Source organism: Trifolium pratense, linkage group LG4, assembly GCF_020283565.1.
Source record: "Trifolium pratense cultivar HEN17-A07 linkage group LG4, ARS_RC_1.1, whole genome shotgun sequence".
Taxonomy (NCBI): Eukaryota; Viridiplantae; Streptophyta; class Magnoliopsida; order Fabales; family Fabaceae; genus Trifolium; species Trifolium pratense.
In genome coordinates this window covers 9297101-9546162 of record NC_060062.1, presented here as the reverse complement: position 1 = coordinate 9546162, position 249062 = coordinate 9297101, and the positions used below count along the sequence as shown (strand labels likewise).

The following is a 249062-nucleotide window of genomic DNA, read 5'->3' as shown; positions in this document are numbered from 1 at the left end:
TCTTCTATCTCACCTTCAATCTCATTTTCTACTCCACATTCTTTTTCAACTTCACCCTCATTCTCATTTTTTTCTTCTTTCTTTTCTTTCACTCCCACTTCACTCGTCTCACTTTTTTTCTTCATCTCGACCTCCGGTGAAGGAACCACTCTACTTCTTAAGTTGATCGCCTTGCAAGTTTCATTCCTTGGGTTGTCTTTTGTAGAACCTTCAAAGCCGTTATTTTGAGTAGCCGAGAATTGTCTTGACAATTGACCCATTTGATTTTCAAGGTTTTTAATCGAAGCTTCATGATTCTTGTTAGCAATATCTTGGTTAGCTTTCATTTGGTCTTGGCTAATCTTCATTGCTTCAAAATTTCCTTGAGTCACCTTGATAAATTGAGAAAGAATATCTTCCAGTTGAGACGGTTTCCTTTGTTGATAACTTTGTGAAGATGATTGTTGTTGAGATTGAGAAGAGCCTTGATTTCCTCCCCAACCAAAGTTTGGATGATCTCTCCAACCCGGATTATAAGTGTTCGAATACGGGTCATGATTTGGATTGCTCCTCTTGAAATTAGCTAAATACTTAGCTTCCTCCGAACCTTCAGGAAAACATTCACCATTGGAGTGACCTTGCCCACAAAAATCACATTTCACATCTTGAGCTGCCATGACTTGCATTTGTGGATTCGAAGAATTAGTAAAGTGTTTCAACATTGCTGCCATTTGAGTATTCATCAAAGTTGATTGAGCTAAAAGAGCGGTTTGAGTATCAAGCTCCAACATGCCTGGCTTCTTCTTTGCACCGCGATCATTTTGAACTCGGTATTCATTTTGAGCCATGGATTCAATCAACTCTCTAGCTTGAGTTTGATTCTTATTTTTCAAAGACCCACCTGCTGATGCATCCAAGAACATTCTAGTTTGAGCTCTCAACCCTTGAGTGAAGTGCTGCATCTGGGTATGATTATCAAGCCCATGCTTAGGACATTTCTTCAGATAAAGTTTGAATCTTTCCCATGCATCATATAGAGTTTCAGAATCTCCTTGTTCAAAGCTTGTTATGTCTTGCCTTCTTTCAAGGTACTTATGAATGGGAAAATACCTATCCATAAACTTCATCTCCAACTCTTGCCAAGTGTTAATAGTATTCGGTGGTATTGTGTCTAACCAGTCTTTTGCTCTTCCAGTTAAAGAGTACTTAAAGAGCCTCAACCTCTTATCCGATGCGGTTACACCTGGTGGATCTGTGTAATCACATGCTTCATAGAAATGCTCAAGATGGAGATTTGGGCACTGTGTTTCAGCCCCTGAGTATTGATTTTCTTTAAGGGCGCTGAGCACTGAATTCTTGATGTCAAAAGACACGGGATTCCTAGGTTGAAAACCCAGATTGGCAAGCTCTCTGTTGTTTCTTTGGCCATAGTCACCTAACGTCCTTTCAGGCACAACTGGTGGAGGCGGTGGTGGATTTCCAGCCATGATGTTAGCTTCGTTGTCCGATGTGTCTGGACTAGAAACCACTTGTTCACTACTTTCTTGTGCAACACCTGCTAACCGGGCAACCTCTCGGGCTAACCGAACTGCTTTTCTGTTTGCTTTGGCTGTTTTCTCTATTTCAGGATCAAAGACAAATTCTCTTGCTGCTTTCCTACCTTGCATAAACAACCAGAAAATACCTTTAGAAGCAACTGCACTACACAAGAATGAAAAAGAAAATAAAAAAAAATTTAGAACTAATTTTTATATGTTTTTCTTCTTAGAGGAATGCTAAATAAAAATAAAACAATAAAACTACCTAGTATGGTCCAATTGCCTTGTTGATTCAATCAACAATCCCCGGCAACGGCGCCATTTGATGAAGTATCAAAGTAAGTATATAATTATCGTATCCACAGGGATTGTTCCGAATCAAATACGAGTAAATTGGATCATATAAAAGTAATTTGCTATAAAATAAATAGGGGGAAGTGTTCAGATTTCAGACTTGAGAAAGTAAATGACAAGAAAATAAGGTTTTCTTTCAAGATGCGAAGGCGATTGGATCTTTTCGGTTCATCTGGTCACTATTGTCTCGGATATCTCATGCGTATTAACAAATTACAAACTTAGTTCCATGATTCGATTAAAATAAATAACTATGTCCAATGTCTTGGTACATAGTCCTCTCAATTGATTATCAATCCCTAATGTCTTAGGATGACCTATAATCAATTGAGGTTTGTTTCTCTTTAATCCTTGAATTCACAATTAACAAACCTATATGTCTAAAGAATAAGTTAATTGTACAATTATCTCTAGGTCAATCAATTCGTTTCTAATGTCTTAGTAAACAAACAATTATAATCATCAAACAATTCGCGACGTTGTATAAAGCATTAAGAACAAGAGATAAAAGAATGAAACTAACTTCGTAATTATATTAAAACATCATATGAAATTCATGGTTCAAGACAATAATAACTAGAATCCCCTAGGATCCAATCATAGAGTTTAGTTACTCATAATCATAGAAATAACAATAATTAGAGTGAAAGAATTCATTACAATGAAGAACAATGAAGAAATTCGTGCTCTGATCTTGATCTCAAAAGTGCCTCTGTCGCCGTCAAAACTGTCCAACCCTAATTCTGAACAGAAAAAGTATATATATAGTGTAATCTGCGTACCGGCGCCCCGCGCCAGCCCGTCTGCGCGCCGCGCAGACTGACAGAATCCTCAGGCAATTCTAGCATCGTTTCTGCGCGGCGCGCCAGCTTGGCAGAATCTACAGACACTTCTAGCAGCTTCTGGGCGCGGCGCGTGATGCTTCCTTGGTCTAGGCGCAGTACACTTCTATTCCTTCACTTTTTGGCCTCAAATCCTTGTGTTCCGAGCATTCTTGTCATGATTCTTTTCCTCTTTATTCTTGCATAAAAACATACTAAATGCTATCTAGAAATGCCCTAAAATGTGGTTAAAACATAGTAATGACGTGAAGTCATCAGTACTCCATGAATTTGATATATAGATATTCCGTAGTCCATATTCTCCTCAATTCCTTCATGTTAAACAAGGCACAAATTTCATATATGACTCGATCAATCTCCGCCTTGTTCTCCATCTCCCTCTTTTGCTCAATTGACATTTCCTTGTCTAACAATCCTTCATTTTCTTCTACAACCCTCATCACTTCATCATCATCAACATTGTATGACAATTCTTGAGGAAGTTCTATTTCTTGTGGTGTATCTATTTCTTCCATTATTTTCACTACAACACCTCTTTCAACTATTCTTTCTTCCTCATTTTTCTCAACATCTTCTTCCACACATTCGTCATTCTTTGTTAGAATATTATCTTTATCGTCAAAGTGATTTGACTGTTGGTTTGAAATGTTCCTCCTTAGTTATTGTTATTGGCTAACTGTTTAGCCAACTGAACAAGCTGATTATCAAAGTTCTTTAATACATCAGTGTTTTTTTGTTGATATACTTGGGTTTCTTGGTTAATTTGTTGCTGTTGTTGGAACTCTTGCATATTTTCATTTGCATTTCCATGAACTTAATCATGGTCTCCTCCAATCTAGCCTTTGAAGTTTTCCCATAATTATCAGGAGGACACAGTTGATACATTTCATACTCATCCGGAGTATAGAAGTTGTTATAACCACCATCAGTCATGGTTCTTTTTATGATGGTGAATCTGAAAAATGATTGAACTAACAAGAAAAATAATTCTTTGTGTAACAAAGAAGGATTAGTGCAAGCAAAAACTATACAATATAAATAAATATGTACAAAGACTTAAAAGAAATATAAATTATTGCGATGCTTCAATATCTAAACGCCGGTCCTCGACAACGGTGCCATTTCCTCTATTGACAATGTTGTCACTACTAATCCTAGTTTTGTGCATAGTTTTTTCATTAATTACTTTTGGTCTTAATGAAACATAAAGAAAATGATGAAAAAAGTTTCTAATCATTACACACATTAAAATAGTACAAAATACAAATCTAAATAAGTTTTAAACATCAAACACAAATAAGTTTTAAACAAAATGTAATTGAAACATAAATTTTAGAATAATAAGTTTTAGAATCATTAGTGTAATTGCAACATAAGTTTTGGTTTTAAATAAGTTTGAAAAACATTAGTTTTTCTTTACTGCAAAAACATTAGTTATTATAAGTAAAAATGAGAGTTGAACAATTAAATTGACATTAAATAAATAATAAATAAAATATAAAGTTCATAAAAAAAATAATAAACAAAATCTAAAGTCCATTAAAAAAATGAAAAAAAATCAAATGTGCTTTTGAAATAAATCAATTGTGGGAATATAAAGAATACATGCAATATATAGAATATAAAGTAAAAATATCAACAAGTGAGTAGCTTAGCACAGTGATATTGTGACTCAACTATTATAGAGAAGTCAGTTGTTCAATCTTTGTTGATGACAATTTTGTTACAATTTTAAACATTTAAAACCTTAAACCAAAAATTCAACCATATGTTACACAAAAAAAAAAAAGTGTTTAAAAAAAAAAAAACTGAGCGAGTTTTTCCATAAAAAAAAAATTAAGTTTGCAAAACATCCCAAAATTTTACTTAAGATTTTCTTAATATTTTCTTGAATTGTGATTTAAGAAGAGTATAGCACCTTCAATTTTATATAAATTGCGAGACTTATTTCTCTTTATTTATTTAGTTTATCAATTTGGTGTGGAAATTATATAATAGTCATTTTGCTTGATTAGTTATTTGATAAATAAAATTCTATAGTAATTATTTTATATTCTATTTTATTATAGTATTTGATGAGACAATGGTTATTTTAATTATTTAACTAATTTGTGAGTTTTTGAAATTAATTTTATATTAGTCTTAGATGGGGAGTGGTAAGTAAAATTTTTACTAAGGCTCTGTTTGGTAACACAAATAAGCTAGCTTATAGCTTATTATATGAGCTTATAAGCTTGTTTCAAAAAATTAGAGGTGTTTGGTAACAAGCTTTTTGTACTAGCTTATAGCTTTTTTTCAGATGCTATTTCAAGTAGCATTTGAGCTTATAGCTTATAGCTTTTTACACTTTATTCCATTTTTACCCTTTAATTTAATAACTACCCACTCTAAAAAATAAACTACCCACTATCAATTATGTAATTTTATATTTAATAACCACTTTAAAAGCTAATTTTACCAAACACTTTAATTTCAATAAGCTAGCTTTTCAGCTATCAGCTATAAGCTAGCTTTTCAGCTATCAGCTAGCTTATCAGCTATCAACTAGCTTATAGCTTATTTTTACCAAACGGACCCTAAGTCTTTTTATTATGGTGAGTTGCAAGTGTGGTATATCACACGTGCATGTCCTCAACAAGCATTGACTACCTTATTGTTTTTTAAGTTATAATCCTAAAACCAATTACCCTACTTAATAGCATTACTTAAGCTAATTTTCCACTTACTCAAAGCCACTCACATAGTCAAAATTATTGACCATTGATATCATGAAAATTTCTCTCACCCACGTTTCCCATGATCTGCATCATTATTATAGCTTAACTCATTGTTTCTCTCATGTAAGTGCCTAACTTATGCCACTTAATCCTAATTATGTTTATATATATGATTTGCCTGCCATTTCTTTCTCTGATCATCAATGAACCTGATGCGAACTAATCCACATAAAACCCAAATGAATGGCTATCCCCTATTTCTTTCCTCTGCTCTATCATCTCGTTTCTTCCTTAAACCTATAAGCAACTTCTTTCGACAATTCTTGGTTCACACTTTCTTTTGCATAAGAATATGCCAAGACCATTAATCAATTCATAGCATCTACTTCTCCTATATTTCATTAGGGTTATGGCACGTGATTCTTCATATTTAGCGGTCGCATAGTCAAAACGGACTCTGTTGTGAGAGATATTGCATGAGTACTACAGCTGCAAATTTTAGGCTTAGGGTTTTGTGCTTGGAAGGAAAGCGGCTAAGGTAAGGGCTTTTTCCCCATACACTCGTGCACTTAAGGTTTATGTTATAGATTGATAATGGAGTATTTAACCGATAGAAAGAGATGGAAATAGAAGGAATGACAAAGACTTATTTTTATAACATTTTATGCTATGTTAATATATGAAGTACTTATGTGTGTGGCTGATTGTATATTTAATTTTATGATTTTATGTGTGGTTGATTGTCAATTTGAGTATTCTGTCAGTTTCGATAAATGGTGAATTTGTCGGGTTTAAAAGAAAGTTTTACACTTTCAATTGATTTAACCAAATGGTGCTGGTTTTAAAAGGTGTCTATAGTATGCATAGCATGGCATATAGTTGTTGTTATAGGTTTGGTGTGGTTCGGAATAATACCCAACGGTGGGGTACCGAACCTTAATGCCCAACGGTGGGGTATTGTGTCCAATGGTGGGACACTATCCAATGGTGGGACACTTTATTTTGCTCTGCGGAGAGGTGATATCCGGATCATGGTTTAGATGCATTTCATGCATTATTAACTGGTATAGAGTGTTATTAAGAATAGTTTCTGGTATTGACTTTATTTTATTTCTTCTTTATGGCCGAGTATTTTATTGTTACTTTATGACATTTACCTTCCGTTCGGCATGATTCAATTTGGATAAGGAAAATTGACCCTTGTATTAAATATGGTTGTAGATACCAAAGAAAAATGAAGTTGATGTGTTGCTTGTACATGCGTGGGGATAAATCGAAGGGTTTTTATTAGAGTATAATTGTAAATTTAAATAAGGCTTCTTAACAATTATATAGCTACTTTATTGTAAATTTAACATATTTTGAAATTGACAACTTGTAGTATTCTGGACTTAATAAGTCTTTTTAAATTTTTACAATAATTAGATAGCTATATATCTTGATATTTTGAGAAAATAATTATGATGACTTGTTTTCAAATAAATTATAAAACTAAAAAGGAAAACAGTGTAGTGTTTTTCAATTAAGTGAAAGAATTGGTCTTAATGTCTCGGAATAAAAATCCGGGATGTTACACAAATAAATCGGTCGGTTCACCGGTTTTGTCCGGTTCAAGTGGTTTCCACCGGTTCGTTAACATGTCTGATCCACCACCGAGACCAGACCGGTTGATCTCTAATTTCCGGTCCAACCGGTTCGACCAACTGATCCTGTCTGATTTTTAAAACACTGAATAAAAATATTCTACGGCACCAAAGACAAATACTCACGCTCTTCTTTGCATTCCATATTCAATAAATTGAAATTACATGTACTTTTATGAAATAGAATACATTCATCTATGATGATGATGATAACAACAACAATAACATGAATATAAATTTGGGGCGACCTTAAATGGTGCACCATTGCAGTAAGTCTTGCATGGTCTACCAATCTCAATAATCCTATAACAAATAGGAATTTCATAAAATTTATCATTGCATCGAAAATTTATATTATATAATTATTTTTACAAATTTTAAAAAAATTGAAAATCATTTGATATGTTATTGAGATCCACTAAGATTAATAGTTAATCTTAAAATTCATAAATTGTTAATCTTAGTGGATGTCAATAACTCATGAAATGATTTTCAATTTTTTTTAAAATTTATATAGATAACCTATAAAATATAAATTTTTAATTCAACGATAAATTTTATAAAATTCATATTCGTTATAGGGTTATTAACAAGTGATGCACCGTGCACCACTTGTCCATCCGCCAAAGTCCAAATTTGGGGACGTTATATCCAACAAAGTACAAATGCATATAAAAATATAAAAATAAAGGTACAATAAATTGCATCTACGAGGAATATTTAGATAGACACGAGTATAAATGATGAATATTTAGACACACTCACATAACTAAAAAAATTTAAAGATAAACTAATTGAGTGATGTGACTAATTTATTTTTCTTTTAAATTCATTTCATCTATGAGTGTGTGCCCAAATATTTTCATTTAGGTTTAATTTGTGCCTATCCAAGTGTTTCTCTGCATTTACATAGGTATCTTGGCAACAAGACAAAGATGATTCTTTTTATATTGAGTGAGTCCAAGGCCCCTTTCATCATCAATATCTTCTTTCACCACACCATGTGGCAATTCCCAATCAAAGGAATAGAGGATATTAGCAAGGATAATTTGCACCAATGCAATTGCCATGGATATGCCCGGACAGATTCTACGGCCAGATCCAAAAGGAATTAGTTCAAAATCTTGTCCGTTAAAATTTATAGAGCTTTCTAAGAATCTTTCAGGATAAAATTCTTCTGGATTTTTCCAAATATCAGGGTCTCTTTGAATAGCCCAAGCATTCACATACAATATCGTCTTTGCTGGAATTTGATAACCACCTATGTTGCACTTTTCTCTTGATTCTCTCGGCACAAGCAGTGGGCCTGGTAGGTACAATCTTAGTGTCTCTTTAATTACTGCCTTCAAATAAGGAAAATTTTGAATATCATCTTCATCTAAAAAGTCTTTTTTAACTCCCATGCTCCTAATTTCTTCTTGTACTTTCTTCATTACTCTTGGATTTTTTATTAGGGCAGTCATAGCCCAAACTGTTGTCGCTGATGTGGTATCTGTTCCCGCTAAAATCATGTTCTATACATATACATAAAGAAATTATTTGTTAAATTTAATTTCAATTTTAAATGGCTTTTGTAAACTATCTTCATTATTTCTGAACTAATTTTCATTTTGTAATTTTTTTAATGGCAAATATATATATATATATATATATATATATATATATATATATATATATATATATATAAAAATAAATAGAGTAAGAAAAAACGGATACACCAAAAGGAATACAAGATTTGTAAATATGTCCTTGAACTAATTTAAACATATGAATTTTGATTTATTATATTTTAACATTTTTTTATTATACATCAAATATTTAATAAAATATAAATTATATATACAATAATTATAAAAATAGAATCTAAATATTTTAAAAATTCAAGTCACAAGTCACAAGTTACAAACAACAAAAGTTTAATTGTCTTAAAAAAAAGTTTCATTTTCAAACATAGAAAACTAATTAAGCCCATATGGTGTTGGGCAACGAGATGGTGTGGGAGTAGGTTTTAGGTGTATGCTTGTTGAATTTTAAATGATAAATGATGTTGTTTATCGTGTTACTCAATCCTTACAATTCAAAATATGTCACTTTAGATGTGTTGAAAACAATCTAAAAGATTATTACGCCAATCAAAGAAAGCTAAATTAACATTGTGCCCAATTCGGCCTATAAACCAAAATCAAGAAAAATAAACAATTTGCTCCACTAAAGATGATATATTGACAGAATATCCTCTAAAAATAATGTTATTATGCGTACATCAAATACTCTACGTCGTTGCCAACCAAATTATATGACAAATTCACTTGTTATGATTGTCTTTTGCTAATTCACCAAACAAAGAGAAATGATTTGTAACGTCCTCAAAAGGGATGACATTAGTGCTCAACCAAACAAATATTTTCTGCCAAATTTGTAAAGCGATGCAACAAGTGAAAAAAATATGGTGATATTGTTGTTATACTATTTTTTTTTTCTTTTTCAGATTATTTTATACATTTTTTCGTCATTTATATGTTTTATACTTATGGTAGAATGTTATAATATATTTACTGATTAAAAAAATGATTAAACCTCTCTTTTATTAATTATAATAAAATTATATCATCAGTAAAATTATTTTATGTAATTTATCTTTTATTACCTGGCAAAAATTATATAATTTTGTTTTCTGTTTATAATAGAGTTAGTGAAAATCGAACCTAAGATTTCATATATACTACTCAAACTTCTTACGTGACCACTACCAAACATAGAAGCTTATAAAAATTATATAATTAATCAAGGAAAGAGTAAGCGATTAATATTTTTTTCTTGTATGTACTATTGTTATACTTTAACCAAAAAATTGTGTTTATTAAAATTAATTTTTTTACTATTATTTTTTTGGCTAGTGCCAAGTTTCAAACCAAGTACTTCTAGGTTGCAAAGTGACTTTTCAATCAAGTGGCTACCTAGGAAACAATCAATGTTTTTTACTATTTTGATCATATTAAACTCAATATTTAGTCTAAGACATTTTCATGACAAAATGAAGTTAATAATTTTTATTTTTTTTAAGAAAACAATATATTGAACAACCAATTAAGCACGTACAAAGTATTCCTAAAAAGAAATGGAACAAAGAATTAAATTTACCAAGAAAAAAATTATTTATGTATTTATTATAAATATATAAATTTTATATTAATTACATATGATTATATTATATATTCTATATGTATATAAAAATTAAATACCAGTTTTTCTTTAATAATCCATTATTAATATAAAAGTATAATAATAAGTAAAAATGACAATAATAAATTATATGCATATAATAAATTAAATTTTATGTATTTTAATTAGTAGAGGGACCTATCTATGAATTGTAAATTAGTTAGTAACCAAAAAACCGTAAATTAATTTGGAGACTAAACCATTAACAAAAATTAGAGACTAAAAACCTGTTTGGATTAGCTTATTTTTGAGCTTATGCAAATAGTTTATGTAATATAAATTAGATTTTATGTTATTTTATAAGTTCCAACCAGTGAAATATAATTTTGTAAAAGAATATTGTTGCATGAAGTGTATTTAAAGGAAGATTTAAAGAAAAACTTAATCAATAAAAAAAAATCAAATTATCCTAAAATTATTAAAAAAAGGTTAGTGAGTTTGTTGTCCATTTGTATTTTATTTAGGTGTAATTATCCTATAATTATCAAAGACAAAGTAATTAAATATGATCAAAGTATATATATATATAAAAAAAATTGGTATTTGGTAAAATAAATCAAGACAATATACCATGAGGACTCCTTTGATGTGATCAAAAGTGAGATCAATTGAAAACAATTGTTGTTTCTTCAGTTGGAGCAAGACATCAACAATAACTTCTTCATTTGATTGTTTTCTATTTGGATCCAAATGTTCATCAATAATATCTTGGTAAAACTCATCCATCTCCTTGAAAATTCGATCGAGACGTGTACGAAGTCCCGACAGTTTATCGATCCATCCCATGAATGGAATATAATCAGAAACAAAGAAAGCCGTCAACATGGCTTCCAAATCATGCATCATTCCCTGGAATTTACTCTTCTCTAGTGCTTCATCTTCGTACCTCCTCCCAAAAGCAATCCTACAAATTATTGTACTTGAGAGAGAAGTTAATAATTCACTCAAATTTGTAACAGCCGAAGAAGAAGCATGATTAGAAATTTTTTTGATCATTTGTTTCATCTCATACTTTCTTATTGATGAATAAGATGACACACGCTTTGTAGTAAATATATTAATAACACAAATTTTTCTTATGTCTCTCCAAAAATCACTATATTGAGCAAATGCAATATCTAACCCATTATAAGATAATTTTTGTTGGCCATATAAGATTGGTCTATTAGAAAACACATGATCATTGTTTTTAAATATTTCTTTGGCAATTTTAGCTGAAGAAACAACAATAGCTGGTCTTAAACCAAGTTTAACTGAAAATAATGGTCCATATATTTTTGAGAGTTTTGAAAATTGAAGATAAAGAATAGGACTGTCTAGTTGATGAAGATTCCCTATTATGGGTAATCCTCTAGGACCAGGTGGATAAGGTGCATTAGTAGTGGTTCTCCTTTTCAGGAAGAACAAAGGTAATGAAAAGATTATGCACAAAATAAGAACTAGTACTAACAACATTTTTTCACCAAAATATGAAGAGGAAAAAATGCTTTAGTTTAACTTCAACTTAGAAAAATAAAACTCGATCAACACGTATATATAACTTGGTTTTTAGGCTTCCGTTTTTTATTATTATTTTTTAAGATTTTAGAGATCCACTCAGTTATTTTAACCATCGGATAAGATAAGTACGGCAATGTTATTACACCAGATAATATAGCATAGTATTATTTGTGCTTACAAATGTGTTTGAAAATTATCTAGAATTATCATCAAAATAAAATATATATATTTACTTACTATCACAAAAAATATAAAGACTTAGTATGTGCAGGTTGTCCCGTTTTCGAGTTCGAGAAGTCCGCTCTGATTGTGACAATTGAGAATGAGTCTTAGAGTCTATGATACTTTATTACTTTATTTTAGATATCAATGTAATTTAGAAAAAGAGTTGTCATATTTTTCCTTTACAATAATTTTAAAAATAATTTTATTATCGAATTCAATTTTATAGTTCTTTTATCCGCTGCGTGATGTCGCGGAAAGAGAATTTTTGAAAAAGAATTTTTAAATAATGAGATTAATATTAGTTTTGAGTTCGGGGTATTACAATTGGCATCAATATATATATATATATATATATATATATATATATATATATATATATATATATATATATGTATGTTTACGGTGAGTAATTAACAATTGCCAAGTTTATTGAGATCCTTTATATATTATTTAGAAGAACGATAATTGGTTTATTAACAGTAAATATATTGATTAAAAAAAAACAGTAAATATATTGTTAAATTAAATATTAACGATGAGAACATCAACTAACATAAGCTTTGGAATACAAAGGAGAGAAGCATAGGGTCATGAATAATTGTGTACAAGTTCTTATTAATTTGTTCGTAAATTGATCATCCAGCTAATATTTTTTTTTTTTTACACATCCAACTAATATTATTATTAAACTAAAGCATAAAAATGGAAGAGATTGAGTGATTGAATCGATGATGCATGTTCAAATTTATTAGACATGCAAAACCTCTCAATTCCAACTATCCTAATCATTTAATTGCTGGCGGGGTTAAAAATAGTGTATAGATTTTCCTTAATAAATATATTTGAAATTTTTATAAAATATACAACTATGATAATAAAAAATTCAAAATACATAAAAGTTTATATAAATCATAATTGTTCTCTACGATGTTTCATATAAAGAACATCCGATGATCCCTTAGGTTGATATTCTCTATTTGATCTATCAGTGGAAGATCAATTATTTGAAAAATGGGCTAAAATTTACTATTTTTAAAATAAAGGGACCGATAATGCGAAATTTTAACTTAAAATAGAATGATAAAATTGAAAGAAAAGTTTGACACTAAAATTTCACATCTCTTAGAAGAATAGAAGTCAGTCAACCATTAAATAAATCTCATTTCCATAAAAAGAATTAGTTTTCACATTATAGTAGACATTTTAATTATAAAAAACAAAAATAAGTCTATTTTTCTTCGAAGGCGGGCCATTCGATTGTTCAGTTTTGAAGCAATTATTATTGTAGATATTTTAATAGTAGTGACAAAGTTGAGTTTTAATTATTAACAACAGCCAAATTAGTGACAAAGTTGCTTTTATGTGTATTTTTGGAGTTTGTGGGTTTTAGCAATGGAGACAGGAGAACAGCCGGTCACTGAGTTCCCACATCCAAACATCCTATAGTGCATTCAAACATCAATGGAATGAAATGGACCACAAGAAATTACGCATGGCAATAAAACTCATATCTGTGGGTATGGTTTGGGGAAAACCTGAACTTTATGGGTTTGGGGAGAGCATCAAGAGCATCAAGAGCATTCATATCAGTTAGCACAATGACAATAATCGACTTTGAAGAAGAAATCATTTCAAAAGTTGAATTATTTATAAGTCAGTAGAACGTTCTCAAAACGGTCTCCCAAGTTTGCGCGTTCAAGGATAATCACTTTTTCTTAATTCAACTTGGTACAAGACAAGAATGAACTTTTATATGAGAGTTATTTCAAGGATTATAACAGTGGAATAAATCATATAAGACAACAAATGAATTATGACTAGAGAACATTCTCTTGTTGTCATATTCAAGGAGTTACATTAACACATTTTTTTTCCAAGGTTTATAATTATCTCATGAACAACTGGTGTTGTTAACTAGACCAATAAGATTGCAACAACAAGTACATACAACTTGCAAAAGCTCACTTGTTGTCCAAGATGCAAAAGATAAGAAAGGGTCTCTATATTCTCACATGTAAGGTGTCCTTAACTTACTATTCATGTGTATTTGCAAGGACTGATGAACAGGAGCTACTCTATGCTTCTCTTGGAATTCTACAGCTGCAAGACAGCTTGCAACAACTCATTAAGCACATGGATATTATCTACACTAGTACAGAGAATGATCTCCAACATTCTGGAGAATGGTCTCCCAGGTTTTTGCACTTATGTGGTAATCTTATCTAAAGGCATCCCAATCTTATTTCCACACATAAGGAATACATTTGCAACAGATATATGCTCATAAACAACTCATTGACAGTTGGCAAAAGAATATTTCTGCCATCTAGTACTAAGTCACAGTGGGAGACCACCGAAAGAATGATCTCCTGAAGCATCTAAAGGACAGATTCATGTGGACTATTTTGTTTCTCTCATAACAGCTATTTCTATACTCTCAACGGTTATAATTGATGTACAAACTACAGAGGGACATCTCCATCTATAAATAGCAAGGTTGTTAAAACCGGACCAGACTGACCGGTCGGACCGGTTGGACCGTGAACCGGACACCAATCCGGTCCGGTCAAGCATGAAAAACGGGGAGCACAAGAACCGGCAAAAAACCAGACTAACCGGCGTCGAACCGGACCTAACCGGTCGGGTCGGGCGGTTGGACGATTCTGCTTTTTTTTTTTTTTTTTTTGTGTTTAATCTTGGAAGAGATTAAAGAAGTTAAAACCTATTAGTTTTCTGGTTCATTTTCAACTATGCAGCAAGAGTATATGTAGATTAAGATGGTGAAATATCCATTTTGTTGAACTTGAAATCTTCATGTTGAAATTATAAGATCTAGATTGAATTAGAAACAAAATTGCAAAAATAAGACTATGATTGGGAAAAAGAAAAAGAAGGGAAATTTTTTTAATGTTTACGTTTTCTTAGAATCCTTATGCAAGAGAATAAAGAAATAAAGAAATAAAATAAAAAAATATGGAGAAGAAGAAGAGTCGTGAAAAACTTAGGGGAGGCAGCTGTTAGCTGCTTGTCATCATTTGCTTACCATTGATAGTTATTTACGGTTTAAAAGATGAATTGGGCTTTATAAAAAGAGAAGCCCATGATAATTTAATTTTTTTTACTCAACCCATGATAATTTTTTCTTTATTCTAGAATATTAGCTCTTATTTTTAATTTTTCTTATAAAAGGTTATTAACTCTTAAAATAAAAATACTTCATGAACATTTTGTTTTTAACATTTATGTGTTGATAACTTATTATAGTGTAATTGTTTCAAAAAAAAAACTTATTATAGTGTAAAAAAATATATTTTACCTTTTAAACATGTGAAACTAGGAAATATGGAGTAATTATTTATATATTTTTATTTATATATTAATTAAAAAATATTTTAAATTCTAAACGGTCTGATCCGGTTGAACCTCGATCCAACCAATTGAATCTTGAACCGGTAAGCTCATCGGTTCGATGACCGGTTCGGTTCTGATTACCTTGATAAATAGCATGATTGGTTGCACAAGAAGAGCAAGAGTTCAAGCTACAAATCACCAAGCACTTGTTTTGTCTACAAATCATAAAACTCTTCTTTAACCATTTACACTCAAAGATCTTCATTCTCATCTATATTTCTAGTACATTGAGTGTTTTTATTTGCTTCTCAAACTAACATTTGAGTTTCTACAAAGCAAATATCTCAAAAGACCACTTTCTACACAACTCACTTTTAAGTGGTTGTATCTTTGTCTCTTCTTTTTCACTCATACTCCAAGCTCTCTAGAAATCTAGGATCTATATTCTGTTGAGTATTTTGAGTGTATTACATTTGTAAGCTTCACAAACCAGTTAAGGTTTAAAGCTTAGATCCAAATATCCATTGATAAATCTTTGTAAAGATCTACTCAAGTCAATTGGTTATAATTGATTGAGGGTACCTTGTTAAGGTAGATCAGCTTGTGATAGCTGGATATTTTGTGGTTTAGATCACAAAAAGTCTTTGATCTGGGCTTAGATCAAAGGGAAGAATTGTAATCTTGGTCTAGATTATAGTGGAAAACTCACAGGCGTGGGGATTGGACTAGTCCATACTATTAAGGGGTGAACCAGTATAAATTTTGTGTATGAATTTCTCTTCCTTTAATCTTTTATTTGTGCAAATACTTTACACACAAATCACTTATTTACATTTGTGTTTTAAGGAGAACGTTCTCCTGACATTCTAACGGTTTGCTATTGGAGTTTGTTATTTATCTAACTTGATTTGCAGATTAAAATTTTAAAAGGTCACAATTCAAACCCCCTTTCTTGTGACAAACCTTGTTACTTCACATTTATGATCTTTTCTGTTAATAATTATATTTAACTATTAATAATTTTGTTTAATATTTTGTGAGAATATGCAAATTAAATTAAATTACAGTCCAAAACAAATTATTAAATTTAAATATTATATTTTTATTATAATAAATATGCCCATTTTTTAATATAATTATCATCACATTTTATTGATTTGTTTACTAATCTTTTAATTATTTACTAAATTTAAATAATTATCTATAATATAATTATTTACTAGTTTTAAAATACAAATAAACCCCTTTTTTTAATTGCACATTCAAAAATAATTTTGATTCAAACTATCCAAATAACATCAAATCTTGAGAAACACTTTTACATTAATGTATCCAAATATAAATCAATTTTGTTCATCTCACTTTTAACTAAAAACAATTCTGTCAAATTTAATTCCGCCAAAATTAATTATTTTCGCCACATAAGCAAACACATATATCAAAGAAATAGTTAGTAATGTTCATGATGTTTCTTATCTTTGTTGCATTATATTGTTAAAAAAAATAAATAGTTATTTGATAGGTCATGTTTATATAATAGATAAGAATTTAATTTATATGTACCGTCGGTGTAAAGTTATTTTGCACATGCGTCCAATAATATACCGACACATCATGTATGGTAATTAAAAACACATGATGTGTCATATTCATTAAATGATGTGGCAACGTGTTATTGGATGCATGTGTAAAAAAAATTTATACCGACGGTGCACAACAATTAAACTCAATAGATAAATGTAATAAATGTTAATTATAATTTACAATTCTTTTCTCTTTCTTTTTTTTTTGGTAGAGAATTCTTTTCTCTTTCTAGCATATATATAATATATATTATCACCTTGACCATATATATATATATATATATATATATATATATATATATATATATATATATATATATATATATATATATATTATCACACGTGTATGAATTAATGAGTCATATAGTATATAAAGAATTAGAGAGAATAAATTCTTTTAGAAATATATTAGTGGTGTTGTTATTGATGTAGTTGGTTAGTAGTATTCTTCGCAATTGATATGCAAGACTTTTTTGTCGCAATATGCACGACTTTAAGAGTCATACTTTTTGTGTGTTAACCCTCCATTTCTTAGGAAAAGAGGGCCCTAATAATCCGGATTTCGAACATGTGGTAAGTACACTCATAAATGGAACTTGAGATCTCCCGAATGATCTATCCACTTGAGTTCCATGACTTGATTAGAGTCATTATTTAATACATAAAAATAAGGAAAAATATATTATATAATCTATTAATATTTAAATTTTATTCATTTTTAAATTTAAATTTCATAATATATTTGTGGTCTCATATGTGTAGAGTTGATTTGTAGTGTTCTATTTTGGTCCCGGAGGATGTCACTTGACTGCTCCCACCTTCGAGTTTGATAGCACATGACAGTCTCATTTGTGCATGGGAAAACCTCATATAGGTGTCACATAAAGTATCTCGTTGATTACCATAATGTTCCTGTTTACACCGATTTTTGGTAATGTAAACAACCGCTATCCATAAAAACTTTGGGACCGGATAGAAGTCCTTTTATAGTATTCGTTCAAGTCTCGGGATTTACGATGTAATTCATGCGTCTTTAAGAACAAAATCATTGTTCCTTTTAGTGTTAGAATCGCATCCAACACTTTTAATAACAAATTGTCTCATGACAACATGATAGAAAAAATACTCAAGTGAGCATTGAAAAGAAAGAAAAATAAAGAAGATGAAAATTGCAAAAGAAAAAGAAAATAAGGCAAGAACAAAGCAATATATTAAATTGCATTAAATGTAAAGGGTGGTTGGAATCCATTCCTATGCACTCTTTGAACCCGTTTGCTCCGTGGCGTGGGCATTGGAGAGTTTTTAGAAAATAGGATTCAACCCTTTGTTCTTGTTACAAACAGATATATATAGACCTTGCAGGAAAAACTACCACTAGATCCTACGGTCTAAGTTAAAACAAGATATAACTCCCTATGCCAAAACCATACACTTGGCAAATTACAATATATAGAAAAATAACTTCCAATGCTTGACGACGTGTTGCTTCAATGCTTGACGTGTTGCTTCACGTTAATGCTCCAATATTGCTTGTCCTGGTGTTGATAATTGCTATTATATATTAGCCTTTTTTAATCCAAGGCCAATCAATATAATTCGACCAACATACATCAAAGTTGAGACCAAATTGCATCTTCGACTAAAATATAGTTGGCATCTTCGACCAGTTTCTTCATTTCCAATTAAATTGGTAGAATCTACTCCAATTAAAATTCACATAAACCATCGAAATGGATAAACCATCGAAATGGTTTTTTTTTCTTTTCAAATTCTAACACTAAGACTTTCTCAATACCATTAATTTTATAATTTTGGTGTCAACAGAGGCCCCCAAAAATGTTGTTTCTCGAATGAAGTGAGAGGAATAACATTTTTAATCATGTCAACAATTTAGACAAAACCCTTAATGACCTCTTTTAAAAGAAACATAGCCAAATTTTAAAGATGATTTCGACTTTTTGTCATCACTTTTTTTTTTACGTCGAAAGAAACATGGTATGACTATACCATTGTTTTGGTCAAAAATAGAGTTACATCTTAATAAAATGTTTGGTCCAGAACATCATTCTTAGAATGAGATAAACAATAGAAAAATTCGACCAATTTTACAGCATCTCTCGAACCATGTTTGACCAATATTTCGATTATCTTTTCATACTTGATAAGATCAACAAAATTTTGATCACTTTACCAATTTTAAAAACAAATTTCATGTTAGTATCATGCATGGCAAAGTGTTTCATCAAAATTTAATTTGAACATTCAAGATATTGGTTTCTCAAAAATCATGGTTTGAAAATAACCATTTTTCTACGGTTTCAAAAACCGTTTCTCATAGCCACAATTTGATTCACAATTTACCCAAAAATATCAATATTTTCAAAAATATTGTTTGGCTTAGAGATTAAATTATCATTTTCAGACGCATAAAGCATTGATCAACCCTAAACTTGAAACTCCACGCTCACCGCACCAATTTGTTTACACCGATTTTTGGTAATGTAAACAACCGCTATCCATAAAAACTTTGGGACCGGATAGAAGTCCTTTTATAGTATTCGTTCAAGTCTCGGGATTTACGATGTAATTCATGCGTCTTTAAGAACAAAATCATTGTTCCTTTTAGTGTTAGAATCGCATCCAACACTTTTAATAACAAATTGTCTCATGACAACATGATAGAAAAAATACTCAAGTGAGCATTGAAAAGAAAGAAAAATAAAGAAGATGAAAATTGCAAAAGAAAAAGAAAATAAGGCAAGAACAAAGCAATATATTAAATTGCATTAAATGTAAAGGGTGGTTGGAATCCATTCCTATGCACTCTTTGAACCCGTTTGCTCCGTGGCGTGGGCATTGGAGAGTTTTTAGAAAATAGGATTCAACCCTTTGTTCTTGTTACAAACAGATATATATAGACCTTGCAGGAAAAACTACCACTAGATCCTACGGTCTAAGTTAAAACAAGATATAACTCCCTATGCCAAAACCATACACTTGGCAAATTACAATATATAGAAAAATAACTTCCAATGCTTGACGACGTGTTGCTTCAATGCTTGACGTGTTGCTTCACGTTAATGCTCCAATATTGCTTGTCCTGGTGTTGATAATTGCTATTATATATTAGCCTTTTTTAATCCAAGGCCAATCAATATAATTCGACCAACATACATCAAAGTTGAGACCAAATTGCATCTTCGACTAAAATATAGTTGGCATCTTCGACCAGTTTCTTCATTTCCAATTAAATTGGTAGAATCTACTCCAATTAAAATTCACATAAACCATCGAAATGGATAAACCATCGAAATGGTTTTTTTTTCTTTTCAAATTCTAACACTAAGACTTTCTCAATACCATTAATTTTATAATTTTGGTGTCAACAGTTCCCAATTATGATTATTAAAGAACATTGATAAAAAACTTATTAGTAACCAATAATAGATTACGCAGCAATTTACGGACAAAACGATGAAAAAATAAGAAAAGAAAAAAAAGAATGTGAGAATGTGAAGAAAAAAAATTAACACTGGGATGTTAATTTTTATAATTCATCAAGGCTTTTGATTAGTGGATATATGCAATATCACAGCCACTCACTCCGCAAATCAAAAATGGGCGCGTGACAATAGTGTTTGACTGTAGGAGGACTTTTTTTTTTACTACCGACAGGTTCGCAGTTTAAAATACGAACTCAATTTGCAAGGTAGTAAGCGAGCTATTTTTTCTCATAATTTGTTGTTTTACACAACCACTTCTTAACCTGCAAGGTGGATAAAATTGAAAACTCAAAAGGCGCTGGACAAGTTCAGGATGCATGAAAAGAAAAACTCATAAAATTTACTTTTTAAACTTCCCTTAATATGTTCATAATTAAGGCAATATTAGCTTCTCTTTAGATCCTTCGTGTTTTTTTATTTATTTTTTTGTCTTTTAATAAAAACTTCGGTTTCTGTTTATCAAAAATTTTTTGTCTTGAAAAAAAACTTTGGTTTCTGTTTCCCGAATTTTTCCTAAATTTGAACTGGAAAAACTTAATTCGAAAACTTCAGTTTCTGCGTTCCAAATTTTTTTAGAACAAAATTGAAAATTTAAAGAGGGAGAAAAGAAATACGGAAGGTTTAAAGAGAAGTTATCTCTATATTATGGAAGAAGTAATTAATATTATATATGTGAAGCCCAGTAAAAACTCCAATCTCCCCGCACTGAGCCTAGTGACTTGTACTAGAGATTGGAGTTTGCATCAAAACTACTATAAGAGGAAGCCAACATATACATCAAAATTACATACCATCCTTTCTATATAAAAACTATTCCTGCTGCTTTAAATTTTGTATATCTTTGATTTTATCAAAAAGGGTTTGTTAAATTCTGGAAGGTTAGCGTAATACATGGAAAATCCTTGAGAATAGTGCGGACAACATGTCTCAAACTATTTCAATGTTTGTTTGTTTTGCAAGAGGTGACACAATTAGACAAAAGGAAACATCAACTACAACATATTATGGATAAAAAGTTCATATTTAAAGAGGAATTTGGTATCCTTTTTAATATATATGAGAAACTTAAAGAGCGATCTTCATATGTGAAGCTAAGTAAAAACCGCAATCTCCCCACACTGAACTATGGGTCATGCCAAAGTATGGATTCAAGTTGATTATGGGAAGCCTAATGCAAGGATGGTTTCTCCTTCCAACCCCAAATTTCGCTTTTCACGCAGATAACTTTAGAAAATGTTTTCCGAATTTTACCAAAAAATTTCAAAAAAAAAAAATTCCGAAATTTTCTATGTATTTTGCACGAAAAGAGAAATTTAGGGGTGGAAAGAGAAATCATCTAATGCATGACCAACGTACAACTCAACCCATTGGGTTCAACCTAATTAACTCATGATCAACTATATGGAAAATACCCAATATGGAATGGGTAGCACAATATTTATACTAAGGTATCTATATTAACTATATATATAGTAGAGAATAACAACTTGTAAATCTATCGTTTGAGAGAATCTGAAGTCGATTTCTGTCGGACACAATTTTTTGTCAGACTTTACTTACCTTCCGACTGAACTCTAAATTATTGAGGTCTCGTCCCATGGGAACCATAGGATTAACACCAAAACAAATTGAAAATCAAGCACAATATAAATTTATTTGATGCAAAAATTAAAGACAAAGTCAATCTAGTAAAAAACAACATAACTGTCAAATTATTTTTTTTATAGCTTTCTATAATCCTAGTAGATCTGAATTAGGACTAAATAAAAATACCCAATAATTTAAAAGACCTCATGAAGTATTAAATAATTTAAAAGAGCAATATTTAAAAAGTACCATTCATTTTGTAAAAAAATAAAAATAGTACCATTAATTCTTTACTTGTTCAGTTGAACCAATAATTAAAATTAAAAAATTTGAAGAGCTTTCTACATTCTAAACTCATTCATTTCATGAGACAAGTTTAAAAGAAAGCATACCATCTTCATTTTCAGAAGAATTTATAATCTAAAACTTTGTCAATATCTCCCCCTTCCAATCCACCACTCATTATAAACTAACAACATTGTAATACAAAAAAGTACTAATACAAGTGCACACCATTAAATATGCAAAAGACAAAGTCTCTTAGTACAAACATATTATACTTAATTAGAGACAAGAGTATGACACTACACAATAAAAACAAACACACTTTTTCCTTCTAGTAGGGAGAGACACCTACATTTGCTTGTGTGAAAAACCCATCTTTCATAAGCACGTCCTCTGAATCCTACACAATGAAAAGAATTTTAGGTATTAGAAATCCTAGAAAAAAGTGTTATATATATATATGCTCTTTTTTATGCTTTTTTTTTTCATTTAATATATGCTGCCAAAAGAAAAGAAAAGATTAGGTAACAGTCTATAGCTAGGGTTTCTCAAAGTACCTGACGAACATTAGCTTTCTTCACGGGTTGATGGTCAGGCATAAGTCCGAAATGAATGTGTGGAAAGTGGGCCCACTGAAACAAAGATAAAAATGTGGACCCAAAATATGAGAAAAGTCTTCGAGAAATTATCGTCGACTCAATAATTTGGTCACATAATTTAGACACACATACGTACTTAAAAAAATGTTGAAAAAACAAATAATCGAAGATATAATAGAACGCATTTTTATTTATGTCTCTTAAATAATTATGTTGACGTGAAAATTATTTAAAGTTTTATTATCTTTATACTATAACACAATGGTGGAACAAAATTGTATACTATAGCTTTTTTTTTTTTACTAGAAATTGTATACTAGTTGATTAAAACAAAATGAAACCATAAAAAATGGAAAATTTTAATAATGAAAATATTGATATAGTTAGTAAAAAATGAAAATAATCTAAAATGGGAAAAAGTTCTTAAGAGAGTAAGATTTAGAATTTCATTGGATCTTACATTCTTTGCAGCTGCACTAAAAGCCTCTCTGTGGCTTATATCAGGATTCCCAGCTTTGATACGTTGGATCTCATCTCTAAAATTTCAATGAATATTTTGTCAATGTCATCATCCAAATAACAACAAAAATAAAAAATAAATAAAAAATAACAAGCACAATTCACCACAAAAATTAAATCAATTATCCATATAAATTTAGACATTTCTAATATTTTGTCGGAGTTTGAGGGAGTTCAGAAGAAACTTTAGATTAAATGTTTTAGGATCATACAAAATGAAGACGTTACATCTCCACTAAAATCTTAAGGTCTTAACCAATCGTTAGTTGGTTCAGTGGTGATTGGTGCTGAACTTGGTAGGGAGGACCGCGGTTCGATCCCCCACAACTGCGATCGGGAGGGGGCTGGAACCACTTGATGTCAGAACTGACCCCCGAACCAGATTCAACTGGTGGTGAAAAGCCGGAAAAAAACAAAAAAAAAATCTTAAGGTCTTAGATTAATGGGCGACCTCTATTATAAATTCTACATTCTTTTTATTTATGGTCGATATCAACTTAACTACTTATACTTAAAATCCAACATATTTTCATTTCCAATTTTTGTGGAAAATTGATATACAAACAAAAAATGATTAGGGTTACCTATTTTGGTTACAACTTACTAGTAGTACTATACTACTATACAAGTTATCTAATTTTGTGAGTTATAGCAAAGTATGAAATACTGCTATAAATAAGTACTTAAAAATGAATTGTTATTAAACTTACTTGATGAAGCGGTTGTAAGCAGATGGAACTCTCTGTCTCTTCTCCGGAGCTGGACAAGCAAACACACGGACATTGCTCAGGCAAACGGACAGAGAACATTAAATAAACATTGCCTAATGAGAACTCTCTTATTTCTCTCTCTTTTTCAATTCTCTCTCTACTATATTTCATATCATTACCTCATCATTATAATTTTTTCTTTAACAATCACTCTCCCAATGGATTCAGCACTATTTTTCCGGGGGGAGAATTCTGTCTCACTCAATGTTTGCATGTAAGGAGACATGCATAGACACATAGGGTAAAAAAAATAATCTAAAAAAATTTGAATTTTTTATTTATTTTTCTTTGGAAAGATTCTTTTAAGAAGAAAAAACTGAACTTCATTTTTCTAGATTTGGAATAGGGTTTCTCCAAAAAATAAAAATAATAATATGATTGACAAAATGTTATTATTCTTGATTTGAATATAAGCAAAAAGAAAACAGTTTTCTAAGTTCTTCGAATAAAACATGTAACTAGGTCATTTTATAATCCAGATATATGTTTTATTCAATAAACCTATAAAGTTGTTTTTTTTCTTATATTTAAATTCAGACGGAGTAGTAATTAGGGTTTCTCCAATTTAAAAATAATTTAATCTTGAGTTATCTTAAGAAATTAAAATTAGTTGATGTAAGAAGAAAAAAGCAATGATGATATAAATGTGCTAAAGATTGTTCTTTCTTTTCCAATTGCAGTACATCAAGAAACATAAAACACTATTTCATCTTTTTACAATTGAGTTTTGATAGGGATGGAACCTCTTTTTTCCTTCTCTTTTTTGCTTTTCTTCATTAATTGGTTGAAAAACACAACTATGAAATTAAAAGATGTGTAAATGTACACAAGGGTTTCAGGTGGGTTGTCCTTTACTTTTCCATAGTGTGTGTGGTAGATATCAAAAGAATCATTTAAATTTTTTTATAAAAAATGTTTAAAAATAAAGAAAAAAAATGGAGAAGTATAATTTAAGTTATTGTAATTACAAAAATTAAAACAGAATTAATCTTTGAAAAAATGATGAGAATTATTCAACAATTGAAGAAGTTAAGAAAGATATATAAGTTCTCACGTCTGTTTGCAGCTGGAGGTTTAGGGATTTCTTCATGATGCACTCCTCTCATGCCACTCATCATCAAATCATTTGGATTTGGAAGCTGATTCATCATCATGTTTGTCGAAGGCGCATTTCGAATCTCCTCCTAATCGAACAATCAATCAATTAAACCTCATTTTTCATTTCATAATCAACAAATGCTTTCAATTCCAATTCAATCTCAAAATATAGTATATCCCTAATTACCAAATTAAAAAACAAAAGCCATAGCAAAAACTACCAAAAAAAAACCTAGATATTTTAATATAAGAATTCACCTCTTTTTTTTCAAAATCAAAAGAATTAGTTCAAGTATATCATAAGATATATGTGTTGAATTTAAGAATCCAAACAAATCATTACAAAAAATATTATATATGTTTATATATATTGATATCTAGATATATCACTCAGTCGGTGAGAAACACGACTGTCTGAGGTTCAAACTCTGACAACTTATATAACTAAACGGTCAGAGGTTCAAAAAACTCTGAAAACTAATATAACTAAACTACTATAATCTACTTAACACGCGCGCACGCATATACACATACCATAAAATTTTGAGGATTGAAGAAGTTATGTCCAAGGTGAAGCTGATTAGGAGCAGGAAGGAGCAAAGCACGCATGTTAACTGAGAGAAGATTAGTGCAATGACCACATCTCACTGTCACGGTCTTGAACAAACTTGAAGAAGGAACACTCACCTAAAAAAAAAAATACATATAGCAACAAACTTATGAATTAAAAGGGTCATAAAAAAACATGTTTATAAAGAGAAAGAGTGAGAGATAAGATAATACCGCGAGAACAGTGTCACAAAAATTGCAATGAACATAACAGAGTTGGTCGGAAGGAGAGAGTTGTTGCTGTTGTTGCTGGTCCGGTGAAAAGGAAGTTGATGATGAAGAGGACATGTTTTTTTTCTTCTTTTTGTTGATTCTTCACTTTCTCCTTTTCTGAATTCTTGATTTTATGATTTGATTGATGGGATTGACTGATCAGTGTTTTTGGTGTGTGGTTTGATAGACAGATAAAACACTTCCTATGGATCTGATCCTCTTGATTGTTGAGTAGTAAGGATGAGTGAGAGAGATCAATGCTACTTGCTACTTAAGTAGTATTAAACAATTCAATAAAACCTAGAAACTTTTTTTCCTCTCTCTCCTTTTTCTTTATTTGTACGTATATCCTCCGCGCACAGTTATAGAGATAAATCACTTGAGTCTTGTAAGACTTAAATAGACGGAAAATTCTCCTTAAGAGTTTTAACATTGTTGCATGGTTATATACTTATCTTTAATCGTCTGATTCAGCGACAAATGATTATGTTAATTTAGAGTTCGATTGAAAGGTAAGTAAAATTTAATTAAAAATTATTTCAGTTATGTATAATTCGAACTCAAATACTATCCAAACAAATCAACCTTACCTAAAAATTATTAATTGTTTGACTGTGATATGAAACTCTCAAATATGATCAAATGTGAATCATAACTATTCTTATAAAGAAAATTAATTCAATAATAAAATGTCATGAACAAATATACCATTTTATTAGAATTTAACAAAAATAGTAAAATTCAAGTATGTGGGAACATGGCCTAGATTCGTTCTGGCCTTTGCCATCGTCTTCGCGTCTTGGAAGGGCACCAAAGTCAAATTTTGTTTTGAAAAAGCAGGCGAGTCTCTATTTACGAGTAAAATTTTGCTCTGAGTAAGCCACAAATATAACTTTTGAAATATTTCAATTGATATGGTTTTTAGAGATAATCGAACCTTTTAAGTATGAAATATCAATAGTAAATTAATGTGTATTAAAGAAAATATTCAGTAATTGAGAAATCAATCCTTAACCGGTTATGTTGGCTCTATTAGGGGTTTTGTGAAGGAGGCTATGTTGGCTCATCTCATGGCGTCCATTTGTTTTGGTTGGTTGTTTCCTTATCTTCCTCGGAGTGTCTCCTTCGAGTTTCTCCTTCTTTGGTGGATGTGAATGCTTGTCTGGTTCTCAGATTTCTCTTGTTGTTTTTGCCTGTTGTTTTATGGTTTACGACTTGTATATATTTTGGGTAGTTTATTTTTCGATTTTATTCATTATCTTTTACTTAATCGATTTTTCTCTGGAGTACTTCGTTTACTTCATGTACTTCAATTTTTCTATGTTTTCTCTCGAGTACTTCATGTTTTTTTTAATGGCTTAACTACTTCGTGAACTATTTAGTCTCTTGTTTTTAATATATTTGTGTCGTTCAAAAAAAATTTAAAATCCCTTAAACGATTGGTATTTCAAAGAATTTTAGTCTATGACTCCTTATAAAGGAAATATATTTAAATATTCCATAAAAAAATTAAAATTACAAAAAGCATTAAAATCTAGTTAATGCAAGGTCTATTTACAATACACTCAAATAGATTCGCACACCACTCTTAATACAAGCAAATGATGTCTTAGAGTGTGCAGTGTGCTAAGAAACATTTCTACATATTGATTGTGGAATTTGGAGTTCAATTCTCTAATGCATCATTCTCCAACATATAATAACGAGAGTGGAATGAGAGAAAATGAGAAATGAATTAAGAGAGTATATATTAAGAAAGAGGTATATTATATATAGCATAAGAGAGAGTATATATTATAGCATAATATGATGAAATTTTGTGAAGATAACACAAATCTTTAATATGATCAATCTCAATGAAACTAATAATTATAGAGTGTTCATCTTCAAATTGATCCTAAATTATTTTAAATTAGTCTAAATTTTAAATTAAATACATCAAAAATAGAATAATTCATTTATCGTTTCATGTATAATTCATACTAGTATATGTTATTTCTTAAAAAGATTTAATTTACTACACATTGACAAAAATAGAATAAATCAATCCAGTCATTTAAATGGATGAGTTTGTCCTTCAAACTAGATATTTCAATTTCAAATAGAATTAACAAACATACCTATTTAATACCTATAGGACATACACCTACATACTATTATAAGTATATCATTAGTCTTTTTAAAAAATTGAAGTGTCATAATCAAAGTAACATCAATCAACCGGGGTCCGAGAAAACATTTGCTTACAACCTAACTAACTCTATAAATATTGATGTGATTGCTTATTTCTAATTCTAACAAAGTGTTATAAGTTTTGACCTCTAAAAGTTCATTTCACTTGACTTATTATATTATCTATCCAACTTAAAAAATTATTGGTGTGAATATTATATATTTTTGTCAAAGCTATAATAAGAATAAGAAAATAGTACTACTACTAAAAAAAATGAAAACCTAGCAAGCTAGTTAGCTAGAAATGAATGGTCGGCATTCCCAATGGATATGTGTGAGAAATGTGAGAGAGAGAGAGAGAGAGAGAGAGAGAGAGAGAGAGAGAGAGAGAGAGAGAGAGAGAGAAGGGCAGAGGCGGCAGAGGTGGGGGAACGTAGAACGAAAGGGACGTGTGCATGGGAGTGATTAGCTTTGCCTCATTCACCTGTTGTTTTCAAAGTTAAGAAGGTTTACAGAGTATCCTCGATTTTCTACAATTCCATTTCATAATCACTAATAGGAATAGTATTGGTAATAATAAATAATGGACAAAAATCACCATTTCAAAGTATATTCCTTCTATTAAAAAGTCTTCGAGAGATAAACTGAATATATGTTTTTAAAGTAGAGACGATGATTTGTCAAAAATAAAAAATAGAGTCAATTATCATCTTATAAATTGGTTTTAAGTTGGTTTTGTAGGAATGAATTAGGTCAAATACTTAATTCCAAGATGGTATCACACCTCTACACGATCCATTGGGCCGTCTGCTATCAAGTTCTGATCGGGTCATCCACCATTCATATTCGCGCCTAGAGCCCATAGCGCTTGGTGCGAGGAGTGTGTTAAGAAGTCTCACATCGGTTGCGAGATAACCTGAATATATGTGTTTATAAAGTAGAGACAATTCTCACCTTATAATAAGCTGGTGCCTTCCAACCAATCATTAGTTGGTTTAGTAGTGATTGACGCTGAAATTGGAAAAGAAGACCACGGTTCGATCTCCCACAACTGCGACCAGGAGACCAAATTAAACAGGCAGTGAAAACAAAAACAAAAAAAGTATATTCCTTCCGATCTTACAATTTAACTTTAATTATAAGTAAATTTCCATTATTTAAATTTATTGACAAATTAATGTGTATTTGGGCTTAATTTTAGACCAAATACATTAATTATTCAATGAATCTAAAAGATAAAGGTTTGTTTATAATTAAAGTCTGAGGAGGTATAACCAAATATATATTCTTTTTTAGATTAATTTTATAATTAATATATTTGGCCTAAAATATTAACTTGATATATGATTATTCAATGTGTCGATGTTTCTGGGATATTCTTTTAAACAGTAACTTGCTTATGAAAATTGCAAGTATATACACAAGTATTACTTTTATTAGTTACTAGCGGGCCAGGCAAGCGCGTTCCGCGCCTACCTGTGTCTAACTTATGTAAAAAAAATGCTTGATGTTATAATGAGTTTTTTAATAAAAGACTTTTGCTACTAAAAAAAAGTGTCTTATGTTATGGTTAGTTTGTTAATAAAAGATTTTTGTTTCTACTAAAAAAAATCAAGGGTATTATTGGTATTATTGTTAAGTGTTATTTCAAATGATAGTGAAGGGCAAAATGGACCAAGGAAAAATCCAGCCCAAACTCCCATATCCCCTTTATATATTGTTATAGATTTAAGACATTGAATATATTTTTAGATAGTTAAATTAGTTTTTTTTTTGGCGAATAGATACTCAAATTAGTTCTCTGATATATTTTTGTTAATCATTTAATTTATAAATTTATTAAGAAAAAAGATACGACAAATATATTTATTTACAATTTTGATATATTTAAATGCTGTGTGTAATTGAAACTGAAGTTTTTAATTTTTAATAACTTTATTTTTGTAATTTTAAGATATTTTATTATCAAATATCATCAGCTTATATGTCACATCATTTAAAATAGATTAAATTATTATATTTAAATAAAAAAATTAATAGAAGAACAAAATGATTCTAACTATAACAGTTAATTTTGTGAGTGAATGAAAAGAAAGGTATAAAAAAATTTAAGGAACAAAATAGTTGTTTGTTTGTATTAATAATATTCATAATTCATATGTCTTCTACCAAATCAAATCTTTGTCCTTGTAAAAACTCTTGTATTAAAAATGAAACTAGGCGGGCCAGTACTACAATCAAGATGTTATGTTTAGAGCCATCTTGTTTTGTAACCCTGTCTGAGTTCAATGCCACTGACCCACCATACTTCTGTCATCAATTTTTCTTTTTTAATTTCCATTTTAATTTTTTAATAATAATTAATGTAATCAATTGAATCGTGCATACAGTAACAGTACTATACCTGATCATCTTTATTTTGAATTGAAACTGTTCATTTTGATTCCTTTATTTAATTTGTATTTTTCAATTGATCCAATCCAAGCATTTTCTTATCTTTGTCTATGGATTTGGATCCAAGTTTGAGTGAAGGAAAAAATTCTAACCTTGAGAACAAATTATTGATTTTGGCCTTTCCAAACATAAGTGTTTTTTGTTTTTTACATTGCCAAAAAAAATAATTTCTTTTTTTTTTTTTTGCAAGAAACTACTATATAATGCTATAAAAATTTTGTTTAGCTTTTCAGTGTCTCAAACAGTGGAAGAAGTAAATATTTTATCTTGTTGTTTTTATGAACGAGCGATGCACCCTATTTTGTGATGGAGTTGTTAGCGTTTGTTGGGTTGTGGAGCAGGATCTCAGTGATCCTGGTTGGTTGGAGCTCGATGTATGACTTGTCTTAGTGGTTGATCATTTATTTCTTCTCTTTGTGGGAAGTTGGATCTTTTCGTGGTTGAAGTGTTGCAGTGTTTCTTGTTTTTGAGTGTTTCTTTTTTCTGCTCGTGTGTTTTTGCTTTGCTTAGGTGTTAGGTTTCTAGTTGTGTGTTCTTAATTAAGATATGGAGTTGTACTTTCGATTTTTTCTTATCTGTTTTTGTATATATAATATTATATTTGTCATTAAAAAAACAAAGTGTGTATTGAGATATGAATTTTCACTTTTTAACTATAAAATTTAAATCTAAAATCATTAGTGCAAGAAATAGATAAGGAAAAAACAAAAACAAAATAAAACCATGCTTATATATAAAAAAGGATAAAAAATCACGAGTTGATTACTATATTTCTAAAAAAAAGTTACTGATCCCAGCTAAATTTGCACAAAAAATTAAACTATCTCACGTTATAAGCCACAAATATATTAATAAAAACAAAAAATACAACCATGGGGTACAAACACCAAATGCCATTAAGAAAACAAAATTACGAACAAAATTGGTTTGTGAATCTAAAAGTAGCTAACTTATCATGGGAAACTCACAGACCACAAGAGTAAGGTTTTATCGCGCGATAAAAATATCGACTCTTTTTCGTCAAAAAAATAAAATAAAATTCTTTATTGTTTAGTGTGAAAAAATTCTCTTTATCGAAAGAATAGGTTCAACAACTTCCCCAAGATTATCAGCTCTTTACAGAAAAAGTAGTAAAACCAGATGTAAAAAAAAAAACTTCTAGACCAAACGTTATAAAAAACAATTCTAATATCGAATAAGTCTCCGACAATGGCGCTAAAAATTTGATAAACCCTAAGTGTGTAGCTTCATCGCGTAATGAAAATATCGATCCTTAGCTAGAAATAATATTGTGATATTTGAATTGAAGTTTTGATATGATTGAAATTTAGTAGCTAGAAATAATATTGTGTGGTCTTTGAAGTTTTGATAAGATTGAAATTTAGAAAAGATATAATATCTAAAACAAACATCCTAGAAATATGGATTCATTACAAGAATATAATTCCAAATTCTATATCTTTCTTTTACTATGGAGAATATATTAAAATACACTTTTAAAGATGAGATGATGAAACTAATATATTCATTTCTCCCTAGTTTGCAAGACTTAGAAAAGCTATGAACGTATTTAAAATCGATATACAGCCTCCTATTCTCATGAACGTATTTTCTTAATAAGGGAAAAATAAAAAGACAAACAAAATAAATTGACGAAGACGGTACCTCAAGATACTCGTTGGATCTGTAAGCAACAACACATGAGTTTTTTGTGGAGGAGGGAAGTCCACAACTTAAGATTAACGTCTAAAGACCATTTTTGTCAATCAATCAGCACATTCATATATTTCTCTAAGAGTATGAGAGAAAGATAAAGACCAATCACGCGTCTGAAATATACGAATCTAACCAAGAACAATTGTGTGAGGTTGAAAATTATTGTCATCTTCAAGAATGAGATCAATAGCTGATTTGGGATTAGATTCAAAGGTAATGGTATGGTAGCCTAAACCCCAATCCAATTGAAGCTCTTTGAGGATAGCATAAGCTCTGCCAAATGGTTAGAAGCACAATCGTATGATCCAAAGAAACCATGCATTCATTCGCCACTATCATTGCGGATAATACCTCCAAAACTAGGACGAGCTGGATTTCCGAAAGAGCTATCATCCACATTCAAATTCAAGCACGAAGCCGTTGGAGGAATCTGTGCCACTTGCTGAGTGACGAGCGCATTATTGGGAGTGTAAAAAACCTGCAAAAGAAAAATTATAAGAGTTAGAAATACAATTTACAATCAACCAAGTAGGCTTCCTGTTTGATTGAAAAATTTCCTCATTTCTAGCTTTTCAAATTTCCCAACAAGTGGTGACAAAAAGGGACCCAACCTATCCAGTAGCATGAAGGCGAAACCAATCACAAACGTCAACGACAAGAAAATTAGCCGAATTGGTAACATGACTAGTTATCCAAACAACCGAAGATAGGGGAAATCCCAAAGAGTACGAAGAGTAGTTTAATTTCATGCAAATGGTTGCACTTAGTAAAAGTAGCTTAATTTCATTCTATTGTTGCTCCATCAGTCTTTTTCTTGACGGAACTGTTTTTTAGATTCTGATGGGCCGAACGCTTTTGATTTGAGATCAGAAGTTAGTGTCTAGTGGCAATTTTTTGTGCTAGGTTGGTGTCTTTTCTGGTGGATTGGATCAGGGGTGCATTTATGATTATGAGATTAGAAGGTGGACCTCGTTTAGGTGGTGTTTATTTTGATATTTATTTTTGGTGTTAACGTTCCGCATATATACGGCATTTCTGTTATGTATTTCTATTTTACCGATTTCTATTTATTTTATACAGAGACTGAGAGACCTGATTAATAATATATTTGTCGATAAAAAATCCAAAGTTAAGTGACAAAATATACAAACTGTCTTAGTGGAAACAGAATTGTGAACAATAAACCATACAAATAGTTTCAAATTCACAGTCACCTAAAACTTCCATATCTAACTCCAAAGAAACAACAGGATCATATGCAGTAAATGGGAACATCTCAAGAGAATTAGTCAACTGTGTATGTGTATGTTATCTAGATAATTAGTCATTACAAATTCATGCACATGGATTTGGAGATCAGATTGCTGATTTGACTCCTCATATATATCACTTCTTCATACACACATGCATGTAAATACCTGTACAGTGATAGCAGAATTCATAAATTTTGTTTGTCCTTTGTAAGAACGTCTCACATTTCTTTTGGGCTATTCGTCACAATTTAGTTAGAGCCCTTACAAATTAATTTGTAACCTCTATACAAAGGATTTTTGCTTCTTTCAAAATATTATTGAAATGTAATCCTCCTAACTGTTGAAAAATATCTATGCAGTGGAACTAGAAAAAATAGTTTAGGAGGACCACAATTTTTTTTTAATATATAAATTAAATAGGAAAATTGTATCGCATATAAAAATATAAGTGGTAAAGTACAAAAATACATTTTACAATTTCAGATTATAAACTTATAGCTTATAAGCTCACATCAGGGAAAAAAACCTATCTGGTAAACTTTTTTCATGAAACTTATTTATACTAACTTATAATTTATTTTGATGCGCTAATTCAATTAGCTAATAACTTATTTTTTTTATTCTAATATCCTCCTATTATCTCACATAAAAAGTTAAATATAATAAACATATTTCTTTATGTCATTTCATATTTATATATGCTAGTTCAATTGTTAATTTATCCAATTTTATCTAACTTTGTTTTTCAATGTTCTTTTGGTTAACAAGAATGATGTAACTATTTAAAATTTTATGTCTTTTAGGTGCATGTTCAAAGTGAATTTTATGTCTTTTCACAATTTTACACCATATAACTATTTTACCTTTAAAACCAATTAAAATTCATAATTAACACTTTGCAAAAAATACTGTCGGCATATTTCCAACAAAATTCTAAATACTCATAAACGCCTAATAGCATAAACCATCTACATTATGATATCTTATCCAAATCAGCTCAATAACCTCCAAAATTGTCGACATTTTATTAGAGAAAATGTGACCATTCATCATAATATTACCCGTCAAATCAAAAGTACTACGTGTCGAAATTTATTTATGTGTATTTATCTTATACTCGCTTCGATCTTAAATATAAGAGAATATCTATTTTTAGATTTATTGAAAATCTAATATATTTGATCTATATTATAGACTAGATACATTGAGTTCTTAATGTATCTAAAAAGTAGATTTTCTTTTTTATTTAGGACCGGAGGAAATATTTATTTTTTAATTAATTTAGTAAAACCACATTTCAAGATTTTATGTGATGTTGTAAATATTGTTTCTACTTTATTACGGGGTTAATGCTACGGTCCACCGTGGATAAATGATTTATTAAATACGAATTTTGTAAAATTTATCGTTAGATTGAAAGTTTATATCATATAGATTTTTCATAATAAAATTTAGAAAAATTAAAAATCATTTGATATGTTATTGAGACCCATCAATATTTACAATCAAATGATTTTTAAATTTTATTATGGATAATCTATATAATATAAATTTTCAATCCTCCGTAAATTTTGTAAAATTTATATTCGTTATAATGTTATTCATGACTGGTCCACCATGAACCACTTGATGAAGTGGTCCATATTATAATTTATCTTATTACGGAGTATCGATCATACAAACAACGGATGCATATTTTGCTGCACAACACCTTCTTGCTTGTTGATCAATAGACTACAACCACTCTCCGATTGATTAAATTAGCTCCTTAGAAATTTGATATAATACTACTTATTTTGATCATTATTATAAGAAAAAAAAACTATTTTTTAGGTTCATTTAAAAATTGATATATTTTTGTACCAAAAAAAAATTGATATATTTGGCCAATAATATAGGTTTGGCATATAACATATATCATATATATATCAAATTTTTAATGAATCTAAAATATGATTTTTTTATTTATAATAGTGATCGAAGTGTTGGGAAAAACCGGCATAGAGAAAATAAAAGAACGCAATCAACAACACAAGAATATAACGTGGAAACTCCAAAACCGGAGAAAAAACCACGGCTGTTGTCAAAACCGACAACCAGAGAATAAACACTATGTGAAAATTGTTACAACACATAGACTTCACTCTCAATCACCCCATGCCCCAATACACCATGCACCAATACACCCACACTCTCCAAAGTAAATATTTGAACTACATCTCAAATACTCTTAAACAAGAGCATAAGAGAAAAGCAAAAAAGACACAAATATAAACTTAAAGTGTTTATAAGTGTTACTGCTTGGTGCAATTATAAACAAAGAACTTAGGTCCATTATATAGCTTTGATTTCCTCCTTGCTTCATAATTCTAAGCGATGTGGGACTTTCAATAGCTATTTTTTAACCTCCTTCTTTTTCTTCATTAGCAATGTGGGACTTACATTGCAATCAATCTCAACACGAAGTTAGTTGTTAAGAGGAGAATAACTACTCATACCTTTGACGGAGCAAAACTAGTCTCATCTTGGGCTAATTAAATTATTGTCCCTAATTGAGTCGTGTACACAAAGCATAAACATAACAATTAACAACCTTTCTTTGTCAAAAAAAAAAAAAAAAAACATAACAACCTTTCTTAATTAATTAATCAAAAACAATAGGCTAGCTTCCGGCAATTGCTAATTAATACGCTACATATTGTCCCGCATCTACAGACTACAGTACATCTTAATTGAACATATATCTTCTGTTCATATGTTAGTTTAATTTTTAGTTCAATGAATCTTTGAATCAATGGACTAATCAATTTTTATGGTAGCAAAGCAACCTTGAAATTTGTGTAAATTGGATACTTCTTTTATGCATAACCTTAGAGAATAATCTCTCGAAATTTGTAAAACTTAATGTGCGAAAAAAATTTCCTATGAATTTTAACGTTGTTGCATATAATCAAGTTAGGAATCAAAATTCAGGACTTTGATTAAGGTAGAAATGATACTTAATCATGGATAATTGAAATCTAAATTGTGTTTAGGTCACAACTCACAATCAAGTGAGATTGATTTTGCCTTTGTACATTGACTCTGCTTAGGTGTTAGTATCTCTTCGACTCTTTCTTTTATGTTTTTCATTTTATCCTTATTTTAAACATTCACTCTTTTTTTTCTATCTTTTGCACTTTTTTTTTTTAATCGATCAACTTTTAAATTAGGAAAAAGAGAGAATGAATAAAAAATAAAGGAGAAAATTCAACTTAGTGATTTACTTAAAAAAAAAAAAAAAAAAAAAAAAAAACTAATAAGTGGAGATTCATTCAATATAGGAATTGAATTGATTTGATTTGATGAAATTTTATTGACAGAAAACCAATTTTATTATTTCATTGAAAAGATAATTAAAGTTCAATTGAAAAAAGGCTAATATCTTGAAAAAGAACCGAATGTTAGTTGAAAAGAACTAATATTGTGAAGATGCAAAGGAATTTACTTTGGAGGAGGTCGTCGGACACGGGTTGCAAAATATCTTGGGTAAGTTGGGCAGGGCGAAATTGATTTCATGGAAATTGTTATCGGCTAAGAAGCAAAACTCTCCGAGCTTATTTTATGCATGAAGTGTGACGTATTTATTTGTAATTTTTAAAGTTCAATGCAACATTAGTTGTTGTTTCGATTAATAATACATCTGGATGTTTATTTGAGAAAGAAAAAATTGTATAGTAAGATACTAATAAATACTTAAGGGTGTTATAGAAAAAAAAAATCAAATAATTCTATCAAAAGAAATAAAATTTATCAATTTCATCGATTTGTGTAAATAACTTTAAAACGACAAGTAATAAAGAATGGATGAAACTACTTTCATTGGTTGAATATCAAATACTTTTATCATATTCTATTGATTTTAATATTTCGAGCCCCAATCAGAATAAGATTTTAACTATCAAGAACACTAGAAAGATTGAAAAATGTGTCAGAATTAACTTATCATGTTATACAAGTTCAACAAATACTGAATTAAAACAACATGCGATATTTCCTCTGGTCACTATATTATATATAAAGTTTTTTTTTATTTTCACATTGAATAACTAATATATCTGATTCATATTATCGACCAAATACGTTAGTTTTTTAATATACCATATGTACCTAAAATATCAAATCAAATTTACATATATTACTATCCTAACGACCGAATGAACCCTTAATATTTGGGCTAAATTAAGTTTAATCAATGATATGGAAAGACATATAATTCTAGTTACACATTTATTTTGTGAACATAATATAGGAGGGCGTCACAATAATAGAGTACTGATTAGATATGTTTCAGAATTTTTAAGGAAACAGGATGAAATTGCACATGTTGGAAGAGATCTATGATCTAATTTTATAAAGGACACATTAATAAGCTAAGAAAGATTGGAATAATAATGAACAAGGACCACAACAGCTTCAAAACATGAAAGGACCACAGAGAAGTAGGGAAGGAAAATGGCAGTACTTTCATGCAAGACAAGCTGGTTTTATGAGCATATAGAAACAAGAATCAAGTAGTAGTATTTGTTTTTTTATATTTTTTCATATGTCCAAATTATTATGTCAACCTTTAATTCACTCGTTTGTGCTCATGTTTTTCACACATCTTTCTTCTCTCCCAAACATTTGAACTTACCTCTCTTTTAGGAAATTAGATCATTTCCCATTTCCTTTAGTTTTCTCAACATCTCTCCTTATTCTATATTTCTCTTAATCTTATTCTCTTTCATGATTATTTTATTAGAGAGAGAGAGAGAGAGAGGGAGGGGGGGGGGGGGGGGGGGGGGGGGGGGGGTAATATATGCAAGCAGTTCATAGCAGAGAGAAAAGGAAGGTTTTGTTGAGCAAAAGAAAAGAGAGGAGGAATTGGGTGGGAGAAGAAATGTGTTAATTTTTTTTTTAAATAGATCTGAACCCGTCAATTATTTTAATAGATCTAATGGTATAGTTTTGTGATACACCGGTGAGAGATTTGATGGCTCCCTCATCTTAGACGCCACCATATTATTAATCAAATAGCTTAAAAAAAAATACAGTTTTGAATGAGGTAGGAGAAGAAGGGAAAACAAACTCGTGCATGGTGTAAGACTAACTTACACAAAATATAAAAAATGGTAGGATAACTGAAGATTATTGATTTATATAAAAATGCAAGAGTCAAATAAATTATTTTACACAACAACTAAATACAAATATGAGGCTCCTAGACAAATGTGGATTACAAAAAACAACATATTTTAATCTCCCTCATATCCCTAAATAAGTAAAAGGCAAAGAAAGGGGAAGAAAATTCAATGAATAATAAGTTCCATAACTCATTATTTTTGTGGTACAAAATTATTTGTTACTTTGAGAGCCAGTAAATTATGAGAAACAACGTACATGCAGCAATGACTGCTGACAGAATTAGGGTATCCCTTGACTTTCGCCTTCTTATCGAACCTGCAAATGTAATGTATTAGGTCAGCAAAGAAGAGCCAAGACATAAATTTGAAAATCAATGGCATATCAGAAAGATAAAAACTACTGTCCAACATACCGAGCAAGCTACGAATAATGGGGAACTTGTCGCCAAGAAGCCTCACTTTTCCTTGAACATCGCCAAACAAGGCCCTCTGAGAACCCAAGACAGCTCTTGTTGCTTGAGCTTGACTAATCACGTCATCTATCTGTAAAATGAAGGGAAAGTGAATCAAGATTCCTCAAAAACCAGGACATAAAGAATAATAGTTTCTATAGGACCCATTATTATTGCTTGATGTAAGCACTAAGTAGGAAATCCTTAAAAGAACATGGCCTTCGACATACAACGCAAATAGATTTTCACCTATTTTCATTAGAGTAAGTTTAACTGGAAGCTATTCTTCAATTTTATTAATGCAGTTGTGCGAATTTTGAAAATTTTATAGACCAACAATATACTTTAAGAATTAGTTCTACTTATATCAGAATAAGCATCAATGCAACCATGCTGGAATCGATAATTGTGTCTGCACAGATGCAGGAGAGTCTGATACAAGTGGCATGTCAACTCTTGATGACAATTCATTAAAAGTTTGGAAGAGTAAAGGGTTGTTGAAAGAAATATACTACTTCCATCACTTCTGGAATACTGAAATTTCAATATTCAGTCGACTAAATTTTGTACATTGGGAAAATCTGACTATGGTTTTCAACCTTACATTTGATTTAAAAGACGCCATTTGATTTAACAAACACCATATGGCTTCACCATATGAAAAACAGTTCATCAGCTATCTATAAGGAATAAGTTTAGTTTGTCCTCTGACTCCTCTCTAATACAGCTTTTGTGGGACAGATGCTTAATTAGCAGTCACCATGGACCAATAGAGATGAAACCAATAAAGAATTTAAGCAGAAAAATACTTACATGAGACGTACTTCCATGGATGGCGGCTCTCTCACGTAATAACTGCATCCTTGGCGACATACTACCAGATGATGTCTGCTAAAAGAAGTTAAATCTAGTACACCTATAAGAAAATATCTATATAATTTAACTCAGATCATTCTCAGGATTCACCTTATAGTCAGTAATATCATCCCTAACAGAACCTAAAAGCTCTGCATGTTCCCTCATTGAGTTTATGTTTCCCTTGGTACGTCTAAATTCCTGAAGCAAACAATAAACAAAGTAAACTTAGCAGAACAAAAAAAATTGAACAAACCAAGTCATTACAGCAATATAAGAATTTATAAAAATAAAATAAAAAATTGCTAATTCCTACATAAAGCTTTCTCAATATAATTAAAAATTGACATAACAGGGATACGGCTTAGCCACAGAGAACCAAGAAGAAATATATCATGTCGGAGAGATAAAAAAAAAAGTCATGGTACAATGGTAGGCTATGAAACACGGATAGTTCAATTTGGCTAAGTGTGTAACGCCGGGAATGGATTTCCTCCAATAGCATTTTCATTGAAATGTTCTTCAGTTTTGATCTCCATCTCCCCTTTATTTTATATTTTAAAGCATCTCTCCTTTATGATGGATGGTGGGGATTTCACTGGATGGAAATGTGACATGAGAGAATACATTTCTGTCCTACCCTTATTTGCGGCCAATATTATATGTATAAGATAAGCCTCAAACAGAGCACTGAAAATACTGTATAAGTGCTGATGACAGATCCTGGGTTCTGAAGCTACAAAGAGAAAATGCAGGAAATAGAAAAAATGAAAGGCCTGTGAAATTCAGTTGTCCGATCCCTCCCAAAAATTCCCAGCCTAACTCCCATAATTCCAACTCCCACACTATATATCCCCTTATGATGAAACACACTCAGTACCCTCCCTACTGGTAACTCGGTAGTAGATCATCTAAAGTGACTAAAGTGAGAAAATCAAAGGTTATTTTAACGAAGTCATGATTTTTTACGATGTACCTTCATCATCTACCTTTAAATTGTTAATTAATGGTTGATATTACTTACTCCCCAAAATAATTGTCACTTTAGGAATAAAATTGTCTCAAAATAATTGTCATTCTCACTTTTCAATGTAATACTTTCCAATTGTACCCCCTAATAATTATTATAAGCATTATTCCCAACCAAACAAACCTATAACTAATAGGGGTAATTTAGTAAAAATATTATTTCTTTTAACAACATCATTACATTTCTTAATATGTGTGAAACAACCTTAAAAGACAATCTTTTTGAGACGGAGGGAGTACTTTATACTCTAAAGTGAATTGCTCACTTTAGACGAGTCGGATCCTAGTTGCATACTAAAAACTTTTCCATTTTGACTATCTTTTTTAGAAATTAGGTCAAACCCAACTCAAACACCACAAAATCGACTTGTAAGGTGGTGATTACCTCTCATTTGTGACTACTAATCAGGTCATATTGTTGTCAGATGTGGGACTCTCAACACATCTAGTGCCTATTCTAGGTCTATGGTGCTATGTTTTGTTCATTTTTACAATACGCTAATGGGTTTCTTCTCCCAATTAGTCTAGCTCAAGAAAGGCAAAGCTCACGGTACACCAGATGCACCCATAGCTGACCTACAGCCTCTTCTCCCTGTCCAAAATATTTTGATCTCTTTGGAGGTCTCATCCATCACAACACCCTTCTCACTAAACCAATAGCTTTTCGGTCGTTTTCCAATCCGATATATTCTTGTGTGGAACTACCAACCACCATTGTTACAGCTTTGTTAGAATAATGCTCACTTCACCCAAAGCTTCGATAAGGTCTAAAGTCCAAGTCTCATCCCAAAATCACACTTAATTCTGGAACTGGATATCCTTGAGTAAGCAGCACCTTTTTGTGTTGTCCTTGATGTTGCCCATGATTTTCTTCCTAAAATAGAGTATTGTATTCACCACCCAATCATGAGTGGGTCACACTTATTCTTTTAACTTCGAAGAGGGGCATCTCGAAATAGGATCAACCTCCATGTAATGGCCTCCATCTAGTGGTTCAAGTGTTACAGAAAGGATGGCTGTGTTACAGAAAGTAGAAGCCTCTGTTTTGGGCATACTTAACAGGGCGTGGGTGTGCCCAGAGGGAGAGTCCATCCCAAAGGCTACTCTGTTAGGTGGGAGAAATAACAAGTGTTAGAAGCCTACATCCACACTGACAACTTACACCTGTACCAGGGTTCTAGCATTGCAAGTAAGAAGATGGAAAAATCTAAATGCACCTATTCTTAGAATCTAACCCAATACAATGTCCATCCATCCACTAAACAAAGAATATATAGGTTAAGGTGTATCATGTTAAAACAAATTATATGTGTACTTATCAAGCAATCTCGACGCCAGAAATTCAAATATTTAAACTGGTTGAGTGTTGTTGAAAATTGAAACTACATATGCAAAATAAAAAAGCGATATAAGCACACCTGGGTAAACTCGTGAAGAATATCTCGGTGCCTAGCCAGCTTTTGCGTTACAGAAGTAGCTGGTCCAGCTGATGCAGCACATCTACTCATGGAATCATTTATGTCCAATAGTTTCTCGAGCAAGGATTGGATTTCCATTTCCATGGATTTCCATGACCTACTGGACCCAACAGGTGGTGTGCCAGCATCAACATAACCTAATAACATGTATATTCTCAGGATTCATAAACATAAAAATCTGCAATGCCTGACCAAATGCATTGATTTATAAAGTCAAAATGTGCTTCTAATAAAACTGAAAACAAGATAGAATTTTTATCATTATTAGTAAACATTTTCTCAAACAGAACAGAATCTTAACTTATAGACCTTTTGAGGTGTGGTGTAATATGAAAAGTAACATCATAGGCATATTATCAGAACACAGTTGTACTAGAGAATATGTTATTCCTACTCTCAAATGATTCTTCAAAAAATTCCAATCACTTGTTCAAATATTAACTCACGAGTGATTAGGTGGTTTGTAGGGAGGAGCATAGAATTTGTAGGGATAACGAGGTCATGAGTTGAACTTTGGACTAACAATAATAACAAACAACTAACATTTGTCATTCAAAAATAAAATTCATCGATAACCAGGAAGACTGCATGTAGCAAGCAATAATCACTACCCAAAACAAAGTTGATCAAAAGCTATTTTTTACTACTCACGAGTCATAATCAAACTAGAGTTTGGAGACAAACAACACTAAATCAATGTCACCTCATAGTAACCAAACACATGTATTTTTGTTAGAATCAAATTTGCCAGAAGGAAAAATCAATTCTGACAAACAAAAAACCAAACACACTAAGCACATGTTTGTTTTACTTTCTGCGGCAACTAGCCATATCACCAACCACTTCTATCAAGGGGAGCTTCCACTTGTACTAATTGGAGCTAAAAATCAATACAATCAAAAGCTCCAAATACTAGCATCAAAGTAGAATCAAACATATTGTTTCAGACAGGGCCAGAGCTCATCCGAACTAGAACTCCCCGTTGAAAGCCCAATCCACTCTGGTATGATCCAGAAACTCTTCACGCCACTGCACAATCAATAAAATGGTAATCCGCCTCATGCAGCGCGTTCCTCGCACGCTGTTACGAGCGCCAACAAACAACATTCCCACAAAAAGACCTCAACTATAAAAAGGAATCACTCTCTAAAAATAACAATAAGCCGTATCATTTTCACCTCTAATTCCAACTCAATGAAACACTAATACTAGAGCCAATAAAAGTTCCCGCAAGTAGACATTGATGCCTCAATGATAAAAAGTAATCACCCTCGAAAAATAAATCCCATGCTTCTAAAATCACTCCTTTTTGTTTGTCAAGTAGCCTACTGGCCAGGAATATGAATAACTGAGAAATCCCGGGTTCGAACCTCGGCCCCTACATACTGCAATGTCTCCCTCAACTGAGCTATGGATGTTATTATCTCTCTCAAAATTAAATCCAATCATAAAATTCAATTTAATCAAAGGTATGATTATCCTACAAATATTTATTTGATCAACACTACAATTATGATTCAATGAAAAAGAAATTGTGAATGCGATAAAGAAAGGAAATGAAAGGAATGGAACCTCCTTGAGTAAATCTAGCACCGAGTTTGGCGTAGGAAGAAAGTTTAACGTCGAGATCGCCTTCGATCTTACGAGCTTCCTTTCGAAGTTCTTCCCAACCCGATTCCTGCAAATCCAGATTCGTATCCCTCATTCGGATCTTTTTACGGGTCGTGATTTCAGATTTCTGATTTTGCACACAAATGGCAGAACAGGGAGAAGAGGAAAGGAAGAAAAGGAGTGGCTATCGTCTGCAGCTAGTACACTAAACAATAAACTGCAACCTCATCGATCTTCAATTTGGGATTTGGCTTCTCAATAATGACAGTAATTATTAAAGTGAAAAAAAAAAAACAAAATTGTCTTTTTTTTTTTATAACCTCTGATTTCTAGGAGAAAGGGGTCCTAATAGTTCAGAATTCGGTCGTGAGGTAAGTAAAACCTGACCAAAAATTTGTTCCTTTAAACATTCCAAATTTTATTTTTAGTCCTCTAGATAATTAGTTCAAATTTTGATCTCTAAATTTTTAGGGAATGGATTCTCTCAGGTGTGATTTACACTTGAGAGAATAAAGTGTAATCTAATACCATCTAAATTCATTTTCTCTAAATTTTTATATGTTTCTCTCTCTTGATCAATGGTAACAAACCACACTTTATTCTCTCAAATGTAAATTACACTTGAGAGAATTCATTCCCAAATTTTTAGTTTTTAATTTTAGTCTCTGTTTTTGAGTAAAAAATTTTAGTCTCTTTTTTTTTTTCTTCAAAAATTCATGTATCATGTTTTAAATGATTTTTTTTTAAAACATATCATTATTTTTTTACGGAAAATATACCATTATTAAAACGTTAAAATATTATTAATTTGATTATTTAGCTATTTAATGTTTAGTTTAACAATTTAATCTTTAATTTGAAGTTATAGATAAATTAACAAAATTAAAGAATAAATGGTTAAATTATTAAAGTGATAATTATATTATAAGGTCTTAATAATGATATGCTTTTAAAAAATAATACATGAACTTTTGAAAGAAAAAAAAGGGACTAAAATTAAAAACTGGAAAATTTAAGGGACTAAGGTTCGAAGGAAATTTTTATAGAGATTAAAAATGAAAGTTTCTATATTTAGAAGGACAAAAAATATATTTAATTCAAAAATAAATTAAATGTAAATTATATTTTTTCTTTGGGGCATGGTTTTGGTTTTTTTTAATAAACGTAGGTGGCAAAAATTATGCCGTTCACTTGTATGTCGAATTGATCAAAATTAGCATTTTGTAAAATAGACTAAAGTTAATGGTCAAATAAGTACATGTGAGGATTTGCCCTTACTGGCTCTCACCTCTTTTGTGTTTTATATGGGCAGTTTCAAATTGAGGATTTGTATCTCTTTTTCTTTTTGAATGGCAAATATATATAGATATAAGGAAAGAAGAAAAAAAAAAAGAGAAGAATGATACATCAAAAAGAGTCTATAAAAGGGACTACAAAAAATACCAATTCTCCTATGAAAAGAGAAAATACAATGAAATTAAAAATAGAAAATTCCTAAGCGCCTCCGGACTACATCGAGAGCATTTCGTCCCAAATCACCAAAACGGCCAGAAAAGAGAGAAAGAGCAGAAATCGAGAAAAGAAGTCAAAAGGCAAACTCATATCTCATCAAGATCATCAGTTCCCAGAAAGACCGCCACACTTAGAGCTGAATATGATTTTTTCGGTGTTCTCGTTGAAATGTCCGGGCGTACTCCTTGCTTATGGGGACATTGATATGAAGCTCGAGACGGTCAGTGTGCCGCTTTTCGTACTTTATAAGCACGTATGTCTTTCTATTATAATAGACATTTTGGCTTATTAAGAAAAACATGTGTTGGTATATTCAAAATATATTTCTACTAAGCATGCATTAATATGAAACTACTTCTTCCTTAAAAAAGAGAAACTAATTCACTGTCATCTGCTTGAAATAGAAAATTTTAATCCCTCAATAATTATTTACAATATTCTGACTGTCTCTATTATTAAGTTTTGAACTTGCATTGCTCTCTTGCTTGGTTAATTACGACCCTAAATATAAAAATAAAAAATAGACACACACACACTACATATTGTTTAGTTAATTATATTAAAAAAATACATATATTATTTAATTTATTTTTTTTACTGTTTCTCACTTATATTATATGTGTACTTAGATCTATTTTTTATGGGTTGTGACTAAGCAAATCTTTTTCTTCTCTCTTTGTCGGATATATATCCTAATTAAAATATTAATTTATTTTTTTTTTGAAGATTTCTTCTTTTCTGGCATATCTGTCTTATTTTGAAATAACAAATGGAAATTAAATAATTAATTAATCAACAAGTTGCTAATTTTTTTCTCAAGAAAATGAAACTTGCACGTCATAATTTAGTAGGAAAATGGCTCTTGTTAGTTATACGGAGCCGTACAACAACTACCACCATAAAAAGATGTTCTATTCTACGTCACTTGCTGAACTCTTCGTTGGAAGTTTCTATTCAAAAGTTGAAATAAAAGAGGTATAAATATTTTTGAGAACTTTGATAGTATACTTTATATAATAAAGATTTTTTTTTGGTACATAAAGAGTTACTATTATTTTGTGAATTGAATGAATCCTAAAAACAAGATATTCATATTTTCTATTTGACTACAAAAATATATAACTTGCATATACTAATAAAAATTTTCTTTTTTGACTTAGTAAAAAATTTATCTTTCTGAAAAAAAATTATTTAATAATATAAGTACTTATATTAAATTATTATACACTAACACTATTATATATATTATTTCACAAAAAATAAGTTATCTAAAGTTGAAACTAATTAAAACCTCCCAAACTATCTATATGTCTTTTGGCAACGATGAAAGGTAGAAGGAATAAGACACATATAGATAGAGCCAAACTTGAAGTGGTATGTTGCTATTGGAATCAGAGTGTGCAAACAGTGCAAGTGTATTTTAATATGCAGGTAAGCATGCATTCATCATACGTGTGTTTGAAAATAAGTACTTATAAAATTAAATAAATAGTACATAATTAGTACGGTTGATCAAAAATTTTCGGATATTTATAAATGACACAAAACTAATTAATATCAATATGAGATATTTATTCACCAAAAAAAAAAAATAATCAATATGAGATATTTTTACAATAATATTATAAATAAACACTTGTTATGTTGATGTTCCGACTGGTTCAAATATGAAATCTCTCATTTTATGTGGGGAGTTTCATGATTTTTTAAGATAGAATTTTATTTAGTATTTATCTTTCCATTTATAAACAATATAATAATAATAATAATAATAATAATAATAATAATAATAATAATAATAATAATAATAATAATAATAATAATAAACACTTGGATTACATGATAAAAGGTTGTGGTCGTGGATGTACATTTGAATCTATATAGGGTGTGAGTTCGATCTCGCAATGCCACTCTTGATCACTTTATATCGGATATATAATTTTTGGCCTTAGAGCCAAAAATGATAGAATAGAATGTCTTCAACATGTATGTAAATGATGGAGTAAAGTGTTGATTTTGACTTTTTGATTATCCGTGTCTAGATGATGGATGACTTGATAGATGTCCAAACAAACACAATTTCCTACTAGTTTATGGTTGATGTCTAGATGGTGAGTTCATACCATCAATGTCCTTTTTGTTGAAATCTTGAAGTGTAGTCTAGATGATGGACGAAACGTTGACATTGGCTTCATTTTCTTCTTGAAGTGTATCTTTGAATTCATGATTCTCATGCCTACACATTTGAACACACGGTTAGATAAATTATTCCTTTTATTATATTAAATGTTTGCTATTTATAATTTTTTTTATGAACGAGAAATTACTTTGAACTTATTTTGTTCTAACAAATATCACCTCTCAAAATCAATTAGGACACTAGTAAAGATGAATTTCACCGTTCACTCATAAATAGTGTAGTAGAAACTCAAATGTTTTTTTCAACAACCATTTTCAAGAAGTGGAGGTGTTTATCTTATTAAATTGGAAACCTTTTTTTAGATAACATTTTAATTTTGAAAACTTGATATTTCCAAGCACAATGTATTGATATTTTATATTGGTCTAACATAAAGGATAATATCATAATAGTATTAGATTAAGGCGAGAATATTTATTCTATACCTTACAAAAAATTGATTTCATTTCATTTTTAACTACTTTATTATTTTTTTTGTTTTATTACTACTTTATTATTCTTGCTTGGACGCAAGTAATCCCCAGATAAGACCTGACATTATATGTCGGCCACATGGATTAATAATCCCGTATGAATCATGACGTAAATCGGTCACATATCTTTAGTTTTTAAATAAATAAATACATTTATTTGTCAAAAAAAAATAATAAATACATTTATTATTAATTATTAATATGAATTTTTTGTCAAAATATTAATGTAATAAAATCACAAAAATTTTGTGCCATGAACTTAGCCCAGTTGGTAGGACATTGTATTATATATGTAGGGGGTCGAGATTCGAACCTGTCATCTCATTTATCTATCTTAAAGGTGAAATTTCTAACCACCAAGTTACTTAATAAAAAAATCACAAAAATCTTGATCACGGACTAATTTGTATTCACAAAAATCAGATTAAATTGATGATGAAAAAAAAAAAAATCTCTGCAATCGAATTAGTAAGAGGCTAAATTTTAAACTAATTAGTTAAAAGATTCAACTATTTCATATAAAAACCAATTATTTGAAAGAACTTAAATTTAAATTTTGAATAAAAAAAATTTAGTCAAATTTTATTTACTCTTCAACCGAATTATGAATTACTTCGGACATTTTTCTTAGAAATATTATGACATATCTTTTTGTGAGATTTAATAAAATGTATGTGTACAAATATTTTATCCTCAATGCATTGGAAATATCTCAATATTTTGTACTCATTTATATCATGTTTTATTTTATTTTTTACAAAAACTATCTGTGGAAAAACTTTTTTCTATTGAAAATTCAAGTCGTACGTTGAGACTTTGTACCTAGCTAGTACAAATCACATGCACCAACATATACAAAAATACAAGTCACTTTTGCTAGCTCTCACTATATATTCAACAAGGCTGTTGAGTCTTATGATGTCTTAGTAGCACTTTCGAGGAAACTACTCACAAAGAAATTTCAATTGAGTGTTCTATTTTGTTTTAAAACTGACCCTTTAATTGCAAAATTTATGCCAACAAAATCCCTTTCTTTATTTCTAGATGATCCTTATTTTACATAGTCTCTTTTTAAAATGGTCCCTTATGTTGCAAAGTTATGCCAACAAATTAAAGTCCCTTTATTGTAGAATAAGACATTTTGTACAACAATGGTGGAAACAAAAAGATCAAAAGATGATAAGACTTTACATATGTAAATGCTTAAATTAATGCAAGTAGAAAGTCCTCAATATATATATCATGGAATTTCAAACTGCTAATAGAACTTGACACATGTACAAATTAAGACTATGAATATGATACATATGAATGGACTTTTTTTTTTTAATATGCCAAAACAAAATACTACTCCGTCCCAAAATATAAGCAAAAAGTGGTCAACCAAAGTGGATGTATTTGGACTAAATTTTTAACCAAATACATCTACTTTAGTTGACCACTTTTTGCTTATATTTTGGGACGGATGGAGTATATTGTAAAAGAAATAAGCACAAGTAGTGCCTACAAATTACAAAAAAAAAATATACAAGAGGAGACAAGCCCTCAATCAGAAATGGCGCATGGGGCGCAGGAATGAAAGATAATAGTGGGTGCCTCGGGCAGTTGCACACGATGCACATGTATTTGGCGCACAATTGCGCAAGAAATTTAAGAAAGAGGGACATGCGGGCCAGTGTGCATGATGCGCAAAAGTTGGCGCATGATGCGCCAGGAGGACGAATCAGGAGATTCCACGTCAGCTGGCGCATGATGCGCAGATCGGTGGCGCGCGATGCGCAGATTAGGAAGGATTAACTATAAAAAGGTTGTTCTCGCATCTGTGAGAAAGTTACACAATTTTGTTCAAGAACTGGCTTTGAAGAGTGAAGAAATTCAAGCTTTGGAGTTTTCCAATTGAAGATTGAAGATCATGAATTCATCATCATCCTATGTTTCCTCTCCAATTGTAACCATGTATCACTAAACTCACTGGAATTGGATCTCTATGATGACCCAACTTCCATAAACATTGTTATGTAGTGAATTTGCAATTTGAATGTTTGTTAATCAATTAATGTTTGTACTTAATGCTTCATATATCTTGATCACATATTTGATGATTTGTTAGTTCAATTTGCTATGAGAATATGAAATTGATTCTTGATTTAGGATTAATTGAGCACTTGATGATTCTTAGAGATTTGAAATTGTTTGAGTGTGATTAAAGGATTTGAGTGCTTAAACCTCAATTTATCATGAATTTTACTAAGAGATTAGGAATGCATAATCAATTGAGAGGATAAAATGTCAAGAAATTGAATTTTATCATTTGTCAAATCTATCTTAATAAATATGCTTAGTCCATGAGAATTGGTTTTCACTACTAAATGCTATGGAAGTTGGTGATTCTTTGAGGTCCATTCCACCTTTTACTTGGAAAATCTAAACCAATTTGTGAACATTTGCATTAATCTCGTGATTGAAAAATTTCCCCAATCATTTACTTTCTTTGTCAATGTTTAGCATTAGACTCGTTCGTCGTTGTTGAATAACTTCAATCCCTTAGGATTGATATTTTACTACTTGACAACTATTTGTGCACTTGCGAATTTACTATAACTGGTCTTTCTGTTTGGTTAACTACCAAACCATGTTATTTTTCAATGACTAAAATGTTGTAAGAATTTCCAATTTATCACCTCAATTTTTATGCATTACAATAGTCTTCAAGGTTAAGTTTACCAAGCGGCAAGTGAACATGATTGCCCACACACTTGCTAGGGCGGCCATTTCTTGGCATCGTCGCTGTTATTTTGAGACATTACCTATTTGTATTGCTCCTTTTTTGAATAATGAAATGATATAAGCCTTTGTTCATCAAAAAAAAAAAATAGTCTTATCAATTGAATTAAATTCATGAAACCATCAAGGGCTATAGTGTGATAAGAGAGACCAATGAGGGAGGATTTAATTTTAGGGTTACTATATATTATTATTATTTATTATTTATTAATTATCCGGTTTAATAATGATTCGACCGATTGAACCATGCATTAGAAGCCTCATCGGTTCGTTCTCGGGTCTAATAAAAAACAACAAGTTATAGATAAATGTTTGGTTTACAATGGAATCACCTCCACTAGTATCATGCTTATAAAATTAGCATGACCCAACTTTTTTTTAGAGCTTATACAAACAGCAGAATTTTTATATATTATTATAAGTTTAATTGTCAAGGTAGTTTATGATAAAATAACTTATAAAATTACAATTTTCATTAGTGTGAACTTATAAATTAATATAAAATCTAATTTATATTAGATAAGTTGTTTGCATAAGCTCTAAAAAAAAGCTATATGAAACTAGCCCTTAGTATTGATGTTTAACTTTTTTTTTTAATGACAAATAAATAAATATATATAACGGATAAAACGATAGAATTGATGTTTGAGTGTTTGACTGTTACAACCTCGTCTTAATGAGTGAGAATCATAAATTTATTGTACTTAAATAAATAAAGCCCCAACCGTTGCGCCACTTCATTTCCGTACCTGGCTGGTACCACAACTACTCCTCCCCTTCTTCTGTTGCTTATTTTTTTGCTTTTTAAGCATTTTGTTGCTTGTGTTTAATTTCAAGCTTCCCGTCATAATTTCATAATATATTATTTTTAAATGTTATATAAGTTTCACATATTTGGTGACTGATGATTATAGGAGTACTTACTTATGTAGTACTCGTTTCAGTTTTAAATATAAGTAACAAAAATAGATTTATTAGATACTTAATGTCGTTCTAAAAATAAAAAAAGAATTTTGTCGATAACATAGATTAAATTAATTAATTATTCAATAATAATAAAAAATAAACAAGTCCTTTTGGGACATTAGTTATTAGACCAGACAGAAGAAAATACTATAAAGAAAGTTTGATCAAATAATATCTGAACCAAATATATTAAAAAAATTGACTAATTTTATTTTTTATTTGAGACCTGAGTAATTCATTCATCACTATCCTTGATAAATTTTTTCATTCCTAAATTTTTGTCCAATAAACTACCAAATTAGTCGTTGTCTTCTTAACTCGATGTTTATTAGAAGAATCATGAACTTATTTAAGAGCGATTTAGAGTTTAGTAGCTTATTCGATGCTTATTCTTTTATTTTTTTGGGGTATTAATCTTATAATTTTCATGGAAAGGGATCTTAGTCACCACATAAGTAAAATCTTACCAATTATCCTCAAATTCTCCCAAATAATTTGTTTTAAGTAAAATTCATTAACGACTTGAACTCAATATCTTAATTTACTCAAAATGTATTCCACTCCCCTATATCAAGTTAGATCTGGATTCTCTCTGGTGTGTTCTCTATAGCTATAAATAGAACGGATTTGGATTCTCTAAAGTCATAGTTTCATAAATTTCGTATATTTAGGCAAAATTCTAGAGAATTTTGATCTTTACAATATACATAAATGCACCTAAATATATAATATTTTTCTATTTCTTAATTCAATTTTACTTGAATTTAGATAAATTTAGGAAAAACAAATTTAAAAAATTCAAATCCTAAATAAAACGATTACACGCAAGAACAGAATCCGTTTCTTATCATGTTTATCCAAAATTCCCATAAATAAGCCATTAAGATTTACCATACATCTTTTACTAAAACAATTAAATTACTCTATTTAATGTTTGACTGTTATACAACCTTATCTTGAAATTCTCACATCATACATTAATTTTCCATAATATAAATAAATGCACCCCAAAATATTGCGCCACTTCATTTCCGTACCAGGTACCACAACTAATCCTCTTAATTCCACATCATAACTCTTTCTCTGTACCTTCCTCAGTTTGATTCTAATTCAAACACTTTTTCATTAATTTCTCCAAACAACTTCTATATAATTAATTCTCCATTTTCTCATCCTTCATCATGCATCCTCATTCTAACTCATAACCCTCTCTTCATCACCAAAAAATTTCACTTTCCACTCCAAAAAAAAAAACCACTTCAAAATTCACAAAAAAAATTCAATCAAAACTGACTTCGAAAGATTAGTCTTTGCAGTTAGGTGCGCACAAACATATGTGTCTTGGTTTATATGGCCCTTCTCATAGTACCAACCATACACTAATTTTTTAATATTCTCAAAAAAAATTGAAATTTCTTTGTTTTGTTAAAACTATGAAATTCAAGCTAGGCAAGAAGGTAACTCGGGTCACTCGATGGATCTTCCGAAGATTCCGGACCCGACCCAAATACCGTCGTCTCGGCGCCTCACCGGAAAAGAGTCACCTGACAACGAAGCTTCTAACATGGGGTCGGAATTTAACTACAAAAGCAAAGTCTCTATGTTCCAAAAAAGGGTTGGGTCGGTCGGCTTATTTACCGGTTGGAAAGGACCCGGTTCAGGAAAACGGTTCACCGGTTCCGAAGGGTCATTTAGCGGTTTACGTGGGTCAAAAAGACGGTGAGTTTCGTCGGGTTTTGGTGCCGGTGGTTTATTTCAACCACCCTTTGTTCAGTGAATTGTTGAAAGAAACTGAAAAAGAATATGGGTTTTGTCATCAAGGTGGAATCACGATTCCTTGTCGGGTTACGGAGTTTGAACAGGTTAAGACCCGGATTGCTTCTGGGTCGGGTTTAAGGAGATTGGGTCGGCGGAGGTATTTATGACCGTTGATTAATGAAGCGGTGGTGATGAAGATTAGAGATAATGGTGACTTGGTGAGTTTGTGATTGAAAATATTTATTTAGAAAATTATTAGGTTTTAGTTTTTTTTATTTTTTTAATTTTAAGTAGCTTGGTTGAAATTCTACAAATGATTTTGGTTAGCTATTTGCATATTTGTGGAATACCATGTGTAAATGGAATGGAATTTAGAATGAAAAGTAGTAGTAACCAAACAATTTTCATATTTACTATATTAAAAATTAAAAATATAAGGCTTTTTAACAACATTTACAATTTTATTTTATTTTTAATTTCCAATTTTGAGAATCTTGATTGCCTAATCTCTTGCAAGGCTTTTCTGGAGGAGGTAAGGTTATGAGAAGAGACAAATAATGATATCGTCTCATTGTCATACGTAGTCAATATGTACAAATAAAATGCAAATTAACAAAAAATGTGTATTATAAATAAGCAAAAATAAGAAATCGACAAATTATTTTGTTTTGTCAAATACTAACATAATGGCAACAATCACACGATGTGAAGAAATTGAAAAATCTCAAATTTGAACATGTATTTCATCAAGCGAAGGAAGTCCTCCCTCAGTTTTATTTTATAAGACATATTACTTTGACTAAATGTATTATTTATATGTCTTGTTTTGACCGTATTTATCTAAAAGTATATAAATGTCAATATTATCAAATAAGATCTTGTTTGATTTGTTTCGATAAATATTTTCAAAATATCAAATTTTTATAATTTTTACTAATAAACAATTAAAGATATTCTTAATTAAAATTATGTATTGACATACGTGCAATGATAAAAGAGTTTTTATATTTTAGGACGGATGTAGTATGTAAGAGTAGGAGTTTGTGGTTCCTCCTGTTTGCACAATATTTTGAGAATTTATATATATGGGTAATACTAATACACACTAAAAATTAATGTGGATGACACCATAAAAATTAATGTGGATGGCAGCTCTTTCAATAATCCGGGAAGATTAGGCTTTGGTGGTACCTTGCGTGATAGCAATGGTAATTGGTTACTTGGATTCTCTGGCTTTATTGGCATCTCTACTTCCTTAAGTGCCGAACTTCATGCAATTTTAAATGGCCTCAAGATTGCTCAAGCTAAAGGACTTAGAAATATTATCATTGAATCAGATTCCACTCTAGCAGTTAATTTTGCTTCTCATGGAACTTCTCACTTTCACCCTTATGCACCGCTTATCCAACAAATTCGTCATCTTCACCAAGGGGATTGAAATGTTTCTTTTCAGCATACTCTTAGAGAGGGTAATGAATGTGCTGATTGGCTTGCGAAGACTGGAGCCTCCTGCAATGATACTTTGAAGATTTGAAATAGTTGTCCTCCTCAACTCAGTCTCGTGTTGATGGCTGATGTTATGGGTGTTGCTCGTCCAAGGACTTAGTTTTTTTTTCTCTTTTTGTTCTTGTGTTGTTTGTTTTTTTTTTCCCATCTCATAAAAAAAAAATACTAATACACACTCACATTAATTTTAGAAGGTGTGTATTAGCATTATTCACCTAGTTACTTTTGACAATAGATATCCTTTCTCTCTCTCTTCAATTGTGTGTAGTACATGGCTCTTAATGTAATTTCCTCACTCACACCTAGTTGCAGGTGTTCACACAAAAGATCGACTATATGTGATTTCCAAGATGATCAATTTTGGCACATATTTTGGTTTGATATTTGTGAGATTGAGCAACAATTGACCTTAGTGATAACCGTCAAAAGCCTCTTACTTGAGCTATAGTATCATTGGTTTAACTTGAAATGAGTTGAAGCTAATATGATAATCTGAACGAAACAAACATCACATCAACACGAGAGATTTATAATACGTCATACAAAACAACGACGTCCCACTTAGGCGACAAAAACAAATCTCAATCCGCCCCCTTTAAAATGTAGATGACTTTACCTTTCGGTAGTAGTAAATTAGGTTTAAACAACATTTTTATAAAAACAAGGCAATTCTTCTACCGTTTCTATATATGAATTATCCCGAAGACAAAAGTAATATTACGTTGATAACTTTAAATATTGTTCGCAAATTGCAATCTATGAGTTTTTATCACCAAATGATAAGAAAAGGACCAAATCTATAATTTTTGTTGTTTAAGGTGAATTCTTTGGTCACATATATTTAAAGATGTACAGATACATTTGTTGAAGTGGACAATTGTGATAGGTTCACAAGTAATATTTATAAATTTTTTTATATTAAATATTATTTGTGGACCTATTAAATTGTCAACTAAGTAGTATACCAATACATGTCCAAATAAGATATATATCAGAGTATTCATTAATAAATTGACTAATTCCAAATGATTTCTCACTAGATCCAATTTCTTTTTTATTTTTTATTTTATTTTCTTCTACTTTTTTCTTTAACAAATCTTTCTCTACTAAGCTTGTCCTTTTAGACTTCTTCTTTTCGCGTCCTTGAGTCTTGCACCCGGCCCTCGGCCTTTTTATTATATCCCCTTGTAACATAGGATGCAAGTGTATAAATAGTAAAATATGGGGAAAAAAACAATTGACATCCTAGAATTCGAACTAGTTCGCATCCTAATATGCGAATTTTATAAAGTATAATATTTTTTTTATCTCTCACCCTTCCTTTGCCCTTGTTTTACAAGGTTCACTATTTAAGCAGCCAACTCAGTTCGCATCCTATAAGATTCGAACTGTTTTTTATTCCTCGGATTTCACGCCCCCAAAATTTTCTACTTAAGTAGCGAGATGGACATTTTTCAAATTTACTGGAAGAGCGCGAGAACAACCAGAGGCACAAAAAGAAGAAGTTGTCTTTTATAGTAGTTTATAGAAACAAAAGGCCCAATAAAAGCCCAAAATTAAGCAAACACGACAAAGCGAAAATTGCTATTTTGGCCCCCCGGTATTGCCTACAGCCCCCCCGTTCTGACTAAATTACCCATCAAAGTGTTTTGGATTTTAGAATACGAAATTGCACAATTTTGGTACTTAACATCCGAAGTGCACTTTTTGTAGAATCCTACACGTTTTGAAAGGAATTCATTATGCTTCTTCACCTAATTTGCAAAACACACAAATAGTATGCTTCTTCTTCCACTTAGTAACAAGGAAAAACGAAGGAACAACAAGAAGAATACACAAAGCGTTGATGGATTGATCTATGTGGTTTATGAGGATATGGGTCTGTCATGAAATTTTGCTCTCCCTGCTTTTTCTGCTGTCATGCCACGAGTTTTGTTGTGTTGGTTGGGCTTGTTTTTTGGATCATGAGTTTTGCTCTGTTATTAGAAGCAAGGGAAGGAGTTGGACTTGGATTATATTTTGAGCTTGTATTGATAATTATGTATTTAGGTTCTTGTTCGAAATTGACGATGAGTCTCTCTTACTAGTGCCTTCTTTGATGCAGTTGGATTGTAAAGGAATTTGTAATGGTAGTTAAGACATTGTTTGGTTGCTACAGATTGTTTGGAGTCTCTCTTGTTTAAATCCAGTGACTGGGAATCATATCATGCTATTTGGATGGTCTTGTTGTAATTTGGTGATTCCTTCACAATAATTATTATTTTTTTTTTTATATTGGTTCCTAGTTTTTTTTTTTTTTTTTTTTTTTATTTATCGAAAAGATGAACTTTTGATCACTTATTTTACATGGAACATGATTTTTAGTTCCTTCATTTTAAAATCCAGATTTTTAGTCCCGTTCTAAATCTAAAAATTGTGAATTCTAGTCACATTTTCAAATAAGAAGGAAAAAGGAATTGGCCCAAAAATACCATTATTAAGGTTAAAACACTGCATTATAAACATAATCCAGATTTTGAAATAAGGGTCTAAAACATTGTTTCATATAAAGTACTAAGTAGGATAAAAAAATGCATCTAGATTTATATTTATATCCGTGAGTTTTTTTTATTTATTTTTTCTTATCAAATAACTATTGATTATTCGACTCACATACTTTAAATATGGTGAAATGAGAAATTCCAAATTCAAATACAAGACCCTTAAAATCAATGTTCTTGACAACTTTTTTTTTATGGAAATAATGTTCATTATAACTACCAATTGAACTTCAGTTACGAGACTTTTATAATCTTCTTTTTATTTAGCGTTTACAACTTTATTGTAAAATTTAATCGATTATTTACAAATATTGATTTGTTATAACAATTATATTGGCATAAACAAACATGATTTTTTTTTCTTTTCACGCCCCCTATTGTTTCTCGCGTGCCTGACGAAATTATCAAAATGCTACGCTAAGATCCTAGGGTTCGAACAAGTTTCACATCCTAGGATTAAAATGTTGATAAAATGAGTCAGTGTTGTACCACTTCCCTTTCCTCACACTTCATAAAACTTTTTCCAAAAAACAACGTTCGAACCCTATATTTTGAACATATAATTGGGGAAAATATTTAACATGAAGCAAATTGAATATGTTTATTACAAGATAAAGCTACTATACCAACAAAAAAAAAAAAAGACACTCCAGAGCTTGCGTTCGATTAGTCACAACATTCTCAATCTTGCTGGTTCTAAAATGCCTCTCGTTGGCACTCTAAGTCATCATCATCATCATCATCATCATCAAAGAACAACGATGAGAACGTTATGACTAATTGACAACAGACAATGTGACTATTTACTAGCAAAATATTGAAAGTAATAATAAACAGAAGAAAATAATTGCGAGAAGAGAGGAGAGAAGGATGCATGATTGAAAATGAAGAAAATATTTCCCTTTATAAACTTCAATGAGGCATACAATTGGCCAAAAATTGCACTACGTCTCTGGTGGCTAATAAGAATTGGCCACTGTCCAAGACAATTTAATCGCGATAACCGTTCAAAATTGTGACTACAAATCACTCTCTAATTTTAGAATGCGAATTGTGTTCAAAATCTAAGACGCGGACATTGTTTTTCTAGAATTTGTGTTTTTTCAACGCTTGAATCTTACAATCGAACTAGACATTTTTGACAATCCTTGGGCGTCTAAGAAACACAATAAGAAGCACTCAATAAATATTTCGATTTTGGGCTTTTATACATTGTATATTGCTATGAGCCTTTCAAGAATGAGTTCTTCTTTTCGCGCCCTCTACGTTTCTCACGCACCCTCTAATTTTAGAAAGCGAACTCTGTTCACATCCTACGTAGCGAGTGGCAAATTTTTTGTGACCTAACCTCAATGTCTGCACCCACCACACCCCTTAGTTGAGAATTTGGAAAAACTACGTTTGCACCCTAGGAGGAGAACACTCCTTTTTTTTTGTTGGAGGGGTAGAGGGGATTCGTCTATGCAGTGATGTTATATGCTTGTAATAATACTTGGATAATTTTTTTTCTTGATAATTAATACATTTTGTATGGATAATGCTTTTTGAATTTGGGTTAATCTATAACTAATGTATTAATATTCTGCATATTTATGCTATTGGCTTAAATATGTGATTAGTCCCTGCACTTGTATCATATTTTGGTATTAGTCCCTGCACTTTTTTTTGTTTGGTTTTGGTCCTTGCACTTTAAAAAAGATTTGCTTTAGGTCCCTAATGTTAGTCAACTGTTAAAAAAATGTGAAAAGTAATGGAGTGCGATGTGGCCAAATCATTTCATGCCACGTGGCCCAATAAAAGGGTTATTTTTTAAATGCAAATAAATAAAATAATTAAAGGGGCGATGGTGAAGAGTAAAGACATAAAACACAACAAATTTTTTTTTCTTTCCTTTTTAATCTTACTGTTACACTTACACTTGTTATTATTTTTTTGTAAGATATTATTATTATTAAGTACTAACGGTCAACTAGAGCGTGTTTTGCGTCTGTCTGTGTTTATTATGCAAACTTATGTAAAAATAAGAGTTTAAAAAATACGCACCGTCAGTGTAAATTAATTTTACACTGACAACCAATAAGAATGAATCATTCTTCCACATCATATTAAGAAAGTAGGGTTTAGTAGGGTGATGTGGCGAAAAACATGATTAGTATTGGTTGACAATGTAAAATTATTTTACACTGTCAGTGAATTTTTTTTTCTCAAATAATAATTATAGTAACTAGCGGGCCATGCTTTATGTAAAAAAAAGAAGATATGTCTTATGCTGTGAAGCGCCGATACTCTAAAAATGGTGAAGTATCGTGTCCGATACGTACTCGATACCGATACTCGTCTGATACTCCGATATTATGAAGTGTAACAGAAATTAGATAATAATAATATTAATTTCTGATACTTCTCCGATACTATGAAGTACTTTTCCGATATAATGTAATAAACATAATCAATTTAATTATTTTATTTAATTGAATATAAAAAATAATCCTTTTACAGTGCCACATGGCATGAAATGATTGGGCCACATGACACTCGGTTACTGTTCACGTTTTTTTTTAAAAGTTGGCTAACGGTAGGGACCTAAAGCAAATCTTTTTTAAAGTGCAAGGACCAAAACCAAACAAAATAAAGTGTAAGGACCAATACCAAAATATGATACAAGTGCAGGGACTAATAACATATTTAAGCCTATGCTATTTTACGTATAATTGCATATTTATTTCTGCATGATTATGCACTTAAATTTTCCAAAATAGGTTCAGTAAAGCGCAAAAAATAGGTTTAGTAACGCGCAAAAAAACATCTTCTGCCCAGTTTTGGTATGGGCTGTGTTCGCACCCTAGATAACGAACAACTACAACGTTCATAGCACATGAAGTGAACAATGAAGGCTTTCATTTTCTAACCTGCGAACCATTCTGCTCCAAATTACTACCAGATACACAAACGAAAACATAAATGAAAGAGAAATGAAATGGTGGACAAATTGAATGTACAATTTTTTATTAAAAATTAGATAGAAAAATTACATCATTTAAATATTACATCTAACATCTCGACTTCTAATTAAATATAACAATATTCTCAACTTCTAATTAAATATAAAGTAAAGGCCTAAATGACCTTTACGCTGAAAATTTTGACGGCGAAAACAAAGATATAAATATCGGCCAAACTAGGATTCTCCTCATACAAATTTTCATGTGTTAAATGGAAGAGTTTGGCATGCAAGTCCCACTTGTTTTTCAATTACTACCACCTACTGGTTTAGTAGATGGGACAGTCTCATTTGTGTTCAGGAAAGTCCCACATGCCTAGCTCCAGTAACCAACTTGATAGCACATGTTTCGGTTAGTCATATCATTTTCAATTTGGACACAAAAATTCCCTCGACGATTATCATATCGCTCCCAACCATGGTGACAAAACAACACCGGTGGAATCAATATGAATAACCGACGACGAACTATGCAGCTGTTTACACGAAACTAACTAAAATAAAAACAACAAATTAAAATGTATAAAGAAAATGCAAGAATGACCGAATGAGGGAGAATGATAGAGAGATTGGTGTGTATTTTTTTACTACCGACACTGCGTTTGCAAAGTAGCATGTGAATGGTGTTTTACATTTTTTGCCATTTTATATACTCGTACTCTAGATAGAGAGAGCGGTAAAATTGAAAGGCCAAAGGAGCGTGAGAGACACGAAGACACGAAAAGAAGGACTCTTGAAGAATAATCTCGGTCCATTGCTAGTGACTGCAACAATAGTCATAGGTGAGGTATCATCTCTCAATGTTTATATACAATGGGGCCTTCTATGGTACAATAGAAAGATTATGATGTACCAGTACATTAAAATGTATTAACCAATAGTAATTATGCTGTAAAAATGAACTTTGACTTATATTTGTAGATTTAACTCCACAAAACAATTGCATTTTACACTTTTCACCACCTAATTTTCTTGTTGATGATTTTGTTCTTCATCAAAACTAATTTCAAACTCTCCACATTCATACCCCTGATTATCTTTGCCTTTATGATCAAATGGTTCCGATACGCCTCTCTCTGCCGACCAGATCCTCCAGCATGGCGGCGACGCCAAGAACCTTCAACTCCATAAGTTTGATGGTTACGATTTTCACTTTTGGACTTTTGAATTCCTTTTCTTCATTTAGATGTGAGATTTTCTTCTGGAATTTTGAATTCATTCGTAAGTTCAAATTGAAACTCAATTTTGAATTTCTATAAGTTTAGATGTGCGATTTATAAGTTTATTTTCCTCTCTTTTCTCTTGATTCTATTTTTTTACAATTTCCATTCCTTTTCAAATTGAAACTCAATTTCTATTTATTCATTTTCAATTAAGTTGTTGCAGATCAAATTAAAACCTAATTTTGTATCCCAGGAAAATAGGTTGTTGAAGGTATTTGCCCAAAAGAAGAATTCATGACAAGTGCTCTAATAAATAAATTGATATATATGAAGGTTTAGAGAAGAAGAATTAGGCAGGTAAGGCACCCAGACAAAAACAGAAAACAACAATCAAGAAACAAAACCACCATAGAAAATAACAAACCCCACATCTACTAAAAACATATCAGAGGAAGGAACGAAACTGGGAGAACGAACAACCAGAGAATGATCTCTAAGAGAGAAAAGATGGAAGAAAGGTTTGGATGAAACTCACAAATTATTGAAGAAGAGGTTTTGAATGTTGATCGTGAAACAATAGTTAGGTTTAGTAGGAGATGAGTTTGTATACATAAGTGTACCGGTACTACTAATTTAGTTGACTTTTAAAATATAACATATAAATAATGATGTGGATAAATGTTAAGTTTCTATTGGTTGAATTGTCTATTATATCTGTACATAAAGTTTTGACAAAACTACGGTAGAATTTTCCAAATACAATATATTCAATATCTATTTTAAAGGTTTTTAAGTATGTTTATCCAAAATATAGCAGCATCCATTATTTTCGGTCGTTCGCTTACAAAGCAAAAGTTGACTTGTTTTTCATGAGATAATTTATTTATTTTTGCTGAATATTCATGACTCAATGACTCATGAGATAACTGTTCCACTTAATTATTTTTTTGGTCAAATGTGCCACTTAATATTTAATTATACATTATCTTTTTTTTAAAAAAAGTATACATTATCAAAATAAATTTACATATGTGAAGAGATATATATTCATTTTACTTTTTTTTTTTCTTCTAATGTTTTCATTTTTCCTGTTAACGAGTCAATGATGTTGATACATACATGGACTACCACGAACCGTGGTATTTTTATTTTATTTTTTGAATTGCAATAAATCATGATTGAAAAGCCACTAGGTTTGGTCTAGTGGTGAGGAGTTTGAGTAGTACGTTATAGATTTTGGGTTCGATTCCCAACTCATTATAAACAAAAAATAAAATAAAATCATGATTAAAAATATTCGAGATAATATCTAATTGTATACCATAAATAAATTATACATGCAAAATTCTCTTCAAATTAATTTTTCAAGTTAACTAAGAGATTAAACTCAAGTTGTTAATAAACTCTTTAAGATGAATCGTTCAAAATAACTCGAGTTTGATTTTTTATAGAGATAATTTTTAGTCTAGTTTTACTTATCTTATAGCTGAATAATAAATTACAGATCTTCCTTTTCCTGCAAAGCAGAGAGTTAACTATATAAAAAAAATTCTCTAAGTTGTAACATTTTACTTTATGATTCAACCCATTCTTTAAAAATGTTGATCCACTTATGACACCCATTTAAAGTTTAAATAAATGTTAGACTTTTTCTTTTCGCCACCCCAAGTCTCAAGTACTCCCTCTAATTATTTTAAAAATCTTCACTGAGTTTTACAACTCGAACGTGTAAAAATACTTGTTCAAGTATTAGAATCCGAATAAGGTTAAAAATAACAATAAGAGGGACAAATAATTAGAGGGAGTAAAACTATGAAATTAGAGGGAAACTATGAAATTTTAGATATTTATGGAGAGCGTTTTGAATAAGGTTAAAAATAACATTAATATATGTGAATAAGTGTAAAACTATGAGGTTAAATTCGAATCCAAATAAGTGTAAAACTATGAAATTTTAGATATTTATGGAGAGCGTTTCGAAACAATATATGTGAATATATAGAGCACATAGTTAAATTGTGTTATCCATTATAAAACCGAGGAAAGTAAAGTAACTCACAAGATACATACTTCCTTTGTTCTCATATATAAACAAAAATTAACTTTTTAAATTCATTGAAAAAATTATTTATCTAGTACAGATTAGCTACATTATTTTTTCAATAAATTTAAAAAACTAATTTTTACTACGTGTATATGAAACCGGAGAAAATACATATTAATTATTTATCGCACACCTCTTTTTACAAACACCCCACTCAAACTTACTCGGGGAAAAACCACACCTTAGAAACAAATCAAGATCCTCTCCGTTTTTTTCTTTTTCTATTTTTACTATTATTAAAGTTTTGAGAATATAAATACAATGATGTGACATTTGGTGGGTTCAATTATTTAATATATATTATAAAATTCTTCAAAACTATATAGTAATGAAGAGAGAAAATGGAGAAAGTCAGAAAGCAAATAGAGAGGATCCTAACTTCTTAAAAAGATTTCTCTAGGCCAAATGTATATAGAGGTCCTATAATGTTTCGCATTTGTAACAATTAGGTCTTTAAATTTTTAGGTAACAAATAAGTCCTTTAAGTTTTTAACTTGTTTCACTGTTACCCTTCTAGTTATCTTCCGCTACAAAAACTTATTGTACCGTTACAGTTACCTTATTGGACTGTGATCTTTAACGTTGACTTACACCATAGTGGATATTTTGATAAAAAATACACATATATTGAAAGAGATTAACTAGAGAATTTTTTTTTTTAACCAGCCGCGCAACAAATTAAAAATTTAAACAACATAGCTAAAAAAAACTTAAATGACATAATATACAGTTAGAAACGTGAAACATAAAAAGCTTCGAATACATTTAGCCATTTTTCTATTACCACTTGAAGCCCTTCATTTCTAACAACCGACGGAACAATCACCACCGAACACACCTACAAAATAATAATGCATAAGTTCCTATAAATTACTTCCAACCACAAATTAATCCATTTATTAAAAATGTTGATCCATGACAATTTGCCGTTTAAACAAGTGGTATATAGTTAAGAAACACCGCCGGTCCTAAAACTCTTTTTGATTTTCTTCTTCTTCTCTCACCCATAGAGGGGTAGTTTTAGGTCAATTTTTGGCCTAAAATCACCCCTTTACATTTTTTTCTTCTTGTTTTTTAATACAAATAAGTGATTTTCACATAGTTTAAGTCTTATAGTTTTGTTTTCATCTTTGCGATTTTATCCTTTGTTTTGATTTTCAGTATTGTTGTCCCGTCTTAGTGCGGAGTATTGTTTTCCCGTCTTAGTGCGGAGTATTGTTGTTCCGTCTTTGTGCGGTGTTCATTTGTTTCAGGTTTGAAGATTAAGGTTGATCCAGTGCAGATCCAATCAATGACTTTTGTACCATCAACGCTACAGATCCGGCGACATGAATGTTCCGGAAACTTCAATATAGTCAAATATGTAGGCTTTTGCAATATGCCGTTTGATGCTATTAACACGGATGCTGTGAGTTTGTTCGCAGATTCATCCTTTTTGTTTTTAGCGATTTTGATTTGTATTGCATCGATGTACTCTTATCAATTTGAATGAATGAATATCTTTTATTTAGTCAAAAAAAAAAGTGGTATATAGTTATGGGCATTAGGCGTGTTCAAATCCAAACCAATCCAAATAAAAATTGTAAATTGATCCAAAAAAACCGAAAACCGCAAAAAATCGAATATTTTTAAATGTGTTTGAATTTTCTTTTGTGAAAATCGCTGGATCGGATTTCAGATTAATTTTTCAAAACCGATCAAAATCGAACTAAACCGCATACATATATTTTAATTTTATTTATCTATTTATTAGTATGAATATATATTGCATTACCCTTTTTTTTTCTTGTTAATACCATTTTTTAGTTTAATTTATTTTATTTTTTATCTTTTGATATGTTTCAAATATAATTGACAATTTTCATTCCAAAATATTAATTTTTAATATATTATATGTTATATCTTACATCAAATTTAATATTTATTTTGTCAAAAAAGTCAAACTATTATTTTATAGTGTTTTTTATAATATTAATATTTAATAAAAAAATTACAATTTATAATTTAGATATTAAAAAATCGATCATAAAATTGGATCGGATCAGACGGAATTTCTTTTGTTTATCATCTAAAACCGAACCAAACCGCAAATAAATTTATTTTTGGATCGGATGAATTTTTGCCTCAAAACCGATCCAAACCGAACAACGAGCACCCCTACTGAGCAGTGGGCATTTATGACAAGAGCAGTGCTATATCTCCCGAACACTTTTGTCCCGAATTTCGTGAAAAAAAAAAAACAAAAAAAAAACGCTACTATATTTATTAAAAATCAAAAGAGGACTGCCAATTAACTCCCGAACGAATGATCAACAACAACACACCATCATTTTTCATGGCAACCAATTAAAAGAAAGAAAAAAAAAAAAAACACCATCATCTCTTCCATGGCAACCAATTTCTCAATCATCTCCGCGGATACCCTAAAATACAGAGATGAACTAAAATCGTTATCAAAATCTTCACTTTTGAAAACCCATGTTGGAATTTCATCTCCCAACAACCATCATCATACAATATATGGTGCTTTCAAATAAGAAAAAAAAATCCAATTGAGTAAAATTGTGAAACAGACCTTGGCAAGATAATAGAAAAAGACTTAGGTATATGAGTTTGAGAGAAAAATAAATGGAAGAGAGAGGGGTTGAACCAACAAAGAAGTTGAGAAAGAAGTTTGGGAGAAGAACCTTAGCAAATTGTAGAGAGAAGAAGGTTGTTGTTTAGGTTGGAGATGAAAGGATGAGAGAGAAGAGAGAACTGGATTTTTATTATTTTTTTAAAGAGAAATTAATTAATTTAAAGTAAATAATGCAAGTGGGGTGCCACTGCCAACACATTCGGGAGATGTTCGGGATGTTATTTTCGCACTAACAAGCATTTCCCTTATGACAAATTAGCCTTTCAAGAACATTTTTCGTTTGGTCTGGAAAAAAGAAATTGGGTTGGAGTATATCCATCGTTGTATACAAATTTGTGTTTATAGTTAAATAAGCAAACTTTTATGAGATAAAAATTTTGTTAATTTTATATGATAACAAAAACATTTTCACTTTTAGTAAATAAAAAAAAAACATTTTCACTTATTCATTGATTTTATAATTTTAAGTTTCCTTGCTATTTTTTTTCGATAAGTTAAATTTTATTTAAACTGACTCTCCAACAGGAAAGCTGGTGAGAAGTACAAAAACTATCAAATATAAATAAAATAAAGGCTTAATTAGTAAAATGGTCCCTTAAAGATATTTTTGGTTTCACATTGGTCCCTTAAAGAAAAAAATGTCTGAATAGGTCCCTTAAGGAAAAATCGGTCCGAATAGGTCCCTTAAGGAAAAATCGGTCCGAATAGGTCCCTTAAAGACATCTCCGTTAATCAGTTTGGTCCTATTTAAACCTCTTTTTAGGGATCAAACTGATTAACGGAGATGTCTTTAAGGGACCTATTCAGACCTTTTTTTCTTTAAGGGACCTATTGGGACCTTTTTTTCTTTAAGAGACCAATCTAAAATCAAAAATGTCTTTAAGAGACCATTTTAATAATTAAGCCTAAAATAAATTAACTTGAAAAAATGCCTACTAAAAAGTGACATCTACTCTACAAAGGGAGCAAAAGCAAAAGACTCCTAAAAGAAAAGCTAAGGCAAAACCAACCATCAAAGAAGACACCGACACCTATAAAAAAATACTAACTGAGCATAAAATTTAGCTAAAAATAAATAAGAGGGACAAATAATTTTACTAGCTATTTAATTTTTTTTACTGTAAAAAAAAAGCTATTTAATTTTTTTTTATAACTCCTTATATATTCAGTTTAACGATCCATTAATCTGGGGAGTTAATCTAACAATCAACAAACAATGAGGCCAATTAAAATCAATGTTAAATTCTGTACAAACTATAAATCAACATAAAAATTAAGATTAAGATTATTTAAATCTAAAATTTAAAAGAGAACACACTCCGAAATTCAAAATTTACCTGTAGTTCGATCTCTTAATCAAAACATATGACCCAAAATACAATTCAATACGTCTTGTGAACTTAGCTCAGTTGGTAAGAACATTCCATTATTCGATATTTGAACCCCGGTCATCCCACTTATTCACTATATACTCCTTATCTATCCTTTCTTTTTCTTGAGAGTTTTAATATATATGGAGTATATTTTTTTAAAAAAAGTTTGCGAATATACTATTAAAATAAAGTTTATAAGTTTGTAAAAAAAAAAAGTTTATAAGCAGAGAATGTGCTTAACTAAAGAATTTCAAAGAAGTTACAAAAACCACAAAAGCATCAACACCTTGGAAACCAAATTAAAATTTCAAACAAGACAATAAATTTAATCACCAAATATTTAAATTTTTTTTTTTTGTCTTCAACTACAACCACAATAGTCTTTTCATCTCGTAAAACACGACTTCTACCAATGAATCTTTATGAGCATTAGTTTTAATATCTTATATTAATTATTTAGATGAATGATATATATATATATATATATATATATATATATATATATATATATATAACAAATGAAAAAATATAAGAGAAAGTTCAGAACAATAAAGAGGTATCAGAAGTGCACTCCACCAGAATTTAACCATCTTTAAGGTATGACAAAAAAATAAACAGACAAATAAAAGTACAAGAAAAAATTCAACAAATTAGAACCCCTAAAAATTATCATCACGAGAAGAAGAATATCTCTCATGAAGAAAGAGACAAGATCAACCATAGGCAGAACAAGTGACAAGAGGGGAGCCAGAGTTTTTACCTAGAAATCATTTCTAAGTTAAAAGTTTCACCCTATCGACCAGGCTCGATGAAAAAGGTCCATTTCAAAAAGAAGACGTCATTTTGAGATTTCCAGATAGTGTACACAATAGTTTGTCAAATTAACAACCATCAAAATCTATCTTTTCTACCCATGCTCATTTCCAAGAAAGCCTCAAAAACATTTATTACATCACAAGGAGACACCAACTCCCTAACCACACAAAAATATCATACCAAACTAGTGAGATTTAGTTACAAGAGCTGAATAAATAATCAGTTGATTCGGCCCCTAATCCACATAGCACACACGTAGACGCACATATATATGTGCATTAGTCGAGAGCAGATTCTCTGCGGTACATTTCTCCCTAGAGTGGAATCTGAATCACCCCATTATTTTTGTAAATATATAATTTTAATTTTAAAAAACAAACGAGTGGCATGGATTGCCCTGGACATCCTCAATTACCTGATCGATTGGCATGAACTGTGCCACTTATTTAAACGGCATGATATCAAATGTTACAAATAGTAGTTTTTTTTTTTACTCAAATAGTAGTTTTATATTAGAAATAATGGTTTTTATGAAACTTCTAAAAACCTTAACCATAATATTCTATGACACTCTTTAACTTTTTGCTTTCTTCTCATATTTAATTGTGTATGTGAAGAGATAGAGATTAGAGAGATACGTTCGTTTTGTCTTGTTGTTAAGTCAATGATGTTGATACATGGACTACCACGAACTAGCCAAGCTATGGTAGTATTTAATTATTTTGTAAACATGCAAAGTCTCACTTCAAATTTCTTAAGCGCAAGTTGTAATTCCTAATAAACCCGTGACACGATCCAAATTCCATTCTCATACATCATCATGGAGAAAATATAACCAATTTCACAAAATTAAATTATATCCATAACTAATGAAACAAACAAAAAAGACTAACAAAAAAGAAATGAAACCAAAAACTAATATTATAACTATAATTAACAATTATGCATTTCAATAATACGCATTTCTATAAGGAGAAATAATTATGCAACTATACTTTGCATGACATAGACAAATAGAAAAAGACAAGAAAAATTCAATGAAACTTTCATCTTTATTAATTTCTTTACTCAAATATAATTAGACAAAGACTCATAAGCAATACAACTCTGGTTGAAAAATAAGCAATACAACTAACAATACAATTAATTTATTGGCCGTCCTAAATTATTTTTCTTTTATTATTACAATAGAACAGCCAATTCATTAATTAGTCACACATTAATTTGTAGGGACCAAATAATAATGAAACATAAATTTAAATGATTAATTGAGAACTAATCACACGGTAATTATGAACAATTTAATGATGGATGGATATTAGTAGTGAGTTTAACCGAATTACAGCGAGTCACTGCGATTTTGATAAACTCATTATGATTCCAAACAAACACTTAAAGTCCGGCGGTGAAAGGTACACCCGTGTTAGGTAACCATGAACTACCAGCAATGAAATTTCCAACGGTGAATGGTGTAGCTTGAGATGCACTAGTAAGAACATGGTAACCTTTCCATGTAACCCTATTTGAAGTGGAAGCACCTGAGCCAGTATTAGCATATTCAGCATAATATAAAGTATCCAAAGCAAAATTACCATCCCATGGTAACCAACCAGCAGGGTTAATAAAACCACCAATTGAAGTTTTCATGAAGACGGTTCTTGAATATTTTTGCCAAGGTCGGCCGAGATATGATTTAACGGAACTAGGGTTTAAATCCGATGCGGCTGTGACTTGAGAATTGTGAATTATGATTCCGGTGTTTTGGTTTGGATCAGTTCGTCCTTGAGCGGTAAGTGTGATTGTTTTTTGAGGTGGGTTTCTTGCAATAATGTTGCAACTTTGCAACACTACAGCAGCGTTACCAAAGATGAAATCGACCGTGCCATAAATGTTACATTCTCTATAAAATTGTCTCTCTGAATGAACATAAAGTGTGTCTTGATAACCTTCGAAACTACATTTGTAAAAAACTGATAGATCTGAGCCAGAACGGAATGCAACAGCTTGGTGATTTGCAGCTCCAGCTGTGTTTCTGAATGTGATGTCTTGAGCAATAAATCCATCACCAACGGCAGCTGCAAAAAATATAAATCGAATTTAAAAAAAATTAAATTATATATATCTGATGTTAATATAAATATTAAAGTAGTGGGACAAGACCCCTATAATATCTATTATTAGAAGAAAAAAAAAATCAATTATATATCCATGAAAATTGGAAACCAAAAATAAAAATAATCTTAAATTTGGATAGAGTGGAGTACAAGCTAATGAAATGAAAATTTATTATTATCATTATTAAAATTATTATTAATGAACAATTTTATTGACTATCAATTTATGTCCGCATTTTTCAAATTTCAACTTAGTGGTATTAAATAACAAATGTCGTAGTTCGTTTCTGTCTTATGTTGACATTCTAACTAATTATAGATTCCTATCCAAATGCATGACGTACTAATTAATTACCAAACTGATTAAATACTAGTACTTTGATATCAATGGTTTCTAAAGTCCCCCATATTTCGTAATCTTCTTTAAATAAAAAAGTAGCTTCAAAGTGGGTCCTACTTTGGACGTGGAATTGTGAAAACAATTTTTAGCTACATCATTTAATTTAAGAAATTGTTAGTGTGTTACCACATAGGAAACTATACATACATGTGAGATTGTGGTCCATGTGAAAGCAAATATTAATCTTAGATTCTAGAAGTGAAATCTTTAATTTGGCTGTCTATATGTTATAGATGGCACGTCTTCTATACTTTTGACTACTAAAAATCTTATTTTGATCCTTGTCTTTGCCTATGATATTATTCAATTCATAAAGTTTTTGGATAAAAATATCATGTCAAAAACTCATAATAAAGGGGGTGTTGGGTTAAAATTATGTGGTATCAAATTAATTATTGTAGTGTATGGAATACGTAGTAATAAATTTATTAATTGTAATACAAATATTAATGCAACACATAAAGAGATTTTAATTTTATGTACCGAAAAAAAAAAGGAGATTTTAATTTTTGATGGAAACAACTTACATAAGCACATGCTTTTATGATGGAAACTTACATAAGCACATGCATGCTTTTATTAATTATAATGACATCTATATCATTATAATTGATGCAACACATAAAGTTATTTGTAGTAATCATAATGACATCTATATCATTTTGAATAGTTATTATTCGCTTTGGGTTTTTTTTGACTCATATCCTTTGGTTTACTTGTAGTTGCATACATAGATATGCGACTAGAACAACAGCCACAAAGGACCGTAGTTATATATAACTTTCTCATTTCAATCTAGATAGCTAGTGGTTATTTTCTTTACTTGTAATTTTTTACAAAAACAAATTAAATTATTAAGATTCTAGTATAGTAACAACTAACAAAATATAATGGAATAAATATAAGTAATAATAACTTAAAGGTTATTCATAAATCTTTTTTTTTTTTACACAGGTTAGTCATAAATCATAATCACCGACAAATTTGTGATGAAAAATATTAACCCAATTTGGAAATAAATAGTATAATTTTTTTAAAACATATAGTGTATACTTTCTTTTATTGCTATGAATTATTCTTACTAACTTCCTAAGCAAGAAAAGCACGAGAATATTCAATAAAGGTAAGTGACTGATTAATGAATTAATTATTAGTTAGAAAAATGTATAATATTTGTATTAATAAAGTAAAATAATATGATATTGATTGTCTATGTAGACTAGCGATAGATTATTAATTTATGTGCCATGGGTGTATAGTTAACCAATAATTAACCTATATTCATATACTCATATATTAACGTTGAAATTCGCTTTAAATCCTTTTGCACCTTCTTTGACCAAGCATCTACAATTGTATTGATCTAATGATTGAAACGGATATAAATTATCAATCATTAGGTTCAATATAATAGTAGAAGTTTGGTTGGAGAGACTGTACGTTAAATATTTAAATTAGATTAGTTATGTTTAATTTGTTAATTCTTTTGTCAAGAAAAAACTTTTTCAACAAAATAATAGTATGCCTGCTAAAATAAATTGTTACTATAATTGCTTACCAACGGTTGCTGAACGGAAGGTAGTGGTGCCACCTCCGACGCTTTTGCTACCGGTGATTATGGTCTTGCCAATACCATCTCCCACCAACATGACATTCTTTGCTTTGATCTCAACTTGTTCATTGTACACACCAGCCTTCACATATATCACATACCTTCCGCTACCACTTGGTGCAGCATCGGTCGCGGCCTTCACAGTTGTGTACTTGCCAGAACCATCTTTAGCAACCACGACATTAGCTTTAGAAGCCGCGGAAGATGTTTGAAGAAGCTTTCTATCACCGGGTTTAACCCATGTTGGAAATCCACCTTTGTAACTTGGTTGTTTGTAAGGAACCTTTTTGAGTGACAAGGTGTTACTTAACAACTTTGTTACATTATTGGACAATAAAGGTAAGACATAGTTTGTGACACCAAGGTCATAAAACCCATTTTTGCATGTTTCAAGGTTTGTGAGAGCGGTACTAAGCCAAGTTTGAGAATCGGTATCTTTGCACTTTGGGTCGACTGTTTGAGTTAGCTTTTGAATTGTGAAATCATAGAGCTCACAACAATCGGACCATGCGGCTTTTTCTTGTGCATTTCGGCACTTTGAGCCTACTGAGTCCGTGTTTTCTTTGCCTTTTTGTGCTCTTTGTATCGCAAGTTGAAGTGAAACTTTGTAAAAATCGGATTTATTTTTTATGGTTTGGTTGAAATTATTGTGGGTTAAATAATACTCACATGGTTGGGGATAAGGGGTTTGGCTACACCATGATTTTATGGAACTTAATGAGTAACCATATACAATAGTGGAGAAAAGAAAGGGAAATATTAAAAGAGTTGTTACCAAAGGAAATGAAGCCATGGAAAATAATTTTAGGGTATGGTGTGATGAGACACTTAGAGAAGGGTTTTTGAGGTTTTGGTTTGATTATGAGTGAGATTTATGTCCTCGATATTGGTGCCTTTATATAGAAGAAAATTTGTGGTTGTTGACATGTAAATTCTATGGGAAATGCTCACCATGTCTTACTTTTCAAATTAGCTTATGGATTTGCTTTAATTTTCCATGCACGTCTGTTGATTGAATTATGTAGGAGCAACTACTTTTGAAAATTTTAATTCATAATATTATTTTTTATAGATAATTTTAATTCATATTATTTAAGTAGGTAGCAATATATATTTTAGAAATATTGGAAAAATACATTGTTAAAGGATAATGTTTGTCTTATTTGACCTTATACCAAAATGCTGACTAGGCCTAATAACGATAATAATCATACAAAGTTAAGAAAATAATCATCCAATGATGAAAACGCGATATAATATTATATTATTATTCTTATGGTGACCATATTGATCCCATAGTAAAATCGAAATAGAATATAACTCCTATGAAAATCACTTACACTATAACTACATGTCCTGCTCCCATCCTAGCATGTAGATGCTCCCAGCTTGTAGAAACTAAAGCATGACCAATAAGATTATTCAGAATAGACAAGAACAATGTAGACGGAATATTGGTTATTTTTTCTAATAAAAGAATATTGGAATTTATTTTTTTAAAAGAAAGAATATTGAATTTTATGTGTGGTAAACTGTCGAATATATATGTTCTATAAAAACCCTAATAAAATAATTCAGTGGATAGAGACATTACATTTAATTAATATGCAAGATTAAAGTTTGAACCTTCATACATCCATTTAAATATTACATCTGTTCCTAATTATAAGACTCTGTTTGATAAAAATGTACTATTCATTTACCTTGTTTTGTCCGTATTTTTTTAATAATATGTAAATGTAAATATTAGCATATAAGATCTTGTTCAATTTGTTTTGATGTGTATTTTCAAAATATTAATTTTTTTAAATTTTTTTTAATAGACAATTAAAAATATTAGTGATCAAAATTATGCGCATACGTGCAGTGGTCAAACAAGATCTTATAATTAAGGACGGAGGTAGTATTTAATAACCTAAAAAAATTTGAATTTTTAGCTATAAGATTAATTAAAAGTTATGTCATAGCACGCCTATATAATATGGTCAAACATGAATAATATGAGATTAGATTGTGTGTTACCCGCGGGTTGGCTTAATGACCCTTGTTTATAGCTCGGAATATTGGTATTACAAGATGAAAAATTAAACTTTGCAATTGTTTTTAAATATTGTGACTATAATAATCTTTAATAATTGGAGACAAACTCTTTTTATTATTGTAGTTTTGTCAACGACAATTGGCCTGTTTGTAGCCTTATGCTTATCCCCTTTCAGCATGTTGCATACCTTAATAAAGTAAGGTCATGTTTAACATGAAATAGTAGTGGTTTAAGTTGTGAATGATATACAAATTATGAATAAGATTATAATTAATACGAATTTTATAAAATTTATTGTTGAATTGAAAGTTTATATCATATAGATTATTTATAATTTTTTTTAAAAAAATTAAAATTATTTGATATGTTATTAAGATCCATAAATTTTGATTAACTTTTAATTGAAAAAATATTAATAGAAAACCCACTTGAGGTTGGTCTAGTGGTATTGGTTTGGGTCCTTAGAGTATGCTCCTCTCAAGGTCTGAGGTTCGATTCTCCCGGGTGTCAATTTTCGGTGGGCTAAGTCCATACAGAGTAAAAAAACTCTGGCTTTAAATGGGACCCCCACAAGTGAACGGTAAGATTGGTCTCTTTAGATTAGTCGGTCTTAAGGCCGAATACCAAGTTTTCAAAAAAAAAATAAAAATATTAATAGAACACAAATAAAATCTTAATTTATGGTCAAGCCTTGTCTGAGGCGGGATGAAAATGGTGATAGACTACTTAGAGCCTAACAAAACAAGTCTAAAATTGGGATCTAAAATAAACAAAATAATATTAGATGTCCATTAAGTCGATTTTTTTTTTATTCTATTAACTACGTGAATTTACAGAAAAAAGTTTTTCAAAATTTAAAATATTAAAAAATTACTTGAGATTGTGATGTCACAATAAAAGTTGAATCATGTAGACCTAATTATCAATAACTTTGCATTTTTTTTTGAAGAAGCAGTAACTGTGCATCTAAAAATACTCGTAGAAATTATTTTGTATGTATACCGGGAAAATTTTGCACCGCCCAATGGGTTGTGCCAGTCCAAAAAATTAGGAGGCCCACAAAGTTTTGGAGCCCTACTCGGAGATGAAATGCACGGACCCTGAGAATCCTCAAGGGACGGCAAGACTCAGTATTGGGAGGTAAAGCCTTCTCCCGATATTAGGGCCACATGATACCCACTCCGCCGCTTATCTCGAAGGTCGCCAGCCACTCCCCACTCCCGAGCTTTCTTTGCTATAGCCAGTGCCAATAAGCCTATAAAAAGGAGGAAGGGAGCCGGGGAATAGACACACATCTTTTTACTTGTATAATCCCCTCTTCTGAGAGTAAGACTTAGATCTAGGGTAATCTTCTAGCTAAGTATCTTCATAACATTTTTTTCAGGAAGAGTATGATCATTTGGATATTAAATAAAAATTCAATGTCTTTTGTATAAAGTCTTAAACGTTTATTAGATTATTTCTTAACGTAATAAAAAGTATCACATTCAAGTAAATTATTTTTACATTTTAAGAATTCAAATTTTATATATTACTTATTAATTAAGTCCTAATCATATTAAAAGGTTGCACTGGACCACCAAAATCTCAAAATCAGATATTTTTTTTGGTATATAGACAAAATAGAAGAGTCGTCGTAAACTCACACACATAAGTGAGGGAGTCGGGATTCGAACTCGACCATAACGTCCGACCTAACAATTTTACCAATTTTTTGTAGTTGAGCTAGACTTATTTATGGCATCTATATTTTTTTTGTGTTCAAGTAGCCTAGGTATCTATATTTTTCTAACCTTGTTAATAAAACATAATTTTAACATGCATTATTTTCCAAGTAGATTCTTTTTCAACCATTATTAATCTTTCATTAAAAAATCTCTAAAGAATCATTCAATTATTTTTTATCTTTACTTTCAATTATTTCCTTAACCATATGATAAATATTGACAATTGACAAGTAACTTTTACTTTATTATTGATAAGAAAAATAGTATGAATTAGAGAAAGTGACACATTAGTTTCAGTTGTACCTACCTCGTTTCCATTTTGTATTTCTCTTGCTAGCACTTGTTGAGTCACACATCACATATTTTCAGATTTGCTGAAAAAATACAGTGCACATAGAGACTTTAAATCCTTTGCATCTTCTTTAAAGTCTTTTTCGGTAGTTGATAATTGATATAACCCTTTCGTGTATTGTTAAACAACTCTAATAACACTAACACTAATGAATTTTATGTATAAGTACTATAACTTATAAGTATTTTGTACAAATCCTTTCGTGAATTTACGTCGTGCAATGATGCTATTTTCCAAGATAAAATATTTTAAAAAAAATAGAGATGTTCATTATTATAATTTTAAAGTAAATAACTGATATAAATGCACATTTTTTCTGAGAATTATTGTTACTGGAATACAGAAATTAATTGATACTGATTTTAATTTTTATGAAGATGAAAATACAATCATTAACCATGATGATTATCATAGATCAACTAATTTGGACCAATCACATATTGTAACTTGTAAATATAGTTTTTTTTATTGGAGATGGATCATGTTTGAGACTCGATCCCGGGAGAGGATCCACTCCATTGTAAATTGGGTGCAGTTAAATCCCAACCACAAATTTATTTTTGTAGCAAACATGACCATATTATAAAAAAAAAGGATGATATGTTAATATCTCCAAATTAATCCCTCCCGTAAAAATCACGTTGGAGATGATTCCTTCCCCTCAATCTGCCATCAAATCCTAGAGTACAAACAAATAAATTAGGGTTGTAATAATATTTTAGCACTATAATATTACACTTTAAATTCTATTTTATATGGTGAGGGTTCAACTAAGTCCCTCACCCGTGAACCACTCACTTTGACCATTGGATTAAATAAGTGTGCATGATATCATTAATCACTACTGCACTAGATTCTTCACTCTTTCAAGTTTCATCTCTCTTCCTCTCACTCCCAACCCACCACCGCCGTAAGCCCCAAATCACTATCTTCTCCCAAATCACAAAAAAATTATTCTTCTTTCCTTTAAATTACTGTATTGTCTTAGATACCGAAATTGACTTTTAGAAATCATCAGAAAAAATTATTATACCCATAACAAAAGATACTGAATTTTATCTTCAAAAATGTTAATTGTACCCATACCAACATATTTTGAGAAACTTTAATTTTCTGTTATTCAAATGTTTTTGATGACAAATTACATGAGAGGAATTGAGAAAGCAATGAAGAACCATGTGTGTCTTTTTTTTAATTTATGGGTTTTTCTGATAAACTAATCATACATGTTTCAATTGGGATCATAAGATGAAAGGGGTCACTCAAATTTGAAAACGATTTGGCAGGAACTTTTGGGGCTTTTGGTGTAAACTTATATGTACATATGTGTATGTGGTGGTGGAACAAATGGAGTCAAGGCTGAGACAACGTGATAATTTTGTGTTGGCAGAGAAAGGGTGAGATGTTATGGGAGAGAGAAAGAAGGTAAATTTAAAGAGAAAATCTAGTGTGATAAGAATTAATGATATCATGCACACTTATTTAATCTAATGGCTAAAATAAATGGTTCACCGGTGAGGGACTTAATTGAGCCCTCACCTTAGAATCCACCCTTAAGTATTAATTATGCTAATTTAATAATTTTGTTTTATGTTTTCACAAGTATACTGGCTAGTTTTGCTAATTAAGAATGCATATAAGATTTGGTTAGCTACCACATGGAATTTATGGCGTGTTTGAAAGAACACCATGTTATTTAGAGGAATTATTGCTAATGTCTCTGCCTTAGTGGATCAAATTATTTTCGTTTCGTGGTTTCATCGAATTGTTACTCCATATAATTCATCTTTTGACTATAAAAAAAAAAGAAAAAAAGAATGCATATAAGATATATTATGCTAATGTCCGCTGTATAGAAATAACAATATGTAGTTTTTAGTTTTGATGTTAATATTGTCAAAAAAAAAAAAACATTTTGATGTTAATATGTAGTGGAGTTTCCGTTTATTTTGAATGAGATTTTTACCTTGATTTGATCGGGCTATATTTGCATATTTATTTTAAGAAAAATGCAAAATAGTATATCTATGATACTAGTTAAGAAAGTTAAGTATATTTTTTGGTACAAGGGAGAAAAGCTAACGAAAACAAAAATAAAACAAAAAACTAATTGATAATTAACTCTCCGAACATCAGCAAGAAGGAGGTTAGACAACTGAGTAGGAGGGGTTTCGAGCTTCACAAAAGTGAAGATAGAGTTAACTCCCTTCTTGGCCAAAATAATATAGAGCACGCGTTACCCTCTCAGAGCGTGTGGTCAACAGTAACAACTCTTTCCTCTACCCAAAAGCTGTCAAATGCTAGTAATTTCATTTGCAAACTTATGTTAAGGCGAAACACCATCCTTGACAAGAGTAACAGTTTGTAAGAAGTCGAAGAAGCAAGATCGACATGCCGAAACCCCTTCTCCCAACATAATTCTAAACCATGTAACATAGCCATGATCTCAACATACAAAATACTAGTTCGCGTCGCAAAACCATAAAATCCGTCAAGGAAAGTTCCATCACTATTGTGGATATAAACCCACCAAATTCTGCAGATTGAGAAGAGCCCAACAGACTCCCATTAAACAGTACCCTCTAGCGGACGGGACCAGGCCACAAGGTTCTTGAAAAGTGCACCTTGAAACTTTTGTAGTCAACTTTTTTAAAGTGTGAAAAGTTATATTTTTCAATACAAAAATTTCTTTTTGTTTTATAAACTAGTGCCCCAGAAGTACTAGTTAACATGATATTTATCTTAAACTTGGTGCAAATTAAAAATTTTAGGGGATTCGAAGCAGATATAAGGTAAGATTGAGATTGGTATAATAAGGTATGCAAAGTCAAATACTCTCTTAAACTATAGGTGTATTTGTTTGATTTTAAATATTATCTTTTTGGTTGTTTTGAAAATTCTAATGTTGATTTTATTAAAAGAAAAACAAATGTACGTAGTTGCTTAGTTCTCGTATTTTGTATGAAATTCCAACTTATATTAGCTCTTTATCTTGAGTAGCTCTTTTATATCTATACTATATATATAAAGAGGATACATGAGTTTTGGTGTTGACTTTTCATAATACTAATAATACCCTTAATTTTTTTTTAGTAGCAATAAAAATCTTTTATTAACAAACTCATCATAACATAAGACACATTTTTTATTTTTAGCAGTAAAAATTTTTATTAACAAACTCACCATAACATAAGACACATTTTTTTGTTTCAGCAGCAAAAAACTTTTATTAACAACCCTACCATATAACATAAGGCTTGTCATTGGACATAAGTTAGATATAGACAGGCGCGAAACATGTTTGTCTGGCCAGTAATAAATAAATGAAATGCTTTGATTCTTCTTTGATAAAAAAAAATTAAAGTTAAGGACGAGAGAATATTGAATAGTAAATCAAATAAGTTATGATTAGACCATTCGTCAATAAAAAATCAAATAAGTTATGATTAGGCCATAAAAAAAAAAGTTATGATAGAAAATTAAAGTTATGATAAAAAAAAAATGATTAGAGGAGTAAAATTTAACCGTCCTACCTATAAATTGAACATGCATAACGAAATAATGTTTCTTATCTTGTTTGTTTGTTTCTTAACGACTTAACAATAAGAACGTGATGGAAAATTATTACGTTACATTACATTGCGTACATAACAAGTTTGCACATTCGATTGGTAGGTCATCGGTCTCGTTACATTGGGTGCAATTCTTTCGGTTCTCATGAGCAAGAAGCCACATATTTTTAACGTATCTTTACATGTAGTACGTATAAGGAGTATGAAACATTAGAACCAAATATAAAAGCGGGTTAAATAATTTTTTCTATAAATATCTCGAATTTTGTTTTTAATCTTTATAAAAAAAATTAGCAATTTTTTATCATCAAATATTTTTTATCACAACTTTTGATCCCTACTTTTAATCAGACTTTTGTGTGTTTTCACAATTTTTAATGATTTTTTCTTTCATGTTTATAATATTATAAGAACATCTCCGATAAAAATTTAGAATTTTTTAACTTAAGATGAATTATTTATGAATTTTTATGTGCAAAAAACTAAATAATTCATATTTAATTCATCTCTTTTTTTAAAAAATTAAACTTTTGTAAGAGAGTTTTCTATTATATACTAAATATGATCGCAGAAAAAAATATTAAAATTTCCAATGATATGCACAAGTTGACCGAAAAGTAGGGATTAAAAATCATGACAGGGAATACTCTAGGGACCCAAAGTTGCTGAAAAATTTTATAGTGACTAAAACCGAAACTTGAGATATTTATAGGGACCAAAGACATATTTAACCCTATAAAAACTGACAATTTTTCTTAGAGAAATATTATATTGGAACACAGCTATAAATACCTACACCATATATAACTTGTGTGAGGTGAGTTAAGTCTCACATTACTTAGATAAGTGGAGGTTGAACACTTTTTAAGTGAGATGACCCATAAACCTAACACCTTAAGATTAGGGTAAATATGTGATGTCCAATGTGGATGAACCTTCGGCTTCCCCCTCGTGACCCAACAGTGGTATCAGAGCTGATGGTTCGACGAAAGGTTTGAACGACTCCTTGTATCGAAAGTCTTCCTGACAAAGGTGGTCATGCAGCGAATCCCATTGAGCAAGGACAACGGCGGTGCAAGTATATGAATGAAGAAAGTTTTCGTTTGAAGGGGAGCATAATGAATTGGATGACTCACACTTGAGGGGAGATTGTTGTGGCAAATGTGAGGTGAGTTAAGTCCCTCATTGCTTAGAGAAGTGGAGGTTGAATACTTTATAAGTCCCTCATTGTTGGATTAATGTGTGGTGTCCAACTTACTTGTAAAATTATTCTTAAATTCAATGTAGATGATCCCCTAACTACTTCTTCGTAATCCAACACAAACGACTTAGAGACCTGTGAGTGAGCAAATGATAAACTACCGCCCAAATAATGTTTCTTATTTTGTTTGTTTGTGTGTTTCTTAATGACGCAGTACGGAAGCGTGAAGGAAAAGCAAGCGCTAATCCTATTAGATAAAAGCTCTGGAATCCATCAGATTTCTGGAATCCACCAGAAAGAGTAACTAATCTAGAATCCACTAGACTTCCGGAATCCACCAGAAGGAGTAATTTGGAATCCACCAAATTTGAGAAAAATCTCTGTAATTTTATTAAATCAAAAGGTTGCCTTTAAGGCTACAATAATTTAGTTTAAATAGGAGTGAAAAATAAAATTAACAAATCTCCTAAAAGATTGTAAAAATAGAAACAACAAACCTAGCTAAATAAAAATTACAAATCTTCCTAAAATATAAAAATAACTAATCTAGGTGAAATATAAAAATAAGAAATCTACATAAAATATAATAAAACTAAATCTAACTAAAATAATAATATACAGAAGAAATCCTCCTACATTAATTAACCATAGGAACATAATACAAAATTATTACGTTACATTGCGTACATAATAATTTAGAACATTGGATTGTTAATCTGTCGTTATACTAGTTTACACTATTTGCCATTAAAAACAATATGAAACATCAGAACCAAAAATAAAAGCCGACAAATAGTTACTAGTTTACACTATTTGCCATTAAATTTTTTTTTACTAGTGTACGAGTCATATTTTATTTTTAAGTAGAGCTATATTGTATGAACAATTTTCTTTAGAAAAAAAATACGACAACCGTATTTTAACTCTATTTAATTATGTATGTTTTTCAAAACATATAAAAGGTATTATAACATTTTGTGTAAAAAAAGTATTAAAACATATATAAAACCGTATACGTTTTGGTTTATAATACTAATTGAGATGATACATAACAATATACGGTATATGTTTTGGCTTATAGCTTTTTATAGTTGTTTTTTTTCATTTTTAATCATTAATTTAATTTTATTATTTTTTATAATATAAAAAATTATCTGCTAAAGAGAAAAATTACCCACAAAACATGCATGTTCTTTTGTGTCATTTTATATTTATCAACGACTTTAAAAATTAATTTTACCAAATACTTTAATTTCAATCGGTTAGCTTTTCAGCTATTAGCTAACTTCATTTTACCAAACAGACCCTTAATAACATCTTAATTATGCAATAATTATTTGTAACCGTTAATAACATCTTAATAAAACCTAATTTTCTCTTTGCATTGTAGTATATGTAATGTAATAAAACAAAACGATTACCTTTCAAGTTTAATCTTTACTTAATTTTTAGAAACCGTTAATAACAAAATGGTTTCATATTGAACTCAAGCCAAATTTTAAGTGGAACCAATTCTTAACCAGATGAGTCAAGCTGATTCGATTTTGACTCAACTCGACTCATTTTCGGCCTTATATGAAGCAAAAACATTTAGTGACAAATTGTATAGCTAGTAGGTATGACTAGCTAAGGTACTAGCTAGGTATAGACTAACAAGTGTTGGATTCTTGATTGTTTATGCACATATTACATATTTATACTTTTGTGAGTATCGCGAGATAAAACTCTCGCGATATATAGCAGTACTCATATAAAAAGTAGTCTGATATTTGAGCCATTTAATTATTTGGTCTTGCATTCGATCCTCGGCCGTATGTATGAAAAAACATTTATCGAGAGATATCAACCTCTTAGATGGATTAATCTCCACAATTACAAGTAGAGGATATTTAGTATTTTTAAAAATGTAGTTATTATCGTTAAATATGTTTGGATCTCATCCCCAAAAGCTAGCTCAAAGGGTGAGGTTGCTCTCACATATTTATACACTTCACATCTCGAGAACCTAAGCAATGTGGGACTTCAAACAAACTCCAACAACTCAACTGCATATTCCAACAATTATATCTTGAGATGCATGATGCTAAAATATTCTTTCTAAAATAGTAAATTTACAACTCCTATAAAATTTTGCTAGAATATACCGTTTTAACAAATTATAAATAAAAAGTGGCTATATACCCTCTAAGATACATATTATTGCTAATGCTTATTTTCATTAGAAAAAAATGTGTTATATAGCTCGAAGAAGAGACCTTTGATCAGATCAAAAACATTACGACAAATTTTTTGTCACGTTGGATACATGTCAATTTCTTTTTTATATAGAATCATCGTAGACCATGGACCACAATGTTTTGAAAATCAAACAAGAACCTACGACTAGTGCTAAAGACCTTTTTAGTGAACGGTAGAACCACGATAGACTAATCAATTTTAGTTGGCATTTCGATTTCAATAAACTTCTGGATTCCAGAATTTTAAGAATAAAAGTAACCATGATTTAGATAGATGTACTTAATTTTCAAAAAAATTGAATTTTAGATGACAAGTTATGCCTTAACTATAAGACTGCGACCATTCTCTGTGTGCGGTTTTGTGTTCAATAATAAAGATACATGTTTAATATTCTGTCCACAAGTAACTTTCTTTGTTGCTTCTAGTTGTAACAATTTTTATAAGTAATACTCATCCGTCCAAAATTATATGGGAAAAAATAAAAATCGCACTTATTAAAAAAAATTAAAATACAATAATTTGCAGTATGAGTTTTTGTATTTTTTTTTTTAAAAAAATAAGTTTCATAGAAGATGTACATATAATTTTTATTAATTATTGCTTATTGATAATAGTGAAGAGAGAAAATTAAATGCAATTTACATTTAATTTTACGATAATAAGTAGAAATAATTCTTGAAAAAGCGAAATTTTGGGTTTTTTTTCTCTTATAATTTGGGACAAAGAAATTGAGTTTTTTCCCCTTATAATTTGGGTCGGAGGGAGTATTATTAAAAAAAATGGAAAATGTTGAACATATTAATAGGAAAACTTTATCTTGAATTTTGTGCATATTAAAATCTTAAAAATGTAAAAAATTAATTTTCTATCATTAATTTTTATTTTTAGTATGCTTAATAAGTATCCGAATAATATAAAAGATATTCTAAATGGTTATACTCATACCTTGTATAAAAATTAAGAGTTATTATTGAAACACACTTGGTACAAAAATTAACATGACTCTACATTCATTTGTGCTCAAATTATCTCCTGCAAAAAGTTCGCCCTTTAGTCACGGTCAATAGTTTTTGCCACGTGACGGTGGTTTATCCTGACGTTGCTAAATTTAGCCACACGGTTATATTAGCCTTTTGTCACAACTATTTAAAACGTGGTAACATTTTTTTTGGCCACAATTATTTCTCCATTAGCCACGGTTTAACTGTGGCTAATATTATTGTGGGGTTTTTCAAAATACACATTTGGCTATGGTTTAAGCCTTGGCTAATCTTGAATGAAACTTTGTCACTATATAACCGTGGCAAAATTTTAATATATATATATATATATATATATATATATATATATATATATATATATATATATATATATATATATATATATATATAGAAAAAGTTGTTTTATTTCTTCACTATTTTGTTAGAGTACAATAATAGTCTTTATTATTGGTATACTCCCTCATCCGTCTCAAAATATAAGGAAAAATGCGTCAAAAAAACTTAATTAATGTATTTAGTTAAAGATTTGGATCAAATACATTCACTTTTGTTGATCAATTTTTGCTTATATTTTGGGATAGAGGGATTATATCACAAGAAAATCCAAGAGATTTATATAAATGATCCACAAAAAAGACTAAAGTAACTATTGTTTTGTCTTTTGAAGCTATATATTGATGGTACTGCACAAGGCTGCGAGACCCATAAAAAATATAAACAAAATAAAAAGGAAGATTAAAACAATTTACCTTGATTTATCACCTAACACAGCCATGAAATGGATTCAGCAGGCTTTACTGGCTGAGATGGATTGCTTGGTTTAAAATATAACCGTGGCTAAACGCCAAAATATATTAAAAAAACCTAAAATTTATTCCAATCATTAGGACAAATACAATTAATCAAATATATTTTATGGTATTTACAAAATGAGTATTTGATCAATTTTGTGAGTCATGAAACTTAAATAATATATGAAAAACGATATTAGTTTTTTTTTTTTTTTTTTACGAAAAAACAAAATTAGTTGTGTTACACTAATTTGTTGTAAGGTGGTCAATTATAAATAAATTTCTTTTTAGAGTTTAATTGAATAAAGGATGAAGAACTAATTGATCCAAAATTACCATATTTTTGTTCAGTGGAGGACAAATACATTTTTGGTATATTATTTGCCATCAAATAATTTTACTAAATTACCTAAATACAGTAATGAATAAAATAACTACTATTATTTAAAAAATAAGAGTAATTTATTTGACACAAAATATTTTTATTAACGAACCCCTTATTATGAAATAGAAAAGGTAAAAATCTTTGAACCAAAAAAAAAAAGTTAAAAAAAAACAAAGAGAAAGTTTCTCTTCTCATCCCACGTTTCTTTTGTACCTCCAAAACACGCAGAAAATTTCTATAAATATAAATCGAAGTTTTTTTAGTGTAAAATTTACACTAATTTTTTTTTTTTTTGGGAAATAGAAAGCAAAATTTTCTGCATGTTTTGGGAGAGAAAAGAAACGTCGAACCGGAAAGAGAAGCTTTCAAACAAAAAAGGAACCGAATCAAACTCACTATTTACACTCTCTGTTTTTCTAATAAACCCTGTGATTCTACCTATATTTTCTTTCCCCAAAATATATACTTTTTGAAAAGGTAAAATATTTTTTTTTTATCAAGAAAAGGTAAAATATATTGAATGACACTAAATAAAACAAAATATATGCAACGCCCCACCCCCAACCCAAGGAACGACTCAAATAGCTAAATTGAGATCACTAAATTCGTGATAAATTTGAGAAACAACACTAACTATAAAATAAATAAGATCATAAACAACAAATAATATTAATAACTAACAAATAAGATCATAAACAACAAATTTACTTTGCATGCCTTTCTTTTTTGGGTCAGGCTTTTGCATTTACTATTACAAAATATGTGTATGATTTTTATTATACAATCCAAGAACAAATGAATAATTTCAAAAAAAAATTAAAAAAAGACAAATTATAAAAATATAAAATAAATATTTAAACAAATCAAACAATCAACAAATGAGAGTAAAGTGTTTCTACTCAATCAAAGAGTAGATGTAAAAGGAACTTTAGTTGCGGGCAACCATGAGTTTCCCGCAATCAAACTTGAAACAGTGAATTTCGATGCCTCAGAAGCACTCGTTATCACATGATAACCTTGCCATTTAACCCGATTTCTTGTCGAAGAACCAAGACCAGTGTTCATATACTCTCCATAATATAAAGTACTTAATGCAAAATTACCACTCCATTCTAACCAACCTGTAGGATGAATCAAACTATCAAGAGAAGTCTTCATAAAAACTGTCCTTGAATATTGTTTCCATGGTCTTCCAAGATAAGTTTTAACAGAATTTTGAACACGTTTCAAATCCGAAGCGGCTGTAACCCTAGAATTATGAATAGAAATGCCAGTGTTTTGGTTAGGATCTGTTCTACCTTGTGCAGTGATTGTGTTAACTTTGTTTGGAGGGTTTCTTGCAAATATGTTACAATTTTGAAACACTGCTGCAGCATTACCAAATATGAAATCAACTGTACCATAAATGTTACATTCTTTGTAGAATTGTCTATCTGAATGAACGTATAGTGTGTCTTGATAACCTTCAAAACTACATCTATAAAATACAGATAAGTCTGATCCAGAACGTAAGGCTACTGCTTGATGGTTATTTGCACCGGCGGTGTTCCTAAATGTGATATCTTGAGCAATAAATCCATCTCCAACAGCGGCTGCATGAATATATAAGAATAGTTAGTTTTCTAATCATTGAATGTATTCTCTTAATCTTAAAGTTATATATTAAGAGGAAAATAACTTATATTTCATTCATAATTTTAATTTTTTAGAATGGCAAATATGATATTATATATACAGAAAAAGACAAGAGATAGTTCAAAATACAATGAGGTATCGGTAAGGATTTGGATTCAGCGCAGTTACACTGCACTCAGTCAGTATATCTGGATCATCCGATTAAGATCGGAACAATCTAGATTTTAAGGTCAAATTTTAATGATATATAATATAACATTCAGACTTTAAATTTAGATGGTCTAATCTTGATCTCACAGTCCGTATATAGCCGACAGCACTGCAGTCACTATTTTCTGACTACATACAATCTCAATACTACCGATAGTACATATAACCACAAACCCACCACCAAAACAAAAGGCAAAGGCAAAAAAACAAAAAGATTTCACCAAAACTATACTAGCAAAAACATAAGAACACCTATCACTTTATCCACGAGAAGATCCGACTTCTCATGAAAAGAAGAAAGGATCGACCACAAAAGCAAGAAAGACACACAGACACATTTATATTTTATGTCAAATTTTTATCAATAATTCTAGTAGTGATTACTTACCAACTGTGGCAGAACGGAATGTCGTGGTTCCTCCACCAACACTTTTACTACCGGTGATTATAGTCTTTCCGATACCATCTCCGACCAACATAATATTTTTTGCCTTGATCTCAACTTGTTCATTGTAAACACCAGCCTTCACATGTATAACATACCTTCCTTTGTTATTCTTTGGTGCCGCATTCACAGCTGCACTAACCGTTGTGTACTTTCCCGACCCATCTTTCGCAACTACTACATTAGGTCGAGAAGATGAAGAACTTGTTTGCAATAGTTTTCTATCACCTGGCTTAACCCATGTTGGAAAACCATTTTTGTAACTTGGTTCTTGATATTGAACTTTGTTAATAGCCAAAGTGTTACTTAATAACTTAGTAACATTATTGGACATGAGAGGAAGAATGTAATCTTGAACACCAAGTTCATAGAATCCACTTTTACATGTTTCAAGGTTTGTGAGAGCAGTGCTTAGCCATGTTTGAGCATCAACTTGAGAAAACTTTGTTTTAGTGTCTAGGGTTTTGTTGAGTTTAAGGATGGTTTGTTCATATAGCTCAACACAATCAGCCCATGCAGATTTTTCACGTGGGTTATTACATTTTGAACCTAATGAAAGAATTTTTCCATGGCCTATGAGTGCTCTTTGTTGAGCAAGTTGTAATGAAAGTGTAAAGAAATCAACTTTTTGTTTTATGAGTTTGTGTTTGTAAGTAGGGTTATTGTTCAAGAAATACTCACATGGTTGAGGGTTAGGGGTTTTGTTACACCAAAGTTTAACTTCATTCATGGAATAAGAAGAAACTAATGATGCAAGAAGAAATGGAACCAAAAGAGTTGCAAGCAAACGAATTGCTATCATGGTTAATGACTAGGACTTAGGAGTTTAATTTATGGACTTACGTACGAATTGTTAATTTGAACAATCTTGGATAATTTGAAAGTGAAAGAAGAATGTTTTTGATTTATTGAAATGGAATTGGTTTGTGTTACATGGCCTAATTTGATGGCTTTATATAGAGAGAAAAAAATGGTAGGAAGGGGTATTATTGGAATTATAAGAATGTAGCCATCGGGAGGATTGTTCAACTGTTTTTCACATTTTTCTATTGACTTTTGCTTTTATATTTCGTACTTATCAACTTTTAGTACTAGTAGTATAAATTAATTAAATATGTATAAACTAGCTTTTTTTGTTTTATTAACTATAACATAATCTTTGATCAGAAAAAAAAAAAAACTATAACATCATCCAAATGTACTAATAACCAATAAGTATAACTCAATTGATAAAAATATTATATATACGTAAAAGTTTAGATTTAAATTTTAGACACTTCATTTATTTTTTTTAAGTTTAATTTTATTAACTATTGGTATTTAAGTATTCCAATAAATTTAACTTGGTCGATAAAAATATCTATTAATAATATATAAAAGTGAAGATTTGAATTTCAGACACACTAATTGTAACATTTTGATGAAATTTTAGTGGATAGGCTACTTAAAAAAAAAAAAACTATCAACGTCTAAGTTGTTAGTAATATTATGATTGTTAAAAAATGATTGTATGCATGCATGTCTTCTATATATTACCATTTGACTTGTGACAAGTAGTAGCAGCAATAATATTATAGCAGCCAAATGAAACGCGTTGAACTATTCTGCGTTACTTTACATTTACATGTCTCTTTTGGTGGCTCTAAGCTAATTGTATTGGATTTGGTTGTCAACGAGAAGAATAAAGCACATAGGTTCAACTTCATCAATTGGCCAATTAATGGATAAGTTTCCCAAAGGTTTCCTAACGCTCTTGAGAATAAAAATAATATTAGTTGAATATATTACTTTCATCCGATTATTTTTATAAGAAATTAACAATTCGTTTATTTAAGTTTAGGTACAAAACCGTCGCAAAAAGACGCTTTTTTTTTGTAGTGAGTCTAGTATTAGTTGGTAGAATAATTAAGATTTGAATTCGGAATATACTTATATTTACTTATTTATTTTAAAGGATGAAATTTTGATCACTTGCCTCTTTAACAAAAAAAGAACGTACTAAGTGAGTAGAAGAGAAAAATTGCATGCAAAAATGTTAAATTGGATGGCCCTATTCTAGACCACTCTGGTTCGATAGATCCAACTACATAAATGGACTAGATCGAATTGACCTACTTGTTATTAGCCATAGAATTGCTAGCAAACATGACCCAACCAGATTACTTTGGAAAAGAAGGTGTACAGGTAAAAACTTATAAATCGGATTACTTTGAAAAAGAGTTCCGGTATAAGTGAAAATGAGATCTATCAACAGAGTTTTGACTTTTAGTGACAATTTTATATGTCATTAAAAGTCAATATTTTTGTATTAAAATAAAACTACCGGAAATTTTAAAGGTGTTCCGGTAAGACTGAACCTGCAGATTATTTTAAAAACAAGTCACGGTACAGGTGAAAACGATATCTATCGACCTATTTTTTTACTTTTCGTGACAGCTTTATCCGTCACTATAAATCAATTTTTTTTTTATCCTCAAATAAAAAAATGATAAATTATTCTACCAAAAAATATGAAGGATAAAATTGAAAGAAAAAATTAAATCACAGAGACAGGAGTAAAACTTTTTAGTTTTTAAATATCAAAAAGTTATCTTGTCTTGATAGTAGATTGGCTCGAAGCTTATGGTCTAGCCCAACCCAATTTTATGTCGACTAAATTGGTTGGGCAAATAAATGTCTTATTATTTTTTTACTTGCTTTTTTATTTGATGCTTTCTCTTCCGATCTTGTGATTTTTTTATATTCTCCAATATTTCAATTTTTTCCTTGCAGAAAAATTCGATTCGTAAAATCAAATTTTTTCTAGTGCAAATTCAGAGTAAATTTCAATTTGTAGAAATCAAAATTTGTTTTCAAGGCAAAAAAAAAAAACTTCAATTTCTACAAATCGAAGTTTTTTCAAGGATAAAATTAGAAATTCATATAGTATAAAACACGGGTCGGTATAGAAAACATCTTTTTATTTCACAACACATGTTTTTTAGATTGATTAAATAATTAATATTTTATGTTCAATGATATATATACTAGATTCATTCAAAATTAAGTCTATTGGTGTGTCGTGTCAGATCTCGATGGGTCATGGAGATTGGAGATCCTCTCTTTGTTGATTTTTCTTACATGTAGTTGATAATTATATTTCTCTTTCTTGAGGAGTATTCTTCTTTTCATTGAGGTACCTTCACTAGCGGACCACCCTCACCCCAAAAAAATACTTTTTTTATATTAAAGTATTAATTTAAATGTATTATTAATGATTTTAAATCATTCGGCAGACATATTTGTACAAATTTTAGTTTAAATATTAATTTAGAGTTTATTATTGATGATTATAAGTAACTCGGTGAACATATTAGTTCAAATATTAGTGTAAATATTAGTTCATGATTAATTGAATTTATAGTATTAGATAAAATTAGCAATTGATCTAGTATATATAAATATGAAATGACATTAAAAAAATATATTCAATTAATATTTAATTTTTTAAATTCCATATTTTTATCACATTTGTTGCAATTTTAGTCCTATCTCATTTTTTTTTCTTTTTTGCCATAAAAATAGCGAATTTTAATGCCAAAAAAATGTGAATTTTAGTCTCAAATTTGATATTTCATCTTTGGAGACAATAAATCACCTTTATGGCCAAAAATCACAATTTTTAGAGTAAAAATATAAATTGTTGGTACCAAAATTGTAACCTATGAAAATAAGGGGTCAAAAAATTCAATTCGAAAATAGATCGACTATTTGTCGGCCCTCCCACAATATTTTTTTCGGTTCCGCCACCGGGTACCTTTGAGGGGTTCTATATAGATAACAATTTGGATTTTTTTAGTCCCTTCCTTTATATACGCATGCACACAAACCAATTCAAAATATTTGGGTATGTCTCAATCGATGAAGTTACAATACGATCTAATACAAGTCACTTGTTTTTTGACTTAAAGTCAAACTTTTAATGATATACAAACTTTGGAAGCTCACATATATAAAATTTTAACGATAGGTACATAATTCAAAATTAACATAGGACAAGAAAGATCAAAGAGTATTGATGTTGGTACAAGAAATTGAGTACCGACTCAAAACAAGACTAATTAAACATAAAATTGGAGGACAAAATTAAAATTAACCAAAAGATTAAATACTAAAAACAAACAAACGGTAATTAATTGAGAAAATAAACATTGCAAATTGACATCCATATTACATCTCTTTTTACTCCACTTAAAGGAGGAGTCGAAGTGATATGAATTTCATGTCTTCTTTTTTCCGTCCTTGTGATGAATCCATTTCACATGATTAGCGTACTTTTGAGATGTTGTTAGTACTATCTTGCAAGTTGGACACGTATACGGTCCATATTTTTTATACGGTAAACTGCGGAGTTTACCATCATCGACATTTTTCTTGTTCTTCTTCTTCTTCTTCCTATTGTTGCTACCGTCACCAAATTCATCACTATTTGTAGCAGCAACATTGCTTGTCTGCGATGTTGGCTCTGAGTGTGATAATAAGCCTCCAACGAGATCTAGATGAATAGAACTTATAGAAGCAGCATTAGCATTTGTCATCATCATGTTTTGGTTTATGACATTATCCATATCATTGTTTATTAATGATGATGATGACGATGATGATGAAGATTCAACATTGGATGATGAATGGTTGTGTGTATTTGTGACCGTGTTCTGGCCAAATGCCCATTCACGCAGTTTTTCAATATTCATATTGACAAATTCAGAAGGAGAAGGTGTAGTTTTTTTAAGCTAGGAGGAGGGTTTGAATTAGGTTGGCCTTTAGATTGTTATTTTGTGTTTCACCATTCCCTTAATTTATAAATTTATTTAATAATAAAATATTTAGTATTAATAACTTTACTTTAAATGTTTGGTCAAAAACTATATAAAAAAATATATTTAGTCAAAAAGAAATTACTTTAAATGTTTGTAATTTAATACTATATTTCCATAAATAAAAAAATCCAGAAAAGCCAAATGTTTTTTCCTTAAATTTAGACTAAATACATTTGAATCTATTTTCTTTAAATTTTATAACTTACGAAGAAAAATACTAATTTGTATAAAATATTTGACCAAAATAATATCAACTAATTATTAAAAGTAGTAGTACTTTAAAAAAAAAAAACTAGTACGTAATATTTTTTAAGTAGCAAATGTGGACATTTTTTTTAATTGTTTGCCAACCGTGAAAAAACTTAAAAATTTCTTGTGTTGATTTTATTTTTATTTTTATTTTTTTGTTTACATTATTGGAGTTGAGAATCGAACTTACGATCTCTAGCATACTACCTAAATCTCTCACCACTACACCAAACCTAGTGGCTTGACTTGTGAGTGCGTTAAGATTATATGTTATAGACTTTTATGATAGATATTTAAAATTAAGAAAGTTCAAAATTTTGTTCTTCAGAGGATAGATGTCTTACACAATGTGTAGGATAATATGGCGCAATAGTATGATTAATAAAGAAAGCAGTAAAGAATACAAGTAATTGTTTACACAGTTCAGTGAAAATCACACCTACTTTGGATGATACCAATCCAGGAAAGAAAAATCACTACTCTGAATTAATATTTAGTCTTACAAGTAACAACAAACCCCTATATCGTTCCTTATGTCGTTTTTTAATTCTAGTATATCTTCTACCCACTCACTTTCCTCAATTACTAAGTGATTTAATTCTTCAGTAATAATAACGAAATGTTGAAATATCCATTCAACAATAACCTAAACTCTAAACTTTAGCAACTAAGTTCTAGAGGAGGTATAACATGTGCAATCACAAGTTTTAGGGGTCTATTATATATGTCAGAAAAATAAAATAATAAATATCAAAATCTTAGGTGTTGCAAATAATATGCTAAAATATCTTTTGAAGAGTTAGATAAATAATAATTTTTAGTACTCATGTGTTTTCAACAATGTCTCCTATTTTTATGCACGTGTGCGAAAAAAAATAAAAATAAAACAATACAAAAAGAATATATGAAAACAAGTGAGAAACAAAAATAAATAAGTAATTATCGTATTTTGATAAAATAATACTCCCTCCATTCCTTTTTACTTGTTGTTTTAGAAAGAAAAAAAATTGTTTCAAATTTCTTGTCATTTTGATAATTTAAGATTATATTTTGTCTATTATACACTCCTTCCTATTTTTTTTATCGACTAAATTTTATATAATCTTTTTATTGTATATATTTTTTTTACTAAACTTCTTCCTATAATCTTTTTTCCTTTTTGTTTTGTTCCTTTTTATTGTATATATTTTTTATACTAAACTTCTTCCTAGCACTGCCTTAGCCGATGCGAGTAGTTGTGTACCATCGTTCCCTGGTCATAGGATGAGTAAAAGGGTTTAAGGCGAAGAATTAATGTTGCGGAAGTTACTATAGTAATGCACTTGCTTTGTTTCATGGTTATGCTTCTAGTTACAAGCAAGCAGCAGCTAGAGCTACCAAGAAGCCTTGAAAAAAAAGTGTGCTTATAATTTTTTCACCCTTTGTTTGTTCATGTATATTATACATGTTTTTTCTTTGGGTGCTTATAATTGGTTCAATGAATAAGACGAGCTGATTACCCCTAAAAACAAGTGTTCAATGTATCAAGCTATTAACATCACACATGCCTAAGCCCTCCCTTAATTTGCAAAAGGATTCCAGCTTCAAAGGCTTAGTGAGCAGATCTGCTAACTGCTCTTCACTCCTGCAGTGAACCAACTCAATAGTTCCATCCTTAGTGAGGTCTCTAAGAAAATGAAATCTAACATCAATGTGCTTTGATCTACCATGCATAATAGGATTCTTTGAAAGCTTAATTGAGGAGCTGTTGTCACAATAGATCAAAATGCACTCTGATTGCTTCATCTTCAAGTAATTCAGCACATTCTTTAACCAAATTCCTTGACAGGCACAAGCTGCAGCTGAGACATACTCTGCTTCAGTGGTTGACAAAGTCACAATTGGTTGTTTTTTAGAGGACCAAGAAATAGCACTACCTCCCAACATGAACACAAAACCTGTAGTGCTCTTCCTATCATCTAAATCACCAGCATAATCTGAGTCACACCACCCTTTCAAACACAAATCAGACTTGGAATTAGACTTGTACAGAATTCCAAATCCTAAAGTACCTTTCAGATATCTCATAATTCTCTTCACAGCAGTCACATGCATCTCAGTTGGCCTTTCCATGAACCTTGCCACCAAACATACTGAATAGGCCAAGTCAGGCCTTGTGGCTAGTAGATACATTAGACACCCTATCATTTGCTTATAGACAGTTGCATCTGTCTCTTGCTCAGTTTCATCTTTAACTAGCTTGCAACCAGGAACTATAGGGCTATTCACTTGATTACAATGTTCCATTCCAAACCTAGACAAGATTTCTGCTGCATATTTCTGCTGAGTGATGAAAATTCCATTGCTATCTTGATTAACTTCCACACCAAGAAAGAATCTCATTTTTCCCAAATCTGTCATAGCAAACCTTTTCTTCATAGATGACTTAAATTCATCCATCAATTTTTGATTGTTTCCAGTGTAGATCAAATCATCTACATACAAACTCACCAACAAAATCTCATTCTTCATACCATATTTGACAAATAAGGTATGCTCATATGGACATTTCTCAAATTTCTCTGCACTGAAATAGGACTCAATTTTGCTGTACCAAGCCCTTGGAGCTTGCTTCAATCCATACAAGGCCTTCTTCAATCTATACACCATGGACTTATCCTTGCTGATATACCCTAATGGCTGACTCACATAGATGTTCTCAGTTAATTCACCATGTAAGAAAGCAGATTTAACATCTAATTGAAAAATCTTCCATCCATTATTAGCTGCAAATGCTAGAATGGATCTGATAGTGTCCCATCTTGCAACTGGTGCAAAGACTTCATGATAGTCTATGCCATGCTTCTGTGTGTATCCCTTAGCTAGCCACCAATCTTGCTTTGTACTTATCAATTTCTCCCTTCTCATTATACTTTGTCTTATATATCCACTTCACACCAATGGAGTTACAGCCAGCTGGTAGAGTAGTGAGCTCCCAGGTATCATTATTCTTGATTGACTCCATTTCAACATCCATTGCCTGTCTCCAAACTTCATGTTTCACTGCTTCATTGTAAGTAATTGGATCATTGTTAGTGTTGATCACTGCAAGATTGTGCAGTTCCAACTCATCTTCATCAATTTCTGCAGCTTGACCAATTACATAGTCATTCAATCTTACAGATGGTTTTCTTATCCTTGGGCCAAGAGGAGAACTTCTCTCAGCTTCACTATCACTAGATGTTTCACTTACCATATTTTCATTGTTGATAGCTGTAGCTTGTTCATTAGTATCAACTGGATTCTCAGCAATACTTCCATCTGCTGACTCAATCTCTTCCCAGTCATTGTCATTTCTAGCTGGTTTCTTTGGCTTATTCCAATTCCAGCTCTTTGATTCTTCAAAGATCACATCTCTACTGATTATGATTTTATTTTCAATAGGGTCATAAAGCTTATATGCTTTAGACTCTTCACTAACACCAAGCAAAACACACTTTTTGCTCTTGTCATCTAACTTCTTTCTTTGACTGTCATGAATATGCACATGAGCCACACATCCAAAAACTTTAAAATGATGCACAGATGGCTTCCTCCCACTCCATGCTTCCTCTGGTGTCATATCTTTCACACTAAGTGTAGGACTCCTGTTCATCACATAAGTTGCCCATTTAATTGCCTCAGGCCAAAATCTCTTTGGGACACTTCTTGCATGAATCATACTTCTAACAATGTTCAGCAATGTTCTATTTTTCCTCTCAGATACTCCATTTTGCTGTGGAGTATAAGCTGCAGTCAGTTGCCTTTTAATCCCTTCCTTACTGCAGAAGTCACTAAAGGCATTAGAGGTATATTCACCACCTCTATCTGTCCTAAGACATTGTATAGCACATTTAGCTTCTTTCTCAACAAGGGCCTTAAAAGATTTAAAACAGTCAAGAGCAAGAGATTTTTCTTTTAACACATATATCCAGGTTTTTCTGCTGAAATCATCTGTGAATGTTATGAAGTACCTGCTTCCTCCATTTGATTGAGGAGTAATAGGGCCACAAATGTCAGAATGAATCAGTTCTAATCTTGCAGATGCTCTCCAATTGGCTTGTTTTGGAATAGAGTCTCTGGATTGCTTACCAGCCAAGCAATCAACACAATTATCTTCTATTTCTTCAAGGTCTGGTAGTCCCTTCACCATCTGTTTTTTGGATAGAGTATTCAATCCCTTGAAGTGCAAGTGACCATACCTTCCATGCCACAACACAGTTGATTCTTGCTTTGCAGACATCAAACATCTAGGGTTGATAACAGTTGCAGAAATCACATACATTCTATTGCTAGACATAGCAGTAGTGAACAGCAAACCCTTTTCTTCATGATAAATCTTGCAAGAATCATCTTTAAAGATAACTGTGACTCTCTTTTGCTGCAATTGTCCTATGCTAATGAGATTGGTTTTCAAGCCAGGAACAAAATACACATTGGTAATGACATGAACTAGATCATTAATCTTTAGCCTCACACTACCTTTTCCCATCACAGCCATTCTTGAATCATCACCAAGTTTGACTGAATCTCTATAACTATCATCAAAATCAATGAACCAATCTTGATGACCTATCATGTGATTACTACACCCAGAATCAAGATACCATGGTTCAATAGCATTAACTTTTGATTCTTGATTAGTTCTAGACATAAGCAGCATTTCTTCTACACTATTGTATTCAGCATAGTGAACATTACCTTCATACTCAGGGCATTCACTCTGATAGTGTCCAAGCTTGTGGCATTTGAAGCATTCAACAAACTCTTTGTTTTGCCTTCCTCTGCCACGACCTCTACCACCATTGTTTCTTCCTCTCCCTCTACCAGCTCCTTTCTCAGGATTGGAGATTTTCAAAGCTTGTTCATCTGTAATTTCAGTCTGTCTTTTCATCCTTTGTTCTTGCACAATCAAACTACTCTGCAAGCTATCAATGGACATAGCTGTAACATCATTTGATTCCTCTATGGAGCAAACCACATAATTGAATTTTGAAGACATAGATCGCAAGATCTTTTCAACAACTTCAACTTCTTGCAGAGTTTGGCCCTGTGCACTCATGCGATTTGCAATAGCAAGAGTTCTTGAAAAGTACTGTTCTACAGATTCATTATCCTTCATTTCAAGAACTTCAAATTCACGTTTCAATGCTTGCAGGTGAGCACGTTTCACCTTCGTGGATCCTTGGTACTTGCGTTTCATAGCATCCCAAATGTCTTTGGATGTGGTGCGAACAAGAATCGTTTCCATAATGGAACGATCAATAGATTGAAAGAGGTAGTTCTTTACCTTCAAATCTTTCAATTTGAGCGCTTCAATTGCTTGCAATTGTTCAGCTGTAGCATCAGGTGGCGCCGCCGTGATGCCTGGTTCAATTAAGCCCCAAAGTTCCTTCGATCGAATGAGATTCTCCATTAGCATAGCCCAATGTTCATAATAGCCATCAAATTTAGGAACTTTTGTGTGATTGTACTTCGTTTCTTCCGCCATTGATGAAAAGAAGAAGCTTCAGATGAGGAAGAAAGAAGAAGAATCGTAACAGAAAACGGTTGCAAAAGTGGTTGTAACTGATTTTGGTTAGAAATTGCAATTTCTCTCTCCTCAGGTCCCTAGAGTAGAGAACCTGATACCAATTGTTGTTTTTAGGGGTAATCAGCTCGTCTTATTCATTGATCAAGAGGCCTTTTATAGGCAAAGTACAATAGCTTGCAGTCCAAGCCAACCAGTTGGCTGTGCAAGCCTGCAGGCAAGGCAAGGCAGGCCAGGCTTAGGCGCGCGCGCACATCTGCAGGCCAGCAGGCATGGCTTAGGCTTAGGCTGCAGCCAATTTCTTATCATACAAGCTAACCATTCCTAACATTATATTGTTATTAATCAATATATGTAAAATATCATTATTATGTGTTAGAAAAGAACTCTATGATTTTAACTTTGTTATTATTTTTTTTTTCTTCATGTAGTCAAGTGGTTAGAAATTCTATCTTTATAAGTGAGATGACCGGAGTTCAAACTCCGACCTCTATATATATAATACAATGTCTCTGAACAATTTTGCTATTATTTGTTTTTTTTTTTACTAACCATATGCTATATATTTGTATAAACAAGCATCCTCCATATATTCCCAAGTCACCCGTTTTGTTAATTAAACATACTTTATCTCATCCCATCCAATACACTTTTTGTGATTCAATCCAACCACTCCACATGCATGTTCACCACTTATTTTGAAGTTGATGCTTTTCTCTTATTTGCCTCAATAGGAATGCCCAAAAATTTGAATGGCATCAAACCAATAATATAGCACAAAAAATTAATAATCTGCTGCAGCCACCAAAAACTTTTCCTCCAGATTATCCCACAACATTTCTTTTTGCGAAACTCATTTATATAGATCTTAGACAAAAGTTCAAAACCTATAAGAATGAATCTCTTTCTTTTTGTCATTGAACTTCCCAATCAAATTCGTCGTAACACTCATAATTATCAACTTTACGTAGATCCCACTGTATTCCGAAAGCCCGGCCGAAGCATTGGTCCTCATAATTATCAACTTTACGTAGATCGCACATTTTATATTCGATGGTCATAATCTAAAACTCTGTGTATTGATCAACAACAATAAATCTGGTTCCAAGCAATGTGGGATATCTCTCTTAGCTTATAGAAATGAAAAGAAATTAAGGATGATTAATTCCTTTGAATATGCTGAAAATTTCTTCCTTCAACGAATCCCAACTTGCATTTATAAGAAGCTAAATTTTTATCTGTAATTGTTTCGTCCCGAACTTTTATGTTCATCACATAACTAAATATAATCCTTTAATTATCTCTTCCATAAAAATTGAGTCTTTTTTTATAAACAAATGATATTATAAAAGGAGTATAAGGGGTACTCAATCCCTTACAATTCAAAGCCAGAAATTATATGTTTTGGATACAATCCATAGGATCATGGCAGCAATCCGAAAAAGAAAAACTAGAGTTTCGACCATACTGACTACTAAACCACACCCAAGGGCTAATTTTAATATCATCCACAAGAGGGGAAGCGTTTGGAATTGCTCCATTGAAAATCACATTGTTCTAAGTTTCCAAATGTTCCATGTATAGTAGTCAGCCAAATCAAATATCTAACACACCCACCCTTCTTCAATTGAACCATGCATGTCGCCAAACAACACAAAATGATTCCAATCTTCTTTATCTGATGGTAGACACTTTACTAACCACCTATAAACCGCATTTGATCCCACACTCCTTTACTTAACGAACAAAGAAAGAAGAGGTGGACACAGTCCTCATTATTAATAAAGCAAAAAACACAAGGTAGCTCATGCGGATTCAGCAAAATACTTCTGTAATGAAGTGATGTCATCGTTGGAGTTATTTGCACTCTATTATCCTCATATAATTGTCTAAAATCTAGTTCCTCAAGATATGGTCTACTAAAATTATATCATTTGAATCGAACACTGCTAATCTTAATGATTCCCAATAATATATTAAACTTTTATGATATAAACTTTTAATATGACAGTAAATTTTGTAAAATTTATATTTATTAATCACTATTGAACGGTATAACATTATTCGAATGTTATGTATTTCGACAATTAACTCATACATCGTAAAAAAAAAATCTCATACATTGTCAACGTTATTACAAGATTCTTTAATCTATTTAGACTTGGAGTGTTTACATTGAACTTTCAAATTTTATATGACTTTTTGAGAGAAAATATTTTAAAATATAATTCAACTTCTTTTTGTGTTTATTTTTTCTCACTTTCATTAACATGCATGTGCCCAAAATATTTATTTTAAAATATGATGTGGAATTATATCCATGGTACAATTATTATTTAAATTGTTCCAAATATTCTTTATACATATACAAACGACCTTTTTTTTTGAAAGGATATAGAAACGACTTTATCATCCTAACAAATCAATATTCTTTTTTTATATAAATAAAAGAAAGCTACTACTATCATAAATTTTATTAACTAATTTGAAGGAGTTTCAAGGTACCAAGATACCACAAATGTCACCTTAGTTGGTAACTTGTCTTAGTGACACATGGCTAGCAATCCATGTGTTATGCTTCCTCAGCTGGCTATAAATTAAGCTACACACAACACCAAGCCATGCAAGTAACTTATCACTCATCAAACTTCTCAATAGCCAAAAATGAGAACTTATTCCACCGTTTTATTCCTCTTCCTTGCCATGTCCATAACCAAATCCTTTTGCTTCCAAGAAATGGAGGTACTCAAAATGACTCAAAAACAATTTTCACAAGCCATGAATTGGGTTGATAACTCTATGAAATTGCATGGCTTAGATAGCATGAGCATCTTAAAAAATCAAACAATAAGTAGTTTGGCTCTAAGAGATTGTGCTAAACTCTATGAGGAGAGTGAGTTTAGGCTTAATCAAATGATGTTTGAAAAGAGTAGTTACTCTAATGAAGATGCTCTTATATGGATAAGTGCATTGATGACAAACCATAGGACTTGTTTGGATGGATTAAATGACAAAGGATATTTTCAAGGTGATCAAATTTTGGGTAGAAACTTGACAAGGTTGCTTGGCCAAACAATTGCTTTTTATTCAAACAACAAAGTAAAAGGAAAAGGTAATAAGCTAATATTGTAACTTAACTATAGTAGTAAATTTTTCTTGTTTAGTTGTGGTCCAACACTATAGCACTTAATTATTGTGCATCTTGTTTTAGTTTTCTTATACTTTTAAAGAATATGTTTAGTCTATAAGGGAGTGCCTTGTCTTTCTTTGCATTTTCAAACGACTTTTGATTTATTGGTAAAAGATATCTCTATTGTCCCCGTGAGTTTAACTCAGTTGGTAGGACATCGCACTTTATGTGCAGGAGCCTACTTATTTACCTTTAAGGTGAATTTTATGGTCACCGAGTTATTTGACAAAAAAAATCTCTATTATTTTCTTTGTGTATATAAACAATATGAACTTACCTTTCTTATTTTCTTTGTGGCAAATTAGTGAATTTTTATTGGATATCTGTGTAAAACTGTTTTACACTGATCACGCATATCTTTTAAATTTTTTAAAATATGAAATTAGTTAGATATTTATACATTAAAACTATAAACTATAGTAATACATGTGCTCATTTCTTAAGAAATGAATACAACAATTTGTACTCGTAAATGGGTGTACTATATCAACTTAATTTAATTCACATTTACTAAACATCATCTACGTTCTGTTAGTGTACTAAATGCTACATAAATGAGAGGATTTGACATTCTCCATCCATTACTATGATGTAGGTGTTCAAAAGACATATTTCATTTGGTAAAGAAAACGACATTTTTAAAACTAATTTGCATTTGTTAATTATAAACAGCCTTTTTGCTCAATAATAAAACTAATTTGTATTTCTTATAAAAATATAGAAAATAAAAATCTCATTTCCTATGAATATATATATATATATACAAAAATAGAGAAAATAACTATAAAAATAAAGGAGTGTACTATGGATATGTCAATACCTAAATTATGAAGGATAGTTTAGAAAAACTTTTGAACTATGTTTTAGAGGTACATATTTATTTTTTGGTTACAGAGGTACATATAATTAGACTTTCAAATTATATACATACAAAAATAAAGCTCCACGCACTTAAACATGTTTTATAAATAAAACATTTATAGACATTAAAAGTTTACAAACAACATTTGAAAAATGACCCACCAAGTTATTTTAAAATCTAATAATTTCGTAATACTTTTTGTAAAATCTAATAATATTTTCACTTTTGAAGCATTTTTTCTCGTATTATTTATGTTTTGGCGGCCTTGAATTTTATATAAGTTTTTGGAGAATACATGCACCAAAAGTAACCCCCATATTATTATTTTTCATATATTTTCTCTATTATGTTATTTTTAATAATTTTTTTTTATGAGATTTTTTTGATGAGATTTTTTTAATATATTTAGTTTCTACAGCTTTGAAAATAATATATATCACATACTTTTTTATTAAATAAAATTACACATTTAATTAATTCAATAATATATATATCTGCGCACACAAGCGGTGCGGCGTGTATAGTGCTTATCAAATTGTACTTATCCTTCAATGTTTCTCAGAATTGTCATTTTCTATATATACTACGTGTTTGAAATTGCTTCTACCTATATTTAGCAAAGGATACTTAAATTTTAATTCTTTTGTCAAAAGAATTTTGAAGAATGTCAATATTGTTATGGAACTCAAGAATATTGTTCTTTAGTATAACAAACAAACAAACAAGTGAAATCAACAAACATGACTGGATATGCATTAACCTCATTAATAATACGATCTACCTTAGTAGATGACACACATAAATGAGAACTAATTATAGTATTTTCTTTTTAAAAATGCATACTTGATCATATTATTACTAGTTGGGGACAAATGTTGCCTCAATTATTGTCACATTCCATTCATAGTCATGCACACCCATAGCTTCTTTTTGAGATCTGATGTTTATGACATGTTAAAAATATACACTAAATTTTACCCTAAATAAAGATTTAATTCTATACACTATGGTGTAACGGATTATTTATTATAAATAAATCGTCAATCAATCATGCTCATCAAAACAAATTATTTAATTGCTCCAAGTTTCCTTACCTGGTGAGGTAAAGCATGGGATTCTTCTCAACAGAGCTTATTCAAGAATTAGACCTGCTATTAACGTCGGCTTACCTGTGAGTCGCATCTGGTCTGCCGTCTGGCTTGAAGACCTCGTGCAGAAGGATAGCTGGCCATGTGGGTTCTCCAGGGTTGGGAGAGTCCGGTGCAAGTAGGGGCAGCTACAAAAGAGGTAGCGAGGTACTACAATGCCGCAATTGCTTATTTGTGGCACTCCAGTGAGCCATCTTGGTCTCACTCATATTGGGGATCAGAGAAAGAAAGTGGTCTGAGATCCGATGCGAACAATCAGTAGATCGGTTGAGGCCCGACCCTTGGGGTTGAAAAAAAATCAAATTATTTAAAATTTGTAACTTATTAGTGAAGTGTGATTTATCGCAGATATAGATAGCGTATTAAAAGTAAACTTTACCAAATAATAATTTCAGTTGGCAGAAACATCATTTTATTATAAGTAGAAGTCGGGGTTTGAACCTCAAACACTCCACTTATTCACCATTACTCACCAAGGATGGTAACATACTATAATTACCAATTTACCCTTATTCTTTTCTTCTGATTTTGATTTTTCTTCTTTCAGAACAACCTCAAAGAAACACAATATTAGAAGAAAATGATGGACTATTAGAATCATGGAGTCTAGCAAACAATAAAGCAGATTATACAGTTGCACAAGATGGTTCAGGAACTCACAAAACAATCAAAGAAGCAGTAGATGCACTTGCTTCAATGGGACATAATCGTCCTTCAAGAGCAATTATACATGTAAAAGCAGGAGTGTACGATGAAAAGGTTGAGATTGGAAGAAATTTGCATAATGTTATGTTTGTTGGAGATGGCATTAACAAAACTGTTGTCACTGGAAATAGGAATGTTGTTCATGGTTCTACCACTCTTAACTCTGCCACATTTGGTAAGTTTTTTAGTCTTTGAAATTTTGGTGAATTACTAATTTAGTTTATGAAATTCATTATTGCTAGCTAATTTTCAATGTTGTTGTTAATATTCACAATTGTTAATGATTAGTTTCTTTGGTACAATGTGTGATTGAAAAGACTAATGCGATCGAAAATTTTAAGGATCACTTCTGAAATATCGTTAATTTTAGAGACCAAATTGTTTGTTCAAATTTATGCAAACACGGACACGAAATATGACACAGACACGTTGACACTAGTAAGTGGTAGAAGTGTTGTTTGATTAGTTAGAGTTTGTTACTTGATAGTTAGTTTGTTGATCGGAAGTTAGCCGTTGATTTTCTACAAACTCTATATATACAACATCTCATGTACACATTTTTATCAATTACTTATTGGGTCTTTTTTATAAGAAACATTTCACTTTTTAATTTCATTGAATAATTGAGGCATATGATCTTTATTATAGATCAAATACATTAATTATTCAATAAATCTAAAAAGTTGATTGTTTTTCGTTAAAAGGACCGAAGGGAGTAATATACGGTACATTCTAAGGAACTTTTCACTTTATCAAGCTTTCAAACTTATTTTTCCTATAAGATGAATCTTCATCTCTTTGATCCTATGATTTCTAACAGTAACACTAATAATTTACGAAAATTGAAATATTTGAGTTAACTATATGTATTGGTGTTGTATTGCATTGGTGTCATGTCATTGTCAGACACCAGACACACTTTTAATCTGAAGTGTCTTGCACTATATGTTCAAATAAATAAGCAATTGAAATCAAATATCTTCTTTTGTTTCAATTCCAATTTCAAATTTGATTGAAAAAAATAATTTGCTAACTTGATTTGGTTTATTGGTTACATAAATACATGAAACAGATGTATCAGGGGATGGATTTTGGGCAAGAGACATGACATTTGAGAACACAGCAGGACCAGAAAATCACCAAGCAGTAGCACTAAAAGTAAGTTCAGATTTATCAGTCTTCTACAGATGCAGCTTCAAAGCCTACCAAGACACACTTTACGTCCACTCGAATCGACAATTCTACCGCGACTGCCACATATACGGAACAATCGATTTCATATTCGGCGACGCAGCCGTAGTATTACAAAACTGCGACATTTTCATTCGGAAACCAATGAGTCAGCAATCAAATTTCATCACGGCACAAGGTCGAGACGATCCAAACAAACCGACGGGAATTTCTATACAAAATTGTAGGGTTAGGCCTGATTCTGAATTTTCTATGGTAAAGGATAATTTCAATAGTTTTTTAGGTAGGCCTTGGAAAAAATATTCAAGAACTGTTTTTATAAAAAGTGATTTAGATGAATTAATTCATCCTAAAGGTTGGGGTGAATGGGAGGGTAATTTTGCAGTTTCAACTTTATATTATGGTGAGTATATGAATTATGGAAATGGTGCATCTACACAAAATAGGGTTAATTGGCCTGGTTTTCATGTGTTGAATAGTGCAAATGAGGCTTCACAATTTACAGTTAGTAGATTTTTGCAAGGTGAATATTGGATTTCAGCTTCAGGGGTGCCATTTTGGGCTGGAATTTAAATTGGAGAAATTAGTTTATAGTTGATGAAATTAAGTATATGTATTAATAATGGGAATGATGATGTGTAAAATAGTGTGGTATGTTAATTGTGCTAGTGCTACTTAGAAGTTAGCACTATATATTTTATCAAATCCATATATATGTCATCCAAGAAGCTAATATATATACATGTAATGTAAAGCAATGATATTGTTATATATATGGAGGAAATTAATATTAGTATAATGATAATGGCTACTGTATATTTATTTATTTTCGCATTTTAATAGTATTGTTTTTAGATTTGTTTATTTAGAGTAAGAAGTTGGTAGATCCTTGGTGTTAGGTTTGACTCCTGGTCAATGCGTATGGAAAAATATTTGTTGGGAGAGGTCAACTTTTTAAATGGATCTCAGTTACTTCGAGGGGATACATTTGGTTTACAAAGAAAAGAGTAAGAAGTCGGAAGGAGAATCAAACTAAAAATTGAAAAAAAGAAAGGTAGTAGTAGAGACTGAGCTTATGGTATGAAGTGAACTAAATGTGCATTTCTTATTTTATTTAGGCAGTATTTTTGTTGTGCTTTACATGGTAAAATTTTGCAGAGACATTTGATATACTGAAGTACAAGTTTGAATCTACAATTTTTACTTCTATTATATGAAGGGCACACAAACTGAAGGTTAGAGCTACGTTGTAGAGTCTTTTGTTAGGTTTTAGGGTTGAAAATTATATTCTAAACAACTTTGTATGTAGATTAAGCGGTCGAGAAACACTATTTAATATTTACAAATTGGATAATTCTGACATTACATGTCGATTTTATAAAGAGTTTATTTACTAATCAAGAAAATAAAAGATTTTGTATTAATGAGTTTCGCTAAATATAAGATCTCAATATAATGAAAGACTATCTTATATAATGTGAAATATAAAATCTCAATATAGTAAAAGACAATATCTCGTATAATGTGGAATTCTTAATAGAAGAGTAATATAAAATCTTTGTGCGTATTATACGTTGAAATATAAATAGTTAGGCTCATGAATTTTCAGGTGTATAGTGGTTGAAAAATTGTTGTCATTGATTTTAGAGAACAAATTTATAATTTTAGCATGATCAAGCATTCATATGTATATGAATCAAATTAAATGTCAAACCAAATCAAACATCACATATATAACAATTCGGCATTGCCTCAAATTCTATTACAAAAGACAAGCAACTAATTACTACTTCTAATAACCACACTGCATCTTGTTAAGTTGGGTAAACTTTGATAATAAATGGAACATAAAATTAGCCTCTCTTAATTTGATTACAATCAAACTTATAAAAAGAAGCTCCATATAACTTGTTGATTCTATTATCAACCCAAAGTAGAAAGGAATAGTATTTGCATTCTTATCAGTTATCACACAAAAAAAAAAAAAAAAAAGCACCACTATTGATGAGTCAATCTGAATATTCTGGGTCTTCTTCTTCTTCTGAGTCATCACCAAATTGTGCTTCATCATCTTCTTCCAAGTCATCAGACAAGTGTTCTTCAGGATCTTCTTCTTCCAAGTCATCAAGCATTTGTTCTTCATCCATAGGGCCATGATTTACCTACAAGATAAAGATACTAAGATCTACAAAACAATGACAATTTAAAATTGATGGCATCCCTCAATGTAAGGGTGGTCTCGAGTTCGATTCTCACCTCCAACTAATACTAACAACTTAACAATTAATATACTAACATTGGTTGTTTAAAAAAAATTGTCATCCTTCAGATTTTGCTACTAATAAATGTATATGTCACTCTTAAATTAATGCTTTTAGCTCTCAATGAGGGTGACCAACATTCTGTATGGTAATGATTTATACTAACAAAAGAATGGTAATAAATGTAATCCATAAGAAGCAGAACAAGACTCCATATGCGTAACACCCTCAGAAAAAAAATCTTTTTTTTCTAATATACAAGTGATATTCTTATATAGAAATAGAATACATAATAAATGCTTTGTTAGGAACCAACAACTCTCGAATCTTACAACAAGAGAAATAGAATTTTGTGTGTGAAAAGGGAGGGACAAGTGTTACATTACAGAACAGTGTTGATCAAAACAGTAGAGGGATTGTGGTAAGAAATAAAAGGTGGAGACTATTGAGAGAGAAATTATTGTTGCAGCTATAAAGAACACATACCTCATGATTATTTGGGTCATGTGCAGATGAAGATGAATGTAGAGCATTATTATTATTATTATTATCACCATTCGGGGTTGATAACAATGCTACCAAATCCCCCATATCTCGGCCTGAGTTGCTTTGGTTCAGCATGACCCTTAGAAGAATTTGCAATTTTCCCTCTATTGCTGCCATCTCATTACTATGTTTAGCCTCCATCTTTTCATGTTTTTCCTCCATTTCCTGAACCTTGTCGATTAAATTTTTCACCTCATCAGCATGCTTTTTTTTTATTTCTGCTATTTCTTTATTTCTTTTCAAGATAGAAGGTGTTGTAAATCTTCCGTGGCAACGCAATCTCCTCCCTGATCTTTCTTTGCCGAAGACAGTTTGAAATGCCTCATCTGAAGACTGACCGGAATTTATCATCAAATCTTGAAGATTTGTCTAGCAAAATTAAAAGCTGCATTAGTTAAGCATATAGATAATTATATTTGACAGGATAAAATTATAAACAAAAAACTTACGATAGCTTTACTAGTAACTTCATCTAGCTGATTTCCTCTCTTACTCTGTCGTGTTTCAATAAAAACTTCAGCTTGAGTAGGAGGCTCTCTATCATCCTTGGTTGCACGCTACACAAAGCAAAAAAATTATTCACTAATAGTAGTAAAAATCATCAGTAACACTAGCATTTAATTATTCGCCATCCAGGGTAAGCTTCACAAGACCAAAATCTGTAGATTTATTCCACCGATGTTGTTTGATTAAGTGACATAATATTAGAGTCACATCCATTTCTTCATCAACATCAGAATTTTCCCCTAGTAGTTGGAGCTGGTGGTTCCATTATACAAGTGTTCACATTTTCAGGAAGAAGTCTATTCAGTGGGACTTAAATCCAAGCTTTAGTCTTGTGAAGCAGGCCCCGGATGGCAAAAAATCGGTAGTAACCACACTTGTAAATAGCATTTAATTTAATTATTCACTAATAGTAGTAAAAATGAGATACCAGTTTTTCCCTTATGATAGCAAAGCTTATGGGACCCGCTCGATGTCTACATTTTTGTTTAGCTGTACTTTTGGCATTTGTATGACCAATTTCCTGTATTTATCGATGAGAAACTCAATTCATTGAATCTGAAAATAATAATGTAGAATAATACACGGTTCAAATTAAATTTATCTTACTTGAATGATATCAAAGCTCCAATAATTCATTAATTTCCTAAAATGATCTTCTGGTATGTTGTCTGGACGATTTTTCAACCTCTCACGCATGTTTTCATACTTAGTGAAATGATTTTTCTTAATCGAGCATTTGTACCGCCTCCAAGCATCATTTATTATAGCATATACAGCCTTCTCTCCTTTTTCTGGAACAATATAACTTTTCTGGAGTGAAAAGGAACATGATTAGATAAATATATTTTATTAGAGTACTCAAACACACATACTAAATGAGTTGATACATTGACATAAGCCCATATATTTTCCTTCTTGTTTGGTATAGCCTTCCAATTAGTGTAAATAAGAGGACACAAATCTGACATCCTTGCTATTGATCCCAAAAAATTGCTGAATTCAGAAACTATCTTTTGAGTTGGTCCAATGGGTTCTCCCTCTTCATTTAAGGTGATTTCTTGTCTTTCACCAGGTGATCGGTGATGAATTTGCCAGCATTTTGTCCTTCCTCTTGTCCTTTTTCTTGATGCTTCTCCTAGTTAACATTCCAGTATCACAAGAGTTATATATGAGATGAGTTTAACTAATAAATATGATCCTTATTCAAAATAAAAACTAACAACTATGATCATATGTAGACAAAACATTTGTACAGATCATCTTTTGCTTCAGATAGCATAAGAGATATAATTATAGCATAGAAAAAGGCAAACACCACACACAGATGATTATGAATAATTCCTCTGATTTCATATACGAATTAACTAACTGAATAATACAAAGGGACTGGACTACCTCAACATAACCTTAACTGAATGTCCAACTGAAATAAGTAAATGCTAACAGAGCGCTGACCAATAAATAAAACAGAAAGAGTGAACACGACAAAGCGAAGATAAGAAACAAAGAAAAACAAAACAGAATGAATAAACAAAGGCCACCAAAATGGTCAAAACAAAGAGGGAAACCAGATCACTATAGTAACAGAAGAGCATCATATGCATATCATATGTATCATTGGTGATGAAGATGAAATGTAAGTGATGACGATGATGATGATGAAACGTAGTTTACTAGTAGGGGTGTGGGTGTTTACCTTCCATTGGATGGTCATTAGTTTTCTCCACATCATGATTTTCATAGTTAATATCACCCTCAAATTCATCATCATTTTCATCATTAATATCACCCTCAACTTCAAGTTGTTGCTTATACATTTTAAAATAATCATCAAGTGACATTGCTGGACACATTGGAATAGTCTTTTGCTTCTTGAATGGTCCATGACGAACAGAGTCATTTTGGAATTGAGGAGAACTGTTGTTTAATCCACCGGACAGAGTGCAGATCGCTAGTTTGGTTTTTCAACACATGAAACAAAGAATTAATAAATTCAGTAAGTCAGTAGCATAACATGAGTTACCCCAAAACATAAAATACAGGGAGAAAAACAGTATAAATGGCGAGTCAATAAGTTTATCAAATTAAAAGCAAGATCACTTCATCCTATTCCCCAAACTTCCTCCATTTTCAAGTATGCATGCTCTCTTTAATTTCCAATTATATTATACTCTTAAGCCTCTCTTAACCATAATAATTTTAACTTGTTAGTTAGTGCAGGAAGAAGGACGGATTGTGTGCACAGTTTTTAAAAAGCCTAGTCCAAGGCATAGGACAGGTTTTGAAGCATGGTATTGTAATAATTTTCAACAACCAGAATGTAGCAGCCAACAACATAACAATGGCATCACAAATGAAGATTGCAGTGATGAAAGGAGCAATAATAATAATGGAAAAGTAATGATTGGAAAAGTAATGATTGGAAAAGCATGTTTGAAAACCTGTCCTATCATCTTGCTTTTTATGTTGTATTTGAACAGATCCTTCCACTTGTATTGAACTTCCAGCTGTCAATGATTGTTGTTTCCTTAGATCCTGATTGAGAATGGATCTCAAAGCGGTGTCTATAGTACTCATGATTGTTTTCTGATTTTTTGCTTGCTTTAGAGTGGAACGTTGTTTCCTTTGATCATGCTCAAAAATGGATCTCCCTGCAGTGTTTATAGCACTCAACGTTGTTTTCTGATTTTTTGCTTGCTTTAAGGCGGAACGTTGTTTCCTTTGATCATGTTTTAGAATGGATTTCCCAGCAGAGTCTATGGTACTCATCATTGCTTTCTGATTTTTTGCTTGCTTTAAAGTCGAACTTTGCTCCATTCCGTGCTTTGACAAATATTCTTTGGAAAACATCCACTTCATACTTTCTGGAATATTTACTAACCTGTATGAATTGAAAAGTATAATTATTAGTAGAAATTGTGATAACTAAATAAATTAAGCATAATGTATTCTAATAGCTGAAAAGGATTGCAATAATTCCGTCTTTTGATAATTCAACTCAGCCAATTGCTGGAGGAATAGTGTTCCTGAAACAAGAAATTGAACTTACGGTTCTCCACTAGAACGTAGCATGGGCCTTTTGAATTGTGATTTACTGTATCCATCACCTTTGGACTTTTTCAACTCTATCAAGAACAAAAAAAAATGTTTTGAGTTGTAGAGATAAATGTATACACTAGATATCAAGGCAGAAAAATAATGATCGAAAAACTAAAATATTCCCTCCATTCCAAATTATAAGTGCCCTTTGAAAAAAAGGTTTTGTCTCTAAATATAATCCCCTATGCAGACAAATTGTTTACACACGGTCATTTTTGCTTCAGATAGCATAAAGAGATATATAAGGTTTGACCAACTGAATGATACACAGCAGTATAGAATAATAGCATAGAAAGGCAAACCTACACAGATGATTCTCAATAAATCCTGTGATTTCATGCATGAATGAACCAACTGAATGATACAAAGCGGCTACCTCAATATAGATAGTAGCATAATAATAGAACCCTAACTGAATGTACAACTGAAATGACTAAATACTAACAGTAAGCTAACCAGAGCACTATAGTAACAGAAGAGCAACATATTAGTGTTGTCGACGGCGATTGGCGGACCATGCATGGCAGAGAGCCAAAATTCCGCCATACCGCCGTCATATCAGAGTATGGCGGAAAATCCAGCAATATCGGCCAAACTTGGCCATGGCAGAGAGCCAAAAAAACGGCACTGATACCCACCATGGCCAATATTTGATGCCACTGCAACATATGCATATCATATGTATCATCTGTGGTGGTGATGATGATGATGATGATGAAACTTTGTTGTTTTTTTTAAAAAAAATAAAATGAAACTTAGTTAACTAGTAGGGGTGTTACCTTCCATGGGATCGTCATTAGTTTTCCTACCATCATCATTTACATAGTTAATATCACCCTCAACTTCAAGTTGTTGCATATGCCTTTCAAAATAATCATCAAGTGACATTGAAGGACACTTTGAAGTAGTCTTTTGCTTCTTGGATGATCCATGATCAACAAGGTCCTTTTGGAATTGAGCAGAAGAACTGTTGCTTAATCCATTGAACAGATAGCGGCCTACTAGTTCGGTTTTTCAAGACATGAACAAAGAATTAATAAGTTCAGTAAGTCAATATTAACAGTAAGTCAGTAGCATAACATGAGAATAATACTCCAAAAACAAGGGGAAAAAACATTATTATCTTTAATTTCAACTTATATTATACGCTCAATCTTCTTACTGTAATAATTTGAACTTGTTAGCTAGTGCAGGAAGAAGGATAGGTTTTGTGCACAGTTTTTAAAAAGCCTAGTCCAAGGCATAGGACAGGTTTTGAAGCATGGTATTGTAATAATTTTCAACAACCAGAATGTAGCAGCTAACAACATAACAATGGCATCACAAATGAAGATTGCAGTGATGAAAGGAGCAATAATAATAATGGACAAGTAATGATTGGAAAAGCATGTTTGAAAACCTGTCCTATCATCTTGCTTTTTATGTTGTATTTGAACAGATCCTTCCACTTGTATTGAACTTCCAGCTGTCAATGATTGTTGTTTCCTTAGATCCTGATTGAGAATGGATCTCAAAGCGTTGTCCATAGTACTCATGATTGTTTTCTGATTTTTTGCTTGCTTTGAAGTAGAACTTTGCTCCATCCCCTGCTTTGAAGAACATCCTTTGCTTTCCGTCATTGCTTTAAAGTTTCTTAACTTACCTCGATACAATTCTTCACTGGACTTTATACTTTCAGGAATATCTACCAACCTTTATCAATTGAAAAGTATAATTATTAGCAGACCCAGAAATTGTGACAACTAAATAAAGAATGCATGATGTGTTAAAAATTCTAATAGCTGAAAAGGATTGCAATAACTTCCTTCTTTTGATATTTCTACTCAGCCAATTGCTGGAGTAATAGTGTTCCTGAAACAAGAAATTGAACTTACGGTTCTCCACTAGAAGGTATGAGGGGCCTTTTGAGTTGTGAACTGATGCAAACATCATCTTTGGACTTCATCTCTATCAAGAACAACAAAAAATGGTTTTGAGCTGTAGAGATAAAGGAATATACTATATGCCAAGACAGAGAGAAACAATGATGGAAAAACTAAAATACTCCCTCCGTTCCTAATTCTAAGCCCTATTTGAAAAAAAAGCTGTCTCATAAATAAGCCCCAGCGCAAGTTACTAGGTTTTTTTTCCTTCCAAACATACCCTAAATAATACTCCCTCTGTACAGAATTATAAGCACATGTTGCTTTTTCCACATATATCTAGAAAAGTTGGTAGGGAATTTACTATATCCATTTTGTGTGAAGATCTTCCTAAACGACCATTTGTATGTCAATTTATCTAACTTAAACTTATCATCACCCGGGATAAATTAGTAGTATTAATAAGGGTAGCTGGGAAAAAAATCAAAATGTACCTGGTAACTTGCATAGGGGCGCTTATATTTAGGGACAAAACATTTTTTAAAGGAGGCTTATATTTAGGGACAAAACATTTTTTAATGGGCGCTTATGATTAGGGGCAGAGGGGTGCAACTAATTTATCTTAGAATATGAAAAGATAAAGTTGGACAGATTAATATACAAAGGATATTTTGGGGGAGATCATCACACAAAATGGACACAATAAATTTACTACCAACTTTTCCTAATATATGTGAAAAAAAGCAATAGTTGTTTAATTAGGGACGAAGGGAGTACATATATTAAATCACCAGAAAAACAAACTTCCTATTAAACAAATTACGTCAAGTACAGAAACATATAACATGTATATACCATCATTGTTTACTTGAACATGTGTCTCAACATCAGCTTTTTGTTCCCTATTCTGTTGTTTCTTCTTTTCAGCAAGTCGTGTGCCTTTTTTTCCCTTCTTTACTTTCATTGTGACAAAAATTCAACCTGTGAATCAACACAAATGCAATACCCACATATAAATATAAATACAAAAATACAAATACATATATTGATTTAATATAATACAAGCATAACCAATGATACATTATACTGGACTTTCTCTTGGAAATTTCATCCATTCTTTGTCCATTGAGTTTACTAAAAAGTAACAAGTACAAAGAAAGAGGAATATCTAATTACCATCACCTCTGTGTCTGGTGATGTAATACTATCCAACAGAATATGGCAACACAACAGATCACTTAAATAAATGTAGAACAAGCAAAACATGACACCAACCAATAGGGTGTAAATCACAATGACACAGTCAAACAAATGAAAACATCAACTAAATAATGCTAAAAAATATACTCCCTGATTCAAACCTACTGGAATTTTTCTTAATTTTACAGTAAATTAAAACTTTGACACCCACTCAAATCTCACATTACACCTTATGCTAAACACTTTAACCCATATGCCTAAGTGATAAAGTCACCAGTGAGACAATACTAGGTAAAAAGTAACAACTAATCAACTAATTCATTCTCTCTTCCTACACATACATGCTAGAGAAGAAAGAAAATACAACTCAACCAGAGGATAAAATTCAGCTGCTAGCACTAGATCTTTGGTAGTTTTTGATGATGGTGGTAAAGTGATATGGTGGCTTGAAAAATGGCAACATTAGCAACTAGCTATGACTTTTTACAGGTGTTTATCTTTCTGCTTTCTTACATTGTCTCGGATGATGATTGTGTTGCAAAAAGAAAAGCCGATAGGATGAGTATGGAATTAAAGTTGGAAATCATCTCAACACATAATCATTAGAAGGCTTAAATATTATCCGAATATCTGATAATAATATATGCAAGTGTGCTACATCCTTCTACCAAAACAAATAACTAAACTACCAAAAACCCAAGTAACAACAATATAGAAAATCTAACAAAAACAGAACAATAAATAAATAAATGAAAACTAAAAACTCGAAACAACCCTGAACACAGTAACTAACGAAAATTCAATGCACTAGGCAACCAAATTTTGTTGTATCACAACAAAATTGTTTAGAATGACAACTAACAAACAGCTATAAAGGAAGTAAAATATTGCAACAGTAATAATTCAAGTGACTAAAAACATGCATGAATCAAAATTTTCCAAACCAAAAGATGGAACAACGATTGATTAGAGAGATGCAAGAATTGGACATAAAGATCAAATGAGAAATATCAAATCCTAAAGATTCACAACATCAAATCAAAAAAGTCAAAAACCCTAAGCAAAGTTTTTTAAAAAAAATGCTTAATTGCATATTTGGTCCCTTATGTTACTTATGTCAACTTAAGTTCGTCCTTTTTATTAAATTCTGAGTCAATTTCGTCTAACTTTCCGTTAAATTTCGAGTTAGTTTTGTCTAAAACTTTCACTCGACACTCTCCTAAGTTGTCCACGTACGCAAATTTGTTAGTTACATGGACAATTTGAACCAAAATTTGACTAAGAGGACTAAATTGAAACTTTTTAAACTTAATGGATCAAATTGAAACCTAAAATAAACATAAGGGAATGTAATTAAGCCAAAAAATAAATCACCTTAAAATCAAATGAGAAATATCAAATCCTAAACATGCACAGAATAAAATCAGAAAAATCAAAAACCCTAAGCAAAGTTAAAATCAAATGAGAAATATCAAATCCTAAACATATACAACACAAAAAATCAGAATAATCAAAACCCTAATGAAAGTTAAAATGTACTTGAAATCAAAACTATGTTGCTAAAATCACTTAATGATGCTGAAAATCGGTTGAACCAGAAAATATGTGTCCGGAATCAGAAAAAAACAAAAATAGAGTTGGAATGAACGAAAATAGATGATACAGCAAAGGAAGTAGATAATAGCATTATCATTTATCAGCATATACCAAAATCAATTGATTCTGAAATGGAGTTGAAAAGCACTCAGAGAAGAATCGCGCGAAAGAGCACAGATGGTCGATGAAGAATCGGTGGATAATTACCAAGATCGAGAAAATTTGGGATGAATAATTTTTTTTTTTACCTTAAATAATAGATTGTCACCGACTCTTATCAATAGTCATTGCAAAATAAACAATCAATCAAAGGAAACCGTTTCCGTTGAAATTTAAAAAAAAAAAAAGACAAAATTTATATGCATTTCTTTAGATGCTGAAACGTTGAAACATAACTGAAACTACAACTTTAAGTCTCAACTTGCGATTTGAAAATCCAACATCATCCACTACATGATCACCTACATTGTGTGCGAGTTGAGTATCATAACTCAAATATTTTTTTTCACCATGAATAAAATCCGAAATATAATTATTTATTGTGTCGACTATGGAATTTTTAGGAGTTAGTATAACTATATTTTGGAAATATGTTATATCTTTCATGTTTTATAAAAAATGTGGATATGTGTTTTCAACGATAGAAGTAAGAGGATCATCTTGATTTGGAATCAGTAAATCTGATAGAATAAAGTTCTAAATCATCGTCGTTGTCATCTCCAATTTCTCCATCGCCAACCCCCAAAACCCATTCAAAAAACAATTTCTTTTGTTCAACTTCTGTACTCGATGCACCACTAAGAAGTCTCGTGTTTTTACTCAATGTTAAAACTTCAAAAAAATTTCAAAGAACCGAAGAATTAATAGTTGCATAACAACTTTTGGCATTGTACCTTTGGGTATTACTAGTAGAATTTGTCTGAAATCTCCACCAAAAACAATAATTTTTCCACCGAAGGGAATGTGTTTAATTTTCATATCAACAGCTTCGAAGCAGTGTTTGTGCATCATTGGTGCTTTATCCTATATAATGAGTTTTGTCTTTTGGATTAAGATCGTCAAAGGGCTTTTGGGAACTATGGAGCATGTTGAAAACTCGTCAACATTTAAAGGAATACAAAACCTTGAATTAGTTGATCTACCACCAGGTATAAGCAATGCAGCAATCTCACTTGACAGTTGACACAACTGTTATAACTATTTCACTTTTTGATCCTAATGCGGCTGACATGACCCTCTAGATAAATGTCTTCCTTGTTCCGCCATTACCACAAAGAAAAAGCACACCAGACTTGTTTTCGTTAACTTTTATCATGATTATGTTGTATACTTTACGTTACTCTGAAGTCATAAAAACATGTCCTACTCCCATAATTTATACCAAGTCTTCTTGTGTCGGCCTACTGAAGTTGCTACTAAAAAACAACTCCGATTTAAACAAATTAATATCTTACATGGATGCCACTTCATACCTTTGCCTATTAAAATAACTTATTTACAACCCCTTTTTTTTTTTTTACTTTCGCACCACCTTAAAGAAAATGAGCCTCCAGGCCCAATGGGCTATCCAGTAAAAGAAAACAGATCAGGCCCGTCCAAATCAGCACAAAGCTATAAAATTCATCTTCTTCTGTTCCAAACCTCTTTTTCCCAATTTTCTACAAACAAAATCTGCAAAACCCTAGAATTAATTTATTTTCAATCGATGTCTAGTGAATCTAATGTATCCGTAAATACACTCTCTTGTGTTAATTGTGCCAAACCTGCGAATCTTCAGTATGTATTATTATCTTTCTCTGTTCTATAGCTACTCACAAAATTCAAAAACTGTTTTTTAATTTTGTTATTTTGGATTGCAAGATGCTGATTTATTCATTATAAATGGTTTGATATATGGTAAAGACTTAATTTTTAGCTCTGATCAAATGAGTTTTTGTTGGTTTTAGCAAAAGGTTGCTGTTATTGGTTTTTTATTGGTTTTCTTGGGATTGTTTTAGTTGTTTGAGAATTTTGATTGTATGAAATTAATTTGTTTCATGTCTACTATATGCTAGAGATTTTTTGGTCAAATGGGTGGTGAAAAATGTAAATTTTAAGTTTGTTTTGATGGTTTAACCATGATGGGATGATAATGGTTTGGAGACAATAGAATTTATTCATAATGTGTTTGATTCTAATTTTAATTTTAACTCTACTGCTTGTTTTTTCTCAGGTGTCCAAAATGCATGGAATTGAAGCTTCCTCGTGAAGGTTCTGCGTTCTGGTATGTGATTGTTTACTACTTTTCAGTTATTTGAAGTTCCTTTTATTTTGATAATTGAATCTCAGTAGATAATTATAAAATAAAATAACCATAAGGACAAAATGTATATTAACTATTGGAAATTTAGGTATTGTTTGGTTTGAAAAGATATCTTGGTATTCTGTTTTTATTTCTAGTGTTATAACCCCTTTGTTTTGATTGCCTAGGAGATGATTAATCTTGCCTCCATAATCTTTACCAATGTCAGTGCAACTATTGCCAAATAGCGGATATACTGGAGATATAGCATAGCGGAATTTAACAAACTGATATTGTTCCACAATACATGATTTAATTATAAACTGTTGTCAAATAGCAGCTATAGCATTGTAGTGTAGTTGAATTTGAACAAACCGCTATTTTCCGCGACTAGTGATAATGTTCTAGTTATTGTAAACATAGCTGTAATTGATCTTAATTTAATATTTACAACAGATTGATTTAGTTATTAGGGCTTAGCATTTTGGTGAAAGGGATGGCATTGTTGCTCCGAAGGGCACCTTATAGAAGGTGAGGTTGAGCAATGTTGCTAATAGTAATGAGAGAAAAGTGGATTACTACCAAATACTTACTGTTACAACTTGCAACTGTTTAATCACCCAGAACTTTATTTCACACTATGTTGATATCTTTCATATATGTGAACCAATTTTTACATCTTTTGACAGCTCTCAGGAATGTTTCAAATCTTCTTGGAGTTCCCACAAATCAGTGCATCTGAAGGCAAAGCTATCCTCAGTTGGAACACAAAATTCAGACTCACTTGGTGAAGGATGGTTATATTGCTCGAAGAGAGGGCAGGGTCGAACTCCAAAGCTTCCTTACTTTGATTGGACTGGGTAAATTTCCACCACTTTGAATCCCTTATTACTTTAGAACTTAGATGTATTAGTATTTGTTGATGCTTTTAGTTTCAGCATCTTATATGTTTGCACCTTTCAATTTGCAGTTTTTTTCGTGGCTAAAAAAAATTGGAGTATTTTTCCCAACTATTTTGCTGAAACCAAAATTTTATTTCTGCTCTTGCAGGGCGCTGCGGCCATATCCCATATCTGCTAAACGGATTGTCCCAGCTCATATTGTTAGACCTGATTGGGCCGATGATGTGAGTTATCTGATTTCTTCATATTTAGATTCCTTGCATTTAATCAAATTTTAAGTATTCAACTCATTTTTCTCCGAAAAAAGTATTTAATTCATTTGGCTTCAATCCAATTTGAAGATATCTTTTCATAATATACCGAAGGTTCATTGGTTTCTAATTGTTTTTGATCTCTTCTTAGGGAACTCCCAAAGTTGAGCCCATTAGTGATCTGCAGCATGTTGTTGAGGTAGCTAATTTAAATTTCCCGAGTAATTGATGCAAGATCAAGTTTTACGTTGTTTGTATTCTTTTATACCACTTTCTAATTGATATTAATCTGTAGATCAAGTCTCCAGATCAAATCGAAAGAATGAGAGAAACTTGTCGGGTAAGTTCCGTCATTTGGCCTTTGTGGATTCTCATGGAGCAGTTTTAAACTCTACTCTTTCAATTCATTATTCAATGCAAAACTTGTAACATGACTTGGCCATTCATTATTTAATTTTACTTTGTTGTTTTAAAGATGACATACAATAAACCTATTATCTGATATCTGTGATGAGGTGGAGTAGGTGGGAATGTAAAGTAAAATACTGTGAATGATTAAAAAAAAAGTTTAAAGGAAAAACGATGTTTTTTAGGACAGTTGAGTTGCCTTTGTCTTATTTGGATAAACGTTTGGTGAAAATTCTTTATATCTTTTTTATATTTTGTCTTGTATATTGGAATATAGTGGCAGACTTTTGACTCTTATTTCACGATTGATTTATAGATTGGAAGGGAGGTGTTGGATGCAGCTGCTCGGATTATTCAGCCTGGTGTGACAACTGATGAAATTGATAGAGTAGTTCACGAGGCAACTATCGCTGCAGGTGCTAAATTTAACAAGTTTCATTTTTGAAACACTCTTTTCAGCTTTTTTCCTGCTTTATTTATTGAATTACTAATTTATACCATATTACATTTTGAAAATATTATATTTCATGTTATGGTTTCTTGGCTTTTTTTATGTCATTTGGCAATTGCAATAGTTGTTAATTAAGCACAGACACATCTACACTACTAATGTCAAAAACATAGGACACTGACACATTTTTCTAAAACTTTGACTTTGCAGGAGGGTACCCTTCGCCTCTCAATTACCATTTCTTCCCGAAGTCTTGCTGCACGTAGGTACTTTCCTTCTTTGTAAATATTCCATTGTTCATAGAATGTCTTGGTGTTTGTTCAGAACAAAATCTGCTTCTTCTAACAGGTCGGTTAATGAAGTGATCTGCCATGGAATTCCTGATGCAAGGTAGAATGATCCTTGCTTTTTTTTTTTTCTTTTCGCTTTCCTCTTTCTATGATTTTTCTTTGTTTCTAGTAGTCAATTTCACTTGTATATCTTCTAACTTTAATTACAGAAATAAGTGTCTGTTTGGTTTGAAAAAATAGTGTTTTTATTTTTTCTTTTAATTTTGAATTACAAAATGCTGTTCAAGTTTAACTTTGTTTTCTGTTTCTGAAGATTTATACAAGGAATAGTGAAAAGATACAAAACATATTAAACTAAACACTTATTTTAAACCAAACAGGTCTAATGTTCTCAATTAGTCCTTCATATTGGAAACTTTATACTTGATTATTGCAAGCAAGTACTATAAAGCATGGCAAAGTAGACAATTATATCCTTTTCAAATTGAGAACTTCTCAATAATTTAGTTGTTCTACAGGAAACTTGAGGATGGCGACATTGTAAATGTTGATGTCACTGTGTACTATAAAGGTGTTCATGGTGAGTTGATTAACATATACATGAATTATTACACTTTTACACTTTAAGATTATAAAATTGGACCCTTGTTTAATTATGTGGGTTGATATGCAGGTGATCTCAATGAAACATACTTTGTGGGAAATGTGGACGAAGAGTCTCGCAAGTTGGTCCAATGCACATATGAGTGCCTGGATAAGGCAATATCGATTGGTATGATTATGCTACTTTGACATGATTTGGATGAGTAATGGATTTATATGTATATATGCACACTTGAAAATTGTGTTCAACATTTGACATGCAAATTTGGTTAATGATGTTCAAAATTGTGTTCAACATTTGACATGCAAATTTGGTTAATGATGTTCAAAATTGTGTTCAGTGGATTGTTAACGAGCCACAACCTTGTTATATTTATTAACGACCAATATTTGTTGTCGAATTTCATGTCAAATTTGTTTGTTCAAATATCATTTCTCTAACAAAAACTTACATATAATTTTAAGAATTTGAACCATATGTTCCTTATTCCTTCTTTTCCATCAAATTCAGTTAAACCTGGTGTACGATTCCGTGAAATTGGTGAAGTTATTAATCGTCACGCTTCAATGTCAGGCTTCTCAGTGGTAACAACACATCTCAATTTTTTTTATCTTTAATGTTTTTTGTTCACGCTTTTGGATGGTTATCTATTTTGTTCCTTTCTTATAATTTCCTTTGTCCTTATAGGTAAAATCATATTGTGGTCATGGAATTGGTGAGCTTTTCCATTGTGCACCGAACATTCCTCATTATGGAAGTATCCTTTTATTGGTTCAAAAGAACTACAGGGCAGCGTTGTCAAATAGGGTTGTGCTGCAGTGTAGCAAAATTTCAACAAACCGCTTTTGTTCTGCGATGTGCGATTTAGTACAAAGTGTTGTCAAATACCTGTTATAGCATTATAGCGTAGCAGAATTTGAACAAAACAAAATGCTGTTTTCTGCGATTCACGATTGACAACATTGTGCTACATAGTTTGCAAAAAACATTTTTGGAAATTACTTTCTGCATCCTTTGATGTTTGATCTAGCATTCAGCAGTATTCTTTCTTTTCATATAAAGGAACTGTTTGTTGGACATAAAATCACTATTTCCATAAGTAGAATCAATTTTATGGATATTAGCATTCACTTTTCTTTATTAAGGTTAAAAAATAAATCGTGATTAAATGGAAGAGAACCCTTGCAAATTGGAAAACACCTTAACCATTGTCAGGAAATAAAGCAGTTGGAGTGATGAAGGCTGGTCAGACCTTTACAATTGAACCAATGATCAATGCAGGTATGTCAAAAAAATTAAACCGATAACTTTGACGGAATGCATTTAACAGATACTAATAAACTGTAATTTTTGATAGGTGTCTGGCGTGATCGAATGTGGCCAGATGGATGGACCGCTGTTACAGCAGATGGTAAACGAAGCGCTCAATTTGAGCACACTCTTTTGGTAAGAATATTTCTATTTTCTCCTGCTTTTCATCAAAAAATGTATATAAAAGTCACGTAGTTTTGTGTTTTTTTTTAGATGGTACCAATTTAATATGATTTTTTCTTTTCGTTATTAGGTGACAGAAACTGGCGTTGAAGTTTTAACAGGGCGGTTGCAGACATCGCCTAATGTTTTTCCTTGGTTAAATTCATAATCGAGTGAATGCTGAAGACATATGCTGCCATTTTCTAAATTCCATATGAATAATAGACAACCATATTTCATTTCTCTGCTTTCTCTGGTTGTCTATTATATTTTGGTGTATCTTGTAACTTTTTGGAAAGTATGATCAACAATAAATTGTCTGTTATTGAAGATGATTTGATATTGTAATTTTGTTTATTTTTCCTGCTTTTTAATGATTCAAGCCTAAGTTTTGTGGTAATCCAGTTGTAGTTTTGTTTTCTTCCTTTCCCATTTCATGTTTCTATGTTTTTTCTACACAAATACTCTATGTAATGTTTCAAAAAGAAACAATAATATCAAAATGATATGAAAGGTCATTTATTTTGTATGTGAATTTAACTAGTATTTACACTTGTGAATTGCACGAGGAGCAAATCATTGATATAATGTAGTTATATACTCCCTACTGTCTCATTGATTCTCTTTTTAGGTTAATTGAATAACCGATGTATCTGGTTCATATGATCAGATATATCAGTTCTTCAATGAACCTGAAAATATGATACCAAAGAGAGTATGATTTTATTTGTGTACCAAATTTGTTCTTTATCTTAAAAAAATGTTTACATTGTTGAACTAATTCTTTGTGTACTTAAAAACATCTCAATGCAAATAAAGCTTTCTTAAACACAAGCACCAAACAAAAATCTTTCATGACTCTTCAAATTCGTTGAGAATGGATTGTCTCCAGTAATAATTTGTAATAATTTCACTGGAAAGAAACAATCTTCATCTAAGCCTTCAATTTGTTTTGAAATAATTGATCTGTCTGCAGAAGAAAATAGAACAGCCTAGATTTAACCAGGCTCTCCTGACTTACAAACTAAACTTGACATTATGCTTCAAATTTGTCATGATCTGCATGTGTAGTTTATACTGTCTTATACCTCTTCTATTGCAATAATTTTAAGAAATCCCTACAATATATTATTATCTATCACATCCCCTCAAACTTACAATGAATTCTTGAGAGAGTTTGTCAAACTAAAAATGAATACTCTAATATATAATATTGTAATAATTTTATCTTTTATCATAGAAATAATTTATACATGTTTATCTTGATAAATGTTTGTGTTATAAGCTGCAAATAAGTTATTTCCCCAAAAGATGACAAGTTATGGCAAGTTGCAATATGTTTAAGTTCTAACTAGATTTTTGTGGCCTATGGGCGACTATATAATTTGGGTCTAATTATTGTAGATGTTATAAAACATTTGAATTTCTAAAAAACATCGAATTTTTTATTTAATATCAAAATACTCATACAAAACACTTGAGTATTTTTAGTTGTAATTGTTTCTATATCAATATGTTCTATTATTTCTTTCTTAATACATAAAATGACTAGACTACTCAACCTTTCTTATTACATTAACGATCTCGAGTAGTTTTTAATGACTAGACTATTCAACCTTTCAGACATCAACACATTAGACAGATTCATTTGCAACACTTTCAATTTAGAAAAATAGACCATCTACATCAACATCTAACAAATCCATAAGAGAAAACACAGTCTAAAAAATTCAAGGTTTTTTTAATTCATCATTATCCAATGATTTCAACATTTTTGCATCAAATAAAAATTCAAAAATACTTTCAAAAACTTATAATTGCTCAAATTTATTTTTTTAATAAAATTATTATCATATCAACAACCACAAAAAATAATTGACTCTAAAATATTATCGGGTGATTGTATTTCCTCATCATTATCATCTTCATCATATTGTCCAGTTTTAAAGCTACGACGCTTTGTTAGAATTGTCAGTTCTATACTCATATATCAAATGCGAGAATCTAGTTTTTACGTCAACTCGTTTTGGCTAAGTGAAATCGAAACGTAGATTTAACTCGTAAACTCGTAGACTTTACCTCATATTAAAATGAACATATATAATATATATTTTAACTTATTTAATTTTGAATGTAAACTCGAAGTGTTTGGGGTCCGAACTCTGGTCCTGACGTCTAACACTAACAATTTCGGCATCTCTGCCAGTTGAGCTAGGATTTGTGGACGAATATGTAACGCTTTATTTTTAATAAGTCAACATTTTACTTTGAATTTTTTTTGGTCAAAAATTTTTAAATTAAAAACTTTGAATTTTTAAGCTTTGGTCAAACAATTTAATAAAATGTCCATATTTACTAACTAAAAAAACTACTACTTTTCTAAAAAATATTCTTCATAAAAATTGTTAATTGATAAATAATTAATTTTTTTTTTGTACGGTAAATATTTATCGGTAAACATCTATTTTGGGTCACAGAATATGCGAGAGTGTGTATTAGAGTTGTGAATGTCTCGAAATTACAAATATGTCTTCAATTGTCTATATATTTAGTTAGTCATTTTGGTCTAAAAAATTACAAACAAAGAAATATTCGCGGATTGTTAATAATTTTAATATATTAAGAAACGCCTCACAATGAGATAGTTGAGGACGAGTTTGCAATTTTAATATATTAAAAAATTATAATGATATTGTCTCACATTTCAAAATTAGACTAAATTAGATGTTTGGTACTCTAAGTTAATTTTAGGTTTCATTTAGGTTCCTTAATTCGGAAATGTTATACAATTCAGTCATTGATTATTTTTTCTTAAATGTCATCGTGGTCCTTTACTTTGAATGAGTTGGACACTTTGGTATAGGTAAACTTTGGTATACTTAAGAGATCAAAATATCTAATACCTCAAATGAAATAAAAATTAACTTTGGTAAGTTAACCGGCTAAAATGAAATAAAAAAGAAATTAAGTAAAAATTGAAATTAAAATTAATTTAAGGAACTAGAAATTTTAGGATTAAATAAATTTTTAGTCCATATAAAAACCTCAAATTTTATTTTTAGTCTCTAAAAAAAATTTCAGCAAATTTGAGTCTTCTAAATATTTTCTATCACAATTGTTTATCCCTATTTTTAAGTTAACCTTATGTTTTCTTCAAGACATGATGATAAGGGGTCAAGTCTAATCGTGGTGGTGAATTCTATGTTAGTTATATGAAGGTTCTGGTGAACAATGTCCAAGAAGAGGAATGTGGTATTGTCCCACAATACTATGTCGAGCTCGTTTACTATGATGATGTTGTTGAAAGGTGATATTTATTGACAAGAAATATGATATATCCATTCTAATTTACCATAACCAATCTAGAGAGAATCACTTAAAACTGCATCATATATCCTTAATGGGATTCAACTATAGCAACTACAAAAATTTCTTACAAATAGTGGAGTGTATTTTTGGTACCTCTTTACTTTTCTGAACTCTCTCTTGTATGTTTCTCATTTTTATATCTATATATAATATATTTGTCATTAAAAAAAAAGACAAAAAAAATCTAGTCTAAAGCATTTGCAAGGTTCAGATTGTACGGTTAAAACAAGGTCTTATATGCCAAAATGAAAAGAAATTGAACTTCAAGACCAAAAGTTGTTACTTTATTGGATTTAAAGATCGGGGGTGGGGGTTACAAGTTTTACATTTCCCAAGACTAAATCGGTTTTTTAATCAGAAATGCGATTTTTTTCCCAAAATATACCCCTCTCCCTCTCTTATTTCCCGTAATACCCCCCTCTCAACTTTTTTTCCCGTAATGCACCTCTGACAGAAGACCAACTGGGTAGCACCATTTGAAATGGCGCCATGGCTATGTGATAGCGCCATTCTGAATGGCTACATTGACTGCTTTTCTGCTTTTTCTGTGTCCCCTGTACCAGACTGCTTTTCCCAACATCAAGCCATTTGAAATGGCGCCATTGACCAAGCATAGCACCATTCCAAATGGCGCTATCCCCCTTGTTGTTTTTTCCTGTCTGGTGCGCGCGTGTGAGTTGCATTAGGAGATTTGAAATTTTTTTGAATGCATGGGAGGGAGAGAAAGAAAAGAGTTTTGTTTGAAATTTTTTTAATTTTTTTTATTTGATTTTATTTATTTGATGAACAAATATTCGATGAATAAAGAAATTGTTTTTTTTTATTTGATGGAAATAAATTTATTACAAGACGATTATATAAATAAATAATTAATTACAAACAAAACACTAAAATTCCTAATGTCTACGATGTCTACGATGGCCTCCGGTGCCACAAGGTGGAGGACCTGCATTCCTCGGATGTCCTCGTCCATATAATTCCTCTTCCGCATTTGTATCGTCCCTGTTAAGAAAGTTCTCGATTTGATTAAGACTTAACGAGGAACCTTCACCAGCAGCCCACGTTGAATTTAACATATCGTCCGGTACAGCAGAACCCCAATGTAGGGGGATATGTTGGGTTTGTTGGGTTTGTTGGGGTTCACCGGGGTGGTAAGCATTTTCATTGAACCGTTGAGTTCCCGGTGATTGAAATGATTGGTCGTCGAAAAAATTTCGGGTGTATGGCAATGGGGTAAAAAAAATTGGATTGGCTATTTCCCCTCAACGAACAATCCAACAAACCCAACAAACCCAACATATCCCCCAACGGACAATCATTTCAATCACCGGGAACTCAACGGTTCAATGAAAATGCTTACCACCCCGGTGAACCCCAACAAACCCAACAAACCCAACATATCCCCCTACATTGGGGTTTTGCTGTATCGGACGATATGTTAAATTCAATGTGGGCTGCTGGTGAAGGTTCCTCGTTAAGTCTTAATCAAATCGAGAACTTTCTTAACAGGGACGATACAAATGCGGAAGAGGAATTATATGGACGAGGACATCCGAGGAATGCAGGTCCTCCACCTTGTGGCACCGGAGGCCATCGTAGACATCGTAGACATTAGGAATTTTAGTGTTTTGTTTGTAATTAATTATTTATTTATATAATCGTCTTGTAATAAATTTTTTTCCATCAAATAAAAAAAAACAATTTCTTTATTCATCGAATATTTGTTCATCAAATAAATAAAATCAAATAAAAAAAAAATTAAAAAAATTTCAAACAAAACTCTTTTCTTTCTCTCCCTCCCATGCATTCAAAAAAATTTCAAATCTCCTAATGCAACTCACACGCGCGCACCAGACAGGAAAAAACAACAAGGGGGATAGCGCCATTTGGAATGGTGCTATGCTTGGTCAATGGCGCCATTTCAAATGGCTTGATGTTGGGAAAAGCAGTCTGGTACAGGGGACACAGAAAAAGCAGAAAAGCAGTCAATGTAGCCATTCAGAATGGCGCTATCACATGGCCATGGCGCCATTTCAAATGGTGCTACCCAGTTGGTCTTCTGTCAGAGGTGCATTACGGGAAAAAAAATTGAGAGGGGGGTATTACGGGAAATAAGAGAGGGAGAGGGGTATATTTTGGGAAAAAAATCTCAGAAATGCTTGATTTTTTAAGAAAGTCGAGTTTTAAGGGGGAGATATCGTTAGGGAATTCGTTTTCAAGAGGAATACGTTGCTAATCCGATATTTTGAAGTCTTTTTCTTATTGTTCTAACAAATGCCACCTAAAATTATATTGTTGGGAGCTTATAAAACCTAGATGTCCACTTTCACCAGAGATTGATCTAATGGCAATGGATTATAAACCTAATTTATCGTCATTCTATTCTGAGCCTTTTAAGCAAACTCATCGAGTAACATTTTTTACTATAAGGTTCATAATATCATTAGGAGTAAAAAAAAAAAACATAATCATTTGCCTCAAAAATCCAAAGTTTACCGCATCACAAAATCTTTGAATCTCCAATAGCAAAATATGTTATTGTTGAATAGAAAATGAATTGTTTATCTTATCTTATTGTAGATAGTTAGAGAATCTAGGTATCCGAGTTAAAAGGGTTGAGGGTAGTTAAGGAATTCACCAAGACATTAGTCTCATCCCAGACCTTTTTCTTAGGTAGAAAGAACATGTAAGTTGTAACGAGAGAGGAGAAGGCACGAGAGTAACAAGATTTTCAATAAACATGCAAGAAAAAAAATAAAGAAAAAAACCAAAAACAATAAAAAGATTATAGGAAGAAGTTTAGTAAAAAAAAAAATAGATACAATAAAAAGATTATATTAAATTTAGTCAATAAAAAAAAAAATAGGAAGGAGTGTATAATAGACAAAATATAACCTTAAATTATCAAAACGACAAGAAATTTCAAACATTTTTTTTCTTTCTAAAACGACAAGTAAAAAGGAACGGAGAGAGTATTATTTTATCAAAATACAATAATAACTTATTTGTTTTTGTTTCTCACTTGTTTTCATCTATTCTTCTTCTATTGTTTTATTTTCATTTCTGTTCGCACACGTGCATAAAAATAGGAGACATTGTTAAAAACACACTAGTACTAAAAATTATTATTTATCTAACTCTTCAAAAGATATTTTAGCATATTATTTTCAACACCTAAGATTTTTTATATTTATTTATTTTATTTTTCTGGCATATATAATAGACCTCTAAAACAATTATTTTGGCCCCTAATTTTTAGGGACCTAGGACGGTCGCCCTCTTCGCCCTCCCTCAAATACGGCCCTGATTGAGTCTTATGGTTTATGATTAGCATTCATAATATGTAAATAATAAACAGCAATGTTAAAATCACAAAGTTCTTTTTTAACACATAATAATGAAATTTTACATATATTACACTTGATTAATAATAATATAAAACCACCCAAAGAAAAAACATGTATATTATATAATATACATGAACAAACAAAGGGTGAAAAAATAATTAAGCAAATTAAACTTTTTTACATTTTTCAAGGCTTCTTGGTAGCTCTAGCTGCTGCTTGCTTGTAACTAGAAGCATAACTATGAAACAAAGCAAGTGCATTACTAGTAACTTCCGCAACATTCTTCGCCTTGACCTTAATCGTCGCAACCCTTTTGCTCATCCTATGACCGGGGAACGATTGTACACAACTACTCGCATCGGTTAATGCCGTGCTCACCCATGTCTCAACATTACTTATATGCCACAACACTTTATCATTGATGATGGTGTTAAAGTTGTTCAACCTTTTTAATTCTTTGATGGCTTGGCTAAGTTGATCAACACTATCATTGATTTGATTCACACAATCTTGCACGGTTAGGTACAATCTTTTGTTTTTATGATCAATTGCTTTGAGTTCTTTAGCAACATTCAAAAGGTACCCTCTTGTTTGTAGGGCTCTAGAGAGGCTCACGGATAAGGCAACTTGGGCTAAGTGTTGAGGTCCATTTATGGTGGAATGAGAAAATTTGTTAAGACAACGAATGCAAAGTTTAGGGTAGAGGGTACCATTGCAAGAAGACTCTATGTAGGTTATTGTTTGAGAGTTATGTTTGGCTAGGGAGGACTCTAAGAAGAGTGAGAGGAATATGACTAGTAATGGGAGAATGAGTTTTTGTGCCATTTTGTGTACAATTGAACTTTGGTTAGTTAATGTGTTATGATGGAAGAAGAGAGATTTCAAAGCTCAAATTTGATGAAAATAATAAAGAAGTGTGTGTTGCTTATATAGAGAGTTCCACACATGTTGCCACATGCAATTTTTGGGTCAAATTCCATTATACGTGCAATGAGAAACAATACGACTAACCAAATTATTGGGCTCAAGTGGTTAATGAGCTTCACCAAAAAGGACGGATTTCGGGAGAACCCGGGTTCGATTCCTAGGTGGAACAATTTCTTGGCCAGACTTTACTTATCTCGCGGCCGAACTCTGGACTACTAGGACCCCTTTCCCTTTGGAACCAGAGGGTTATAAACCCAAAAAAAAAAAATAGGACTATTATAAAAAATTGGCTTAAATGCAGTTTTGGCCCCTCAAGTTTCACAATTGCTTGATTTTGGTCCCCCACATTTCAATTGCTTGATTTTAACCCTCTAAGTTTCACAATTGCTTGATTTTAGCCCTCCAAGTTTCAATTGCTCGATTTTGGCCCCCCAAGTTTACCCCCTTTTGCATTTGCTAGCCCCCCGTTGACTTTTTTGACTATAAATTGCTTGTGTGACATTTTAAAAAAATTAAAAATATGTTTTAATTAAAAAATAATAATATTTGCTTTTATAAAAATGTATTAAAAATTGTTTTTTTAATAAAAAGTTTAATAATTATTTTTTATTTTAAAAAAAGTTTACAAAGTTTTTAAAAAATAATTCATAAAATGTTTTTTTTACTTTTTTATATAACAAAATTATTTTACAAACTACATATAATAAAAAAAATATTTTATAATTTAGTTTTTAAAAAACAATTTGTAATTTATTTATTTATTTTTAAATACTTATTTGATTTTAAAATGCCACATAACCAATTTTTAATCAAAAAAGTCAACGGGGGGCTAGCAAATGCAAAAGGGGGTAAACTTGGGGGGCCAAAATCGAGCAATTGAAACTTGGAGGGCTAAAATCAAGCAATTGTGAAACTTAGAGGGTTAAAATCAAGCAATTGAAATGTGGGGGACCAAAATCAAGCAATTGTGAAACTTGGGGGGCCAAAACCGCATTTAAGCCTAAAAAATTTCATAGAGGTCGGTCGGTCAAAATTCTAGACATATTGTCTACACAACTAGATGACATGCTAACTTGGAGTAAAACCCCAATTTAAGAAGCATGTATTCCTTATTTGAGTGAATTAGGTTTTTTTTTCTTTTGGGTTATCATGATATTTGTACAAAGTTTTCACTGCTATTAGCGATGACTAATCTTCGTCGGGGAATCTGTGAACACACAATATGAATTCTCCTCTTAATCGAATTATCTCCTCCATACGAATGAATTAGGCTCTTTACAATGTGTGAAAACTAATTTTTTGAAAGCTTAACTACACATTTGGTCCTTTACGTTTATTTTAGGTTTTAATTTGGTCCCTTACGTTTAAAACGTATCAATTTGGTCCCTTACGTTTTAACCGTTTATATTAGTTGGTCCTTTCCGTCAATTCGTTGACTAACTCCGTTTGTAATGTCCACATGGCTAACGGAAATGCACACGTGGACACACATGTATAATTAAATTTTTGTAAAATTCCACGTAATATTGAGTAATTAATAAAACAAAACATAAAATAAAAAAAATAGATTTTTTAAAAAACAACATACAATCATCTTCTCCACCACTATCATCTTCTTCATCATATTTACTCAATCCTCTTCACCTTCAACAAAAAACACACAAAGAACAACAACAGACAAACTAAAGTTCCAGCAAATCATCATCTTCACCACCACCATAATCATCTTCACATATCTATTTCATCCCTTTCAACTTTAACAAGAAAAAACTACAAAAGACAAACTAAAGTTCCGGCAAAGGAACCCAGTAAATTCAACAACAACAACAACAACAAAACTATGAAATTGAGGCTAAAATATCAAATCTTAAACTCAAACCTTTGCTCATCTCACCTAATCTAAAACCCAAATTGAAACCCCAATCTACTAGATTGAAACACCCAATCAACTCCCAAATCCCAAATCGAAATTTTTTGTATCAAATCTGATTTCATTCTTTTTCTATCTTTGTTTCTTCTTAATCTTATGGTTTTGGAGATTGTAATTTTCTTGATTTGGGTTTAAATTTATAAGTTTTAGTTTGAATTTGTTTGTTGGATTTTATTTCTTTTGGGTTGAGAGATTTTTGTAATTTTTTCCTTGAATTGCTGTTCTTTGCGGAAATTTCTTTTGTTGAGAAAGGGGATAGTGAGATTTTGAAGTAGATGAATGTTTGAAGGTTGTATTTTTAGTTTCCAGATTTTCCTTTAACATCATGTGCATCTCATAAACCATTTAAAAATTATAAATAATTTAAATATTTTTAATTAAGTGTTTGTGGCGCCTACATCTACAAAATAGGATGACTATGCGTCCACGTGTGCATTTCTGTTAGCCACGTGGACATTACAAACGGAGTTAGTCAATAAATTGACGGAAAGGACCAAATAATGCTAACGGTGGAAACGTAAAAGACCAAATTGATACGTTTTAAACATAAGGGACCAAATTGAAACCTAAAATAAACGTAAGGGACTAAATGTGTAGTTAAGCCTTTTTTGAATATCAACTAAAAATGATACCAATATAACAATATTTAATGCCTAAAAAAACTCCAATAAGAATATTTTCAAAGAAGAAAACCGATGTAAAAGAAAGAAAGAATAGAATATAGTATAGTACATGTTAAGTTCATAAAAATATTGTCTACACCTAGATGAGATGCCAACTTGGAAGTTGGAGTAAAATCCCAATTTAAGAAGCTTGTATTCCTTATTTGAGTGAATTGGTTTGTGAAGTAATATTGTTAGTCAAACTTTTGTTTTTCACGTTTTTAAACTTATTTAATTTGTGGAGTATATTTTTTCTGGTTACACACGTTTTTAAACTTTATAAAGTGTTATACTTTATTTTCTTTTTTATAAATAAGATGTTATAGTGTCAAAAAAAAGAAGTTGTTATAATGTTTGTAAGACATAATTACTCTACCTTTTATCTTCAAAGCCCTCTATTCTACTCCAAAGTCTCAAACAAAGCATTGTTTAATTACTTCTTGATAATGATAGTTACAAAGGATAAAGACTTTTGAGTTAAACAAATAAAAATAAAAGAAAAAGGTAATATGATTGCTTTATGCAGGGAAAATATATATGAACCTTAAATGAATGGGGATAGTTTTAATAACTATTATTGATTATTGATGATGTTTGTAGATGGAATTAAGGTACAAAGATAGAGGTTTTAAGGCGATGTAAACGGGTCTTTGTCCAATACTACATTTGAAGACGTGTGTCTTGTTAATCATTAGTTGGCAAAATTTGAAGCTTACGAGGCACAAAATTTGGATTAATTAATAAAACCATATCCTAGTGTAATTTTAAAGTTCAATTGGTTAAGACATCGTGAGCTTAACACAATTGGTTAAGACATTATGTCACTTGTCAACTTAGTCTCTGGTCATGTCATCGTGCCACTCGTCCAACTAATGTTTACTTAGAATGTCACATGTTCCAAAAATTGTTACATCAATTTTTTTTTGTAAAGTTATCGACCAATTTTAATGGTTGGGACTAGATTGACGTACTAACAGATTGCAGAGTCAGAAACTATTTTATTCTTCTTTTGTCAGAGATCAAATTGACAACGTGTTACATATTGCGGGACTAAGATGACTGTTTCCCATTAATTTTGTATAGTTAGTTTGTTTATTTGTAAATCAATGTAAGTTGTAACCTAACGATGCAATTTTAGTTTATTCAATGTAATAAATATAAAAAATATTTTGCTGTGTTAATTAATATTCTAGAAATTAATACGGGATGTTAGAAGATTAATGAAAAATCCATCCAGTTGTGTTGTGGCTTAACCAAAGTTTATGTGATCGCAATTTAGTTTCCATTTTATAAGCTAGCCTATAGTTTGAAGAGATTTTAGTAGAGATGGTATTTTCATATCACTAGATTGTTCTAAATTCTAATGTTTGCATTTATGTACTTCCTCCGTCACAAAAAAAAAATGATTTGTTTTTTACTTTGTGTACTATTTATAGGGTCATGCTAATATGTGCTCTAAAGGCACAGGAGCTTAACATGAAAGTTTTGTATTGAAAAAAAAAAAGATCCTGACTTTGTAAAAGTTGAATGCACAACTTTTGAGACTAATTTTCTATATGAAGTACCTTAAAATTGTCTTTAGGGCACGTGTTAGCTTTTTCTTGTAAGATATTAACGATTAAAGTTATACATTTGCAAACGTGACGATAGCCAACTAGATCATTTATTTTGGGGCAGAGGGAGTGTATATATATAAATATTTTTGAATATTTTATTTTATTATTTTTGGCAAGCAACTTGGTGTGGTGTTTCCCTTAAAAAAAAAAAACTTGGTGTGGTGTTTAGTTACTATATATTTTTTTATAAAAAAAAATTATGTTGTCACGAATCAATTGTGCCTAAACTCACAGTTTCTAAAAAATAAATAAGAATTTTATGTTTGAAATTGGTTGCTGCTAGATCAAATAATAAAGACACACTATGCAGGGTATGAAATCCCAATAGGTGATACGATACCATACGATATGCACCGATATGCATAATATATAAACATAACTAAAATCGATAATGATGAAAAATTAACACATTCAAATTACTCAAATTGAGCAAACAAGTGACAATTACATATCAAGGGGGGTGAGATGGGTAGCTCAACTGATTAAGCTAGTTGAGCTAAGGGTTTAGGAGTTGGAGGTTCAGGGTTCAAATTCTGGTAAGGAGAAAAACTAACATAACAATATACTAAAAATTTGCTTATAAAAAAAATGTACTACCCAAAAAAGACATAGCTGGTATGGTAACATCATACTCTAACATTCAATACTTAAGAGGAAACACAAATTGTATCAGTTTCCTTTCCTATATTTTCATTATCAAAGAGCATTAATTGTCCGATACTTTTTTGATACACGTATCGGAGAAGTATCCGACACGTATCGATTATATTTCTTTTAAAAAAATAATATTAATTACTGATACTTCTCCGATACGTGTATCGGAAAGTATTGGACAAGTATCGATATCGAGTACGTATCAGACACGATACTTCACTATTTTTGAAGTATCGAGACTTTACGTCAAATAAGACAGCCAATAATACTCATAATCTATAATAAAATTTTATTTATAATCTGCCAATTGTGGGACTAGGTCTAATCATGTGTCTGGTGATGCAAAAATTGATTTACATAAATATTCGTAGATATTATTTGAAGAGAGCTTTAAGATTTTACTTTTTCTTGAATTAGAGAATAATAAAACATGGATTTTTTTTTGCTTAAATGATAAATCTAATTTCAAATTTAATATTTATCTATGTTTTAAATTTAAAGACTATATCCTTCTTTCCCCAAATCCAAACGTTTCAGTGACAATGTCAACATTTGGCGCTGGTGCTGTGAGGAGTTGTGCGGCCCTCCGCATCACCCTCGTCCGGATCTATAACGTCCGGTTAGATTTGGTTCAATCGGCACCACCACCATGGCGGGTGGTGGTTGTCGGTTTGCTTTGAGTACTCTTCTCTTTCGGTGGTCAAAGTCTTGTAGCCTACGATTCTAGAACAAAGATTTTGGATTTTGTTTCGTCCCCGATTGGAAGTTGTGCTTTTTCTCATGTCGCCGGATTGTGCGGAGGTGGAAGGTTGGTGGCGATGGTTGTTTATAAAACTAGTTCAACATGGGTTTCTATCTTGTTTGGTATGTTCACCGGTGGCTCTGCTATTGCACTGCCTTGAACATACCAAACAACCTTTGTTTTCATTTTTATAAGCCTTGTCAATTGTCTTACTAACTCTCCATCAAAACCCTACTTAAATTTGGTACTTTTTTTTTAAAGCCCTAAATTTGGTACCTTTAGAAAAACTGAATTCATCGCAACATTAAAATCATAATTAAAACATAAACACGATTCGGATTCTAACTTTATGATATATATTGTCACAAATGATATGTGAAAATGATCAATAATAGAATGTAGTTTTCAGATTTAAATATTTGATTATTTGGATAAAAATAAATACGAAAAATGAAAACAAAGATTGAACATTATCGTAATCTTTACCCTTGGCAATAAATGTCCTAATAGATTTTATCCATAAAGTTGACATTTTTGGAAGTGATAATGTATCACTTTTTTACTGCTCTAGTTTGGTGTGGTGTGGTGTGGTGTGGAGGGCTGGCTTCGAGGGAGTGTAAGGTGTCCTATGGCGTCGAGCCTTCATTTTGTAGGGGTCTCAAAAATAATTTATATGGTAGTATAGTAGGTCTCATAAAAAATGATTCAAAAAAATGAATAAAAAAAGAAAAAGAAAATTTTGTCTCAAAGATAAACAGAAACGCGTGTAGCTTCTATCTTTTTCCTCCCACTCTTACAAGCAAGTTTTTTTTAAGGGGTCAAACTTTAATATTCAAAACCAGGTTTCTAAATTGTCAGGACGGCCCCTGGGGTGTGTCTCATTATTTCTTTATAGTTTTATTTGTCTGTTTGTTTTTCTATCTTATCTTAGAGATTATTAGGCTCTGATGGAGTGTATATTTTGTACCTCTTTATTGTTCCGAATTTTATTTTATACTATTTTTCATTTTTATATTTATATATAATATATTTTCTTTCAAAAATAATTATCACTTTTTGATTGGTTTAGTGCACTATGCTGTGGCCTTTGAACAATGTCCACATTAATATATTTTTTCCTAAAGCAATGAAATTGATGTGTAAAAAGTTAAACTTTTATACAACTTCCAGTATCCTTTCCACATATACTATTGGAGTTACAACAAGAGATAATAGGCTCATGTAATCTTACAAGCACTTAAAAAGGTTTCTTAAAAATTGCAAACAACATATTATCTTACAATAAAATGATAATTGTAATCCAAAAAAATAAATGATAATTGAAAAAAATTACATACAACAAGCATTTGATGAAAAGCTTGCTTGTTTTGTTTTCAGGAATACACTAGTAATATTTTATATAAATTAATTTTTTTTTGGTAAGTAATAAAATTTAATGAAAAGATATTCAAATGTATTTGGACCGAATAGAAAACAAAATACATTTGACTTTTAAATTACTACATTTAAAGAGCGTTTTCTTCTTTGACCAAACATTTCAAGTAAATGAATAATGAAGCGCTATAAATTGAGGGAAGACCCTCTCCTCCCAACTTAAAAAAAAATCACATCTTTTCCTCTTCATACTCTTAAACCTGTCAGTATGAACATCGATAAGCTGCGTGAATGGGCGAATGGTAACAACACAGTCACAAAGACATGCAACCATTCGCCATCATCATCTGCTACCAAAAAATTTGGTAGTCATGCTGCTGGAATCAGGAAAGCAATGCAGATTTTAGAATCTCAGTTTGCTCTTTCTGATAATCCAGATCTCTTTGGAGGCTCATCATCACATCCACAAGAGCCTATCAATGCTATTGCTACAAATGGTGATGAGTTTGGTGAAGGTGACAACAACAATAGGAAGAAGAAGAGCCCAAAAAAAAATGATGATGGAAGTATCCACAGCATTCCATGTCAAAAATATGGACCGTACACATGTCCATTTTGCAACAAGAAAGTAACAACTTCACAATTGTTTGCTAGTCATGTGAAGTGGAATCACCACAAGGATGGGAAAAAAAAGAAATGAAATTCAGATCACATGAAACTAACAACTTCACAAAAGTTTGCTAGTCATGTTGAATTTGCAATGTTTATTTTAATTATGTCTTTAGGTCAATTTTAATTATGTCCTTCAATTTTATGTCTAATTAGTCTTATTTGGTGTTTGTACCAATTTCGTTTACCAACATCAATTACAAAGTTAATCAATCCTTTGATTTTTCTTGTTCTATGTTAATTTTGAATTATATTCCTATCATTAAAATTTAATATATGTGAACTTGTATATCATGTTGAGTTGATATATGATTCACCTCACAACAATTGACTTCCATTAGATAGTATCATAGCTTTATCGATCGAGACACACCCAAATATTAGAGAAAATTAGATTTGGCTAAGATTTTATCGCAAGAACTAGTATATATAATATCAGTGTTTACACAATAGAATGGTGTGACGGCGCAGCCAAATGTAACTTTTTTCTTTTGCAACTTCTCTCTTGCCCTGTACACTGAAATTAGGGTTTAAGGGTCCCTTTATATAGGCATCCACATCGGATGGGCCAATCCTACTTGAATAAAGACTGCCTAAAGAAATAAGACTACATATTCCCTTTTGGATAGTACCAAGAAATAAGATACATATTTCATCTAATATAAGGACTAATTTGTCAAATTTCATACAGTTTATGATCAAAATTGAAGATGGAGTCATATATTTGAGAATTGAGACTAAATTGATTGTTTTGTGCCAATTAATCTATTTTACACAAAAGTTTTGCATTTTTTGAAGTGGTAATGTACTAATGTATCACTTTTTGATTGGTTTAGTGCACTCTAATGTGTCCGGTGAACAATGTACACATTAATCTTTTTTTTTTCTTCCTAAAGCAATGAAATTGATGATTAAAAAGTTAAACTTTTATACAACTTCCAGTATCCTTCTCTCACTGTGCACCCCTCTTTCTTCCTAAAGCAATGAAATTGATGACGAAGAGAAACCATCGATTGTTCAAAGGCTCAACGGACATGTCGCATCTTATGTTTGTATGTATAAATCCCTTTGTTAGAATTAAATTTGATTCATAAACCCTAGAGTCGATCATGTTAATCATTAAGAAATAAAACATAATCATAAGTGGAAGCGTACTTGAGTTTGTCATAGCTAATGCATTGAAGTTCACCAGGTATGTGATCTTCCAACTGTCGAATTCCTTATGGGCTCCTTGAATCTCCTCTGATGGGGATGAAGAGAAAACCTGATGAGCGCCGATTTTACGTTGTATCTACAGTTGGGGACCATAACCCTTATAAATAACCTTAGGGTTATTTCTTAGTTTTCAATATTCTAATTTGGCCCCTCATCAAATTATATATTGACTTATGATATCTACACAATAAATTACATTTCATGATATTTATGCTTTTAGCCATAGACTTATTATTAATTATTAATTAGACTACTGATGCTTTGGTTAATTACATAATGACCCTAACACATGTAATATTATTATCGTGACCCAAAAATCTTAACAATGTTGGACAAGATCAAACTTTTCTCTTTTAGGTGGTTGAAGACGACAAATATTACGTTAGCTTCGAACTACCATAACTTTGAACAATTGATGGATTTAACGTTCCCGCAAGCGTGTGAGGAGTGTATTAACTACAATTGGTGTACAGGAACAATCGTAAATGTTACCTTTCGTCTACATGAGAGGTCTCCGTGAAAAGTGGATTTGGGCTGGATCTATATAGTTTGGGCCACGTGTATTGGACCTTGGCCCAGTCCGGAACACTATTATACTATTATATTTAATCATATATGGTAGTAGGCTCATTATAAAACCACAGCCATAAGGCACTGGAAAAATCATGCAAAAACTATTCTAATTTTCTTTCTTTTCAATTCATCACATTGCAAGAGCAAGACCATGGCTGGGAAGAAGGTGAAAGTTGCCTTTATCTGTAATATTTCAGCAAGGAAGGAATGCTATAGGAAAAGAAAGAAGGGTATCATAAAAAAGATGAGAGAAATCAAAATTCTTTGCGATATTCCAGCATGTGCTATAATTTCAAATCCTTTTAATTCTAATAACACAGAGGTGTGGCCAGATCTAGAGGAAGCCAAGCAAGTGATTGAGAGGTATCAGAATTTATCGCAGATCGATAAGACGAAAAATGTGAACCAAGAGAGCTTTGTCTTGCAGAGGCTTACTAAAGCCAGGGAGAAGCTTGAAAAGCAAAGACAAGAGATTCGTGACAAGGAGATGACCATTCGTATGATTCAATACATGAAAAACAAAAATTTGCCTGATGATGTTTCTGTTTCAGATTTGAAACACTTTCAAAAGCTAATTGAGGAGAATCTCAAAGATATTGATAACAAGTTGAATGGATCCAATTAATGTTTGTCTTTTATGTTTTATTTTAAATCAAAATTTTAATTGTTGTTCGAAGATGCATTGCCTTTGTTGTTTGAATAAATTTTATTATAAGCTTTATCTTTCTTATTCTCTGTCAAAGCCTTTCTTACTTCTGATCGTAAATTATATTATTCTTATTCAAGTGTTGAATGTTATGATAAAATATACAAAATGTTATGAGAAAGATAAATATAAAACATAAAAAACAAAACAAAGATTGAATAGTGATGTAATTTTAACCATTGATGGACAATAGGGATTCTATCAATGAAGGTCAGAAAAGGCTAACACACATTAATTCTTCATGCATCCACAAGTAGAAAGTAACGGTTTATTTTTAATAAGTCAACATTTTACTTTAAATACTTTTGGTCAAAGAACTTTGAAATTAATTAAAATCAACGCAATTAATTTTTAAGGTTTTCATTTTTCAATGCTTGGTCAAACAATTTAATAAAATGTCCATATTTACTAACCAAAAAAATATTACTCTCTCCGGCCACAAATATAAACAAAAATTCATTTTTTTAGATTCCTTTAATAACTGATGTATCTGGTCTGTATTATAGTTCAAATACATTAGTTATTCAATGAATATATTAAAAAACAGTGTCTGCAGTACAAAATGTGTCGAGGTAGACTACGAAGGTTTACAATGAGTCAGAGAAAGAGAACCATAAATAAATTATACAATGCCCAAACAAAGCAAAAGACTAGACCGCCAGCTATGATAGTTTGAACCTAAAGTAATACTCGTCGGCTTCAACCATATATAGGAAAAAAACATGATCTTATCCAACAATTGATAAGAAGTGCTTGTTGAGCCTCTGAACAATCTATGATTTCTTTCAAGAGTTGATATGCTCCACACGGACAGTGTAGCTTTTATTAGGGGCATGACTTCCACTGCTACCTATCTAAAAACTGAGCATGCAAGGAGGGATTAAGAAGTAATGTCTGACACTTACCCAAAATCTTCTCCTCTCACACCCCCAACTGCCTCCGCCACTCCCAAGCATCTCCATCCTCCCCCACCCTAGTGAAAACATTTCAGCCACCGTACTCAATTTAGTCTCCGCCAAGTCAAGCAGGCGCTCAACCGCTCACACAAAGGAGTCTCATCCACCCAAGGATTGGTCCAGAAAAAGGTATTCGACCGGTCCCCCACCTTTTTCGAAACATGCTCCCCAAACCACCTACCCCCTACCTCACCACCACCCTCCCTAATGCGCGCTATCTCCCTCTACTACGATGACCCTCTTCGACCACCATCTCGCAGTCTACCCCTCTCCACCCTGTAACGTGCAGCCAACACTCTAAACCACAACCCCTCCACCTTGTTAATCCTTTATTGTGTACGATAAATGCATATCGGTAAACATCTATTTCGGATCGCAAAATATGCAAGAGTATTGTGTCATTATAGTTGTGAATGTCTCGAAATTACAAATACGTCTTTAATTGTCTCTTTAGTTGGTCATTTCGGTCCCAAAATTACAAACAAAGAAATATTTGTGGATTGTTTATAATTTTAATATATTAAGAAACGCCTCACAATGAGACAGTTGGGGACGAGTTTGCAATTTTAATATATTAAAAAATTATAATGATAGTGTTTCACATTTCAAAATTAGACTAAATTAGACGTTTGGTTCTTAAGTTAATTTTAGATTTGTTTAAATTCCTTAAATTGGAAATGTTATACAATTCGGTCCATTGATTACTTTTTGTTTTTTCTTAAATTTCATTGTGGTCCTTTAAATTATGAATGAGTAATGTACCAAAAAAAAAATTATGAATGAGTTGGACACTTATGTAAACTTTGTTATACTTAAGAGATCAAAATATCTAATATTAGTAAGTTAATTGGCTAAAATGAAATGAAAAAAAAAAAGCAAAAATTGAAATTAAAATTAATTTAAGGGACTATAAATATAATTTAGCCTAAGAGTTTTGGGATTAAATAAGTTTTTAGTCCCTATAAATACCTCAAATTTTATTTTTAGTCTCTATAAAAAAAATTCAACAAGTTTTAGTCTTCTAAATATTTTCTATCATAATTTTTTGTCCCTATTTTTAAGTTAAACCTTATGTTCTTTAGCAAGATATGACAAGGGATCGAGTCTAATCGTAGTGGTGAATATTATGTTAGTTATATGAAGGTTCTGATGAACAACGTCCAAGATAATTTGTTATTCGCAAAGGAATGCGGTATCGTCTCACAACACTATCTCGAGCTCGTTTACTAATACTATGAATGATGTTGTTGAAAGGTGACATTTATAGACATGGTAAGAAGTATGATATGCCCATTCTAACTTACCATAACCACTCTAGAGAGAAGCACTTAAAATTGCAGCATATATTCTTAATGGGGTTCCAACTATAGCAACTACAAAAATTTCTTACAAATATTGTTGGGTAGACAAAAATGGCTAGTCTAAAGCATTTGCAAGTTTTAGTCGAACTTCAGGACCATAAATTGTTATTTTATTGGATTTAAAGATCTAGGGGTACAAGTTTTACATTTCCCATGACTAAGTCGATTTTTGAATAAAAAAATGCGTGATTTTTTTTTAAGGAAGTCGAGTTTACAGGAAGATATCGTTAGAGAATTTGTTTTGAAGAGGAATATGTTGATATTCCAATAGGTGCCATTGACATTGCTCAAGATAATCTCCTTGACCTGGTCTTAAAACACAACAAATCAAGACAATGTTGAACTCCTCATACAAAAAGTTGTTCAAGAAGAACAAACTCTTACAACTCAAAAACTTATGTCATTATAGAGATCACAAGAGAAAAGTGTAGTGTAATACCAACTTACTATATTGTATTGTATCTCTTCAGGAACCTGAGGTTACCTTTGGAATGATGGGTGATGAACTAATTATCAACCATCAAGTCATAAAAAGTTCAAATTCTCAAAGGTAGATCGATGCCATGAATGAAGTGATTAAATCCGTAAAGGATAATGATGTTTGGAATATTTTCTCATTGCTATAAGGTGTGAAACTCGAAAATTAGATTTTGGTATTAAATTTGTTGCTTTTACAATTTTGTCATTTAAGATAGAGAATGAGCTAATGTTTTTTAGCGTATTTATTAGAGATTGTAGAAAAAGATGCACTATGTTGGCAAAGCAATGTCATTTTTCTGTTTGCCATAAGCCATATGCCTCATTGTAAATTAGAATATCTAATTGAAGTGTTGGACGCTACGTTAAAGTTCTCCCTTATGATTATGAAGGATTAATTGGGATGCCCATACCTCATATTCAAGCACCTTAAGTTTGAAATTTCCATCAAATGCTCATTATCCTTGGCTATAAGGATAAAAATAAATATAAGATATGAAAAATGAAAACGAAGATTGAATAGTATATTAATTTTTACCCTTGGCTATAAGGAGAAAAAAAATCCAATAAAATTTGGCTATAAATGTTCTAACGGCTATAATCTCTGTCGGGGAATATGTGTGACAGTGTGAGCGTGGGGCACATTGGTGGGTTCTTCCTTTCCAATCAAATTTTCTCCATATACATGAGTCAAAAACGAACATTTAACCTCATACTTGGGGACCAAAACTCTTATCACTTAGACCAATTGTTGGTAATAAAGTTCACATTTGTTTTCCGAACAAAACTAATAAAATGTGCATAATTAAAATTAGGGATGTCAACGGGGCAGAAAATGAGCACAAAATATTTTACCACACAATTCCCCACCATTTAAAATGATCTCCATCCAAGTCCTTATTTCCCACCTCGGAGAGTATTCTTCCTCCATCCACATCCCTGCAGAATACAACGGTTCCCGCGAGGATCCATCAACATTGAAAAAAAAAACAAATGAAATTTTATTATTTTCAATAAAACTAGTTGTAAAAAAAAAAAGTTTAATCATAAAGCATTATTGTGTGTCTTATAAGTCGTGACAATAATAAACATCACATAAAAATAAATTTACGCACACATTGTGTGAAAATATAAGTAACTATAACATATAAAGGTAATTTAGTTGAAGTGCTCGGGGACGGAGTCTCCGCGGGATGGAGGATAAAATCTCATCCCCATCCCCAAACCTCCTTCGGGGGGGGGGGGAGGTTTCGAACCCTCAAACAGGACAATCCCCACGAGGATCGCCAGTTACATACTGATTAAAATATATTACAGTAATAGATATTTTTTTTAACATAACACAGCACAAGGCACACAAGTTATGTGCACACAAGAAATGCTAGGAAATAGTATGATGTAATTGTTCTAGTGGTGCTCATGTTTGTTTTGTGTGGATTGAGTAGCGATTGTACTTCATATTTTAGGCAGATCCAGTACTAGTACTTCAAGAAATGCTGGGAAATAGTATGAGACTATGATGCAATTGTTCTGGTAGTGCTCTTGACTCTTGTTTGTTGTTTGAGTATGTTTGTACTTCAAGAAATCTAGTACTATTTGTACTTTATTTCATACTTTTTAATAAAATTCTTTCTGCTATAAAAAAGATATACTAGGAAGTAAGAGACAGATTTCATATAATTTGAGGACTAAAATTTGTCAAATTTCATATAGTTTATGAACTAAATAAATAAATGGAGTGAAACTTTAGAGACTAAATTGATGGTTTTGTGCCAATTTATTAAACAAAAGTTTTGCATTTTGAAGTGATAATGTATCACTTTTTGATTGGTTTAGTGCACTCTTCTGTGGGCTGTGAACAATGTACAGTTTTAATCTTTTTTTCCTAAAGTAATGAAATTGATGAGTAAAAAGTTAAAACTTTTATACAACTTTCAGTATCCTTCCCACATATACTATTGGAGTTACAACAAGAGACTTGAAAGTACATAAAGATAACAGACTCATGAAAAGCTTGCTTGTTTTCTTACAAGCACTAAAAGGGATCTTAAAAATTACAAACAACAGCGTTATCTTACAAGATAAGAAAATGATGACTGATAAAAACCACATACAACAAATATGCATTTCATGAAAAGCTTGCTTGTTTTCAGGAATCATTCAGCTACCTTCATACCAGAGAGATAAACTTTACTCTGAATCACACTTCCCCCAATCCAAAATCCAGGCATAACCATCAATCCAACTTTCGGCTTTTCATCATTTTCATCCATTATCAGATTCTTGACCACGCTTTCCATGTATACATCGGAGAACTCGCTCCCTCCTTTAACCTGAAATACCTTGACATTTGGCTCGAAAGAATAAGCCAATTTGTGTAAAAGCCAAATTGACTTTGCTAGTTTTAGAAAAGCCTGGTAAAACGGAGTCCTTGGATGTCCTCCACCCATCACATGATTTCGCTGATCTAGATTCCCAAAGAACGACGCTTCCATCTTTTGATGAACTATCACTAGGTATTTGCTCTGGCAAAATTTCCCAAAAATGGAATCTGGATTTTGTCCAAGCATGTCCAAAGGATCTATCTCCCTTAAAGCAAGAAATTGGTGGAAGAAACTCTCTTTATTGACTACAATATCGTCTGATTCGACAGAGAAGCTTTCTTGCTCGAAGCCACCAAACATTCTTTGGCAAATGTAAGACTCAAATGCATATTTCTTATGAGCTCTCTTCGCATAAACAACATTTGGTTCAATTGAGTTGGCAGCAGCATCAAGGTCCCACCCAGCTGCTTTCATCATGTTGATCAAAGGTTTAGAAAAATCATGAATTGCTTTCGCAGCTGCTTCCACAGAAGAGGTAAAGAGATCTGGAGTTAGATCAATCGGGAAAAATCCATTTCCATCTTCTGATTCTTTAGTCGACAAACCTCTAAGCTTCAGATTTTTTTCTAATTTTGCTCGCTTCTGACTAGCCTCCTCAATCTGCTTTTCAAGTTGATGGATCTCTAAATCTTTATTCTGAATTTCAGACTGAAATTTCTTAACCATGACCTCATACGTTTTCAGGAGGCTCTGTTGTTCTTGAATTTCTGCAGCTAACCGTGAGTCTTGGGGAGAAACACAAACTGGCTTTGGGTTGTTTTCCCTGTAGAAATGCTTGAGTTCAGATAGATTTTTCAGCTCACTAATAACAAGTTTATCAGCAGTGTGGATTTTATCGGGATCATAGGGAGTATGAGCAGATTGCAGCTGAATATAAGCTGATTTCAGAGAAGAGATATTTGTGAAAATTTTAGAAACTAGGGTTTCGACAGCTTCTGGATTTTGATTCATGGCTTCTTCCATGGGTTGAGGGTGGACCTTCTGACTGTTGCTCTCACGCAATTGGGTCTCTTTGGCTCCAGCTGGTAGCATAGCTAACGCCAAAAGAGAGACAGATGAACAAGCTTTCTGTCAACAGAATCAAAATTAACACAGAACCTGCATGCTTTCAAAGAGGTTTAATCAAGGTGGTGTTCAATGCAAAAGAAAACATTGAGAATGTGTGTGTGCAAACAAGCAGACGGGAGTGAATGATGCATGTGTGAAACACATTCGACTAATAAAAAATGTCACCTAAAAGCAATGTGCCATTAAATACTTGTATCATTTCAGATACTGTTTCATGCAGGGTGGATTTTAAGTAGTGTTTTTGGGACTTTCTCAGGAAAAAAACTCATCCAAACATGTTCAACAGCCTTAGAGATATTAATTTATAATAGAAGGAAAAATGGGGTCACTTTAATTTGAGGAAAGAGAGATAATATCATACAAATGTCCATCAACACAAAAGAGAGATAATCACTAAAGCAAATGATCATGATACTCTTAATAAAGTATACAAATTACAATATAACTAATTATTATAGAAATAATATGTAAACAAGCAACTACCGGCAACCGATCTGTCCGTAATGAGCTCAAACTTATCAATTGAAGCCTTTTCTATTGTGTTTGATACCATATTGGTACATTAGAGGTTTCTCCAAGACACTTTCTTTATTAGAAGAATATCCAATGTCTCTCTTCTGAAGTTTCTTAGACCTAAACCATTCTATAATTACAAGTCTAAAATTATTTGATTCTCACTCCATGTATAACCATTTAGCATGTCCAAAAACTAGAGATTCTAATTGCTCTTAATCTTACAGTTTAACCATCTAGAAAGCCAGAAATGTTAACTATGGGAATATAATATACTGGAAAAATATAAGTTCCCCGATTCATTATAATCATACAACAAGGGTAATAGCATGGTCATTTGATCCACAAAGCGGGTTCACAGAATCCATTGCCAACAACATGAAGAATATATTTCTAACTGGTACTACTAATTGACAAGCGACAACTAATAATCTATTAGACTCATACTTGTCCATGTCCCCTCCTTACATCTACTCACTTCAAATTTACTACGAACTGGCCCAAAACAAAGCTATCTATATCCAGAAATCTTGGAAGTAACACCAAAACCAAGGAAGTCCTCATGGTCTAGTCTTGAATCCGATGTCTCAAAATTTCACTAATTCCGTTATGATACTACTATACAAATGAAAATAAAATCAATTTTTTTTCTTTCAAAAGGCAGACATTAGTAATTAGTTGTTAGGTTAGTAATTTCTCCTTCACCGGGGTTCTAACCCAAGTCCACCAACTCCTTTAACCCTCAGTTCAAACCAGTTAAGCTACACAACCCCCCAATGAAATTAAATTGAATACTACTATAACACAGTGATTTGTTTGAATTCAAAAATAGCAAGGCATCACAAGCAAAATTTTAGTTTGAAATCCTAAGCCAAACATCATGAAGCTTATGTTAGAAAAAAAAAAGTTAATTAATCAACAAATCCCATTATTGCTTATTATCTTTCAAAAAAATCAATACTTCATAAAAAAAAAAAAACATTGATTTAGTAACAAATGAATCTGTGGAAATGAGATTTCTACCTATAAAGACTACATTTTTCAGCAATAGAATGAATTGAGCATGTATAATAATATTAATACCCTTAAGCTAACATATTTGGGGGAAAACAAAGAGGAAACAATCAACACTAATTCAACTTCAAAATTAAACAGAGATGTAAATAATGATCTGAATATGATGTTAAAAACCAGACCCAAATATTATGATGATGAGAATATGAAACCCTAAATTGAAATTGAAATGAAAATTAGGGAAAGTACATTTTGGAGAAGAGGACATGTGGTCGTGTAAGAAAGAAACAACAACGTTAACGAATCGAAGGGAAACGAGGTTAGATCTGAGATATGTGATGATACCTTATTGTTGAAATTGGAAGGAAGAGTGAAAATGGAAGTTGTCTTCTCAGGTTCAGTAAAGTTAAAGCTTCGTTTTGTAAGTAACAGTGACAACCTCCAACGGAAAAAACCCTATTCCTATTCATGTGTTTAAGTAACAACTTAAAAACTTAATCATTTCTATTATTGTTTAAAGATTCCTTTTTTATTTTATTAAATTAAATAACTTATATATTTGATCAAGAGGAACCACCATTTTGATTATCAAAAGTGTCACTCGCTGTCATAGTAGTCTCTGAATTATCAAAAAATAGTTTTAAGCTATGTAGCATGGCTCTTTTTTCATGGAGGCGGCTACCAATCAGGCTATTGATTCGACCCTTAATGTGAAAGATGTCTTAACGATTGAAAGGAAATGGAATCTTGATTTTTTGAAAAATACTTTGCCTCTTAACATTGTGAATCAAGTAGTCGCACTCCCAGAACCAAGAGATACAGATGGTCCAGATGTAGTAGGATGGAGAGGCACCAATACTCATCATTTTACGATTCTGAGTGCCTATGAGTTGCAACGAGGAAATATACCCCAAATGGAAGGCGACTGGAAAATGATATGGAATTGGAAGGGCCCTCATAGAATCCAAACCTTCATGTGGTTAGCAGCACATGATCGCCTTCTAACCAATTACCGGAGGAGCAAATGGAATGTGGGAATATCACCAATTTGCCATAGTTGTGGAAACGGAGAAGAAACTACCATCCACACATTAAGGGATTGCGCATACGCTACTCGAATCTGGATCAAGTTAGTAGCTTCCAATCATATTACTAACTTTTTTTCTTTCAATTGCAGGGATTGGTGCTTCAAGAATCTCAACAACGAGGATTATGGAGTGCAAAAAGAAGGGTGAAAGACTATTTTCATGGTGGCGTGTTGGCACATGTGGACTTGGCGCAACAAAGCCATCTTTGATGAAGATTTTCGACAACCTGCAGACCCTATTCAGGTGATCCTCAAGATGGCGAAGGATATCGATGGGTACGAGCATCATCATTTTACTAGAGGTCGACACTGATTGGAAACCATATTCATTCGTTGAAAATGTCCCAATGAAGGCTGGATCAAACTTAATTGCGATGGAGCTCATAAGAAATCTATGGATCTTGCTGGTTGTGGTGGCTTACTGCGGGATTCTGATGGTCGGTGGATACAGGGATACACTCAAAAGATTGGTACTTGTGACTCTTTACATGCCGAAATGTGGGGCATGTATGCGGGAATGGAGTTGGCTAGACGAAAAGGGATTACTCCACCTCATTGTGGAAAGTGATTCCAAACTACTAATTGATATGGTTACAGGGAGATGCAATCTTAATGGGGCCACCCCCATTCTGATTCGGCGCATTCAAGAGCTTATCAACATGAATTGGCAAACTCAGTTTCAACACACATGGCGAGAAGGCAATAGAAGCGCAGATTGGCTAGCTAACCATAGTCTTATGCAAGATTCTTTTGATTTTATAACTCTGGAGACTCCTCCTATAGATCTTCAGAGTTCTCTCTTTGCTGATATCTCCGGGGTTTCCATGCCTAGGACTGTGCGTGTAATTTCTTAGTTTTCTTTTCTTTTGGGCTTTGCCCCCTTCATGTACAAAAAAAAAAGATTCCTTTTTTATTTTATTAAATTAAATAACTTATCTATTTGATCAAGAGGAACGGCCATTTTGATTATCGAAAGTGTCACTCGCTGTCATAGTAGTCTCTGAATTATCAAAAAATAGTTTTAAGCTATGTAGCATGTGTATTCCTAAAACGGTGAAGTACCTGTACTGGGTACATATCAGTACTGGATACTACATGGTACTCGTATGGTACGCACCGATTTCGTACCCATTTTTATTTGGTTGATTTATGATGAGGAATACGGAAAAAATATATTGACTGTTGAAAAATCTCTTAAAATAATATAATTTTTTATTATATTTCAATTATCTTTTATTTTTTATGAAAATAGTTAAGACGATAGACAAAAAAAATTAAATCTTCATAGCATGATGATAATAATTTACTTGAAAATAATTTTTCTAATATTTTATACTAAAATTTTTCTAAAATTAAATTGAAAGTTTACATCTTATAGATCATTTGTGTAAAATTTCAGACAAATCCAAAATCATTTGATATGGTATTGAGACACATAAAAATTAACGGCATTTAATTTTGACAAAACTCGTTAATTTTAATGTATTTCAATAACATATCAAATGATTTTGGATTTATTTTAAATTTTAATTAAAAAAACATATTTATTAAAGAAATTAATATTGAATTTGTTTTTTTTTTCCAAAAGAAATAAATAAAACTTTTTTCTCCATAATTCCGATCAGGAACAGGCTGTTACAGCAGCAGACAGCATAAAACGTTGATGATGAGTTTGTTTCTCTCACTTTACTGTCGTCTTCACCGGTGACTCTTGTCGGAGCTTCTTTATTCCTCATTCGTTTCCACCAATTATTACGCCATTCTTCTTCACATTCTCTCACTTTCAACCCCTCACTGTATCTACTCTCAAAAGGGTACGATTATTTCATGATTTATGTTTAAGCTGTTGGGTCAATTGGATTTGTCTTTGTGCCTACAGATTTTGCGGTTTCCACTTCATATTTGTGTATGTTTTTGTTCCCTGCTTTGATTATCCAATTGGGTCATTTTCTAATTTTTAACTAGGTTTGTTTTTTGAATTATATTATTGAATGCTTCATTGTTGTATCAATCAAGAATGGAAATTTCAAATGGGGTTTTGATTTAATTTAAGTATTTTATAGTTTTATGCATGTTATATCATTGTTTAAGATAAGGAGGATAAAAAGGTAAATTTTTATGCCATTGGGATTTGGGTTAGATTTTTTAGTATTGTGGTTTAGTGAGTATTGAGATTATTATAAGTCTATATGAACAATGTCCAGTGTTGTCCAATAGCGGTTATAGCGTAACGGAATTTGAACAAATTGCTATTGTTGTGTGATAGGCTATTTAGTTCAGGTACATTAATTATGCAATTAACCTAAAAAGGTGAATTTTGCTTATATTTTGTCACGGAGGGAGTACAAAAATTTGTCAAATAGCCGCTATTGCGGTGGTATAGCAATGCATCGTAGTGGAAATTTGAATAAATCGCTATTGTTTGCTATAAGTGATTGACAACATTGGCAATGGTATGTTTGCTTAGTGTTGATTTGATTTGGTTGTTTTTACTGGCTTCACAGGGTGAGATTAAGAAGTTTAGTCATTGATGGCAATTTCAGTTTCTCGGGCTATGTCGAAGGGTGTAGTGATGACGGTGCCTGTTCTGGTTCTCACTGTTTCTGTGGCTGCTGTTTTTCTGTTCTTCCTATTGTCGTCTCTATCTTCTTGCTCGTGCCCTTCACAACCTCCAGCCACCCCTGATGTCAACAATGCCAGGAACGTTGATGTTGGTTCGTCTGAGTCTAGCAAAGGTAATGGTTTTATAGCAACGAGAAAGGAGGATGTTGAGTGGGTGAAAAATCAAATTGAAGCAAATGGGATTCATATGCAAGAAAATGTGCTCCGCAAGGGTATTAACCCTCGTACTAGGGCTCAACAACTTGAGGATCTTAAACAGTAAGACCCTTCTCAATTTGTTTTATCCATTTGTGTGTGTGTGTGACACAGTATATATCTGTTTTGTGATACCCCATTTTATTTATTAGAGTTTTTACTCTGTAGATTGCATTGGAAGTTATTTTTTGATACAGATAAAACACGAGTTAGGTGGGAGAATTGGTTCCGATAATTAGGACTTCATATATTAACCAATGTAGGAAAATAAATTAGCATGCTGAATAGTAGGGTAGCATTGACATAGTGCAGGGGTCGACAACAGTGAGAGGTGATGCACACCGAAGTTTAAATGATTCTATCACTATGCTTCACACTGAAGTTTATTCGCTTTATGTCCATCGTGTGTGTGTGTGTGTGTGAATGTGTATTATTATACATTGTCTTCACATTCTTTTGAGTCGGAATGTTTCTCAATTTTTAATATGCAATTTGTAGTATAGATGCTTCCCTCTTTCTGACCTTTGTTTAACACAGCCTGTACATATGATAACTGATCTGTTCAGTTGTGAAAAGCACATGGGTTTTCAAGGTCAAACACCATGTATAGCATAGTTCAAAAGTCAAGAGTTCTTTTTTGGTTTTAGCTTGAAGAATTCTTTTATAATATTTATAATAATGATTAAATTAAGATACTAAAGAATGTTTTGGTCTTGGCCGACAAAAGGATCTGATTGTTTTGGTAGCTACATAGGAGATTTATTTTTATGGTTATGGGATTTGGCTCCTCTAAATTCAGAGGTCACATTTCAGAGGATAAAGTGCGCAGTTGATTGAAAAGTCGAAGTATTAAGATTGTGATAAAATATTAATTGAAAAATCAAGTATTGAGATTGTGATCAAATATATACACATAACTACAAAGTTTTACACATACATCGAACGAAAGACCATCATTTTTTTTCATGTCATACCATCAATTTAAAATATCTGACTTCCTATTGGATTTCCTGATTATATTTTATCCTCCGAAATGCAGATTTAAGGGCATATCACACTATGAGGGACCTGACTCAAATAATCACACAGCATTTCCATGCCCCGGAGGACTTCTAGTTGAAGAGCACCATAGTAACTACGGTGAACCATGGGCAGGTGGAAGGGATGTGTATGAGTTTCTTGCTCAAGCCATTCAGCTCAAACCAGACTCACAGGTGCTCGAGATAGGGTGTGGCACGCTTCGAGTTGGTTTGCATTTCATTCGATATTTAAATCCTGAACACTTTCATTGTCTTGAAAGGGACGAGCTCTCTCTTATGGCTGCATTTAGGTATGAGCTTCCCGCCCAAGGCCTCTTACACAAACGACCTTTGATAGTTAAGGGAGAGGACATGGATTTCAGTAAGTTCGGTTCTGGTGTAACTTATGATTTGATTTACGCTAGTGCTGTGTTTCTTCATATGCCTGATAAACTTGTATGGGTCGGACTTGAAAGATTAGCATCTAAATTGAAACCATATGATGGACGAATCTTTGTATCACATAATATCAAGTTCTGTTCAAGGTTGGGAGGAGAGGAATGCACAAAGAGGCTTACGAGTTTAGGACTCGAGTATCTTGGAAAACATACACATGATAGTCTTCTATTCAATCACTATGAGATATGGTTTGAATTTAGACGGTCAAAGATTTAAGATTCAGATTGTTTCTTTGAAAAAGCATGAGAAATATAGCTTTGAATGACCTCAAGCCACTAAATTATTCTGCTCATTGCAACAAGTCTTCAGAAACTTCGTGATATTCTTGCTTCAGTTGAAAGAGTTGGCAATTTTTCCTACTCGTGTGGTTCATCGGCTCGTGACAGAAAAGAGAGACGGGTCATTTGTAGTTTTGATTAAGGTCTGTATTATATATTTTGGGATCCTCTTCTAAAAGGGTTAGCTACTTAGCTTAATATATAGAGTATTTCTTATTTATTGTCTCTATGTAGAATTGTAGATTATGATATGATTAGCTGTATTTGGCAGTCATATTATCATGCAACTGATTGCTATTTTCACAATTATTATGCGGAAATAGATGCCGTCTAACACATGTAACGGTGTAATGGTGTGATGCCTATAACTATTTATATTTTTTAGATTATTTATTATATATTGTTTCAAGTTGATATTCATGGTTGGTGCGCAAAGTGTTTGAGTGTTGTAGACTCTGAGGTACCAAGTTCGACTCCTAAAGATAAAAAAAGAGAGTAGATATTCATGATCGGAGGTGGACCGAGTTGTATATGTTAGTAATCTTGTAGCAAACAAAGCTAATGAATGGCTTGGTTGTAGGAGCTGGCATGAGATAGATTGATATATATTAGCTTCTGTTTTTTTTTTAAAAAAAAAATCTAAAAATTTCCTACAAATTATTGAATATCAAAGTTTTTTACGCATTGAACCATTGTATCTAATAGCGCTTCTATAGTCACTGTTTAACAACATTTTGTACTAAATAGTGTATCGGGAAACAACACCAGTTTGTTCAAATTCCGGTGATTATAATGAACTTATTGATCAATAAGAACACAAGCTAAAGATACTAAATTTAAAATTTCAAAATTACAGGCAGTACTAAGAAAATGATTGAAATTCCTATTAAAGTCTGTCTGTCATGGGAGACTAAAATATATATGAAAGAAAGCTAAGACAATTGCACATATATTTGTTGTTTCTCAATGAATCCTGTTTATTTTATTTTATTTTTGTATTTTTGATAATAATGAATCTGTTTATTAGTTACCAAACATTTGATTTGATCTCATATATATTGTATTGTTATGTTATTCTCTTCTTGCTCATAAATTCGAAAATTCAATAGGTCTGAAAATGCTTCATTGCAAAGAGGGAAGAGGAAGCAGGCATGTCGCTGGATGAAGAACAAGGTGGCAGCACAGCGTCAAAATAAAAAAAATACTACAGGATTTATTTCTCAAAATAAAAGATAGATCGACAGTACAGTAAATGTGGTCGTGACTCGTGAGCAGATACACTCAACACAATTGTTGTGAGCAAATGCACTCCACTCTACTGGTTGCTTTTCTGTAATCTTAAGCAAAGAAATATGCGAGCATACTTAAAGGAATTTGAAACTAGGACAGAAAGATACACATTTGAACTCGGGTAAGGCCAGCATGTTTTAAAACATTTCTATAAGATTATACTCAGGTGTCACATATGAGAAAAGGATGAATCAAATGAAAAACTTGAGCAGAGTCACTTTTACCAACAAATCCATCAGAACTATGACTGAAACTTACACATTTGTTTCGAGCAACAATCTTGCACATATTTGTTTCAATAAAAAGAAAAGTAAATCATAAAACATGTTAAATTTGAAAATTGAAGCATTGAACCTTTGATTGGTTCCTTTAGCTAGCTCTGAGTGAGTTAGTTGAAACCAATGGTGCTAAGCTAAGCTACCCAAGCCAGCAAGTATGGAAGCATTATCTTTGTCAATGATGGCCTTAATAATAGCATTGAGTCGACATTAAGATGAACTACTCTTTGACAATATTTCAAATTGATCTCTCTGAGTTGTATGCAGTTTTGTAGCACACTCTTGACTCCCTTGTCTGTGACACGATCACAATATCCGAGTGACAGTTGCAAAATCCGAGTACAAGTCTTTGTAAGAACGTTAAGTGTTTGATTGTCAGCTGTTGAATATGACAAATTCAACACCTCCAAAGTAGGAAGTTGAAAGTTCATAATTCTACTTAGCGGGATAATAGAAGAGGCAGTTAAGTTCAAATGTGTAATGTTACGACATTTCTTCAAAAGAAGAGAAATACATATGTCATTGCAATGACTCAAATCAATGCGCTTCAACTTGGGGAAACAATCGCCAATGAGGAACATGTGAGTGGAATGGAGAAAATCAATGTAGGAACATGTGAGAGAGTTTAAAGTTGAAGAAGTTGCAGAAGAGAAAGTTACTAAGCCAGTGGCGGGAATGGTGGACATGTGTGAGAGTTTGAGTGATGTGAGTCTAAATGGGAAAGTAGAGAGTTGGGGGAGAATGTAGTCGATGTCGTCACCGCCAATAAAGTTGAGGGAGGTGAGGTTGGGAAATCTACCAATGAGATGGAGAACTTGTTCGGTTGTTTGATCGTAGTAGGGTTTGATAGTGAGAGAGGATCGAAGACGGTTGGTGATGGAGAGAAACTGTTTCGAGACGAGGGAGAGAGCATAGTAGTCCTCATCATCCATGAACATGAACATGAATACAAGTTCCCAACACTCATCAGGTTTCACGGAATTTGTTGTTTTTATTCTCTTAGTTTTCATATTGACGAGGAGTAATGTTTTGAGAGAATTTGTTGTTGTTGCCGTTCTCTTCATAATATTGATGGATGTATCTCAAATTCTAATTTCTTTGTTGGATATTTATATTTATTTGGGCCGAAAAAAAAAACCTTTTATTTAAAATTCTTTTACTAAAAAATAGGCTAAAGATTTTGTGTATTGATTAATTGTCTTTTAAGATTTTAAAAGATTTGAAAGACAATTTTGGAAAAAAAGATCTTTAAAATTTTAAAAGATTTTTTTAAAACTTTATAACTTGTAAAAAAAAAAAAACTTTATGCCATCAGGATTCTTGACACATGATTTTAGTAAGGATGAAAACAATTGATTTTATTTCACAGAGACGAAAACTAAAACTCACTATAAAAATAAGGACCGAAACATATTTTACCCTATTATTTTTCTTTCAATTTTACCTTTCACTTAAACTTTATTTTACCATCTATTATTCCTTATCAATCAAATAATATATGGTAAAATTCTATTATTCCACCAGAATCAAATAATATATTCCGAATTTTTTTTAGTACAAATTCAGAGTAAATTTCAGTTTTTATAAACCGAAATTTGTTTTCAAGGCAAAAAAAAAAAACTTTGATTTCTATAAACCGAAATTTTTTGTAAGGGCAAAATTAGAAATTCAGGATATAAAAGAAACACGGGGATAATAAGTTTCCTATAAAATGGCTATGTTTTTCTTCCAAAATGAATATGATAATATGCGTCCAAACAAGTTTTCATTGAAACAACGAAGCAACAATCCCTTCACACTCTAACTCTACACTAACACACAGTAAGTTATCTTCTAACTTCACTTTTTTGCCTTAACTTTTATGTTTTTAACTTGTTTCATTAATTTCAGTATAAATTTCACTTTTTTATCATCTGGGTATTTTTTATATGTTGTTTTTATTGACTATTGGGAAAACCCAGATTATGTTTTTATTATCTGGGTGTACTATGATTCTATGAATATCACATTGACAAAAAGTTTACATGGAATTGGAAATAACATGTCATAATCTATTCTATCAATGAGGATAATCAGTTGAATTGAGTCACATAATTGCAATATAATGCAGAAATCAAGGAAACAAATTTGAACATTTAATGACACTGTTTGATATTAGAAACTGAATTAGTTGTTAACTTGTTATGTCATGTTTGTTGTTTTGTCATGAACTCATTAGTTCTAACTCATTAAAGAAAAAAAACTTCATGAGAAATGTAAATAAAGCAGATGAATAATACAAATTTGTGTTTAATTTAGCTTATCTTCAAACACTGTTGTCAATTGTGGATTGCAAAAAATAGCATTTTTTTTCTTTCCAAATTCCGCCATGCCACAGTTTTAAAGCGCTTCTATAGTCACTATTTAACAACACTTTGTACTAAATAAGTGTATCGGGAAACAACGCCAGTTTGTTCAAATTCCTCTATGCTATAGCACTATAGTACCACTATGGCCACTATTTAGCAACATTGTCGACTTTCGTAGCTATACAAGAGGGGATAACCTTGTGGTAGTGAAATATTAAGCTTCTTCTACCAATGGTAGTTGAGTTGAGTCTAACGGATAGGGCTAGTCTCCACAACGTGCTGAACTATGATCGAACTTTGAAACCCTGTAGATGAGGCGCCAATTTAGTGGCCTGTGGCTGCTTCAACAAGTTGGCCTCCAGTGGGAGGAAACCCGTGGATTCACCTTAAATATAAAGCTTCAGCCATAAAAGGGAGCTTTCTAATCGAACTATTTTCAAATATGAAACAAGTGCAGCCCTATAAAAATTTGTGATGCCCTGCATAGTTTCTCTCTCTCTCTCTCCATGCAACTTTGTTAAGTTAGAAACTCACATGAATGGTAATTCCTAGTTTTTTAATGTTTCCATTAATTGTATACATTATAATGATAGTTCATTTGTAGCATTTCAGTTGTTCACACTTCACGGTTGCACATGTCGTCATTCTTTGTATCTAGGAGTACTGTGGCTATTGATGTTTCTTACATCTTGCATCATCTCCAGGAGTGAGGACTATGCACACTGTTTCCGACTAGAATGATGTTATCCGCTTGTATGATAAGTGCCCAAGTTATATCTCTTGATTATATCAGTTCAAGACTCTCCGAAGTTGGTCTCGCTACATTCTTTTACAAAACCGCATTCGGCCAGAAGCAATGCTCTCCGTGTTTCTCCTTTCATTTTGCTCATCCTTGTTTAATGGTCCATTTCAAGTAAGTCAGTTGCAGTTTATGCTTATGATAGTCAGTCCTGCATAAGACCTGTTACATATTCTTGAACAAAACGTTGTTGTTCTATGATATACTTTTAGTACAAATTGTTGTCAAATAGTGGCTATAGTAGCAATATAGCATGGTAGCATCACAAAATTTGAACAACCTGCTATTTTTCACGATCTGTGATATATGCCGGAAGTTATCTTCACATGATGGATGCAATGTGTTTGATTACTAAAATATGGATAAATTCAATTTGATGTAAAAATTATAAATAATGTAATATGTGTTCTTTCAAAAGATTGTATTCTAAAAGGGTAGGTTTAGGTTAGCATGTTATGTGATCCTGAAAGGTTGATATTTTCCAGGTATTTTTAGGGATATAGATATGAACATGTTCATGTGTTTGCACCTGTATGTATGCTGTTTGAAACACTCTTGTTCCGTGTTGTCAAATAGCCACAATAATGGCACAGTAGCATAGTGGATTTTGCTGATTCTGCTATTAAAACCACGACGTTATACTAGTTTCGCTATTAGGGTAATAATGACCGCCATTCCAATTTCTGCTGGCATATGTAGCGACAATAGTGGAAAAAAGAGAACTTCGGTGTTTCAAAAATAATAAATCTGAAGAGTCTGCATGTGTGCCAAACTTTACCTATTTTTAAAATAGAAAAACTGAAGTCATTGAGTATTACTTTACTTCTATGTTCACCGTCACATGTAAAGTGTTCACTATATGTAAGTTATGCTTTGCCTTCATTCCCTTTTTTCTTATGTATGAAGCATGCCTTTTTTATATATAATTGATGTATTTCAACTGCTATTTGACCGCAACGCTATCTGCTATTTCACATAGCAGACTTTTGGTGTTATGCTATTTTTTTGCATTCCACTATTGATAACATTGCTCTTGATGCTCTATACGTGAATATCATAAGTTAATTATATGAATAGTCAGTCCATTTCAAGTAAGTCGGTTGCAGTTTATGCTTATGATAGTCAGTCCTGCATAAGACATGTTACATATTCTTGAACAAAGTGTTGTCAAACAGTGGTTATAGTAGCAATATAGCACGGTAGCGTCACAAAATTTGAACAACCTGCTATTTTTCACGATCTGTGATATATGCTAGAAGTGATCTTCACATGATGGATGTAATGTGTTTGATTACTAAAATATGGATAAATTCAATTTGATGTAAAAATTATAAATAATGTAATTTGTGTTCTTTCAAAAGATTGTACTTCTAAAAGGGTATGTTTTTCCTCCATTTCCTTTTTTATTCTTATGTATGAAGCATGCCTTTTTATATATAATTGATTTATTTCAACTTCTATTTGACCGCAACGCTATCTGCTATTTCACATAGCAGACTTTTGGCGTTGCACTATTTTTTGCACTCAACTATTTATAACATTGCTCTCGACGCTCTATACGTGAATATCATAAGTTAATTATATGAATAGAATCGTATATTCATGCAAAGTGTGAACATTTCTTTGAATATTGAGTCCTTTTATTTGTCTTCAGGAGGAAGACTCCGGTTAGAAGCAGCATAAACGACAGCAGTTTTAGTCCTTCAAATGGAACTAACGGAAGGACGCGCATAATTAGAGTTATTCAAGAGTTTCGGACTAAGTTAGGTTCTAAAATTGAGAAGGTAAGGAAAAATCTTCCAATGAAGCTTCTTTTCTTCTTGGTTGGATTTTATTGTGCAACCGCCTTTTCCACTGTTATCGGACAAACCGGTGATTGGGATATTCTATGTGCGGCCTTAGCTGTTTTTGTTGTGGAAGGCATTGGTGCTCTCATGTATAGTTCTTCTCTTCCTTTAGTTACCAAGAGCCTGATATCAGTGTTTAATTATTGGAAAGCTGGCCTTACATTGGGACTTTTCTTGGATTCATTCAAATATTAGTTTGATTTTATATTGGATGCATCAATACCTACCACGAAAATCAGAGTTTCTACGTGGTTTTTCATGACTGGCATCTTTTACGCAATTGATTCGGTGGGTTTTCATCGCAAGCAAGGACATTGACGTCGTTTAAGGTTAATTATCTGTAACTTATATAGCACCGACACTTCAGATAGAAGGTATGTTTGGTGTTCGACACTGACACATGTGGTACATTCAATAATACCATTTTCTCAAATTATTACCGGTGTCAGTTTCGTGTCTGTGTTTGTGCTTCATAATCGGTAACTCTATTTATGATCAGCTTAGCAATGGCTTTGAATGTGGAACATTAAAGGACATTGGCACATTCGACAACATAATTTAAATTTTTCATGTTAATCTTCATCGGGTTCTGCTCAGTTAGGGAAATCACCTCCCTCGATTCCAAGTTCCATCCTTTCATTCGTCTTGGCATCAAATCCTTCTTACTGAGATCCTTTCCTAGATATTCATTCTGCAACAGTATTCTGCCAAATTGGAGCATGAAGAGGTTCAATTCTATGTTGACTGCTAGCATGGATGATGGTATTTGTGAAATTGCATACCTTTTGCACTCTTCCATACATAGAAAACTCGAGCTGCTGTCAGATTGGTGACCTAGTTCAATACGAATCGTGCAATTCAGCTCAAATACATCTTCAGATAAGTTGATTGTGTATCATCTTTATTGTTTCCTGCAAGAAGTACATTTTTTTTTAACAATACATCTTTATATAATGTCATTTGTTGATTCATTTATTTTATTGTTTATACCAGTACAATGCTTGTGGATCTTCTGAATAGCTTTCAATAATGTCTATATATATATAGTGTTATTGTTTTAAAAGATAATATGCATTTTCATGTAATTACCACTTGGAAGTAATGTTTGGAAGTATAGAACGGTTTAGCTAATCACTTCGATGCACTTGCACAGATGGTGCAAGGTAACATTTTTCTTTTTAACTATTGGGACTCCATTTGAGGGTCCAAGATTAATTGTGAGTTTAACCGTGACGATGCATTTTGACATCATAATAGCATGATTCAATTTATTTATTTTACGTTAAAACTCAACAATGTGGTTGAGCTATGGAGCATAGACACCCAATATGATCTCAATATCGAAATGTAGACACTGCTAATAATTTAAGAAAATAGACGTGATTATAAGTAATCACAGTTCACATAAGTGTCAGTGTCTAGTAGTTTTCAGACAGAGACACATCAAACACTCGTACACGCCCTCGATCTAAAATGTCAATGCGGCATAGACTTAGAGTTTCACGCTTTTTATTTTCTCTTAGAACTTTTTCTTCCACATCCATACCCGTTTAGAACGGCATAAGATGGTTTAATGTGGAATCAATTTGTCCATCCATTGGCACATGTCCATTGTGGATTGGAGCTATCACCATAGTCCATAAGCCTTTGATTACCAAAACTCATTCTCATTACCAAAATTTGAGTTTCACAATCTTGCCCAAAACAAAGCCTTTTTTGCAAAAAAGAATAAATAAAAGTGCAACTCTCCGAGCACATAACCAACTCACGGAATAACACATCGAGCAACTCTCCGAGCACATCCATCCTGACCTTATTATGCTGTATTTTGACCACTCGTTATACCCTTTTGATCTACCCTTTTCACAAGCATTATAAGGCTACAAATCTAACAATTATCGCAGGAAACAAAACATCGGCAAAAAGATGAGAAAATAATTTTGAAAAAAACTTTGGGGATAAGTTGATTAAAAGGAAATCGATCTTGTAAAGATCGAGAAAAAAACTAAGATGATCATCCTACAAACAAAGCTAACATTTTTAGAAAAGCAATGAGAGAATGAGAAGAAATCTCTTTTGAGGTAAATGTCATCAACTACATTTCCATGTTGAGAAACATTGTAGAAAAGATAGAAATCTAAGAATTAAATTGAACTATACAACCAATCTCAAACTATACAGAAGTATAATTTTCCAACTATGATCACTAATCCATATTTATTACTAAACTCGTCACAAAATATTGAATGTGTGGATGTGTATGTGCGCAAAATTTTAACTATGTAGAGGACATTAAGCATCAACTTCGAATGGCAATGTGAAGTCATTGTGCGACATTAAGCATCAACTCCGGGCCCAGGATATGCTGGTAAACTCATTATACGTTTGTCCACAACAGGACTTCCAACGGTAAAATGATATAGGCTCTGGAAGGTTGAGTCTTTTAACCCAAGTAATTGATGTACTGCAAAAGAACACGAGATATTTTATTACTAAATTAATTCCACAATACAAGTACAGTACAAGTAAAAAATTTACATTTGCATTTGGTTTTCTATAGTATCATAAGAATTCTACATTGAAAATTCTGCAACCAAAAATCTTTTATATTTGTAGTCTATCTTGATACATCTTGTGCTGGGGAGACTGTTTTATTAATATATATCTCATTTTGGCTTTTTAAAAAAAAATCATAAAATGACTAACTAGAAAATAGAAATTATTCTCCTAATGGTTTGTAAGAAGGAATAAATCTTACTAAATTGTATATGGACTGTTATTGGATAGTAATTTATCGTTGGCAAATTCTGGAATTTATCGCATGGGATCAAACTACTGAGGAAGTTAGGATAAGATAGTGGACTAATGTTGCTATCATCGCCAATAATTGTGTACATAGTCGATTCTACTTATCATCACATCAAGCAAAGCATGGATGCACTTCAACAAAAAAGAATCTTTTTATGGACCCGATGCAGTTTATATCTACATGTTTTAGCACCGCTCCCTTAACTAGAAAGAGAGTGAATTCTACCCGATGTTTAAATTAGAAAAGGTTGATGAAAAGTAACAATATAATAGCTAAACTCTAATGCTTGTCAGCATGATGGAACACGAAAGTATTATGCCAAATTATCAATGCTCACTTAATGAAAGTGAGGTTGCCTTAATGATGATTAGATATTAAATTATCAATGCTCTCCGTGGACTCGAGAAAACATCAAAATCTCCAAACAAATAATTGGCACTAGACCAAAAATCTCAATTTCTCAAAGCAAATGATGAGAAAAAATAAGCATACCAGGATCATCAAAGAAGCAGCCAATTCCGGTTGCTGAGATTCCAACTGCATGAGCTTCCAGGTACAACACCTGTCCAAGGACTCCAGTCTCCCAGAATAAACGTGGATACATCCAGAGGTTCTTCTCACGCAAAGTAGGCTCCATGCGAGCCAACATAACAAGGCTAAAGCAACCATCACTTGCAATGTCCTGCAAGTAGATGTCACATTTGAAACAGGAGATACAATAAGCACGGATTATCTGTTTAGACTAGTTAGAAATAAGACAGTTAAGCAATGAATGGAGCAAAATCATTTTACATTAGAGACAATGTCATCAATCGCAGAAAATAGTGTTTGATCAAATTCTGCTACGCAGCAATGGTATTGCACCACTATTCGACAAAGTTTTGTACTAAACCGCATATCGCCGAACAATAACAATTGGTTCAAATTCCACTACGCCAGTGTTTCTATTTGACAACATTTGTTAGAGATATTATTAATAGACAGAATAAATCACAAACTCCAATAATTTCTATCCTTCAAAATTTAAAAGTAATCGCTCTAGGAATTTAGGATACTATAAAAGGAAGAATAAGTGAAGAACAAAGTTTTGATACCCTCATTCAAATTCCATACTATGATGCTATCAAGATTAAACAGAAGCCTTATTCACTAATTTAATGGTAAGGAATCAAAGGACTGCAATGAGTGGATTGTAATTTGCTTAAATATTACTAATAATAATCTAGTAAACTATAATTATAATAGTAACTTCTCATTTTAAAGCAAAAGTCAAATTCAGACCACCTAATCTAACTATAGTGAAAGCAATCAACAAAAATCATTGACACAATTAGCACAGAATTCGGAACTAGTGTGTCTCACAGTCACAATTTAACTAGAAGTTCGATGTTGAAGTAACAATGTAACTTCTGCAGACTTTATGAAACTTCATAATGCAATGCAAAAAATTTAAAAGGCAGACACAGTCACCACTAGTTGCATACCTGATGGCACGAAAGCTGCTTAGCAACCCGCCGACAATCTGATCTAAGGAGTTCATACAGAGGAAGTTCATCAGGACACCCCTCTGGTTTGGTCCAAACAAAGTCAGGATTCATAGCTTTCTTCAACTCACCAAAATGATCTTCATTCCTCACAAGGAAATACAATCCCTGAGGTAACCCTACCACTCTATGAACAAACAAAGCAGCATGAACCTCGGCATCCCAAGGAAGGGCTCGGAACGGCAAAGAAATTTGTCTCCTTTGCTTCTTTCCAGCTTCGAAACCAGAAGGAAGACAATGTGACAAAATCTGATAAAATGTTTCCCTCTCCATTGTTGTAACTCCATCCATATCAACCGCACTTCTACGCTTCCTAACAACTTCCCTCACAGTTAAACCCTTATAAATTCTTTCCGTTTCGGTTTCACTATAAATTCCACTTCTTTGAAATGTATCAACCACTAACCTATCTTCTAAATTCAACGGCTTTTTAACAATTTCAGCAGTTTTATATATAATATCCCAACAAACATGTTCTTTGCTAAGCGAATTCGGTTTCCCTATCCAATCCAACTTCGAAAAATCCAATATAGCATTACTCAACGCCTTATAATCCAAATCAAACTCACTAACGCTAACGCCACTCGGAAAAACAAGCATTACACAATCAGGATGCTCAAACTCAATCTCAGGAATCTTACCTTTAACAGCACGTAAAGGGCTTTCAAATTCAGGAAAAACATGAAGTCCCATAAGAAACTTCAACTCTTCAAAACCTAAGCAATCCAAAAGCTTAACATCCCAACCAAGAGTAGCAGCAGCCATTGAAACAGCACCAATAGCATGACCAACATCATGATTACAATACCTAAAACCACGTTCACCATATTTCCACGATTCACGCCAGAAAATGGAAGAAAACCCAACAAGAAAAGAATTAGGTGGAAAAAATTTATGAAAAAACCCAGATGGGATTTGAGTTCTAAGTTCCAAAGAATGTTCTTTTGGAGCATAATGAGCAACAAAAGGTTCATCAGAGATTGATTCAATTGAAGGGGATATGATATATGCTTCAGTTGGATGTAAATTTCCACTACTAGGGTTTACTCTTAAAGACCAAGTTGAAAAGCTTGTACTTTTCCAAGCTGAAAGTGCAAGAGAATCATGGAGGAATTGAGAAATGGTGGTTTTGGAAATGGATTTTGGAGATGGAAGTGAATTGAATAGAGAAGGGTAAAAGGGTGATTCTTGTTTTTCTTGTTGAGGGGTAAAATGGAGAAGAGGTAAAAGTGGTGAAGAGATGTACCTGCGAAATGGGTTTGGTTGGTTTGCCCAATCAAGACCATGTGGTCCTCTTGCATAGTTGTTGAAATTGTGTTTGGTTTGGTTGTGGTATTTGAGAACATGGGACAGTTTTTGTTCTTGTTGTTCAATGTTTGGAATTTGAGGTTGTTGTTGTGTGGTGTTGTTGGATTTAGAAGAAGATGAAGAGAAAGAAGACATGGATTTTGATTTGGTTATTATGACAGGAAAAAAGTGATTATTATTGTAAGTTGTTGTGGGGAGAAAATGGAAGAATGAAAATTGGTTGCAATTGCGGAGAGGAAGTGAAGAAGATTGCATGTTTTGTTTTAAATGGAAACAGAGTTTGTGTTTTGTGTTTTGTGTTTTGATGATGTTATGATGAACTCATGTGTCTTCTCCATGGACCAGGGATTGGATTCTTCTGGTCTGGTCTAGAAAAGATGACAATTCCAACATTATAAATAAATCTTAAAAATAATTATTTGTTAACATTAATTTTATCTTTTATTGTTTTTTATATACTTATTTTTGTTATATTTAATAAGACTGACGTTTAGCATGATCCAAAATAATATAATGACTTAAATATGAAAACGGTCCCTGTAATACCAAAACTTTTAAAAAGATCCTTGAGGTGAATTTTTGGCTGACATGTCAAGTAGTTGATGATTTAGCAGATATTAAATGTTGGATTGAGAATTAAAAAGACAATTAATAAATGTAGAAATTTAGAAATTAAAGATGCACGAGTAAATGATGTATTGAACTAGTATAATTAAATATCATTAAAGATTGTGTGTTTATCAAAGGATGATTTGAAAAGTTAACCGAGAGATTGAGCTTAATTGGTTAATGAGCTCCTTTAGGATGAATCGTTCAGGAGAATTCGAGTTCGACTTCTGGTAAAAAATATTCTTGGTCAGACTTTAATTACCTCGTAATCAAACTCTAGATTACTGGACCCCTTTCCCCTAAAAGCCAGAGGGTTAATACAAAAAAAAGTTGCTTCAAAGAGTTAAATGTTAGATTGAAAAACCAAAATGTAATTTATTAATATAAATGTATATCTATGAATTGAAAAACAATGCGTGAAAGTCTGTGCGCCCATTTATGACAAATTTCCTGAAAACCTAGATATTTATCTTGACCAGACTTTCCTAACCTTACGGGCGAACTCTGTATTATCGGAACCCCCTTCCTCTGGGAATCAGAGGGCTAATGCCTAAAAACCATATACGCTTGGAAAATGATGCATTGAACAATGTGTTTTTAAAGATCGTGCGTATTTTAAATTATACTCCCTCTAGTTCTTAATATAAAAAAAATATTACTTTTTAGATACATTTAAAGATTGATGTGTTTAGTTTATATCATTTGGGTCTGGTTTCAATTCCCGCCCGATGCTTATATGGAAAATCGTTTCTTGGGAGATGTCAACTCCTTAAATGAGTCTCAATTACCTCGAAGGAATTTATCTTTACAATTGCGTGAACGATACCTTTAATTTACCTTAAAGAAAATAATTTTTATATTAAGTACTAAAAAAGTTAAATAATAAATGCAAAAGCCATTGGATTTTAATTAGGTCTTGCAGACTATCCAAATTTGGAAATAAGATATTTGAATTTCCATAAACAAACAATACTTATGTTATGACTTATGACAGTAGTCTAGTCTGCATTATTGGACCACATTCTCATTTAAATTAGAGGACTGAAAAACAAAATCATTTAAGAGTGTCCTTAGTTAGTTGAAAATGAAAGGGACCCCCAATTATAAATAATGCATCAATTTACATTGTTTCACATTTCACAAAATAGTTAAGAGTTTCATAGCTTCTCATTTGCTAAAGTCATATCATAGCAATTGGTAAGATTAATCAATATGTTTTCTACATCTATTTTTCACTAATATGTTTTGCCTCTAAATGTTAATTACTGTTTAATTTGTTCATTTGATACAGAAATATTATAATGTCAACTATAGCAAGAAGAGGATTTCATTATATGCAGAGATTAAATGCTGCAAATATATCACCTGCTTTGTTAGAGAAAGCCCAAAATCGTGTCATTGATGCTGCACTTACATTTATTCGTCAAAGAGCAAAATTTAAGGCAAGTTCTTAAAATTTTCCAGTTTTTTATAAATCTTTGCTTGGTTTGGAATTTTTTTTAAGCCTCTGGTTCTCAGAGAAATAAGGATATGATAATTTTGAGTTTAACCGCGAAATAAATAAAGTCTAACAAAAAAATTATTTATTTCATAAATTAAACTTGAATTCTCCGAACAGTTTGCGAGACTAATTTTTGTTAGATATAATGTTTTTTTTTTCTTTTAATTTCTTTTGATGAAAAGTAATTTGGTTTTGTACAATGTAGGGAGAACTTATGCGTTCATTGGGAGGTGTTGTGGCAACTTCATCTCTTCTTGGAGTTCCATTAGGTCATCATTCATCATTCCATGAAGGTTCTGCATTTGCACCTCCTCGTATTAGGGAAGCAATTTGGTGTGATAGCACAAACTCAACAACCGAAGAAGGTAACTTACATTGTTTCTCTTTGTCTCTTGTATCCAAAAAGAATCTACCCCAACAATATTTGTCTTGTATCCATAAGAATATTGAGTTCAATCTTAAACTTAAAAGTGTCGGCCAATGATTTTAGTTTTTTTTTTATAATTTTAATTATAAATTATTTGGAAATATTTTTGTAAGTATGTACCTACACAAGGTAATATATATATATATATATATATATATATGGTATATGTATGGACACTTCAGCATATGGGTTCACGTACATTTTCCCTTTGATGAAAGACATAAATGTTCATTCAATTTTAGAACTACTTTTCCCTCCCCTTCTTTCTGAAAAATTAATTCTGTCTCGATGTACCATTTCAGACAGAAGAAGAACATAGTTTTTTCAACATCTGAAATGGTGCATGCAGAGGAAATTTTAATTTTTGTCCATTTAAAATGGTGCATCTGAATTTAGTAGAATATTTTTGAAGTGGTTGGAATAAAAGAAGAAGCTCTCTATCCTCACGAGCTTAGCTCAACTGGTTGGGACATCGTATTTTATATGCAGGAGTCGGGGTTCGAACCCCGGACACCCCACTTATCCACTTTAAAGGTGGAATTTCTAGCCACTAGACTATTTAACCAAAAAAAAATTCTCTTGAAGTTTATTTTCATCTTTTTGTTTGTGAATATTCTTTTTTAAAACGTAATTTTAATTTTTTTATAAATATTATTTTTGAATATATACCTATTTAGTATTTTTTAAAAAAAACATATACATTAAATTTCTATTATAAATTTAGTGAGATATCAACTAATCAACTTATTTATAATTTATCAATTTAATAGTGTTTTTTTTTTATTTTTAAAATCAATTGAAAAAGAGGTAAACTTTTATTAATTAAATTGACACAAATGGTCCTTTTACGACCGTCCCTAAGAAAACTCAAACTCATTATCTTCAAATTATAAGACTAAACTTTTACCAATTAAAATAACATCTCAATTTATCTATTGAGGGTTGATATGATATATACTTAATTGCATAAAACCTGTTAAGATTTCCATGGTTTGGAGAAAATTGAGAAAACTTTAGAAAGTCTTCAAGATAGTAAAAATCATAAGGATTCATATTTGATAAAAGATGATGAAAATAGTACAATGATGGCTCTTATATAGAGCAATTTAGGGGTTAACTAACTAACTAACCACCTAATAACAAACTATAACAAACTCATATAAACTCTAACTAACTAATAGAAACTACTAACTAATCACCATTATTCTTAACATCCTCCCTCAAACTCAACATTGGAAAATTTTCCAATTTGAGTTTGAATTACAATGATTCTCAACATTTATTGTGAAAAAAAATGCAATCTAAAATTGCATTGCAGCAAATAACATGTGACCCAAGTCCAATAGGAATACAAGCATGCGATCCAGGGCTAAAACAAGAAAAGAATCCAAGTTTAAGCCTTCTCCGAAACCTTCAGTGACCAATGAGTATCAAACACAACTAGATCAATCATTGACATAAGCTAATTTTCATGCTCCAGACACCCACAAGACCAAATTTCAATTCTTGTAGGAAGCAAATTGCACTAACTACTAAGGCCTTCAGTCGATAGGCACCAAATAGCAGTAACAAGGTATGGGTATATCTCAGTAACCTTCACAAGTTACTTCATGACAAGTAATTGAAACCAAATTCTCTCATCAATCTTCATACAAAGCAGCATTGAAGAACAGTATTGTAGAATTGGCTTCTATAATATTGTAATAGCCTCCCTCAAACTCATAGTAAGAGAATTTTTAGTATGAGTTTGGAAAACAAAACCAAAACTGATTAATCAACTTCAACAAATATCATCAACTATTTCAATTCTTAGAGTTGCTCCCAAAAAACTCCAAAATGATGGATGAAATTCCAAACTCAAGACTACAATAAAATCCAATAACATATGAGATAGATGCAAAGGTGTGAAGTTGTACGAGGAACAAGGATGTATCAGAATTTGTACCAGAAGCCAGATTGAGTTCAGAAGGTAAGTTGTGTTCAGAGGCCAAATTGAGTTCAGAGTCAATGATGAACAAAGAAGATTTTGAATCCCTGACCTTTGTGTGCTTTTCTTCTGAAATAAAGATGGCAGTTAGAGACTTCAACTGCGAGTGGTGACGATTCCCGCCAGGATCAAACACAATGACGGCGAATTCACCCAAAAATTCAACAACGAACACCATGATCAAACAAAAAGTTGACGGTGAGAACGATATCAAGGTTATCATGTCGGGGAGAGGCTTGACTACACCGCCGGGATCGAAAACAGTTTCGACGGCGAAAATGGTGTTGTTGATGCGGTGAAGCAAGCTACACATTTGTATCGAAACCAAATCTAGATCAAGGAGAACTGTACCTTCTAGAAGGTGACCAGCGAAGGAGGAGATAGAGTGATTTTTCACGGCGATTCCAAAATAACCGCGATGAGGATTCTGCACCACTAGATCCATTGATTCTTGAAAAGACCCGTTCAATTCCGTGACGGATTCAGAAACAACGAACACGGATTCAAGATTTGTAGTTGAAGAAGCGTTACTCGCATTTGGAAATTTCATCAATTCATCTTTGATCTCTGAAATTGGGAACAAAAATGATGATGCGGAATCATGATGTTCTTCTGGTGTGAAGTTGTTCAAGAAACAAGATATCTCACCGATCTTGATTATGCATCCATTGAATCTTGGTTTAACGGGCTTAATCGACTTGATCGGAACAATTTCAGAACGAAAATTACCGAAACTGAAGCTGTCAAAGGTGAACTCAGAATTGTTCTTCTCCAAGATTTCAGAATCAAGATCCTCATCCATGGTTGAAGTAATTGCAAAATTCATCGGAAGTTGTTGCAGTGGCTTAAGAAGTGGCGGCAATGGCGAAAACTTCTTTTCCATCTTTGATTTCTTCCATAGGTGACAAAAAATGGAGTGAACCATTAGAAATGAAGGTGGATCAAAAAGTACAGTGTAAACTTCTTTGTGATAAGCAATGGAGGAATTCTCCGGTACCGGTACAATGACGGAAGCGGGACGGATTCTCGGTGATCGAAACCGAGGCGATGATACCATGTTAAGATTTCCATGGTTTGGAGAAAATTGAGAAAACTTTAGAAAGTCTTCAAGATAGTAAAAATCATAAGGATTCATATTTGATAAAAGATGATGAAAATAGTACAATGATGGCTTTTATATAGAGCAATTTAGGGGTTAACTAACTAACTAACCACCTAATAACAAACTATAACAAACTCATATAAACTCTAACTAACTAATAGAAACTACTAACTAATCACCATTATTCTTAACAAAAACCTCATTATGTATATCACAATTATATATTGTATTGTATATATGCTCCATACCATTGAAATAAGTAAATGATTTGGATTAAATACATCAATTTTGTTTGACTAAATTTCACTTATATTTTGGGACGGAGGGAGTATATTAAAATAAGTAAATGATTTATTATATTTTATATGCAGGAAAGGATTTACGGGACCCGAGAGTGATAACAAATGTTGGCGATATTCCTATAGAAGAAATTCGAGATTGTGGAGTAGATGATGAGAGATTGGCCAATGTCATCACTGAATCTGTCAAGTTAGTGATGGATGAGGTATATTGTCAATATTTGTTGCCTTATAATATATGCTTCTAACATTGACAATTTTTTTTTAATACCATTAATATTTTACAACATAAATATATGTAATCTAAGAGTGCTTACACTAGTAGAAAAATGACTTTTGGTTTAGAGATTCCACTACTGGTATGTGAATACCAGTAGTGAAATACATTTGATAAAAGGATTCCACTACTGATATTTTAATACCGGTAGTGAAAAGTTCAGAGACAAGGGATTTCACTACTGGCTTTCTTAAATCCGTAGTGAAAAGTAGACACGGTGGCAATGTTGTAATTATGTTGAAATTTGTTTTAATTGGATTTCACTACTGATTTGGTCTTCAACGGTAGTGGAATTCCTTAACTTAGAATGTATACCCTTTTCTTCTCATTCTCTCGTACGCGAAATCTTTCTCACTCAAAACCCTAAAACTATTTCCCTTCCCCTTAAACTCGAATCGAAAGGCATCATTATCAGATCAGAACAGAACAAGTTCGCTCCCCCCAAAATTAAAACCCTAACCTTCGAACAACCTCTCACCGCTACGCCACCGATCCCTATTTTCCCTCTTCAATCTATCAAAGGTACCTAATTCATCTCTTTAATTTAAATTCTTGTTAATCTCGTTCCAATTTCTTGTCTCCACGATTAATTCAATTTCCTCTCTCAATTCGGAATTTTGTTGTAGAACAACAGAATGAGTAGACGCTCCAGCAGAACCGTCTATGTTGGTAATCTACCTGGCGATATCCGTGAAAGAGAAGTTGAAGATTTGTTTATGAAGGTTCTTTTCTGCTTCTTTTTATTTTATTTTATTTTATTTGCATTCTGATCTCGAATTATGCTCCTTCTCACTAGTTAGGGTTTTGATTTTTAACTGTTGGGTGATTTTCTGAAATTAATATTACCTTAATCTACAATTTGAAATTCAAAGACATCAACTTGCTATGATTTATACCTACATTGGCTTATATTCCTTGTTAATTTCACTTTTGTAGTATGGACACATAACTCACATTGACCTAAAGGTTCCACCAAGGCCTCCTGGTTATGCATTTGTAGAGGTCAGTTTGGAGCTACATAGTTTATGTATCATTCTGTTTTTTTTTTCTTTCGTTGTGTTCGTTTCTAATAGATGACTGATTTTTGTAGTTTGAAGATTATCAAGATGCTGAGGATGCAATTCGCGGGCGTGATGGCTATGATTTTGATGGGCACCGGTTACGGGTTGGTTACTTATACCTTACAATTAAATTCTTTAATTTTATGATAACCTTAATTACTTCTGTCAGAAGTGGGGAGGTGATGATCGCAGTGCCTAATATTGTTTAAACTCACATCTTTATAGGTGGAGGCTGCTCATGGTGGTCGTGGTACTGGTAATTCATCTTCAAGAGATCGATATAGTAGTCACACCAATGGCCGGGGTGGACGTGGAGTATCCAGACGTTTTGAATATCGCGGTGTGTAGGCTTTTTGGAACATTTATTCGGTTTTATCTTAGGATGTTTTGGTATGCTTCTGAAATCTTTGCGTCCTCTTTGCAGTTCTAGTCAATGGGTTGCCCTCTTCTGCATCCTGGCAGGATCTTAAGGTGAAATAGGATGTTCTTTACCATTTTATCAGATAATTTATTTGGGAGCTTATTGATAATGTCTTGATAACTGTTTTCTTAAAATGCAGGATCATATTAAGGAGCTTACGATGATAGCTATTTAGAATTATACTTAAAACTGTATGGTAGTGGATGTTCTAAGATAGTACAGTACACCATAAAAGAACAATCTTATAAGGCAAAGAACAATCTCATGGTTGACTACATAACACAGGTAAAGAACAATCTGATCTGATGCTTTTGCTTGCTGTAGAATTTTATTTTGTACTAGCATTTGCAGATTGGAATCTCATGGTTAATCATTCATTTATTCATAATTTTGTCTTTAATTGCAGATTAATTGGTGAAAGATCAGGATAACTATTCATATACATACATACTAGCTGCCTACTTGAGCATGCATGCGCTGAAACTATAAGGTAACAAACAATCATACGCTCCATTCTGATTAAAGTAAGGGAAAATAATAGAGGATTTATACTGATTTAAGTAACAAAAGTTATGCTTTTTAAGGAAGAGGAAATGAAATGGTGATTTTCAACCTCGGGTTCTCAATGCATCAGAGCTTTTTGGAGCTTCTTGTTGTTATTGTTGCAGTTCTGGATCTTCTGATGCATGGTGATTTTCATTGGTTCCTCTTTCTTTTCTTTTTTGTTTTGTTTTGTTTTCTTCAATGTAGTAGATGAGATGAGACAATGGTTCTCTCTTCTTATCCTTAAAAACTTGTCTGTTTCTTTTCATATTTATTTTTGTCTTTTTTCTATTTGTTGTCTGCATGTATAGGTAGCCATTACATTTCTATTTCTCATTAATGTTTTTGTTTTCCCTATCTACAAATACTGGATGGTTTTCATCTTCATGTTTTGCTGTGTTTCTTTGTTTGCTTCAATATCAACTCCTATTTCTCTTTTTTGGTACATGGGTTATAAAAATATAAAAAGAATTTATGTAGTTTTTCTTTCCTATGTTGCCTTTGGCCTATAAATACTTCATTACTGTATTGGATTTTATTATTTATCCTTAAATATTAAAATACTTTTTATGCAAAAATGACAATATTATTAATTAGCACAAACCTAGCAACTATCACATGAATAATTAATTTTCTTCTTCTTTCAAATTAGACATAGAGGTTAATTAATTTTCATGTTGTGTATGTAATCTTGTAGGATCCATTACGTCCCTTAGTTTTGGGGGGTGATCACTCAATATCATTTCCAGTTGTTAGAGCTGTATCTGAGAAACTTGGAGGACAAGTTGATATTCTTCATTTTGATGCACATCCTGATCTCTATCACAATTTTGAAGGAAACTATTATTCACATGCTTCTCCATTTGCTCGAATCATGGAAGGTGGCTATGCTCGACGACTTGTGCAGGCAAATTTTTAATACTTTTGTTATAACTTACGTTCTTTTTTTTCTTTTGTAGAATTTTTAATTGTCGTTTTAATTAGGTCATTTGCACATACATAGAAAACAAATAAGTATTTTTTGTTAGAGTATTTTCTAATATTTTGTGGGCTGCAATCAATTGTGGGTTTTGATTTTAATAAAAACGGGTTGATGTTGTTGTGATCCATTTGATGATGCTTAAGCCCGATAATTGTGATCAGTAATAATGAGCTTGAACACTAATTCTGATTTGTGTAGAAACAAAGTGTAGGCCCAACTCTAGAGTCCATGATGGGTGGTACTAGGGTTGTTATCTTATAAATAGATAGGCTAGGTCCCCTTTGCCGTCACGTTGTCAAGCGAACGCTCATTTGTTGTCTTCCCCATCAAAGACCTCAAAGACTGGAGCATGTGATAGGCAGAGGAAGACCTTGTCTAGTATATCGATGTTTTCGATATTGGTGCGCTTCCGGTAACAATGGTTTGTGATTATGATTATCAAGTAAGTGTGTTCTAATTTCATATAATATATCGATCTCTAAATTGTTAATTATTACATGTGGTATCAGAGCTTGTTATTATGTGAGTTAGAACCCTGATATATGTTTTGTTTTGGTGACGGTCATGTGATACCGAAATCGTTGTTTTTAATTCAACAACAAATCATGTTTGATTATCCAGAATTTTTTCGGTCTCAATTGGTTTTGTTTCGGCTTATACATGAACTACTAATTTAATTCGTGAATCATAGATTCATAGCCATGTTTGATCATTGAGCCATTTTTAATTCGGCCATATATGTTTTTCCAGTTAACCACGTTTGTATATTTAATTAATTTTTGGCATTCACTATTAAGGAGAATTTTGTTTCATGCTATGCTACTATTAAATTCAAGATAGAAAAAGTTGTGTTCTTGAATTTTGTGTATTTTGAACTGGTCACTCACACTTTTCAGTGCATCTGATGGGTTTTCTTCTATAATTTTGTGATGCACCATTTATTATTTTCAGCTTAGGAACAAAAGGATTTGGTTCCAAATTTCAATCAGTATACCAATTCTTTATTTCTTTCGGTTTTACTAGATTTGCTATTGTATTTGTCTATATATCAATCAGTATACCAAAATTGGGTGGACATGAAAGTGTGATAATTATTTCTTTTGTTTTAATTTTTGATATTTGATTTATTGGTGTGTATATTGTCTGAGCTAATTTATTGGTGTGTATATTGTCTGAGCATAAACAATTAATGAGTGAATTCAATTCGGTTTACGGCACCAATTATTTTATGTGAGAAATATTCCTTATTCTTTTTATATGACACCGATATATTTTTCTTGTGTGAAATTTGTTTGCAAAATTTTCTCATACTCCCACATTTAAAGTGTCATTAAGGAATTTTATTTTATTCCTCAAAATCATCTGATTTGATATTTTATTTGGAATAAAATTATGATATCATACACACCTATATAACATTTATATGTTCAGAACAAGAATATTTGATTGTTTTAATAAATATATTCTTGATTTTGGGAATGAGATTATTTTGAGAAATTTCTATATTTGGTGATTAATGTGAGAATTGTATATAAATATAAATCATGGATTTTCATGATTTGAGCCTAAAATATTATTTGTGAATTTTTTTATTTTTTTTTAGTAGCAACACTAATGTGAAATATTTTATTAAAAGAGTTATAATAGAGAATTTATTTTAGGCTCAAATTTGTTAATTGTGACACCAAATATGAATATGAATTTATAAATATTTTGTAAATTTGTTATTCGTGTGCTCAGATTCTATGTTAATCCAATCGGATTATTATGATGCTATTTGGTTTCAATATTAGTTTGAAACATTAAAGATGTACTATGCCTTATTTTCAATTGGTGAAGCTTTATTTTATTACTACTATTATTATTTATCTTATGGTGAAGCCATCTTTGGATGTGCCTGGGCAAATAAAGCTTCAAATATTTGTTTCTTATTTTATGGTGCCCTGATATTTGTTTTCATAAACTTTTGTTTATTGATGCATCGTGTATAGTTTGAAGTATAACTTTTCGGTTAATACACGGATTGTGTTATAAATTTGTCGTGTAAGTCAACAAGACTATTAATTTTGGATGTTGCTATAATTCATATTTTCTCCCACTTATCTGCTCATAGATGATCAGATTATTTTTCAAGAAATACTTAATTTCATATGTTACATATGATTAAGTTTAATTAACTCAAGTATATTGCTTCTGTGGATGCAAGACATTATTCACGATCTATTTATATACTATCTCTATAATTGCTATTATTTAATTGTCAATTCAAAGTATATGATAATTTTGAAATAATTGGCTGAACTTAATAAGAGCAAAATAATTATTGGAGATTTCCTAGCGTAAATTTGAGCAATTATTAAGACAATTGAAAATTGAATTATTCTTACATTGATTTATTATTTAAGTCATTTTATCATGATATATAACGGTTTGTCTGATTTGTGACTGTTTGAGATAACACTGTCAAATATCTTATGATAATCGTAAAGTCAATCATCAAAGCTCATTGACTCTATTTGCAAGGATACGAAAATGTCACACTATTTGAGGTTAGTGATGCAATTATTTATTCTCATGTGATATGTTATATAATTGCATATAAGGAGAAATTTGTTTCAATAATATCTACTAGTCCTTTTGAAATTATAAATGTGCAATTATATTTAAAAGTGATATTATTTTCCAAAATATTTTAAAATTAGAGACTCTCTACATAATCATCGGTTGATTTCTTGTTATATACTCCATTTTTAAAAATTTACTCTATTGAGTGAGAGTATTTAAGTTTAATATTTTGAGAGTTCTATTCTGGAAAAATATAAATTTGTGTGACATTGTTTGACATGTCCATTGTGTGATAGAGAAAATAGTTGAATATTTGTTTAAATATTTTAACACTTTTGGATTGGTAAATTCAACTATAATTCTCTATCAAGTGGGAGAGTTTTACATGTCAATTATTTATAAATATTTGTAGAGACTTACATTGAGGATTTTAACGTCCTATGGTATTTATAAAAGTTCGGGACTATTTGGTTTATATCCTCAATTGATTTAAAATTGAAGTCTCTTATTTTTCCGCTGCGTAAATTATGTATTTATTATATTGAGTTGATTGTTTCACAGTAATGATCTCTTATGAGTTGACTGTTTAATAGTAATGATCTCTCTCCTAAAATACTAATTTTCCGCATTAAAAGAAATATGTTGAGAATGCGAATTAAAATAATGAATGATCAGTTTAGATGCATTTAAATAATGCATATTTTTACTGAGTCGTGTTCTGACGAAAGATAATGATTCCTATGCAAGAGATTTCATGCATTAATATAGGCCGTTAACACCAAAGTGGAACCGCTTATATTATTGATTTGATGAAACTTTTCTTTGTAGTTTGAGGAATATGTTTTTAATTATTGATTCCTATGCAAGAGATTTTATGCATTGATAGGCCGTTACCACCAAAGTGGGACCGCTTATATTGATTGATGAAATTTTCTTTGTAGTTTGAGGAATGGTTTTAATTATAACATGTAATTTTCTGCCCAAAGGTGATTATTATATGTTACGATTAAAAATTAATTTTAGATGAAGTTATTGGAGAATGTATTGATCGGAGGAATTTGTCTGCCTAAAGGTGACAAATTTCAAAGTTCAATGTATACTCATTGATTAACTTATCTGAGGTTTTGACTGAGGATTTGACCTTAGTTTGTACATTCTGCCCAAAGGTGACTGTACTATTATATTGGCCTCTTATGATAATACTACAAAATAGATTTCTCCGCTCATAATTATGTTTCCATTGAAATGTTGAACATCTTAAAAATTATAAGAAATGGAAGCAAGTATTGGAGTTTTCTTTAAAAATTGTGAAGGAACGTTTGGATAAGTGGGAGTTTTAATATACCACTTGATTAGTGGGAGATAACTTATATTCTTTTGATATGCTTGATTAGTGGGAGTTTGAATTTTATATTAACTCCTTTTATAAATTTGAAATTATGTGAAAACATAAATAAATAAGCTCAGTGTTGTCGGGATCACTTAGCCGGTGATCAACACTATTTTGGAGCTGAGGCATTATGGTATCTTAAGAACCATGTAATTTCTCTGGCTTTGAGGCATTTGAGAGAAATTATGTCTAAACTATTGGAGCTCGATGTTGATTAGATCATTATACCGCGGTAGTCAACATTGTTTTGGAGCTTGGACTTGTGGTATCTTATGGACCATTGAATTTCTCTGGCTTTAATGCATTTGAGAGAAATTGAGGACTGACGAAGAAAATGATAGTATGGTTGAGATCACAGACATATCATTTTCTCGCTACACTCTACACAGATGACTAGTCGACGAAGTTTGGTGGTATTTGTAATCATGGAAGGTGTTGTATCGATAACGATATAATTGCCGCCATGATTCGATATCATTTAACTTTTGTTGGATGGAGTCTTAATTAGATGTTGCATCTTGGGATCATTGTGGCCACATTAAAATATGTTATCAACCCGAGAGTCGTTTTCAAAGTGTTTTCTTTAAATTAAATATACAGAATTGATTTTGCCCAAGTGGGAGAATGTTAGAGTATTTTCTAATATTTTGTGGGCTGCAATCAATTGTGGGTTTTGATTTTAATAAAAACGGGTTGATGTTGTTGTGATCCATTTGATGATGCTTAAGCCCGATAATTGTGATCAGTAATAATGAGCTTGAACACTAATTCTGATTTGTGTAGAAACAAAGTGTAGGCCCAACTCTAGAGTCCATGATGGGTGGTACTAGGGTTGTTATCTTATAAATAGATAGGCTAGGTCCCCTTTGCCGTCACGTTGTCAAGCGAACGCTCATTTGTTGTCTTCCCCATCAAAGACCTCAAAGACTGGAGCATGTGATAGGCAGAGGAAGACCTTGTCTAGTATATCGATGTTTTCGATATTGGTGCGCTTCCGGTAACAATGGTTTGTGATTATGATTATCAAGTAAGTGTGTTCTAATTTCATATAATATATCGATCTCTAAATTGTTAATTATTACATTTTTTTCACATACATTAATTTATTTCAGGTTGGTATAAGATCAATAACAAATGATGTTCGTGAGCAAGTCAAAAAATTTGGTGTAGAGACACATGAAATGAGGACATTGTCACAAGATCGCCCCATTTTAGAGAACTTGGTATCTCCCTTTCTATCTCTCTTCTACACTATATATCTTTTAGTGCCATCACATTTTATCTATGAAACATCGATGCTAAAAAGACCTACATATTGTACATATAATTATTCTTTGAAAGATATAGAAATTATATTGAATATACAAATGTATATTAGAGATGAAAAAAGAAATTTAATTAGTCTCTAATTTTGATGCTTTAATTAACACTTAGTAATGGAATTAGTCAATTAGAAACAATTTTTTCCGTCTATAATTAAGTGTATGTGGTTAGTCTCACATCGACTATATGGATAGGTTAAATGATAGAAATACAAGAGATGCGACTCATAGTTTCAAGGACCCGGATTCCTTGTGGTAGATATTTGACACAGTTTTCCACGGTAATAAATCTTGGTCGTTTATTTACGATTGAACAATACAAATTTCATATACAATTTTACCATCATTAAAACAATATGAACCGCCGATTTGAGATCAGACAGTCCAAATCTGTTACGGTAGGACGCTCTAACTAACAACATCAAATCCTATCCCCAATACTCAATAGTTGTGGATTCTCTTGACCCTTGTATATATTATGTGCAGAAACTAGGAGAAGGTGTTAAAGGAGTATATGTCTCAATAGATGTGGATTCTCTAGACCCTTCAATTGCTCCAGGAGTGTCTCACCAAGAACCAGGAGGCCTTTCATTTAGAGATATTCTCAACATTCTTCAAAATCTTGAAGGTGATATTGTTGGTGGAGATGTGGTTGAATACAATCCACAACTTGATACTTATGATGGTATGACTTCCCTAGTAGCTGCTAAGTTGGTCAGGGAATTGGCTGCAAAAATGTCAAAATGATCATTAATTTGTTGCTTAATGTTGTTATTGATTATACTTCATTTATTAAATTATTCATCATTAGTTAATTAAAGAGTTTTCATGTGCAAGTGTTTAATTGCTCAAAATTGTTGTGCTGTCAATGCATATGAAACATGCATGTATGTCTTAATTTATAGCTTGTTTTAAATGAATTTAATGTCTGAATAATTATTTTTCAAAATATTGTTCACATAATTTATGCAAGTGCCCTATGTTAAGAATCATGATAATAGAGTAAAGAGAGAAAATTTTGAGAGATTTTGTATGAAAAATATAGTAAAGAGTAATACAAATGAATGAATCAAAGTGCAACTCGATGCTTATTTAATTTTATATACTAACTAGTAGGCCTAACTCTCTATATTTCAACACTCTAGAGAGATTTGCTTTTGCATCCTACTTGTTTCTCGCGTACCCTATACCTTTTCCGTTTTATCCTTCACCGTCCCCAAAATAGTACCCTCCACATATTCCACAAATTTGGGAAACTTGGACAAACTTGTCGAAACATAAGGATAGAATCCGCATACAATTCCTCCGTTTATGAGTCCATTATGTTTTCCCAAGCCCCATGATATTTTTGTACACCTCACTTGCTTTCCCTTTCTCTTTGTGATCTTCTTTGACAGAGCATTTTGCTTTCATATTTGATTTCACGTTTTTGGTGACGTCGAGATCCTTAAATTTTTGTTCCTAAACGTCGATAGAATATTTCTTGGGAGTGTGTGGTTTTTCGACATCTCGCGCACCAATACCCCCTCTTCTGGTTTTAAGCCACTCATCATATTTGTGACCTTCAAACCTTTTTCTCATTATGTGATTATGTGTCTCGTCAATTACACTAACATTCAACCGAGGGAGCTCGGGAGAAATAATGAGCCAATGCTCCAGGACCACACAAGAAAGGGAGACGCCACATCCCAACCCAAAACCTTAAGGTGTTAGGTTAATGGGTCACCTCTTTTATAAATCCAACATTATTCCCACACATAGTCGATGTGAGACTTAAACACTCACACTTGAAACCCCACATACTATAGTTGATCCAAACCAGGATCCCGTCCTGCTCCCCCACCAAGCCGAACCTAGGCTCTGATACCACTGTTGGGGAGTTCGGGGAGCTCGGGAGGAACAATGGGTCAATGCTCCAGGACCACAAGAGAGGGAGACGCCACATCCCAACCCAAAACCTTAAGGTGTTAGGTTAATGGGTCACCTCTTTTATAAATCCAACATTCTTCCCACACATAGTCGATGTGAGACTTAAACACTCACGCATGAAATCCAACAACTTATTATAATTTTATTGTACATAACAAAATGTTATCGTTACCACATTGCAATTCTTAAGTCCCTCAATAGTTGCCATTGGTCTCAAATTGAGAAAATCTTCCTCAGTGAAATCATGTTGTACAGATAAAAAAATAATATTATTGTTGAACATCACTTTATGCTGCTCTAAAAAATAGAGCTGCTATTTCACATAAAAATTACTGCAGGAATTTGAGGAATATCTGTCATAAAAAACATTGATAATATTTTTTAGGATATGTTGGAAATACGTGGAGAAAAGACATCAACCATATTACTATACTATAATTAGCGCCACTTCACACACTCTCTCTCTCTCTCTCTCTCTCTCTCTCTCTCTCTCTCGGGTTTCCTCTGTTATCTGCCAACTTTTCACAGGTACCCATTTCTTTTCAATCCTCAATTGGTTCTTCTTATTTGCATGCTCAGAATATTCAACATGAATCTATCACCTTAAAGTGTTAAAGTTTCATACTTTAAACAATTATCTATCATGGGTGTTTCATAATTTAGTCTATCTTTTCACTTTTATCCCAAAATTAGAAAATAAAATTGAAAAATCTCTATGCTTGTTTGAGAATTGAGATTATTAGTGTTAAGTGTTAATATTTTTTTTTTGTTATAGTAGTTTATGGTATAGCATTTTCATTGCTTAGCTAGATGAAGTTGTAAGATCATATTAGATCAATCAATGTTTTTGATTTCTTATAACATGAAATCAATGTTTCTGATTTGTATTTTGCTGTTTTTTTATTATGATTAAAAGTAAAAAAAAGGAATGAAACAGTGCAAAATAATGATTGGTATTTTCTTTGATGTTAGATGGCTTGATTAGAATTTTGGGTTTTTGTTTTTTTAACAAAAACCCATTTTTGTTGTGTTTTTTTTTTTTATTTTTTAAAAAAAAACTTTTTTTAGGATTAGGGATTAATTTACTGAGTTTTAGTGTCCTAGATGTATGTCATGTGCAGTTACAATGTCATTGAGAATGATAAAGTCGAGTGTTGTCAAATAGTGGCCATAGCAGTACTATGGCAGAATGCAGTGGTGGATTTTTTGACGACTGTCAATGCCACAGAAGGATGGTGGCGCCATTATTGTTGTTAATCGCAGATCGTGGAAAAAACCGGTTTGTTTGAATTCTGTTATGCACTTACGCAACAGTGTTGTAGCTGCTATTAATCAACACTTTATACTAAGTAGTGTATTGTGAAACAAAAACTGTTTGTTTAAATTCTGTTACACTATAGCCGCTATTAGACAACAGTGGTCGCAATGATAGACTTTTGCCATTTCACAATGGCCTGCCATCTGCAATTGATGATAACACTGGTAAACTCTAAAAGTGGAAAATAATTGTAAATTTGTGTTTACTTCAAATGTGAAATTTACTGGTTAGTGATATGAGTTTAATTTGTTGAATTTCTTTGGCCTCTAGGTATTAATTGTTTTGGTGTTTTATTACAGAAATGTCCACGATAGCGCGCAGAGGCATCCATTTCATGCAGAGACTGAATTCAGCGAATGTATCTTCTGCTTTGCTAGAGAAAGGCCAAAATCGTGTAATCGATGCTTCACTTACCCTGATTCGAGAAAGAGCAAAGCTTAAGGCAAGTCGTTATTTGGTTTTGTTTTGCTTGATTGAAATCAGTGTGTCTTTGGTGTTGTGTCCTATGATATGACCCTTAATTTTAGATTTTATTTGGATGATTTTGTTTATAAGCTTTGTATGAAAGCAGTATGAATTAGAAATTGCTTCATCGCAGGGAGAACTCGTGCGTGCTTTGGGAGGCGCTAAAGCAACTTCATCGCTTCTTGGAGTTCCTTTGGGACATAATTCATCATTCCTTCAAGGACCTGCATTTGCACCTCCTCGCATTAGGGAAGCCATTTGGTGTGGTAGCACAAACTCGACAACCGAAGAAGGTATAAGTCATATGATCTTCCTTAGGTTCGTAGAAGTCTTACAAACGATTTTTTGTGTAGCCGAGTCTAAATTTTACTTTTTTAAATACATCTTCAAATTGTAATTCATTCTTTGCGTAAAATTTATGTAGTAGAAAGAATCAAGAATGTTGATATTATTGGACTTTTGTGTTGTTACTTGATTGGATTTTAGTTACCATAGACATGTTTTCTGTCCTCTTGTGGTTGTATTTTCTGAGGATAACACGAATTATTGTAACAATGCATGTTCACCTATATTCTCTTTTGTGTTGTCAATTGCGGATTGATCAAATTTCGTTACAGAATAGTGTTGTCCCTCCATTATAGCCGGTTTAGCCATTATTTGACAACATTGTGTACTAAATAGTGTATCACGGAACAATAGCAATTTGTACAACTTCTGCTACTAACCATACATAGCGCTATATCGTTTCCATAGCCGCTATTTAACAGCACTGATTCTATTAGTCATTGTCTACGAAGCTAAAGTGGTCAGAGCAGCAGCTTATTTATAGCTCACTTTTACAATCTCAGTTTTCAATGCCTTCACGCTTCTTGTATTAGTCCTGTAATTATATATCATAATCATAAGCTTATAGTAACATTATTATTATGATTTTAAAGGTAAGGATTTACAGGATGCACGAGTGCTAACTGATGTCGGTGATGTCCCTATTCAAGAGATTCGTGATTGTGGCGTAGATGACCATAGATTGATGAATGTCATTAGTGAATCTGTCAAGTTAGTGATGGAAGAGGTATATTTGCCAATTTATGATTTGGAAATAAGAAATTACATCTTTGTCATCATGCTCAATATATTGTTTCTTAGCATTGATTCTAGTATCATGTGAAACGTACGTTTTGCTGTTAAGTGATAACTTTCTGTTTGGACTTTCTTGATCCTCATCTTGTATACATTCTTCCAGGATCCATTAAGACCTTTAGTTTTAGGTGGTGATCACTCAATATCATTTCCAGTTATTAGAGCGGTCTCTGAAAAGCTTGGAGGACCGGTTGATGTTCTTCATCTTGATGCACATCCTGACAACTATGATGCCTTTGAAGGGAACATATATTCGCATGCTTCTTCATTTGCTCGAGTCATGGAGGGTGACTATGTTCGGCGACTCTTGCAGGTAACCTTTTATTCTTGATATTTATACATTTCATTTATATCTTAAACAGTTTAGTGTGTGTTTGGATTAATGCTGAGTTTGGAAAATCATGATGGCACCGACGCACCATGATTTTGCTGAAGCTACAAAGTCTAGCTTTTGCCAAAATTGCGGTGGCTTACCGTGATTCTGCCAATATCATTGTCAATCCAAACATGCACTTAATTTTATAAAGCTTTTCCGAAACATAAACCTGGTTGTTCTCTGTAAGAACATTCTATTTCTTGTCACTAACTTATAGCTCGCAATGCAGAACTCTAGTTGATAACTCTAGTTAGAATTAAATTTAGTTTAGATGTAATGTTTCTTTAATTTCTTTTCTTCTACTTTTCGTAATTAGATGAATTTTTTTGATTTGTTTTGTTACCTAAATTACTGCAAGTTGTTTCCTCTGGTAATAAATTATGCCAGTCTTCATCCATGGCTTGTAAGATATATCGCTTATTCTTCATGCTTTAACTTGTTAATTTATTTCAGGTTGGTATTCGATCGATAACAACTGAAGGACGTGCACAAGCAAAAAAATTTGGGGTCGAGCAATATGAAATGCGAACATTTTCCAGAGATCGCCACTTCCTAGAGAATCTGGTATGTCTCTCTGTCTCTGTCTGTATGTGCACACACGTGTGTATGTATGTGTTCGCATGTGTGCGCCTGTAAGCATTTATGTGCGTGTGTCTTTCTCCTTTTTACAGTACTAAATTAATATACACTGTCACATCGACACCGGAAATATTTTGTGAAAATTGCCAGTGTCGGACACGCCTTCAATTTGAAGTGTCAGTGCTACATAGATATACACACACAGACCGTGTCAGTGCTACATAGATATACACACACAGATCCATACATTCTTTTCCTATGAGATTTGGTGCTTCGTTGTTTTTTATTTCTCTCTAAAGTCTTGGTGATTTCCTTCTGCAGAAACTAGGGGAAGGTGTTAAAGGTGTATATATCTCAATAGACGTAGATTGTCTTGATCCTGCCTTTGCTCCAGGAGTATCTCACATTGAACCAGGAGGTCTTTCATTCCGCGATGTTCTTAACATCCTACACAATCTTCAAGGCGAAGTTGTTGCTGGAGATGTGGTTGAATTCAACCCACAACGCGATACCGTTGATGGAATGACTGCCATGGTAGCTGCTAAGTTGGTGAGAGAACTGGCTGCAAAGATTGCAAAATGATACAGGATAACTTTTTAGAGTGGCAATAAAATTTTACTAGGCTGATGCATTCATAAAACAGTTTGTACAATATCAAACTTGATTTATATTTCAAATAATTTCGAGTGCTTTCTTTATGTTGGGTTTCAAAATTTTCCGTGGTTCTATGTTTTTATCAAGATTTTTACCTTTTATTGTAAAAAAATAGATAAATAAGATTTTTACCTTTTATATTTAGCTGTTTGGACTTGATGCAACAGTGAGATTGTTGTCTTGTAAGTTGAACCTACAGGTTAACGGTTAAATTATGGAAGCAACCTCGCTTGTAGGGTAAGACTACGTACATCCCTTAGACTCTACCTGATCAGGTTCTCATGCACCAAGCCGCCCGATGTAGGCTAAGATGCTGATTGATCTATGTGAGTAATTGCACCTATCAACTTTTATGGTCGTAATTACGACATGCAAAACCATTTTTAGTTTGCAAGATCATAGAAGATAGATTTCAGTTATTATTTTGCCTTAAAGGAAGGATCAGAGAACGAGCTTAGAATTTTTAAGTATAAACTTTTCATTGTGGTTTTTGGCAGGAAAGGTTAACTTTAAGAAATCGATTGTGTCCATATAGACAAATAATATCAGTTATCAAGGTTTTAAAGTTGAGTTCAACAGGCTTGCGAGCGCGTGCACACATATTGCGACTATGACTATCAATATTATCATATTGTAAAGATGTGTTCGGAACTGTGGTGACAGCTCCATCGATGCACCATGCGATATCAGACATTGGATAGTTTTCACGCAATGCAATGTCAGACATTGGATAGTTTTCAGACAGTGGGTGGTTAGGAGACTGGAGAGACTCGAAGTTCTGTCTGTAATATTTTTGGTAGCTGCTCGATGTTACATATCTAATCGGTTCAATCACAGTTGAACTGTACGATAAATAAGTATTAAATAAAATAAAGGAAAATTGGTTGAACCAGAGTTCAACAAGATTACAATGTAATCAGGATCAAACAAACTAATGAACTAACTTTTTCTTGGTTCAACAGGTTGAATCTATTCGACGGTTCAGTTCAATTTTTAAAACATCGTTGCACAAGATAGATATATCACGTAACTTCAACCATCCTAATTTTCATTTTGCAAGTCTAAAATTTCTAGTATCAATTGAATTACAGATTTTTAGGCTCTATAACAGTATTTGATATCAAGCCTTTACAAGAATCTGTTTCCATATAAAATTAAAAAAAGTATATAAAAACATATAGTCCATAAAATCATGTCACACATGACACAAATATTACTCTATTTTCTTTCCTAGCTGCCATAGTCTCAAAATCAAATCACAACTTCCTCTTTCTTTTCTTCTTTTTTCTCCAATTCTATTTCCTTATATCTTCTTGCGCACACAATATAAAATATCAAATTAATAGCTGTTAAAGATGCTGACAAGAAGAAAAACCTATCTAAATGACCTTCATTTAGATTCGGTGAAACCCAACCAGGTCGTCCATGAGTCGAAGTGATTTTCATTACGACAGTCAAAATACTATCAGCCACATAACTACCGAGTGCCGATGAGGACATAGATAACCCCATTCCCAAACTTTTCAATCCATCTGGTGCTTGTGATGTGAAAAAATTCATTTGTGCAACGTACACAAATGCTTCGGCTACTCCTACAAGCACATATTGTGGTATTTGCCAAAATATACTCAAAGAACTTGTCTCTTTACCGTCGGTGCTAGCGAACTCGAGTCTTTTTCTCTCTACTAAACCGGCGACAATCAAAGCTAGTATCGTAAATGATAGTCCAATGCCTATTCTTTGTAGCTCGCTAGGAAGTTTTGGATCTCTTTTGACGATTTTCACGTATAATGGAACAATGAGAACGTCAAATAACATGATGAATGCTGACGTGCTTATGATATCGAATGCTGTCATGCTTGCAGGAGGGATTTGAAACTTGTAAAATGATCTGTTCATTGTAGAACCTTGTTCGACAAATAGAGAAAGCATTTGTATGAAGACGACAGAGGAGAAGATTGTGCAAAGCCATACCGGCAATAGTCTCAAAATACATTTCACTTCTTCAACTTGTGTCACAGTGCAAAGCTTCCAAGGATCCGGGTTTTCGCCTTTCTCGAGCAACTTGTTCTTTTCCTTAGTAGAAATAATAGCAGCTCTATCAAGAAACCTGTTGGTCAACTAGACAAAATCAACTAAAAGACATGGATACAATATTGAAAATCTGTAACAAACAGATGTAATATTTTTAAAAGTCATTATTTTTATATAAAAAGTGATTTTTTTCTGTTGTAACAAACAGCCTCAACGATGAAAAAGCACTTCTACATGCCCTTAAAACACTTACCTAAGGCCATTTGTGTGGTGCATTCTCTTAACACTAGGTTCATCCCCTTCTTTATCATCATATAAGCCTTCTCCATTTGCAGGTACTTGAAATTTTATTTTCTTCATAGAAGACACAAACACTTGTGCAAATCTCGAGATAGGGTTTCGAGAAGGCTTCATGTGTCGATATCTAAGAGTTCCGGTCATAAAAATAAGAAATGAAAAAACGCCACAACCGGAACATATCCAAAATCCGAGCACCCAATTTCCTGTAGTTTCTATGTAAGCCAATACTGTTTCAGCTACTAATGATCCTAGATTCAATGCCACATAAAAGTAGCTATAGAATAAGTTCTTAGATTTTTCTTCTTTAGGTTCTTCCTCATCAAATTGATCATTACCAAATGTTGCTAATGCAGGATCAGCAGCTCCATTCCCTAAAGCTATTAGATATATTGATATGTAAAGTATTGCAACTTGAAGTGGCGTATGAGGTTCACATAGAAACCCTATTTTTCCGCAACCTTGAGGTTTAAGTAAAAGGAAGTGAGTTGATAAGGATAATAGCACCAATCCCTGCATAAAGAAGAGGAAAATAGAACTTTTCATTTTTTGTATATGTAAACCGAGTATTCTCTGCATGCAACCGTAAAAACTAATCCCTCAAACCAAATAGGACTACAATGGGCGGAAAAATATTGATTGCAGTATTCAATAGGAAATCATTGTGTTGAAAAATAAAGTTATACACGAAAGCTATTTGAAGCACAGACACAAACATGGATACTAGAAACGACTCAGACACTGACAATATTTTGAGAAAATGACATAATTCAGTGTAATCATAGTGTCGTGTCGGTGTCTGACACCAGGACACGCCTAATCTGAGGATGATGTTACATGAGAATATATAATGATATTAACATTTGAATACTTACAATATTGAACACAACTTGAAATATGATGCAAGTGAGGTATCTTCCCAAGTATGAGTCACTAATAAAAGCTCCAATTAGAGAGAAGAAATAGGTAGTTCCCATCCATCTGCTAAAAGTGTTTGCTGACTCAGCATTACTTTGTCTCAATACTAACTTTGCAAAGAGAACCAAATTTACTTCAACTCCAGTGAAAGCCAATGCAACTAGTAATTGATTCACTGTTTAAATCATAAAATTCCATAATTAATAAAATATGGACATAATACAATTGAATTAAGGATGTCTCCAAAAGAAGGGAAGTTTTGGACAAAAAGTTCAATGTTTTAAGAACCGGACTAGAGTTCGAACCGGTGAGACCTCCAAGTCATGGTTCAATCCATTGAACTGCAGTTAAACCAGATGACTAATAAATAATCAAGTATTAAAAAATGATGAAAAAGCCGAACCGGTTGAACCAACTTTGATTCAACCATGTTCTAAGAGATTGAGAATCGGCCGTCGATGAACCAATCGACAAACTGGCCGATTTCCGGTTGAACTTGTCGGTCCTTATATCTTTCAACCCAACAACAACATGAATGTCAAGATTTGTGTGGATACCTAACAACAATGCGGCACTCCTCCATCCACCTGTCCTAGCTTTTACAGCTGGTTTTCCATAACAATCAATTGAACCATCTTTTGTGCAAGGAGAAATACTCTCCTCCTCATGTCCATCAAGTTCAAGCACCTATTCAAATTAATAAATACAAACAAGTATAAGCTTAACCATTTGTGCTAAACTATGCAGAACCTAGGCTGAAATATTATTTAGATATATTTTCTATGGTATAATTCCACTTAGACCCCCTGGTGGAAAATAAAAAGGTAAAGACCATGAAAGGTGAAAAATATTAATCTGACAACTGACAAGTTATTAAAGAAGTACTCTACCTGGTAAATATGAAGAGATTTTGAGGTTGTTTCCCTAGTTCGAGGTATTCAAGTTGTTTTGAATTTGTTTGAGTCCCACTCAGGGTTCCTACACCGTTGGATGTATAAATATATTTGGACACCCTCGTCTTTGAGCTAGCTTTTCTTATAATTCAAGCTCATTTAACATGGGTATTTAATTTGGTTTGACTCTCATTTTTCAGATTCCTAGTGTGATGAGTATAAAATGTGTTTGGACTTTGGACACCCTCTTCTTTTGAGTTGACTTATAACATGAAATTCAAGTTCAAAACATAAGAAAATAAGATATTAGATTTTGAATTATTTGATGCTAGGTTTGAACCGAGCACTTCAGGTTTAGGTCGAAGAATACAATTGATCTAACCAAGAAACATCTTGGCTCGGAAAACCGACAATCCTAGATTATTTTGTTTTTGGGTATGTAGACGAATTAGCAAACACCATCTCAAACTCACACAAATGTGATTCCCCAAATTCGAACACGAATGAAAATCTTCAGCATAACAATATTGACATTTGTTAGTTGAACTAGGTCATATGAACCTGCGGTCTTGACATTTTTTTTTGGAGGATTTATAACCAAATGAGAGGAATGTGGGAAAGAAACCAAAAACATGACACTAACTATTAGTAATAATAAAAAATTTGTGTAAAAGAAAAAAAGTAAAATTTTATAATTTTCATGTCATATAACTATATATTTTTTTGAGAATTATTTAAAAAGTTTATATTTAATTTTTTTAATGACCCGTTGACCCAACTCAACCTGCTCCCTACCGAGTTGGGTCGGATCGAATTTAACATTAAACAAATATGGATTTTACATCCAACCCACTTAACTTTGATCGGGTCAGATGACGGCTTTGGCTAAAATCGACCCCATCCGACCCGCGTACACCCCTACATTTCTTGGTTGGATTCGAACTTTAGTTCAATGTACCGTGAGGGTCTAGTCCTTCCGTTAGCTAGACTTGGATTTGGATAAACAACTACTAGTAAACATGTTATGTTGTGTTGGAAAATGTAATTTTTTTTTTTTATACATGAAAAATGTAATTGGATGACACAAAATTTGCATTTTTCTCTAAATATTAACATCTGAAGCTATAATTGTCAAAAAAATTAAAATAAAAAAATCTGAGGCTATAGCTAGAGTGTAGAAGATTTATACTAGTATTTCACATTTCCCTCACTTCTCTTAATATTGAACAAAATAAGAGATTTATCAAAATTTGAACCATTATAATACTAAAACTCCTCTTTAAATCCCCCACCCCCAGTTTTGAATGGGAGGCAAAAATTAGAGTGGAAATTATTTTATCCCATTTTCCTCAATTTCTCTGCCAAATATTTAAATTGAGAATTAATCAATTATATTGACTTGACTTCGACTTTGACAGAAGCGATTAACAAGCTCGAAAATATTTCGGGGGTGTTAGGTTTGAATTTTAGCTAAACTAATTTTTAGTCAAATTCTAATTACTTCCCAGTGGAATTCCGATTACTAGCACTCCTTTCTCTTGAGTCTCAAAGTTAACACGAAAAAAAAAAAAAAAAAAAAAACTTAAATGAGAGAAAATTTATCAAATCTCTCATGTCCTTACCCCTGCCCTCAAAATTCTTCATTGCCCTCAAATTCAAGGGGAGACAAAAACTTGAATGATGAAGAAAATTTAATCCCTATTAATTTCCCACCTTTCCCTTCAAAATATTTAACCCAATTGAATAATTCAGAATCTCTCCCTTCTCAACATCATTCATAAAACACAATAATGTATCTAGAAAATCATTCACTATAAATAAATTAATAAAACACAATAACTAAGTGCCAATAAGAATTAAGCAAAATTCAATGAATATGGTACAACATATATAATTTAACATTAACATTAGCTACTTAACAACATTTTGAAGAGAGAAAAAATAAATTATAATTAAAAAATTTAATTGAAAGAAAGGATTTATAGATTTTCTCACCTTACTTGCCATCCTCTCTTTGTATCTATCCTTCTTAATCCCTTTTTTATTTCTCAAATCTTCTTCTTAAAGCAAGATCACTTGGATAAATAAAAAATTGCAAGATAACAAATGTGAGAGCACTATGAGTTAAGTAAAATAAAAAATAAATATGAGCTTTGAAATTGAGTCAAAAGAATGAGTGTTGAAAATGATTACTTCTTTCACCTTTAATTTAATTCAATGAGTCAAAGATAGGTGTCCCCAATAGAGTATTGTGCATGAGTATCTACAATTTCTATGCCCTCCAAGTGCCCTTGACTTTAGAGCTATACAACTCACTTACACTCTTCAATCTTTGTGTATTTGTATGTAAGCATTTATGTTCAAGTAACAGTAAGCTTTCAACTTTATTCAGATTCATAGACATAGAAAAAACAAATAATACTATATATTAGATTTTATATATGTTAAATATTAAATGTTATACGTAAAATTGATTTATTTATTATTTACCTTGTACAAATACTAAATTTTTTAACGTCGTTAGCAATGACTAATCTCCATTAAAAAAAATGTAAAGCATATTAGATAATTATATTCCATATTATGTTACCAAATGAATGATTCGTATTTTTACTTTATATTGAGATTGATTTGTGTCCATCACGTAATTTGTATTGATATGTTACAATACTTTTTTTTATTCGATCATATTTTATATAATCATATTACTTAATTAATTCATCAATATATAATCTCATTGACTTTCTAATGTCAACTTATCAAAGTCTAACTTAAAATAAATAACCCATAACGTTACGACCCGTGCGATAGCACGGGTCTATTACTAGTTATCGCACGGGTCTATTACTAGTTATACGTAAACTTGATTTATTTATTATTTACCATGTACAAATACTAAAATTTTTAGCGTCGTTAGCAATGACTAATCTCCATAAAAAAAATATGTAAAGCATATTAGATAATTATTGTATATAGCGTTTTTTTTTTTTGACTTAATAGCGACATTAAATAATTATTGTATTTAATTTTAACCTATATTATATGTCAGATACATTAGTCATCCAGAGTAATTCTTAGTTGGGCACAACTCCAACAAAAATTCATTTAGGCACACACCCATAAAATAGAAAAAGTAAATGTTAAATAAATTAGTAACATCATCTAACATTAATTAATTATTTTATATTTAAATTTTTTAAAATTATGTGTGTGCGCCCAACACCTTTTATTTGGTGTTGTGTCTATAGAAGTGTTCCTCTAGTTATCCAATACATTTAAAAAATAATTTTTTTTTTATATTAAGAATCAAAAGTACAATTTAAATCTTATAAAATCCAAATCTTCCATGTGCAAAATTAATCGTGGGAAGATGAAAATCACTAAAGAAAGTGAACAAGCTAAAAAATGTGCAACATTAATCGTGGGACAGATCAAAATCACTAAAGAAAGTCAACATGTTAAAAAAAATAGGCACGACATGATTAAAATAAGGAGAATGTTAACTTGCGCCCTTAAGGGCACATGTTAAGGAGATAAATGTGGAAAAAATTTATTGAACTTGTGGTGTATTCAATTCTCTAGACATTAAATGTTTTCTATCATTAAAAACTATATTTCTATTTTTAGGTAGCTTAACATGTGCCCTTAGGGCACAAGTTAACATAACCCTTAAAATAATAGTCATGCTAAGAGCCGTTTGACCCTACTTATTTTCTATTTTTTTATTTCTCCTTAAAAGAAATAGAGAAGTATAAAATTGTAGAATAATGCTAGCAACACACTCTTTAACAAACACACTCCAACACACTCTCTTTTATTGGTTGAAATTTACATGGTTCCCATAAAAAAATGTGGACCAATATAATTTTTATGGGACCCATATAAATTTTAACCAATAGAAGAGAGTGTGTTAAAGTGTGTTTGTTAAAGAGTGTGTTGCTAGCACTCCTCAAAATTGTATTTGACCCTATTTCTTTTTAAAAGAATTAGAGAAATAAAGTAAAGAAGTGGAAAATAAGAAGAAGTTGGGTCAAACACAATTTTTTTACTTATTTACTATTTTGAAGGAGAAGAAAAAAGTGGAAAATAAGTAGGGTCAAACGGAGCCTAAACGTTATTTTCGGGCACTAGTTAAGCAGCTAATTGTTAGTTGGTTTAGTGGGATTGACGCTGAACTTAGTATAAAAGATGATAGTATAATATAATTAAAATGATTTTTTTATTAATTACAAAATAACTTTCACCTTTTAGTACTCACACGTAGATAAAAAAGGTTAAAGTTATTTTGCAATTAATAAAAAAAAATTGTTTTTACATGTCATATTCAAACAAGAAATGTTAAGTCACTATGTTTAGTCTAGTGGTGAAGAGATTTGGATAGTTTGCTAGAGGTCCTGAGTTCGATCATCGGTTCATTGTAAACAAAAAACAAATGAAATGTTATTTCATTAAAAGAAATTATTTTTATTACGATAAAAAACATAAAATAACTACCAAAAAATAAATTCTATTTTCTATAAAAAAATTAAAAATTAATCTCTAAACTATTAAATATAAAAATTACTATTTTTTTAATCTGCACCTAAAATTGCAAAAATTGTCTCTTTTTGAGTCCAACCCTTTTTCAACTTCTTATCTATTGCATCTTGTTTACGTAGCTTGCTGCAAGCCTGCAACTGATTCTCCTTTCTTCTTCAACACATCAAAATGCTACTTTTTCTCTCTACAACGGCGATTCCAACAATTTCCCGCATAAAACTCCTTCCAAAACCATTACTTTTCACATCTCTCCGCAGAATCCAATTCCCGCATAAATATTCTACCCGCACCGTCTCTTGCATACAAAACCCAACTCCAAAACGCAATGGAGATATTGTCGTTTTGGGCATCGAAACTAGCTGCGACGACACTGCCGCCGCTGTTGTAAGCTTTCATTTTTATTTTTATTTTCAATTTGTTCTTGTTTTTATCTTTTTTTTGCGATGTGTTTTGGATTGTAGTTTGATGGATTTTGTGGTTTAGGTGAGAAGTGACGGTGAAATTCTGAGCCAGGTGATATCTTCTCAGGTACGAGTAATGTTATGCATTGACTAATTTTGTTTTGTTGCTCCTATTTTAGTATATAACTGAATTGAAGTTAAATTGATGCAAAATTTTATTATGTTATTATTTTGTTAACTTAGTTTGGAGTAGGAAACTGATGTAGCACCTACACTTCGGCTCTGTTTGACAAAAATTAGCGGATAGTTGATAAATTATCTTATAGCGGATATGCTAGTTGATTGAATTTGTGGTTAAACTAGCTTATAAATATGAAATGACATGAAAAAATATATGTTTAATTAAAAATAATGACAAGCTATAAGCTAGTAAGAATAAGCTATAAGCTCATGAGAAGAAAAAAATGTTATTTTTTTCAATATGAGCTCATAAGCTATAAGTTATAACTTATAAGCCATAAGCTCAAAGTTTGACATTGCCAAACAGAGCCTTTAGATATCATATATAACTTATTTACATGCTGTATTAGCTAGATATCATATATATTATTGGTGGGATTGTCCTCTTTAAATTTGCTAATTCTATGCATAACCAACCAGTCCACGGGAAAAGAATAAGAGGGATAATTATACGTGGATGCATTCTTCATTGAATAAATTATAAATTGGCTCTAAGGAAGCATAATGAGATGATAATATACGGAATAAAAAACTAATTAAACATGTTGCAAAAGGTAATTTTAACTGTTGCCTGAACTAGTAGTAAAAATAACTAAGTTTGGTCGAATTGGTTTGGTGCTTCCGAGAAGTTTATCGATTATTATAAGATGCAAGGGAAGATAATTTTAATCTGTGCTAATTTCATTTTCTGCCTAATGATTAAGCACTAATGCTATGATGTTTTTACTAAGCATGTGGTTTTATTTTACATAAAAGTGCTTTCTAACTGTGCAACTTCTTCACATTAAGGCAGATCTGCTTGTGAAGTATGGAGGAGTTGCTCCAAAAATGGCAGAAGAAGCTCACTCACAAGTGATAGACCAGGTACATCATTCTTATCCTGTTATTAATATATCCCAGCTTGAGCACATCCTTTAACGGTCAGGGCAGACAATTTATATCTTAAGTATACTTTTGTCACATAATGATCCATTTGTTTGAACTTCAAAGCTTTCTATAAGGTGACCACACAAATACATCCTTGCCGCCTTATGCAAATTTTATCAATATATCTGTATTCCACTGTTTGTAACGGCCATGCATCTTACCAGTTATCGGTGCCCGTCTTAGTTGCTGGACAATTCCTTCAAACAGAACCTGGTGGGTGGAATATTAGTATCTTTTGAGTTACATTGGGCCCTAGGATAATGTTTGTTGAGTGCCACCGGGTTCTCATTTCTCAAACAGATTTCTAATATGGCTTCCTATACCTTTTTCAATATCTCTTTATCTCCCACCCCCCCCTTTTAATGAATTATTGACATGTGCATAGCCTTTTTACTTTTAATTATAGGTTGTGCAAGAAGCCCTTGATAAAGCTTATATGACTGAGAAGGATCTTACCGCAGTTGCTGTTTCTATTGGTCCTGGTTTAAGTCTCTGCCTTCGTGGTAATACATGAATTTAAGAATGGACTTGAATAAATTAGACAGAAGTTTTGTGAATTCATTGACATTGAGTGAGAACACTCATTATCTATTTCCAACTAAAGTTCTGTAAAAGAATAAACACATAACAAAAACTATAACTCTAATCTTTCCATTTAATTGTTAACTCCTATATTTCCCAGTGATATACCACAGAACCATTATTTAGTTGGTAAAAACACCATGCAGTAGTGCCAATTCTTGCATGGTAATTGCCAGAAATTTTGTCCCAATTTTTTCTTCTTCTCAATTTATTGCGTGTTCTCATTTTGCAATATTGTTGGTTGACCAGAGAAGAAAAAATAAATAAATAAATAAATGATGAGAAGTGAAAGCAACTTTAGAGATACTTTGTAAAAGTGCTTTAGAGTCCGTATTTATTTGCATGCATCAGAATGAGTTACAACTTACAAGATACATGCTCTATTTATCGAGGACTACAAAGTTTAGATCAGTTAGATTAAAATTAACTGATATTGATCTTATTCAAAAAAACTGATAGTCAGGTCTAATAACTGCATGAGCTTAATGTCCCTGCCACATCACAGAAAAACACTTTAGCATGCAAGTTGGGTAACTTTGTCTTAAATAATAGCAGTTATTGGAAGGCATATATATTTAATTTCCTGATCTTCTGTATGATTTAGAGAAATTCCTGCTATCAGTTACTCACTCATCTGTCCATGTCTTGCACAATGCAGTAGGGGTGCAGAAGGCTCGGAGAATTGCTGGGGGCTTTAATTTACCAATTATTGGCATCCATCACATGGAGGCTCATGCTCTAGTGGCTAGGTAAAGCTATAATGGCCCTCTAATGTATATTTTATTTTCTTCCTATGAATGCAGGCAGAGGCATGCTTAAAATATTTCAAATGGCTATTCAGTTCCTGTATGTTGTTATGCTTCTAGAATTTTCTGCACTCTTTTAGCGTCCTTTAGGAAACTGTGCTATTTTCTGAGACATATCTTTTGTGTCAGGTTAATTGAGAAAGATTTGCAGTTTCCATTCATGGCCCTACTTATTTCAGGTAATATTCCTGTACACCTGTTTTTGGGTTTAACTTCTATTGGTCATGCTCGTACTATTCTTTGAACTTGTTCTGTTATCATTTTTCTTCCTTGGGTTGTGGAATTGCTGTTTCTAGTTCTAGTTCTCGTTTCAAGGAATTTGTATTTTATGGCATTTGTGGGTAATAATAACCTTCGCATAATACAACTACCTTTTAATTAAGCCAAGACAATTCTGGACAGATTTGAGTTTTGAATTAGTGCAGTATGCAGCTTGATCCTTCACTTCTTTTGGTATGTTGCTATGTACTTTCGGTCAAGCCACATCCGGTATATTTTATGTCCTATGAACAGAGGTGGCAATAGGTTGGGCCGAGCAAAAACAAATATGGCCCAAGTCTGGCCTACAACCTGTCATAGGCTATTTTTAGACCTGATTTAGACTTTGTGAATGTCTGGTCTGACCCGTTATCCTACTTCAAAGACTGTTAGAATAAAAATAAAAGTCGAACCAAATTTTATAAAGTCTAAGCCTAATTTGTTTTTATCACATACATCATTTTTAAGGTATAACCTACCTAACCTTTTAGATAATCTAGTTGGCATGATAAGCTATTATCATTTTGCAATAGGACTTTTAAATAGTATATAAACTTATCTCTATATAAGATTATAGATTCAAGTCTTTATATAGGATAATATGCTAAAATATTGAAAATGTCAATACACATATGATTTTAGACAATGTACAAAACCTAAAATAACAATAGCAACAACAAAATTTATTGTATTTACTTAAATAGGCTGGCTTGGTAAGCATAATTGGTTTCTTGGATGGCTTAAAACCTGACCTTTTTATATAGGCTTTTAAAAAAAGCTTTAGCATAAACTTAAGAGTTAAGACATTCCATGTGCAATGAGTTGTTTAAGTACAGACAACTATCACCTTATCACTAATCCACGGGCATTGGAACCAAGGCATGGCGTTTCTCATCCCTCATGTTAGTCAAGAAAGATGGTTGGTAAGGATTAGATGTCATGTCGACGTATTGGACTTAGGAGCAGTTTGTGTAATCTGTGCAACATTGACTATGGAGGAGGATGACACTCGCAGAGCATAACACCTGCAATAGTGTGGCATTGGTTGCGTTTCGGATGTGATCTACCTTGCTTGGGGAGCTAACCATGGTCACTTGCTTTGAGAGAACCGGAAGAGGGATCAACCAGAGCAGGAGACACATCACTTCAAAAGGTGATTTAGCTTTGTACACGCAGAAAGGTTTACCAATTACCACACAGGGTTCAATGTGGGTAAAGTGGGAGAACCCAAAAACTGATTAAGACTGATGAATACTCTTTAGGTAAACCCATACATAGGCGACATGATGAACAAGGTTTGTTGCTGCTCAAGTTCCTTCGCATGAGTGGTTGCAGGGGACAAGAGTACCTTAAATTGGAGTAGATATATACAACATAGAACAAGCCTAGATTTTAAAATTGTAAGTGTTCCCTGTTCTTCACGCCCTTAACTTTTCATACAGAAGAATATGGATTTCGCTCATAACCTTCATTTCCCATCAATAATTTGCATTCTCCTAAAGCTGGACACATAATTTCACATTGAAGTCAAATGTTATGATATCTTGCTTATTTTTATATGTGGAGATGAGGTACAGTTTCTGAGCAGTCCGGTTTGTTGCAAACCTGTGATTTGACAGTCCTTATTCAGTATATTTTTTAGGTATTGGTATACTTGGCTATCTTGTATGAGGTTATAACAGATATTGTTTTCATAGGGGGACATAATCTACTCATTCTTGCACGTGATCTTGGCCAATACATACAACTTGGAACTACAATAGATGATGCTATTGGCGAGGCTTATGACAAGTCAGCAAAATGGCTTGGACTTGATTTGAGCAGAAGTGGTGGTCCTGCTATAGAAGAGCTTGCTAGAGAGGGCAATGCTAAATCAGTCAGTTTCTCTGTAAGTTGTATGATATTATATTCCTCTCCCTCCCCTCTGCTTTTGATTGTTGTTGCCCTACATTGAACATCTATGGTTTCCTCACATTACCATGACCGCTGTTGCCCTTCTATTGGAGATTTAATTTCATTACTTTATTTTGCTGTAGATTCCAATGAGGCAGCACAAAGATTGCAACTTCTCGTATGCTGGTCTAAAAACCCAAGTAAGACTGGCAATTGAGTCCAAAAAGATGTACGTGAAAATTTATAGATTTGTTATTTATTAGTAATTTATAAGTAAATTATATATAATGACGGAGCAATGCCAAACCTGATGATTATCTGTCCTTTATCTGATCACAAATGTTTTGTCTAATGTTTTTAACAGCACAAATTTAATATGAAAATTTTCTTCATTGAAGGAAGTAATTGATTTACACAATCTGTTTAGTATTACCTTTTTCTCATGTAGTTACACGTCAGATTATTGCTAATATTTTTATTAGACCAATAGTCTTGTCCTACAAAGATAACTCAATGATTTATATTGCACATGACAAGTTATTTTTTTTGTTGAAGTAAATAGTGCAAATATCTTTTAGTTTTGTTGTTACTTATGAGTATATGGGCTATCTGCAGTGATGCCAAAATTCCTATTTCTTCTGCAAGTTATGAAGATCGGTTGTCACGAGCTGACATTGCTGCTTCTTTTCAGGTTAGTTATACTTTTGTAGGTTTTGTAGCTTATGAGAGAATCTCTCCAAAGTTTATAAATGAAGTTTTAGCATTTCCTTCCTTTTGTTTAAAATTTCGTCAAATTCTCTTTTTTTCGCCTTTAACTCCTGTCTTTTGATATATAAGACCTTTGTTCCTAAATATAAGCCCCTCTTGAGATTTTTCCTTAACTACTGTTAGAGAACCCTTTTCAAATTTTCAACTACCCTTAATTATTTCTATACCAACTTACCCTTAATTATGCTACATCTTTTTCTACAACCTGTGATAAGTACTATGATGAAAACATAAATTAATTCTCTTTCCTGAATGTAAACTTGTAAAGCAATATTAATTGGCAACAAATGAAAAACTACCAAATTTTTTAATTCCCGTGATTTAGTCAACAGAGACCTATAATAAGGACGGAGATAATATGTCCTATGTTCTCTGTCTTAATTCCTATGTTCTCTGTCTTCTACATGTCAAGCAGCGAATTGCAGTGTTACATCTCGAGGAAAGGTGTGAACGAGCAATACAGTGGGCATTGAAGATGGAGCCTTCTATAAAACACTTGGTAGTTTGAAATCTAAAACGCTGCTTTGTGATGTAACTTCAATGCTTCTTCTTTCTATTTACATTAAAATAACTGAATGTCATTCTACATCTTGTCTGTTGCAGGTTGTCTCTGGTGGTGTTGCATCAAATCAATATGTCCGGGCTCGGCTTGATACGGTTGTGAAGAAGAATGGCCTGCAACTTGTATGCCCTCCTCCCCGGCTTTGTACTGACAATGGTAATCATGTTATTTTCAGAAGAGGAGGATTATAGTAGGCATGTGGAAGCTGATATAAAATCTTGTCTAATCTTTGTTTATTTTAAAGCTAATATCTTGACGAATTTGTTCTTGAACAATAGGTGTAATGGTTGCTTGGACTGGTATTGAGCACTTTCGCGTGGGAAGATATGACCCTCCACCTCCTGCAGAAGATCCAGAAGACTTTGTGGTGTGTTTTCTGAGCATTGACAAATTATATGAATTGGAAACAATTTTTTATCAGATGAATTTGCTTCACATTATGATTTCTCTAGATGCATTAGATAATAAATTTATTTTATGAAAGAGAAATATGATTAATACTTTTCAAACAATCAACAAGATCGGTTACCATTGTTACCCGGTTCATTTAAAAGTTATATCCATTTGTATGCGATACTTTTCATCAACTCTCAATGGACCTTGTTGAGTTGGTGCAAAATTCATATGGCTTTTGTGACACTTGTTATTAATGAAAATTTGTTCATGGTGAACTTGCAAAAATTCATTATGCTCGCATTTCATAAGGCTCTTAATGACTTTTGATTGACCATTGGTTTATTTTCAGTATGATATACGCCCAAGGTGGCCGTTGGGGGAAGAATATGCTGAAGGAAGAAGTGAAGCTCGCTCCGTAAGAACTGCACGCATTCATCCTTCTCTTACATCTCTAATTCAAGCATCATTGCAACAGTGACATGGCATGAACTTTGTGTTGCTTCAGCCTCTTTAAGTCTATTTCTTGGACTTTTCTCTGATTGCGCAAATGACATGTTTGGCTGAATTTTCAAGAATATATATAGCAGCTTTGCAAGTTTGATTCTTTTCCTGGGGAAACTAGCCATTTGAATCAAACAATATACAAGAAGCCAAAACATGTAACAGCAGGGAAAACCTCACAATTTTGGTTGGAAGAGATGTAAATTGATTGCTACAAGCAATAACCAAAATTGTATTACTTAAAAGGGGAAAAAGGAAGGAATTATTCTGCATTTGTGCCTTATTCTTTATGAAATTTGTAATTAAAGGGCTTGTACTATTTAGTTCTTTTTGTTTTGGTCTATATACCTTCATTGTTCAAAAATTACTTTCAAACTCATTAATTTGAATCTAGTCGTGTGGATCCAAACATTTTCAAGAGTTTAATAGATACGTTCTATCGGTGTAAATTAATTTTATACTGATATTCAATAGGAATCATGTTGAGAATAATGTCTAAATACTTGTTTTTTTTTTTGAAAATTTTATATTGGTTAAATTATTCTTTTGGTCCCTTAATTAAATTGTTGGTTTCGTTTTGATCCTCTAACTAATTTTGTTCCACTTAGGTCCTTTATCTATGTCTCTGTCACCTATAATGGTATCTTCTGTTAATTTTAATCTCAAATATGTAATATATAAGGTGTATCAATATTGTAAATGATCTACCATATACCTCAATAAATTTTATTGAGGTCTATAATAGACTATTTACAATGTTGATTCACCTTATACACGTGAGAGGTTAAAAATTAACAAGAGACCATTATGACTAACGAAAATATAGTTAAGGAACTTAAGAGGAACAAAAATAATTAGGAAATTAAAATAAAACTAACAATTTAGTTTTTTTTTTTTTTTTGACATAAAAACTAACAATTTAGTTAATGGACCAAAAGAGTAATTTAAAAATAAAAAACATAGTTTAAATTTATATTTAAAATATTATATCTACAAAAAAAAAATTAAAATATTAGAATATAAGATTTATATTTGCTATTTGAAATATGGGAGAAAGAAAAAAACATAAAACAAAACTGAACCCAAATCTAAAAACCAGATGTGACAATTTATTATCTGCTGTCTCCTGATCTCTGCTGCCAGGCAGAGAGTCTGTTTAAGGTGCACTGTCCACCGCATATTGGATTTAGTATCTCCGCTAATGATTTAATCCAACGGTTAAAAATACTGCAACCGAAATCATCGAACAGAACCACATACTGAAGAAGCCTCCTTCTCTCCACTGTGTCTCTCCTTTTCTGCTTCTTCAAACGGTAATCACTTTTCCCCTTCAATCGATTCCTTAGGGTTTTCTTTTCTCATTATTATTATTATTACTTCACAAATGATAAATAAATCTTCGTTTTTTATTCAATTTTGTTACTGTCATTGTTTTTTCTATGCTTGTTGCCAAATATTGTAGTATAGTTTTTCAACAACCAATGCAAAATTTATCAACAAACCATGGTAATTTTGTTTGTCACCAAATTCAGATATAGATATAGTTTTAGTTCTACTTTGATTAATCCAACATGTCCAAATTTAGGTTTTTTAATTTCATTTTTTCATACTAGTTCACTGTCACCAATTGTCAAACCCATAAATTGGAACACTACCCATAGTTTTGTTAGGAAAAACCCTTTGCTTGCTATACTGGAAAGATGCGAGTCACTTGTCCAGTTGAAGCAAATTCAGGCTCAAATGGTATTGACTGGTTTGATTGATGATGGTTTTGCTGCGAGTCGTCTTGTAGCGTTTTGTGCTTTATCTGAGTCGAAAGCACTTGATTATTGTACTAAGATATTGTATCGAATTAAAGAGCCCAATGTGTTTTCTTGGAATGCGACAATTAGGGGATATGTGGAGAGTGGAGATGTAGAAGGAGGTTTTATGCTGTACAAGAGGATGTTGCAAGGGGGTGTTTTGAAGCCGGATAATCATACTTACCCATTGTTGCTTAAAGCTTGTTCTTGTCGATCTTTAAGTTGTGTTGGTCTTGGTATACTTGGGCATGTGTTGAAGTTTGGGTTTGAATTGGATTTATTTGTGCATAATGCGTCGATCACTATGCTACTCGCGTGTGGGGAGTTGAGTGTTGCATGTGATTTGTTTAATAAAAGTCGTGTGAGAGACTTGGTAACATGGAATTCGATGATTACTGGATGTGTTAAAAGGGGACTGGCAAATGATGCTATAAAAATCTATCGGGAAATGGAGGAAGAGAGAGTGAAACCTAATGAGATTACAATGATTGGGATGATTTCTTCTTGTTCTCAATTGCAGGATTTGAATCTTGGCAAAGAATTTCATCGTTACATTGAAGAACATGGCCTTGAGTTGACAATTCCACTCACTAATGCACTTATGGACATGTACGTGAAGTGTGGGGAATTGTTGCCTGCAAGAGTTCTATTTGATAACATGGCACAAAAGACCCTTGTTTCATGGACTACAATGGTTTTGGGATATGCTAGATTCGGTTTCCTGGATGTTGCTCGGGAGATTTTATATAAAATTCCAGAAAAGAGTGTTGTGCCGTGGAATGCCATCATCAGTGGCTGTGTCCAGGCCAAGCATAGTAAAGAGGCATTGGCTTTATTCCATGAAATGCAAATTAGTAAAGTAGAACCCGATAAAGTGACCATGGTTAACTGCCTGTCTGCATGCTCACAACTAGGAGCACTTGATGTTGGAATATGGATTCACCGTTATATTGAAAGGCACAATATTTCTCTTGATGTTGCCTTAGGAACTGCACTAGTCGACATGTATGCCAAGTGCGGAAATATTTCAAGGGCACTCCAGGTTTTCGAAGAGATTCCTCAAAGAAACTGTTTGACCTGGACAGCCATCATTTGTGGTTTAGCACTTCATGGGAATGCTCAAGATGCTCTATCATATTTCTCAAAAATGATTCATATTGGAATAATGCCTGACGAGATCACCTTTCTTGGTGTGTTATCAGCTTGTTGTCATGGAGGTTTAGTTGAAGAAGGCCGCAAATATTTTTTTGAAATGAGATCTAAATTCAATCTATCTCCCAAGCTTAAACACTACTCATGCATGGTGGACCTCTTCGGAAGAGCTGGTCATTTGGAGGAGGCAGAAGAACTCGTTAAAAGTATGCCAATGCCGGCAGATGCTGCTGTGTTGGGTGCTTTGTTCTTTGCTTGCCGTGTGCATGGAAATGTTCTAATTGGAGAGAGGACGGCTTTTAAGCTTCTTGAGATTGATCCTCAAGATAGTGGAAACTATGTTCTACTCGCTAGCATGTATAGTGAAGCAAAAATGTGGAAGGAGGCAAGGAGTGCAAGGATAATAATGAAGGAGAGAGGACTAGAGAAGACTCCTGGTTGCAGCTCGGTTGAGATCAATGGCATTGTGCATGAATTCATGGTGAGGGATGCATCACATCCACAGTCTGAATGGATTTATGAATGCCTGGTTTCTCTGACAAAACAACTGGAGCTTCTCGAGTTGACATGATGTTTCTTCTGATGGATATAATCTCCTTTCCTAAACTTGTCAGCCTGTTTGCTAAATCTCTGCTCATCAATTTAATTATAGTTTTACCTGGACATCCTGGACCTAGTTTTTTTATGCTATTGACGAGGTTTCTGCCTTCAAAAATTTACGAATTTAACATGAAGCCGTGTCTCTCTAATCCTGCATCTTTTCGCTCATTTCAATCTCCTTTTGTCATTTTATACAAGTTTGCATTTCTTCAGTGCAGAAAAATGAGTGAGTATTATATTATTATATTTGTGGCTATACTTCCATGTTTCAGTTGGAAAACACAGATTTTCCCTGCTCATTCCCAACTTTATCTTGGTTAGGTTGCTACATGATTTCCATAGTTTTTTCACCTGTATGGGCTTCATTGTGCTATGGAATTTGGATGAACACTTAAGTTTACTGGCTGTTACATTATTTCAAAGACACATGTCTTCCATTATCCTAAATAGTGTCAAATTTTTTATACATTGCCAGAGAATCATGAACAAGACCTATGTGTTTATAATTTAACTAATTTAACTAATCATGAAAATGTGGAATGTCCAATATGTGTAGAGATTAAACAGAAATTGTTATATGATTTTGATTTGCTGAATTATTTGGTGTTTCCCTCCCTTTTGCCACTAGTTTTTGTTCTCACTTAATAGTTTCATCCTCACGGTGGTCAATTATTCTACCCTACTTATGGCTTGGTTCAGACTTGCAATTGTGTTTTAAAGCTTTACATGGTCAATAATCGATATTATATACTTCAATAAGTTGGAGTTTGGACTCTTATAGTAAATGACTTTGTTCCATATTATGCTGGAAAAGGTCAAGTTAAACAGGAAATTTTGAATACATACGTGTATAGAACTCTGTGCTCTTAAATATTGCTAATATAAATTTTGATCACTTTTGCACTGCAAATCATTTTTTCTTCTTTCAGTATACAGTATCAACAAGGCCAAAAGAAAAATTGTTTAAACCATGTGGAAAAATCATATTATTTACACTTGTTCACTTGTTTTTCCCTATTGACCAGCCATAGGATTTCAGTTTTGACACATGATTCAAATGTATTTATTTATTTGTGCTTTCTTCCTATTGCTGTATATACTTGACTGTCATGTTAACAAATCTGCCATCTTTGGTTCAGGACGTAGGAGTTGGGAGGAAGCTGACATTATGAACGTTGTCTTGACATTGACCAGAGCAATCCAGTATTGGAATTGATAAAGTGTAGTTATTCGCATATTACAAACAAATTAAACAACGGAGAAAATGGTAAGACAGCAAAAGTCTTTGGTTGTTGCTACTTATTTGGTCCGATTTTTTTACCTTTGAATTAGTTGAACCACTTAGGTTTGGTTTACTAACATCTATTTTTCCAATAACAGGCTTCATCCAAGGAGTTACCCAAAACAGCCCAAATCCGCCTTGTGAGTTCGCATGACGAGGTTTACGAACCATGTGATGACTCTTTTGCACTGGTTGACGCTCTTCTAGCTGACCGCACTAACCTACTGGAACATCATCCAGCATTTTGTATGGAAATAGGGTGTGGCAGTGGATATGTTATCACTTCTCTGGCTCTTATTCTTGGGGCAGAAGGTAATGGTGTAAATTACATTGCAACTGATATCAACCCGCATGCAGTGAAGGTGACCCACGAGACAATGGAAGCACATGGAGTTAATGCGGAGTTGATAATGACCGATATTGCATCAGGACTTGAGAAGCGACTAGCAGGGTTGGTTGACGTTATGGTTGTGAACCCTCCTTATGTGCCTACACCTGAAGACGAAGTTGGGTCTGAAGGAATTACCGCTTCTTGGGCTGGTGGCGAGAATGGAAGAAGTGTAATTGATAGAATTTTGCCTGTGGCAGACACTCTCTTGTCGGAAAAAGGATGGTTGTATATGGTCACTCTCCAAGCAAATAATCCTTCTGAGATTTGCCATGAAATGAGAAAGAAAGGATATGCTTCTAAGATTGTTGTTCAAAGATCAACAGAGGAAGAAAGTCTACTTATCATCAAATTCTGGAGGGATTTAGATATTGAAATAAATGGCCAATCTACTTCTGGATTCATGGGATCTTTGCTTTCACAAATTCCAATACTTTCATACATGAGTGGCAACAATAGTGACAATAAGTGTTGAATTAGAAAGTAATTGATTGCATGTATTTCTGGTTTTTTTTTTTTAATCTTGGCAACTGATTATGCTTTACATTGCTCTTGGCTTGCAGAATGCTTATAAATACAAAACACCAATTCAATAAAACCAAATTAGGATCTGGTATTAGAAACCAAATTTTCAATAAAACCATTTAGGATCCTAAATGCTTCATTGATCTCTATTAGAAACCAAATTTTCAATAAAACCATTTAGGATCTGGTATGCATATAGTTGATTATTACTAGATGATTGAATTGAAAGTGTGGTGAAGTGAAATACTTGAAAGATGTGAGGCAGAGTTTCTTGATTAATGATTAACACCACATTTTTTGTAAGATGTGCCATGAAGATAAGAGTTTTAAAGTGAAATTTAAGATCTTTTACAGTAGTTTTTATGTGGTATTTGAACTTTTTGTTGTGTTTGGGGGTTATTTGATGTGTATCTCTTTTTGGGAGTGTAGCTTTTGTTTTTGTTGTATTATGACTTTGTATTACGACTCTTGTTTTAATCTCTATGATGTGCATATCTTGTGCATGTTTTTATTTTTAATTCGTTGCTTCATTGGATGATTAAAGGAGTTTTTCTGTAAAAAAAAAAAAAAAGAGTTTTAAAGAGTTAGGTCTATATTTTAATATATAAAATGGCATAACCAAAGAAGTTATGTGACACTGTCATACTTTCGACTTTTGATTGATTGTTACTTATAGTGATTGATTTTGTTGATCAGCATAATTCAAAAAAATTAGTGAAGTAACTTAATACTATTTCCGTCCTATTTTATAAGAGCTAATTTGACAAAATGACATTATTCATTTATCTTGCTTTGATCATATTTTTTTAATAATATATAGATATAAATATTAGCATATAAGATCTTGTTTGATTTGTTTTGATAAGTATTTTCAAAATATCAAGTTTTTATAATTCTTACTAATAGAGAATTAAAAATATTAGAGATCAAAATTATGCGTTGACATACGTGCATTAGTCAAACTAGCTCTTATATTTTGAGATGGAGGAAGTCATCTAGTGTTTCTTGAATATTTCCCAGAACTTGGTGATATTTTGGCAAAACTATAATTTTATTGATTTGGAATTGTGAGAATAAAAAAATTGTATTGACTAATTGCTTACAACAATATGACTATTTGTTGGTGGTCTACTCTGGACAAGTGATTAATACTATTATAACGAATAGGAATTTTACAAAATTCACCGTTGGATACCGTATAGGTCATCCATAAAAAATTTTAGAAAAATTAAAAATCATTTGATATGTTATTGAGACATATCAAGATTAACGGTATTTAAGAAAAAATGATAAACCGGTCTCAATAACATATCAAATTATTTTCAATTTTTCTAATTTTTTTATGGATAATATATATATATATTTCAATCCAATAATGAATTTTGTGAAATTTATATTCGTTATAATGTTATTCATGACTGATCCATAATTACCATTGGTCCATATTAGAATTTGCCCTTGCTAGTGGTAGCAAGTTTAGGGTTGTAACTTGTAAGTAATACATGATAGTAAATAAATAATCGAACCGTGTAAGTTTGGATGACCGAAAAAGAAAATGCATGCATTGATCACTTATTTAAACCCAAGCTTACAGTTGATGCTCTTCACACCTCTCCAATCTTACCAATTAACAAATACAACAACAATGTTGCAATATTTCTTAATCTTTTCATTTTTGCTAATTCCAACCAATGCTTGTATGATTATTATAAGCTGTCACAGCAGTGGCCGCCAACACAGCTGTGAACTTAGTTGTTTGCAAAATCCAAAAAACAATTACCATCTTTTAGAGATAAGACTCTGCTTACACCACGATGGAGCTTCTTACATAAATTGCACTAGTCCTTCGAATACTTGTGGCACAAATATATATTGGCCACTTTGATGTGATGCAAATTATGTATGCATGAAAATAATTAAGTATTAATAATAAATAATGAGTTGAATTGTTGGTTCAATTTTGTTTTTGGTTCAATTTATTCTTTATCTGGTACCATAATTTCATTGATCACTACCTTAAGTTTGGATAGTATATCATAAATTAGGTCTGTTAAATAAATCAAACAAGGGAATATGCTAACAATCAAGACTAGCATTATTTTGCGACCAAGCTTTAAATGAAACAAACAACTAGTTTTACCTCTTTTATTACCTTTGTGTGTTCCATTTGGATGATTCCAATTCTACATGAAATAGAAACGTCTAAGTTTGGATGATTAGAAAATGCATGCATCGATCACTCTTATTTAAATCAGGGTTGTCTCATATAATGTTGAAGAAAATTTAAATATTATACTTTCAATCTCTCTAATAACTTTTAATTTTTAAAATAGATTTTACTATCAAAATCATAAAATTTTAAGTCTATTTTAAAATTTAATTATAATAATTATTTAATTTATTTATTTATCTTAACACACACGCATGCACGCACGCACGCACGCACATACGCACACACTAAGTTAAAAAAATAAAAATTAATGCCACTAAAATTTTGGTGTCATGTGCGGTTGCTCCTCTAAAACACCCTTCAGAACACCCTGATTTAAACCAAAGCTTATAGTTGATTCTCTTCACTACTCTCCAATCTTACGAATTAACAAATACAACAATGTTGCAATATTTCTTAATCAATGTAAATCCCAGTATACAAAGTTAAGCACATTTACTATACATGGGTTGTGGCCCTCAAATAAGATGTTTCTCTCCCGACTTCCCGCCTTTCTTTTCTACCTCCCGAATTTTCATTTTTACCCTTGAGAACTTGTTGAATAGTTTGCAAAATTAGCAATGTGTCAATGGTACCACTGGTGAGTATAATCTTTAGTTTATTATACATTATCATTTATATTAATTACTACTATATCACTTGAATTTATTAGATATGATTTCTCTTCCGACTCAAAGCTTTCTTTTATACCCCCTAAAATTTCATTTTGCCCTTTCGATCTCTGAAATTCTTAAACTTCCTACACCTAGGGGTGGCAAAGTGGGCATGCCCGCCCCGTTTAAGCCCGCCCAAAAGCGGGGCGGGACAACTTAGATGTCCGGGTTCAACAACTCAAGCCCGCCCGTTTATTGCCGAGTTGGCGGGTTGGCGGGCCGGCCCGCCAAATACTTTTTTTTTTTAATAGTTTGAATTATAACTTCACAATTCTTACCTCCTAGTTAATGTTAAAAAAAATACTAGCAAGTTGCATTGAGAGAAGATTGTGAAGTTAAACAGGTTGAATTATAACTAACAGAAAATAGGGATAATTAAGAGTTGAGAAAAGATTGCAGCAGAGAATATGGATAATTAAACTAACAGAAACATTAAGTTAATAAGTAATTCCTTACAATTACCCTTAATTAAACTAACACTTACAATTACCCTTAATTAAACTAACAGAAACATCAACTAAGTTAATAAATAATTCATTACAATATAAGATAAAAGGATAAATACTAGCATAAAGGGAGCACGACGGCGGATGAAATGAATGAATGAAACAAACAACCCTAATTTTGGCAGAAAAAGAAACGTAAAGTTTTATACAAGAGAAAAATATTACTGGATTGAGATTTGGGCTCCTCATTCCAAGCCCAATTTTCAGTAAAAGTAAAAAAATAAAAAAAAATTAAAAAGTCTGCGGGCTAACCCGCCCCATTTTTTAGGCGGGTTAGGCAGGGGCGGGCCACCTTAAGGTAGCGAGCCGAAAACCTCAGCCCGGCCCGCCAAAAATGGTGGGTCAAATGGGTCGGCCCGGGGCGTTTTGCCACCCCTACCTACACCTCGTGGAACTGAGATTGTAGCTGTTTATGTTCGTCATCCAATGGCTAGTTCTACTCTTCTTTACTCTCATGGAAACGCTGCTGATCTGGGTCAAATGTATGAGCTTTTCATTGAGCTTAGCATCCACTTGCGTGTTAATCTCACCATATACATCTTTTCACTACTTTTGGTTTTGGAATTTCAAGTTTTTATGATTTTTTAGTGTTCTTTTTTTGTTTTTGGCTTCTGGGTTTGTGCAAATTTTGCTTCTTTTAGGTTTTTTGTTTCTGGGTTTGAGAGTGTTCTTTTTCTGTTTTTTGGCTTCTGGAATTCGGTTTGTATTAACCGAAATTTTTAAACCATAAAACTAATTCGGTTCGTACAAACCGAAGCACCTCCAAGAGCAAAAAGTCAGTTTGGGGGTAAAAAAGAAAGGCGGAGGTCGGAATTTATTAGATTCATTTTGATCTTTTCAGACTCAAATTCCAACTACTTTGAACTCTACTCTTGCTTCAAATTGGCCCAATTTATTAATCAAGACGGACTATAGTTTTTGGACAGATGAATGGGAGAAGCATGGCAGATGTTCATCATTTCCAAACAGCTCATTGGATTATTTCCAACTTGCTTTGAGTATTCAGAGCGAGCAGGCACAATCTATGGAATATCCTTACAGCAGCCAAATTTGTCCACAATAAGACTTATCCAAAAAATCTGTATAATATGACAATATTTACAGGTACTGGTGCATATCCTCAACTTAGTTGTCTGCAAGATCCAAAAAACAATTACCATCTTTTAGAGATGAGACTCTGCTTAGATCACAGTGGAGCTTCTTTCATAAATTGCACTGATCCTTCAAATACTTGTGGCACAAATATAAATTGGCCACTTTGATGTGATGCAAATTATGTATGCATGAAAAAAAATTAGGTATTAATAATAAATAATGAGTTGAATTGTTGGTTCTATTTTGTTTTTGGTTCAATTTATTCTTGATCTGGTACCATAATTTCATTGATCACTACCTTAAGTTTGGATAGTATATCATAAATTAGGTCTGTTAAATAAATCCAGAATGCAGATTTTATTAGACTAGCATTATCAAACAAGGGAATAAAGATATATCAATGTTAGATTAGAGAAGTGCTAGTGTCACACTCTTTTAACACAAAAAGAGTAATGTTGTATAAATTTTTAATTAAAACACAAAAAGAAATGCCACAATCGATGATGCTATACTTCAATTAGTTCAATATACCCTTATTTAAAATCCATTTAAAAAGTAGAGAAGACAATTTAGATCTGGAAGGGAAAAAACACAAAGATTGAACCCAACTCAATGTCATAAGAAATGCATGGAACCCCTGTTTCGAAAACAAAGATCGCTCATAACTTTTGGCAGAACTTCTAAGAAGTGTTCTTAGAAGTTGCCTGCAATTACATGATGATAACTTAATGTAATATATTACAACTTTCGATTCAAGATTTATCATTAGCAAATATTACAACATCTTCATATTCATGGAATAAGATCTAAATAAGAGTGTGCAAAAACTGAATGTAGTTGCTTATGGTGTTTTCCAAAATCAGCAATCACTATTAACAAGGCTTTTATAATCATAAAAATGGCATAATTGTGAATGAAATTTTGAGCACAAAATCAATAACACTGCGACATTGTAAAGGTGTTTATGAGCGATGTGTTAGAGTGAATTACACTGCGACATTGTCTAGGAAAGCTAAAATAGTCTGGCAAAGAGAAAAATATCAAAGGGTATTTTGGAGAAACTGAAAATAGCAAACATAGTGGAAAAAAGAAAGGATAGAGAACGTTTGTCAAAAACCATTGTCTACTATGACTTGAGGAAACACTTTTTTCAGCGCCCTAAAAACAGGTATTGTCTTAGCCTATAAATAATCACATATGAAATTTGGGAATGAGGACAAATGTTTGCCATTGTCTACATTGACAAGACAACCAGTCACAACAATAACACAGACTTTCACAGAAAAATATCAACGGTTGGCTCAGCTCAAACAGAACATGATGAACTTAGAAAATAAGTCAAAATATTTAAAGGTTCACTAATGGCTTATGTTAAACCCTTTCAACTATATGCTTACCAAGCATTATAATAGATTATAGGGGAATGATAAAGAAAATTTATAACCTCCAATGTCAAGCATTGTATACAAAACATCTATTATAAGTAGAACCTGAGGGAAGAAGGAAGATATATATGTTTAGATTCCAATAGCCATAGTTGATTTATTTAAATTAATAGCACAAAAAAGTAATTTCTTCATAAAATTAAAGACTACTATGTAAATCTAAAATATCATTATTAAAATAAAGAGTAAACAAGGTAAGATCCATATTACCAGATAGTTTCTAGATTTGTCTTATACTTAATATTAAGTATACTATGTGTGACTTGACTATACAAGGTAAAATCCTTCTAACCAAAGTCAAAAACCTCCGATTGGGAGAAGACTATCCTTATAAATTGCTATATGGCAACAATGCTCGCGTCCTTTAACACCAAGCTCTTCAATCATTTGGGTACTCAAATCAAACCAGACTAGTTCATCATCATCTTTTCTAAAGAATATCTCACCTTTCCGCCCTGCTCCAATAGGATGTTCAATGGAAGGTAAGGGCTCAAGAATGAAGACTTTAGTCCATGATTCTTTCACACCAAGCTCACCCAAAATTCTTATGTGAAAAGTAGTTGTTTGATCATATATTATGAAAGCAATGAACCCATTTAACAATGTCAAATGCAAAATATTTAAAGGACCAATCATGTCTGAGGACAGATGTGTTGTAAGGAAAACCTCATTGCATAAGTCAAATGATACCAAGCGTGGTGGCGAATCATAACAATTTATGTCATCATTTATACTCCACCAATGACACACACCATCCACATGCAATTTCTCATTTGAAGCACTAGTAGGCATTTCAATATCAAGTTTCGTCCAAGAATTACTTCTTAGACTATATATCTCCCACATGGCGTCGACATCTAAATAGTCCTCCCATGGCACTTCTACATCGGTTATGTTAAAGAAACATAACCACCGAAGCACCTTATAATCATCTTTAACATGATCATAACCAAAACCATTAAAATTCACTGTAGGTTCCATATAAGGTGATTGGTACAAGAAAGGGCTGGATGGAATGATCTTGAATTCATCTGTAGTAGGATTCCAAAATAAACATTTTAGGTCCATTCCATTCTTTTGTGCAAGACAAAGAGTCCCATTTACACTAGTTTTACTCAAAATTTCAATAAAACTATCATCCTCATGAAATGGAGGTGGCCAATCCAATTTGACCATATTCTCAAACCTCTCACCGGAAAGTAAATACAACGTAGAGTGAAATGCTTCGCCATGCAAAGGATTATTTGTCTGGTTTAAGAGGATAGAAGTACCATCGTAATAAGAATGATTATTAGAAATGAAGTAGTTGCGATACATATTCAGGAAATGAAGGTTTTCAAACAAGAGAGCCCATGATCTACGTACGCATCCAAATCGCTTCAAAGATTTTAGAGGCAATTTTGACAGGATAGAGAAGGCAAGATCTTCTGGTATATGGTTGATTACCTTTGCATTTGTGGCACCCATAGATTTCTCCATCTCCAAATTACACAACTAGTGTTTTTCAAACCTGTTGCAATTGCAAGTATAACATCATAAAATATTAAATTTGTAAAACTAAATCTCAAGTAATCATAATATTATTGAAGATTATTGCACATGTCAATTTGTTTTTCCAAAATTCAAAATTTCATCAATTTTAAATGGAATAAATTACACAGAATTGAGATACTAATATGATTTTTTTTCTCAAATTGAAGAGAATGTAATATAACTTCATTATAACAATGTCCAAAAATTCCCAAAATAAAACCCTAAGAGACAATTCAATCAAAAAATAAACCCTAGTCAACATAACACAAACAGGAGAAGTGGAACCAGAAGCAATTGAATAGAATAAAAGCAGAAATGAAAAGGAAAATGATATTTAAAGGTAGAAGAAGATCAGAAGCCATTAAACTAACCTTGAAAACTCTGATCTGAAGCGCGAGTTTGCCGTCTGATAGATTTTGGGGCTTTTCATTTTGCTCTATTTATCGCTTTTAAAAGGGTAAATGATCATTTACTCCCCGCAAAATAAGCAAATTTTTATTTACCCTCTTATGCAGATTTTTTTTTCTATTTACCCCTGCAAAAAATAGATTCACTCATTTTGCCCCCTGTGTGTACAGCAGGACATGTGATTGTGCAAATTTGCTGACGTGACTTGTACACGTGGAAAAAAACATTTATATTTATTTTTAAATTCCACGTCTGATAATATTTTTTTCAAAAAAAAAAATTTCCTACAAAATTAATAAAATGAATTTTTTTTCCAAAATTAAAAGAAAATCCTACAAGTAAAATTTTTTTCCCTACAAAATTTTAAAAAATTCCTACAAATAGTTTTTTTTCGTACAAAATTATTATTTTTTTCCTAAAATAAAATAACGAATTTTCATATTTTTCTCCCAAATAAAGTTTATTTTCAAATCTTTTTGATTTAAAAAAAACAGAATCTTCGCCGGTTTGCTTCCACCGTCGTGATCATATTCGTCGTCGTCTTCTTCAATCACCGGAATCGTCTTCTACTTCGTTATTGTCTTCTGCTTCCTTCTATTTTTCTAGTTATAGGGCAAATGATTTTGGTATAAGAGAAAAAAACGAATAAAACTTCTTTTTCTATTTTTTTTTTTAATTCAAAGAGATTAACAAAAAAATAATGTTTTGTTTTTAAAAAATAAAGATCATGTTTTTTTTTAATTCAAAAAGATTTGAAAATAAATCTTTAAAATTTTTATTTTGAAAATAAACTTTATTTTGTAGTAAATATTTATTTTGGGAGCAAAATAAGAAAATTCATTTTTTTTTGTTGGAAATTTTTTTAAATTCTTTGTAGGATTTTTGCAGGAAATTTTTAAAAAATTTTTGTAGTAAAAAAAATTTATTTGTAGGATTTTTTTTATTTTGTAGGAATTTTTTTTTAAAAAAAATATATTATCTGACGTGGAATTTAAAAAATAAATATTAATTATTTTTTCCACGTGTACAAGCCATGTCAGCAGATTTTCACATTCACATGTCCTGCTGTACACACGGGGGGCAAAATGAGTGAATCTATTTTTTGCAGTGGGGTAAACAGAAAAAAAATATGCATAGGAGGGTAAACGAAAATTTACTTATTTTGCAGGGGGTAAATGATCATTTACCCCTTTTAAAAGTACAAATCAAATCTTAACTATTAAGTACATCTTTAAGTCCAAATTAAAAGTCAAAATTGGTTTTGTGGCCAAATCAAATATTTTGAAAACAAATCAATTTAATTGGTTGCACTTCAAAACTTTTCACGGACTACCAAGCAACAAACAGGTTTGAGAATTACGTCGAGGTGAATTATTTGGTACACGTATTATGTGGACGTGTACCGGCGCACTGCTGAGATGGCTAGCATTTAAGGCATATTTTATTTCTTTATTAAATTTTCTATTTTAAACACAACTTTTTATATATTTGCAAATATATCCTTCACATTAATATAATCATCAATCATATTCCACAATAAATCAAAGCATATCAAATCTTTCAACCTAATTTTTTTTTTAACAAGATTTAAATATTTTAGTCCTTCAATATTTTTACCGTTTGATTAAATTCATGGGTCAGATAAAATGTGTATCATTTATGTATCCTTAGATTTTTTTTGAATAATTTTTTTAATATTATTAGTTTATAAAGTTTAATATTTATTTATCATTTTTTTTGGGGTAGATTATATTTTAATGATATTGCATAGCAATAATCTAGAAAGACATGAGCATTCCATTATGTCTCGTTGTATAGTGTATTAAAAAACTATGAGCTTAATTTAGTTTACCACACTTTGAATCTCAAGTATAAACATCAAATCTACTTTATAGAAGAAGAAGAAGAATTGTCCAAAAATTTAATCTTGCACTTTGCAAAGTTAATCTCGAGTGTATATTTTGATAAATGTTAGTGAAATATAAATCAGTTTGTTCTAAGAACGTGCTCTATTGCGTGATAATTCTAATTTAACGTAAATGAAGTGGTTTTATCCTAACTCATCTTTACAAAACCGGCTTATAAAGTGATGATTGATTCTACTTTATAAACACTTAGTCAAGTCATCTCTCAACCGATGTGGGACTTCTTAACACTCCACCCACGCCCAACACTATTGGGCTTGGTGCGTGAATATAAACGGTGGGTGGCCGATAGCGGAAACCTGATAACAGATGGCCCAATGGAACGTGGAGGGGCTCTAATACCATCTTAGAAATGAGTGTTTAGTCTAACTCATCCTTACAAAACCGGCTTGTAAAGTGAGGATTGCCTCTACTTTATAAACATTTAGTCAGTTCATCTCTCAAACGATGTGAGACTTTTTAATACTATATCTAGTCACCATCACATGTGAGTTTGTCCGCTATGAGCAGGAGATTGTGTTTTAATGATATTGCATAGCAATAATCTAGAAAGACATGAGCACTAGATTATGTCTTGTTGTATCAAGTGTGTTAAAAAACTATGAGCTTAATTTAGTTTACCAATCTTTGAATCTCAAGTATAAACATCAAATCTACTTTATAGTGGATAATCTCTGTTGATTGAGGGGACTGGGCGTAGCTCTAAGACACCATAGAAAAATCAACACACGTAAATTATATTGATTCATCCAATATTGGCTGCTTCACTTCTCATCCTTGGTGAGATTTTCATCTATGATACTTACGAAACTTTCTCAACTTTTGCACCTTACAATTCGATCACTTGCGACTTTTTACAACATATATACTATAAGCCTCAATAGATAAATTAAATAACGGATATATACTCTAACTTCTTGAGCTTTTGTGTTAAGTGAAAGGATCTTAGAAAAAATTATTGACTTAAACACGTTTGAGAAGTTGTTTGTATTTTCTTGTTTGCTCTTTGACATGTAAACTTATCTCTTGTTCTTCAATGTTGATTAGTGCATTCTTTTTCCTTTTTTTTAATAGTCGAAATTACAAAGTTATTGAAAATTGATACACACAAAGTGGAGTGACCGGGGTTCGAATTTCGATCCTGATGTCTGATACTGACAATTTCGACATTTCTAACAGTTGAGTTATGATTTGTGGACTAGTGCATTCTTATTATTGGGGTATATAAATTTAATCTTATTAGTATTATTATTATTATTATTATTATTATTATTCTTTTGGCTAATTTTTTTAAAAAATATAAATAATAAAGCTTTAAGGAATTTAATTTATATTAAAAAAAAATGAAATTTTGAGAATCAAAAGTTTCAAATATGACTAATTTCTTTTTTTTTCTTCTTCTTCCTTTTTTGTCAAAAATATGACTATTTGCAAGTGGTAGAAAGTTTGGGGTTTTAAGTAATGCTTATCATAGTAATAATAATATGCTTCAATGAAAAATACTTCAAAATTGAAATAGCTAGTTTAATTATGTGATTACTTATACCGAGAGAAGAGTTGCTAAAAAATTTAATACAAATTTAATTGTCGGTGAATTTTATGATACAAATCAATGTCGTGTACAATTGATAGAGTGTTGAAGCTCTATCAAGCTATACTAAGCTAAACCTAAGAAAAGCAATAAATAAAGATAAATAAATAAAAGATAAATTGATTCATTTCATTGATTGATTCCAAATTGATAAGAACACTACATATATATAAGACTCTTAATGGGCCTAGAGGATAAAACCCAACTAAACAAAACCCAATAGCATAGATGATCAACTTATAATATAAATACTATGTCTCATTGATATCTAAATTATTTGACTAACTACCACTTATAATTATTTAACTAATTACTCCTTAATCTTCTATCATTGCCACCGGGTTCACTTGAACCTTGTCCTCAAGGTTCAGCGGCAAGTCTGGAGGAATTAAATTGGAGTGTGACTCGGGACATATAATTTTTTGTCAAAAAAAGTTTTGCCCATAAAAACATTGGGCTAGCTAATGCTTTGCGGCCCATAGTTGTTTTGGTGGAAACCAATTGTTGCGTGTCACTTGAATTTTGCCTTGCAATTTTGTGAATAAAGCTGGAAACCAATTGTTGCATGTGCCAACACGTGGAGTGCTTGTAGGAGTGTCATCATCATTATGGGGTGGATTTGAAATCACCAGCTGGTGAGTGGAATTACCACTACGCAGTAGAAACAAAAACACATTACGTGTTGTTGTTGTAGTGTATGGTAGGCTTGACACATGGCACACTACTAGAGGCGAGATCACAATCAAAGAGATTGTGCTTTCCATGGACGTCCATGATTCATCTGTTGAAGAAATATTCCAATCAGACGGTGAAAAACAATTGCGATTGTGACGATGAAATACGTGCTCTTGCAAAATGGAATACGATGATGGTGGTAGAAACTCAGTCAGTGAATCTTCATATTTCGGCTTCGGCTGTTGATAAGTGCCCAATTTTAGTTATAATGTTTGATAAATATGAGCACTTACCAATACTTTTATGAAGAAATCTTGATTAAAACCCCTTTTTGTGTAAATATAAACATTAAATCTAAAAGGAATTGATCCCAAGGCATTTTTGTTAGGAATGGCTAGAAAAGCAGGTTTTGAAGCCTTCGCTCAGCGAAGCCATAGCGAGCTACAGCGAACTAAACCAGTGGACAAAGGGTCCATGGCGAGCTTCAGCGAGATTCAGCGAACAGGACAGCAAACTCAACGTTCGCTCAGCGAAAGATAGCGAGAGATGGCGAGCACAACCCGGGAGGAAGGGTCTGTTAGCGAGAGATAGCGAGCATCGGCGAACAAAGTGATGAGTCAAGCCTTTTGCTACGTGTCAAGAAACCCCTTGCTTAAGTAACTAGTTCGCTCAGCGAACGTCATTTCGCTTAGCGAACTCCTCTGTCCTGAAAGTCTATAAATAGAGCTCAGAAGCCATTTTCATAGATGGAGAGTTTTGTAATAGTTAAAAAAGATACGAATAATATTAGTTTTAAGAGTTCTTGAAGGTGGATTCATCATTATACTTGAGAAATCAAGAGATGTTCTTCATCCCTTTTTCTTGTAAGTTTACTTTTATCATGTCTAGCTAAATTCCTTTGTTGTTGGGATTAGATGTAGTTATTTTGTGAACATGTAGTCAATTTAATCTTAATATATATGTTTTCTTTATCAATCATTATAAGTGTTATCTTGTTTTAATTGTCTATTTCTAAAAAGATTTGAACAACATAGACATATATTGTTTGAATCAAGAGTAAAAGATAATCACTTATTAAACTTCAATATTTAGACATAGATGTTGAGTTTAGTAATCACGTCAAATATCAGATCTTAATGCTATTATGTCGATTAATGATTCGAGGCATCGAACGTTGGTAGATATAATAGATTTCACGGCGTAATCCGGATACGGATACGTTCGATGTATGATATGTGATAATAATGATTGGTAAATGAAATATATATAGTGAGGTTGATTGATACATGCTAACGAGATAATGAATCTAGTTCCGACAACCTTTTATTATCCGAAAGTTTATCACGCACTTTTATCGCAATTTTATGTTACGAAACCAAATCAAAAGAAACCCGCACTTAGAATCATGGAATTTGTGTATGTGCAATTGATATCACACTAGTCCCTGTGGATACGATATAACGAAAATACTTGCTTTTGTACTTTCATCAAATGGCGCCGTTGCCGGGGAGCAGATGCCAACATATGCAAAATTCATGAAAGAAATCCTTACCAAGAAGAGAAGGTACAATGATGATGAAGTTATTCAACTTGATGCAAGCTGTAGTGCCATTATTCAACGAACTCTTCCGACTAAAGAAAAAGATCCGGGGAGAGTCACGTTGCCGGTTACCATTGGTAATGTGAATGTTGGAAAAGCCCTTATTGATTTAGGGTCAAGCATCAATCTTATTCCTTTATCGGTGATTAAACGGGTTGGTGGTCTTGACATCACACGTACAAGAATGACATTGCAACTTGCTGATAAATCCATCACTCGTCCGTCGGGAATGGCTGAAGATGTTCTTGTAAAAGTTGATAAGTTTATGTTCCCTATAGACTTTGTGGTGATGGACATTGAAGAGGATGATGATGTTCCGTTAATTCTTGGAAGGCCATTCATGAAAACAGCTCGTATGATGATTGATATTGATGACGGGGTGATGAAAGTTCGAGTTCAAGATGAGGAGGTTAGTTTTAATTTGTGGGAAGCTATGAAGCATCCACATGAGAAAGATATGTGCTTCAAACTTGATGCAACTGAAGAAGCCATATTAGATGTAAGGAAACAAGCACATCAACCTTCATCACTTGAACAAGCCTTAACTGAAAGTTTTGAAGCACTTGATCCTGAGAAAGAAGAGGAAGTTGAGAGTTTTCTGAAGCAGCTGGATGCTTTGAAAGAAGTAACTCCTTTAGAAGCAAAGATTGAGGAGCTTAAGAATGATGAAAGACCGGGTGAAGTAAAGCTTGAGTTGAAAACATTACCATCTCATCTCAAGTATGCATTCCTTGAAGAAGAAGAAAAGAAGCCGGTGATCATTAGCAACTCATTGTCAGCTGATGAAGAAAAAAGCTTGATTCAAATTCTGAAAGAAAACAAAGAAGCAATCGGGTGGTCTTTATCCGATCTCAAAGGTATTAGTCCATCTTATTGTATGCATAATATTATGATGGAAGATGATTACAAACCTGTTGCCCAACCTCAACGTCGATTAAATCCAACAATGAAAGAGGTGGTGCGAAAGGAGGTAGTGAAGTTGCTTGAAGCTGGCATGATTTACCCTATTTCTGACAGTACTTGGGTGAGTCCGGTCCAGGTGGTCCCGAAGAAAGGTGGGATGACGGTAATCACAAATGACAAGAATGAGTTGATCCCGTCAAGAACAGTCACAGGTTGGCGGATGTGTATAGACTACCGGAGACTCAACAAAGCAACCAGAAAAGATCATTTTCCATTACCATTTATGGATCAAATGCTTGAGAGATTATCCGGTCAGAAGTTCTATTGCTTTCTAGATGGATATTCGGGGTACAACCAGATTTCAGTCAACCCCGAAGATCATGAAAAAACAGCTTTCACATGTCCTTTCGGTGTTTTTGCTTATAGAAGAATGCCTTTCGGATTGTGCAATGCACCGGCAACATTTCAACGGTGTATGCAAGCAATTTTTTCTGACTTGATAGAGAAATGCATCGAAGTGTTCATGGATGATTTCTCCGTGTTCGGTCCGTCATTCCAACATTGCTTGAAGAATTTGGACACCGTACTGAAGCGGTGTGTTGAAACGAATCTGGTTCTTAATTGGGAGAAGTGTCATTTCATGGTGACCGAAGGCATTGTTCTTGGTCACAAGATCTCTTCCAGAGGTATTGAGGTGGATAGAGCAAAGGTGGAGGTCATTGAAAAGCTTCCTCCTCCGGTAAATGTCAAAGGAATCAGAAGTTTTCTAGGTCATGCCGGTTTCTACCGAAGATTCATCAAGGATTTCTCAAAAATTGCCAAACCATTAAGCAATTTGCTTAATAAAGGTACGTCTTTTACATTTGATGATGAATGTTTAATTGCTTTTACTGAATTGAAAAAAAGATTGGTGACTGCACCCATAATCATAGCACCCGATTGGAAACTCGAATTTGAATTGATGTGTGATGCTAGTGATTATGCAGTTGGTGCAGTCCTTGGACAAAGAAAGAACAAAATTTTTCATGCTATACACTATGCAAGCAAAGTATTAAATGATGCACAAGTTAACTATGCAACAACCGAGAAAGAATTGCTTGCTATAGTGTATGCATTTGAGAAATTTCGTTCTTATTTGATTGGTTCAAAAATTGTTGTTTATACTGACCATGCAGCTATCAAGTATCTGATTACAAAAGCTGATTCTAAGCCGAGACTCATTCGGTGGATGCTTTTATTACAAGAGTTTGATCTTGAGATAAAAGATAAAAAGGGAACAGAAAACTTGGTAGCTGATCACTTATCAAGACTTGTAAACAATGAGGTGACCAAACATGAACGTGAGGTTCTTGAAGAATTCCCCGATGAAAAACTGCTTATGGTGCAAGAAAGGCCATGGTTTGCTGATATGGCTAATTTTAAAGCATCCGGATTAATACCGGATGATTTCAATTGGCACCAAAAGAAAAAGTTCCTCCGTGAAGCAAATCAATATGTTTGGGATGATCCTTATCTGTTTAAAATTGGAGCTGACAACCTGTTGAGGAGATGTGTTACCAAAGAGGAAGCCACAAGCATCATGTGGCATTGTCATAACTCACCATATGGAGGTCACTATAATGGAGAAAGAACAGCAGCAAAAATTTTGCAGTCAGGATTCTTTTGGCCGAGTTTATTCAAAGACACTTATGAACATGCTCGGAGATGTGATAACTGTCAAAGAATTGGTGGAATTTCAAGGCGCAATGAAATGCCACTTCAAAACATGCATGTTGTTGAAGTATTTGATTGCTGGGGTATTGATTTTGTTGGCCCTTTTCCATCATCATTTTCAAATGAATACATTCTTGTGGCAGTAGATTATGTGTCTAAATGGGTGGAAGCAATTGCGTCACCAAAAGCCGATGGCAAAACGGTGATAAAATTTCTAAAAAGAAACATTTTCACTCGTTTTGGAACTCCTCGTGTGCTTATTAGTGATGGAGGGTCACATTTTTGCAATTCTCAACTAGCCAAAGCACTTGAGCATTATGGAGTCAAGCACAAAGTAGCATCGCCATACCATCCTCAGACCAACGGACAAGCAGAAGTTTCGAATCGTGAAATAAAGAAAATTCTGGAAAAAACTGTGTCCGCATCAAGAAAAGATTGGTCATTAAAGTTAGACGAGGCATTATGGGCATATCGAACTGCTTTCAAAGCACCAATAGGCCTTACACCTTTTCAGATGGTATATGGTAAGGCATGTCATCTTCCGGTCGAGCTTGAACATAAAGCCTATTGGGCTTTGAAATTTTTGAATTTTGATGAAAGCCAAGCCGGAGAGCAAAGAAAAGTTCAGCTTCAACAGTTGGATGAATTGAGATGCCAAGCTTATGAATCTTCGAAGCTGTACAAAGAAAAGGTCAAAAGCTATCATGATAAACGGCTTGTCAACAAAGAATTCAGGCCAGGTCAAATGGTTTTACTTTTCAATTCAAGGTTGAAACTATTTCCGGGGAAGTTGAAATCAAAATGGTCCGGTCCGTTCAAAATACATGAGGTGAAGCCTTATGGTGCAGTCGTGTTAGAAGATCCAGCAACAAATGCAACCTGGACTGTGAATGGTCAAAGGTTGAAACTCTATTTTGGTGGTGAATTTGATCGTGTCACTACCAAAATCCCACTTTCCGATCCTTGAAGCTCCAAAAAGAACGTCAAGCTAATGACGTTAAACAAGCGCTTGTTGGGAGGCAACCCAATTTTGTAAGTAATTTAATGTTTTAGCATGCATAAAATAATTTTGATGGTAGGAACATGTTTGGTGTAAGCTGTGCCAAAGGATTCAGCAAAATTTTTTTTCTGGTATGGTTCGCTCAGCGAACATTATATTCGCTCAGCGAACTCTGCGAATCCTGAACTTCAATTTTAAACGGACAGCTGGCCCAAAATGTTTCCACCTCACCACCCACTACCACAAACACGGTTTTCAAAACATTCCAAACCCTAAAACAACATTCTCCTCCATCTTATCCTCTCATTTCACTCCAAACCTCTCCTTTCCAACTTCTTCTTTCACAAAAATTTCTTTCTTCTCTCAAACAAGCACCCACTCATTCATTCATCACTTAGTGCATCCCATCTCCACATCACTACTCAGGTATGCAATCCTTTTCAACTCTTACTTTCATAAGTTTACAATTCAAATTGAAAAGTGATTATTTATGGTAGTTTTGCACAAGTTTCTTAGGAATAGGTTTGAATACCTTTTAAATGTTAAGATTTGCATGAGTTTGGTTCCTTTTATAAACTTTATGATGATTGAAATGATTAGAATGCTTAAAAATCCAGATCTAGTTGATTTACCATGTTTTCTGCAAAAACTGTGTTCGCAAACCTTCGCTTTGCCTTCGCTTAGCGAGCGCCTGCGACCCTGTGAAAAATTTCATGTTTGAATTCGCTGCGCCCTCGCTAAGCCAAGGTTTGCGAACCTGAAAATTTTTTTTTAGGCCAGCCTTCGCTGCGCCTTCGCTAAGCGAACACCTGCAGATCCTGCAACAGTTTTCAATTTTTCTTTGATTGTGCCCTGTTATTATGTTATCTAATTAGATTTTATTTCAGGAAATGGCACCAAAGAAACCTTCAGCTGGTAAGAAACAGAAAACCATCGCAAGTTCTTCCCACCAAACCGAAGATTTGGACATGAATCGTTTCAAAGGGCAAGAACAGTTTGATCGGTTTAGGGCACTGGAAAAGAGAAAAATTTTAAGTGAAAGATTCTTTGACATCTATGAGCATGGAGATTATGAGCGGTTTGCAAGAATTGTGCAACTCCGGGGTTGGGAAAGGATTGTCCACCCACCAACCACCTACAACCCCGTCATAGTAAGAGAGTTTTATGCTAATGCTCTCCCAGAAGCTGATGAACCTTTCTCCTACACCACCATGGTTCGTGGTCGCACCATCCGATTCGACCGCGATGCTATCAATGCATACCTTGGCAACCCTTTCACATTGCCGCACAATGAAACACTGTGTGCGTACCAAAAACAACGGAATCGGGGAACTTGGGATGTTCCATTAATGAGGAGTAAGCTGCTTCGACCAAACACCGATTTTGTCTTCAGTGCGACTCAAACACCTTTGAGGGCAATGAGAGAGGACATGAAAACTTTCACTGTGCTGCTGTTTAATCTGGTCTTGTACAACATCCAACCTAATTCCCACCCTTCAGATGCTACCATGAACATCCTAGGCCTCATCCATTACATTAATGAGGATTTGGAAATAGATGTGGCAGGAATAATTTCTAGGTGGATGAAAGAAGTTGTTCTAAGTGGTCACTCGGATAGGGCGCTTAAGTCTAGCAAGGTTAAAAGCAAAAGTCCTTTAGTTTTCCCATGTCTCATTATGGGATTGTGCTCGGCCAACAGATTACATCTTCCTCAGATTGGGAATGAGGAAATTCCCACTATCAATGATGATTATGTTGACCGCTACTGCAAGCCGAAGAGGAGAAGGGCACGACAACCACCGCCACCACCACCTCAGCCACCTACTCAACCAGCCACCTCCGGATTCTCTGATCAAAATTTTTACAATTTCTTTACTCATCTATATGATCAAAATGATGCAGGGTATAGAGCAATGAGTGCAATGCAGCAGTCCTTCTACAATCAGCACACAGGGCAGTCGGTGATGACACCGCAAGATTTTCAAACCTATGTTGCATGGCCTGAGGACAGGCCTACTTTCATTGGGGGAGGGATGGCACCAAATGCTGATGCTGGTGAAGAAGCTGGTATGGATGATGATGATGAAGAAGATGATGGTGGTGAGGGTGATGCAAGCATGGAGGAGGAGGATGAAGAAGAAGCAGATTCAGATGATGACTGAAAGCTCACCAAAATGAGTGAAAATTTACAAGCTTTCAGTCATTTATTTCTTTTACTAGTTGGTTTATTTAGTTGTTTTTGTTGTGAACAAATTTAAATTGTGTTTTATGTGGTTTTGTTAAGTTTTTGTATTCTGAACATGTGGTGTGGTACCTGACAATGTTTGAGACAATGTCTTTTGGAAGTTTTTAAATTTAATGTTTAAATATTTGGTGATAAGTTTTTTAGTAGTGTGAATATTGTAAATAGTTTTTTTTTGCAAACAAGCTCACATGATTAGGAAAAATCTGAAGTTAGGTTTGTGGTAAATCAATGATCAAGCATGTTGAAAATGTTTTGTGAAACTTCATGTCAAAACTTCTTGATTAGTCCTTGAAATAAGCTTAGGAACCTAACATGGTTTTGAATTGTGTTGATTGTTCTAAGATAATTTTCAATGTTTTTGTTGAACATGATTGAAGCTTGTGTTATCAACCTAGCCGGGTGAGAATGTGTGAACTTTCCATTGTTTACATAAATTTTTGAGAGCCAGCAATGTTGTGTGCTCATTTGATTTTAACTTAATCTTGCTGTCACTAATGTGTTTGATATTGTGGATATGATCAAGGCCCTGTTTCTTTTTGAGTGATAACTACTTGGCCAAACTTAACCTACCTTGTGAGATAGTGATCTTTTGTGTCCCCTGTTGAGCCTTAAAATTTTGAAAATTGTTTGTTTCATAAACCCTGAAACCAAAAGAATGGAAAAACAACTACTCTACCCTTGTCTTAGGATAGGAGAGCAATTGTATTTCAATTAGGGTCATGTTAAAGATTCAAGTTGGGGAGAAGTAGGTTACAAATGTCATAAAAATAATTTGGAAAAGTAGTGGATTGGGTGATTGAAAAGAGAAAAATGTTGAAAATAAAAGATTGACACAAAAAGAAAGAAAAAGAAAAATTTGTGAAAAAGAAAGTGTCATTGTAAAGAAAGAAAAGAATCACAAATGAAATAGGGGAGAAAAGAAAAGAAAGGGAGTAAATGAATGTGAAAGATGAATTTTCTGTAAGTTTTGTATTGCTCTCTTATTCTTGAGGCCTTTTGAAATCCAAAAGAAAAACAATGATTTTTTGTAGCCCAGCCCCGTTACAAGCTTAATAAAGTCCTTAGTGATCCACAATTGACGACATGTTTTGTGACATTGCTCTGATAAATGTTTGAATTGAATTGTTGCATGCACTTTGTTTGGATTGAGTGAAACACTTACCTTTGAGTGATATTTTGGTGAGACATTTTTGATAACACTTGAGTCTTGATTGTTTGATAAAAATGTGGAGAATTTTGCTTAGACATAGCAATCAATTCATGATCATGCTTTGTTCTTTTGAATGTTTTAAGGAATAGTTTTGAGTAGGCATTGTTTTACTCATGCTTAGGAAAAGAAATTTCAAAAACTTTGATTGATTACAAACCTTTCCTGAGATTTAAAATTTTGAGCTTGTTGAAATATTACCTTTTGTTTGAGGACAAACAAAGTCCTAAGTTGGGGAGATTTGATAAGTGCCCAATTTTAGTTATAATGTTTGATAAATATGAGCACTTACCAATACTTTTATGAAGAAATCTTGATTAAAACCCCTTTTTGTGTAAATATAAACATTAAATCTAAAAGGAATTGATCCCAAGGCATTTTTGTTAGGAATGGCTAGAAAAGCAGGTTTTGAAGCCTTCGCTCAGCGAAGCCATAGCGAGCTACAGCGAACTAAACCAGTGGACAAAGGGTCCATGGCGAGCTTCAGCGAGATTCAGCGAACAGGACAGCAAACTCAACGTTCGCTCAGCGAAAGATAGCGAGAGATGGCGAGCACAACCCGGGAGGAAGGGTCTGTTAGCGAGAGATAGCGAGCATCGGCGAACAAAGTGATGAGTCAAGCCTTTTGCTACGTGTCAAGAAACCCCTTGCTTAAGTAACTAGTTCGCTCAGCGAACGTCATTTCGCTTAGCGAACTCCTCTGTCCTGAAAGTCTATAAATAGAGCTCAGAAGCCATTTTCATAGATGGAGAGTTTTGTAATAGTTAAAAAAGATACGAATAATATTAGTTTTAAGAGTTCTTGAAGGTGGATTCATCATTATACTTGAGAAATCAAGAGATGTTCTTCATCCCTTTTTCTTGTAAGTTTACTTTTATCATGTCTAGCTAAATTCCTTTGTTGTTGGGATTAGATGTAGTTATTTTGTGAACATGTAGTCAATTTAATCTTAATATATATGTTTTCTTTATCAATCATTATAAGTGTTATCTTGTTTTAATTGTCTATTTCTAAAAAGATTTGAACAACATAGACATATATTGTTTGAATCAAGAGTAAAAGATAATCACTTATTAAACTTCAATATTTAGACATAGATGTTGAGTTTAGTAATCACGTCAAATATCAGATCTTAATGCTATTATGTCGATTAATGATTCGAGGCATCGAACGTTGGTAGATATAATAGATTTCACGGCGTAATCCGGATACGGATACGTTCGATGTATGATATGTGATAATAATGATTGGTAAATGAAATATATATAGTGAGGTTGATTGATACATGCTAACGAGATAATGAATCTAGTTCCGACAACCTTTTATTATCCGAAAGTTTATCACGCACTTTTATCGCAATTTTATGTTACGAAACCAAATCAAAAGAAACCCGCACTTAGAATCATGGAATTTGTGTATGTGCAATTGATATCACACTAGTCCCTGTGGATACGATATAACGAAAATACTTGCTTTTGTACTTTCATCAGCTGTGGCCGCGAAAGTGGGTTTGTGAACGGCGTCTCTGACGAAAGCGGTGGAGTCTGAACAATGAGTAAGTTTGGTGGTATTGGCGGCGGTAACGGAGTTGGGTTGGTGAACAACAACTCCCACGGTGGTGGTTTCGGTGGTGATGGTGGCGATGGGTTCAGTGGTGATGAACGGATGGTTGGTCCAAGAAACATTTTTCTGTAGACCATATGTAGATCCGGTGGTGCTAGAATAAGATACTGAGTTATAACCATATCCGGTGGTTTTGGAGACGGCGGATGTAACACCCCAATCTTCTATCATTTATAATTATTTGACTAACTACCACTTATAATTATTTAACTAATTACTCTCTAATCTTCTATCATTGCCGCCGGGTTCACTTGAACCTTGTCCTCAAGGTTCTAAAATTAGAGATTATGGTCAAGATAGAGATCGTCATCAAGGCCCATAAATTGGCCCATTGCCTTTGAAGCCCAAATGTGGAATTTAGAGATTATTGGTTTATTTGGTGAAAGGAACACTTGGTAACTTGAACTTGAATGAGAAATAAATAAGAGGACGTTTGGAAAGTGAAGGCCATGTGACATGTTTGCAGACTGAAGAAAACAATAGGCGCGTGGAAGGGAAAAATGGAGTATTGTAGTGCCACGTGTCGATGCTTGATTGAGCAATGGACATCACACAGATGGGGCTTTTGTGCAATGGTTGTGATTCAATCAAAAAATGAGAATAAAGTGGATCGGATGGTGGGAGTGAAACAATGGATGATGGGTGTCCATGCACTACTTGTACTGTGTCACATGCGTCTGATAACAACACAGCTGTAGTACTCCTAATTACCTCCACTTCCTTCTCTCTAAGGAACGCACATGACAAACAAATTGCAACTAATTTGAGACAAAAATTAGGCGGTTTTACATCAGGTGGTTTCGGAGGTGGAGGAGGCGTAGTGAGTGGTAGTTCCGGCGCAGCTTTGAAGCTCACAGTTGGTGGTTTTGGTGGCAACAGCAGTGGAGGTGGCTTTGGTGACGGTCGTGGTGTAGGTGGTTTTGTCGACGGCGGTGGATTGGAAGGTGGACACAAAGTTGTGTATAAGAACACTACATATATATAAGACTCTTAATGGGCCTAGAGGATAAAGCCCAACTAAACAAAACCCAATAGCATAGATGATCAACTTATAATATAAATACTATGTCTCATTGATATAATTATTTGACTAACTACCACTTATAATTATTTAACTAATTACTCCCTAATCTTCTATCAACAATTTAGATAAACAATATGATGTATTTTTTATTGAGTATAGTTAAGTAGTATTATAATTATGGTTTATTTAATATTTATTATTTAATTATTACAGCCCCCGTTTTATAAATTCTTGGATCCGTCTCTGGTTGTCTTTACATTTTCAAATTAATTTTTGTATCAATGTTTATATGAATTTCTTCCACGAAATTATTTTCTCTCATGACATAAAAGACATTTGGAGACTCAAACTTTCTGAAATTTTTTAAATAGATCGACCAAAAATAAATTTTGATATATTTATTTTAATATTTTTTTGACAAGTTTGATACATTTATGACCACAAAAAAATGATTAAATCCTTCGTAATAAAATCAAAGTTTTATAAGAATATTTTACCAAACAACTTTTAACTTAAAAATAGCTTTAAGATGTAAAATAAAATAAAACTACCAAACGACTTTAACTTTATTTCTAAAGCTCTTATTTTTAACATTATTTCAAAAACAATTTTTAGACCGTAAATAAGTCTGGTCAAACGCACCCACAACATTATTTTTAACTAAGCAAAAATTTAATTAGGATATTGAACATTTTTTATAAAGCAATTATGAGTTTCACTATGTCTAAGTTCACAAACTTCTTTTTGCTTAGTCATCCCTTAATTTTTAATTCCACTTCAATTATTAATAATTTTTTAAAAAATATAAATACTAAAGTTTTAAGGAATTTAATTTATATTAAAAAAAATGAAATTTTGAGAATCAAAAGTTTCAAATATGACTAATTTCTTTTTTTTTCTTTCTTCCTTTTTTGTCAAAAATATGACTATTTGCAAGTGGTAGAAAGTTTGGAGTTTTAAGTAATGCTTATGATAGTAATAATAATATGCTTCGGTGAAAAAAATACTTGAAATAGCTAGTTTAACATTAGATTGATTGTTGATCAGTATAATTTCATGAATAAATACAGAACTTGGTGATATTTTGGCAAAACTATAATTGTATTGATTTGAAATTTTGAGAATCAAGTTTTAAATATGACTAATTTCATTTTTTTTTCTTTCTTCCTTTTTGTAAAAAATATGACTATTTAGCAAGTTTGGGGTTTCAAGTAATGCTTATGAAAGTAAATAATAGAACCGTGTAAGTTTGGATGACCAAAAAAGAAAATGCATGCAATGTTGATTCTCTTATTTAAACCCAAGCTTACAGTTGATGCTCTTCACTCCTCTCCAATCTTACCAATTAACAAATACAACAACAATGTTGCAATATTTCTTAATCTTTTCATTTTTGCTCATTTCAACCAATGCTGCGTATGATTATTATAAGCTGTCACAACAGTGGCCGCCAACATTCTGTGCAGTAAATAAATGTAAACCTCAGTATACAAAGTTAAGCAAATTTACTATACATGGGTTGTGGCCCTCAAATTATACTGGAGCTCGTCCAATAGTTTGCAAAATTGGCAGTGTGTCAATGGTACCACTGGTGAGTATAATCTTTAGTTTATTATACATTATCATTTATATTAATTACTACTATATCACACTTGAATTTATTAGATTCATTTTAATCTTTTCAGACTCAAATTCCCACTACTTTGAACTCTGCACTTGCTTCAAATTGGCCCAATTTATTAAGCAAGCCAGACTATGAATTTTGGACACATGAATGGGAGAAGCATGGCAGATGTTCATCACTTCCAAACAGCCCATTGGATTATTTCCGACTTGCTTTGAGTATTCAGAGCAAGCACAATCTATGGAATATCCTTACAGCAGCCACATTTGTCCCCAATAGAACTTATCCAAAAAATCTGTATAATATGACAATATTTCAAAGTACTGGTGCATATCCTGAACTTAGTTGTTTGCAAGATCGAAAAAACAATTACCATCTTTTAGAGATGAGACTCTGCTTAGACCACAGTGGAGCTTCTTACATAAATTGCACTGATCCTTCGAATACTTGTGGCACAAATATAAATTGGCCACTTTAATGTGATGCAAATTATGTATGCATGAAAATAATTAAGTATTAATTAATAATAAATAATGAGTTGAATTGTTGGTTCTATTTTGTTTTTGGTTCAATTTATTCTTGATCTGGTACCATAATTTCATTGATCACTACCATAAGTTTGGATAGTATATCATAAATTAGGTCTGTTAAATAAATCCAGAATGCAGATTTTATTAGACTAGCATTATCAAACAAGGGAATAAAGATATATCAATGTTAGATTAGAGAAGTGCTAGTGTCACACTCTTTTAACACAAAAAGAGTAATGTTGTATAAATTTTTAATTAAAACACAAAAAGAAATGCCACAATCGATGATGCTATGCTTCAATTAGTTCAATATACACTTATTTAAAATCCATTTAAAAAGTAGAGAAGACAATTTAGATCTGGAAGGGAAAAAACACAAAGATTGAACCCAACTCAATGTCATAAGAAATGCATGGAACCCCTGTTTCGAAAACAAAGATCGCTCATATCGATCACAACAGGAACAGAACGGTGCGGCTAGCGGAACAGAGCTAGCAACAGAGATGGTCGCCACTAACAGAGCGCGACAGAACAGATCGGAACTCCCGACAAAACAATGGGAATAGAAATGACGACAAGAGCTTGCAAGAGTCAGAGTTAGTAGCCGATAATGGAAGTGCCAGATGAATCAGATAGGAAAAATCATGGAGCTTGTGGTCATGGAAATGGCAATAATGTCAAAGAGATAAAGGGTGTGACCCTAGCACTCCTCGTTAGATTAACAAACTAAAAGGGCACAAAAGGAGAAAAGATATACTGAGTAAGCAAATGCCATAACTTTTGGCAGAACTTCTAAGAAGTGTTCTTAGAAGTTGCCTGCAATTACATGATGATAACTTAATGTAATATATTACAACTTTCGATTCAAGATTTATCATTAGAAAATATTACAACATCTTCATATTCATGAAATAAGATCAAAATAAGAGTGCGCAAAAACTGAATGTAGTTGCTTATGGTGTTTTCCAAAATCAGCAATCACTATTAACAAGGCTTTCATAATCATAAAAATGGCATCACTGCAACATTTTAAAGGTGTTTATGAGCGATGTGTTAGAGTGAATTACACTGCCACATTGTCTAGGAAAGCTAAAACAGTCTGGCAAAGACAAAAAAATCAAAGGGTATTTTGGAGAAAATGAAAATGGCAAACAGAGTGGAAAAGAGAAAGGATATAGAACGCTTGTCAAAACCCATTGTCTACTATGACTTGAGGAAACGCTTTTTCAGCGCCCTAAAAACAGGTATTGTCTTAGCCTATAAATGTTTAATCACATACGAAATTTGGGAATGAGAAAATGTTTGCCATTGTCTACATTGACAAGACAACCAGTCACAACAATAACACAGACTTTCACAGAAAAATATCAACGGTTGGATCAGCTCAAACAGAACATGATGAACTTAGAAACTAAGTCAAAATATTTAAAGGTTCGCCAATGGCATATGTTAAACCCTTTCAACTATATGCTTACCAAGCATTATAGATTATAGGGCAATGATAAAGAAAAATTGTAACCTCCAATGTCAAGCATTGTATACAAAACATCTATTATAAGTAGAACCTGAGGGAAGAAGGAAGATATATATGTTGAGATTCCAATAGCTATTTTTTTAAATTAATAGCACAAAAAAGTAATTCCTTCATAAAATTAAAGACCACTATGTAAATCTAAAATATCATTATTAAAATAAAGAGTAAACAAGGTAAGATCCATATTATCAGATAGTTTCTAGATTTGTCTTATACTTAATATTAAGTATACTGTGTGTGACTTGACTATACAAGGTAAAATCCTTCTAACCAAAGTCAAAAACCTCCGATCGGGAGAAGACTATCCTTATAAATTACTATATGGCAACAATGCTCGCGTCCTTTAACACCAAGCTCTTCAATCATTTGGGTACTCAAATCAAACCAGACTAGTTCATCATCATCTTTTCTAAAGAATATCTCACCTTTCCGCCCTGCTCCAATAGGATGTTCAATGGAAGGTAAGGGCTCAAGAATGAAGACTTTAGTCCATGATTCTTTCACACCAAGCTCACCCAAAATTCTTATGTGAAAAGTAGTTGTTTGATCATATATTATGAAAGCAATGAACCCATTTAACAATGTCAAATGCAAAATATTTAAAGGATCAATCATGTCTGAGGACAGATGTGTTGTAAGGAAAACCTCATTGCATAAGTCAAATGATACCAAGCGTGGTGGCGAATCATAACAATTTATGTCATCATTTATACTCCACCAATGACACACACCATCCACATGCAATTTCTCATTTGAAGCACTAGTAGGCATTTCAATATCAAGTTTCGTCCAAGAATTACTTCTTAGACTATATATCTCCCACATGGCGTCGACATCTAAATAGTCCTCCCATGGCACTTCTACATCGGTTATGTTAAAGAAACATAACCACCGAAGCACCTTATAATCATCTCTAACATGATCATAACCAAAACCATTAAAATTCACTGTAGGTTCCATATAAGGTGATTGGTACAAGAAAGGGCTGGATGGAATGATCTTGAATTCATCTGTAGTAGGATTCCAAAATAAACATTTTAGGTCCATTCCATTCTTTTGTGCAAGACAAAGAGTCCCATTTACACTAGTTTTACTCAAAATTTCAATAAAACTATCATCCTCATGAAATGGAGGTGGCCAATCCAATTTGACCATATTCTCAAACCTCTCACCGGAAAGTAAATACAACGTAGAGTGAAATGCTTCTCCAGACAAAGGATTATTTGTCTGGTTTAAGAGGATAGAAGTACCATCGTAATAAGAATGATTATTAGAAATGAAGTAGTTGCGATACATATTCAGGAAATGAAGGTTTTCAAACAAGAGAGCCCATGATCTACGTACGCATCCAAATCGCTTCAAAGATTTTAGAGGCAATTTTGACAGGATAGAGAAGGCAAGATCTTCTGGTATATGGTTGATTACCTTTGCATTTGTGGCACCCATAGATTTCTCCATCTCCAAATTACACAACTAGTGTTTTTTCAAACCTGTTGCAATTGCAAGTATAACATCATAAAATATTAAATTTGTAAAACTAAATCTCAAGTAATCATAATATTATTGCACATGTCAATTTGTTTTTCCAAAATTCAAAATTTCATCAATTTTAAATGGAATAAATTACACAGAATTGAGATACTAATATTATTTTTTTCTCAAATTGAAGAGAATGTAATATAACTTCATTATAACAATGTCCAAAAATTCCCAAAATAAAACCCTAAGAGACAATTCAATCAAAAAATAAACCCTAGTCAACATAACACATACAGGAGAAGTGGAACCAGAAGCAATTGAATAGAATAAAAGCAGAAATGAAAGGGAAAATGAGATATAAAGGTAGAAGAAGATCAGAAGCCATTGAACTGACCTTGAAAACTCTGATATGAATGAACTTTTCTTTTGCTTTATTTATTAGTTTTATTTTTACTTTATTTGACAAATTCTTTTGCTTTATTTTATTCGTTTTATTTCTATTTTATTTTTAAAAAATTTGAAATACTTTTAAATAAAATATCTGTTCTCGTGAGTTTAATTCAGTTGATAGAGATATTATATTTTAGGTTTGATTAATTTTTTGGTCCCTTAAAGATATTTAAGGTTTCATAATGGTCCCTTAAAAAAAAAGTCTGGAATGGTCCCTTAAAGACATTTTCGTTAATCATTTTTGTCCCTTCCGTTAATTTATCAACCACAAATGTATTAGGTGGACCAACATTAAAAGTGGTCAACCATAAACCTCATTAAAATTCTAATTATCACCATTTAATCTCTTACTTAAATCTATACCTTTAGATCTTGCAAATCCATGATATCTAATAATGAAGCACAAACACTTCATTCCCTCTCTCCTTCTTCATCTTCATCCTCATCTTCATTCAATTCATAAAAAATCCAGAAAAATCATCATCAACAAAATCTAGAAAAAAATCACAAAACAACTCAAAAATTCATTAACAAAAAAAATCAACAACAACAAAATCCACCATTCCCAAATTTGCACATCATTCCCAAATTTACATTTCATCTTTCCATTAACTGAGATTTGAAAAAAAGATTGCAACCACAAAAAGGATTATACACGGCGAATTAACTGTGGTTTGCGGTGGTGCACGGCGAATTCGCGACGGAGGAGGTGGTTGCGGCGGTGTGCGGCGGAAACCTCTCCTTCTTTTCTTTCCTCTGCTTCTTCTTGCTTGTTCTGTTTGTTCTGATTTATGTTCTTTGATTTTGACTGTGTTTGATGGTTTTTTATGTGAGTGAATGGTTTAAGGTGGTCGTGATTTGTTGTTACAGTGGTGGTTGTTGTTGAAGAGTAAAGTCTAATGGTAGAGATGAAGAAGGTGAGAGGTGATTAAGGTTTCGTGTTGTAAGAATGGTGGTGCGTGTTTTATTTTCTGCTTCTCTGCCTCACTATTTTCCAAGGATATCAAAACCGGACCGGACCGGCCGGTCGGACCGGTCGGACCGTGAACCGGTCATAAAAACGGTTCGGTTTTGAGCAAAAAATGGATAGGAAACCGACCGGCAAAAAACCGCTTGAACCGGGGTCGAACCGGTGAACCGGTGAACCGGCCGGACGGTTCAAGCGGTTTTGCAGATTTTTTATTTTTTTTAAAAAAAATAGGGCAAAACGACGTCGTTTTAACTTTTTTTTTAAAAAAAAAAGATGAAACAAATCAACGACGTCGTAGGAATAGGAAAGATTTTTGTTTTTCATCTATTTTTCATTTGGTTTGAATTATAAATTTTATTTTATTTTGACTTGTGATATTTTATCTTTTTAATGTGTGAAATTATGAAATATTGAGCAATTATTCATATATTTTTATTTATATATTAATTAAAATATATATTTAATTAAAAACGGTTCGACCCCGATTGAACCCGGTCCGACCAATTGAACCTTGAACCGGTGAGCTCGCCGGTTCGATGACCGGTCCGGTTCTGATAACCTTGCTATTTTCACTATTTTTTGGAAGAGATGAAGAAGGTGAGATCTGTGTCGAAATATTAGTAGTTGGATTAATCCGACGGATCAAAACAGTTGAAAGGTAGGATGCAGTTCCTGGAAAAAGTAGAAGATCTCTTCTTTTTGCCACATGTGCAAAAGTTAACGTTTTTTTCAAAAAACTGACAGAAGGGACCAATTTGGCAAACGGAGATGTTTTTAAGGGACCAATCCGGGCCTTTTTTTCTTTAAGGGACCATTGTGAAACCTAAAATGTCTTTAAGGGACCAAAACACTAATTAAGCCTATATTTTATAAGTAGAAGTTGACGTTCGAACTTCAAACATTCCAATTATTGAGTTGGGATCCTCCCCATTTTGTATTTTGTCAATTTCCTCAATTACTATATAGTTTTGAAAATATAAATGCAAGAGTGTGACATTAAAAAAATTATAATCTCTTTTATATGTCAAGATTCGTTCTATTTTTCATTTTCTCCGTTAATGTTTTTGAAATATAAATGAAATAATGTGATATTCGGTGGGTTCAACTATTTAATAATATATATTCAAAAACCATTTAAAACTATAGTAATGGAGAGGAAAAATGAAGAGAAAAAATGGAGAGGATCACAAAATATGTTGCAAGTAACGGAAGAAATGAAAATTATAAAAATTGGGAGGATCATTACTCCCAATTATTCATCTTAAAAATGTGGAATATAAATCTCGAGTGTATACTTTTATAAATGTTAGTGAAATAAAAATCATCTTATTCTAAGAATGTACTATATTGCGTGATAATTCAAAGTTAATATAAATGAAATAATTTGTGTGTTGTGTGTATACAGGAAATACATAGTTAAATGTAAGATAAATTCACACAAATTTTATACTAGTCTCACTCACATGTGAGTTTGTCCACTATGAGTAGTAGATTATGTTTTAATGATATTGCATAGTGACTATCTAGAATTATATGAGCAGTAGATTATGTCTTGTTGTATCAAGTGTTGAAAACTCCGAGCTTAATTTAGTTTACCACTCTTTGAATATGTAAACATTCAATCTACTATGTAATTAAACTCTGATTGATGAAGTCTTTATTTGTAAGACACTAAGACTTAAACTTGTGTGTCTAAACATATGTAGTTTTGTGAGATTATCGTGAACACCAGATGTAGCCCTAAGACACCATAGAAAAAACAACACACATAAATTATATCGGTTCATCCAATGTGGACTACTCCCTTGATGAGATTTCCATCTATGATATTTGGTAAACATTCTCAACTCACAATTCTCAACTCACTTAACACTCAATAGGCTCACAATCTTTAATAAGTTGCACAAGACACCATAGAAGTTGTAGTTTACTCTGCCTCACATTTACACACTAATAAAGATCAGGGGCGTCTCCGAGTTTTAGGAGACTCTATGCAAAATATAAAAATGACCCCATAATAAAAAAAAATTGTCGATTTAAATTGCAAATCATTCTTGTAAATATATAAATTATCAATATTAAATCAATTGCATTAAATTAAATCAACAAGAAATACAAAATAATTATCTTTATATATAACGTCACAGAAAGGAACATCCTAATCTAAGATTAAATTGTATGCAAATATTAAAATGGACTAGAAATATATTTACGAGTATAGATAACTAATCTATTGATACTCATATGATATTTTATGAACATTAACAATATATAACTATTATTTTAGGGCCTAAAAATTAATCTATTAATATACATCTGATATTTTATGTGTATAAATAATATATAAGTAATATTATAGGACCTCAAATTTTTGAGTTGAGGCCCTCAAAATTTTGAGACCCGATGCCGTCGCTCACCTCGCACGTGTGTGCAAGACGCCCCTGATAAAGATAGATGAAAATGTTAGCCAATAGACTTGAAAGAAGAAAAATGAAAATGTTTACAAATTTACAAAGTAATGGGATAGACAATGGTTGGGCTGCTTATCTCAAGGGACAAACTAAATAATTGATACATACTTCATGAGCTTTTGTGTTCAGCGAAAGGAACTTAGAAAAAATTATGTATTTAGAGTTCGTTTGAATTCACTTATTTTTTAACTTAGGCTAAACAACTTATATAAATAAACAAGCTTGTACGTAATATTATAAGTTTTTAAAGATAATTTATGTAAAAATAATTTATGAAAATATAATTTTTGTTAGTCAAACCATATAAATTAACATAAAACTTTATTTATTTACATAAAATATTTTTATAAGGTAAAAAATAAGCTAAATTCAAACCCTTAAACATCTTAGAAATGAGTATTGGGCCTAACTCAACCCTACAAAACCGGCTTGCAAAGTGAGGATTGCCTCTAGTTTATAAACACTTAGTCAGACCATCTCTCAACCGATGTGGGACTTCTTAACAAAACACATTTGAGAAGTTGTTTGTATTTTCTTGTTTGCTCTTCAATGTTGAGTAGTGTATTCTTTCTACGTCTAGAATAGTTTTATACTATTGGAGTATATCAATTATATATTATTATTATTATTATTTTCATATTTGCGTCAACAAAAAAAGGTTTAAAAAAAATTAATTTTTTTTTTTAAAAAAAAATGAAATTCTTTTTTAGTTTAATTATTGTGCAGTGTCAGTGTAAAGATTTTTTTGACTATGTTGACTTCATGGTTTTGAATTTGATGTCTTAAAAAAGCGCACAAAAAACGAATACTACAGTATTTATTTAATTTGATTATTCCTTGAGTTAGCAAAATTGTTTTGGGTAACGAGAGAAAAAGGGTGGGGAACATGGAAATTGGTATGCTACCAATCTCTGCATCAAAGAGAGGAAAACTCTTAGCTGCTGGTTACACCACACTTCACTCCATTGCCACCACTTCCATCACTCACCTTGCCACAGGTAAAGTAATTTCACTTACGCCACTGCAATTTTAGGGATTCTATCTTTTTTCAATTTTAGGGATTGTTTTGCAATATTCAAAATATGAGGGACTAAGTTGATACACAGTGCAATTTCAAGAATCAAATTGGGTTTTTTTTTCCTTCAAATTTTTTATACATTACTTTGATTTTATTTAACAGATATAGAAGTTTCTGAGAGTGAAGCTTTGGAAATTCTGAATTTTGCTACAAGAAACAGTGCTTTGGAAAGATCAAGTGGGAGTAACACTAATGTTATTCAAGGTATGTGCTGATTCTAATGATGTTTAGGAACTTCAATTTCCATTTTATATAGTTTATGTTCATTCAAAAATACCACACTAGGTTTACATTTCTCTTTCCGAAATTTTTCGGAGTGAAAAGGTGAAAATTTAGGATTAGGATGGATTTCTTTTGTTAATCAGTAATTTCATTTGAATTTATATATATTCAAGATAATTACACATAAGTAGACGGGCAACAAGCTGCGCCGCTAGACCTTTCTGTATGGCAAAACTGATCTTTCGAAACCAATTTAATGGAAATTTTGAGAAAGTTTAGGTGCCAAAACCAATAGCTTTCATTAATATATTAAAGTTGAAGCTTGCTACCATGTGAATAACGTTGATGGGGGTGATCTTTACTCAAAAGTTTAGAACATTTTTATTGAAATTTGAAGCCATACCTCACCATTTTGAAGCAATTGATTCTCTTAAACAACTGCTTAGCCCTTAATGGGATGTAAAATTATCTGGTAGATATAGCATTTCATTCCCAAAATTACTCTCTTTGCTAAGTATTAAAGTATTTGAAGATTACTGATTGACGAAAGTCAAAGAATTATCAAGTGCATATGCTCAATGAGAAAATTAATAACTCAGTTTTTCTTAGCATGACCATGTATTCAACTACCATGTGTATATTCCTCATGTATGTATTTCTTCGAATAATCATTTTTTGTTTGTTTCTGTTTTGTGCTTTTGCCATTTCCCGTTCTTATGTCAAGTAGGTGGTCAGACTGCTTGGGATATGCTCAATGAGGAAAGGTTTTCTTCTTCCATTACCACTTCTTGTGCTGATCTAGATAACATCCTTGGTGGAGGCATTAATTGCAAAGAAGTCACTGAAATTGGTGAGAGACTGCTTAGTTTGAACACATAATTGTAACTTCCAAATAAATGTACATTACTTTTTTTTTAGCCTTATTATGTAGCAGTTTTCTTCTCAATTCTGCGTTGCAATATAATTCTTAGTTTACTTATTTAGGTGGAGTTCCGGGCATCGGCAAAACACAAATAGGGTATGCTGTCATTTCTACTTCTAAATCATGTGGTTCCTTTTTTCCCATCTTGAATTGTGAAATATTTTGGTTATTTATAAGTAATGAGTGTGTTTGCTTTTGCAGGATTCAACTTGCAGTAAATGTCCAGATTCCTCTAGACTATGGTGGCCTAGGTGGGAAGGCAATATACATTGGTAAGAGCTTTAATTATATTATAATAATACTCATTTACCATTTGATGCAGGTCATTGATTTCACTTTTTGTGCATGTGTGATACTCAGATACAGAAGGAAGCTTTATGGTCGAACGTGTTCTTCAAATTGCTGAAGCATGCATAGAAGATATGTCAGAATATAGCCACCACTTCCACAAGGATAATCAAGCTTATGGAGTTAAAATGCACCCAAATAGTATCTTGGAAAATATATTCTATTTCCGTGTTTGCAGCTATACTGAACAAATTGCTTTGGTAAATTACTTGGACAAATTCGTCACGGAGCATAAAGATGTAAGAATAGTTTCAATCCATTGAATTGATACTTTATAGGAAACATTTTAAAGACAAATCTTCATTTTAAAAAAATTTGGTAAAGGGGAAAATTTTATTACTAATGGCCATTTTACAACCGTCCCCAACGGGATTTTAACTTTGTACCTTGAGGTTACAAAGCTAGCACCTCAATTGTAAGATAAATCTTCATTCAAATTTGCCATATACCTATTTCCTCCGCATCATACTTGCCTTCAATTGTAACTAGTTAAAGTACTCTTGTTTTGCTTTACTTTCATCTGCCTTAAGTCAATTATTTTAGCAAAACTTAAATATTCTGTCATGATATTCTTTTAATACATTATTGTAGGTGAAGATCATCATTATTGACAGTGTTACTTTCCACTTCCGCCAAGACTTTGAAGATATGGCTCTTCGGACTCGATTACTTGGTGAAATGTCTTTAAAGTTGATGAAACTTGCAAAAAATTTCTCTTTGGCTGTAAGATTCAATTCATTTTGCATGCAAGAGAGGTGTTTTTTAATTGAGTTAATCTTTGTGTGGATCACTATCTGAGTTTTGGCTTTATTCGAAGGCATTGTTGTTCGTGCCTCTGATTCTGTGTTTTTGTTTTCGTTGAACTTAAACTCACTGCAAAGCTCCAATGTTTGCTGGAAATGGAAGTTAGGAATAGGATACTTACAAAGGCACTCTATTGCCAAGTTAGTGAATAGGTCAAAACAAAGCATTTAAATAAAGAGAACATATTGTCAAAAAAAATAAATAAAGAGAACATAAAAAAATAAAAGATTGAATAGTAACTTGTTTATATAGAGGGATGAAGGTGACATCTTGACATGGTAGGCAATGCCACATGCCAAAGGAATGCGGTTGAGCCTATTTGGAATGGTTTATTTGAGTTTATCTATTGACATAAGTACTTGTGATACTGTTGAAGAAATGTTATGGAAATAGTTTATGACATGTTGTTTTTAGCTTATTTTCATAAGCTCTTCAGGATAGCTTATGAAAAAACAATTTATAACTTAGTTCAAAACAGTTTTACATTATTTTATCTTTTGTTATAGAAATAACTTATATATAAACACTTAATAAAGTTGTTTATCAAACTTCCTTTGCTTTATAACCAACTTCCTTAGCTTTATAACTCAATTCTGCCTTTGCTTTCTCTATTGTTTTCTTTCCTGCCTCCTTAGCTTTCAATTATAAACTTGAAGGTTATGTTAAATTTTCTGGCAGGTTGTTATGTTGAATCAAGTTACAACCAAGCATGTTGAAGGTTCATTTCAGTTGACACTTGCCCTAGGTAAATTTATTTTAGCTTTCACATCTCACTTAGTGTATGTTTGGTTTCACTTTTGGTGGAGACAAAATTGATTTTAACATATTTTGATGTTCAAGTAAAAATGATTTTGCCTCCATAATTGATTCTAACTTGAAATTAGAATTTAAAGTGTTTGCCTCAATAGTTGATTTTAAGTCCTGAATTCATTGTTCAACCTATTTTTACATTAATTTATCCAAACATAAATCATTTTACATTGAACTCACTTTTAGTTAGAATCAAGTTTAGAAAATCAATTTTTGTCACTGCAATTTGGTATGCTGAACAGGTGATAGCTGGTCGCATTCATGCACGAACCGGATCATCTTATATTGGAATGGCGATGAACGACATGCATACATTGACAAGTCTCCTTCTCTTAAATCAGCTTCAGCACCATATTCTGTGACTTCTAGAGGGATACGTAATTCTACTTCAAGTAGTAAAAGAATCAAGATGGTGTGAGATTTTTAGTAGGAAGATAATAGAACATGTTTCTTTTCCTCTCTTTTTTTTTTGGCTTTTCTACAATATTGGCTTTTGTATAGCCGCCCTCAAAGTACAGTGACCTTTGTTTTGGTTGGATAAGAAATTTGTCTCATCTAAAGTGAGCAATTTTAAAAGGAGAAAATCAAGAATTTCTATTTCCATGAACTCCAATTTGTTATGATGCATCTGCAATGTTGACATTTAATTTGTTAATCAATAGTAGTTAATATCGTACCAGTAAGCATAGCTCAATTGGCACGGAAATTGCAAATTATTATATGGACCGAGGTTCGAACCCTACCCACTTATTCAGCTTAAAAAGTGAAATTCTAGCCACTAGGCTACTTGACACAAAAAAAAAAAAAAAATATTTAGTTAATATTTGCTTTAAACTCTAACAAGAAAATTGTCAAAAGAATTCAGATGTATGACATGATTCTTATTAAGCAAGTGTCTTTAAAATGAACAAATAAAAGTCTATAAATTGTTGGTTCAATTTTTATTTTTATTTTTAATTAGGTATTAACCATTTGATTCTTAGGAGAAGAGGACCCTGATCATCCAAAGTTCAATCACAAGATAACTAAAATCTGAACAAAAAATGTTGGCGGTATCACTCGAAGACAAAGACGACTTGTAAAAGAAGTTTTTAACAAACACGAAGACATGTTGCACATTTTCATGCAACATGATAGACAATTTTCTAGTTTTTATACATTTTAGGGAGTTCATTCTTCATTCTAAAGAAATAAATCTACTAGATAAACACTCACATATATAAGGATAACACATCTTCCTGTTTCTATTTCGAAGTGAATGTATGTATGTGACTCAATATTATTTTTTTATCAAGTATGTGACTCAATCTTCTTATTAATGTTATTTTATTATTTTCGGTCTTGTTATTTTTATGCAATTTACTTAATATTCACAGATTATTAATAGTTGTTACAAGTATTTTCTCGTTTTCAATCTTGCTTGCATTACAAGTCATATCTTGGACCAATAAATCTATCAACTAAGAGCCCTAAATGATCTAATTAAAATTCTAGATTGATCGTTAAACGCATATGTTAAAATATTACTCTGTTGAATGTGAAGTTGTGTTTTGAAGATTGTTTGAACTCTCACATTGTTTAGATTCCCGCGATGTGAAGTGTATAAATATGTGAGGGCAACCTTACCCTTTAAGCTAACTTTTAGGATGAGATCCAAACATATTTAAGATACTCCACATAAGAGTTTTTTTTGGAAGCAAGAGATTGTTTGGACTGCATCTTGTCTAAAAAATGGAAGCAAGAGATGATGTAATGTTATATGTATAAAAATGTGTTTATTAGTTAATAGTTTTTATTTTAATTAGTTAATAGTTATTACATTAGATATTTTTAATTATTTTGAAGTTGGAGTAATTATTAGATTGTGTGGCCTTCTTTTTAATTATTATATTGCAAATATGAGGAATGTTGCATCATCTTGTATTTTGAT

At 32.2% G+C, this 249062-nt stretch overlaps 28 protein-coding genes, 2 long non-coding RNA genes and 1 other non-coding gene across 46 annotated transcripts; 16 read left to right on the top strand and 15 right to left on the bottom strand.

The window, feature by feature from the left end:
* The first annotated feature begins 956 nt into the window (after positions 1 to 956).
* Positions 957 to 1062, top strand: LOC123882523. Its single transcript, XR_006799851.1, has one exon. It is a non-coding gene; the product is annotated as a small nucleolar RNA R71 (small nucleolar RNA).
* Positions 1063 to 7723: 6661 nt separating this feature from the next.
* LOC123920260 (cytochrome P450 83B1-like) lies at positions 7724 to 11913 on the bottom strand. Its single transcript, XM_045972483.1, has 2 exons — positions 10866 to 11913; positions 7724 to 8587 (listed from the first exon to the last, which is right to left on the bottom strand). Exons 1-2 carry the CDS (start codon positions 11748 to 11750, stop codon positions 7979 to 7981), a joined length of 1494 nt encoding a protein of 497 aa, XP_045828439.1. The 5' UTR covers positions 11751 to 11913; the 3' UTR covers positions 7724 to 7978.
* Positions 11914 to 22419: 10506 nt separating this feature from the next.
* On the bottom strand, positions 22420 to 26556 carry LOC123920259 (axial regulator YABBY 1). The gene is made up of 7 exons (XM_045972482.1): positions 26099 to 26556; positions 25850 to 26002; positions 25272 to 25401; positions 24158 to 24206; positions 23389 to 23464; positions 22887 to 22961; positions 22420 to 22729 (listed from the first exon to the last, which is right to left on the bottom strand). Exons 1-7 carry the CDS (start codon positions 26210 to 26212, stop codon positions 22661 to 22663), a joined length of 666 nt encoding a protein of 221 aa, XP_045828438.1. The 5' UTR covers positions 26213 to 26556; the 3' UTR covers positions 22420 to 22660.
* Positions 26557 to 38886: 12330 nt separating this feature from the next.
* On the bottom strand, positions 38887 to 44562 carry LOC123920258 (Golgi SNAP receptor complex member 1-2). Its single transcript, XM_045972481.1, has 6 exons — positions 44284 to 44562; positions 42652 to 42848; positions 40316 to 40405; positions 40163 to 40237; positions 39311 to 39440; positions 38887 to 39213 (listed from the first exon to the last, which is right to left on the bottom strand). The coding sequence occupies exons 1-6, from the start codon at positions 44414 to 44416 to the stop codon at positions 39116 to 39118; spliced, it is 723 nt and encodes a 240-aa protein (XP_045828437.1). The 5' UTR covers positions 44417 to 44562; the 3' UTR covers positions 38887 to 39115.
* An 8705-nt stretch (positions 44563 to 53267) lies between these two features.
* LOC123920257 (auxin-responsive protein SAUR36) lies at positions 53268 to 56013 on the top strand. Of its 3 annotated transcripts, none has more exons than XR_006813589.1 (2): positions 53268 to 54233; positions 55834 to 56013. XR_006813589.1 is itself a non-coding variant. In XM_045972480.1 (1 exon), exon 1 carries the CDS (start codon positions 53691 to 53693, stop codon positions 54180 to 54182), a length of 492 nt encoding a protein of 163 aa, XP_045828436.1. In that variant the 5' UTR covers positions 53269 to 53690; the 3' UTR covers positions 54183 to 54470. The 3 variants fall into 3 exon arrangements, 1 of the variants encoding a protein (XP_045828436.1); XR_006813588.1 differs by lacking the exon at positions 55834 to 56013 and adding an exon at positions 55168 to 55770; XM_045972480.1 differs by lacking the exon at positions 55834 to 56013 and having other exon boundaries at positions 53269 to 54470.
* Positions 56014 to 66513: 10500 nt separating this feature from the next.
* LOC123920256 lies at positions 66514 to 67206 on the bottom strand. Its single transcript, XR_006813587.1, has 2 exons — positions 66905 to 67206; positions 66514 to 66752 (listed from the first exon to the last, which is right to left on the bottom strand). It is a non-coding gene; the product is annotated as an uncharacterized LOC123920256 (long non-coding RNA).
* A 2983-nt stretch (positions 67207 to 70189) lies between these two features.
* On the bottom strand, positions 70190 to 74269 carry LOC123920255 (pectinesterase 2). Its single transcript, XM_045972479.1, has 2 exons — positions 73229 to 74269; positions 70190 to 71231 (listed from the first exon to the last, which is right to left on the bottom strand). Exons 1-2 carry the CDS (start codon positions 74073 to 74075, stop codon positions 70549 to 70551), a joined length of 1530 nt encoding a protein of 509 aa, XP_045828435.1. The 5' UTR covers positions 74076 to 74269; the 3' UTR covers positions 70190 to 70548.
* Positions 74270 to 87254: 12985 nt separating this feature from the next.
* On the bottom strand, positions 87255 to 89808 carry LOC123920245 (pectinesterase 2-like). Its single transcript, XM_045972462.1, has 2 exons — positions 88824 to 89808; positions 87255 to 88182 (listed from the first exon to the last, which is right to left on the bottom strand). Exons 1-2 carry the CDS (start codon positions 89680 to 89682, stop codon positions 87494 to 87496), a joined length of 1548 nt encoding a protein of 515 aa, XP_045828418.1. The 5' UTR covers positions 89683 to 89808; the 3' UTR covers positions 87255 to 87493.
* Positions 89809 to 93139: 3331 nt separating this feature from the next.
* LOC123922079 (GATA zinc finger domain-containing protein 18-like) lies at positions 93140 to 93613 on the bottom strand. Its single transcript, XM_045974820.1, has one exon. The coding sequence runs from the start codon at positions 93611 to 93613 to the stop codon at positions 93140 to 93142; it is 474 nt and encodes a 157-aa protein (XP_045830776.1).
* An 8716-nt stretch (positions 93614 to 102329) lies between these two features.
* On the top strand, positions 102330 to 107205 carry LOC123922077 (probable pectinesterase/pectinesterase inhibitor 36). Its single transcript, XM_045974819.1, has 3 exons — positions 102330 to 102648; positions 105284 to 105616; positions 106514 to 107205. The coding sequence occupies exons 1-3, from the start codon at positions 102336 to 102338 to the stop codon at positions 107203 to 107205; spliced, it is 1338 nt and encodes a 445-aa protein (XP_045830775.1). The 5' UTR covers positions 102330 to 102335.
* Positions 107206 to 108340: 1135 nt separating this feature from the next.
* Positions 108341 to 117969, bottom strand: LOC123920241. Of its 2 annotated transcripts, none has more exons than XM_045972458.1 (14): positions 117815 to 117969; positions 115763 to 115888; positions 114920 to 114992; positions 114445 to 114737; positions 113825 to 114043; positions 112996 to 113071; positions 112388 to 112827; positions 111643 to 111897; positions 110834 to 111081; positions 110553 to 110756; positions 110374 to 110466; positions 109889 to 109996; positions 109380 to 109808; positions 108341 to 108794 (listed from the first exon to the last, which is right to left on the bottom strand). In XM_045972458.1, the coding sequence occupies exons 2-14, from the start codon at positions 115869 to 115871 to the stop codon at positions 108642 to 108644; spliced, it is 2700 nt and encodes an 899-aa protein (XP_045828414.1). In that variant the 5' UTR covers positions 115872 to 115888; positions 117815 to 117969; the 3' UTR covers positions 108341 to 108641. The 2 variants fall into 2 exon arrangements, with proteins under 2 accessions (XP_045828414.1, XP_045828413.1); XM_045972457.1 differs by having other exon boundaries at positions 113825 to 114046; positions 117815 to 117957.
* Positions 117970 to 119327: 1358 nt separating this feature from the next.
* On the top strand, positions 119328 to 124898 carry LOC123920247 (methionine aminopeptidase 1A). Its single transcript, XM_045972470.1, has 16 exons — positions 119328 to 119479; positions 119916 to 119966; positions 120674 to 120844; positions 121035 to 121110; positions 121289 to 121336; positions 121433 to 121477; positions 121862 to 121961; positions 122207 to 122258; positions 122345 to 122386; positions 122805 to 122866; positions 122960 to 123058; positions 123401 to 123474; positions 123578 to 123647; positions 124106 to 124171; positions 124248 to 124336; positions 124455 to 124898. The coding sequence occupies exons 1-16, from the start codon at positions 119409 to 119411 to the stop codon at positions 124530 to 124532; spliced, it is 1194 nt and encodes a 397-aa protein (XP_045828426.1). The 5' UTR covers positions 119328 to 119408; the 3' UTR covers positions 124533 to 124898.
* Positions 124899 to 131105: 6207 nt separating this feature from the next.
* Positions 131106 to 131958, bottom strand: LOC123920252 (pectinesterase inhibitor 9). Its single transcript, XM_045972475.1, has one exon. It carries the CDS (start codon positions 131902 to 131904, stop codon positions 131266 to 131268), a length of 639 nt encoding a protein of 212 aa, XP_045828431.1. The 5' UTR covers positions 131905 to 131958; the 3' UTR covers positions 131106 to 131265.
* Positions 131959 to 141592: 9634 nt separating this feature from the next.
* On the top strand, positions 141593 to 142066 carry LOC123922075 (agamous-like MADS-box protein AGL80). The gene has a single exon (XM_045974817.1). The coding sequence runs from the start codon at positions 141593 to 141595 to the stop codon at positions 142064 to 142066; it is 474 nt and encodes a 157-aa protein (XP_045830773.1).
* A 4778-nt stretch (positions 142067 to 146844) lies between these two features.
* On the bottom strand, positions 146845 to 150448 carry LOC123920246 (protein GRAVITROPIC IN THE LIGHT 1). Of its 6 annotated transcripts, none has more exons than XM_045972463.1 (2): positions 150266 to 150448; positions 146845 to 148423 (listed from the first exon to the last, which is right to left on the bottom strand). In XM_045972463.1, the coding sequence occupies exon 2, from the start codon at positions 148355 to 148357 to the stop codon at positions 147098 to 147100; it is 1260 nt and encodes a 419-aa protein (XP_045828419.1). In that variant the 5' UTR covers positions 148358 to 148423; positions 150266 to 150448; the 3' UTR covers positions 146845 to 147097. The 6 variants fall into 6 exon arrangements, with proteins under 6 accessions (XP_045828419.1, XP_045828420.1, XP_045828424.1 ...); XM_045972464.1 differs by having other exon boundaries at positions 146845 to 148430; positions 150266 to 150399; XM_045972468.1 differs by having other exon boundaries at positions 146845 to 148393; positions 150266 to 150398.
* A 2142-nt stretch (positions 150449 to 152590) lies between these two features.
* LOC123920250 lies at positions 152591 to 155994 on the top strand. Of its 2 annotated transcripts, none has more exons than XM_045972474.1 (3): positions 152591 to 152821; positions 153512 to 153887; positions 154864 to 155994. In XM_045972474.1, exons 2-3 carry the CDS (start codon positions 153538 to 153540, stop codon positions 155516 to 155518), a joined length of 1005 nt encoding a protein of 334 aa, XP_045828430.1. In that variant the 5' UTR covers positions 152591 to 152821; positions 153512 to 153537; the 3' UTR covers positions 155519 to 155994. The 2 variants fall into 2 exon arrangements, with proteins under 2 accessions (XP_045828430.1, XP_045828429.1); XM_045972473.1 differs by having other exon boundaries at positions 152618 to 152913.
* Positions 155995 to 157282: 1288 nt separating this feature from the next.
* Positions 157283 to 158158, bottom strand: LOC123922074 (F-box/LRR-repeat protein 14-like). The gene has a single exon (XM_045974816.1). The coding sequence runs from the start codon at positions 158156 to 158158 to the stop codon at positions 157283 to 157285; it is 876 nt and encodes a 291-aa protein (XP_045830772.1).
* Positions 158159 to 158838: 680 nt separating this feature from the next.
* On the top strand, positions 158839 to 163161 carry LOC123920253 (uncharacterized protein ycf20). Of its 2 annotated transcripts, none has more exons than XM_045972476.1 (3): positions 158839 to 158969; positions 160101 to 160409; positions 161950 to 163161. In XM_045972476.1, the coding sequence occupies exons 2-3, from the start codon at positions 160234 to 160236 to the stop codon at positions 162335 to 162337; spliced, it is 564 nt and encodes a 187-aa protein (XP_045828432.1). In that variant the 5' UTR covers positions 158839 to 158969; positions 160101 to 160233; the 3' UTR covers positions 162338 to 163161. The 2 variants fall into 2 exon arrangements, with proteins under 2 accessions (XP_045828432.1, XP_045828433.1); XM_045972477.1 differs by having other exon boundaries at positions 158860 to 158969; positions 160201 to 160409.
* Positions 163162 to 163788: 627 nt separating this feature from the next.
* LOC123920242 lies at positions 163789 to 168191 on the bottom strand. Its single transcript, XM_045972459.1, has 3 exons — positions 166436 to 168191; positions 165444 to 165633; positions 163789 to 164606 (listed from the first exon to the last, which is right to left on the bottom strand). The coding sequence occupies exons 1-3, from the start codon at positions 168056 to 168058 to the stop codon at positions 164479 to 164481; spliced, it is 1941 nt and encodes a 646-aa protein (XP_045828415.1). The 5' UTR covers positions 168059 to 168191; the 3' UTR covers positions 163789 to 164478.
* A 1345-nt stretch (positions 168192 to 169536) lies between these two features.
* Positions 169537 to 183225, top strand: LOC123920249 (arginase, mitochondrial). Its single transcript, XM_045972472.1, has 7 exons — positions 169537 to 169609; positions 169704 to 169854; positions 170119 to 170278; positions 173801 to 173934; positions 176728 to 176937; positions 182080 to 182190; positions 182776 to 183225. The coding sequence occupies exons 2-7, from the start codon at positions 169714 to 169716 to the stop codon at positions 183034 to 183036; spliced, it is 1017 nt and encodes a 338-aa protein (XP_045828428.1). The 5' UTR covers positions 169537 to 169609; positions 169704 to 169713; the 3' UTR covers positions 183037 to 183225.
* LOC123920469 (serine/arginine-rich-splicing factor SR34-like) lies at positions 174349 to 175546 on the top strand. The gene is made up of 6 exons (XM_045972720.1): positions 174349 to 174527; positions 174632 to 174727; positions 174942 to 175007; positions 175096 to 175170; positions 175292 to 175406; positions 175491 to 175546. The coding sequence occupies exons 2-6, from the start codon at positions 174641 to 174643 to the stop codon at positions 175544 to 175546; spliced, it is 399 nt and encodes a 132-aa protein (XP_045828676.1). The 5' UTR covers positions 174349 to 174527; positions 174632 to 174640.
* LOC123920254 lies at positions 175635 to 176177 on the top strand. The gene is made up of 3 exons (XR_006813586.1): positions 175635 to 175772; positions 175894 to 175977; positions 176072 to 176177. It is a non-coding gene; the product is annotated as an uncharacterized LOC123920254 (long non-coding RNA).
* Positions 183226 to 184609: 1384 nt separating the features above from the next.
* Positions 184610 to 188785, top strand: LOC123920248 (arginase 1, mitochondrial). Its single transcript, XM_045972471.1, has 7 exons — positions 184610 to 184746; positions 185836 to 185978; positions 186135 to 186294; positions 186940 to 187073; positions 187245 to 187454; positions 187971 to 188081; positions 188418 to 188785. The coding sequence occupies exons 2-7, from the start codon at positions 185838 to 185840 to the stop codon at positions 188676 to 188678; spliced, it is 1017 nt and encodes a 338-aa protein (XP_045828427.1). The 5' UTR covers positions 184610 to 184746; positions 185836 to 185837; the 3' UTR covers positions 188679 to 188785.
* A 909-nt stretch (positions 188786 to 189694) lies between these two features.
* LOC123920243 (protein NRT1/ PTR FAMILY 7.3-like) lies at positions 189695 to 195005 on the bottom strand. Of its 2 annotated transcripts, none has more exons than XM_045972460.1 (5): positions 194888 to 195005; positions 192557 to 192686; positions 191957 to 192174; positions 191038 to 191594; positions 189695 to 190860 (listed from the first exon to the last, which is right to left on the bottom strand). In XM_045972460.1, exons 1-5 carry the CDS (start codon positions 194897 to 194899, stop codon positions 190002 to 190004), a joined length of 1776 nt encoding a protein of 591 aa, XP_045828416.1. In that variant the 5' UTR covers positions 194900 to 195005; the 3' UTR covers positions 189695 to 190001. The 2 variants fall into 2 exon arrangements, with proteins under 2 accessions (XP_045828416.1, XP_045828417.1); XM_045972461.1 differs by lacking the exon at positions 194888 to 195005 and adding an exon at positions 192890 to 193124 and having other exon boundaries at positions 189798 to 190860.
* A 2486-nt stretch (positions 195006 to 197491) lies between these two features.
* LOC123920239 (probable tRNA N6-adenosine threonylcarbamoyltransferase, mitochondrial) lies at positions 197492 to 205242 on the top strand. Of its 3 annotated transcripts, XM_045972452.1 has the most exons (13): positions 197492 to 197815; positions 197915 to 197959; positions 198862 to 198936; positions 199406 to 199502; positions 200240 to 200330; positions 200517 to 200566; positions 202343 to 202533; positions 202682 to 202767; positions 203154 to 203229; positions 203722 to 203805; positions 203910 to 204024; positions 204147 to 204235; positions 204614 to 205242. In XM_045972452.1, the coding sequence occupies exons 1-13, from the start codon at positions 197600 to 197602 to the stop codon at positions 204740 to 204742; spliced, it is 1344 nt and encodes a 447-aa protein (XP_045828408.1). In that variant the 5' UTR covers positions 197492 to 197599; the 3' UTR covers positions 204743 to 205242. The 3 variants fall into 3 exon arrangements, with proteins under 3 accessions (XP_045828408.1, XP_045828411.1, XP_045828410.1); XM_045972455.1 differs by lacking the exon at positions 204614 to 205242 and having other exon boundaries at positions 197513 to 197815; positions 203910 to 204058; XM_045972454.1 differs by lacking the exon at positions 204614 to 205242 and having other exon boundaries at positions 197513 to 197815; positions 203910 to 204062.
* Positions 205243 to 206095: 853 nt separating this feature from the next.
* On the top strand, positions 206096 to 210476 carry LOC123920240 (pentatricopeptide repeat-containing protein At2g22410, mitochondrial). The gene is given in 5 exon segments (XM_045972456.1): positions 206096 to 208291; positions 208605 to 208672; positions 208968 to 209048; positions 209466 to 209600; positions 209700 to 210476. Coding segments are annotated over 5 exon segments (3072 nt in total). The 5' UTR covers positions 206096 to 206268; the 3' UTR covers positions 210465 to 210476.
* A 6114-nt stretch (positions 210477 to 216590) lies between these two features.
* Positions 216591 to 219588, bottom strand: LOC123920235 (F-box/kelch-repeat protein At3g06240-like). Its single transcript, XM_045972447.1, has 3 exons — positions 219574 to 219588; positions 218348 to 218422; positions 216591 to 217953 (listed from the first exon to the last, which is right to left on the bottom strand). Exon 3 carries the CDS (start codon positions 217920 to 217922, stop codon positions 216741 to 216743), a length of 1182 nt encoding a protein of 393 aa, XP_045828403.1. The 5' UTR covers positions 217923 to 217953; positions 218348 to 218422; positions 219574 to 219588; the 3' UTR covers positions 216591 to 216740.
* A 13909-nt stretch (positions 219589 to 233497) lies between these two features.
* LOC123922073 (glycine-rich protein 5-like) lies at positions 233498 to 233851 on the top strand. Its single transcript, XM_045974815.1, has one exon. The coding sequence runs from the start codon at positions 233498 to 233500 to the stop codon at positions 233849 to 233851; it is 354 nt and encodes a 117-aa protein (XP_045830771.1).
* Positions 233852 to 235216: 1365 nt separating this feature from the next.
* LOC123920238 (extracellular ribonuclease LE-like) lies at positions 235217 to 236005 on the top strand. Its single transcript, XM_045972451.1, has 2 exons — positions 235217 to 235481; positions 235576 to 236005. The coding sequence occupies exons 1-2, from the start codon at positions 235254 to 235256 to the stop codon at positions 235990 to 235992; spliced, it is 645 nt and encodes a 214-aa protein (XP_045828407.1). The 5' UTR covers positions 235217 to 235253; the 3' UTR covers positions 235993 to 236005.
* A 1693-nt stretch (positions 236006 to 237698) lies between these two features.
* Positions 237699 to 240461, bottom strand: LOC123920236 (F-box/kelch-repeat protein At3g06240-like). 3 transcript variants are annotated; one of them, XM_045972449.1, is made up of 3 exons: positions 240163 to 240461; positions 239871 to 239953; positions 237699 to 239068 (listed from the first exon to the last, which is right to left on the bottom strand). In XM_045972449.1, the coding sequence occupies exon 3, from the start codon at positions 239034 to 239036 to the stop codon at positions 237855 to 237857; it is 1182 nt and encodes a 393-aa protein (XP_045828405.1). In that variant the 5' UTR covers positions 239037 to 239068; positions 239871 to 239953; positions 240163 to 240461; the 3' UTR covers positions 237699 to 237854. The 3 variants fall into 3 exon arrangements, with proteins under 3 accessions (XP_045828405.1, XP_045828404.1, XP_045828406.1); XM_045972448.1 differs by lacking the exons at positions 239871 to 239953; positions 240163 to 240461 and adding an exon at positions 239452 to 239493; XM_045972450.1 differs by lacking the exons at positions 239871 to 239953; positions 240163 to 240461 and adding an exon at positions 239352 to 239452.
* A 3302-nt stretch (positions 240462 to 243763) lies between these two features.
* Positions 243764 to 247811, top strand: LOC123920234 (DNA repair protein RAD51 homolog 3). Its single transcript, XM_045972446.1, has 9 exons — positions 243764 to 243946; positions 244129 to 244230; positions 244976 to 245098; positions 245233 to 245266; positions 245372 to 245442; positions 245531 to 245757; positions 246110 to 246241; positions 247001 to 247067; positions 247375 to 247811. Exons 1-9 carry the CDS (start codon positions 243835 to 243837, stop codon positions 247548 to 247550), a joined length of 1044 nt encoding a protein of 347 aa, XP_045828402.1. The 5' UTR covers positions 243764 to 243834; the 3' UTR covers positions 247551 to 247811.
* Positions 247812 to 249062: the final 1251 nt, after the last annotated feature.

What these genes read in the sequence shown, in the direction of transcription:
- LOC123920260 (XM_045972483.1), bottom strand. Translation starts at nt 11,750, where the DNA reads ATGTTGTTAGTACTAGTTCTTATTTTGTGCATAATCTTTTCATTACCT. An exon ending in ACATCAAAGGAGTCCTCATG is followed by an intron (nt 8,588 to 10,865) that starts GTATATTGTCTT and finishes GTATATGTATAG; the next exon opens with AACATGATTTTAGCGGGAAC.
- LOC123920259 (XM_045972482.1), bottom strand. Translation starts at nt 26,212, where the DNA reads ATGTCCTCTTCATCATCAACTTCCTTTTCACCGGACCAGCAACAACAG. An exon ending in TCAATCCTCAAAATTTTATG is followed by an intron (nt 25,402 to 25,849) that starts GTATGTGTATAT and finishes TTGTTCGATTAG; the next exon opens with GAGGAGATTCGAAATGCGCC. An exon ending in AGAAAGCTAATGTTCGTCAG is followed by an intron (nt 22,730 to 22,886) that starts GTACTTTGAGAA and finishes TTCATTGTGTAG; the next exon opens with GATTCAGAGGACGTGCTTAT.
- LOC123920258 (XM_045972481.1), bottom strand. Translation starts at nt 44,416, where the DNA reads ATGAGGGATACGAATCTGGATTTGCAGGAATCGGGTTGGGAAGAACTT. An exon ending in ATGATATTACTGACTATAAG is followed by an intron (nt 40,238 to 40,315) that starts GTGAATCCTGAG and finishes TTCTTTTAGCAG; the next exon opens with ACATCATCTGGTAGTATGTC. An exon ending in CATTATTCGTAGCTTGCTCG is followed by an intron (nt 39,214 to 39,310) that starts GTATGTTGGACA and finishes TTACATTTGCAG; the next exon opens with GTTCGATAAGAAGGCGAAAG.
- LOC123920257 (XM_045972480.1), top strand. Translation starts at nt 53,691, where the DNA reads ATGAAATTCAAGCTAGGCAAGAAGGTAACTCGGGTCACTCGATGGATC.
- LOC123920255 (XM_045972479.1), bottom strand. Translation starts at nt 74,075, where the DNA reads ATGGCTTCATTTCCTTTGGTAACAACTCTTTTAATATTTCCCTTTCTT. An exon ending in CTTCCGTTCAGCAACCGTTG is followed by an intron (nt 71,232 to 73,228) that starts GTAAGCAATTAT and finishes TATTTTTTGCAG; the next exon opens with CTGCCGTTGGTGATGGATTT.
- LOC123920245 (XM_045972462.1), bottom strand. Translation starts at nt 89,682, where the DNA reads ATGATAGCAATTCGTTTGCTTGCAACTCTTTTGGTTCCATTTCTTCTT. An exon ending in ATTCCGTTCTGCCACAGTTG is followed by an intron (nt 88,183 to 88,823) that starts GTAAGTAATCAC and finishes ATATTCATGCAG; the next exon opens with CCGCTGTTGGAGATGGATTT.
- LOC123922079 (XM_045974820.1), bottom strand. Translation starts at nt 93,613, where the DNA reads ATGAATATTGAAAAACTGCGTGAATGGGCATTTGGCCAGAACACGGTC.
- LOC123922077 (XM_045974819.1), top strand. Translation starts at nt 102,336, where the DNA reads ATGAAATTGCATGGCTTAGATAGCATGAGCATCTTAAAAAATCAAACA. An exon ending in CAACAAAGTAAAAGGAAAAG is followed by an intron (nt 102,649 to 105,283) that starts GTAATAAGCTAA and finishes TTCTTCTTTCAG; the next exon opens with AACAACCTCAAAGAAACACA. An exon ending in TCTTAACTCTGCCACATTTG is followed by an intron (nt 105,617 to 106,513) that starts GTAAGTTTTTTA and finishes TACATGAAACAG; the next exon opens with ATGTATCAGGGGATGGATTT.
- LOC123920241 (XM_045972457.1), bottom strand. Translation starts at nt 115,871, where the DNA reads ATGAAAGTAAAGAAGGGAAAAAAAGGCACACGACTTGCTGAAAAGAAG. An exon ending in TAATGACCATCCAATGGAAG is followed by an intron (nt 111,082 to 111,642) that starts GTAAACACCCAC and finishes AATGTTAACTAG; the next exon opens with GAGAAGCATCAAGAAAAAGG. An exon ending in GGAGCTTTGATATCATTCAA is followed by an intron (nt 110,467 to 110,552) that starts GTAAGATAAATT and finishes CGATAAATACAG; the next exon opens with GAAATTGGTCATACAAATGC.
- LOC123920247 (XM_045972470.1), top strand. Translation starts at nt 119,409, where the DNA reads ATGTCTAGTGAATCTAATGTATCCGTAAATACACTCTCTTGTGTTAAT. An exon ending in GCCAAACCTGCGAATCTTCA is followed by an intron (nt 119,480 to 119,915) that starts GTATGTATTATT and finishes GTTTTTTCTCAG; the next exon opens with GTGTCCAAAATGCATGGAAT. An exon ending in AATTTGAGCACACTCTTTTG is followed by an intron (nt 124,337 to 124,454) that starts GTAAGAATATTT and finishes TTTCGTTATTAG; the next exon opens with GTGACAGAAACTGGCGTTGA.
- LOC123920252 (XM_045972475.1), bottom strand. Translation starts at nt 131,904, where the DNA reads ATGGCACAAAAACTCATTCTCCCATTACTAGTCATATTCCTCTCACTC.
- LOC123922075 (XM_045974817.1), top strand. Translation starts at nt 141,593, where the DNA reads ATGGCTGGGAAGAAGGTGAAAGTTGCCTTTATCTGTAATATTTCAGCA.
- LOC123920246 (XM_045972463.1), bottom strand. Translation starts at nt 148,357, where the DNA reads ATGCTACCAGCTGGAGCCAAAGAGACCCAATTGCGTGAGAGCAACAGT.
- LOC123920250 (XM_045972474.1), top strand. Translation starts at nt 153,538, where the DNA reads ATGGCAATTTCAGTTTCTCGGGCTATGTCGAAGGGTGTAGTGATGACG. An exon ending in CAACTTGAGGATCTTAAACA is followed by an intron (nt 153,888 to 154,863) that starts GTAAGACCCTTC and finishes TCCGAAATGCAG; the next exon opens with ATTTAAGGGCATATCACACT.
- LOC123922074 (XM_045974816.1), bottom strand. Translation starts at nt 158,158, where the DNA reads ATGAAAACTAAGAGAATAAAAACAACAAATTCCGTGAAACCTGATGAG.
- LOC123920253 (XM_045972476.1), top strand. Translation starts at nt 160,234, where the DNA reads ATGATGTTATCCGCTTGTATGATAAGTGCCCAAGTTATATCTCTTGAT. An exon ending in TGTTTAATGGTCCATTTCAA is followed by an intron (nt 160,410 to 161,949) that starts GTAAGTCAGTTG and finishes ATTTGTCTTCAG; the next exon opens with GAGGAAGACTCCGGTTAGAA.
- LOC123920242 (XM_045972459.1), bottom strand. Translation starts at nt 168,058, where the DNA reads ATGCAATCTTCTTCACTTCCTCTCCGCAATTGCAACCAATTTTCATTC. An exon ending in AGCAGCTTTCGTGCCATCAG is followed by an intron (nt 165,634 to 166,435) that starts GTATGCAACTAG and finishes ATCTACTTGCAG; the next exon opens with GACATTGCAAGTGATGGTTG. An exon ending in CTGCTTCTTTGATGATCCTG is followed by an intron (nt 164,607 to 165,443) that starts GTATGCTTATTT and finishes GTTCTTTTGCAG; the next exon opens with TACATCAATTACTTGGGTTA.
- LOC123920249 (XM_045972472.1), top strand. Translation starts at nt 169,714, where the DNA reads ATGTCAACTATAGCAAGAAGAGGATTTCATTATATGCAGAGATTAAAT. An exon ending in ATGCTCGACGACTTGTGCAG is followed by an intron (nt 176,938 to 182,079) that starts GCAAATTTTTAA and finishes AATTTATTTCAG; the next exon opens with GTTGGTATAAGATCAATAAC. An exon ending in GCCCCATTTTAGAGAACTTG is followed by an intron (nt 182,191 to 182,775) that starts GTATCTCCCTTT and finishes TATTATGTGCAG; the next exon opens with AAACTAGGAGAAGGTGTTAA.
- LOC123920469 (XM_045972720.1), top strand. Translation starts at nt 174,641, where the DNA reads ATGAGTAGACGCTCCAGCAGAACCGTCTATGTTGGTAATCTACCTGGC. An exon ending in TTGAAGATTTGTTTATGAAG is followed by an intron (nt 174,728 to 174,941) that starts GTTCTTTTCTGC and finishes TCACTTTTGTAG; the next exon opens with TATGGACACATAACTCACAT. An exon ending in TTGATGGGCACCGGTTACGG is followed by an intron (nt 175,171 to 175,291) that starts GTTGGTTACTTA and finishes ACATCTTTATAG; the next exon opens with GTGGAGGCTGCTCATGGTGG.
- LOC123920248 (XM_045972471.1), top strand. Translation starts at nt 185,838, where the DNA reads ATGTCCACGATAGCGCGCAGAGGCATCCATTTCATGCAGAGACTGAAT. An exon ending in AAACTCGACAACCGAAGAAG is followed by an intron (nt 186,295 to 186,939) that starts GTATAAGTCATA and finishes ATGATTTTAAAG; the next exon opens with GTAAGGATTTACAGGATGCA. An exon ending in GCCACTTCCTAGAGAATCTG is followed by an intron (nt 188,082 to 188,417) that starts GTATGTCTCTCT and finishes TTCCTTCTGCAG; the next exon opens with AAACTAGGGGAAGGTGTTAA.
- LOC123920243 (XM_045972460.1), bottom strand. An exon ending in GAGTGCCGCATTGTTGTTAG is followed by an intron (nt 192,175 to 192,556) that starts GTATCCACACAA and finishes TGATTTAAACAG; the next exon opens with TGAATCAATTACTAGTTGCA. An exon ending in TTCAAGTTGTGTTCAATATT is followed by an intron (nt 191,595 to 191,956) that starts GTAAGTATTCAA and finishes TTCTTTATGCAG; the next exon opens with GGATTGGTGCTATTATCCTT.
- LOC123920239 (XM_045972452.1), top strand. Translation starts at nt 197,600, where the DNA reads ATGCTACTTTTTCTCTCTACAACGGCGATTCCAACAATTTCCCGCATA. An exon ending in TTTAAGTCTCTGCCTTCGTG is followed by an intron (nt 199,503 to 200,239) that starts GTAATACATGAA and finishes TGCACAATGCAG; the next exon opens with TAGGGGTGCAGAAGGCTCGG. An exon ending in GCAATTGAGTCCAAAAAGAT is followed by an intron (nt 202,768 to 203,153) that starts GTACGTGAAAAT and finishes GGCTATCTGCAG; the next exon opens with TGATGCCAAAATTCCTATTT.
- LOC123920235 (XM_045972447.1), bottom strand. Translation starts at nt 217,922, where the DNA reads ATGGAGAAATCTATGGGTGCCACAAATGCAAAGGTAATCAACCATATA.
- LOC123922073 (XM_045974815.1), top strand. Translation starts at nt 233,498, where the DNA reads ATGGATGATGGGTGTCCATGCACTACTTGTACTGTGTCACATGCGTCT.
- LOC123920238 (XM_045972451.1), top strand. Translation starts at nt 235,254, where the DNA reads ATGTTGCAATATTTCTTAATCTTTTCATTTTTGCTCATTTCAACCAAT. An exon ending in GTGTGTCAATGGTACCACTG is followed by an intron (nt 235,482 to 235,575) that starts GTGAGTATAATC and finishes TAATCTTTTCAG; the next exon opens with ACTCAAATTCCCACTACTTT.
- LOC123920236 (XM_045972449.1), bottom strand. Translation starts at nt 239,036, where the DNA reads ATGGAGAAATCTATGGGTGCCACAAATGCAAAGGTAATCAACCATATA.
- LOC123920234 (XM_045972446.1), top strand. Translation starts at nt 243,835, where the DNA reads ATGGAAATTGGTATGCTACCAATCTCTGCATCAAAGAGAGGAAAACTC. An exon ending in CATCACTCACCTTGCCACAG is followed by an intron (nt 243,947 to 244,128) that starts GTAAAGTAATTT and finishes TTTATTTAACAG; the next exon opens with ATATAGAAGTTTCTGAGAGT. An exon ending in CAAAGAAGTCACTGAAATTG is followed by an intron (nt 245,099 to 245,232) that starts GTGAGAGACTGC and finishes TTACTTATTTAG; the next exon opens with GTGGAGTTCCGGGCATCGGC.